We start from the raw sequence: 288358 nt of genomic DNA on the forward strand, positions 1-288358 counted from the left end.
ATCCAAGTAAGATTGATTGTATATTACTACAAAAAATAATACTAAAAGAAGGCTGTAACTCAACCAAAGGGGAACTGTGTAACTTTCTGGCAGATGGCATGCATGACAAAGCTATTCTATTTTATTGCTGGGCATCGATAAATACCCTTTAGTGAATCTGCTGTCTTTTGATTCATGAAAGATAAAATGAGCTTTCCAGAAGCTGTTTTACTGTTTTAAATCCTGTAGTAGGACGAGAAAATCCCACTCTTGCCTCAACTCTCTAATAGAAATATAGAACTTCAAATATGAGGTTTCAGGGATAACATTCCACTAAGGTAATGATCCATTTATCCTGAGACAAGGTCTCATGTATCCTAGGCCGGCCTTGAAACTTGCTGTATAGTCAAGATTGACCTTGAACTCTGGATTCTCTTGACTCTGTCTCCCAAGTGCTAAAATCACAAGCTTGCATCACCATGTCAGGATCTCCACATTTATTTTAACTTCATATTTTTCAAGGAATCCTTGATAGAAACATTTGCTCAGAAAGAGATAAGAGATTATCCTGAGCCAAATTTGAGTGAGCTTGACCCCAAAACATTTACTGAGTTTACCCTGAATGACATGTTACTGTGGAAGAGATTACTTGAATTTTTAGTCATATACACATACACACACCACATGAAAGTCATACATAAGAACAGTTTCAAAATAAGTTGGTGGAAGACAGAGTTGCAGATTACAGCAAAAATAGGCCAATCACTTCAGTTCCAGAAGTCCTGTAGTTTTAGCTTTAGGGTTGGAAGAAACTAGTAGTCTGCTGAGTTTAACAGTACATTCCCCCAAAAAACAAAAAAACCCAAACAAACAAAAAAACAAAAACAAAAAAAAAACCTGACCTAAATTAAATTGGCATCAAATTTATGCCAAAATTCAAGATTTTTAGTTATCTTTTCCAAATGTTTCTTAAAATTATGCACATGTGCTGGGCAGTGGTGGCACACAACTTTAGTCCCAGCACTTGGGAGGCAGAGGCAGGCGGATCTCTTGAATTCCAGGCCAGCCTGGTCTACAGATGGAGTTCCACCACAGGCTCCAAAGCTACAGAGAAACACTTTCAAAAAAAATGTGCACATGTAAGTATATTGTTCTCATGTGAAGGTGAACAAACACTGGTTGTTTGACACCACAAAAGGCACTACAAAGATCTATTATAAAAAAATCGGATGGATTTAGAGAAATTTTAGATGGCCAAGTAAGACGGTTGGACAGCACTGAAAATCTTGCACAAATCTCCATCTTCTCTCATTTGACTTCCTTCATAGTAGGGTGTAGCAGGACAGCAGCAAGAGATTACAAGCCGTTTTCTAGATAGTCTTTTTTTTTTTTTTTTTAAAGATTTTATTTATTATGTATACAGTCTTCTGCCTGCATTCCAGCAGAGGGCACCAGATCTCATTCAAGGTGGTTGTGAGTCACCATGTGGTTGCCAGGAATTGAACTCAGGACCTCTGGAAGAGCAGTCAGTGCTCTTAACCTCTGAGCCATCTCTCCAGCCCCCCTTTTCTAGATATTCTTGTATGGTAGGTTTGATTCCCCAGGACATCTGGTCCCAGAGGACAAGCTTTATACCTGGCTCTTGTCTGTTTTGTTTATTGTCATCTCAACAGGATGGCTGGTGTTATTCACATTGTCTTTTGAAGATTTCTCCCAGTATGTTCCTGGTACTTGTGAATGAAGGCTCTCGATATCCCCCTGTAGAGTTCTTCGTGCCTGTTTTATAAGAATAGAAAAGATGATTGGATGTTTTCCATGTCATGTTCAAAGATTATTGCTTTTGTGAAAAAGGAAGCCTGATGTGCTTCCAAAAGCCATTTCCCAATAAATGAGTAGGGTGCTGTACACATTTAGAAAATATAATATTCCCCAACTTTTTCCCAATTGAAATTGTATAGGGTTTGTCTTGACGGAAACTCCCACTACTTGCTGGGGCTGGTAGCATACACCTTTAATCCCAGCGCTCAAGAGGGGGAGGTAGAAACAGGCAGATCTCAGTGAATTAGAGTTCAACCTGGTTCAGATAGCAAGTTCCAGGCCACCCAGAGCTACATAGTGAGATCCTGTCTCCAAAAAGAAGAGGAGGAGCAGGAGGATCAGGAGGGTGAGGAGGGCAAAGTAAAGAAATTTCCTTATCTTTACCCTTGGGAGGGATTTTAAAAAATGATTTAAGACTTTTTAAAGCACACCTTCGCTATCTGTGAGGATCTTTGCTTTCCTTGATTATCTATTTTTTCCTAAGGTAGTAGTAAGGAAAAAAAGCAAAATTCTGGATTCTCTTTTAGAATTTTCTTTGGGTCTCTTACTAATTTCCAAATAAAGACACAGAGACTTACTGTCAATGTTTGGCTTTAGCTTAGGCTTGTCCCACTAGTTCTTTTAACTTAATTTAACCTGTTTCTATTCATCTACGTTTACCTCAGGGCTTTTTATCTTTCTTTCATTCTGTTTGTCCTGCTTTCCTGCTTCTTCTGTGTGTTTTGGCTGGCTGGCCCCTCTGATCTCCTTTTCTTTCGATCCTAAATTCCTCCTCCTACTTATTCTTCCTATAGGTGGGAAGACCCACCTATATCTCCTCCCTCGTTATTGCTGTTCAGCTTTTTATTAGACCAATCAGGTACCTTAGGCAAAGTAAAACAGCAACACATCTTTACATAGTTAAACAAATGCAATACCTCTTTACATAGTTAAATATTCTATAATCTTGACTTCCACTCGGGGTTTCTCTGAGGCCTTTTGTCCTTTGTGGACAGTGCACACATGCATTTTTGTTGTTGTATTTGTTTCACAATCTCTTTTGAAATGGGTTTTTTCACTGGGTGCATGTAACTTTGTCTACCTCAATATAGTGTGGTAGTTTGAATGTCGTAGGTCCACATAATCTCATAGGGAGTGGCACTATTAGGAGGTGTGACTTTGTTGCAGTAGGAATGGCCTTGTTGGAGTGTGTCACCATGGGGATGGGCTTTGAGGTTTCCTATGATCAGGATACCACCCAGGATCTCAGTTTACTTGCAGTTGCCTGCCAGATTTGGAACTTAAGCTACTTCTCTAGAACCATGTCTGTCTTCACACTGACAAGTCCTACCATGATGATAAAACTCTGAACTGTAAGTGAGCCACCAATTAAATGTTTTCCTTTAAAAGAGTTGCTGTGGTCACTGGGCAGTGGTGGCACATGCCTTTAATTCCAGCACCCAGAAGTCAGAGGCAGGAGGCCCTCTGTGAGTTTGAAGCCAGCCTGGTTTAGAGAGCTAGTTCCAGGACAACTAGGGCTGTTACACAGAGAAACTCTGTCTTGAAAAACAAAACAAACAAAACAAAAAGGTTGCCATGGTCATCAAGGTCATGGTGTTTCTACACAGCAATAAAAAACCCTAACAGATAGATTCAAGGGAAGGGCAAGGAGGAAAAAAAATTAAAAAGCTGGATCCAGTTCATCTCATTACCTGGAGCTTAGCCATGTTTGCTGTGGATTCATAATTTTGAGAGAAATGTCTGTTTCCTTTTTTCTCTTTGTTTTTTCAAGACAGGGTTTCTCTATGTAGCTTTGGAGCCTATCCTGGCACTTGCTCTGGAGACCAGGCTGGCCTCGAACTCAAAGAGATCTGCCTGCCTCTGCCTCCCAAGTGCTGGGATTAAAGGCCTGCGCCACCAACGCCCAGTTGTCTGTTTCCTTTTTCTAATAAGTTTTGAAGAGAGTTTCACCAGAATACAGATCAGTTGTCAGGTTGCTTGCCTAGGAAACATAGGGCCTTGGGTTTGATTCCCAGCACTGCATAAGATGGCATTGTGGCATAAATCTCTAACCCCAGCACCTGGGAGATGGAGACACTAGAACAAATTCAAGGTCATCTTTTACTATATATTTAGTTTGAAGCCATCCTGGACTTACATACATGTGCACATTCTCAAGCTCTCTCTCTCTCTCTCTCTCTCTCTCTCTGTTTTACACACACACACACACACACACACACACACACACACATAAGTAAAAATAAATTAAAAATTTTAAGTACTAGAAACCAACTCAGCATAAATCATAGGATCATCAAGTAAAGAGAACTGAAGAAAGGGCTCACCAATATCCAGCCAAAGAGGCGGCATAGATAATGGACATGAAGGGCCTATGGCTCCGGTGACTCCTCCAGGGAAGATGAAGCCTCATGTTGTTTGTTAAAACTGGTGATACAAAACATAACTCTTGCTCTAAAGAGAGAAAAGCTATTTTTTTAAAAGTGAAGAATGAATGACCATTGTTGGGGAATATTATTTTAAGGTGTGTGACTTTTTGTTTATGCTGTATTTGCTTAACTGTGTGAAGCTGTGATTCGTTGCCTGTCTAAAACACATGATGGTCTAATAAAGAGCTGAATGGCCAATATTGAGGCAGGAGCAAGGATAGGTGTGGGGCTGGCAGGCAGAGAGGATAAATAGAAGGAAAAAAGAGGAGGACATTAGGGGCCAGCCACCCAGCCAGCCACAGAGTAAGAGTGGAATATATACAGAAATAAGAAAAATAAAAGCCCAGAGGTAAAAGGTAGTCAGGATAATTTTAAAAAAGCTGGCTAGCAACAAGCCAATTTAAGGACATGCATTTATAAGAAATAATAAACCTCCGTGTGTGATTTATTTGGGAGCTGGATTGTGGGCCGCCCAAAAAGCCAAAAGATAAGAAACAACCATTCCAGCCATGGTCTGCAAACACGGATTCAGGTTACCCTGACTTATGCCATACTGTGGGAGGTTGCATCAACTTTTATAGTTATAGAACGAATGAAGGCCATAAATTAATGCATTTAGTCGGGCGGTGGTGGCGCACGCCTTTAATGCCAGCACTCGGGAGGCAAAGGCAGGTGGATCTCTGTGACTTCGAGGCCAGCATGGTCTACAAGAGTTAGTTCCAGGACAGCCTCCAAAGCCAGAGAAACCCTGTCTCAAAAAACAAAAACAAAATTAATGCACCTACCAAATACTTTGGTGGGGATATTGAGTAGGTAGATGATAAAAGAACAGGGTGAATCTTATAGATTTCAAATGCTGTCTTTTTTTCCTGTCTGTTTTGAGACAGGGTATTTCTATGTAATTCTGCTTGTCCTAGAACTCACTCTGTAGACCAGGCTGGCCATGAACTCTCAGAGATCCTCCTGAATGCTGGGATTAAACATTGCACTATCATGCCAAACTCTTTTTTTTTTTTTTTTTTTTTTTTTTTTTTTGGCTTTTGAGAAAGGGTTTCTCTGTGGCTTTGGAGATTGTCCTGGAACTCTCTCTTGTAGACCAGGTTGGTCTTGAACTCACAGAGATCTGCCTGCCTCTGCCTCCTGAGTTCTGGGATTAAAGGCGTGCACCACCACTGCCCGGCCTATGCCAAGCTCTTTAAAAAATTTTTTGTTGTTGTTTTTCAAGACAGTTTCTCTGCATAGTCCTGGGTGTCTTGGAACTCACTCTGTAGACCAGGCCAGCCTTGAACTCACAGAGATATGCCTGCCTCTGCCTCCTGAGTGCTGGGACTAAAGATGTATGCCACCCTGCCAGGCTTCTTTTTAAAATTTTATTTACCCAGGTCCCCTCCCCCTGTCCAGTTTGTCCAAGTCTCTCTTTTTTTTTAAATTAAAAACATTTTAAAAATTTTATGTGTATGGGTGTTTTGCCTGCATGTGTTTGTGCACCACTTGTATGCCTAGTACCCTCAGGTCAGAAGACAGTGGATCCCCTGGGGCTAGAGTTACAGATGGTTATGAGCTGTGATGTGGGTGCTGGGAATCGAACCTGGGTCTTCTGGAAGAGCAGTCAGTGCTCATGACTGCTGAGCCATCTCTAGCCCCAGATGCTATCTTTATCTTTCGGGTTGGTAGAAGTTAATGCTCTGCTAAGTTTAACAATGCATTCCAAGGTTTTACCTAATAGTAACCAAAATACTAAAGCAGACAGATAGTTGGTAAATGGCTATCAAAAGGGACTATGAAGCCAGAATTGGTGCAGGTTTGTAATCCTGGTAGCTCAGAAGGTCATGCAGGAAGATAGAAAGTTCAAGGGCAACCTGGACAATTTAACTAAACATGTCTGAAAATAAGTGTAAAAAGAAGGCTGTGGCTATACTTCATTGGCAGAGTGCTTGCCCAGAAAGCATGAGCCTCGAGTTTCAATTCTCAGTATTGCAACAAAGGTGAGGAAACTAAAGCCAAACATAATCTGGCTTTCAATCTACAACATCCCAGGTCTCCATGACCATGCCATTCTATTCATGCCAATCTGCAGGACCTTCAACACAGAGCACGTTGGTTTACAGATTTCAGACTCACCAGATTCCTATTTCTTGCTGGGCAGTGGTGCACAGACTTTTAATACCAGCACTTGGGAGGCAAAGGCAGGCGGTTTTCTGTGAGTTTGAGGCCAGCCTGGTCTACAGAGTGAGTTCCAGGACAGCCTCCAAAGCTACAGTGAAACCCTGTCTCCACCCCTGCCTCCTCCCAAAATACCAGCTCTCAGGAAGCAGAGGCAGGCTGATTTCTGAGTTTGAGGCCAGCCTGAGCTACAGAGCAAGTTCCAGGACAGCCAGGGCCAAACAGAAATCCTGTCTCAAAACAACAACAACAAACAAAACAAAGCAAAACAATAAATAAATAAAAATCCTTTCTCTACCACCTAACACCCTCTGCTAGGGATAGAATCCAGGGCCTTGTGAATGCTAGGCAAGGGTTCAGCCACTGCACTGAACATACTTTTTTTTTTTTTTTTTTGGTTTTTCGAGCAGGAGTTTCTCTGTGTAACTTTGGAGCCTATCCTGGCACTCGCTCTGGAGACCAGGCTGGCCTCGAACTCACAGAGATCCGCCTGCCTCTGCCTCCTGAGTGCTGGGATTAAAGGTGTGAGCCACCAATGCCCGGCTTGAACATACACTTTTAAAATTGGGATTCTCCTGGTCCCAGTAAGAATGGTGTCCAAATTTAAATATTACTGTGTGTGTGCACATGCACACCTGTGCGTACACAGGAACCTGTGAGCCATAGCACATGTGCAGAAGTCAGAAAATAACTTTGAGAGTTGTTTCAACACATGGGGCTTGGGGATCTCAGGTTGTCAAGGTTGTATCAAGCACCTTTACCTGCAGAGCCATCTTTTTCACTCACTGGACCTGAACCTTGTCTCTTGTCTGCACCTTTGTTTCCTTCTTGTTTTAATACTTTCTCACCTCTCTGGCTTTCCCCTTCCTTCCACCCTTCCAAAATCATGTGTTTAACCATCACCAGTGACTGCAAATCACTAAGGTGATTACTCAGTTTTCGAAGTCCCGCTTTCTCCATGTCAGACTCACAGGGATAAGTTTGTTTAAAATAATGTTTAAAACATGGGGAGAGTGAGCTCAAACTTAAAAAAATCAAATATTTACAGTACAATCCATTTTGAATCTCATCATTCATTCATTTAGTCAATATTTAGTGAGTGTCAGCCTATTTTTAGGCCATGGAGACCTAGCAATGAAAAAGAAATACAGTCCTGGTGAAATTTGTGCTTCATAGTGTGAGCAAAAAAAAAAAAAAAAAAAAAAAAAAAAGACACACAAACCTACCTTGGGGAGGAGGTTGAGGATCCAGCCCCAGTTGGGTAAAATGCTTAGGACAAGAGTTCACATACCTAGTAAGTCATGGAAAAGTTAGGTGTGCTGTTCATATCTGCACCTCAAGGTCAAAGCGGCTAAGCCCCATTCCCCAGACTTCGTTAATGGCCACAACAACCTTTCCCAACCCCTTGAGGTGGGAGAGTGGCCAGGCCCTGCCCTACAGGCAAACAAACCAAAAGCCCAAGATCAAGCCACAAAATCCCTCCAATCCCAGGCCACACTGAAAAACTCAGTACCCCAAGAAACCCTATATAAAGTCTGATTTCTGCTCCGTTCTTTGCTGCTCCTCTCCAGAGCACAGGCAGTCACTCTCTTGTCTTTTTCAATTAAGTCTCATGGGACACTTGCTGTGCAGTGTGACTTTGGGGTATTTCTTGGTTCCTGACTTCGAGGATACCTTTGACCTCAAAAGCGGCAACATCACAATACCCTCTACACAAAAAAGTATGTGTGGGTGATGTGGGAGTCACACACCTAAGATCATTTCCGGTTAAGCTAAATGCAACAGAATAGTTGGTGACAAGATGGAGGAAGGCAACCAACTTCAGCAAAGCCTGGGGATGGGGACTCAACAACTGAACTGCTACCACATGGGGGGGATCCAGCTGTGGACTGAAGTATTTGAAGGACATATGTCCATATTGAAGAATCTATAGACTGGTGGACTAGCTATAATAGGTGATTGTGGAAAAAGGGTCTATTGCACATTGAGAGCCAAAATATCTTGGGCTATCTTTAGATCCCTTAATAACCATTTCTACCAACCTCTGGATGTGACCTAACCTCTTTGTAACTACCAGGTAGAACTTGTGGAATACATGTTCTGGTTTTGAATCTTGGAGACAGTGTCTCACTATATAGCCAAGGCTGACCTTGGACTTGCTATATAGTACATGCTAGCCTCAAACTCATAATTGTTCTGGTTTTGTCTTTGAAATACCAGGGGTTAGGTGTCACTCACCCTACTTGGAATGCACTGTTGAACTTACAGGACACCAGCCTGGGCCAACCCTGAAGCTGAGGATGCTATATGGTAGCACCTGAAGTTCATAGAAGACATTTCCTTTTCCTGCTGTTGTGACCTACCTGATGTCTCAAATAATGTATTTGGTAAATACACTGATTCATGACTTTCTTTTATTAATATTATTCTTTAATTTGTATTAGTACTTTCCCTGCATGTATGACTACATGAGGTGTCAGGTATGAGCTGCCATGAGGGTGCTGGGAATTGACCCTGGGTCCTCTGAAAGAACAACTTAACTGCTGAACCATTTCTCCAGTCCTGATTCATGACTTTCTTTTGTTCTGTGACTATAAACGTTTATCAAACTGATGGGGAATGTCCTTCTGTATATATGTTTCTCTTATTGGTTGATGACTAAAACGCTGATTGCTCATTAGCCAGGCAGGCAGTACAGGCAGGGCTACCAGACGAGAATTCTGGGGGAGGACACAGAGAAGAACCACTAGAGAGACACCATGTAGGCACTGAAGGAATAACAGGTCCGGGCATTCTCTGATAAACCAACACCACATGGAAATACTTAGATTAATGGAAACGGGTTAATAATTAAGAGAGCTAGACAATAAGAAGCCTGAACCATCAGCCAAACAGTTTATAATTAATATAAGTCTCTGTGTGTTTATTTGGGGCTAAACGGCTGTGGGACCAAGTGGGACAGAAACTTCCATCTACATGAAACTGGATAGGTGGGTGAGATGGCTCAGCAGATAAAGTTACTTGCTATGAAACCTGGGTTCAATCCCAAGAACCCACATGGTATGAAAGCTGATTTCTATACAAGCTGTGACCTGGCCTCCAGATGCATGCCATAACACACACACACTAGATAAAATAAATTTAATAAAAAATGTTTTTTAAGTTTATAACTCCTCTTTCACAGAAACATGCCATTCTGGGTAATTTTGTGTTGCTGAGGTATGGACACCCATTTAGCTTAGAATAGGCTCCTATCCCCTTTGGAACAAGATTTTTGCTTTGCATCTGAACAGGGATAAATGATAATAATATGGCAGAGGGCTGGCTCAATTGGGTAAATAACCGGCCACACAAGCAGGAGGACCTGAATACAGATCCCAGCACCCATATAAACATTTGAGTGTGCCAACATACACCTGTAACCCCAATGCTAGGGAAGTGGAGAAAGGTAGATCCCCAGAGCTCACTGGCTATGCAAACTAGTCAAATTAATGAGCTCCTGATTCAGTGAAAGACCCTGTGTCAAAAAATAAGGTTGGGGCTGACTAGATAGCTCAGAGTGTAAAAGCATTTGCTATGCACATCTGATGACTTAAATTTGTTCATTGGAACTCATGGTAGAAGGAGCAAACTAACTTCCAAAAATCTTCTAACCTCCGTGTGTTTTGTTTGCATGCACACACCAGCATCCCCACATATTCTAAAGACAAATAAATTAATTAAAATGAGTAAAGAGTGATCAAGGTGGAAGGCAGAGGTAGGTGAAACTCTGAGTTTGAGGTCAGTGTAGTCTATGTAAAGAGTTCCAGGACAGCCAGGAGACTGTTACACAGAGAAACCCTCTCTCGAAAAAAAAACCAAAATAATAACAACAAAAAAGTCTCTGACATGGCAAAATCTAACTTTCTAAGAGGATATCTTAAGAGTTTCTTAGGCAGGAAAAGCATTACTGTACTACAAACCTAAGCGCATATATATATATATACATATACATATATATATATATGTATATGTGTATATACATATATATATTCTCTGTATAGCTTTGGCTGTCCTGGAACTCTGTAGATCAGGCTGGCCTCCATGGAGATCTGGAGATCTGCTTTTCTTTGCCTACCAAGTGCTGGGATTAAAGGCATGCACAAATAAAATCATTTTATTCAATGAGTTGAACTACTCATTATGTTCTAGCCCTCTTCTGAATTAACAGCTGTGACCACATACTAGGTAAAGAATGGAATTTTGATTACTGGACGGATAAAATGACTCTAATGAAGTCCTCAATTCACTATTTGTTATTGAACAAAGTCAAAACAAGAATGACAGAAGAAGCCAGGTGGTGGTGGCACATGCCTTTAATCCCAGCACTTGGGAGGCAGAGGAAGGCAGACCTCCGTGAGTTTGAGACCAGCCTGGTCTACAAGATCTAGTTCCAGGATAGCCTCCAAAGCCACAGAGAAACCCTGTCTTGAAAAACCAAAAAACAAACAACAAAAAAGAATGACAGAAGACCCTGGGTGGTAGTGGCAGAAGCCTTTAATCCCAGCACTTGGGAGTCAGAACTAGGCAGATCTCTGTGAGTTCAAGACTAGTCTGGTCTATAGAGTGAGTTCCAGGACAGTCAGAGCTACACAGATACCCTGTCTCAAAAATCAGAAACAAAAGAATGACAGAAGAATCATGAATTAGTACCAGACCAAGTTTAATTTGATTAGGCAAGGAAATAAATGACTTGTACATTTTTTGTCAGGCATGGTGAGACACCCCTTTGATCCTAGCACTCAGGAGGCAAAGGTCAGGCTGGCAGATCCTTTGATCCTTGAGGCCAGCTACAATTGTATAGTGAAACCTGTCTCAAGGGAAAAAAAAAAAAATTCAGTTTTTCTTTTCTTTTGAGACAAAGTCTCATGTAGCCCAGACTGGCCTCAAACGCATATAGCTGAGAATAAACTTGAACTTCTGAGCTTTCTGACTTTACCTCTGGCTTTCTGGGATTACAGCTATGTTCCACAAAACACTTTTTCTGTTTATTTTTTTCTTTCACAGGAACATTACATACAGATACTAATCAGTTTGGGGCAGAAAAATGTTACAACACACACACACACACACACACACACACACACACACACACAGAGAGAGAGAGAGAGAGAGGGAGGGAGGGAGGGAGGGAGGGAGGGAGGGAGGGAGGAGAGAGAGAGAGAGAGAGAGAGAGAGAGAGAGAGAGAGAGAGAGATTGGAACCAGGATGTGAACTTCATTATGTAGAACCTCCTTGGTATAAAACCAGAACTTGTGGGGTGTTAAGGATGGAAACAAGAGTGCTTACTGCTTTCATTCTGTCTTTTCAGACTTTGGTATAGGCCTTCAAAGAGACAAAACTGACATACTCCTAGCAGTATCATTTAGGGAAAGACAGCAGTTCTTTGGTTTTTAGGCCACTTAGCTAAAGAGATTTGTCTAGGAAGTCCCTGTTTTGAATTGGGAACCATCCATGTCATACAGTTAGGAAGCAGACAGTTTCTTGGAAGGTGAAGTCTTTTTTTATTCGCAAACCTGGAACACTTGTGGTGGTAGGGAGTTTGTCACATTTAGCGTCTGACATTTGTAAGCCCTGTGTTTGTGGCTCCTGATACTTTCAATTGTGCTTTAAATAAAAATCTATCTTATGTGTATGAGTGTTTTGCCTACAGGTATGTTTGTTTACTACATGCATGCCTGCTGCCTGCAAAGGCCAGAAGAGGCCATTAGATCATTGGAACTGGACTTAGATGCTGATAAACTTCTATGTGGGCAGTGGAAATTGAACCTGGGTCCTCTGGAAGAGCAGCCCCTTAACCACTGAGCCATTTCTCTAGCTCTTAAGTTTGTATTTTTATACAAAGGGATTCTGACAATAAAACTGTTTCACCCACATCACCCTCATTTACTTGGTTTTGGAGACTAGTACTTGAAAAGATAAATAGCAAGTCACTCTTCATTTTCAACTGAAAGAAACTCTGAGTCTAATCAAGAATGGCAAATATTATTCCCTTTCTTCTGTGAACATCTTACTTAAATGCTTCACTAAAGCCACTAGTGCAGGGTTCCCGCCACAGGCCTCAATTTGTTTGTAGGCTTTAGCTTCAAGCTCTCTAAGAGTGTATCGAGTATATTCAAAAGAACCTACATCCTCCAGGTACTGCACACAGTATTTTTTAATATCTATATTTTCTGTTCTTTGGCGCAGGATATTCTGTACCTGGGTGCTTTCTGGCCTTGACCAAATGGCGTGAATAGTGGGGAATGAGAACTTTCCTTCTGTCAGGTCTTCACAGAAGCTTTTGTTTTCACTGTATTCTTTGGAGTGTAGATTGGCATAATCATCTCTAATCTGGAAGAAGAGACCAAGTGTATCAAGCAGTGGCTTTAAATCTTCTTTGTAATCAGAGAACAACTGCATGAGACCTACTGCTAGTCCAAATAATCCACCTGTCTTCTGCAACACCATGGCTTTATATTCTTCCTCAGTGGGGCAGGTGTAGGTGTCCCTCCAGTAAATATCTAGGCCTTGTCCCTGATGGAGTTCTAAAAGTTGTCGTGTGAAAAGCTTCACAGCATCTGGGTGATCAAGTGTTAAGACTTTTTCTAGACCAAGGAAATAGACATAATTGGCAGAATTGATGACAGATGGGATCCCATAGATGCTGTGTGCCACTGGAAAACCACGTCGGAGCTTTGAATTGTCCTCGATATCATCGATGAGTAAGCTGGCATTATGTAGCATTTCAGTCACTTCAATGATAATCTAGAGGAAAACAACCAAAATAGAAAGAAAATTTCACTAATACACACTGTTGTGGGATAATCCTTCTGACCACTGCTCTCACTGGTTCATAATAAGTAATAAAAGCTGCTTTGGCCTATAGCAAGGAAGAATATAGCTAGTTGGGAAAGCCAAACTGAAGACAGGGAGAAAGAAGGGTAGAGTTGAGGGAGACTTGAGCCTGCTTTGCAAGAAATAAGATGACAGCTGATTGGCAAAAGCCATGACCACAGATTGATCTGGTGATACACAGATGAATAGAAATGGGTTAATTTAAATGAAAGAGCTAGTTAGTAGTAAGCCTGAACAAAGGAGATTAAATTCAGGGATCATGTTTTGAAAAGAAAAAGGGGGATATGATATAGAAATGATAGGAAAAAAGATTATTATACTGGAAAAAAAGGGTAGATGATTGAATTTACTTTCATCTAAAAAATAAGTGTGAATCTCAAAATATTTTACACTGGTACAGATTTTAGTTTATTGATATAAATTTAAGGTTAATTTTGTTATGCTTAATGTATATTTCTACTCTTGCTTAAGGCATTGTGTTTATACAGCTCAATTAAAAATGTAATGTATAATTAAGGAATATAGATTTACAAAAATAGTCAAACTTAATGTCATGTTAGTTACGTTTTTTAGATATACAAAGGGATATTTTAGATAGAAAGGTATTCTTCAAACATTTCAAAGACCTACCGAATATGGTATTTTAAATGTTTTAACAACATACCCCAGAAAAGACGATGGGCATCAAAGAAACTCCGAATGGAGTTTGTTACTTTTATGGTAAAAGCTAGCCATGTGGGCAAAGAAACTGCCCTTGCTTTAATTGCTGACAGATACTGTCTAAACTGAACCAGCAGAAAACAAAATAAGGCAACTGCCAAGCTTTGCCAAGACAAGGTAGGACAGTCCTTTAAAATTCCCTGCTTCACAGGAAAGTCTTTCAGATATGATAGGCCTGTAGGTCAAAGAGAGTTGCCCCAATGTTGCAGAGGAAACTTGGGTGACTGTCAGGCAGCCAGATGTTTCTGTCATATTTGGAAGTCAATAGTCTGCACTTCCTGCCTACTCAGGTAATAATATAATAATAATATTATTTCCTTCTCTGGTCTTTGATGGAGTTGAAGATTAGGTGGTTATAATTATAGTTTTTCTTAATTATGACAAGAAGGTAAATTAGATATGAAGCTTTAAATTTACCAAGACAGGGTAAGTAATTAAATATTTTCTTTAATTTTGTCAAATATTGATTATTGTAGCTGTCATTCTTACTTGATAGCAGTTTTTTGTTTTTGTTTTTGTTTTTTTTTTTGGTTTTTGGAGAAAGGGTTTCTCTGTGGCTTTGGAGGGAGGCTGTCCTGGAACTAGATTTTTGTAGACCAGGCTGGTCTCAAACTCACGGAGATCCGCCTTCCTTGCCTCCCGAGTGCTGGGATTAAAGGCATGCGCTACCACCGTCCAGCTACTTGATAACATTTTTTTTGATAACAGTTTTATTGTCTAATTTTACTATGTTAAAGTTGAAACATTCTTTTTTTGATTAGACAGAAAGGCAGAAATGCTGTGGGATAATCCTTCTGGATGTTGTGAATATAAGTTGTTCTCATTGGTTGATAATAAAAGCTGCTTTGTCCTATAGGAAGGCAGAATATAGGTAGGTGGGAAAGCTAAACTGAATAAAGGGAAAAAGAAGGGCATGATCAAGGGAGATGAGAGCCAGCCACCCAAGAAACAAGATGCCAGCAGACTGGTAAAAGCATGATCACGTAGTAATATATGAATGAACAGAAATGGGTTAATTTAAATGTAAGAGCTAGTTAGTAATAAGCCTGAACTATAGGCCAAACATTTTGTATTAATATTAAACCTCTGAGTGATTGATTATTTAGAAGTGGCTGTGGGACAGGGAGGGACAGAGAAACCTCTGATTATAACATACATGTAAAGGTTTATACATGCAAATACATGCAAAGACTATTGCACACACGTGTACACATATATAGACACAGAGAACTTTTTAAAGATTTACTTTTACTATTTTTAATTTGTGTATGTTTCAGTGTGTGAGTATATGCATGTGAGTGCAGATGCCCTTGGAGGCTAGAGACATCTGATTTCCCTGGATTTAGAGCTATAGGCAGTTGTGAGGTACCTGCTGTAGGTGCTGGGAATTGAACTTAGGTCTGCTGCAAGAGCAGTACATGTTCCACCTCCTCCTCCTCCTTTTTTTTGGGGGGGGTTTGAGACAGGGTTCCTGGAACTCTCTTTGAAGCCCAGGCTGGCTTCGAACTCACAGAGATCTGCTTGCCTCTGCCTCCTGAGTGCTGGGACTAAAGGTGTGCTCCACCACCTCCTGGCACAGTAAATGGTCTTAATTAACCTCAGAGCCATCTCTCCAGCCCAGAATTTTTTTTTTTTTTGAGATATAGACTCCCTATGTAGCTACCTTCTAAGGTGCATGCTTGTTTAAAACGTTGTATTAAATGATATTACCAAATTATTAAAGTCTCAGTTGTCTTAAGCTTTTACAACTAATTAATATTTAGCAACCTCCATATATAACATTGCATCAGCATTAACAGAATAAGGATCTTGGAATATTTTTACATGGCACTTACTAATTCCTTGGTGGTTAAATGGGGAAGAATAAGATTAAAATCGCCTAAGGGCTAGGGTTGTGGCTCAGTGGCAGAGCACTTGCCCAGCATGCTCAAAGTCCAGAATCTGACCCACAGTAGGACAAAGCAGAGAAAAAGCAGACTGCCTAGATACCTGTAGTTTGTCTTCTGGAACTTTCAGCCAGTGATTAAATGCCTGTGAAAGTTTGGTTCTCACCTGTTTACCTGCAATTAAAACATAGGACATGTCAAATAAAACATTATTTTACTTAAAAAATAATTTTAAAGAACATTTATTCAATTGTGTTTGTATGTGCACATGCATTTCATGGTGCACTTGTGGAGGTCAGAAGACAGCTTTCAGGAGTGTGTGGGTCCTGGCGTTGGAGGTCAGATCTTAGGCATGGTGACAAGAACATTTACCGGCTAAGTCATCTCATTGGCTTCCAAAATGTAATTACAAGAAAAAGTGAAAAACTTGCTTTAAAACTGATCAGACTTAGTAAGACAGTCACATCAACCCACTTCCTTCCCTGATGAATATCCTTCAGATTCCCCATTGTAAATAATACAGTGGGGCTGGACTCATCCTCTTCATTTTATCATTCAAACTACACTTGGGTGGGTATGTCAGGTGGCTCACAACCATATGTAACTCCAGCTCCAGGAGCTCTAACACCCTCTCTAGTCCTCTGTGGGCACCCACACGCATGTGTACATACTTCCCACCCCCAACACATACATATATATATGCAATTAAAGATAAAAAAGCACAGCTATTTAAAATGAGGGCTGACAAGAAAGTCTAAAGCACTTCAGTGAATTATAATCTTAACTTGGGGGGTGAAATGGTCATTTTTAGAAAATGCACTTTAATCTCTTCCTTTTTCTGAAAAAAAAAAACAAAACAAAGTCAGTTTAGGGACAATTAGTTAGCACTACCTGTCACACAAAAACTTGAAAGAATTTTGCCAATGAATTTCCTCATAAAATTATGTCATTCCTTTAAATTAAGATTCTAAGAGAGTAGCGTGACTTCAGTTTACAGTCAAACCAGTTAAACAAACCTCTAGTTGTTGACTAGAGCCAGTAGCTTTCCAAAAGCATTTTCTTTTTCACATGGAAAGCTGGAGAAAGGTCTAAAGTAGTTGCCAGTAGAAGTTAAATTATCTTAAACATAAAGCAACAGTAAATAAAAATTACAACAGTTCATTTAGTGAAGGTATCGTATGCATGTCTAATATTGCAAATTCAGGGCTCAAGAAAATAGTTATACAGAAGTCAAGTTTCAGAGGCTGAAGAGGGAGCTCTGCGGTTAAGAGCACTTGCTGCTCCTCCAGAAGTTCCAGGTATGATTCCCAGCATTCACATGGTGGCTCAGAACTGTAACTATAACTTCAGTCCTATGGGAACTGACCTCCTCTTCTGGCTTCCTCAGGTACTAGGCACACAGACACACAGACACACACACACACACACACACAGCCAAAACCTCCATACACATAAAGTAAAAGTGTAAAATGAGACAAAAAAAGTTAAGTTTCAGTCTGGGTATAGTGGTGCATACCTTTATTCCCAGCACTAGGAAGACAAAGACAAACTCTGTGAGTTTGAAGTCAGCAAGACTCTGACTCAAAAAAGAAAAAAAAAAAAAAAAAAAAAAAAAAAAAAAGAAAAAAACGGTTAAGTTTCAGAGGTAAAGGTGATTAGGGCAAAGCCTAATGACCTGAATTCCATCCCCAGGATCCTCTAAGCTCCACATACAGTCACAACAATAAATAAAGGAAAAAAAAAAAAAAAGGAGTTGGAATGGGGTGTTGGTGGCACATGCCTTTAATCCCAGCACTCAGGAGGCAGAAGCAGGCGGATCTCTGTGAGTTCAAGACCAACCTGGTCTACAAGAGCTAGTTCCAGGACAGCCTCCAAAGTCAGAGAGAAACCCTGCTTCAAAAAACTAAAACAAACAAACAAACAAAAAACCTAAAAAAAAAAAAAAAAATTGGGCTGGACAGATGGCTCAGAGATTAAGAATGAGTTAAGAGCCAGGCAGTGATGGCACATGCCTTTAATCCCAGCACTTGGGAGGTAGAGGCAGGAGTTTGAGGCCAGTCTGGTCTACGATCAAGTTCCAGGACAGGCACTAAAGCTACACAAAGAAATCTTGTCTCAAAGATTTCTTCCCCCCGCTCCAAAAAAGAACGAGTTAAACGTTAAGGTCCTAGGTGCTAGGAACCTTCATCACAGAAGGCTCACAACTGGCTGTAACTCCAACTCCAGAGGCTATAACATCGCCTCTGACCACAGCCATTTGCATGCACATGCACATACCATCCCACAGACACATAATTAAAAGAAAGAAGGAATAATATCTGTAATCCTAGCAGGGCCTGGATTCTAGGCCAGCCTGGGCTACTTAATGAATTCTAGGCCAGCTTAGGTATGTATCAGTGAGTTCCTGTCTCAATAAAACAGAAAGCAAAAGAGAAACATTTTTTCTTTTTTTAATATTAAAAAATATTTATTTATTTATCCAGTATGTGTACAGTGTTAGGGTACCAAACCTTATTATAGATGATTGTGAGCCACCATGTAGTTGCTGAGAATTGAACTCAGGACCTCTGGAAGAGCAGCTAGTGCTCTTAACCTCTGAGCCATCTCTCTAGCCCCCAGAAACATTTTCATTATGTAATTCTTTGAATAATTCCTCTTTTAATGGTATCACTTCAAGTAGAAGGTCTCAAGACCATTTCAGTTTAAACTTTCCTGTTGCTAACATTTAAATAAACACCACTCTGAAACTATGCTATATGGACAATAACTGAACTGTTTGTTACCTGGTAATTGAAGTAAGTACCTATAGGGCTCTAGAAGAATTCTTTCAGCTTTCTCTTGAGTCTTCTCCATGTTTTATAAATTTCAAAGCTGATCTGTTAAAAAGGAGAAATATAAAAATGACCTCATGAACCAAATTACCTTTAAGTGTTAGATTGCAAAGGAATTTTTATTAAGGTGTTTTTTGGAAAGACAGACCTTAAATTTTATTTATATAGCAAAACATTACATGTATAAAACCTTGAAAACATTATGTAAAGCAAAAGAACATGCTGTATGATCCTATTTATAGGAAATGTTCTGAATCAGGCAATCTACACAGATGGGAAAGCAGGCTAGTGGTTTCTGGCTCAGAAAAAATAAAGACTGCTACTAATGAATAATGAAGGTCTGTGCACACGCTTGCATGTGTGTGGTGTGTGTGTATAGGATCAAAATGTTAATAGAATGTGGTAATTATACTGTTATACTGTGGCTATACTAAAATCTACTAAATTAAAATTTTTAAAAAAGTTTTTGAAAAGTCTTATGGTATAGCCTAGGATGGCCTCAAATTTGTGACTGTCCTGCCTCATGGTTTTCAGTGCTGAAATTACAGACATGCAACATCGTATCTAGTTTGTCCTGAGACGGGGTCTCACTATGATGCCCAATCTGGCCTTGAAATTTTGGGCTCAAGCCACCAAACTCATCTTAACTATAAACTTTGTATGGTAGATATATAAATTATACCTCAAGTTTCTAAAAAGAAAAATTTTTCATTCCACTGATTACATGGATCAGAATGTTTAATTGATTTTAAAGTACTTTTCTTAGGTGACTTACAGTAAGCTTTGCTAGTTAATTAATCATAAATGACTTAAATTGTTGATACCAAATAAATGTCAAAACAAATTCACAAAACAACATTTCAATAATGATTACAAATATTCTTTCCATGAATATTAAGATAAGTGTGCTTTATAATTTGTGAAGAACATTTTTCTCAAATCAGTAAATTTCAGAGATTGTTTTTAAGATGCATACTAATTTTAATGCAATTATTTTATTTAAGAATTTCCTATAGTGCTTCATTATTTTGAATATTGCCTTTACTTCCATACTTGGTAGAATATAATTGTGGCATGTATGTACATATGTATATTTTGAGACAAGCTATATGTAGCCCAGCTAGCCTTGAATTCCTGATTCTTCTGCCTCTACTTCCAAATACTGGGGTACAGAGCATGCCACCTTGCCCAGCTTCAATCATGGTCTTTGCGGGGGCATCCTCTACTGGTGAATCTTCTGTTTCTTTGTAAATATCTATGTCTACTTTTCTCCTAAGAAGCTCTGCTTTTCTGGTAACCATGGCATCTCTGGCAAGGTTTAGCTGTTATGAGTTGTCTCTTCTTTGGGGGACACCATTTTGGTTTTCAGGACTGTAAGCTATCTTCTAATAATCTTCTAGTATTCACTGTAAATATAAAACCAAATTTAACTTGGTTACATAATGGCAGCTCATGGTTATTGTTGGTCAAGAGCTAGATGCATGTCACAGGTTTTGGAACTGGAAGGCACCTCTAATGTGTAGATGGAGTTTCTATTCCACCTGGTCCTGAAGCCACTTAGTCCCAAGTAAACACATAGAGGCTTGTATTACTTATAAACTGTTTGGCAGATGGCTCAGGCTTCTTATTGTCTACCTCTCTCTTAATTACTAACTCATTTCTATTAATCTAAGTATTTTCATGTGATCTTGGCTTACAGAAGAATGCCTGGACCTGTACTCCTTCTGTGGCTACATGGTGTCTCAGCAGACAAGAGAGTAATTTCCTGTTTCTGCCTGCTTATAGACTGTTTCTGCCCAGCTACTTCACTTCCTGTCTGTCCTTACAGACCTCCAGACCTCTATGGTTAGCTAGTGGCAAGTTCCATTCTCTGACCCTCTGACAGGCTTTATTTGTACAAGCAAGATATCACCATAGTGATGGCTGGTATTGTCAACTTGATAGCCTCTAGAAGAGGGAATCTGTTCTCTTCTATCACATGAATCCCATGGACAGAACAACTCAGGTTGTCAGGCTTTGTGTCAAACCCTTAGCCCAGAGACATCTGATGACTCCATACACAAAATTAAAAGAAAGTTAAGAGCTAACAGCTATACTGACCTCCACAAAATCACTGTGGCATGTGGGTGCTCACACACATACATAAACCAAAAAATACTTATCATAAACAAATATTTTTGTGTGTACATGTATTCATGTGTATGAGTACATGTTTGTATAAAAGCTATGTAACAACCTTGGGTCTTCGTCAATAATTTTCTACCTTATATTTGAGACAGGGTCCATCACTGAACCCAGGGCTTGCCAATTTAGCTAGATTGGCTAGCCAATAGAATTCCTGGGATATGCATGTTCTGGTCCAGGCAAGTGCTGGGGTTAAAGATGGGGGGATGTGGAACTTGGTTCCTTATGCCTCATAGATGCTTTACGGACTGAGTAATCTCCACTGCAACCTCAGTTTGTAACTCTTTATTGAAGACAGATGACAAATGGAAATCAAGGAATGAAAGTGAAAGTGATGTATTTATTGTTCAGGTTGCTCTTTAGAATTAAACACACACACACACACACACACACACACACACACACACACACACACACACACACACACTTTTTTGTTATTTGAGGCAGGATTTTCCAATGTGATTCAGGCTGCCCTAGAATGAACAATCCTCTTTTCTAAGCCTTCAAGTGCTAGGATTACATGTGTACCACCATAACCAGTGAAAAGCATGCTTTAAAAACTATTCTTAGGCTGGGCGTTGGTGGTGCACGCCTTTAATCACAGCACTTGGGAGGCAGAGACAGGTGGATCTCTGTGAGTTCAAGGCCAGCCTGGTCTCTAGAGCGAGTGCCAGGATAGGCTCCAAAGCTACACAGAGAAACCCTGTCTCAACCCCCCCCCCCCCCCGCCCCAAACAAAACAAAACACCAAAAAAACAAAAACCAACTATTCTTAGCAAGGTGGTGGTGGTGTTGGGAATGCCTTTAATCCCAGCACTTGGGAGGCCAGAGACAGTATGGTATGGTCTACAAAGCAAGTTCTAGGATGGCCAGAGCTGTTACACAGAGAAACCCTGTCTGGAAAAATGAAAACAAAGTAAGTATTCATTTATTTAATTGTGTGTGTGTGTGTATGTCTTAGTTATTACATTATTGCTATAAAGATACATTATGATCAGTCTAGTGCAGGGGTGCACACTTTTAATCCCAGCACTCAAGAGACAGAGGCAGGGGAGAATTTCTGTGAGTTCAAAGCTAGTATGGCCTCCATAGTTCTAAGATAGCCAGGGCTATGTAGAGAGACCCCGTCTCAAAAAACCAAAAACAAAACAACAAACCATGACATTATAACTAAGGCAACTTATAAAAGAAAACATTTAATTGGAGGCTTGCTTACAGTTTCAGAGGGTGAGTCCATGAACATCATGATGGAGATCTGGCAGCAAGCAGGCAGGCATGTATGGCACTGGAGCAGTAGCTGAGAGTTTACATCTTATACATAAGCTGGAGGCAGAAAGCTAACTAGAGATGGCATGGTCCTTTGAAACCTCAAAGTCTATCTCTAGTGATACACCTCCACCAACAAGTCCATACCTCCTAATCTTGGGGGGGGTTCTCATTTAAACCACCACAGTGGTGTAGGTGGAACCTTGAGATAGATATTGGGTAATTTCTTAATCTTCCCACTTTATTTTTTGAAAGAGTCTTTCACTGAAGCTAGAGTTTGCTGGTTTGGCTAGACTGGCTGGCTAGCAAGCCTCCCCATTGGTGGGATTACAGGTGTGTGCAGCCACATCCAGCTATATAGATGCTAGGGATAGACACAGGTCCACGATTTCACAGCAAGCACTTTACCTACTGAGCCATTTCTACAGCCTCAAGAGCCCATTTTTGGGTAGTTAATTCTTAATAATAATACATGTCAAACATCCACACACACAAAAAAATCAGCAACCCACCACAGCAATTTAGCAAAATAAATTCATAGAGAAACACCCCAAATACAAAATTTCTAGCCAAATGCGGTAGAACATGTTTGTAATACCAGCAGCTGGAAAGTGGGGAGAAGAAAGATCAGGAGTTCAGGGCCAGCTTGGGCTACATGACATGTCTCAATCTCTCACTTCCTAAGGAAAAGTTTTCCATTATCCTTGGAAGAACATCACAAGGAAAAGAATGGTCATAAAAATACTTTGAAATATTTCAAACAGCAACATAGCAACATTTTTTCTCCCCCAAGACAGGGTTTTGCTATGTAGTCTAGATTGACCTGGAACTCCCCATGTAGTCCAGGCTGGCCTTGAATTTTGATCTTCCTGGAGAGGTGGGATTACAGTTGTTAATACTGGACATGTTACTTTGTTCTTAGAGGTTAAAGATTAAAAGATGCAAAGAAAGAAGACAATGTTGGCAACAGATCATTTAAATGTATGATTAAAAAAAAAATCTGTTCTTTTTTGTTTTGGGTGATGTCCAAAGCATTGCATTTGCTCATGATCTACCATAAGCTGAATCCTCAAGTCCCCAAAGCATCTTTTAATATACTCCTCTTTTTAAACCAGCTAGCAGCATCTCTTCTCAATTAGGGTAGCAGCAAAAAGCATGCTGCTATCTGGTTTGCATTCTGGAAAGCACATTTGACCTAACTTAAAATAATGAAGTCACCAAGAATTTGCCTCTGGGTCAAAAGCAGGTACATTCTGCACAGAAATTAAGAGTGACACATCCTTTAAAAACTGAAGTGTCATGTTGTTCCCCCCACATCCTCAGACAGGGTTTCTCTGTGTAACAGAGCCCTGGCTTTCCCTGGAATTCACCTTGTAGACTAGGCTGGCCTCAAACTCAGAGATCTGCCTGCCTCTGCAGCTGAAATACAGAAGTTTATTTTTTTTAATCTTTAATACTTCTCTACTAGCGATGAATTAAAGAAGTATTTCCTTTGCTCATTCACAGTTTAAAAGTACTCAAATAAGTCAATTAATGTTTCCTTTCCAGAGAAAATTTACATATAGTATTCTCTGTGGTGGAGAAACATGAAAACTTATGTAAGTGCCCAGAGTCAATCTGTTTTGCATTAGAGTCTACGAGTTTAAGAGTTCTATATACTCTTGATTTTTTTTTTTAAACTAAGGGCTGTCAATTGTCATGGGTAGAATTCTCAGCTTTTCATTTACTAGACTTACAAGTGCTGAGTGGCCCAAACTCAGATTACCTTATGTGGAATCACTATAGAATGCCTCAGTGTGAATCTGATATCATTTTCCCACTTTCAAAACTGAAAAGCTGTGGGAAATATTTTTTAAGAGTGGATTAGTGAATATATATGCAAGCAGATCATTTACCCTGTTGAAATACTACTGCAGCTGTCGCTCTGATCTCCCTTCATTACTTTTCTTTTTCTTGAGACAGGGTCTGTCTGGCTCAGGCTAGCCTGAAACGCATTATGTAGATCAGGCTGGCCTTGGAATGTGCCAGCACCACAATGCTAAACTCCTCTATTTTTGGGTGAGTTGTTATTTTAGCAATTCAAGTCGGGAATCCAACGTATCCTATTGTTCACTGGGCCATTAGAACAGATTAAACCTGTTTTAATTTTTTTTCTTTCTTTCTGGTGACAGGGTCATCCTGTGTAGTCTAGGATGGCCTACCATGCACAGTAATCCTCCTGCTTCAGTCTCCAGGGTGCTGGATCAAAATTCCTTAACCAACCTTCCTCATCATACTGGCAAAGCTTTCTCCTGAAACGGGTTCCCAGCATGTTCTTTCTGGGCTCTCATTTCCTTTAGGCTCTTCTGCTGGCTTCTTGAGTCAAGCTCTGTCCTCACTCCTTCAGGAAAACCGCTCTATACTTCCCTGAGCCAAAGTTCTAATCCACATCCTCCTATCACGCTTCACTTTGTCTGAGCAGACGCGTTCAGGAAGTTGTACACGGTCCATCTCGTCTTTCCATTAAGATGACTGACCTTCTCCTAACATCTCAGAGGATAAAATCAGCGCATCAGCACGCATACAAATATTGAAAATTCCATGCAGAGTATTTATTTATTTTTTAATAGGCAGGCTCTGACTTGAAACTAGCTACAGATAGGGGCTACCAAGAAACGCAGCTGAGACGCGCACAGCAAGATCTTTTCACTCCAAGCCGGGGGAATGATAGCTCTGGGGAAAAGGGCTCGACACGGGCAGCGGTGTAATAAGCTCGCAGGCGGGCTTCTCCCCTGAGCCGCATCGGTACCCCCTTCCACTCCTCGGAGCTCCTTTGCCTCCCACGCGTCCCACCACCCGGTCGCTAGTCACCCCGATCCGGGTCAGCATCCGGGTCCTCTCCCTCCTTTCTTCTTCCTCCTCGGTACCCCCTCCCCCGCTCCCCATCCGGGTCCCCCCCTGCCGCTGCTCACGGTTCCACGATGATCTCAGACTTCAAGCCGCCGGTCCGAGACAAGCAGTACCCACATCAACTTCTCACTTTTTAGTTCAGACCGCGGCTCTTCGCGAGACCTCCTTGGAGCCCTCCCACTACTTCACCACAGAAATCTCCGCCCTCCTCAGCGGCCACCGCCGCCGCATTACTCGGTGCAAGAAAATACGCCATCCCTGTCACACTGCGCAAGCGTCGTATGCCACCTCCCCTCTACCTTATGGCCGCGCCCCCTTCCCCTCCCCGCTCCCGTCGAACTCAGGCAAGGGGCATTGCGGTCTTGGTAGTTCTTATGTCCGAGAGTTTGCCAATTGGCTCGGAAGAGTGGACTACAAATCCCAGGAAGTATCGAGGCATAACTTTCTGTTTCCATAGAACTGGTGGGAAAATGGCGTCGTTGTTTGCATCGCTCAAACCAATAAAAACTTGGAAGAGGCGGGCTCCGAAGAATCCTAGCCAATCCTAGATCGTCTGAGAGGCATCCGGGAAAGAGGTAGGGGAGGGGAAAAGAACCGAGGGGAGGGGAGAAAGGGAAAGGGGGGCCGGGGTGGGGGGAAGCGATGTTTGCCCGTCAGTCGAGTCCGGAGTGAGGAGCACGGGCGCCGGAGCGAAGGGAGAGTCTCCAGCCACAGCTTGCCGCCGCCGCGGCCACCGCCTGGACGTCTGCCCGGAGGGAGCCGCAGAAGGTCGGCCGCCGCGGTCCTCGGGAGGGCAGCGAGACCGGGGCCCGGACCTCCGTCTGGGAGGGATTTTTCGTCGCCCCCCTCCCCCCGCGAGGGAGCCGGAGCGGCCGCCAAACAAAGGTACCAGTCGCCGCCACGGGAGGAGGAGGAGCCGGAGCCCCGGCCGCCGGCGGACCCGCAGCTTCTTCGCCATCTCTCCCCTGGGCCTGCTGGTGTTGGGGGGTTGGGGGGGGAGGCGGAGCGGGGGGACTCCGGCCGCACGCCTCAGACCTCGTCTGCCCCGGAGGTAGGGGCATTATTTTTCGTGGGGGAAGCTCCGGGCCGGGCCGCGCAGCGGGGCAGATGGCATCGGGGCTGAGTCGTCTCTTGCAGCGGCGCCTCGGCCTCCCGGGACCCCCGCCCCCCGCGGTGCTGAGCCGGAGCCGCCCTTCCCTGGCCGCATCGTGGGCCCCGCGGCCTCGGCCCGTGGGGCTGGGAACTGGGTGTCCTCGGTGCCCGTGCCCGGCCCCGGCTCCCACTTGTGGGCCCGGGCTCGGGCGGGACGCGGACGGGCTCTGTGGGGTCGAGCCGCCGCAGCCCGAGGGCCCACCGGTTCACTCAGGGCTCAGCCCCGGGGTTCCGGGCATCGCGGTTCCGTGGGCTTGGACGGCTGCAGCCGCGCTCCAGGCCGCGCCGGACCCTGCGCTTGTTGTGAGTTTTCTTCTGACAGAAATGGCGTCATCGTGGAGGACGGAGAAAAGTCCGTGGAGTCGCGACAATGGGGCGGCAAGAGGAGGGCGGTGGGGGCGGTAAGGGCTCTGGGATGGCGCGTGCCTGCTCGGGCTCCTGGCCCCACTCGGTGCCGCCCCCGCCCCGACGGCGCAGGGGGTGCCGGTGGTACTGACCGGGTGTCTTTGTTTCCCCTCCAGGTGCAGGTGAAGCTGGTGTCGCCGTGGGGATCGCGGCCCCAGAGTCACCATGAAGGTAAGGCGTCACTCAAGCAGCTTGAGTGGCTTTCGAATTCAGGAAGTGTAGGGGCCGTGTCTGTGGCGGGCCTGCGAGTTTTGCAGAGGCAGGTGTGTGGAGTGGCTTAGTGAGGAGCTTTCCCTGGAGACAGAGGGTCAGCTGGTGCGAACATCCACGGGCTGTGTCGTGGAGTTGTGGAGTCAGTTAGGAGACTGTGTCACCAAAGCTGTGCGGCTCCGGAATAGAACAGCGAGCGCCTTTTGCATGGAACCTTAGGAACAACTGAACGAATTAAAGCGTCTTAATTCATAAAACAGAAAGCTGGTCTAGTAACCTGACTCTTGAAACAAACAGTACTGCTATACAGTGGGTCTGTCTGTTAATGCCGATGAAAGAAAATTTCGTTTGATTGTGTCTCAGAGCCATGAATTTTAAGCAAAAAAAATTTTTGAAGATGTTTGAAGCAGTTTGTTGCTCTTTATCTTTAGCAGTTTGTTGCTCTTTACCTTTAGAGATCTATTTGGCCTGTTGCACCTTGTATTTCCAGGGACTAAGGGTTGTGTGGTTCATTTTTCTTGGAGTTGTCACGTGCTCTGCTGTGATGTGTTGTGTGGAAAACTGATGGCCAGGTTCCTCTAAGTAAATATGTTGACCGCAGAATAGCTTCTAAGAAATGTGTCTAAGAACTAGTTTGTGAATTGGTGGAATAAATCATGGCAATAAAAATACAGGTGTTTTTTTTTTTGTCATTTTAGGAAATTGTAAAGTTTTTTTTTTTTTTTTTAATTCCAGTGGCATGAAAAGATTTGGGTTTCTGATATATCTAGATTTAACTGGTTGAATCTTGATACTAGAATATTTTTTCCTTTGAATCTATACAAATTAAGATGTGCTTGAAAACGTTAGTAGTGTGTGTTTACCCGATTGAAATGTAACCGATAACATGTCAGAATGCAAATGGCATCTACTCTTGACAGTTCTTTTGGGTTGTTTTCTTCTTTTGTTAAAATTATTTTCTCTTATCTCCAGAGTGAGAATTTCTTTTGTAGGACTGCATCCAGGTAGAGTTTCAAAAGCTTCTTTTTTGCGGGGGAGGGGGTTTTGAGGCAGGCTTTTTCTGTGGCTTTGGAGACTGTCCTGTAACTAGCCCTTGTAGGCCAGCCTGGTCTTGAACTCACAGAGATCTGCCTGTCTCTGCCTCCCAAGTACTGGGATTAAAGGCAGGTGCCACCCTCCCCCCCATCTTCTGTTTATAAAAGAATATAAATGCTCTTGCCACTTAAATATTTGCTTATTGTACAAAGCAGGTTAGCCCATTTTTAAAGGTGTTTTTTTTTTTTTTGTTTGTTTGTTTTTCTTCAAGTTTAGGGCTCTGTAGATGGCTTGGTTTTTGTTTACTGAGTTCCTGTCTTACTTTCATGTGAATGAAAACATAACCAGTGATATGTCAGAGATGAAACCCTTTTCTTCTTAGTCATAGGTGTATAACCTGAGTGAAAACTGAGTTTATTAGGAAAAGGTCAGGTTTTTAGGAAAAGCATGTAATTGCCTTGCTGTTTGATGAAAACTTGGGAAAAAATTTTAAGTTGACTGATACATGTTTAATAAATTTGGAAGATGAATACATTTTCGGAATGTTATAATCTGTCACAGTTCCCATTATAATGCCTGCCTGACATATCTTAGAATGTAAATGTTTTTCTGAAAGGGTTATACCAAATTGAAGATGTAGATTTTTGTTCCTTTCTTTATTTTCCTGTTTAAAAAACTTGTCTGTTTAAAAGAAAGAAAAGAAAGGAAAGAAAAGCCAGGTCTGCAGGTACATGCATGTTAATCCCAGCAGTGGAAGGAGGGTTAGTAGTTCAAGGCCAACCTGGATTATACAGTGAGCTCTAGGCTAGCCTAGCCTACTTATTGAGTTGGAAGCCAGCCAAGGCCACATGAAACTCTTGTCCCCAACAGGCAATCAAAACAACAACGAAAAGAAAGTGTGCTGGAAACTTTAGCCATAAGAGTTTCACGGTATTAGACAAATGCATTTTTGTGTGTGTGTGTGTCTGTTACTTCCTTTAAAATAAAGGTGTTTGTTATTAGTAATGTTAAAAAAGTTGTTAAAACAAATTTCCAACTTTATAAAGAACTTTCTGTTTTTAGTTTAGGAAATTTTGGAGACTCTATTACTAATTGCTAGTATTAAAGTCTTTTTTGCAATTTAATTTCCTATGTGTAAAAGATAAATTCCTCCTGAGTGAGTGCCTGAGTGGTGGCTCAGTGGTTAGGAGCTCGCAGCCCTTCCTCATGGGAGTTGAGTACCCAGCACCTGTGTTTTCTAACCACCTTGTAACTCCAGTTCCAAGGGAGGGATCTACCACTCACTTCTGGGTTCCACAGACACCTAGACACATTCAGCATTCATTTACACAGTCACACATAATAATGATCCTTTGAAAAAAGATGGCACACACCTTTAATTGCAGCACATAGGAGGTAGAGGCAGGCAGATCTCTGTGAGTTTGAGGTCAGCCTGGGCTACATAGTTCGATTATCAAAGAGACAAAAAGAAGAAAAGGTATTTAGTGCTGAATATATTGGGTCCAATTTTGTGTGTGAAAAAAAGGTTTCATGTAGTTTGTGTGTGTATACATGTATAAATAACATTTAAGCCATAGAGTGATTTTATGCCGTTTTTGAATCTTGCTAAACACATCTTCTTTGAAGCAAGCCTTTTTGGGTGGGGAGCGGATTTCGAGACAGGGTTTCTTTGGGTAACAGTCTTGGCTCTCCTGGAATTCACTCTGTAGACCAGGATGGCCTCGAATTCTCATAGATCCTCCTGCCTCTGCTTCCCAAGTGCTGAAACAAGCTTTTAAATTTGTTCAAAAATTAATTTACACAAAGTCTGGTCATGACTAGGGTGCTCTGTCTGGAGATTATTTTTGCAATCTGTTTGTGAGAACTGTGACTTGTCACATAAAAGTAGCCTGCTTTAGGATTAGTATTACTGTTGCTGTAGACACTGCTACTAGGTAAAGTTGCTGGTGTCCTGTTGTTTTTCTTTTTAACTTTTATTTATTCGTGTGTGTGTGTGTGTGTGTGTGTGTGTGTGTGTGTGTGTGTGTGTGTGTGTGTATGTACGTACGTACGTACGTACGTGTACGCTCCCATGAGGTCAGAGGACAATTTATGGAAGTTGATTTGTCTCTTTCCACCAAATTCGTCCTTAGGATTCAACTCTTGCTACTTAAGAGTCATAAGACCTTTAACTGCTGACCATCTCAATAGCCCTTCTGCTGTTTTTCATAATTTTGGTTGGTAGACCTTTCAGCATCAATGTGATACATTAGGAGATAGGCTATGAAAATTACAGCTAATTATGTTAGATTGATTCTTACTTTTATTTTGTAACTAAAATGTTTCTGTTTTTTTATACTGTGCATGTTACCAACGTTCTTAATATACTACATGCAGTAAATTGTAGTATTGTGTGGCCTAGACATTAGGATGTTTAGGGATGTTTAGGGATGTTTAGGGAATGAGTTGTTTAGATTCTGTGCTTTTCATCTGGGCTTTTCCATATGTATCATTGTCTCTCAGTGAGTACTGGCCTGGACCGTGTAAACACTCTGGTTATAAGTGGCCTCTTTTTGGTTCTGGGTGTGCATGCATACTATTTGTTTTCCTCCTTTCTTTGCTTCTTTTTCTGCCTTGTTTTTTCTTCTTTTTTTCCCCCCTCTTAAATAAATCATCATTTAAGAACTACTTCCATATATTAGGGCAATGAGGTAGCATCAGCAGTTTTGCTTGCTTTCCATGTAGTAGAAGACACTGAAAACTAAAGCACTTTGTAGCGTATTTGTTCCACTATATCATTATTTCAGTACATGTTGTGGAAGGACAGCTAAATGAAAGAGTCATGGAAAGTTTTCTGGTATAGTTGACATCTATGCTGAGTGTTAAAGAAAGGGAAACACAGTTCAGATAGGAGGGAACAGACACTGGGTGGAAAGGAACAAAACAGGGTGGTACATACGGAAACTTAGGTTTGTTGGAGCTGTTGCCAGGCCTGTTATCCCACCCACTTTTGAGACTGGCAGGAGAATGGCAAATTCAGTGCTGCCTAGGTTACAGAGTGAGCTCAAGGCTGTCCTGAGTGATTTTGTGAGATCTTATCTCAAAATTTAAAAACAGTATGATGTGTTTGGGTGAGACTAGAAGAACAGTGATAGAAGATGGAATGAACTACTCCCTTTGAGCATTGAAGCAACTACTTTACCATTGAGTTACAATTATAGTCTGAAAATTTTCTTAAGTGCTATGTGAGGGACCTGGGAACATGGTTCAGTTCATAAAGTGTGTGTTGCACAAGCATGTGGGATCTGAATTGGACCCCAGCATCATGTAAAAAGCCCAATATAGTGGTATTTACTTGTAACCCCAGCACTAGAGAGGAAGGAGATACTGAGGCTTGTGGGATAGCCAGTCCAGTCAAATCGAATTGGTGTGTTCCAGGTTCAGAGCAAGACCCTGTTTGAAAAAGAAAAGATGGAGAGGGGCTGGCAAGATGGCTGAGCTGGTAAAGGCAATTGCTGCCAAGCATGACAACCTGAGTTTGATCCAAGGAACCCTTCTGGTTTCCATATAGTATGTTCCTCTCCTAACCACACACAAAATAAATAAATGAAATAATTTTTTTAAAAGATAGATAGCAATGGAAGAAGCACTTGATGACAACCTTTGGCCTGTGTGCATGCACTCAAGTGCATTTGCAACCATACATGTGCACATGTGAACAGGTACTCATGTACAAGCTACATGAAACTTTAAAACTTTAAAAATTAATTTTAAGGAAATGTGGGGGGTCATACTTGTGTGCCAGAGTGAACATTGGCAGTCAGAAGACAACTTGGTGTAGTTGGGTCTCACCTTTTTCCTCTATATAGGTTCTGAGAATAAAATTCAGGTCACCAGCCTTAGTACCTTTCATTTTCCGAGCTCTCATTTGGCTCTCTTCATGGGACTGCCCTGCCTTGAAATTTTCAGTCTCCAAAAACTGATAAATTTACAGTTTTGTATAGTTAATACATTTTGTAACTTTTGTTGTTGTTTTGCTTTTTTTTGTTGTTGTTTGTTTTTTATTTGAGAGAGAGTTTCTCTATGCAGCCCTGATTGCTTTGGAACTTGCTCTGTAGTAAGCTGGCCTCAAACTCCTAGAGATCCACTTACTGTCTCCCAAGTGCTGGGATTAAAGGCCTGCCTAAGGGTTGTAACCATTAAGTTATCCATCCTTGTGTACTCTGTAGAAGCCAGGAAGGTCTTCTAAAGGGTCTTGAACTAAAGAGTAAAGTGATGTGGTACACATTTTCAAACCAGAACAGTAATTGATATGAGAGTAGACTAATGTAATAAGAGTGTAAGTGGACAGACTGGTCAGTCATACAGCTGTCAGCTGGTCATCATACAGGTGATGGAAAAGCCATAGTATTGAAGATGGAGGTGATTGAATTAGATATGAAGTGAATGTTCTCCTTGTTGCTGTTAACACGAGCAGCTCCTGAGACACCTGCCCTCCACTTAACACTCTTTGCTTTATGTAGTCAGTACATGGAGCTCCTCAGATTGAGTGCAACCAAAATACGGTATTTCCAACTCCTAGTTTGCCCTCATGAATAGGAGTATTGACTTCAACAGTCTGTTAAGTTACTTTGATTTTTTTAATTAAAAAAATGAGATATAACTCACAAACTATAAATTTGCTTTTTAAAGTTCATTCATTTATTTATTTTTTCAAAGCAGGTTTCTTTGTGTAGCCCCAGCTGTCCTGGAACTAGGTCTGAAGACCAGGCTGGCCTGTAACTCACAGGCGTCTGCCTACCTTTGCCTCTGCCCCCTCTGCCCCCCCTCTGCCCCCCTCTGCCCCCCTCTGCCCCCCTCTGCCCCCCTCTGCCCCCTCTGCCCCCTCTGCCCCTCTGCCCCCCTCTCCCCTCCCCCCTCTGCCTCCTCTGCCCCCCTCTACCCCTCTCTGCCCCTCTCTCTCTGCCCCTCTCTGCCCCTCTGCCCCTCTGCCTCTGCCTCTGCCTCTGCCTCGAGTGCTGGGATTAAAGATGATAATCAGTACTGCCTGGCTAAAAATATTTTTATTTAAAGATTTGTAACATTTTCTGTGCACATACACATGTGTTCCATGATGAATATTCTCAGATGTGCCTATTCATATGTGTTTATTTGAACATAAATATGTGTACATTAATTAAGGTTTTTGTTACATTTTAAATTTATTTTTGTGTGTGGGTATGCACACCATAGTTTCGTGTTGGAGGTCAGAGGGCAACTTGTGGGAGTCTGTTCTCTCTTTGTACCTTTTGGGGTTCTAGGGATCAACTTCAGGCTTGGTGGCAAGTGCCCTTATCTACAGAAGCATCTAGGTAGCTCAGGTGAATATTTATTTTTCAGTCTGTTGACTCTTAGGAGTGAACCTTTTCCTTTTCAGGGAGTGTGGCTTGTGATAACCTATTGAGTGCTAAGTATTTACCTTTGGGTATTTGTGTTGTGACAGGTGGCTGTTAAGACCCTGGAGACTTAAAAAAATGCACTCATCCTTTACTGAATGCTATTGTGTGCTAGTCTCTGTTGTAGCTGTTTTAGTATGTGTCAGTGAATCAAACAGGTGGAAGTGCCTGGTCTGTGGATCCCACATGTTAAGATAGTTTGTTAGCAAAAAGGAGTAAATATGATAAATTACTGCTTTAAGGAATAGATAATAGCATGGGAATAAGGAAAGGGGTGGACCAGGTAAGGGTAATGAATTCAGGGCCTGGGTTGGAGACACACTTAGGGCCATGTGGCTGACCAGGTGCAAAGTACTAGAGGTCAGGCTAGTTGGTATGGAACAAGGGAGGAAAGCAGTGGGAAGGGATAGGGTGAAGGGATGTGGCTTGGGGCAGAGCACAGCAGGCCCTTCTAGAACCTGGGAGGTATTCTGAGGACTCTGGCTTTGACTGCTGTGGAAATAGGTAGCATTGCAGGTCTTAAAGAGAATTGGTGCAGTCTCACTGCAGAGCGATGGAGTTTGATTATGTTTTAAACTGTCACTGACTGCTGTGGGAAAAAACTCAAGTAGGAGGGGGGAAGATAGGAGCCATCGAGAGATGAAGCTATTTTATTAAAGGATGATGGTAAGATGATGGTGGCTGCTTTTGGAAGTATTTATATTCTGTACCAGCAAAAAAAAAAAAAAAATCTCATGTGTTGCTCTGTGAAATGTGGCTTGAAACAAGTATAGACATGTCATGCTTAATGACTTTTTAGTGTAGAGTTAAAACTTTGATTTGTGCTGAATTTTTATGGGACATTTAATCCCTAATCCCCTCTTCTCATTCAACTCTGAGCATCTCAATATGCTGATAGTGCAATGGGTAGCCACAGGTTGTCATTTTAGTATTATTGTTGCTACTGTTACTGTTATTACTACTAGTATTTTATTTTAGAGATAGGGTCTCACGTAGCTCAGGTTGGCTTTCAGTTTGCTGTGTAGCTGATGCTGGCCTAGAACTCATAATCTTTCTCACTCCTCCTTCCTCGTGCTGGGATTAAAGACATGTGCCACCTCACCTGGCTCTGTTAACTGGGTTTTGAACTCTGGGCTTAGCAGTGACAGGCAAACACTCTACCAATTGACTTGGATGTCCAGTTCCTCTATTTTTCAAAGACTAAAAATCATGTAAAATTGAAGCTTTTGAAAGAGCCATTTGTTTTTGCTCAACTCTCAGAACTGGGCTCTGGCTTCCAATTAATCCTACACTTAAGACTAGTGTCTTTCAACACATTCTTTTTGACAAGTTTGGTCCAAGTAGTCATCCATGGAGTACATTATGTACATGAGGTGATTGTAATTACAAATTTTCACAAAAGACATGTTCTTTCATCTTTTGGCAGTTTTCTTTCTTTCCTTTTATTTTTATTTTAACTGTGTTTTATTTTTGAGACAGGGTTTTACTATGTGTAGCCTTGACTCGAACGGAACTGGCTATGTAGACCTGGCTGACCTTGAACTCATAGAGATGAGTCTGCCTGACTGTGCCTCCCAGTTGCTGAGATTAAAGGTGGTGTGTTACCATGACCTCTGCTCTTTTTGTTCTTCTTTAATTTTTAAATTTATTTTGTGTTTATGAGTGTTTGGTTACATGTATGTAACACATGTGTGTAGTGCCTGCAGAGGCCAAAAGAGGGTGTCAGATCTCTTGGAGTTGTAGTCACATGAGGTTGTGAGTGGCCATGTGGGTGCTGGGAACTGAATCTGACTCTTCTGCAAGAGCAGCAAGTATTCTTAACTACTTGATGATTTTCTTGCTCCTGGCAATTGTTACTTTATGTGGATAGTACAAATGCAGTCACACTAGCATGCCTGGAGGGGTGATATCAGGTGCCATTGTTACCAGTGTTGTTTTTTATAGTGACAGCCTTTCATCCAGCCAGGACCAGTGTGGCACATACCTACTTTTCATTCTTTTTTGAAACAGGGTTTTTCTGTGTAACAGCCAGGCTGTTCTAGAACTCACAGAGATCCTCCTGCCTCTGCTTCCACCCCCACCCCCACTTCCCAGTGCTGGCATTAAAGGCATGCACCACCATGTCTGGCTGACATACTCATTTTTATAGTAGTTACCTGGCTCTACAGCAGAAAGTAGGTTTTTTTTTTTTTTTTTTTTTTTTTTTTAAGATAGGCCCTCATTTAACCCAGGCTGGCCTAAGACTAGGTATGTAGGATGACCTTGAGTTTTGATTTTCCTGCTCTTCCACCTCCTAAGTGCTGGGATTACAGCTACACGCTACCACATCTAGCAACAACAAATTCCTCAACAGGACACATACTATCTTCTTTCTAATATCATGGAACAGCATAGTGATTCTTCTGGACAGTTTTACTCCATTAGAAGTATGTGCTAGTATTCTAGTATTCTGTGAAAGATGACATCTACAGAGATACCTGTCTCAGCCTCTCAGTGCTGGGATTAAAGTTGTGTGTCACCATTCCCATGTTTGATTCTTTTAATAGTTAATAGACAAATAATTGTAGAATGTTCGAGATACAGATTTTGGTAAAATATGGAATGCTGTGACAGAATTAATTTGAAATTTTTATTACCTAAGTGCAAAGTATCAGTTTCAGCTTGTAACTTGAGTGAGGCAAAGGAAAATATTAATGAAAATAGGCCATTACTACCTTTTTGGCTTATCCTCCTTTAAACCTGATGGACACAAAGCAAAGCATATACACAGTTAGCTTTTGTTACCAGATGATTGATATACTTTTTTTTTGTTTTTTCGAGACAGGGTTTCTCTGTGTTGCTTTGGAGCCTATCCTGGCACTCGCTCTGGAGACCAGGCTGGCCTCAAACTTAAGAGATCCACCTGCCTCTGCCTCCTGAGTGCTGGGATTAAAAGCGTGCGCCACCAACGCCTGTCGAATGATATACTTTGATATAAATGATTTACATCAAAATGAGAGAATATCTGTTACCTCTTAAACAATTAAGCAGTATGGTCCGTTTGATGTTGCTAATTGGAGTGTTTAAAGAGTTATTAAATTAGTTTTTCTTCTTAAGTAGAAATGACATTGGGATTTTCCTATGAAAAATAGGATGCTTTGGCTGGGCGTTGGTGGCGCACGCCTTTAATCCCAGCACTCGGGAGGCAGAGGTAGGAGGATCTCTGTGAGTTCCTAGGCCAGCCTGGTCTCCAGAGCAAGTGCCAGGATAGGCTCCAAAGCTACACAGAGAAACCTTGTCTCGAAAAACAAAAAACAAAAAACAAACAAAAAAAAAATAGTATGCTTTTAAGAAATGTGATCATTTTCTTACTAAAATTGGAGCTAGTGTTCAGATTTGTGGAAAGTTGGGTGAGGAGTTAGACAACTTGATAAATAGTTTACTTGAATATAAAAACCAAATAAAATGAAAATAAGAAAAGGCTGGTTTGCATAGACCAAGAAACCTTATTTCAGGAGCTCAGTAGGCTATGCTGAGGATTATATTTTCTAATTGGTTGGTTATATAAGCAAGAGGTGTAGCTAGGTGATGGTGGCTCACACCTTTAATCCCAGCACTCGGGAGGCAGAGGCAGGTGGATCTCTTAAGTTTAAGGCCAGCCTGGTCTACAGAGCTAGTTCTAGGACAGCTAGGGCTGTTACACAGAGAAACCCTGTCTCCTGGAGCTAGAGTTAACAGGTGATTATGAGTGAGCTTTCTGACGTGGCCTGATATGGGTGCTAGGAATGGATCTCTTGCTCTTCCGCAAGAGCAGCAAGTACGCTCAACTTGAACCATTTCTTCAGCCCCATAGTTTCTCTTAGAATTCCCCCAAATCTATTTTTTACAAGTTAAATTTAAATTAATCTTGGATTTCATGGGAATATTTCATAAAGTAACTAAGAGTTTTTATGTGTATGAATATTTTGTATACATGCTTGTATTCTACATGTATTCCTGGTGTCCTCAGAGGCCAGAAGCAGCTGTTTGATTCCCTGGAACTACAGGTAGAGATGGTTTTTGAGCCACAGTGTGAGTGCTGGGAATTGAACCTGGATCCTCCACAGGAGTACTGCTTTTAACTGTTGAGTCATCAGCCCTGGTGAAACAGTTTTAAAAGTCACTGGAAAATTTCAAGTGTGATTTTTGAAGCATATGTGTACCAGTTAATTTATATTTGCCCTCACACTTTGCACAGTCATCCATTTGTCCTAATTAGTTTTTCACAGAATACTGCCTATGATTACAGATTTACTCAGTTGAAGATCAGTATGAAACAAGACATTACCTTGGGTGGTGTGGTTTGTCCAGGTTAACTTTATTGTTTGGTGGTAAGGAGGTTGAGAGCTTCTTTACTGACCCATTATTACTGTCAAAGTCTTAACAGGAAACAATCTGTATCACCCTTATGTGTCAAATTTAGCCATCATTTAAGAGAAAGATAATTCTATATGAAGTCTTATACTACTATAAGTATCAGGTTACAGTGTGTCTTGGACACATACCACATCTTTTAGAATGGGCTCAATATCGTTGTCCAGCCTTTTGATGTTGAGACAGAGTCATCTGTAAGATTCACACGAGAAACTGCAATTAATTTACAATAAAATAATTGCAAAAATCTACTTAATTAGTTTTTTATTTGTGTTTGTGTGTGCATGCATGGTGTGTGTGTGTTTGTGTGGGGGCATTGAATGTGCCATTATGTGTGTACAGAGGTCAGAGGACAACTAGTAACAAGTCAGTTCTCTGCTTCTACCTTGTGGGTTCCTGGATGGAACTCAGGTCATCAAGATTGGCAGCAAGTGCTTTACTCACTGAGCCATATCACCAGTCCCAATTTCAAAGTTTTAAGCAAGTTTATGATTTTGTGTTGGACATACCCTCTAGATCAGTGGTTCTCAAACTTCCTAAAGCTGTGACACTTTAATACAGTTCCTCATATATGGTGAACCCCAACCATAAAGTTACTTTCATAACTAATTTTGTTATTGTGAATTGTAAATATCTGTGTTTTCTGATGGTCTTAGGAGACCCATGTGAAAGGGTAGTTCAACCTCCAAAGGGGTTGTGCCCCACAGGTTGAGAACCACTGCTCTAGACAGACTTATTTAAGGTATTTTCTCTCCCACTGAGTAGCCTAGACTAACTTCAAATTTGTAGTCCTCCTTCCTCAGCCTCCTAAGTGCCGCAGATATGTGCCAACATGCCTTGACTTGTAGTCTCTTAAATTCTAGTTTGGGAACTTTGACAATGTAAGTCAAGGATATCTTAATTACTGCCTACATGTTTTGTTACTATTCCTTTAAAACAACTTTTTAGTTGAAAATTTTCTGTGTATGTTTGTTTTTATGTTAATGTGTTTGTGGGTTAGTGCATGCCATTGCACATAGGGAGGTCAGAGGTCAACTTCAGGGTGTTCATCTTGTTGAAGAAGGGCCTCTATTGTTTGTCTCTGCTTCCCATCTTGCCACAGGAGTGCTGGAATTACAAATGTACTCCCACATCCACTTGTTATGTGGGTTGTGAGAAATGACCCTCGGGTTTCCAGCCTTGAATAGCTAGTGCTTTTACCCACTGGGCATCTCTCTGGTCCAGGTCTGTTATTTGTATCCAAAAAGTTAGTAGTCATTTTTTTTTTTTTTTTTTTTTTTTGGGTGGGATGAGTACTGTTGCAGGATATTGGATTGCACTGATACCCTGAGACTGTATTAATAAAGTTAACTTTGAATCTGGGCGGAGCCAGCAACTAGCTGACCTGTATTAGCCATAGAGAATCCAGGAGTACTGATAGAAAAGATGCACAAGAAAGAGTACAGAGGGACTTAGAGATTTCCAGGTCTTTTCCTCTGATAAGTGTGGCGAGAAGGTCAGCAGGCTGTTCCTCCACTATTTCTTTTATCTATCAGGTTTTCACCCCTGTATCTGACTCTTGAGATTTTATTGGCAATAGAACAACTTAGATAAACACAAGAGTACTGTAGGGGGTCAAACCCAAAGGTCTTGTGCATACAAGTACTCTACTGTCGAGCTATACCTCTAGGCCCAGATTTGAAAACATTTGACTTAGGAAACAATTGCTTATACAGAACATAGTCATTGATGACTACTTAATAAGCTTCACTGAAAATAATGCTTTTGGCTTTTAGCAGTACGCTAGTTACTACCCAGCTGCTCTTCCTGCAATGTACACAATGAATTTTTCTTTGAAAAAACAAACAAAAGAGAAAATGTAATCACTTCTGTAGCAGAAACAACATTTGAAGCTATTGAACCTTTCAGCAAAAGATATAGAGAAAAGATTTACTTGCACTGATAGTTAAAATGGCTTTTAAGCTGCCTTTTAAAAAGTGCCCAGTAAGTGGTGTTAGTGATTAAAGGTGGTGATAGCTAGGACACAGAGAGGTCTTTTCTATCCTTTGTTGGTTGCTGAAATTTAGGTACAGTTTTTGATATGAAGGTAAATTATTAGTTTCATACTTTTTTTGCAAAATGGGCATTAGAAATCACTACTGAACAAAGTTGTAGATTCATTCAGTGAAAAGTACATTGAAAATACTTTACAGGGTGCTTGGTGAGGTGCTGAGAGGCCAGTACACATGGTAGCTGTGCTAGTCTGCTAGGACCATGAACTATTTTTTATTTTTTATTTTTGCAGATTTTTAAAATTTGAATTAGAAACAAGATTGTTTTACACGACAATCCCAGTTCCCTTCTCCCTCCCATCCTCCCCTACCCCTCACCCCCAACTAAAACCCTACTCATCACATATCCTTTCTGCTCCCCCTGGATTGTGAGGCCTTCCATAGGGTGTCATCCGAGTCTATTGTATCCTTTGGGACAGGGCCTAGGCCCACCCCGTGTGTCTTGGCTCAGGGAGTATTCCTCTATGTGGAATGGGCTCTCAAAGTCCACACCTATGCTAGGGATAAGTACTGAACTACTACAGCAGGTCCCGTAGATTTCCGAGGTCTCCTCACAGAAACCCATGTTCCTGGGGACTGGATCAGTCCCATGGTATTCCAGCTATCAGTCTGGGGACCAAGAGTTCCTGGATGTTCAGGTCAGCTGTTTCTGTGGGTTTCACCAGCCTGGTCTGGACCCCTTTGCTCATCACTCATCCTTTTCTGCATCTGGATTCCAGTTCAGTTCAGTGGTTAGTTGTGGGTGTCTGCTTCTACTTCCACCAGCTGCTGGATGAGGGCTATAGGATGGCATATAAGTCAGTCATCAATCTCATCAGGTGAGGGTATTTTAGGTAGCCTCTCCTCTGTTGCTTAGATTGTTAGCGGGTGTCATTTTTGTAGATCTCCAGACATTTCCCTAGTGCCTGATTTCTCTGTAAACCTAAAATGTCTCCCTCTATTATGGTATCTCCATTCTTGTTATCTTCTATTCTTCTGAGCATGAACTTTTTTATTAGCTAGTACAGTGAGGAGTTCTTAGGATTTTTTGGGATTTAGTTGTAATTTGTGTTTACCATGGAGTATGCAGTTTCTGAGTGATGGTTAGCATTCACATGTGAAGTTAGTTATAATACTCATCCTAAGGGCTTATTTGGAGGTGACTAACTGTAATAATTGTGTGTGTGTGTGTTTGTGTGTGTGTGTGTGTGTGTGTGTCTGTGTCTGTGTGTCTGTGTGTGTCTGTGTGTCTGTGTGTTTGAGACAGGGTTTCTCTGTGTAGCCCTGGCTGTCCTGGAACTCAACTTTGTAGACCAGGTTGGCCTCTAACCTATATAGATCCACCTGCCTCTGCCTCCCAAGTGCTGGGATTAAAGTTGTGCTCCACTACTGCCTGGCTGACTCATAGTATATTGTAGCTCCTATTACTAGTTTCAGAATACTGGAATTAGATTGTTACTTCTATGTCTTTGTGTGTGCACACATGCTGTGATGCTTGTGTGGAGATTTGAGGACAAATTATGGTATTCTGTTGTCTCTTCCCACTGTGTGGGTCCCAGTGATCAAATTCTTATATTCAGGCATGATGGCAAGTGTGCTTTTATCAGTTGAGCATCTCACCAGCCTGATTACAGGTTCTAGATAAGAATATTTAGCCGGGCGGTGGTGGCGCACGCCTTTAATCCCAGCACCCGGGAGGCAGAGGCAGGCGGATCTGTGAGTTCGAGACCAGCTTGGTCTATAAGAGCTAGTTCCAGGACAGCCTCCAAAGCCACAGGGAAACCCTGTCTCGAAAAACCAAAAAAAAAAAATTAAGTTTTGGGAATTTAAATTGGCTTTTAGAATTATGTAGTCACTCTAGTTTCCAAAACTATTTTTTTTTCAAGATTTATTTATTATGTATACAGTGTTCTTCCTGCACACCAGGACAGGGCACCAGATGGCATTGTAGATGGTTTGAGCCACCATGCAGTTGCTGGGAATTGAACTCAGGACCTCTGGAAGAACAGCCGGTGCTCTTAACCTCTGTGCCATCTCTCCAGCCCCCAAAATTCATTTTGATGACAATTTATGATTAAAAGTTAAAAGCCTGTTGTTTTTGTCTCTTCAAGACAGGGTTCTCTGTGTATTCCTGGTTTTCCTGGAACTCATTTTGTAGACCAGGCTGGCTTTAAACTCAGCGATCCACCTGCCTCTGCCTTCTGAGTGGTGGGATTAAATGCATGAGCCACCAGCTCAGCTATCTGTTTTTTGTTTTATGCTTTAAATTCTATAAGACAGTGTTTGGAGGTGGAAGGTAAAATCCAGATTTCTTTATTCTGAGGACTGTGCTCTATTCCCTTCCAATTCCCTTAGGCCCCTTGAAGCAGGGTTTTTCTCTGGCCCAGGCTGTCCTGGAACAGTGTGGCCCAAGTTTCCTAACATACATTTACTGGCAAGAGTGGAAGAGTTTCTGGTCTCAACACACTTTATAGTTGGTTAGTTTGTTTATTTTTTCAGTTTGTGTGTATGTGTGGGGGTGAGTGTGTGGAGGTTAGAGAACAACTTTGCTGAGGCTTTCTCTCTTCCATTGTGTGAATTCCAGGGATTGAACTCACCTTGAGCTTGGTGGCAAGTGCTTTTACCGACTGACTTTCCTAACTGGCTGACTTCTGTTTGTTTTTTCTTTGTTTTTGGGTTTTCAGAACAGGATTTCTCTGTGTAGCCCCAGCGGTCCTAGAAGTAGCTCCTGTAAACTAGGGTGGCTTTGAACACACAGAGATCCGCCTGCCTCTGCCTCATGAGTGCTGGGACCTCATACAGATCTGTTATTTATTTATTTATTTATTTATTTATTTGATGACTTCAGCAAGGTTTTATTTGCATTCAACATGTCATTTTCTTTTTTACTAAATAACATATAGGGCACTACTATGAAGGCCTGGTGTAGAGTAGTTTTAACATTAGTTCATTTGAATGTCTAGTGCTACTAGGAGATAAATAGTCTTTCAGAACCTATAATGTGGCTTAGCCTTGTGAAGTAATTTTGCAGCTGTTACTAATGAAGTCTAGTTGTAAGGGATTGCCCCTAAGGTAAACCATGAGGATTAGCAGAGGTGGCCTTTTTGTTGGATGGCTACTTTTCAAGAAGCTCGTGTTGAGCCCAGTGTTGTTACAAGTACACCAGCACTTGAGAAACTGAGGCAAGAGGGTCTCAAGTATAGCTAGACACTTGTCTCATAAAAAAGGGAGTACCCACTGGTACAGCTCAGTTGTAGAGGGCTTGCCCTAAGTTAGATCTCCAGTACCTGCAAAACAAACAAAGCCTCTGGCTGCTTGGGATCTTTAATGTAGTATTCTTGAAAGGTTAATTTTGGGACAGACCAGTATAGACAGTGACCCCAGCAGATGGATGGTTTTGGTCCAGAGTATAGGGTTTAAAGGGATTCCTTAACATTGATTCTGTAATGTTTTAACTTCTGTAGTCATTAGTTATTTCTTAGAACATCCCTCTGAGGCAGGTCAGCAGCATTTTTCTCTTTTTATGGTTGAAGAAGCAGATGCAAAGATGCTGAGTGATGTGCCCACAGGCACACATTTAATTGATCATAGAGCTTCACTCCAGTTAGTACACTGAGCCCTGCTGCGTAATTATTATAAGTCATAAAGTTGTGGCCATTTAGTAACCTTTTGATAGCTTTATGAATAGTGAATATAGTTGCAAACTCTTTGACTACTTTATTGGAAACAGGTTTGTATCTAGATGTATGGTGATGTTAAGCATTCTTAAATAAATTTACCTGATTCTCTTAAAAATTAGAAGACATTTGAAAATATATTAAAAAGAACTACAGAGGGTTTAATTCTGGGAAAACGTTTCCTGCTTCATAGTTGGTGTTTTTTGTTTTTTTTTTGTTTGTTTTTTTTTGAGACAAGGTTTCTCAGTAGCTTTGGAGCCTGTCCTGGAATTCAACTCTGTAGACTATGCTGGCCTTGAACTCATAGAGATCTTCCCAACTCTGCCTCCCAAGTGCTGGGATTAAAGGTGTGTACCACCACTACTTGGCTGCTGTTGAATTTTTTAGAAGTGAAGAATTTATGTAAAACTTTATTAGCTATATTTTGAGGCATAGCTCAAATATTGTTTTGGTTTTTTAAGACAGGGTTTCTCTGTGTGACAATCCTGTCCTGGAGCTAACTTTGTAAAACTGGCTGGCCTCAAATTCACGGAGCTCTGCCTGCTTCTGTCACCTGATCCTGGGGTTAAAGAAGTACACCACCACCCCTGGCTTGGTACTTATAATCTTTACAATACCATTTAGCAAATTTCCTTTTTGTGTGATGGTGGTAGAATGTATTCATTTCCTGTTAAATCAACTTGTTACAAATTTAGTTGCTGTTAAAACAGCAGAATCCTTTAGCTTAGATTTCTGGAGGTCAGGAGTCCTGCATGGCTCTTACTGGACTCCTTTGTCTTACAGAGACAACTTATGTTCCTTGCCTTTTGCAGCTTTGGAGGCTAAATTAAAATTACATTTTCTTTGCCCCCATCCCAGTTTTTATAAAATAAAATCTTACTTTATTGTGGGTATGAGTTTTTGCCTGAATGTATGTGTACCACATACATGCAGTACCCAAGAGGGCCAGAAGAGGGCATCAGAATCTCCCAAACTAGAGTTACAGAAGGTGGTGGGCTGCCATGTGGATGTTGGGAATAGAACTAGGTCCTCTAGAAGAGCAGCCAGTTAGTGCTCTTAACTCCTGAATCATCTCTTCAGCTCCTGAACATAATTTCTTTTCTCTCGGCATTTCCATCTCTGTTTATCCAGCCTTCTGCTCTCAAGAAAAAGGACCCACGTGATAGTATTGTGTTCAGCCTTTTGCTGTTGTGACACAATGTTGTCATCTACAAAGTTCACACTTGAGAACTATGCAATCACATTACAAACCACAAAAATTACAAGATAATCTCATAATGTTTTAAGTAGATTTATGATTTTGTTTTGGGCTCTATTCATGATCATTGCTTTCCAAGTTCAGCTGATGAGCAACCTTAGTTCATTCTACAATTTTAGATTTTCCCTTGATAGTTAATAGATAATTTTTAGATTCTGTGGACCAAGGTGCAGACAATTCGTTTGGAGGTATTCTACTTACCTCAGCCTTCTTAGCTTAGCAAAATGATTCAGCCTTTTAGATCTCTTTATAAAATGGGATTACTGTCTACTCTTTAACTCATTGGAATTTGATGAAGATGGAAATTGTGTGCTGGTGCAGACTAGCTATGCATAGACTACACCTCAAATAAACATGTGCTTTGTGGTTGTCTTACCTACATTTTAGAGTCTTAGGGGACTAGGTAGTTTCCAAGATAGCCCAGGGCTTGGTAAAGTCCAAGCTGGGTACCTGGAGCTCACTAAGCATGCTTGTAGGAAGCAGAACGAGGTGTCTGGGATCTAGGTGCACCCTAAAGAGTAAGGCTGTCTCACTGATGTTCACTTTTCATTTGATTCCTCTAAAGTCAGGCTTTTTATTCTTTGAGATATTCATACAATTCACTTTGATGGTATTCCCACCTCCACTGATCACCCTAACTCCTCCCAGATCCTTTTTACCTCTTCATTTCCCTCAGCTTCATTCCTTTTTAAAATAACCCATGAACTCATTTGTGCTGTTCAGTTATTGGGTGTGGGGCCATCCACCAGGAACCACACTTATAAAGAGCAATGACCCTCCCTCCTCCAGAGGCCATTGAGTGTCCACAGCTCCTCACCTTGGGGTGGGGCTTATGAACCCCTGCCTACTCCATGCTGGAATGCTGACTGGCTTGCTCTTTGTAGGTCTTGTGCAAGCAGCCACAACTGTTGTGAACCTATGAGCATAGTGATACTGTTTTGCTCCAGTACTTCCTTGTCTCCTCTTCTGAGATGGTTCCTGTGCCTTGGGGAGGGGATGTGATACAGGGTTCATTTTGTGGTTGAGCACTCCACCGATACTTTGACTAGTGTGAGTTTCTGTGTGAACCACCATGAGATAGGGTCTTAATGAGCCTCAGGCTGGCCTCAGACTCACTGTGTAGTTGAGGATAAACTTGAATCCTGCCACCACTTTCATCACTGGGATTATAAATGTGAGCAACTGCACCTAGTCTTTTACTTTGAGTCATCTTTTGAGTTGGTCTTTCAGCTTAGCAAATGATGGTAAGGGGAGACAAGATTCACAATGAAGAAGCATGTGGTGGGAATGACTGCTAACCCTTCTGATAGGTCTCTTAGGAACAGGCATAAATCTGTGTTGTTCTGTCTTCAATTTAACAGTTGAAGTATACATTCTGTACCACTACCCCCCCATCCCCCCACTTCCCCCACCCCGGTTTTTTTGAGACAGGGTTTCTCTGTGGCTTTGGAGCTGTCCTGGAACTAGCTCTTGTAGACCAGGCTGGTCTCGAACTCACACTTGCCTCTGCCTCCCGAGTGCTGGGATTAAAGGCACATTCAGTAGGTTTCTATATCAGCATTATCTAGGTAATCTTGTAGTTGTTCCAGGTAGAAAAAGAGATCTGTTTGTGTTTGTGGGCTGAAAAGCCTTGATGAACTGCCTTCCGTTCCTGGGACCCATCAAGTGGAAGGAGAGAACCCATTCCTAAGACTTCCATAGTGTTATGGCAAGCCTGTTCACCCACAAATAGATAAATACAACAAATATTTTAAAAGTTTTTTTGCCATTAAGATTTATTATGTGTATGAGGGTTTTTTGCTTGCCTGCCTATGTCTTTGTACCACATGCATATTTAGTGGGTGTGGAGGCCAGAAGAGGCCAGGGGATACCCTGGAATTGGAGTGAGTAATGGTTGCTGAGCCATCTCTTTATTCTTTGGGGTGTGTGTGTCAGTTTCATTGTAAAATATAGGTAAATTTTTCAAATAATTAAGAAATTGTTTTGTTAAAAATACATTTATATTGGGGCTAGAGAGATGGGTTCAGTTAAAAAAAAATGCTGTTCTTACCGGGGACCCAGGTTCCTAGTATTCATGTGTAGTTCACAACAACCATGAACCAATTCCAGGGAATCTGGCATCCTCTTCTGACCTCATAGGCACCAGAGACTGTGATGAAACCTCTGAAACTATGCAACAAAAGAAATCTTTTCTCCTTTTAATTGTCTCTGTGGCAGTGAGGAAAGTCTGGCACATTGTCTTAATTGTGGTGTTTAAATTGAAACAGAATCTTGGAGACTAAAGTATGCTCTGTAGTCTGTACAAATAAGATGAAATGCTGTAAACGAAATGTTTGAATATAATATTTCAAAGAAGTGCCATAGAAACTTACTTTCTTTTTTTCCCAGCACACTCCATTTTTAAAAAAAAACAGAAAACAAACAAAAACAAAAAAACAAACAACAACAAAAAAGTAAAAAACAAAATCCCAGAAGACAGCACAGTTCTGTTATTCAAACTTATTTTCTTTTAAAGATATTTTTAAAAAAGGATTTAGTGGGACGGGGGCTATTATCACATGGTAATTTCTTAAAAATTATTTGGATCCTTTGTATCTCTAAAAAGGTATAATATAAAAGAGAGGAGTGATTATAAAAAAACGGTCAAATGTCACTAAGTGTTCATGTCTTCAAAGCAAAGCTGATTTTCATGATCATACTACAAGGATGGGTTTATAGATAGGGGAATAAGACCCAGAGAACAGGAATTTGAATTCATTCTGGTACCAGAGCTTGCCATTTAGCAACTATGCTGCCTGCCTGTTGGTTGCTGGGTAGAATGAAAGGACAAATGAAAGTGATTGCTGTTTCCTTTGTAGGGTTGCTGGAGTAGAGTGATGTGGTATGAGGGCCAGTGTTTCAACAATCCACTTAAATATTTAAGGAGAGGACAAAGTGAGTCAGTAAAAAGATGCTCAGTAATGCCACATACTTTTTAGATTCCAGTTCTCTCTCCTTTTCTGTGCTGAGGATAAAACTGGGACCTTGTGTATGTCACAGCCCATGCCTCCCACTGTTCTCCATCCTTAGCCCGAGGGAGGTTTGTGTCCTACATTTGACAACCGGCAGGGCCTTGAAGATTCTTTTGGTTGTAAATGTAGCTTTAGAACTTTTTGCAAGACCATACTGTAGGCAGCTGCTACTACTGGGATAAGAATTTCAGATTCAGATCCCAGAGTAGACTAACTTCTTCATTTGGACCTCCTGACCAGTGAAGACATCAGCGTTCATTTTCCTGACATCCCAGAAAATTTCTCCATTTTCAGCCAGTGCCAAATTTTACATGTCCTCAAATGATGCTGTTATGCTCCAATAGGAAAGGAGTGCTTGTCTCTGAGAGTGCCCGATAAGTTAACGCTCTTAATTTTTAGCATGTTGGGTGTTGGACTCTTAGCATCCAAAACTTCTTCAGATTTTAAAAATTTCAGACAACTTAAAAAAGTGTATCCCATAGAAAAGCTTAGTTATTTTCTTGTATTAGGTTCATATGTTAGCAGTGACTCTTAACCTTCCTAATGATTCGACCCTTTAATATAATTCCTTATGTTGTAGTGACCCCAGCCATAAAATTTATTTTTGTTGCTACTTCATAACTGTAATTTTGCTACTGTTATGAATCATATTGTAAATAATATGTATTTTCTCATAGGCTTAGACTTGTGCAACCCAACCCCTGTGAAAGGTGACCCCAAAGGGGTTGTGACCCACAGGTTGAGAAACACTGTTTTAATGCCTCCAAAGACACATAGGATGCATGGCAGGCTTTTGGTTATTTCTTTCATTTTGCAGTGTTGGGGCTTGAACTGGACACACAGTATGACCTACACCCTGAGTTCTGGCATAGCACAGGACAGCAGTGTGTGCATATAGATTGAGACCAACTTTTATGGCAAACATTATGCATGACTAGTTGCCCCTGAAGTTACAACTTAAGTTGTTTTGATTGTAGTATTAACTGTGATCAAGTGTTGATGAAACAGATTCAGGGTCTTAAAAACAGTGACAATCTCGGACCTCACCAAAGCGGAATGAAGTAGGGCATTATCAGAACAGCGCCTGACAGATCCTTAGCTGTGTATAGGCAGTATCTGTTTATAAACAGGTAATCATGAATGTATTGAAGTAGGAATTTATAGTTTTTTGGAAATGGAAGAGTTTTAAAACTATGCATTCTAGAAATGCATATACATACTGGTGACACAGCTGAAAAAACTAAGATATTTAAAATTTGCAAAAAAAGGTTGATTTCATATAATTCACATTTTGGCATCTATTTCATTCTACTATCCCCTCTACTATGTGGCATTTTAAAGGAATCCTAGATACTAATTCACCCCTAAATATTTCAGTATATATCTAACATACTTGGACTTTAAAATAAAAGTATAACTACAGTGCTGTTAATGTCACTAATTAGTGTTAACAAGTCCTTAAATTCCTTAATATGCTATAAATAAAATGTTGTTTATGTTTGCCTAGCCTCAAAAATTGTCTTTACAATTGGTTTAATTGAGGAGCCCTAAGTTCTCATATCACACATGAAAGAACTGTCCATAGGAGTGTAGTCTGTTTTCTCCTTTTCCTTCTCCCAAGGGAAGAATGGTGTCATTTCACCTACAGAACTGTGCATGTTGTTTGGCTGGTTGTATTTTAGTTTTTCTCAACCCCTGTACTTCCTGTATTGTGGCCATTAGTTCTGAAGCACAGCAGGCTCTGTGTTCTTCCTATTAGGATCATCATTAGGTTGGTTCAGTTTTAGTTTTACAAGAACCGGTCAGGTACTATCAGCCTTTCTAATAGCTTTCACTCACAGATGTAAGTGATAAAAGGTGGTATTCTATTGGAGATAACAGCCCAGTGGTGGAGTGCTTTGCCTAACATAAAAGATGGTTTTCTTTCTTTCTTTTTTTTCTTTTTATTTTTTTCTGGTTTTTCGAGACAGGGTTTCTCTGGGCTTTGGAAACTGTCCTGGAACTAGCTTTTGTAGACCAGGCTGGTCTCGAACTCACAGAGATCCTTCTGCCTCTGCCTCCTGAGTGCTGGGATTAAAGGTGTGTGCCTCCACAGCTGGCTAAAAGATGGTTTTCTTGTTACATCTTACTGACACTTACTAGTTGAAATCCTTGTATAAAGAAAACTCTTCTTGCATCTATGTAATATCTTTAAATAATCTTCAAAAGCAAAATAGATGCTTAATTTTACCTTCTTTATTTTGCTAGGTTTTGGGGTAATTTGTCAATGCTCTGGTGACTGCCAGTTGTGACCAATGGTTTCTTGAGGTGTCATAGATCTTTATGTAGTTGACAGGCTTTAAAACCACTGTAATTGTTTTCTGTTTTTTCATTCTTCCCTCCCCTCCCCTCCCCTTCCCCTGTGTGGGTCCTGGGGATTCAACTCCTAGTCAGGAGCAGCAGCAGTTATCTATTTGTTAAGGCATTTTGCTGGCCCTACAGTTTTATCTTACCTATAATGCAAATGTGTAGATGTAATGCAAATGTGTTAGAATTAGCTGACTGTACTCAGTTGAGATGAAACTAGTTTGGCTGACAGCATACAAAGGCATCCAAATCAGGAGCCAGGGGACCATATATATGTCTTCACACCCTTAGGCTTGAGCAGACATTAACATGTGCCATGTTAATGTCATAGCCTATTTTGTCTGGTGATACTGGCATTGACACCCACAGTAAAACAGATTTGTTGTCTTCTATCTTCCTGTCTGACTCATTGGTCAAGGGGAGTTTGGTGGTGGTGACATACATGGTGGTGACATACATAGGACCTGAACACAGTTATAGAACATTTGGGTTATTTGTAGAGCAGTGTTTCTCAACCTGTGGGTCAAGGCCCCTTAGGGGGTGTCGAATGGCCCTTTCACAGGCATCACATTTCAGATATCCTGCATATCAGATATTTACATTATTATTCATAACAGCAAAATTAGTTAGGAAGTAACAATGAAAATTTTATGGTTGGAGGTCACCACAACATGAGGAACCTGTATTAAAGGGTTACAGCATTAGGAAGGTTGAGAACCAGTGCTCTAGAGCCTTAAGATGGGCATGTGTGGATGGGCTGTGAATACCTTTCAGCATTCTTCGCTTGACTTCTTCAGTGAAGCTTGGGGTCTTGTGTGATCTTCATTCCTTGCAGGTGCCATCTTGGTTCAAAACAAAACAAAACAAAAACACATTTAGCTTCATTATGTATCTTTCTCCTTTGTATTAGGCACTCTTTTTGCTGTGATAAAATACCATGACCAAGGCAACTTCTAGAGGGAAGAGAAGAGTTTGTTTTGGCTTTTGGCCCCAGGGATTTTCAGAGGCCATCATGGTTGGGGGAGGCATGACTGCTGGAGCAAGAAACCTGAGCATTTACATCCTCAGCTGCAAGCAAACAGCAGAGCAGCCTGGCACATTCAGGTGTCATAGTAGTTCTTTTGAGCATGTAGCAACACTGCTATGTAGCAATTGATAGGCACACATGCCACTTGTTACTGTTCTAGCATCATGATCTGAAGCTGATGAGCTACTGGCATTGGGGCAGGGATGGAAGCCAGCAGGTATGGCTAAGGAGCAGCAGATGGATAACTGGTGACAAGAACTTTGCCCTTCTGCAAAGGGTGAAGAAAAAGGGAGAGTTCGGGAGGCTTGTAGTTGGGTTGAGGCCAGAGGTATCTTTGAGAGAGTGCACTGAAGTCTAGTCTACATAAGCGCATGTGAAAGTGGAAAGAGTGCTGGTAATGTTGGGGAGATAGGGTCACTTGAACATCTGCATGTAGGCCAGTGGGTCTTTCTTGTTGTGCTGTCTTCCAGTTGCTAGCCACCTAGGGCACGGCAATGCAGGTCTAGCTGCTAGTACTAGCCAATCTGTCTCTAGGGGATCACAGGCTGGAATGAAAAGAAAAGGGAACAGGCCAGGCTCGAGGCCTTGCTAATGGACTTGCTACTTCTCTTCCAGGCAGCTGGGTCATTGTTGTACAGGGCTAACATTGTAAATGTATAGCCCCAAGTTCCATTGCCCCAAGTCTCCATTGCTGGGAGACATGGCATGAGGTAGGGTCATGTTTGCTAACAGTACTCCGTGCTGGAGTGACAGAACCTGCAGAGCTATTGTTGGGCTCAAATAGAGACTGATGGGACATTAGGGTCAGAGATAGCACTGGACTAGAGCCCAGAATACAGGAAGAGGTAGAGTCAAAAAAGGAAGTTCTAGGAACAGTTTTAGCTGGTCCTAAGCTCCCTTCTGTCTCAGTGATCAGATGCCAAAGTGGCTCATTCTAATAGAACCTTGCCTCCCAGGACCCCTGTCCCCACATCCACTATTGCCTTTTCTACTATCAACAGATATTGGACTTTCCCTCTATTCATGAAAACCCATTGCTCCTTCAGACTGGAGACCACCTGAGCTCTTGCTTTTCAATTTTTTGGTGGAAAATATTTATCATATTTCAAAGTGTTCACTATATTTTTAAAGTGATGGTACTGGTTTGCATATCAGCAAACCCCCATATTCTATGTATAACTAAAGAAATTAAAGCTTTATTTTATCTTGTTTTCATTTAAATTTAATTTATGCTTCCATGAACTTTTTTTAAGATTCTGATTTAAAAGTCCATTATAAGATTTCCAAGTCCACCAGATGGCTACTAGACATCAGCAAATAGTTCTTATCTATATATCACATTTTAGAATTAATTTTTTAACTGGGTTTTGAACATACTGCATGCCATTGGAAAGCAGGTGGAATTATAATTGCTCAGAGTTGAAATTGTAGTATCTATATATAGTCAGTTTCATTCTAGTAACCTCTGTCCATCATTGAGTTGTTTTGCAGGCTGATGTTCTCACACATAGATTCAAGCTTCCAAATTGTGTTTATTATTTTCCAAACTAGGCACTTTTTTGTTTTTGTTTTTGTTTTTGTTTTTTTTTTGAGACAAGATTTCTCTGGGTAGCCCTATTGAGTTCCAGGACAGCCTCCAAAGCTACAGAGAAACCCTGTCTTGAAAAACCAAAATAATAATAATAATGATGATGATATGTCTGTGTGTGTAGCACAGTGAGCTTGTGAGTGCTCTGCTCGAGGAGGCCAGAGGATGTTGGATTTCCTGGAGTTGAAGTAAAGGAGATGTAAGCTACCTGATGTGGGTGCTGAGAACTGAACTCAGGATGTTTGCATGAGCAGTACATGCTCTTCACTGCTAAGCTATCTCTACAGCTTCCTCTAAAATGTATTTATTTGAGACAGGATCTTATTATGCATATAGGCTAGCTTTGAACATGGGATCCTCCTGCCTCAGCCTCCCAAATGCTGGGATTTCAGTTACACATCACCAAATTAAGCTGCTTCAAAATATTATTTTTTTCAGCTTTCATTAGATAACTTTTATGGATAACCATGGTGTACTATGAGTTTTTAAAACCTTTGGAGGTATGTTAGAACACAGGCTTTACTGCACAAAAGTCATCTAGCTATAGCTTCAGAGGCTCCTAGAAACAGCTTTTTGTGGTTCCACATTAAAATACCCTCCATTTATAGTCAGGTGTGGTAGCTCATTCTTTTAATCCCAGCACTCAGGAGGCAGAAGCAGATGGATCTCTGAATTGGAGGCAAATGTGGTCTATAGAATGAGTTCCAGGACAGCTAGGACTATTTTCATTAATTGTTGTACCTACTTGAGTTTCCAAAATTTTACACATTATACAAACAGTTACTTCATTGACTAATTCACACAGACATCCCCTAATCTATTAAAAGTCCTTGACTAGACTGTAGCAGAAGAATATTATTTACCTTCTCTTGAGATAGTCATTACTGCCTGAGGGATAAAAAGCAGTTGCAGTTCTAAGTAAAAGTAAGTAAAATCTTGGGTTTGGGCTGGTGTCAGTGATGGCTCTGAGGGAAAAGGCACTTACTGCTAAGCTAAGACCTTGAGTTCAATCTGTAGGACCTACCGAGTGAAAAGAAAACCAACTCCCACAGCTTGTCCTCTGACCTCCATGCACACACTCGAGACGGCGCGCGCGCGCGACACACACACACACACACACACACACACACACACACACACACACACAGACAAACTCAACTAAATGCAGTTAAAGGAAAAAAAACTTGTTTATTAGAGGGATTAAAATTTTGGCTTTTGAGAATATAAGCAAGCAAAGTCAGGGCTGAAAACAGTTATACAATATCATAGTGCTAAAGACAGACCAATAAATACTATGTTAACCAGGTACCATCAACAGACATTGTTAGGGCATCATTACATAGTTGATTGTTGTGTGAATGTGTGTGGTGTATATGTGTATGAAGGCCAGAGGTTGATTTTGGGTGTCTTTGTCATTTACTTTCCACCTTATTTTTTGAGATAGTTTTTTACTGGTTGGTTAGTGGGCTCCAGGAATCCACCAGTGCCCCCAGTTACCCACGTATTAAGAGTTACAGGCACATACCTGGCTTTGACATAGGTGCTGGTAATTTCAAATCAGGTTTTTAACACATTAAACACTTTACCCAGAAGCCATATTCCCTTCTCCTTTTGATTATTTTAATTCCACTATGCCACAAAAGTCTAGTATTTCATTGCCTTAATTTCATATCAAATTATTATAAAGTATCCCTAGGCTAAGCCTGGTGTAGTGGCTCACACCTTTAATCCCAGCACTTGGGTGGCAGAGGCAGTTTGAGGCCAGCCAGGTCTAGAGAGTAAGTTCTAGGACAACCAGAGCTACATAGTGAAACCCTGTCTCTTAAAAAAAGAAATAAGTGACCTTGGCCTAGTAGTTTACATATATTAGAAAGTTTTGGTGGTGATTTTAAGGCTGAAAAGTATTCCATCATTAATAATACTGTTATTGATAAGCACAATTTAATTTCATTTAATTTTTATATTTTTATGTTTTCCAACATTTCCTTGGTCTTTCAAGTGGTGAAAAGAGTAGTTTTTCTAAAAGTAAATTTGTCAGACTCCCTTGAGTTTCTTCAGAGTATCCCTCACCCACGAGAGTCAGAGCATGGAGGAGTAAGCTATTCTCACTTGCAATCCTGGCAGCCTGCTTAATAAGGTTGACCTGTTGAGAGTCAGCTTGGTGGCAGCCAGCCCTTGGGAGCTGTAGTCTGTGACATAATTTAGGGTTTCATTTGAAACCTTCCCTTTTCTGTCATTATGTCTTACTGTATAAAGTAACAGAAGTTACATACAACTTAGAGTTATGGGAAATGATAACTTTCTTTGAGATTCATTCTCAATATCTTTAAGTTTTATGTTTTCCAGGTAGCTAGATTTTTAGTGGTTGATCTTGTCTTGTTTGGTCCTGCCTAGAAAGTATTCCTTTGTTGGTTACAGCATACCAGTTCCCCCTAATGGCTTTTAAATTTGCCCTGCTTTTGACTGGTTAAGGATTTTGCATGTGATTGAATTTAGGTTTACTGGATATATTGCAAAAATAAGATAATGGGAATAAGCTTGGTGGTGGTGGCTCACCCCTTTAATCCCAGCACTCAGGAGGCAGAGGCAGGCAGATGTCTTTGAGTTCAGGACAGCCTGGTCTACAGAGTGAGTTCCAGGACAACCAGGGCTATCTCCCCCCCCCCCCCCGAAAAAAAAAAGTAATGGGGATAAAATAATAGTAAAATGTTTTTTACTAATGGATCAAATAAGAGTAAAACAAACATGGCAGACTTGATGGTATTGACAGTGTTTTCTCTCATTAATAGTGTGAGTAAGAAAATATATTAGGGATTCTCCGCACTATTCTCAGGTTGGTAATTTGCTGGGAGAACATACAGACCTGACTCTGTGTGATGATTATTTTTACAATTCCCCATGCCTTATTACAACAGAGAGATGGAAAGCAGAATCAGCAAAAGTACAAGGTGCATGGGCACAAGCCACATCTAATTCTCCAAGAAATTGTGACAATGCAAGGAAAGTGCTCCTAACTAGGGAAGCTTGTTAGAGGCTACATTCAGGGCTTGGTGACTGTCACACAAATACCCCATGCCTGCCATATGTACATGTAGTCGCAGACCCTGAGACTGGAGGCAGGTGCTGAGCATAACCATTTGTTTGCACATGCAGTTGAGGCACAGTGAGCCTTTCTTCTCAGTTGATGGGAGGAGCTCTTCAGAAATCTAGCTTTCTGTAAATTCCCAAGTGCCAGCCAAGGCCAGCCCTGTAAGCAGGCCTTTAGCAGAGAAGTCGCAATGCTTTCCTTATAGAGAGAAAGATTAGCTCTCCTTGCTTGTGATAATTCACTTGAACTTCTGGGTTTTTTTGTTTTTAATCTTCTAGGAGCACCCTTCCCCCTTAAAAAAAAAAAAAACCAAACAACTTCTATAATATACTTAAGTGACCTTTTTCTCTTTTGTTATTTTGGTTTTTTTGAGATAGAGTATCCCTATGTAAGCTTGGTTGGCCTGGAGCTGATTTTGTAGACTAGACTGGCCTGGAACTCTAAGAGATCAACCTGTTTGCCTTCAGATTGCTAGGATTAAAAAGGTGTGCACCACCACACCCAGCTTGTGAGTTTTCTTTTATTGCCTTGTTGCATGTTATGTGGATATTACAATTTAGAAAAAAATTTTTGTATTATTTTATTTTGTGTGTATGAGTATTTTGCCTGCATACCTGTATGTACTCAAGAGAGTGTTGGTTCTTCTGGAATTGGAATTGTAAGATAGTTGAGAATTGCTATGTGGGTCCTGAGGACAGAACATAGGTCTTCTGTAAGAGCCAAGAAGTGCTTTTAACTATTTAGCCATCCCTCTAGCCCCAGTTGTTACACTTTTCTATGATTTACCAGACCACTTGAACTTGTCCATTCCACCATTTCGTGCTACCTACCGAATACTACATGGCTCAAGAAACCAAATGGGAATTCTGTTGCTGAGAACCAATTTAGGACCTTGAGCTAACCTGGAGACCCACTGTTCCTTGGTGTGTGTGGTGTGTTAGAGAGCTTGTTAAAACAGTAGTTGATAGTTCTTTACTTTAGGGCATGGATTAGAGCTGAAATTTTATACTTTTAAAGATTAATTATTTATGTCTGCATGTTCCTCTGCTCACCAGAGGACATTGGGTCCCATTATAGAGAGTTGTGAGCCACCATGTGATTACTGGGAACTGATCTCAGAACCTCTGGATGAGCAAGCAGCCAGTGCTCTTAACCTCTGAGCCTTCTCTCCAGCCCCTGAATTTATACTTCTAACAAATTTCTAGGTAATGCTGATGCTGTTGGTCTGGAGAGCCCACTATGGGAACCACTTTGTGATCTAGAATTACATACTCACATTAATAAGTTACACATTCTATGAGATCCTGGAACACAGGAATACCTAATTCAGTATTTTGAAAGTGAACAAGCAGTTACACCACCATTAACTCCTGTGTATTGTGTAAAATGTTTTTCCTTTAGATGGATATGGTTATAGGATGCTTGTATAGACTAGCCCAAGAAATACTAGAAAATAAATTAATTCATATTTTAAAAGCTAAAAGCAGCTTTACTGGGATAATGACAGTGACTGTAATATGGACTTAGCAAGTAGGTTGGAGAAATAAAGAAAGCATCTGAATTCCTGGATGATGTTTGCCAGCTCTTCATCTCCATTTACATGCTTCTTGTTCTTTCTCTGAACCTGGGAGAAATCAGCAGCCACCTGTGTTCTTAGTGATGATTCCTCCCCACCCATTGATTGGAAACCATGATGTTCTATAAGACAATCCCTCCTGGACCAAAGTTTTGTCTTTTGCCTTAGTCAGTTCCAGTGAGTTCATCTCTAGGACTTGAAAAGAAAGCAAGACACATGGATGATTCTTTACTGGGAAAGGAGTATTTAATCAAGCTTATTTCTGAATCTATTTTTAAAAAGTTATGTATTGTTGTGTGTGCTGGGTGATTCCTCAGGTCTCCTGGAACTTGTTATTACAGAATTTTTTTTCTCTCAAGCCCCCCCCCCCTTTTTTTTTAATGGTTGTCAAGGCACATCTTAGAAATTTTCAGGGCTTCTTTGGCTTTCTCTCCAACCAGGCATGCCCATGGAAGTGACATCGCAGGAATACTTTTATTTCTTAGGGGCATAAAGTCTTAGGGAGGAGGAAGAATTTTAACTGGTGGCTAGACCATGAGGAGGCAGGTTTGATAAGGAAATTCTGAAAATAATTCTTTTTGTTTGTTCAAGACAGGTTTTCTGTCTGGCCCTGACTGTCCTGGAACTCTCTCTGTAGATCATGCTGGCCTTTAACTCAGAACTCAAGAGATCTATCTGCCTCTGCCTCTGCCTCTCTGCCTCTCTGCCTCTCTGCCTCTCTGCCTCTCTCGGCCTCTCTCGGCCTCTCTCGGCCTCTCTCGGCCTCTCTCGGGCTCTCTGCCTCTCTCTGCCTCTCTCTGCCTCTCTCTGCCTCTCTGCCTCTCTGCCTCTCTGCCCCTCTGGCCCTCTGGCCCTCTGGCCTCTGCCCTCCCTCTGCCCTGCCCCTGCCCCTGCCCCTGCCCCCCTGCCCCTGTCTCTGCCCCTGCCCCTGCCCCTGCCCCTGCCCCTGCCTCTGCCTCTGCCTCTTGAGTGCTGGGATTAAAAGTGTGCATTACCGTCCAGCTATTTGTTGTTGTTGTTTTTTATTTTGGTTTTGTTTAGTTTTTCAAGACAGGGTTTCTCTTATAGACCAGGATGGCCCTCACCGAGGCCTGTCTACCTAGTGCTGGCATTAAAGGCATGTGCCATCATGCTCCTGAAAATATTTTTATTCACATGTGATCAAATAAGCCACCTGGTAACTCATTGGTATAAGCTTTTTTCTTTGATTCTGGAGCTAGAACCCTGGATCTTGCCCATGTTCATCAGTAAATCAGCTTACTCTAGGTCTATTGCTGAACAGTAATGTTAATTGTCCTGTTAAAATACCTTAAGATGAGTGTTTATTCTTCATAGTAGTGGGAATAGGTAAGATGGAGTGTGCTGAAATGATGTTGCAAGCTTAGGCATGTAGCATGACCCTCAGTGTTTGCCATTTCTGCTGATGTCTTGGTGTGCAGTGGGGACGAGTACTCAGTTGCCAACATTTGACATTGGTTTGGACATAACAGTGACTTCTGGTGACTCAGCATCAGTGTGATTTAGTGGTAAGACAGGTTGGTCTATCTGGAGAGTGAAAGATAAATTGTAAAAGCCAATGGTAGGACAACCAGGAGCAAATCTAAAACAGAGAGTGTGGATAAGCATCAAGCATTACAGCTCTGCTTCCATTGTTTGTTTTTGTTTGTTTGTTTTTTCCAGATAGGCTTTCTTTGTGATCCAGTCCTGGCTGTCCTAGAACTTGCTCTGTAGACCAGGCTGGTCTCGAACTCACTGAGATTTGCCTGCCTCTGCCTCCTGAGTGCTGGGATTAAAGGTGTATACCACTTCTGCCTGGCACTGTCACTACCATCAGTGACCATCATTTGCTGTAGACCCATAACGTAACATGAAATAGAGATTCTTTTTGATGGATGTGCAACTCTGTTTTAGCCATAGAGTATAAAATAGATTGAGCCTGCACAGAAAACAAAGATAGTGTATTTCTTTTTAGTCTTCACAATTAGTCTTCTTGCAAGTATCTAGCTTGGTGTTATAGTGAGCCTCAAATACTATGGTTTCCAGTACTTAGGTAAGTTATTTAGTATTCTGTTCACTAGAAAAAAAAGAGTAGTTAGTGATTTGATAGACTAAGAGCTTATTTAATTTCTTGAATAAAATTGAAACTCTGTTTTTAGTTGAATTTTGGTATTTTAAAGTTGCTATTTTCCTCTGAAGGGTTTGGCAACCTCTTTATGACCCTTATTTGACCATTTAGACCAGCTAGTAGAAATTTTAAAATGCATAGTTTTTCTTGGCACCTATTCAGGAGTGCTGTAGTCCTAATTTTGTTGGTGAATTGTCTATTTACTCATGAACTTAGTTGGTATCAGTGTGACACTTAACTGTTCTTGCATCATTCCTGTATGTGACTTAGCAGAAGGGTTAGCCAGTGTTTTTCTCATACATGGCATTTTACCCTTTCTGGAAGGATGGAGACACGGAGAATCAGGATGTCAGGTAATAAGATTGGGCCATAAGCCAAGGCATTTCACAGTTATATCCTCATTCTTCCACATCCTGTTATCTCTGTACAGCCATATCAAACTGGACTTCTCAGAGATTTTCTCCAGCCTAGCCTGCAGATTCTCTATGAAAATTATTTTATTAGCACACTGTATTCCAAAGATACAGAAGGTAAATACTTAGGTTGGGTGTGGTGGTGAATGCCTGTGATTGCCTACATTGCTAGTTTGAAGCAAACTTGGAGTATACAGTCCTTGTCCTTAAAAAAATAAAAAGGAAGGCATATACATTTTTTAGTTGTTTTAAGTTCCTGCTATTTCAGTTGACAAAGCTAAAAAGATGTAACATAAACGTGTTCCAGGTTATCTCTGTATCTAGATAACCAAGTTATCTTTTTGGTTTTTGCAGTTGTATTTTATGTTTTACAGTCAGCTTTGGCAATACTCACATGTTATGAGTTTGATGAAACAACAGAGATAAGATTAGTAGTAAATGACCTGCTCTTGTGTGGTGATGCAACACTGTGGCAAAGGCTCTGCAGCCTTTTGAATGGAAGCAATAGTATGAGGCTAGACTATGTATGACACTGTTTAGTATTAAAAGCAATCTAGTCTGAAGTTCCCTGTGTCATGTTTTTATTATGAGTGTGAAGTTTTAACAAAATATCTTCCATCATGTTAAATATATACTATTTGAATTTCTTATATATTGGTAGTTTGAAATTTAGTTCTGCAGACCTTTTCACTTTATATTGCATAGTCCCTGTAAGCATACAGAATCGTCAAGCTGGGCGGGTGAGATGGCTCAGTAAATAAAGGTACTTGCTGCTAAGCCTGATGACTTGAATTTGATTCCTAAAATCCACAGTGGAAGGGGAAAACCGGTTTCAGTAAGCTGTCCTTTAGCTTCCACACATAGACACACAAAATGTAAAATTTTAGAGAACCTTCATGCCTCAGGTGTGCATATTCTGTAATTTAACGTTTCTGAAATTAGGGTGCATTAAGTATGTCATGGCTAATGGGCAGCTTTTCTCCCCTTAGTGTTAAGTGTGTCTTACAATCAGTAGTGACTTAAGCAACATGAAATATGGTAGCTTTATCCTTATATGAATTCAATTATATAAAAACAATTTGTTGTCACTTTAAGGGAGAGAAGGGCAGTTTTAAAGACAAAACACTATTTAAAATTATTAATTTAATGTTGTGTATATGGGTATTTTGGCCTCACCTGTGTCTGTGTACCATGTGTATATGATGCTAGAAGAGGGATTCCCTGTGTGTTCTGGGAACCAAATTTGGATCTTCTGGAAGAGTAGCCCTTGCTCTTAACTGTAAGTTGTCTCTTCAGCCTGAGAAGGGCATGACAGAAAAAGTTTAATAACAAAATTCTTTTAGGCGACTGAGGCAGGAAGACCTCATCTTTGAGACTCATTCTCAAAAACAAAAGCAAATCAAGAAAAAAGTATTAAGAGATGTGTCAGACGTTAAGAGCACTGGCTGCTCTTCCAGAGGTCCTGAGTTCAATTCCCAGCAACCACATGGTGGCTCACAACCACCTGTAATGAGATCTGGTGCCTGCAGGCAGATACAATAATAATAAAGAAATAAATCTTCTAAAAAATTAGTATTGATCCCCTTTTCTACCATATAGCATCTGTTCTGATTGCAAGACCTGTGGGTAAATGGAATTGTCAGGAAGTTGGACAGAAATGTCCAGAGAACATTTCTACTTTGTTGTATTTGGAAAACCACTGAGTCTGGTTCCAAAAATTGCTGCTGTGTGTTCTCACTATTGATGTTGTTCAGTCATCCTCTGTGCTGTCCCGTATCCATAAGATTCGTAACCACTTGGACTTTTCCCAGCTACTCTGTCATTTCTGTATCATCTGGTTAAGTACAAAATCCCCTTTAAAAAGTATAGTGACAGTGAGTAAAGCAGCCTTTGAACGCTTATCTTAGGCCAGGCACTTAAACAGTTTAAATGTGATTTTTTTTTTTTTTTAATTTTAAACACAGGGTCTTACTATTTATATATAGCTCTGGCTGGCATGGAACAAACCATGTACACCAGGCTGACTTCAGACTCACAGAGATCCACCTGCCTCTGCTTCTCAACACTTGGGATTAAAGGCATGCACTACAATGCCCAGCCTTTACATGTAATGTTTGTGTAATAGATCACAACTTAATTATTTGTGTAATATACTATAATTTATATTTAAATGTTATTCTGTATTAATAACTTGAATCCATTCTCCATTCTGGCCCATTTCTGTCCAGGAACATAGGTTGTCTTTTTGTTCAGAATTCTTTAATCTAGAACTTCCCCCATATTTCTTGGTTTTCATAATTTGAAGGAACACAAACTTTATTCTGCAGGAAGGACAACTTCAGTTTGGGTTTTTTCTCACATTAGTAGGCCCAATCTTGGAAGAAAGGATGCTCTTCTTCCCAGTGCATCACATGTGCCATCCCTGGGAATGGAATGTAGACTAGGAGTATACCAGCACCTATTAATCAGACCTCCGACTGGTCAGCTTGGCATCTGTTAATGGTATTCTGCATTACCTGTGTCATTGTGGCCAAAGGATGAGCCTTTGATTCAGTTACATTTATTAATACCGTATTGAATGAATGAGCACTTTTTTTTCCTGCATCTTAAATTTGTTCATTCATACATGTAAATAAATACGGAGGCATAGATTCCAGAGTATGCATTTGACTAGATACCCCATGTTGTGGAGATCAGAGGATAACTTTCAAGAATTGGTTTAGCCATTCCACTGTGAGATCTGGAGATTGAATTAGGTTGTCAGGGATAAAGAGCTTTTATCTGCTAAGTCATCTTACTGCCCCCTCCCCCATATCTATGTTTTTGAGACACGTCTCAAAATTTAACCTAGGGTTCATTTATTGGCTGGACTGGATGGCCCATGAGATCTATCTACTTGTGTGTGCCTCAACTCCAGTAGAGGTTATAGATGCTCAGGTTCTGTTTGTTTAATATGGATGCTGGGGAATCCAAGCTCAGGTTCTCATTCTTGCCCAGCACAAATGACTTGAGCCATTTCCTAATCCCATAGATTCCTATGCCTAATAAGGTCGTTTTATTTTAAAATAAATATAAATAGGTTTCAGTGAGATATGCAGACCTTAAGTTGATTGGTTTACATATATCTACAGCTCTAAAAATATGTTGAACAAGTAATATTTATTTGATACATAATCTTATCTAGCTTGGACTGGTTGTAAACTCCCTGTAAATTTGAGACTGACCTTGAACTGCTGATTCTCTTGCCTCTACCCTCCAAGTGCTAGAATTACAGGTATGTACTACCTATATCTACCATTTATTACTATCTACCATTCGTTACTTAATTTTCTGCTCAGAGTTTGCCTCATTTGACTAGTAGAAGCCCTTCAGGCTGCTTCTTGTGTGCCCCTTTGAGATGTTTCCATCATTCACTGAGCATTTACTTTCTAGTATGAAATGCTTCAGATTCTTGTATTTCTTCCCAACACTGAAGCCAGCCCTGGCTCTAAGAATTACTGGTTTCCTTTAAGGGAGTATGTACTTTAGAAATCTATGTTCATGGCATTAGAGTATTAAGTTCCTCTCTGCTCCAGCTCTTTTGGCATGTTTTCCTGGGCTTTCTTGGTGAACAGAGTTAGGAAATACAGTAAGTGTGCTCATGTGCATGTGCATGTGTATATATTCCCCTCCACATGAATGTGCATTTATACTTCCCTTTGTTTCTATACTTACTATATACTGTGAACCAAACCTTTATACTGCCATTTCTAATCCAGTACTTTGCTGCCCTCTTTTTTTTTGTTTTACTTTTTATTGATTCATTGTAAATTTCTTACCATGCATTCCCACTTACTCCCTGTTTCTTCACATTTTCCCCTGCTCTTGCAACCCCCCCATCAAAACCAAATTTAAAAGATAAACCAAAAACCAAACCAAACAAAATAAAAAGTAACAATAACAACCAAAAAAAGAAGAGTTTTGTGGAAGCTGTAGAGTGGCCTGTTGAGTCACAGAGTTTACACTTCAGTCCATCTTTACTTGCAAATGTTCATTCGAGGTCTTTGGTTACTGCTACACCACAGATAATGTGCTTTTACTGGGGCTACTCTTGGATTTCCTGTTGTTGTCCTGTGTCGTGGAAATCCTGCTGTTTTTCGATCTGTAGGTTCATCCTCTTCACATGTTCCAGCAGCTCATAGATTCGGTGGATGTTGTGGTGGGTCAACTTATAACTCTGGTTCTGGGCCTGGGTGGTAGCTGGTTTGATCAACAGGGTCAGCTCTAGTTTGCTGCCCAGGCTGGGTACAGGGCTCACTATCTTTTGTGCTGCAGCTCGTGTGGGTCATGGCTAGTTCTCTCACTCATGACCCCCTGGGCCAGCTCTCTTGCCTGCTACAGGTAGAAAGGGGCAGAGGGGTGAGGGCATGCTTCCCTCTTTCTTCCTCCGTAACATCTGATTGTCCTCAGTGTAGCAAAGTTACTAGCCATGCTGCTCATCTCCTAGCCTTACTCAGCCTCATCCTTGTCTTCAGCTGTACAGCCAGGATATGCCTGTGTGCGTCACTTTTAGACCTCTTTTCTCTCAGTATATACTCAGCATTAGTTTTTCCCTCCCTGGGCCTTTGTAAACTTTACCCCTAGTAGCCCATGTCCTTTGTACTATTAAAGACAGAGTGAACATAGCCCAGAGAAGATTTTAAGTTAGATTGTATAGTTTTATTTCCTAAATATGTTTTGTAAAATAATTGTATATATTTAACTTTGTTCTGTCTTTTAGTACTAATCTATGGCATACAGATGGGTTCTTATTCATATGCCTGCTGGAACTTTCCATTGTTTTAATGCCGTTTTAGGATGGTCATATACAAATAGGTTGCTTTTCACAGATTTATTGCTATCCAGAATGTGTAAGTGTATTTGTTTCTGTGTTTTTAGCATCAAAATTAATAGTCATGTTTTGTGAGTCTCCCAGTTGCATCAGTACTGTAACCAGTTTAAATACCCCTTTCTTTCCAAGAAGCTACCTCAGTGAAATTTTATATAGCATGTTTTAAGTTTTAAAGGATTAATCTTAATAACCAAATGTTTTCTTGGCAGTATCAGTGTTACCCAGCCATTTCAAGAGCTGATTTAGCTGTTGTTCTAACACTTTATGTGGTAAACTGCAGCCTGGAGGCACATTAGAGATCACTGTTAGTGAGTGCCTTTATGCACTGATGTGGCTTCCCTGACACTTTGAATGGTGCAGACATTGGGAGTGAATTTTCAAATTGCTTTTTTCCCATGTTCCCATGGAATTGATTTGATTGTGTGTGTGTGTGTGTGTGTGTGTGTGTGTGTGTGTGTGTGTGAGAGAGAGAGAGAGAGAGAGAGAGAGAGAGAGAGAGAGAGAGAGAGAGAACATTTGGTAGATTGACTAAAAAAATAATTGTTTAAGCAACATGGGGTAACTGAAATAGCTGTTGCCTTAGCAACTAGGAAACTGTTCTGTTTGCTAAACAAAGGCATGGTAATTTAGTGGTTTAATTTCCTTTGTGGTGTGGAGGTACTACTTAAAAACATTTTAGCCTCTGGGATGGTGTATATTGCTAAAATCTGAGAAGCAGAACAAAAAGAGAAGGTAAGAGGCTTTTATTTTCCTTACCCATATAGATACACATATCTGTCAATTCTCTTAGTCAGAGCAGTTGGTTAACCCACTGACACAGTTCTTTCTGTTTGCCTGCCTTGGACCCGAGTACATTAGTCTCAGAATAGCTGTGCAGACTTGGTTGATTTCTGCTGCACTAATGGATCATGGTGCATTTCATTAGGCATCAGCCTTGTGGAGACCTAGCAACTCTCTAAACTAGAAGGCAGCATGATTATGTCATAGGTGAATTGAGCAAGGGAGACTATTCTAAAGGAATCTCTCTCTCTCTCTCTCTCTCTCTCTCTCTCTCTCTCACACACACACACACACACACACACACACACACACACACACACACACACACACACACACGGTGGGGGGAGATGATGAAATTTGTTCTTTATATAGGAATTGTTTTTTAATAACACAACTCTTTATAAGGACATAAATTGTTTAGTCTGTATTTTGCACTGTATACTGGGCACCTTCTAAATACTACAGATATGTAATATGTAAGATGTTACTTTTCTTCTCTGTATTCTGAGCACAAAGGTTCTAACCCATTATCTTTTAGCTCTAAAGTGGTAGATTTAAAACTAGGTTTCACATTGAGGAATCTGTCCTTATGGGTGGAGGATGCTGGGGATGGAGCTGAGGAAAACACCCATTTTATCACTGAGTTACACCCTCACAGAGGTTGGTAGGGTTTTTTTTTTTTGTTGTTTTTTTTTTTTTTTGTTGTTTTTTTTTTTTTTTTTTTTTTTTTTTTTTTTTTCCAACTTTTTTATTTGAATTAGAAACAGGATTGTTTTATATGACAATCCCAGTTCCCTTCTCCCACCCAGTCCTCCCCACCCCCCCAACTAAAACCTTATCTGTCACATATCTTTTCTGCTCCCCCTGGATGGTGAGGCCTTCCATAGGGTGTCATCAGAGTCTATCATATCCTTTGGGATAGGGCCTAGGCCCACCCCTGTGCATCTTGGCTCAGGGATTATTCCTCTATATGGAATGGGCTCTCAAAGTCCACACCTATGCTAGGGATAAATACTGGGCTTCTACAGGAGGTCCCATAGATTTCTGAGGTTTCCTCACAGAAACCCATGTTCCTGGGGACTGGATCAGTCCCATGGTATTCCAGCTATCAGACTGGGGAGCAAGAGTTCCCGGATGTTCAGGTCAGCTGTTTCTGTGGGTTTCACCAGCCTGGTCTGGACCTCTGTGCTCTTCACTCATCCTTTTCTGCATCTGGGTTCTAGTTCAAATCAGTGATTAGTTATGGGTGTCTGCTTCTACTTCCACCAGCTGCTGGATGAAGGCATATAAGTCAGTCATCAATCTCATAATCAGGGGAGGGCATTTAAGGTAGCCTCTCCTCTGTTGCTAAGATAGATAGTTGGTGTCATCTTTGTAGATCTCCAGACATTTCCCTAGTGCCTGATTTCTCTTGTTTTTCAAGACAGGGTTTCTCTGTAACTTTGAAGCCTGTCCTGGAACTCTCTCTGTATACCAGGTTAGCCTTGATATCACAGAGATCTGCCTGCCTTTGCCTCCCAAGTGCTGGGATTAAAGGCATGTGCCACCAGCTCTGGGCAGTATTCTTAATATTTTATATCATCTTATTAATGTAAAAATGTGGGATATAGGTATGTTTTGTATGCACTTACCCATGTGTACACATTTGGAGGGCAGAGTAGATGTTGGGTGTATTCCCTTAATGGACTCTACCTTATAAATATATTTTAATTAAAAATGACTTTAAGTATGTATGATTTGGTGAGGTGCATGCCACACCAGGTGTGTGGAGGTTGGAGGATGAATTCATACTCCTCTTCTTTTATGTGACTTCTAGGGATTGAACTCAGGTGGTCAGGCTTGTCAGGAAAGTGCTTGTACCCATCAAGCCAATCCTCCACCTCATGTTTTTTAGGAAATGGTCTTTCTCTGAACTGGGATACTGGGCATTTGGACTTGCCTGGCTGACCAATGAAATGAGCCTTGGGATCTGCCTGTCTTTCTACACCCTCCAGTTCTGGGTCACACATATGTGTCATCACATCCAGCTTTGCGTGTGTGTGTGCGCGCGCGCGTGTGCGTGCGTATGTGCGTATGTGCATATGTGTTGTGGATCTGAGTGTAGTTCCTTATGCTTAGTCATATCTCCAGCCCATAACAAGAGAATTTAACTCTGAATCCCAGTCATTACATACAGATAAGAATTTTTTACTAATACAGTAACTGGGTGCAGGGTGGTGGTGGTGCATGCCAGCCTGGTATATAGAGTGAATTCTAGGACTGGCTCCAAAGCTACAGAGAAATCCTGCCTTAAAACACAAACAGAACAAAACAAAAAAAGGGGGGCATAGATATAAGATGGGTAATGTGGGAAAATGTCAAAATGAAATTTATCATTTAACATAATACCTACTTGCTAGAATGATGCAAAGGAAATAAAATTAAGATGGGTGTATTGCACAAGTCTGTGCTTGTAGAGCCCAGGGCGGCTGAGGCAGAAGGACCACAAGCTCAAAGCTAATAGGGAGATTCCATCTTAGAAAGAAAAAATGGGGGCTGGTGGGAGTTGGGGGAGAATAGAATCAGAATGCCATGGAAACAAGGGTCACTGCTTTTCCTAACAGGTTATTTCTACCCGGCCCATATTTTTGTTTTAGGGTTATATTTGTTTTCTATTTGCATGTATTATTTTAAGAGTTGTTTCCTTACATGTAGTTTAACTTCTTTTATTAAGTTTTAGCTTGAAGGAAGGAAAATAGAACTAAAAAAAAAGAGCTTCCTTGATATTTAAATGAATTAACACTTTTCTGCTGCTAGTGTAGATTCTAACTTGGGAGGATACGGCATGGGCTTCAGTTCATTGAATATCTTGAATATCTTGAGTAGAGTGGTTGAAATGATGCTAGTATTTGCTGTGAATGTTAATGAAAATATACTAGCAGTATTTGAAATTCTTACTACTGTATTTTATTCAGAAGTCTGTTAAAAATTGAAAAGCCCACCAGAAGACTGTATTTTACAAAATATTATTCAGATATGTGGACACACACACACACACACACACACACACACACACACACACTTCTGGCTCTATTGACTTTTCACCTCAGTGATATTGATGAAAAGAAAAATTGCTATGATGTATAAAATAGAGGTGATACTTAACCCTAACCCATTTCAGTGAGCTGCTATTAAGAAACAAAATGAAAGTAAAACACCTTTTTTTTTTTTTTTTTTTTTTTTTTTTGAGACGGGGTATCTGTGTATACTCAATTGCTTTGTAGACCAGACTGTCCTCAAATTCACAGATTTTCCTGCCTCTGCCTCCTGAGTGCTGGGATTAAAGGTGTGTGCCTCATTTATTTATTTATTTATTTATTTATTTATTTATTTATTTATTTATTTATTGTGTGTGCGCGTGCATACGATGGTGTACTTGTGTACACCATCATGTTGTGTACACCATGTTGTGTACACAAGTACACCATGGTTGTGTACACATACCATGGTGTACTTGTGGACATTAGAGAACAACTTGGGGGAGGTTTTTTGTTTGCTTGGAGGATTGAATTTAGATTGTGAGGCTTGGTATAAATAAGCATCTTTACACACTGAGTCGTCATTTTACCTGCTCCCCAAGTTAACTTCAGAAATAACTTATTTGCGGCTGTGTAGGTACGGGTAGGAAGCACTCTTGTGTGTGCGTGTATACAAGAGTGCCATGTGATTGTGTGTGTAGAGGGTTGACATATTGACATCTGGTATCTTCATTGTTCTCTGTCTTAATTTTTAAGCCGGTGTCTCTTACTAAACTTGAAGCACATCAATTTTGGTAGGCTAGCTGGTCAATAATTTCAGGAACTTCTCCATCTTCTTCCTTAAGGCTTGGTTTACAGGTACACACCTCCACACAAGTCTTTGCATTTAGGCTCTGGGGATCTCTATCTACTTAGGTTGGTGCTTGGGTGTCAGTTGCTTTACCAACTGAGGCATCTTGCCAGGTCCAGTTGGGTAACTTTTATTGACTTATTCTATAGCTCATAATTTGGGGTTCTACACTAGTTTTAATTTAGTTGTATACTCTGTCTCTGAAATGAAGTGTTACTGGCTAGCAGAGGAGGAAGGATACATTGTCAGTGGAAGTTGTGAGTTGTGGAGAGTAGTTGTGATATGGTCATGAAGACTGTCCACACCTAACTGCTTAACCGCAATGATTTGAAATTTCCTTAGTTTTTCCTGTCTAGTTTGAAAATACTTGATAAAGATGGTGTTCAAGATACAATGATGATTTCATATGTGTGTTCTGTAGTAATTGTTACAAAAGTTTGACACCCTTCCTTTCCTTACTTTTTGTAAAAAATAAAGCCACTAAATCCATCCTGTATGGCCAAGGAAAATGGTATTTTAAGAGGACTTAGATGAGTGGGTGGGAGGTAGGCATTTGTGAACCTTAAGAGCAACATAAAGGAGTTTGATGAATAAGAATACTGGCTGCTCTGCTAGAGGATTGGCGTTTGACTTCCAGCACCAACATGTTGTCTCACAACTGTAAGTCCAGCCTGAGGGCATCTGGCATCCTCTCCTGGCCTCCAAGGCCACTGAGCACATGTGGTGCACAGACATACATGAATTTGAAACACAAAAATGAATAAAAATATGTAAAAAGCAACATAAAGTTACCAAGTTATAGTTAACACTAAAACATTAATAACAATAAAGAAAGTGGTTCTTCACTCTTCCTACAGCCTAAATGTATTGCTTGACTAATAGACATTTTCCTTATTTAAGAAGGCACATTGGTTAAGGATGCTTGTTGCTAAGCCTCATGACCTGGAACCTACATGCTGGAAGAGAATAACTGACTCCCAAAATGTTCCTCTGATCTTCACAAATGTTGTGGTGCAAACTAATATGCACACTAAAGTAATTTTTAAATGCTGGGCGGTATTGGTGCATGCCTTTAATCCCAGCACTTGGGAGGCAGAGGCAGGCAGATCTCTGTGAGTTCCAGGCTACAGAGTGAGTTCCAGGACAGGCTCCAAAAGTACACAGAGAAACCTTGTCTTGAAAAACAAAAAAGCTTAAAAATTAAAGGTGTATTCTTGATTTGTTATTAAAACACACAACATTTTTCAGGCTGGGCATGGTGGTCATATCTCTGCACTTGGAAGCAGAGACAGGTGGATCTGTGAGCTTTGAGTTCTGCTTGGTTTATTTTCAGCCATCCAGGGCTTCATAGGTTCAAGAGATCCTGTTTGAAAGAACAAACAGCAATACAAAACATTTTGTGATACATACATACATGTAATTTTTGCTTGAGAGGCTAAGAAGAGTGGTTCTTGAATTCAGTGCCCACATGGGTTGTAATATAGTGAGGTTTTTTTTTTTTTTTTTTTTTGCCATAGTACTTGGTATTCCCACACAGTCTCCTATTCAAGTACTAACCAGACCTGACCCTGCTTAGCTTTCAAAATCAGGCAAGATTGGGTATGTTCAGGGTGGTATGGGTATGGCCATAGACATTTTTTTTTTATGTTTGTGAAATATATATCAGGGTGTCCAACTTTTTCATATATTGATAAGATGCTGTATTCTACAAATTATGTTCATATGTTGGACTGCCTTCATAGCTATCCTGGGGCACATGTATGCCTAATTGTGGCCAGAGGTGAGTGTCATTGTAGAAATCTTAGATATAGTTGCAAGCACTTGATTGTAACATTGCAATCTCTGTATACTCTTGAGATAGATTGTTCCATGTTTATTAGCTAAAACATTAGGGGTGAGCTTAGATTGAAAGCTCCATACTGCATGTGACTTCAGTTGGGTGCTTATGGCAGTATTTTGTACTGCATGCTTTTTGGGATTTCTAGAGGGTGTTAATGATATTATGAAGAAAAGGGTTGGACAAATACATTGGGGCATGTTGAAAGCTTTGAATATTTGCCTTTATTGTAGGGCTTTCTAGGCCTTTTAGCATATTTATGATTTTTTTTAAAAAGAGAAGGCAGTGGGATTATTCAGTAGTGGATTTTTCTAAACTGTTACTGCCTCTTTTTGGTGAATATCTTAGGCCCTTAGTACTTCTTATAAAACAGTTAGTGGGCAAAAGTTGATTAATTATCTTCCTTTGGCTATGGAATTGATGAATGTAAGATCCAGTTCAGAAATGCAGCCTACTGTAAAAGTCAAAGCAGCCATATGAGAACCAGTAAAATCAAAACCACAGGTGAGCTGTGTATTACTTAAGGCAGAAGAGCAGACCAACACTGAACCCATACTTAAGCATTCTGCCTGTAGTTCTGTAGAGACAGAACAGGATGGAATGATTACTCATGTGGCTTTCAGCAATAGTTGGGAACACATGTACGTCTTTTATTCTGTCTTAGAGTTCTTTAGGTAAAGAACAGAACCATCCTGAATCTAGATGGCTACAAGGTACAGCCTGTAAGAAGACATTTGTTCCTTCTTTGAAATTTAAGATCTGCTAACTAACAAATTGAGTGATCATATAATAACTACGTGTTTTAATAAGTCAATAAATGAATAGATGGTGGGAATCTTAAATGGAAGGCTGCATCTGTGAGTGGTTTAACAGGAAAAAATGTCTATTTTATATGATGTACATTTAATTAGTCTGTGATACACATTTTATTATTTTTAATTCATTGTGTTTTGTAGATGGCTTGCTTATAGTACAAATCATTATTCTAACTTAAATTGCTGTAACAAGAGTAGATGTATTCTTAAGCCTGATTGTAGGAAAGGAAATTAAGCAGTTTAAATCAGGTTGTATTTCTTTGCATTTTTAGGCCCTCGATGAACCTCCCTATTTGACAGTGGGCACTGATGTGAGTGCCAAATACAGGGGAGCCTTTTGTGAAGCCAAGATCAAGACTGCAAAAAGACTTGTAAAAGTCAAGGTACGGTATCATTTGTAATTTAATAGTCATTAAATATTTGGTAGTTGAAGTCTAAAAATCCAAAAATTATTTTTGTGTAAAATGAGTTTTTCAAAGTGGTGGCTATAAAACCATATCAAAACTAAACTATTTGTAGTTTTTTTCTTTTTTTTATTAGAAAGAAAATTTTTTTACGTGTCAACCCCAGGCCCCCCCACCCCCCACGCCCTACCCATCCCATACCCTTTCTGCTCCCCAGGAAGGAGGAGGCCTTCCATAGGGGGTTTTCAAAGTCTGTCATATTCTTTGGGATAGGGCCTAGTCCAACCCCCTTGTGTCTAGGCTCAGGGAGTATCCCTCCATGTGGAATGGGCTCCTAAAGTCCATTCCTATGGTAGTATTGATCCACTATAAGAGGCCCCATAGATTTCCAAAGTCTCCTCACTGACACCTACATTCAGGGCATCTGGATCAGTCCCATGCTAGTTTCCCAGCCATCAGTCTGGGGACCAAGAGTTTTCCCTTGTTCTGGTCAGCTGTTTCTGTGGGTTTCACCAGCCTGGTATGGACCCCTTTGCTCATCAGTCCTCCTTCTCTGCATCTGGATTTCAGTTCAGTTCAAGGTTTAGCTGTGGGTGTCTGCTTCTACTTCCACCAGCTGCTGGATGAAGGCTATATGATGGCATATGAATTAGTCATCAATCTCATTATCAGGAGAGGGCATTTAAGGTAGCCTCTCCACTGTTGCTTAGATTGTTAGTTGGTGTCACCTTTGTAGCTCTCCAGACATTTCCTTAGTGCCTGATTTCTCTTTAAACTTATAGTCTCCCTCTATTATATTATCTCTTATCTTGCTCTCTTCTGTTCTTCCCCCAGCTCAGCCTCCCTGTCCCATCATGTCTTCCTCACCCCTCCACTTCTCCCCTTCTCATTTTCTTAGTTCCCTCCCACTATTTGTAGTTTTAAAATATTCAAATTGAAAGAAAATTTGCTTATCACAGTTGGTGGGGTGTTATCTTGGGCCTTGAAAATACTAGGCAAGTATTCTACACACTATGAGCCATATCCCCAGCCCATCCTTTCTTTTGTTTTTCTCCCTTCCTCTTTTTTTTTTTTTTTTTTTTTGAGACGAGAGTCTTACAGCCCAGGCTGTCCTTGAACTCATAGCAGTTCTCAAACTGCAACCTTCTGAGCGTTGGAATTGCAGGTGTATGCCACCTGACCTCTGCTTTTTTGGATAAAGTCTTTCTAAAGTACTAGAGTTTTGGCTCAGCTAATGGACAAATATAAATTTGGTTGCTTTCATTTTAAGAAATTACCGTAAGTCTGATGAGGTGCACCTATGGTCTCATCTACTTACAAGGCCGAGGCAGGAAGATCATTTTAGCTTAGGAATTGGAGACCAGCATGGAGAATATAGTGAGATTCTCCATTTTAAAAACAGGCAAAGCTGTGGAGAGATGGCTCAGAGGTTAAGAGCACTGACTGCTCTTCCAGAGGTCCTGAGTTCAATTCCCAGCAACCATATAGTGGCTCAACAACCATCTATAATGAGATCCGGTGCCCTATTCTGGCATGCAGGCAGAACACTGTACATAATAAGTAAAATCTTAAAAGGAGAAACAAACAAACAAACAAAACAGGCAAAGGGGACTGAATTTGTAGCCTAGTGGTGGAATACCTGCCTGCCATTGCAAGGCCCTGGATTTGAAGATAGCAGCATGAAGAAGTATGAGTGGATGGATGGATGGATGGATGGATGGATGGATGGATGGATGGATGAATTATATGTGTTTAATAGAAGAAAGATGTCTTTATATTTGAAAAATTTTGGACAGTGAAAACTGAGGACCAGTGAAACATCTTAGTGTTATGGGTACCTACTCACATTCTAGTAATGTACTGGGTGGTGTGACCTTTCAGGGAATTCTGTTAGATGGAAGGAGAATGGAGATAGGAGGGTTTACATTATAGATGAACAGATAACTATGCAACCATTGATTTGAGTAATTAACTAAGTTGGAGAGGTATATTTCCCCTGAAAGAGTTCTGTACTTGCTGCCTGAGTGTTTCTCTTAAGCTTGTGTTAAAGCTTCCTGGGCAATTCTTATTTCTATTCTGGTTTAAAACTATGTGATAAGGCCTCTAAATTAACTGTGAACCCAAAGGATGCTCTTCTTGCCCCCACCATTTCACAGGCTGGTGCCTGGAGTTGATTTTTAATGTGGTTAGGTGGGTGTTCTGACAGTGACATTTCCTGTTCTGTCTGGCATTATATACTTCTGTTTCCTGAGCACCTAGTTATTTGTCACCATAATCCCAGGGACGAAGAAAAACCCATTTATCAAGCTGGGCAGTGGTGGCACGTGCCTTTAGTCCCAGCCCTTGGGAAGCAGAGGCAGGCAGATCTCAGCATTTTTAAGTCAACTTAGTCTATATATAGGGAGTTCTAGGACAGCCAGGGCTACATAGAGACACTGTGTCTCAAACAAGCAAAGTGTATACATTTTAAGCAGACTTGGTGATACATTTCTTTACTATTAGCTTCAATCTATTGGACATTTATTCCACACCAAGTATTACCTGAAAGATGTTGGGATTCTAGTGATAAGATTTAACCTTACTGTGCTTTTGTGTGACACTGAATTGTGTGGGATGCTGTGTATAAACACTCTTTTTCCATAGTTGATTAGTGAGTGAGCCTGTTCCCTGTTGACCATAAGACTCTAATAAAGAACATGAGAATGTATCAGGGCTTTCTTTTTTTTTTGGAGAGGGGTGGTGTTGAGACAGGATTTTACTGTGTAACCTTGGCTGTCCTGGAACTCACTTTGTAGACCAGTCTGGTCTCAAATTCACAGAGATTACCTGCCTCTGATCCTGAGTGCTGGGATTAAAGGTGTGTGCCACTACCACCTGGCTATGCATCTATTCTTAAAGAATAGAACCCAAGAGAACTATGTCAGTATTAAATCTGGTACCTTTTGTTTGTTTGTTTTTGAGACGGAGTCTTTCTGTAGCTCTGGCTGTCTTAGAACTTGCTGTGTATATAAACTAGGCTGGGCTTGGACTCATAGAGATTCTTCTCCTACCTCTGTCCCCTGAGTGTTGGGATTAAAAGCATGCATTACCATATCAGATTCTGTGATGGCTTTTTACCAGCTAGTTAAATTTTTTTCTGGCCAAAATGGCTTTAATCTCGGTATTTGGAAGGTAGAGGCAAGCAGATTTCTGATTTTGAGAAGCTACCCTGGTCTACATAGAGGGTTCCAGGATACCTAGTGAGATATATCTAAAAAACATTTTTTTTTTTTAAACTTAACTATTTTCCTATTCTCTGGTTTCCATAGTACTGATACAAAGTACAGAAAGTTATGGGAAAGACTAACAATGTTTGAATCTTAGCTCTCTCATGTTCTAATTTTGTGATCCTGGACTGTTTAGACTTTCTGTTCATTGGTTTTCTTTTCAACAAACGGGGAGTGAAGTTTTTAGGGGTGATTCTGTGTTTCATCTCCTTGCTGGGGATTGAGTCAAGAGCTCTCTATGTCAACTACTCTACCTTTGAGTCATTCATGACCATGGATATTAAATTTGATCCTTGAATGCGATACTTAGTTCTGAATAACTGTTGTGGCAATGGAATGTGGTGGTACAAACCTATAATTCAAGCACTAAGGAGTCAGAGGCCAGGCTGAGCCATACAGTGAGATGTTGCCTCAAAAAAAAAAAAAAAAAAAAAAAAAAATCCAAAGCAAAGCTGGGCAGTGGGAGGTGGAGGCAGGCAGATCTCTGAGTTTCAGGCCAGCCTGCTTCAAAGAGGGAATTTTGGGACAGCCCGGGCTACCCAGTGAAACCCTGTGTTGGGGGTGAGTGGTGGTGTGGTGGATTCCAAACAAAACAACAGAAAAAGCAAGTTTGTTGCCACTGTTTATTATTAAATTAGGCCTTCACAAAATGATAAATTCCCCATAGGCTAAGATCATTACATCTTTTTTTACTCAAACTTTATGAACAAAAGTTGCACACCTAAAGTAATGAGTGGTAGAATGTAGTATGATGGATAGAACACCCAGCCTCATAGGTGTGGTGTCTGTCAGTGGTTACATTCATTTTGAATAGAAAATCTGTTTAAGTTTTCTTTTAATTTGTTTAGTGTTTGGGTTCTTATTTAGACTAGGTAATCTTTATTTAGTTTGTGTTATTTGTTCATAGATGAGCTAATATGTGTGTATGCACACATGCATGTGCATTCATGTGTTGATTAGTTAATTGGATTCATATTTTCCAGGTGACCTTTAGACATGATTCTTCAACAGTGGAAGTTCAGGATGATCACATAAAGGGCCCACTGAAGGTGAGCCATCATCATTCTCAGTTTTGATTGGAGACTGATACTTGATCTTTTTCCTTTTAATGTATTGGTTTTAATACATATAGTTTTCCCTAATTGGAATATATTTAATGTTAAATCATATCTGAAATGATAGCAAAATCTGTTTAAAGATGTAATGAACATCAGGGAGGCAGTGATTGCTTTCACACAGGTTTTCCTTTCCTGCAGAAATGGGTTTTCCAGGAATAAGATGTGTAAGATGTAAGAGCTATGCTCTAAAAAGTGAGAAATTTAAAACATCCAGAGCTCTTGATTTTGGAGCCACCTGCTGGCAGATTAAATCTTGCTGAGAAGTTGACCCATTTGTTCTTCATTCACTAGTGAAAAAGATGTTGCTTTACCTTATTGCTTGTCAGTAAGCCAGCTATACAGGTAGTTTGGGAAACCATTGTGTCTGAAATTGCCCACTGTCTGGGCTTGGGGAATCCTAGGGAATACTAAGAAGAGTGAAGAAACATTTTGTAGATCTTTGCAGAATAAAAAGCCTTATTTGGTACTGTTGACTTCTAAAGCTCCTCAGTTTAAAAAAATGTTTCTTATTACTAACTCTTGTAAAAACAATTTCCCATCATTTCTATTTTATAGACATCATCTTTAATATTTGATGTACCCATTTGTCATTTGCAAGGATCAGAGGACAACGACATAGACAGTGAGGACTTTAGATAACACTTACTTAGTACTTAATGTGTGTTAGTGCTGTGCCAAATCTTTTTGTATCTAGGATTTTATTTAGTCTTGAGAATAGCTCTGTAGAAGAGGAAACTAAAGGAAAGAAGTAATTTGACCCCAGTTTTACAAGCATTAATGTCAATGCCAAGATTCAGACTGGTTCACAGCTTGTGCTTGAGAAGATACTGTTTGGATTCTCAGTACACAAGCCTATACCTGCCTTCTAGGCATAGCACCATTGTTGTTTGCTATCTGGCTTGCCTTGTTTTGGCACAGGCCCATAGCTATCTACCACCTGGATTGTTTAATCATCACTATAAGGACCATGCAAGTGTAAGTAACAGCATTTTTATGATAAGATAGAAAGTACTGTAAATGTCTGTCAGCAATGGGACAGTCTAACCCTTAAGGAGAGCTCAGGACTTTTTGATTACCTGTATCCGTCATCAGCTTCCATGAAAGAAAGGTGGAAGGCTAGGGGAAAGACAGTCATTTTCACAGGCTGTACTTCTCAGCACACTAATGACGGGTTCTCAGGACCCTTTTAAGCCTATAGAGGTAAAACTGCTTTCTTAGTAATACTTCAGTGTATTTGCTTTCCCCAGTATGTGGACATTTTCACTGATGATAAGTAGATAAGTATTGTCAGTAAAACTGTAAACATCTTCAAAACAAATCAAGCCATTAGCTGTTTCATCCATCACTATGTATTCATTTAAAAAACAAAACAAAACAAAAACAACTAAGGCTTGGTGTTACTATTGATTGATTGCCCTTTGGTTAGTTTGTCTTTAAATTTTTTTTCTAATTTTAAATAATATTTTAGGTAGGAGCTATTGTGGAAGTGAAGAATCTTGATGGTGCCTATCAGGAAGCTGTTATCAATAAACTGACAGATGCAAGTTGGTACACTGTAGGTAAGATAGTAATTTTCTGTTAAAAATTCATTTTTAGTTACATAAAATTTGTCACAACAATTCAGATAAAGCCAGATTTCCTGGATTGTTTCCTTTACTAATGCCATAGATGCTGTTGCTAATATTGGTTATCTTCCAGATCTTAAAAAATATTTCTAAGCTGTATATATGTACATATAATTTGAAATTATTTAGTATTTAGAGTGTGTAGTTAGATTTCTATCTATTTTCACTTCAACATATATATTAAAGAAAATTGTTTCTCCATCTTCATTATTTCTAAGTACAGAGTTCAGTAATATTAGCTGTCCAACCTGTTATAACAGAATTTCTTGTAGTGGCTGGATATACTCTCATCATTTTCAGTTCTGCCAGTCATCTTGCTGTTACAGTGGTGGATGAATGTCCAGTGTGTGCATATCATCCTAATATTTTCTTGTGCGCTGAAGAGTAAATAGAGGTTGAAGGGACATGTACTTTTTAACTTGAGTAAAAACTGCCTGCATGTCTTGAAGATTACCATACTCAGTGTCTGAGTATGTTTCCCCAGTTCTTGGCAGACTGATGTCACTAGTCCTTTGAAATTTTTGTTAGGTTGAATGTGTGTGTTGTTGTGTATCAGGATGTGTAGCCCAGGTTGACTTAAACTCACAAGCATCTTGTCTAAGCTTTCCTAGTGCTGAGGGCCAGTAAAGTGGTCCTCTGGATAAAGGCATTCACCATAAAACCTGAAACAGAGTTAAATCCCTGGTATCCACATGGTGGAGGAAGGGAATCAACTTATACATGCAAAATGCACACATACACATGGTGCTAGTTAGTTTAGAGTTATTGGAGATGAAGGAGCCTCAACTAAGAAAATACCTTGAGAAGACTGTAGACAAACCTGTAAGGCGTTTTCTTACTTAGTAATTGATGTGGGAGGGCCCAGTCCATTATGGATGGGGTCACTCTTGGGCTGGTGGTTGTGGGTTCTATAAGAAAGGTTCTGTGAGCAAGGCAAGTGAATCAGACCCGTAAGCAATACCCCTTCCATGGCCTCTGCATTAGCTCCTACTTCCATGTTCCTGTCCTTTTTGAATAACTGTCCTGCTTCCTGCTTTCTTCAGTGATGGCCTATAATGTAGAAGTTAGAAATACAAGTCAAATAAACCCTTTTCCTCACCAAGTTATTTTTGGTTATGGTGTTTCATCACAGCAATAGTAATCCTAACTAGATCACACATACAAATATGCATGCATCCTCACGAACAGACACATGCTCACACACACTCACACATAGATGTAATACAAATTTAAAATTCAGATATGATAATTGTATTTGAAATGACTGTACTCTGTCCAGGATATTCTAAGGAATATTATAGGGTTTCTTGAAGTCTTTATATCATAAAATAGACATGTATTCTGTATCTTCATCAATTTTCAAGTTGTGACACTGTTAGCACAGTCAAATAAGTTAATACCTTCACCAATCATAACAAACATTGCAGTACCTTAAATCAGCAAATCATAGTTTTGCCACTTCGGGGAACATTTGGCAATATCTGGAAACAGTTTTGATTTTGACAACTGGGAAAGTAGTCTTTCTTGGGTGGAGTTTCCCATTGTATAAGGCATAGGATCAGCCTGTCACACGGCAGCTTGTTTATGGGGAGTGTTCCGATTGAAGAACCTTACTGTAATGTAGATGGAGGTATTTTTTCGGGGGAGGGCACAGATGGTGAATAAATTTGTGAATTTCCTATAATGGGTGTCTGCCAGTAGGAAGACTTGCTTTTTTTCCCCTTTACCATTCTGAGAGAGATTAATGAGTATTTAAATGGTTTCTTTTTGAAATGCCACCTTTTTGTGTGGGTGTGTGTTTCTTCAAAAAGGAGTTTTTAAGTTACTTTTGTGTGTGTGTGTGTGTGTGTGTGTGTAGAATGTGTGCTATACCATGTGTATAGAGGTCAGAGGACAATTTGTAGCAATCAGTCCTCTGTTGTACTGTGAATTTGGGCCTTCAAGTGAAGATGGCAGCAAGTGCCTTTATCCCCTGAGTCATTTACTGGCCCAAGACGATGTATTTATATTTAAGATGCATTTTCCTAGAAATGGCAAACAACTATAAAGTTATTTGTCAGAAAATATGAAATGTGAACTGAATTCCAAATGTAATTCTTAAAATTGGGACTATTTGCAACTTAGAAAATTTAATGATTCTGACATCATATTTTAGTTTTAGAAGTTTTTCAGTTGCTTCCATTTCTACTTCCTCACATAGTTTTCGATGATGGAGATGAGAAGACACTGAGACGATCTTCTTTATGCCTGAAAGGAGAGAGGCATTTTGCAGAAAGTGAAGTAAGTGTAGTAAATGAATATATCTACTGGGTTTTCTTTTTCTTTTCTCTTTTGACATGGTCTGACAGCCAGGTAGCTCTGGCTGTCCTGGGACTCAATCTATAGACCAGGTTGGCCTCAAATTCAGAGATCACCTGCCTCTGCCTCTTGAGCACTGGGATGAAAGCCGACACTGTGTCTGGCTTGACATATTTTGTTGGGGGGGAGTCAAGTTCTGCTTTTTCAATTCATTGAACAAAGCTGTTAATCAGGAAATTCCTGAGTGCTTAAGTGTCATTATGATGTAATCTGTGGTGAATGCCCTGAGTTCAAACACCAAATTTTGTCTTTGTTGTTGTTTAAAGCATTTCAGTACTTTTCCATGAAGAAAATAATAGGCTTGTTTAGTCACCTTGAAACTGCTGTTTTTGTTTTTGTTTTTTTAAATAGGGATTCTGTGAATCCCAGGCTGGCCTTGAACTCATGATTCTCTTCTGTATTCTGAGTGCTGGGATTATGGGCTTGTACCACTATGCCTGACTTTCTATATACCTTTATGTAATTTGTAAGTAATTAGAAAGAAATGTCTGATTTATTATCCCACTCAGGTTGTACAAGAGTTTAAAGGCTTCTTAAGAATTAATAAAAATACTTACAAAGAAGAATTGAAGCCTATAAAGATAACAAGCAGTCAGGAACTACTTCATATTGACATTTCTGTAGCTTTGTCTGGCTGCCCTTTCTGAAGTTATCCTCTTTATGCTTTTACATTGATTTATCTTTTTTCATGATGTTAATCATCCCCTGATACCAAAATGTATATTTTGTTTGTTCTTGAGGTTTGCCTTTCTAGGTAGCATGTATCACAAGAGCAGGTGATTTGTCTTCTTCATTGCTTTGATCATATGTCCTGCTGTAGTGCCTGGCACAGGAAGGGAGCTGAGCACTTATTAGTCAGATGGAATGAAGTGCATGAGTCCACCAGACTTTGGGAAGTGACTTGTGTACACTGTCACATTATCTGCATTATTCCTGATTACTGTTACTAATCCCCCCTAATTAATTGGTTAGGAGACTGATTTTTATTTGAAAGCTGGACCAAGAAAGCTGGGCCCAAGGATCTGAACTTTAGAACTTGAGTCAGCATCACAAAGTAACATGATATGCATGGTCTAGTTCATTCTGTTCAAAGTAACTGATACACAGTGCATCTAAACTGTTAGACTTTGTCCTCTTCATTTAGAAGAATGCTTGTATGGGGCACTATAGTATTATTTACTCATCTATTAAACCATGTTTTTAAAATACTGAAGCTTCCATCAGCGATTGAATCTCGTGTATATTTTTAATTTCTCAGTCTTAGCACGCCCTGCACTTACTAGACTGCTTGATATTTCCAGGTTGTGGTTTGTATTATCTTGTCTGGTTCCTCTTGAGCCCAGATGCTCTCCAATTGCTGGAATCTTCTCTTAAGGCCACCTGAAATGCTTTCTGCTATATAATATCTTCCATATGCTTTTTGCCCGACTTACATCACCTCATCCTTTGTCTTTTTGCACTTTCCTTGGGTATTCTTGCTGTGTGATCTTTTTTGTTGTTTTACTTCTCCTATATAAAATTTAAACTGCTCTAGGGGGAGTAACCACATTTTCTTTTCTTGGTGATTTCTCTTTTCTCCAGCAGTGTTTTTGTATACTAGAGCCTTCAGTAAATAATTATTGGGTTGCATTTGAAGGAGAGGTATTTGCTTGGTTTTTGTTCTTTTCAGACAAGATCTCAGTGCAGCACTGGCTCACCTTGAACTTTCTAGTTAATTGAGGTTGACCTTGAAAGTCTGATCTTCCTGCTTTACCTCCTCAAAGCCTTCCCAAAGCGCTAGAATTATGTGTATACCATTACAATTTGGTTTAGTTTTATAGGTTTGCTGTTTTGTTGGCTTTTTGAAGCTGCTCTCTCTGTAGCCTGGGCATATATTGGACTTGTAGCATGAACCTCTTCCTTTTCTCCCAAGTGCTGGGATTACAGCTTTGCACCAACATACCCATGTTTTGAAGGTTTACATACAAGAAGTCAAACTACTCCTTTGGGGCAAGTGACATGATAAAATACCCTTTCTGCATTTATGAGTTTTATATGTAACTATTCACTTAGAACACCTATTCTGTTATTGGTAGTAAGTATGGAGTCTTAAAACCTTGACTTTTCACCTGATGAAGGCTTGGTATAAAGAAATATTTAATACAATAGTTTTTCTTTTATCTGAAGAATTTGAGCCAGGTGGAGGGACACACCTTTAATCCCAGCACTAGGGAGACAGAGGCACGTGGATCTCTCAGTTTGAGGCCAGCATGGTATACAGAGTAAGTTCCAGGACAACCAGTGCTACTCAGATAAATCTTGTCTTGAAATAAAATAAAATAAAAAGAAGAATAAAAAAAAGAATTTAAAGCTGGATTCATTAGGCAGGTATAGGCTGAAATAGTATGAATAGGAGCTATGCATTTATGGTGCCTTCAAGGAGGGTGTTTTCTCTTCTTTGCAGGTGTACATTTTCATTTATGTTTTGCTGAAGGGATGGTTAGGATAATAGGGATGCATTAACTCCTTCCAATGTGCCAGTATGTGCTAAGGTCACCGATGAACTGTGTGGACATGGGTGTCTAATTGAGTAGTTTACCCTCTACTAGGGTGGGGAGGAAACAGTAGTTAAGCAGTGAGAAATATTTTATAATTTTACTTGGTAAGGCTTGGTAAGGAAAGTATGTAGAAGGGAATGCAACCTACATTTGTGTATTCCTTCTCCTTTATTTGGTTTCTCTTGCAGGGTGTTCAGGATCAAACCTAGGTCCTTGTGCATGCTTGCTTGGCAAGTGCTCTGCTCTGTCATAGACACCTCTTTTTATAACACTTACCTTAATAGTTCCTCAGTCTTACTTTTATCTTGACAACTTCTCCAGGAATCCATCATTTCCATAGCACTCAGAAAACTATCTCCTAATAGCAAGCATTCTGTTGGTGGGAAAGGGAGGGGGAAAAAAAAAGGTGTGTGTCCTTGTGTTTATGTTTGAGGTGAAAAGAAAATAGACACATTGTTAACACTGATCATCAAAGGGTTAAGGTTAATTAGGGTAGTGTGCTTTGAAGTGCTATCTTAGGTTTTTAGATATACTTTTCAGGAAATAATACTTTTCAGAAAGTATTATCTTGACAAAAGGACAAGAGAAGCTTGTGAAAGTACATTCTGGTGAGATTCGTAGTTAATATCAAGGAAGGGATGAATACTCATTTTCATAACAGCAGTTATACTGTGTGCTGTACATTCAAACAAATGAAATTAAATACTAAAAGTTAACAGTCATTTTTAAACATTTTCTTCTGTATTTTAATTTTATGTGTATGGGTGCTTTGCCTGCGTGTATGTTTATGCACATGTATGCATGCAGTGCCTACAGAGGCCAGAAGAGGGTCTTGGATCCTTTGAAACTGGAGTACAGACAGTTGAGAGCTGCCATCAGTGCTGGGAACTGAACCCAGGTCCTTTGAAAGAACAGCCAGTGCCCTTAATCACCTAGCCATCTCTCTAGCTCTTAAACTTTTTTTTTTCTTTCACTATTATAAGAGAAAACATTTAATTGAGGGTTTCCTTAAAGTTTCAGAGGTGTAGTCCTTTATTACCATGATGGGGTGCATGGAAGCATGCAGGCAGGCACTGGAGCAGTAGCTCAGAACTATATCATGATCTGCAGCAGAGAGGGTGGGGAGGAAGGTAGGAAGAGAGAGGAAAGGTAGAGGAGGAGGGATGGGGGTGAGGGAGGAGAGAAACATTTTCTTTAGAAAAGATTTATTGTGGAAAACATTTGATTATATCTTCACATGAGCCCCCTTTCAAGCTATTGGTACTAATTTTGATGGTTAATTTTGTTTTAGTGGCTTGTTACATTTTGTTTTTTTTTAATGGATTCTGATTTGCTATGGACAAAGAAAAATTGTGAGCTGTGTTTGGCGTCATACTAGGAGTTAGCTCTTATAAGTAGGAGTCTCATTTCATATGTGTGTTTTGGGTAAGCTATTGGTTGTTTTGTATTTTAGTGATTTTTGGGTTTGTGTGGGCTTCTAATAGGTAATGAGTCTTCTAGATAAGCAGCCAAGGCTTTTTATTTATTTATTTTCTTCCCTCCAAGTATGGACTCATTCTCATCTTTGTTCTGATATCTTTGAAGCTAGAATTTTCTTTCATTAGGAAAGATGTATTATAGCCTTCTTTGAGTGAAAAAAATTTAGTTTCAAAATATGAGCATATTTCACTGGTTTGGTTTAAAATGAAGAAAACACTTGCAAAGTAATAACTTTTGATGGGTTTGTGTTCTCACCCACAGACACTAGACCAGCTCCCACTCACCAACCCTGAGCATTTTGGCACTCCAGTCATAGGAAAGAAAACAAATAGAGGAAGAAGATCTAATCATATGTAAGTCGATTTTCATAACTGTTAGTGAACTTGAATTCATTTCTCTTTCTAGTGTTGTTTTAATAGTTATGATTTTTAAATTGTAATTTGCAAAATGCTAATGAGATCTTCCAGAGATGTCATTTCTAATATCGATTCAGACTCCTCGGCGTGGATCTGATCTCCATGCATGCCTGCCAGCCTTAACAGCTGGGTTTAGCCCAGGTCTTTATTCATATATCTTGATCCTGCTTTTGGAGCAGAACTAGTCATTTGTCCCCATCAGCTTGTTTTATGATAACATGCTTTTAATCATGCTGTTTTTGTCTCTGTTTCCATGCCTCCCTTCTTTGTTGTTAGGTTGCTTACACTGAACCGCTCACCTTTATGTGTACCATTTTGTTGTTCGCTGCTGTTTCCTTTGAAACCAGATATGATTTTTCTTTTATGAATCTCCTAAATTCTTTTCATTTACCAAATGTCATTGGTAAAATTTCATCTCCTACTATTATTAAAGTAGTTAAAAAACAACTTCCTTAAGCAATGGAATGGATGGGACAACAGAATATAAGATTAAAATTTATTCTCAGAAATTTAAAAAATTTAATGATTAGATTAAACATTTATATATGAAAAAATTTAAAAAATTATATAATCCTGAAACAAAATATTGTTAAACAACTAAAAATAAATATTATGTTGGAAAAAAAATAAAAAAAATATTATGTTGGATTATTAAAAACCTTAAGTGAATGCTTTCATTATATAAAGTCGGTTATTAAATCTGATTGTTTCTGAACCCTCAAGATGGAATATGGGTAAGCACACTCATACTATTTAATTTTAGCCACTCATGAAGATAGATGGCTCAGCAGTTAAGAACTATTGCTTTCTTTGCAGAGGACTAGAGTTTAGTCACAGAACCCACCATATTGGGAGATGACTGTAACTCCAGCTCCAGGGGATTTGATGACTTTTGGTTTCCATTTTGTCTTCCCTTGCTTCTATACACACACAAATTATTACACACACACATGGACATACATATTCAAGCACATATAAATCAATCAATACAATTTGAGATTGAGGAAATCATTCTGAGACATAGGAAGGAGAACTGAGGCTTAAGTTCACCTTTGTCCCCCAGGCTTTTCCTGTTCAACTGACAGATGTGGATTTGCTTAGCTAGAGTACTTTGGTTACTTTGCAAATTAATTTTAATGGTAAATAAACTCTCATTTGAGGAGTGAAATTAGAAGACTAATCAGTACATTGAAAAAATACTCATTGCTACCCATTTTCTTATCTTACTCTAATTTGAGTTACGCATTTACTTTCTGAATCTTCTAGAAGATGTTTTCTTTAGATGCCAGAAAAATGTTCAGCCTTGTTACTTTGCTGGTGACTTGGTTATTTTGAGGATACTTGCTTCATAGCTTTTAAAAATTATTTTTATTCTGTGTATGACATCTTAAAATTGAATATTTCAATCACAGAGAAAAATAAACTGAAAATAAATGGTGGGTCCAATGTTATGGCATGGGCCCTCACCACCAGGGAAGAGGCATAAACATCTCTGAATTCCTGACCATCCAAGGCTACATACCAACACTGGGCCTGATTTAAAAAAAAAAAAAAAGAAAGAAAGAACATGTGTGGTGGTATGACCTTCATTGTGAATATTAGTTGTAACTCTGACATGATGTCTTTGATTTTTTTGTTTGTTTTTGCTTTTTGTTTTTTTCAAGACAGGGTTTCTCTGTGTAGCTTTGTAGCATATCCTGGCGCTTGCTCTGGAGACCTCGCTGGCCTCGGACTCAAAGAGATCCACCTGCCTCTGCCTCCTAAGTGCTGGGATTAAAGGCGTGCGCCACCACCGATGGGCGCATTACATTGCCATAAAGTATTCACTGAAGCATGTGAATTGTAGAGTGTTTTGGTAGTTTTGAAAATTAATGAGCTAATGTTTTATCATTGATCATTATTTGTCCCATAATTCTGGGGCGTATATTCAGGTTTTATTAACTGATTGGTAATACCAGAGTGGTTAGTGCGAAATATCAGAGAATCTCATTAGTGCTGATTCTAGTTATCTAGTTCTGTGTGAGCATAGAGCTTGATGGCTTGAGTTTGCATATTCTTCCCCCCCTCCCCCCCCAAGACAGGGTTTCTCTGTGTAGCTTTGGAGCCTATCCTGGCACTCGCTCTGGAGACCAGGCTGGCCTCGAACTCACAGAGGTCCGCCTGCCTCTGCCTCCAGAGTGCTGGGATTAAAGGTGTGCGCCACCAACGCCTGGTTGAGTTTGCATATTCTGCCACTTGCTTGCTGTGTGACTTTGGCAGGTTAATCTTCTCATGCTATGTTTCACTTTTCATTTGTAAAATTCAGGTTATAGTATTAACTTTCTTGAAGTTTTGCAAACGAAATTAATTTATGCTATAAATTAATATATGCATATACACATATCATGCTTATATAGCAAGTACAGGTTATCAATTATCCCAAATGCAAAAGTGTTATAGATTTGGGCATTCAGATTTGAGGTTATTTGGATAGACTTTACTGCTGGAGTATTCCCAGTAAAAATTGTAGAATGTAAGGATTAAATAGAATTATCCTGTATTTACTTGAAAACATAGCAGGATCAAATGTCAGTATGTAAAGAGATCTCCCTCTTGATTATCCTGGAACTCAGTCTGTAGACCAAGATGGCTGGAACTCACAGAGATATGCCTGCCTCTGCCTAAGATTAATGGCATGCACCACCATCAGCTAAAAATTATTTTTGTTTTAATTTTAAAAGTTAGTAAAATTTCAAATTGTTATACCATTTTACACATCATCTAGAAATGCAAGAAATTCAAAATAGGTTTAATATGGAAAATCACATAGATTTCATCTATTAAAATGACATAAAGATCTATGTAGCTTGAGTTCTAGTAGGTCTTAATAATAAAAGGAGTCAGATTAGGGGAAAATGCTGAGAAATCAGAGAAACAAAGGAGCAAAACCACATCTACTTTTACCTACTCAACTTCCCAGCAGAAAAGAGTGGCCTCCTGTCTCCTCCCACCTTATCACCTCTCTCTGCCCAGTTATATTACTTTTTGTCTGTCTGTACAGATTTTCAGACCTCTATGATTAACTAGTGGCTAGCTCCACACTCACGCTTTATTTGTACAAACAAGATATCACCATATTTCCCCTTTGTTGTCTAAAATAAAAAAGGTTATAACTAATATAAGAAAAACTACATACAATAAGTACAATAACTATATACCAGTAAATACATCAACCAATGTCTAGTCCATTAACAATTGACAAATTCAGAGAAAATACTCAATATCTATCCTATCCTGGTGATTCCAAATGTTGTACCTTTCTATTATGACTTGTATTACCAATTATCTTTTTATGTCTTTCAACCATATACACTTTACCTTTTTTTTTTTTTTTTTTTTTTTGTTTTTCAAGACAGGGTTTCCTGTGGCTTTGGAGGCTGTCCTGGAACTAGCTTTTGTAGACCAGGCTGGTTTCGAACTCACAGAGATCCGCCTGCCTCTGCCTCCTGAGTGTTGGGATTAAAGGCGTGCGCCACCAATGCCCGGCTACACTTTACCTTTCTTTAGTGAATTTCCTTTCTGAATCTGGTAACAAGGAAAACTAAAACTATAACTATAAAGTTTTCAATTCCATCATAGACCTGAGAAGGTAATAACATTACCTGAGTAAGCAGGAAGTGGAAGCAAGCAACTTCCCCCCAAAATGTGAAAAATGGCAGGAACAGCTGTCTGCCTGGACAGTCACCCAAAGTTCCTCTGCAATGTTGGGGCATCCATCTTTGACTTACAGGTGTAGCCTATCAGACTTTTCTGTGAAACAGAAGGACTATCCTACCTTTTCCTGGCAAAGTTCAGCAGTCCTTTCTTTTGTGTCTTGCTTGTCCATTTTGGACACCATACTGTCAGCAGTTGAGGCAAGAGCACTTTCTTATCCAGTGGCTAACGTTTGCCACAAAGAAAGTAAAATCCAGCTGGATGGTGGTGGCATATACACATTTAATTCTATTACTAACCAGGCAGAGGCAGGTGGATCTCTGTGAGTTTGAGGCCAGTCTGGTCTACAGAGCGAGTTCCAGGACAGGCTGCAAAGCTATGGAGAAATCCTGTCTCAAAAAAAAAAAAAAAAAAATTCCATATGGAGTTTCTCTGGTGCTCATCATCTTCTCTGAAGTGGACTGGTGTTGCCAGGAGCAAACATGTCTCATTGTCATAAAAACAAAAAAAGAATCTGTGTTATTAAAATATCTTAAATGTCAGAAAAGCCACCTGATAGGAGAAAGAAAAACAAAAAAAGGGACTATTTTTATTGCCACTAATCTCATAAATATTGTGGCTTTTCTGAAATGAGACAGAGATTTTGGATTTTACTTTAACAAGCTTGCTTGTGTTTAGAGAAGGAGAGAGCCACACTCCACCTCCAACTCCAAGGCCAGCTTTAATTTTTAATTGGACTGAACTACAAAAAGACTATTTGTGTTATATGTCTGTAGAGAAAAGCAGAAACAAACATTTGGGAAGATTTATGAAATTGTATCCTGTTGGGTATATGATATACTAATCTTTGTCCTTTTTCTTCGTGTCTTATTAGTCTTCAGATTCCTTAGCTAGATGCCTTCATTCTCCTGAAAAGATAATGAAAACTCTCCCTAACCCTAATTTTGGGGAGGTTTCCTCAAAGCTAGTTACATCTGATCAAATGAAAAGCAGTTGTTAGTCTTAAAGTTAGTTTGGATTGAACAGCCATGCTGTTTCATGCATTCTCACCTCTTCTATCAAGGGGTTTCTCTTGTTTAAGTCTGATCTTTATCAATTTTGATGGTAGCCATAGTTTATTCTCCTATGGTAACAAAAGCAAAAACCCTTTTCCAACATAACACATGTCCTGGTTTCCATTCTGAGCTCGGCGTATCTTTAAAGTATACAGTCTGACTTAATTCTCTAGTTTTTTTTTCTGTTATCCAATATGTCTTGGCAGCTGTTGTTCCTTTCTCATTAACATTCAGAAAATTCAAAGTTAATAAAGCATTATGCAGCATATTTCTGGGGGTATATATTATCCCTTTTTGTTTATTTAGCATATCATTGAGTTTGATTTGATCTTTCTATAATGCTTGCCCTCTAGGATTGTGTCATATACCTGTAATATGCTTTATATTGTAGTAAGCAAAAAACTTTGATTTTTATTAGAGACATATACAGTAGTATTGTCAGTTCTAATTTGTACAGATATTCCCATGATGACCATAACTTCTAATAAATATGTGATTACAGAATCAGCATTTTCAGAACTCATAACAGTTGCCCATTGAAATCCTGAATAGGTATTAGTGGTGTGGTGTACATATTTTAATTTTCCAAATTGTATAAAACGAAATATGTCCATCTGCCAGATTCATTCCTTAAAGTACCCTTTGGGTTACTTTCCTGCTGGTAGTTGAGTTTAGTTGTATAAAGAACAAGTAGGACATTTCCTTATAATTTCCTTGGCTTGTTGGGAAGTGATGAAAAAATATTTTTTCAAACCTTTGCTATTGACATGATGCTTTTATGAAATTCTAAGGCCTCCAGCTCATTTCCTACCAATAGCTGATCAGTTTCATCATTACCGTGTGCTAGATGGCCAGGCAGATCTGTATGGGATTGAATGTGAGATATATTTTTTTTCCTGATTATTTCTTGTAACTGAATAATAAAGTCAATTCTGTATCATCTGGTATAAATTCAGCAGTTTCAATATACAGCACAACTCCTTCTGCATATTGCAAATCAGTAACTATGTTGAGAGGCTCTATAAAATCCATTAATACCATGAGAATAGCATGTAATTATGACTTTTGGACAGAATAATAAGATGTTTGGACCACTTTACTTAAATTTTCTGATTTGTAACCCACCTTTTCTGATTTATTTGCATCAGTATAGAATGTAGGGGCTCCAGGTATTGTGTTTCCCTTACAATGCAAGGAAGTAACCAGTTAATTCTCTTTATAAATTGACTTCTCTTCCTTTTGGGATATTTATTGTTAATCTCTCCCAAAAGAATGCTGCAAGTTCTTAGCCAAGGTTCACTTTCTGCCAATTTGTAATGTCAGTTTTATTATTAGTAAAAGTTACTATAACGCCAGGCTGTGGTGGTGCACGCCTTTAATCCCAGCACTCGGGAGGCAGAGGCAGGCGGATCAATGTGAGTTCGAGACCAACCTTGTCTACAAGAGCTAGTTCCAGGACAGCCTCCAAAGCTACAGAGAAACCTTGTCTTGAACCCCCCCCCCCCAAAAAAAAAGTTACTATAATTTCTGTGGGTATATTCCTGCTAATTGATGAATTTTTAGTTTTCCTTTTAGAATCAACTCAGATCTTTTCCATATAAGTTTTTAATTTTTTGCTCTGCTTATGTGGTAAAAAGATCTATTCTAAGATAATATCTTCTTGTAGGAGAATGCTTTGAGGGAAAATAATCAAAATGCAATTAAGCTTTGGCTGTAAATAGTCCACATGTGCATGCTATAATTTCTTTTCACCAGAGCCAATTCTCTCTCTGTTTTAGCTGATAATTCTCTTGGACTCCTTAAGTCTTTGTCACCATCTAATTTAAACAAATTCCCCAGTTCATTTTTTTTTTTTTTATTCCAATAGTAGGTGTTAGATAGGAAATGTCTCCTAGCAATTTTTGGAAGTCATTAAGAGTCCGCAATTAATCTTGCCTAATTTGTAACTTTTGTGATCTAATTTTCCATAGACTTACTTTATATCTGAAATAACTAATAGAATTTCCTGTTTGTATTTTTTTTTCAGGAGCAATTTGTAGTCCCTAATAAGGCAATTTTTTTCTCTTCTTAAACATTCTTTCTAAAGTATCTACATTTGAGTCAGCTAGTAAAATATCATCCATATAATAGTAAACTATAGATTGAGGAAACTGCTTACATATTATTTCCAATGGCTGACTTACAAAATATTGGCACATGGTGGGATTATTTAACATTCCCTGTGGGGCATCCTTCCACTGATACTTCTTAGCAGCCTGAGAATTATTTTAAGTAGGCCCTGTGAAGGCCGATTTTTCTGTCTTTTTCTTGTAAAGGTGTAGTGAAAAACAAGTCTTGTAAATCAGTAACTATAATAGGCCATTCTTTAGTAAAGAAGTCAAAGGAATTCCAGAATGTAAAGAGCCCATTGGTTGAGTCATCTTACTAACAGCTCTTAGATCTGTTAACATTATTTACTTTCCAGATTTCTTTTTAATAACAAATACAGCAAAATTCCTAGGGCTGATTGATTCTTCAATATGCTGATTTAACAGCTTCTGTAGCAGTTCTAAGGCCTGCAGCTTCTCTGTCGTTAAAGGCCATTACACATACAGGTGTTGTCCATCAACCAATTTAAAGGTAGGGCTGTTGGTGTCTTTGAAAGATCAGCATCTGTTGTACCCTGTTCTTATATAAAACCTATGGCTGGTGACTGTTCTTTATAATACCTTCTAATGTTTTCCCCAGAAACATACATTAATTTGTGGTTTGTTTCTGAGATTGGGGGATTGTTAATCTGAGTATTCCATTCCTGTAGTTGATTGCTATGTTAGCCACATATGGCTTTAATTTTCCTCTCTGTCCTTCTGGCCCTATACATTCAACCCATCTGGTGCTCTGTTTTACCTGAATAAAGTTCCAATCCCTAAAAGCTGAACATACACCTCCTGAAGTGACCAATTTGGATGCCAAGTTGCTGGTGCAATTATTGTGACATCTGCACCTGTGTCTACAGACCTTCAATGACAATGTTATTTATTTGTATTTTTAATTTTGGTCTTTGTTCATTCATAGAAGTTTGCTAAAATGTTTGCTTTATGGTTTCTTCTGAAATTTTTATTCTCTCTTCTATAGCTTTTCTGTCATCCAGAGGAGTATTGTTTCTGATAATAGGCATTAGGTTCTTTAATTGCTCTGGGAAGGAGTTTCCTTCACAGTTACAGGAAACGACCGAACTGAATTTTGCATGGGTGCCTTCGAGAGGCTTCTCTAGGCATTTCTCAATGGCAAAGAGTTACCTTGACTATCCCTTCTTGACCTTCATTCATTTGTCCAGTGCTTGCCTTTGCTACACCTTCTGCGTAATCCAGAAGGGACTGGTGTTGTGTTTGAATTATGCTTAGAAAAAACATTATTTCTAAGAATGCCCTGCCTATCACCCCTTTTAAAGTGACCTTGTTTGCAACAATTGAACACTTGACATTTTGATTTTTCTTCAAACCTCTGGTAATCACCTCTCCTGTCCATGCCTCATTATGGTCATGAGATTCAATATTGATTGTATCTTGGATCCATTTTTCCAAGGTTTCTGATCATGCCTTTAATGGCCTAAATAGACTTTTGAATTGTGTATTAGCATTTTCAAAAACCAGAGATTGAATTTTTATTCGTCTAGCTTCTTAATCTGGTATCATCTATTTACTGCTAAAGTCAGTCTTCGTATGAAATCCATGAAGGCTTCCTTTGGGCCCTGTATAACTTTTTAGTGAATGACTCAATTTTCTTTCCTCTTTCCCTAATTCTGTCCCAAGCATTCTAAGCTTCTGTGTCGTATCAATTCAATATGTGGTCATCATACAGAGATTGCCCTTGTACATCAGCATAATCTCTCTCTAAGAAGTTGATCTTGGGAGATTTCCATACCTCTAGCCCTACTTCGTAGTTCAATGGTCTTAGCCTCATCTTTTCACCCCGTCTTCCATTGTAATTGAGGATCAGGCTCCAAGAGTGCTTTAACCAACTCATTCCAGTCTCCAGGTATAACTCTGTTACAATTTGACCCAGAGTTTAACATCTGCTCCACAAAAGGTGAATGAATGCCATATGAGACTATCGCTTCTGTCTCCTTGAATCTAACAATTCCACAGGAGTCCATTTAAGCCTTGCACAGTCTTGGGGATATCTGTCATTTGGCAGTTCCTGAATAATTAAAATTGGTTGTTTGAAAACCTTAGGCTGTTCCTGTCTAACCTTATAATATAACACTGAAATTGGTTCTCCATTAAATTGCTCTCTGGGTCTGCATATCTTTATGATCTGTTTTATTACGATTTTCTAAAACTTGTATCTTAGCACTCACATTAGCCAACATTTTTAGTGATAAAAATGATAAAATTATCCTCCATGTAATTGTTCAATTTTCAAACCATCTAGCATATTATACAGGGACCTAAATCCTGCCATTGTAATAGTTTTCCATTTTTTTAATGTGGGGGAAAAAAACCTTTTTTTTTTTTTTTAACTAATTCCCTCTTTAAGAATTCCCAATTGTCTCACCAAATCTGCCAAGGAAGATGGTGGAGCTTAAAGTTGCATAGCATGTCTGATTGGAGAACACAGGTGGTGTACAGCCTGGAGGAGGACAGGTGCAGCTGCTAGGTGTAGCCATGAGCTGAGAGTGGCAGCCTGAGGAGAGGAGGTCTAGGGAAATCCTAAAACCCACGGGGTGTTTGTGGGTGTTTGTGAGTGGGTGGTGCTGGCTGTCTGAAAAAGGCACACAGGATTGTGTGGAAGAAGCACGTGTGGTGGGAGCTGCCTGAAGGCAGAGCCAGCCAGGCTAGCACGGGGAAGTCCTGTGGTTTTTGGAGCCCAGGTGCTTCTGGGGTTTGGGTGGCAGCTGGAGGCTTTTAGAGAAGCTTCAACAGGTAAATCTCAAACTTGCTCAGAGGTTTGGGGGGGAAAAAAAACCTAAATGGGTGTGCAGGTGACTCTGGCAACTCCTGCCTATGCCAGTGGCTACAAGTAGCTTTTTTTTTTTTTTTTTGGTGAATTCATGCCTTTTAAGTTGGGTGCCAGTATGTAACACGAGTTCTAATAGATTATAATAACAAAAGCCTGGAGTCAGATATAGGAGAAAATGCTGAGAAATCAGAGAGATGAAGGAGCAAAACCACAGCCACCTCACTTATTTTGCTTCCCAGCTGAATACAGAGTGAGCTTCTGTCGGCTCCTGCCTTATCACTTCCTCTCTCTGCCCAGTTACGTCAGTTCCTGTCACAGTTCTACACTGAACATAAGAATGATGTTATGTAGGTACTGTTTCTTAATAACTAGCAAACATGTTAAGAATCCTAGCATGCAGTGAGAGATGGGGTTTGAGATTGTGTTAGACACAATGGGTGTTTGAAAACTGTTTGTTACTGGTTTTACTTAGCTGATGGTCACCTCTCACTTTCATGGTTGGTTGGTCTTACTGCTGAGGGTTCTGACAGTGTTCTTGCTTGGTGTTTTGCACCTTGGCTAATGAGCATTGTAAACAAATATCACAGCTTGAAATTCTCATCTCTTCACCTACATTTCCTCAGAGTTTGTTGTCTTGTTTCTTGTTTGTACAAAAAAGTCTTGGACCTAGATCCAAGGACATCCTTGTGACCTTCATTTCCTTTTCAATTACTTTATTGAAAAGTGTCTTCATTACGGTTTGAACAATGGTCATTTCAAATGTGCTTTTAGCCCAGCATGGTGTGTCGTTTATCTGTAATCCTCTACTTGGGAGGCTGAAGCAGGTAGATGACAAATTTGCAACCAGCCTGGGATACATAATAAGACCTTTTTACAAACAACCAAAATAAGCAATGTCTTTTTGTAGAAATGTAAGGTTATATTTCCTTAGGTTTCCCAGGACTTCATTGTTTCTGTATTATTGCAGATCCTTTGTTTTTCTTTCAGCAACTATAAATCCACATAGCAGCTAATCTTCCCGCATTTATTCTGAAATTGTTTTTGACACCTTCCACTTAATTTACAGCTTTCCTATAGCTAATACAATAATTTTTTTAATGACCAACTTCTACCTTGTTAATTATGTAAGATAAGTTATTGTTCTTACTGTGTAACTGAACTTAGATTTATCCTTACTGTGTTCCTATTTTGGACAGAGCTTGTGTTTTATTCTGCCTAAAAAAATACAATATTTAGAATTATAGACTAGTTTCCATGTGCTTTTCTCCTCTAGCTTTGTTACTGTTTTTATTTTTAAAACTCGTTAAAGGTGGAATAGGCCAGCACTCGGGAGGCAGAGGCAGGTGGACCTCTGTGAGTTCGAGGCCAGCCTGGTCTCCAGAGCGAGTGCCAGGATAGGCTCCAAAGCTACACAGAGAAACCCAGAAAAAAAAAGGTGGAACAGGAGGACAAGTTTCCATTGTCATTTCCCCTTAGAAGAGGAATAAAGCTGAACAAAATTTGCAGTGATTTTTTTTGTTTGTCTGTTTGTTTCCCCTAACAAAGGCTATTTATAAGTTTTACCCTGGGACAGTGCTAACAATTATTTGGAAAATGAATGTTTTCCTCCTTTTTTTTTTCTTCTTCTTTTTTTTTTTTTTAATACTAAATGTGGTGGGGATTGAATCTAGGGCTCTTGAACATACGAAGGCAAGTCATCTATGTCTGATTCATGTTAACAGTTTCATTTTTGGTAAAAATTAGAAAAAATCCCTTTTATGATTGCTTATGCCCATATATCCAGTGGTTCAGTCTTTAAGAACCTATGCATTATTAATTTTCTACTAAAATTAATCTTTTTATTTTTTTTATTTTTTTGGTTTTTCAAGACAGGGTTTCCCTGTATAGGTTTGGAGGCTGTCCTGGAACTAGCTCTAGTAGATCAGGCTGGCCTCAAACTCACAGAGGCCTCTGCCTCTGCCTCCCATGTGCTGGGACTAAAGTCGTTTGCCACCAGTGCCGGTCAAAAATTAATCTTTTTAAAGTCTGCAACACATGAAGTATGAAATTCCTCCAGACTTGTCTGAAATAATAATAGATTGTTAAAACTAGACTTGGATTTGAGGTGTTAGATGTTAGAAATCTTTTTTCAATATTAATTGTGGATTTTCTTGTCATGGTACTCAATATAAAGTGTCTTTGTTTTCTTTGTCATTTTCTCGTTTTTTGTAAAATTATGTTTGACTTTTTTTCTAGTGTCAAGTACAGTACCTAGTACCTGATTCCAGATACTACTTTTTTGATAGTTGATGTCTTCCTAATTTAGTAGCCCAGTGCAGTATTCTGAGTTTTTGTAAGGCATTTTACATCAACACAAAAGAATCATGTGCATATTCTGTGCATGCTCAGCTGGGTTTATTTGCTGTTAATGATTACTGTGGTAGTCTCTTAACTAGATTTTCTTCTTGCCCTGTTTCACTGTAACTTCCAGTTAAAAACCAAATCTGCCTTTTGTTTTGGATTTTATTTTATGTGTGTGGGTGTTTTGCCTGCATGTATGTTTGTGCAGCACGCACGCACGCACGCACGCACGCACGCACGCCAGAAGAGGGCATTGGTTCCTATGGAACTGCAGTTAGAGAGGCTTTTCAGCCACTACATGAGTTTTGAGAATCTAACCTTTTCCTCTGGAAGAATAACCGGTGTTTTTTGTTTTTTTGTTTTTCCGAGACAGGGTTTCTCTGTATTGCTTTGGAGACTGTCCTGGCACTGGCTCTGTAGACCATGCTGGCCTCGAACTCACAGAGATCCACCTGCCTCTGCCTGCCCAGTGCTGGGATTAAAGGCATGCACCTCCAAGCCTGGCTTAACCAGTGTTCTTAACCCCTGAGCTATCTCTCCAATCCCTGCTTTCTTCTTTTTTAAGTTTTCTCAGAATTGTGAATGCCAGAAGACTCTCTCTTTTAATGTTTACAATTTGACCCTGGGATCTCATATCTTGTACTATAATATTGAGATGTTTAGTATGGGCCTTCAGCTTTTTTGAGGATTTGAGGACTGGTTGTTCTGTTCTGACTCTTTCCATTAATCTTTGTTTTATCTTTTGGGACATGTATTTCTATATAACTTAGACTAGCCTCAAACTTGAGATCTCCCTGCCTTGTTCTTCTGACTGTTGGAATTATAGGTGGGCACTACTCTGCCTTTGCATTCCTTCTCCCTTAGTTTTCAAAATAGTAAACCCAAAAGATTATGGGGGATATGATGTACTTTCATTTGAAGATAAGCTTGCTGTTACTGTTTGGAGATTTAGAGAATGGTTTAAAATCTAAAAGAGTTAATTTTCAGCTTTTGGGGAATATGGCAAAGTTCTGAAATAGCCTGCTAACTATTGGCTTATTTATCTTCATGAAGATAAATGAGAATGTCTTATTTTTTCTCTCTCTCTCTAGACCAGAGGAGGAATCTTCCTCCTCATCCAGTGACGATGATGAGGATGATCGGAAACAGACCGATGAGCTACTAGGCAAAGTTGTTTGTGTGGATTATGTTAGTTTGGATAAGAAGAAAACATTGTGGTTTCCCGCACTGGTGAGTATTTGAGTATGAAAAACGTATGTTTTTAAATATGTATTTAGGGGTGGCTGGAGAGATGGCTCTGCAGTTAAGAGCACTGGCTCCTCTTCTGGAGGTACTGAGTTTAATTCCCAGCACCTACGTAGTGGTTCACAACCATGTATAGTGGGATCTGATGACCTCTTCTAGCATGCCGGCACTGTATTCAGATACAGCACTTATAAAAATAAGATACATAATGTTTATTTTTATTTTATGTGTTTGAATATTTGCTTTTGTTTATATACCTTTGGAGGCCAGAAGAGTGTGCTGAATCCCTTGAATTTGGAATTATAAACAGGTGTGAGCTGCTAAGTGGGTGCTAGAAAGTGAACCTGGGTCCTGTGCACGAGCAACAAATGCTCTTAACTACCAAGCCATCTTCCTGTTGAGCCACTCACTTCCTTCCTGTTTAAAGACAGGGTTTTATGTAGTCCAATTTGACCTTCAGTTGTCTAAATAATTAGGTTAGCTTTAAATTCTTGATTCTCTCACCTTCACCTTCCACATGCTTACAGGTGTTTATCACCCATGCATAGCTACAAACAGTTTAGGTTTTCTTGTTGTTGTTGTTTTGAGACAGGGTTTCTCCGTGTAGCTTTGGAGCGTATCCTGGCACTTGCTCTGTAGACCAGGCTGGCTTCGAACTCACAGAGATCCACCTGCCTCTGCCTCCTGACTACTGGGATTAAAGGCATGTGCTGCCAATGCCTGGCCCCAGTTTAGTTTCTTTTTTTTAAGATTTATTTATTTATTATATATACACTGTTCTGCCTACACTCCAGAAGAGGGCACCAGATTGAATTGTAGATGGTTGTGAGCCACCATGTGGTTGCTGGGAATTGAACTCAGGAACCCTGGAAGAGCAGTCAGTGCTCTTAACCTCTGAGCCATTTCTCTAGCCCCCAGTTTAGTTTTTTTTTTTTTTTTTTTTTTTTTTTTTTTTTTTTTCAGAAGGGAAGTAGTGGCTTTTCCAACTAATGGTTTTTTTTTTTTAGGTAAAAAATAGAGAGTGTCTAGCATCATTAAGTGAACAAAGATTACTTCCCCAATTGTTTCGACATAAAGAAGTCTTGGTGATGTCTAAGAGAAGTGGTTTTCATAATGAAGAAGCTGGGTGTTTGGGGTAGAAAATTCATGATGTAAACTTTTGCAACTCCTAAGTCCACTATAACGTATAAAATGCAAAAGAAGGGCAGACATTTTGTGAATTGACACTAGTTTTCTTATTACTGGGCCAGACATTGCTCAGCTGGTAAAGGTTTAGCTTACCACCAGCCCTGATGACCTGAGTACAAGACCTGAAACTCACAGTCGAAGGAAAGAACTGATTCTTGCAAGTTGTCCTTTGATCTACACATCCTGCAGTCTTCTGCTTATCCCAAGTAAATAATTGTTTTAAAGAGTAGTATTAAATAAAATGTACTTCTATGAAAAAACTTAGCCACATGTGCACAGAAACTGTGAGTTTCTAACTTTGATTAGCTGAATTAAGGACTCCCCCACTGCTGCCTCGTTCTGGCTTTGACTGTCATGGAACTCTCTTTGTAGACCAGGCTGGCCTTGATCTCACAGAGATCTGCCTGCCTCTGTCTCCCAAGTGCTGGGATTAAAGTTGTGCACCCCCACCTCCCACCTCCCCACCCCTGGCTATTCCTGGATGTGTATCCTAATTCATGTCCTAATGCTTGCATGACAAATACAAATCTTACCCATTTTCCAGCCCAAGAATTTTTGTAAGTTTTCTTTTTATTAAGTTTAATTAAATTTAAATGTGTCTGTTTCTGTTTGACTATATACCATGCATATGATGGTACCCAAGAGGTTAGAAGACATTGGATACAAGTGATTGTGAACCATCTGACATGGGTACTGGGAATGAAACTTGGGCCTGCTGAAAGAGCATGAAGTATTCTTAACTGAGGCTTCTCTCCAGCCTACATTTTGTAACTTCTTGAGATAACTTTTTTTTTTTTTTAATGTAGTTAGGCAGTTCTTGAACTAGAGAACTTCCTGCCTTAGCCTCCCATGTGCTGGAATCACTAGGATGAGCCACAATGCCCAGTGAAAGTGTGTTTTTATAAATCCTTTTCTGGTTCCTTGTTTCAAACAAGATAAGTAGCCTCATTTAATCTGAAGCTGAAACTAGGAAATAAGTATACATTTCTTTTTTAAAGTAAGGAAGTTTCAAGTTTGGTAATTTCTTGGTCCTTCCTTTTCAGTCTTCATTATGTTCTCCTAACTAATTATAGTGTTGTAATTCAAAGTTTATAAAATGTGACTGTTTTCCTTAGGGTTATCTCATCTTCTCTCTATCCCTTCAGTTGGTACCAGGGAATAACATATGTGATGAACAGCTGTATGTGCATTTGCAAAATCTATAGCTCATGGGAAACTAAGGCTCATGGGCTTCAAGTTTCAGAATCCTAATACTTTTTGTTTGCTTTTTTTTATTTGAGACAGGTCTTAGCCAAGGCTGGCCTCAAACTTGATGTGTATTTAGGGTAACCTTGAATTCCTGATATTCCTGCTCCTGCCTCCTGAAGTGTTTTAAGTACTGGTGTATGCCATCACACTTGGCTTATTATGATGTTGGTTCCCACATTTTATTAACTTGGCTGAGTACCACAAGCCTTGTATGTTTCCCAGTTAGTTATCTTGAAGCTTGAGCTCCAAACTCTTTATTTTCTCTCTTCTTCTTGGCCCCTTCAGTGGCTTTTCTTTTACATGTCATTTGCAAAAAGCAAAACCAAGTTTCCCTCTGTCTCACCTTTCTACTTTTGGTGCTTTTCATCCCTTTAATTTTCTGTTGCTGTTACTTGGCATGCAAGCCACTACTCACCTAGTTAATTGCAGTACCTGTAGCTTTCCTCTCTTGCCCTTATGTGGCCATTGTCTTCATATTGAAACTTTTTTTTTTTTACATATTTATTTAATTTTGGTGTGTGTTCGAGCACATGTGCACGAATGCCTGTGGAGGTCAGAGAACAACTTCTGGAAATTAGTTCTCTCCTCTAGTGGTAGTCTTGGGTAATTTAACCCAGATTGTCAGGCTTGACAGCAGGAATCTACTCACTGAACCACCTCAGTGGCCTAATAATTTATTATTTATTTTAATTTTTAAATTGCACTTATTCATGGGGATATGCCACGGCCCTACCTACAATGTGCATGTATAGGTCAGAAGACAGCTTGTTGGAGTTAGTTCTATCCAAACCCACATGGGTTCTCAGGATTAAATTCATGGGAAGCTCTGGCCTGGAACCCAGAGACCTGCCTGCCTCTGCTTCCTGGTGCTATTATTAAAGGTGTGTGTCCCTGTGCCCAGCTGTAGGATGAATCTTTTACAACATTCTTTTGTGTTAAACCATCCTGTAAGCTTTTAGTTTTTATTGAAGGTTTAACATGTGGTATGTGAGACTCTGGGAACTCTGAGCCCTTGTCCCTGTTTTAGCCACATAGTGCTGCTCTATACCTTTAGAAACATTTGATAGCAAGCATGAAAATAACTGTAAATGTATTTTCACTCATGATAGTTCTACACTTTCTTTTAAAGGTGGTTTGTCCTGACTGTAGTGATGAGATTGCTGTGAAAAAAGATAATATTCTTGTTCGATCTTTCAAAGATGGCAAATTGTAAGTATTGTTCATCTGATTTTTAAAAATCGATCCATATAAGCCAGGTTTTCCAAATCAGGTTGTTAAATGATGAGTTCAGTTATTTCTTTTGACTGCCTTTAATTTTTGAAGAAGACTTTTCAAAGAGAATGGCTTTTACACTCTCTGGAAGTCTTATGGTATCTTTCTTTACTCATTAGGTTTGCTGATGTGGACTCTTGGCAGTATCTTAGTCATCTTAGGCAGATTTGATATTTAATGGATCTAACAAGCTACTAATTTGGTGTTATTTACTTATGGATGGGAGTGCGTTAGTATCATAGTGTACATGTAGAGGTCAGAAGACATCTTGTAGTTGTTGTTTCTCTCCTCCTATGTGGGTTAAGGAGACTCAGTTCAGGCTGTTAGGTTTGACACCAAGTATCTGTAGCTGCTGGGCCATATCAGTGGTTCTAGGGTTTGTTGTTGATCATTTATTACTCCTTATTTCTAAATAAGATCTATTGCATTGTCTCTCAATCTCTGCCCCCTTCGGGGTCAAATGAGGGGTTGCCTAAGACCGTCAGAAAATACAGATATTTACATTATGATTCACAACAGTAGAAAAATTACAGTTATGAAGTAGCAATGGAATAATTTTATGATTGGGGTCACTACAACTTGAGGAAATATATTAAAGGTCATGATGGCATTAGGAAGGCTAAGAACCACTGGTCTATTGGTTAATGCATGACATCTACAGTGATCTCAGGATTTTAATGGATTTTTAAAAAATGCATTCTTCCCTCCTCCCTCCCTCCCTCCCTCCCTCCTCCCTCATTCCTTTCTTTCTCCCTCCCTCCTTTCTCTCCCCCCCCTTTTTTTTTTTTACCGAATTTTCAGTTTTGCTTATTAAATAGATATAGAAACTGTGTGTTTCCTCTCCTCTTTCCCTACCTCCTCTTCTGGGCCTGTTGTCTCTCTCATGGGCTCAGTATCATGTCTTTTCAGCCTCCTACAGCCAGGACTACAGATTCATGCTGCCATGCCCAGCTGAAGTCAAATTATTTTCTACTGAATCTTAGTAGTGTCAGGACCTTTAGTTCACCACCTCTTGAGGGTTAGTGTTTAGGTTTTCAAATTATGAAAAGTAAACTTGAAAATAATTTTTGAAAAGAAGTTTAACAAAATTGAGATAATCAGATTAAATTTCATCACTAAATTTGAGTACCTGTTTCATATTAAGAAATAAATTACTTTTGGGAGTAGAAGGATAGGGAGGTGGTAGTTGAAAGGCATAAGATTGCAGTTTCATACTTCAGAGTCTTACATATAATGTGACAGTTGTAGTTCTTGACACCATCTTATGTACTTGGTATTTCTCACTCCCCACTCCATTCGCTAAAAAGGTAACTGTGTAATAGATGTGTTAATTAATTGAATTGTGACAATCATTTCTTATGTCTGTGTCAAATTATCACATTGTATGCTTTAAATATGTACAGTTTTATTTGTCAGTTAAACCTGACTGAAACTAGAAAAGATGCTCATGTTTATATATTTAATATTATAATTTCATTAAAGTGTTTTAAAAACTCATAATGAGCTGGGCAGTGGTGGGTACACTCCTTTAATCCCAGCTCACGGGAGACGGAGGCAGGTGAATCTCAGTGAGTTCAAGGCTAGCCTGGTTTACAAAGCAAGTTCCAGGACAGCCACGAATGTTACACAGAGAAATCCTGTCTTGGGTGGCATATGTTTTAAAAAAAAAGATTCATAATGGAAGATGGAGTATATATTTTATGGATGTGGGAAGGAGGTATATAGAAATGCAAATGAAATGGTGTATTGTGATTGAGGTGTGTTTGAGACTTATTTGCACAATTCTTAACAACTTTTGTATGTGCCTGAAAATTTTAAAATAAAAGATTTAATTTTTTTTGCAATTTAATTTTATGTGTATGGATGTTTTGTCTGCATGTATGTTTGTGTACGATTGATTTTGTGTTTCTGGTGCCCTTGGAGGCTAGAAGAGGTGGTCATATGCCCTGGAACTGGAGTTACAAACAGTATGGAGCCTTCTTATGGGTACTAGGGATCAAATTCTGGTCTCTTTGAAGAACAGCCAGAGCTATTAACCCCTGAGCCATCTTTCTAGCCACCAAACAAAACAAAAGGCTTTAAAGAGATGGAGCGCTGAAAATTGTATTTGGAATATCATTTGATTTTTTTTTTGGGGGGGGGTAGAAACCAAATTTTTATTGATTTAAATTAGAGAATATTTAACCTGTTCCAGTTGTTTGCATAACTCTTCTTTGGGTTGAGGCATTCCATAAGAACCCTGTTTACATTATAGAAGTTAATTTGTAATCCTAAAATAGTTCTTGAAAACACTGTTGAAACACCCCCAGAACAAATAATAAAATAGAGAAGTTTGACTTATTAGCAGGCATATTTTCTTCCTGCCTTAAACTAATCTCATTATTATCCCAAGATAATGGCAAGTTTCACTGTTGATTTCTTCTTTATTCAATTTGTGTGTTGCTTATTTTCATTATTACATTGCTGTGGAGGTTAAGCATTTGTTTCTAGGCAGAGGACTGTTTGATACCATTTCTCTCTTTTCCTGGTTCTGGAATTTGAATCCAGATATAATTGAAACAAATCTTAAGGCAGGGTCCTTTCATAGACAGTGTGTGATTTGGAACTTTACAGCCCCAAGTGCGCTTGTTTTTATTACTCATATTAGTGTTCTCATTTTTTTGTTGTTGTTGTTATTTGTCTGTGATTTGTTGACTGCTGTCTTAATATCTCATTTTCTCTTATTTATAATTGAATAATGCAGTACTTCAGTTCCAAGAAAAGATGTCCATGAAATTACTAGTGACAGTGCACCGAAGCCTGATGCTGTATTAAAACAAGGTAAGAGAATAATCTTGGAAAGATTATTAGTAATTTAAAACCTGTTTAACTTTTTTTTTTATAAACTACCTCCCCTCCCCCAGGATTTTTCTGTGTAACAGCCCTAGCTATCCTGGAACTCACTCTGTAACCTGTTTAATTATAAATACCCCCCCTCCCCCAACACACACACACAGGGTTTTCCTGTGTGACAGTCTTGGCTGTCCTGGAACCTTGTTCTGTAGTTCTGTAGACCAGGCTGACCTCAAACTCACAGAGATCCACTTGGCTCTGCCTCCCTAGTGCTGAAATTAAGGGCAAGCAGCACCACCACCTGGTATAAATGATTTTTCTCGATTTTAAATTATTTTATTTTTTTAACATATTTTCAGTAGATTTGTATTCTGAAAACTTGTGATCTTGTTAGATATCTTTTTTTGTAGAAGTTCTAATTAAGGTGATTATCTGGAACAGCAGTTAAAAATATTATTAGCTATTTCAATAATGTGAATTTTACTTAGTGAATTTACTATTTGTTTACATGCATGGCAAAATTAGAATCTGGGTAATTTTGATTTGCTAACTCTGCTAATATATATTCCTAGGCAAAAGGCTCTAATAGTTATATCTGAAGTTATATCTGACTGAGAAGATACAATGCCATTATTGCTTTTGTTTTTTGTTTTTACCATTGTAAATTGTTGTTTTCACTTTTCCTTATTGGGTTGGTAGACTGCCTTAAAATCATAACAAGTTTTTATTTATAGTTAATACCATGTATAAAAGGAGATTAATTGTTTTTAGCTAGTTTTAGTTTAAATTTCTTATTAACAGAATTTCAAGTTTTGTTTGGTTAGAGTTGCAGAGAACATTTCTGGGTAATCTTTTTGTATTTGATAAGTTATTCTTTAGTAATTATTGAATAAATTTAAAATTGTTTTTAGTACATAAGCTTAATTTCTGTTTAAAAGAAAAAAAATGCTTCTTCTTGTATTTGTTTGTATCTAAGAACACTTCCAGTGGTAGCAGTGGGCTTTACTAGCTATAATGTGGATCTCCTGGGTATAAGATCAAAAGGATGAAGTGAGTGGCTTCATCTAACAGCTGTTAGTACAGAGCTAGGAATCTCGCACACACTTGACAAATGTCAGTGCTGGTACTACAGCTTTTATCATAGTTAATATTTTTTAGATAGTTCAACTGTTTTCATGCTTAATATTTTAGATAATTCAATTGTTTTAATCTGTCCAGTTTGCTAACATTATGATCTATTTCTAGCTTTTGATCAGGCCCTTGAATTTCACAAAAGTAGAACTATTCCTGCTAACTGGAAGACTGAGTTGAAAGAAGATAGCTCCAGTAGTGAAGCTGAGGAAGAAGAAGAGGAGGAAGATGATGAAAAAGAAAAAGAAGATAATAGCAGTGAAGAAGAGGTAAATATAAACTGTTGATGCCTTTAAAAATGTTAAGTTTTACTATTAGGAATCTTTTCATCATAAAATTTTGTCTTATTCTCAAGTTGTTTGCTTCTTTCCTGAAAACAGAAACGTAGACTTGGAGGTTCAGAGTAGTTTCATACTCTCATCTTAAGGTGATTCGGGTTGCTTAAATGCCAAGTAGTCCTTAATATGGTTTGCATTTTCATGCCCATAGTTACCACCTCATGATATACACTCATAATTATGTACATCTTCATAATTATTGAAACACTAGGAAAGTGCCCAGAATCCTGTCCAACCACCTTTAAAAAACAAAGTGAAGGTCAGCATCTTTTAGATTCACAGAATGGAAAGGATTTTTATTTCATACACATGGGTTTCCTTATGCATTAATTTGGGCCATGGGGTTACAGTTTTAGATTTTATTGTGATTTCAGGTCTGTAGGTAACAGGTATTCTAACATAGAAAGTTACCGAGTAAGTGATGTGCAGGTAATAACAACTACTGTTTTGACCATGAAGTGAACTGTGTTTTCTATTTGGAAAATCACAGTAATTGCTGGTGAATATGTAATGTTTTCAGTTTGGGGATTCTGTTATTTAAGTGAAGTAGTTAATGAAATAGGAGTTTTTTGGAAGTTATGTTTTAGAGAGTGCAGCGACAAAGGATAGCATAGAAGCTTTTCTATTTCAGTCTGGCCTAGGTCTGCTCTTTATTTTAAATATTAAAACGAGAATTGAGGTTGAGGTATTGTCTGGGTGCTTGCCTAGCATGCTGGAGGCCCTGGCTTCTTCCTTCATTATTTTATAAACAGAAGTCAAAATGATTAGTCATGTGTTTAGAATCTCTGAGTAGGTTTTTTTTTCTTTTTTCTTCAGTTTAAAAGTCAAGCTCCAAGTGTAAAGCTTTCATGATGGTCCACCCTCTGCCCCTTTCTCCTCTTTGTCCCTGTGCCCTTTCCCTGTGAACTCTGAGCTGTAGCATTGTCACCTTATATACTTTGTTGCTCCTCATCTTTCACATAGTAGCACTTTTGCTTCTCCCTCTATCTTTTCCCCATTCTCCAAACATGTGTGGTAGTAGTGGTAGTGGGGACTGCCTGAAAAACTTCTGATTAGTTTCCAGAACTCCAGAATCATAATATCTCTCATATTAGGAAACTTCATCTCTCCATTCTCTGAAGTACAACTTTTTTGTGTACTTTTCCCCATGTATTTTTATATGTGCTTATATGCATCTCTCTGTGTGTCCCCCCCCACTGTTATTTAGGTTTATTGCCTATTTTTTTTCTCTCTTAATAATTTTGTTTCTAATCTCCTCAAAGAGAGGTTCGCTGTCTTATTAGTGTTCTTATATTCTCAGCATTTATCATAGTGTATAGCCTATAACAGATGGTCAATAAATATTAGTTATCAAACATTTTGTTGCTTACATTTGTGTTTTACAAGTATTTTTATAAAAACAAATCTTGGTTCAGGGGTGCTGATGGAAGCAAATCTGATCATTAGTCAAACATTTTAAGTTAAATACAAACTTAGATTAGATGTTTATGGAATAGAAACAAAATTGATGTGGCTAAAGTCAACTATTTTACCATAGTAATATTTAAGATAATGTCTTAATTTTTTTTCTATATTTGTATTTGACTGCTTTACCAAAACCTGATATGTGGGCTGTTTAAGTTGAGAAATAGGGTTTATCACAAGCAAGTTAATAGTTTCCATTTATTCTAAGTACCAACCAAATGGTTTATTGATATGAATGTTTTGTTCCTTTTTAAAATTTATTGTCCTTTGCTCCAAAAAAGTTGTTCTTAAAACAAAGGGGAAGATTCACTAGAACAGTGGCAGTGGGCATGTGTTTTTTTTTTTCCAAATTAAAAAATATGTTTAGCTTTATTTAGCATACTAGTTGGATCTCCTATGACTCTTAGAACTTTGCTTCCAGTTAGAGTAACTGCACAGCTTGCTCATGTGTGCTGAGTCATTTTCTCTGCAGTTACTCCTGACCATATTCTGTCACAGCAGGCTCCAATCTTATTCTTTCATTTGACTGAGCACCTAGCATAGTGCCTACACTTAAAGGTGCTTTTTGGTTGTTGAATGGATGAAAGTCAATGAATTGGTGAGTTCCTAAATCTTACCTACTACCCTGCTCCTTGCAGGTTGCTTCAGGACCAGCTCCCTACTGCCACAGCCCTTGGCCACAGCAGCAAGAAGCTAGTCCCTCCCTTGTAATTGATAATTCGGGGAACTATTTTATTACTTGAAGATTTCCCTAAGTCTGAATCTTCAGGTATTGTAGATCAAGTTTGTTCCCCACTTCACTGATTATGTAAGCTTGAAGTACTATACAGTGGGGCTGCCTATAATGAAGGATACTTAGAACAAATGGGACCTTTGCTTACTGAGTTCCTTAAGGAACAATAATGGAATCAGCTTTGATATTAAACTGTAGCCCAATTTTAATAGAAGTGAGAGTAGGTGTTCTTGAGCCAGTAACCCTGATTTAAAGAATAGATTTCTGATAGCAGTACAGAGTTCAACAGTTTTATCAGTCTTACACAAATTTTGACAATTAGAGCACTGTTGATATCTTTTAGGATGTATTCTTCTAGGATACCTTTTATGATGTATTCGTCTATACGGTGCAAAATGTCTATACTTAGTTGGTTTTGAACAGCTTAGTAATAAAAAAATTGTGAACTGCCTTTGAAATATTTAAATGAGTATTAGATTTTGCTGTTGGCAAGAAATAATTTCATTAATAAAATTCTGAATTGAGGAAAACAATATCTTTTCTTCTGTGGTTAAAATTAGGAAGAAATAGAACCATTTCCAGAGGAAAGGGAAAACTTTCTTCAGCAGCTTTATAAATTCATGGAAGACAGAGGTGAGTGTGCCACTCTTACTGTGTAAGTTCATAGTTCATGAGTGTGGTTGCTTTCTCTCTCTCTCTCTCTCTCTCTCTCTCTCTCTCTCTCTCTCTCTCTCTCTCTCTCTCTCTCTCTCACAGTGTTTCTCTGTGTGGCTGTCCTGGAACTCTCTTTGTAAATCAGGGTGGCCCCGAACTCACAGAAATCTGCCTACCTCTGCCTCCCTAGTGCTAGGATTAAAGGTGTGTGCCACCACCGCACAGCTGAGTGTGTCACTATTATTGTGTAAGTTCGTAGTAGATAGGTGACTGTTTGACTCTTAATGTATAAGTTCATGAAAGATGGAGCTGAGTTCATCACTCTTACTGTGTAAATACGTGGAAGATGGGGGTAAGTGTGTCATTCTTAACCGTGTGTAAGATAGAAAACAAAAGATCACACTTGTTTGGGCATTGACTAATTCCTAAGACCCAGCCTCATAGACCAAGAGAATTTAACTAAGTAGAGATCCAGAAATAGAGAAAGAAATGTAGGTTGGATGTGATGGTTCTTGTTAGTGCAGGAAGATTGTGAGCTTGAGGCCAGTCTGGACTATACAGTAGTGAGAGCCTGTCTTTAAAAGCTCACTCTAACATAAAAAAGAAATCTGAAAAAGAAAAAAAAACAAAAAAACAAAAACAAAGCAAAAAAACCAAAACTGATGACAAAGTCTCCAGCTGAGTGTGGCAGCTTTCTGAATTTGTTTAGTTTTGCAAAAGAAATGTAAAAAATACGTCTGGTAGGTGGCTTAGGTGGTTTTGTTGGTAACAGCACTTGTCTGGCATTCGGTGAAGCCATGTAAACTGAGTGTGGTGGCAAATGCTTATTATCAATCCTAGTACTCTCCAGTGGAGGCAGGATTTAGAAGTTCAAGATTATCCTCAGCTACATAGCAAATTTGAAGCTAGCCTGGGATACATGAAACCTTTCCTTAAACCACACTCTCCAAAGGGGACAAGGACTAAAATTTGGTAGGTGCTGTAAACCTGTAATTTCAGCTGCTCAGGAGGCTGAGCCAAAAAGGATTCAAGCCATCCTAGGCAACTCTGTGAGATCTGGTCTCATAAAGCCGAGGGGTAGCTTAGTTGATAAAGTGTTTGCCCTGTAAGTATGAATATATGAGTTCAATCCCTATTACCAATATTTTATTAAAAAAAAAAGGCCAGGTATGGTGGTATGTACATGGAATCCTGGTTCTGGGAAGGGAGAAACAGGCCTACTAGTTTAACCAAATAGGTGAAATCAGTGAGAGACCCTGCAGAAACAAAAATACTTCTGGCCTCCACATACATGTACATGTACATGTACAGAAACATGAACACATTTGAAAAGAAAAAAGGAGGGCTGTAGAGATGTCTCAGTGGGCAGCAATAGTGACTGCTTTTCCAGAGGATTTGCACCGATGTGGTAACTGTTGTTCCAGGTCCATGGGAACAGGTCTATTGGCTTCCATGAAGATATACATACACTTAAAAACACCCATTCACTTAAAATAAAAATCTCTGGCAGAACTCTTGCGTAACATGTCCAAAAACATGGTCAGTCCCTGGTCTCTCTCTCACACAGGCATGCAGGAATACATGTACTAAATTAAGCAGGGCAGAGGATGTATGCTACCCTTTTAAAAGTTACTGTGTTCACCTAGACCTGATTCTGGGTGTCTTTCTGTACTCACGAATAGTAATGGCTGTTAAGGCATGGGTATTTTTTTATTCTCTTTGTTTTGTTTTGTTTTTCGAGACACGGTTTCTCTGTGTAGCTTTGGAGCCTATCCTGACACTAGCTCTGGAGACCAGGCTGGCCTCAAACTCACAGAGATCCACCTGCCTCTGCCTTCCAAGTGCTGGGATTAAACGCCCAGAATATTTTTTTATTCTTATAGTTTTGTGTGCTATATAAGAAAATGAGTAAAGCCTAATTAGAGAAAAATGATAATGATTTGCTAATCCACTCACCCACTTGGGTTTGGGAAAGGATGTGTTGCAGCCTGGCTCTGTCCTCTTCCTCTACCACTTTTTAACATCTTGATAGTTTTACTTAGTGTCTCCTTGCGATTTCCTCTGTTGAATGAAACAAGGAGATTTCCTCTGTTGAATGAAACAACAGTATAGCTTTACTAGAGAATCATTTGGAGTGTTAATGAGTAAAACATAAAGAGAAAGCCTCATAAAATAACTGATTGACAGCTGCCCTATGTGTATTTCAGTACTTCTTTAGTTTTTCTCAGCTTTGTCTCCCTGATGTTTGAAAGTTTTTCAGTTTGTTAAGCCTTACTTGGTATTCATCCTTTATATCACCAGAGGGAAGATGCTAGAAAGAAACATAAGACTGAAAAAATCTGGTGTGCAAAAACTTTAAAAAAAAATGGTGACATGGGTTTAGATAAAACTTTTTTGTTTTTTGGTCCTGTGGAGAGTGTATGTGTTAATCATCGGTATTATGTGAATCCTTTCAGATTTTAGATATAAATATATAGCATGGTGCTAATATATATTTTGTGTTTTAATTAGGTACACCTATTAACAAACGACCTGTGCTTGGGTATCGGAATTTGAATCTTTTTAAGTTATTCAGACTTGTACACAAGCTTGGAGGATTTGATAACGTAAGTATTATAATCTCACTATAAATAATTTTCTGAATGGGGTTTTCATATAATGTGACTCCTTATGTATCTGTCATCTCTAGAATTATTGTGTATTAGTAAGAATATAAGGAAACTAGGATGAAAAGTACAGTCTATAAACAACAAAGTAAAGATGTTATTTTTCAGTGACAAGTTTGATTACCTGTAGGAAGTCCTATCTTAGTCAACAGTCAAGGCACAGCCACAGAGGTGGAAACACTTTTTTTTTCCTCCCTGGAACTTCCCATGTAGATCTAGACTGGCCCGAAACTCAGAGATCCACTTGCTTCTGTAGACATTAATGGTGTGTGCCACTATACCAAGTCTGTCCTTCCCTCCCTCCCTCTCCTCTCTCACTCCACTAAAATTGTCTGATGTTTTAAAGTTATTATGTATGATTCATCTAACTAAGAATGTTTTACAGATTAAAATGCCTTACTAAGTTGATAGACTAGTTTTGACTTACTAGCTTGTGAGTTGATGGGAAGAATATACTTTCAATTTTTTCTTTTTGTTAGAAGTGTTGATTTAAAAAATGGGTACTTTGACTTTTATCATAAATGAATTTATTTAACAGTCTAATGGCCCAGTATTTTGATACTTACAACTGTCTAATTAATTTGTTAGAGTAATAAAGCTTTTTATTTGTAAACCACATTTAAAATTTATCATTTGGTATTTTTCATACTGTTAAGCCTAGAACCAAGAAATGTAAGCATATCATATTTGTTATGTATGTAAAATGTATTACTACCTTCCTACCTTTGATTTGAAAATTTTTATTTCCTTTGTCCATTAGATTGAAAGTGGAGCTGTTTGGAAACAAGTCTACCAAGACCTTGGGATTCCTGTCTTAAATTCAGCTGCAGGATACAATGTTAAATGTGCCTATAAAAAGTAAGCCAGTGTACTCCATGTGACTATCTTCAATGTCTTACCTAGAAAACAGCATGGGATATATAATTTAACTTATGCTAATTTAGAAGAAAATGGAAATTTTTGCTGTAGAACTATTTCTAGATATTAGATATATAAGAATATATAAAGAAAATATTGAATTCCAGGGTCAAAAAGTATTGCATAGAAATTAAAAAAGCTAAAGTCCCAAAGCCAAAGAGATCCCATTATTAGCTGTTGGTGATCTGTGACCCTATATACATCTTAGTTTTCTTATATAGGTCGTTACTACAGCGTACCTCTTAGGAGTACTCTGCTGATTGAGTGAAGTTTACTAAAGTTCCTGATACCTTGCATGTTAGAAATACTCAATAATAGATTTTTACCTTTCATAATTTTAATAGCTTCCACTAATCCATCTGGTAGCTGCTGTTGTTATTTTATTTAGATGTATAACTTTTCACTCTTGACACAGGTATTATATTTTAAGCAGAGCTTCCTGTGTGTTTTGACCATATTCACCCCCAACTCTTCCCCAATTCACCCTCCCTTCTCCCCCACTCAACTTTCTCCCTCTACCCCCTTTTTTCCCTTCAGTACCAATTTGTGCTGCCCAAATATTCTTGGATGTGTGGTCTTCTACTAGGAGAGTGGTTAATTTACCAGGGGCTACACACTTAATAGACAATTATCTTTCCCTCTCCCAGAAGCTAACATTTATCCATAAATCCATAGCTTGGATGGGAGCAGGTACCCAATTCTTCTTTCCTTACTGAGATTTCGTCTAAGTTTGCCTTGCATGGGTTTGTACATTCTGTCTCTGCTACTGTGAGTTCATGTGTGTAGCTGCCTTGCTGTGTCTAGAAGACAGTGTTTCTTTGTAGTTCTCTACCACCTCAGGCCCTTATACTCCTTCTTATCCCTTCCTTCCATCTCTTCTTCCACAATGATCTCTGGTTCTTGGGCTGGGGTTTGTGCTGTGTGTGTGTGTGTCTGTGTGTGTGTTTCTTTCTTTGTTTTGTTTCCCCCCCCCCTCTCTCTCTCTCTCCCTCCCTCCCTCCCTCCCTCCCTCCCTCCCTCCCTCCCTCTCCTTCTCATTATGAATGACCATCAGTCTCTTATTCTTACTGCACTTTAGGTGTTAGGTAGTTGTGGGTCACTGTCTACTTACAAATAGGAGTTTCTCAGGTGATCAATGAGTATGATGGTAAATCATTAGGAGTTTAATGTTATGTCGGTTTAGCTGCAATAGTAATAATAGGGTCTCCCCTTGTGTCAGTGACCTGTCTTGCCACAGGTTTCTAGCCTGATAATGGTACCCAGGTATGGTTTTCATTCTGTTGAGTTGGACTTCAGTCTAATCAGAAAGAGTTTCTTTACCCCCATAATGTTTGTGCCACTGTTGCCCTAGTGGACATGTCATTCCAGGCCAGCCATTATTGTAGCTTGAAGGGTTAAAACTAGCTGGGTATGGTTAAGGATTACTTTTCTCTTCCAGTAGTTTCCTTAGTATCTTGCAGCACTATAAAAGTGTGCATGTAGGGATGAAGCGTCCAGGTTTGTAATAGCTTTATTTCATCATGTCCTATTATTCAAGCGTGTGTTTTCTTGAGCAATAGGATCTTACTGTCCAGTTCTGGAGAGTAACCAAAAGCAGTGCAGTAGCCTGTCATGTTTGGGGGTCTGTAGAACGTCAGGCCAATAACTCCAAAAGAAACAATTCATCCCTCCATTGGACTTTTTGTTATCCTCTGGTCTCTAGTGTGGGCATTGTTGAGCTGTTATGGGATAATATTTTTTCAAAAGGTATTTGGTGTTATTTATCCATCCCCCTATTCCCTCTTCCAACATACTCCCCACTCCCTCATTCCAGTTTAACCCTTCATGTCCCATTATTCTCTTTTAACCTTTTGTATAGTGTATTCCCTCCCCTGCCTTAGAAGTCCCTCCCTGTGACCCTTTAGTAATTCCCTGACCTTTGTGGATATTCCTAATAAAATACACATATTCTAAAGATTCAACAGTAACATTCACAGACAAGAGAAAACTTTTGATTGTCTTTCTGGGTCTGAGTTACCTCACTCAGAGTGATTGTTTCTAGCCCCATCCATTTACCTGTAACTTTTAAAAAACATATTTTATTTGTGTTTTTCTTGAGGGAGGGAGAATTTAGGCATAGTGACCCATGTCTGTAATCCCAGAATTTTGGAGGCTAAGGTAGGAGAGCCAAGAACTTTGGAGTTACATAATTAGACTTTTTCTCAGTAAGAGACAAGGAGATAAAGAATTAGAATTCATTGAAGTGATTATATAACCTAAAACATGAATGCATATTAAATAACAACTCTGTAATTCGGGCATGATGATGCATACCTGTGACCCCAGGAAGCTTCCTCATTGCCTCTAGCTTTAGGCCACCTCAAAAGATAAAAAGCAAAAAGAAAACAAACCAAAGCAGTTCCTCACACTGTTCAGTAATATATTGGAATGTTTCTTACCAAATGTATCCTTTCTGCATGTTTCCAAGTACAGTAATATATTGGGATGTTCCTTACCAAGTGTATCTTTTCTGCATGTTTCCAGGTACTTATATGGCTTTGAGGAGTACTGCAGGTCAGCTAATATTGACTTTCAGATGGCATTGCCAGAGAAAGTTCTTAACAAGCCATGTAAGGATTGTGAAAATAAAGAAATGAAAGTTAAGGAAGAAAATGAGACAGAGATTAAAGAAGTAAATGTGGAAGACAATAAGAACGTGACAGTAAAAGAGGAGACACCTGCTGAGGATGAGAGTGAAAGAAAAGAAAACATCAAACCCTCTCTGGTAACCTGACACTCTTATTTTCATTTGTTAGATTTTCTACAGTCTTTGTAAGTTCCCCAAATTTATTAGTGTACTGCACAGTATTAAACTTCGTTCTATCTTTTGTTAAGGGAATTTGTTATTTTTTGATATGCTGGTGATTAAATCCGGAGTTCCAAACTCTTCTACTGAGCTATATCCCCAGCCCTCCAATGTTACTTTAGAATAGTGTTATAGTAACTATTCAAACTGAGTTTTAGCTATTTTCATGTAGTGTGTTCTTTAAAATGTAGGAGTTTCTTATAGAGCATTCTGACTTTACCAGTAATAATAGCTGTGCCATATTGGTTGGCACCTCTCATTGCTGATAGCTAGGATCATGGATTTAGGCTTAAGTTTTTACTGTTGTTGGTTTAGTTCTTCTGATCTTTCTCTAGGGAAGTAAAAAGAGTTTATTAGAATCTATACCTGCACAGTCTGATCAAGAAAAAGAAGCCAACATTAAAAAACTAGAAGAAAAGGAAAGCTCAGAGGATAAAGACAGTGACACAGCTAGGGCAGAGGAGTCCCTCAGCCCAGAGGTAGATGCTGAAGAAGAGCAAGCACGATCTGGGTAAGATCCTTGATTTGGTTATGATGCATTTTGACTGGATACAGTCTTATCATTTGCTCTTGTGAATGTTTGAAAGTAAATTGATTTGATTGATGAAGTACATAAGCGTTATTTGCATTTGTTAAGAAAAATTGATTCCTTCAGAGACCCCATTAATGTGAATTGTTGAAAAGATCATACTTTTTTGATCTATTCTTGCTCTCATCATGGAAATTTATATATAGTGTTTATGAGGGAACAGTGCTCTTTACTGTACCGGTAGTAAGAGTCATGAACATGATACATTAGCTGTGGGTGTACATGCATCTTAAGCAGAGAGTGTGTGGGTCATTTTGGCTGCATGTTGTGAGTTAATACTTACTTGATTTGGCTACTTGTGAATGTTGACTTATATGCACTGCTGGTGGGTTCTTGGCTTTGTAGGTAATCTTTAATTTTTATCTCTGAGATTTAAAAAAAATCCTAAGCATCTATAATGCTAGGAGCTCTTTTAAATAAATACAACCAACTGTTTTCATTTTAGTATTTTAGAAATTTAATTATAATATACAAGTAGGGAAGAAAACTAAAAACTAAATATGATCAGGTAAATGTAATAAGGAGTTGTTTTCATATTTTGTTATATTTCTCTGTATATATGTATATATCTGAAGTATACCTTACTGGTGTTGGGAGATTATTCCAGTTAAGAAATTGTAAAGGTTGGGATTTTTACTGAAACATGTTGATCACTTTAGCTTTCTGAAATACAGAAGGAAACAATACAAAGGTATGGTTTGTATACTTCTGGCAAGATGTAGCAGGACAGTGCAAGGTTCAGATAAATATAATAGAGTGTGTGTTGAATGGCTTCTTACTGTTCGTGTAGAGAATATTAGAAGTGTTCCTACCAGAAACTTCCAATTCAAAAAAAACTTCATTTGCGACTGTTAGCTAAAAATCTGAGAGCTACAGTGTCTCTGGGATGTATTCTATGGTTCACAGATACTTGCTAGTAATTTTTCTTTGTTCTTAATAAGTGTCTAAGTTGGTCCTTTAGTCAGTAAATTCTATTTTAAAGTTTTGTCTATTTAACTTGTCAGTTGTATGAGTCCTTTATGTAATAACTGTGAATATTCATGAGTACAGTTGTAGCCTGCACATTGATGATAAAGCCAGCCCTGTTCATGTAAAGATTACTGCATAGTCTAGATATATAGAAAGCTAGGTTTATATAAGTGCACTTTATATTTATATGGTGACACATTTTAAGAACATATCCCTTTTATTAAGTAATGCATGACTATTCATATCACAAACCAAAACTTTCCTTTTATGAGTACCCACATTTGATATTATTTAAACACATGAAGAAAATAACTATTAAAAGTGCAGTTGCGTTGCTTAACCCCAGGTACATTCTGAGAAACCATTGCTAGGCAATTTCATTGTTGTATGTAGCATGAAAAAGTGTCCTTATATAAAACTGGCTATGACATCACAGCATAATCTTAGGGGGACACTTACTGTATGTGCAGTGTCAACATGACTGTGCTAACTTATGCATTATATGCCCCTCTGTACCACTAGAGTTCATCTACCCTTTCATTCTCCTGCCTTGCTGCCACCTTTCCTGTACTATTGCACTAATGTGGCTGCCAAATGACTAATGGGTGGGTTGTACACAAAGTGATTAATTAGCTCTTGGCAGAGTGGAGCAGGACAGTGCAAGGTTTTATCATACTACTCATAATGACACACTATTTAAAATTTCTGAATTGTTAGTTTCTGGAATTTTATATTCAATATGTTTTTAATTGATAGTGATGGTGGATAACTAAAACTGGGGAAAGCAAAACTACAGATAAAGGGAGACACTATAATTGATTTCTTAGTTTTACCATTAAGTGATAACAGAATATTTACATTATAAAAAGTTAAACACATCAGGATATGAGGGGTTTTTTGTTTGTTTGTTTTTGATATTTAAGTTTTCCATTTGGCCACCACCAGGAATTTTCTCTGTCCTAACTATAGTCTGGGCTAGGAGATTAAAATGGTTAAAACTTATGAGCTTGCTTGGCTTGGTGCCTCCTCTTCAGTATGTATTTGTTATACTGTGGTTTCTTTTTCTTCTTACATTGTGAGTAGTAATAACAGACTAGGGAAATCTTGCATTTCTTGTTGATTCAGGTTTATTTTGTCAGTTTTATTCTGACATAGCTTGTTTCCCAAACATTGTTGTTCTTCACAAGTAACTTCAGGACAGCCAGGATTGATTAATGGGTAAAAGCATCTGCCCTATGAGTCTGACTGCCTGAATTGGAGACCCAGAACTCACAGTGGAACAAGAAAACCAACTCCCCAAAACTTCCCTCTGACCTCCATACTTGCCCTGTGGCTCATTGCACTTGTACTCATATAAAACATACATTAACACAATAATTTTTAAAAAGATAAATCATGTGTGTTTGTATGTTTTTTTGTAATGTACATCAGTTTAGCTTTTAATGAGTATGTTGGTTATAATTGGTATTTTCAGGAAATGCTTTTCTGGGCATTCTATGTACCATCAAGTTCATCATTTTCTCTTTGAATTTGCCAGCGATACCTTTGAAAAAAACAGAGCAGTTTTCTTTGGCTAATTGCCAGTATTTATGTTATTTGCTTCTTTGAACTTCAGTGTGTGGTTTAATAAAATTTCATTTAGTTGGTATCTGAGATTGTATTTAAGTCCAAATTTTTAAAGTTTTGATTCGTCTATTTTACAATTACCAGTGTTCTGTTTCTTCAAACTTTCACAGGGCTGTCTTTATGTCTGATAATATTGGCATGTACCCAGTGGGCTCAGTGTATTATTTGATATATGAGTTGGTTGTTTTCACTATTTTGGAGCTTCTTTCCTTTGTACTATGTTCCTCATCACTCCCTTTCTCTTAGATGTTCAGGATATAATCCTTAAACATGAAGGAGTGGTATTCTTTAAGAGCGCTCTCCTGGCAGTTTTAGTATATTATGTAAATAGCACATTCGTTCAAGGTTATTCTTAATAGTTAGAATGCCAACTCTGATTTTGTGGTTATCTTGGCTAATTAAAATACTTCATGATAGAAATGCTAATGTTTGTTGAATAACAATTCATGTTTTTCATTTCAGATTAAAGCTGTTGTCATTTAGGCCTAGGTTTCTAAATAGTGACTGACTTGGCTGTACCTATACACCTAAGTCTTTACCCATTTATTTGTTTTGAGTTTCTGAGAACAGGGTCTTGCTAAGTTGTCTTTTATCTAGAGATCTTCCTGGCTCAGTCTTCTGTGTCCTGGGAGAGACTATAGGCTTGAGCCACCACTTCAGACAAAGTTGATGGATTTAGTACCTTTGTGGCCTCACTCTTCATTCCACATATGTTAGGTGTTCTCATTACCTGCGTAATTATATGGCTGAGACACGTCACTGAAAGATTTTATGAAAGAATGTAAAACTGATATTAGCACTGCAAGGGCCTTTCTATATCTGTTGTTATATGATCACACATTCCTAGTTTATGAAGTGATAGATCCTTTGTGAGAGAAACTTGTTGATGGTGTATTCACACCACAAAGCAGACAAACTGCCTAAATATTCTGAATTCGTATTTTAACCTACTTTATGTAAAACTAGTGACTGGGAAGATTCAGATCTTTCTCAATACAGGCTTATGGATAATAGAAGAACATGGTGATAAACTATAGAGTCTGTGGCAGGAGGATCATAAGTCAAGGCTAAACTTGCCTGCATAATGAGACTGTCTTAAAATCCCAATTGAAAATAAGGGAGAAAAAAAAAAAAAAACCAAACCAAGAATACAAATGCCGATTTTAGAAATTATGTGATACTGAGATAGTGAAATAGTTAAGTTCTCTTAAGTTTGGGATAGTTGGTGTTTTAGTTTTTCAGTATTTGGAGTTGGCTTCTCAATTTGCCTGCCTTTTTAGAAACTTTAATGTTGAAAGCATCCATGACAGGAAAGTTCAGTAAATGTCTAGTAAAAAGCAGAAATTGTGATACTTGCATAGATAGATGTGATATTCATGTGACTGTATAGAAAATTCTTGTGAAAGTTAAAATTATATTCTATTTTAACATTTGAGGATCTGGTTGGAGCATATCTTTACTAACAGTTGCCATTTGTTAGTTAAATATTTTTGTTTTAAACATTCTTAGGTTGGAAATACTTGTTTTAGAGTAAGTTTTAATCAGAAAATGACAGTTAAGTGGTGTGTGTGTCTGTTTGTGTTTTTGTCAGATGAGTTGTAAAACACTTCTGTAATAAAACATGAGAGAATGGTTAGTTAGGCATACTAGTTTCCTACCATTCAGCACAACTTCTGTTCTTTTGACTGGTGGAAATCAATCACTGAGACTTAATATCTCTCTCTGTCTCTGTTTCTCCGTCTGTCTTTTAAGCAGGGTCATAGTATGTAGCCTGGACTGGGCTCTGAACTCACATTGGTCCTCCTACCTCATCCTCCCAAGGACTGGGATTGCAGTACAGGAAATTTTCTTTTAATGGACTTATTTTGCTTCTTCATTTTCCTCTAAATAGATCTTTCTGACACTTGTCCTCTCATACAGGTTTTAGTTTTTAATGCTAAATTGAAACTCAGAGCATTTATACACATGGAACCTGCTATTCTGGAACAATCACAGCCACGATTTTTATCGGTATATGTGGTTTGGAACTGAAACGCATATGAAGTAACTTTTATTAACTCTGCAATTTTTTAAACCTTTCAAGAGATGAAACCAATAAAGAGGAAGATGAAGATGATGAAGAAATAGAAGAGGAGGAGGAGGAAGAAGAGGAGGAAGAAGATGAGGATGAAGATGATGACGACAACAATGAAGAAGAGGAGTTTGAGTGCTATCCACCAGGCATGAAAGTACAAGTGCGGTATGGACGAGGGAAAAATCAAAAAATGTATGAAGCTAGTATAAAAGATTCTGATGTCGAAGGTGGAGAGGTCCTTTACTTGGTGCATTACTGCGGATGGAATGTGAGGTAACTTGAGTTTCAGCTAGTGATTATTACAACCACTTCTAAAATACTTTTCTATTTAAAAACTTACATAACGAATTACAGACTTAGTAGTATTCTAACTGAAATCACATTAACATTAAAAATATCAAGCTTTTAGCATGTAAATACCTCACTTAATGACATCCTACCACCCTACTTCGTGTTTTCAGTACTTCACAGACATCTTTAGTGTATGAGAGATAGGTCTAGACAGTTAAGTCTAATACACGAGATTAATAGAGTGTACACTGGAATGAAATGATAGAAAAACCTCACACATGTAATGTTTTTCGATTCTTGACTTCATCATATCATTGCCAGGCTGCCTGCTTTCTCAATTTTAAATCCCCACATTCTTTGTGGTCTTCCTAAGTCATCATCATACCTTTCTCCAGTAGGCAAGGATTTCAAAGTTGGAGTTTCTTAAGAAGCATCACCAGTTTTTAAAAGACCTTATTATCAGCAGCTACATTACTGCTTTTTTCAGAAGTCTCAGGGACTTTCTTGTATCTTTGTAATCGTAGCTGAAAACGTCAGCAAGTGTGCTAAGAGAGAGTGTACCTTCCCACTGCTCCTGAGTCCAGGCAACGAAAGACAACACAGGTCTGGATATAGGTTGTGCTCAGTGACTTGAGATTTTAACATGCATAATTTTGGGAAGTTTTTCTGAAGAGACTGTATTCCAGCTTTATCCAAAATTGAGAAGTCAGTTTTTTAGACAGACCACTTAGTTGTCTTTTAATAGTAACTTCATTAATTTTGTAATAATTATTGTTACATATGAAATTGTATGCATTAAGTCTAGCCTGTGATAGTTGGGACTTGAAAGAAAAATTAAGCTTAGTTGTTTCCACTGGTGGTTTTATGAGGGGAGTCCTTGTGTTTTCCAGGAACAATACAGTTGTCAGGCTTTCTAGTTAAAAGTTATTCTTGGGGAAGACATGTGGTTCATAGGTCGAGTACCTACTGAGCACTGTGAGTCCTTCAGTTTAGTCTCTACTATCACATGTATGAAACTGCAGTATTGAGAAAACATTTCAAATTTTCCATTTCTTAGTAGTGCATCTTTTTTTTTTCCTATTGTAATAGCACCAAGTTCTGGAAATGTCACCTAATGTGACACCTTCTAATTTGAGAGAAGTATAGTTTTGGTCTTTTCTATCTCTAGGAAGAAAATAGCAACTTAAGTCAGGAAGTTCAGAGACTCGTTAAATTTCTGGTCAGTAAGATTAGTAAAGATGTGGATTTTAAGAATGCCTTCTTGCCAGTGCTTTGAAGTGTAGTGTCCTGAAGCATAGACTTTGCAGATGGTATATGCACCCCTGGCTGTAGTCTGTCCTCACAGCTGTTGGCTCTTTTGTCTTTATTGCATGGCAGTTTTCTCATTGACAGGCTGGCTGATAGCTAGAAAGCTCAGATTCTTCAATGGGAATATTCTGTGCAGTGTTTTAGTCTTGGGCAGTTTTCATATTACCTGAATAAAGGTGTTAAGGTGGTTTTGCTCCTCCCTCAGGTGCCTGCAAACTAAATGTAGTCTATGGAGCCAGAAGGCTGAGCCAGCCCCGCTTCAGCAACACCACAGAGTAGAGAGCTGTCTTTCAGCTGCCTGTTCTTTTCTTCATTCTTAGTTACTTTGCTGATTTCCACACAGAAGCATTTTTCCCTCTTGCCATATATTGAATACAGTGATTGAAGTTTCATGACTGAAGAATAAAATTTAGGCATTGTCCAGATTTCACAGCATTTAAGGCTTGATTATCTTTACTAATTGGCTTCCTAAGCAAAAGCATAAGAAATAAGACATGAAGGAAATTATTTCACAATTTAAATGCAACTTTTTATAAAACCCGCAAAACCATCATGATTCTTTGTTTCTTAAGAAAAGATTGACTAAAGAAAAGCATAGTTATGTTAGTGTTTGGGTTTCAGAAGGTAGAAGGAATATTCAGTATCTCAGTTTTGAAATAGAAGGAAAGGAAGATTTTAAGATGAGGTATTCAGATTTGTAATGACACAGGAAGGAAAGTGATACCTGAACCAGCAAGTCATGCTTGTGTTGTTAAGACGGATGCCGTCTATTTTGACCTCAAACAGTCATTGTGCTAAGAACTTTGCAAAGAAGAACCTAACCATCTCGATGAAGACTTCGGGGGTGGATCTGCATACTTCTGCAGCATAGAGGACAGGATTGTACTTCAACACTTTAACAGTTAATCTTCTTTAAGTCTCCCTGTTGTTCTCTGCATTAGTTGCCAAAGAGAGTCTTATTGATAAACCAGCAAAAACTGCTACTTTTATTGCTGTATCTTCATGTCTGAAACTAATCCAAAGGACTTCGACAAACCGCCATCAGCTCTTCAGTTGTTTCCTATTACTTTAGGGTCTCCAGTATACTGTCTGCATCACCATTTAAAAGATGTTAGAAATGAAACATTACGCACGGAGGTTCATGAAAACAGCTTTGTTGGCAGTTACACTGGTTTGTGATTGAGGATGTTTTAGGACGTTTTGTGTGGAGCCGTTTTTGTGTACATTTTATCTGAAATTTTCTGTAAGGAGAATTTTTCTTAAAGGAAACTAAGAGTATCTTAGTTTTTATTGTTGATTCCTGTAGTTTTCCTTTGTTCATATCCTAATTTACAGTTATAAAATATTTTAAACAAATATTACATTTATACAAACATGAATACTGAGTCAGGTTTTTGCTACCACATGGAAAGAATAAAATGTGTTTTATTTAAATTTACTTCCAAGTAAATTTGGAGCTCTTGAGCACAAACCATAAATGACATAATAATGATAGTGAATTTTTCTGATACAGTGATTATGTATCAAGTTATTGCCTAATACTAAAGAATCATTAGGCATAGGATGTTTGGAGTGCTCTAAGTCATTGTATGAATAGTTTTTAACCCTCCTAAAAATATCATTCAATCTAGAAAAATACTTACAAATAAAATGAATGGATTAAAATTACAGTGTTTTTGAAAATGTATCTCCGTAATTTTTTGAAAATTATATTCCTATAGATGGGTTGTAGCAGATGTAGGGTACTTGTTAAGTAAGTGTGATGCCCTGCCTGGGTCCAACCCCTGGCAATACTGCCACAAGAAATTATAATACTTTAACTTTTTTTTTGTTTGTTTTTTTTTGTTGTTGTTGTTGTTGTTGTTTTTGTTTTTTGAGACAGGGTTTCTCTGTGTAGCTTTGGAGCCTATCCTGGCACTCGCTCTGGAGACCAGGCTGGCCTGGAACTCACAGAGATCCGCCTGCCTCTGCCTCCCGAGTGCTGGGATTAAAGGCATGCGCCACCAATGCCCTGCAACCTTTTTGTTTTTTAATTGGGAGGGAGAATCAGTTTTTTTTTAAATGTGTAAGAGTGTTTTGCCTGCATGTATATCTGTGTGGTGTCTTCTTCAGAAGCTGGAAATGCATATTGGATCCCCTGGAACTGGAGTTACAGATGCTTGTGAACCACCATGTGGTTTCAGGGAACTGAACCCGGGTCCTCTGGAAGAGCAGGCAGAGCTCTCAACCATTGAACCATCTCTCTAGTCAGTTTTAATAGTTGACACTCTTTTGTGTTTTTTAAAATATCTCCAAGTGGTATTAATATTGGTGTGTTTTGGTATCATGTCCTTATAATGTAATAAATATAGGAATGATTTTTAGAAAATAAGGTTATGCATTATGAAAATAACCCAATAGGAGCTACATGTGTAATTCTAGTAATTAGTGTCTGAGGCAGGAAAATTGTGAGCTTGGTACCAGCCTGGTGTGTATATAGTACAGCTTTTTTATTTCACCTCCCCACTAGAACATGCCATATATATCATTGAATGTGGTAGGTAGACCCTTCCTTGTTTCATAACTGAGTATATTAGAACCATCTAGGTTACTTGGTTTTTGTTTTTACTTGTTTTTTTTTTGTTTTAGATTTATTTTTATTATTTGTGTATCTGTGTGAATGCATGCTGCTTATGTACAGGTGTCCATGGAAGCCAGAAGAGGGTATTGGATTTCATAGAACTGGAGTTGCAGGGGTTGTGAGTTGCCTGACATGTATGCTGGGAACCTAGTTTGGGTCCTCTGGAGGAAGTAGTAAACACTCTTAACCACTGAGCCATCTCTGCAGCGGCACTGGCTTGTGATGTATAAAATGTGAATATTTTATTACAGTATACAGACACTGATTAATTAGAGGAACAGGAAAGGGATACTTAACTCTAAAACCTTAATTTATGTTTTTCTTTGTCTTTGGTTTCTGAGACAGGATCTGGCTATATAGCCCTGGAATATAGCTTCCATCCTCTTGCCTCTGCCTCCCTACTGTTGGGATTACTAGTGTAATCCCACCATGCCTTGCTACCTGTAAACTCTGACATACCTAACAATAGTTCTCTTCTATTTTAGCAATTAAAGAAAACTGAAAATATCATTATACCAGTAACATGGTATTTTAAATAAAAATGTGTTACATACTTTAAATATTGTGTATCTCCTTGTAGAGAGGGAAATGTAAAAAGAGAAACTTTGTGTAGAGGCAGGTTGTGGGCAGGCAGATGAAAAAGTGTCATAATATATATGAAGGGATTTCCTTTCATTACTTGTTCACTAACTTTAAAAACTTTTAAAAAGACTGTGACAAATTCACCCTTACTTTGTGATCACATTTAGTTGCTGTTTCTCAGGCTTTGTATTGGGCAAACAGAAATTGAGTGCCTGTTATGTGACAAACACGGGTCAGCATTGACATTAAGAAAATGGTTTCTGTGAAAACCTTTCTAGTCCAGTTGAGGACACTGTTGGGTTAGATTTATAATTTATAGACTCTTATCCCTTCTGCCCTCAGTTTCCTCTGAGTTTTGTGCTTTTCTTGGCCAGTTCTCATCACTTTATCTGAATTGTAGCTCTTCTTTCATTTGCCTGTCATAGCCGAGAGCAGAAGTCTGACAGACCACGGGTGCCCCTCCCCTCTTGCGAAGTCCCCTTACTTGAACAGCTGATCCTTCTGAAGTAAAACCAGTGCACCACTTTGCTAGGATTTGATTTATGCCTCCCCCTTTCACTCTCCTGTTTTCTTAGCAGACTATTTTACATTCTTCCTAATCCCCCCCAACTCTTCCGTCTTCACTTTCAGCTGATAACTTTGACTTTTAATCTTACTGAGAAATTGAAATGAGGAGACAATTTCTACTGACTTACACAATACCTACCTCCTGCATGCACCTGCAGTCACAGTCGTTTTGTGTGTTTGCCACCTCTAGTCACAAGTCAGTGCCATGCTACTGTCTAGAGGTTGTCCAGGAAAGGACATGGAGCCCATTTTCTTGATCTGTTCAAATTAACTCCACCACTAAAGACTTGTACTTCTCCTGCCTCCAAGAAAATCTTGTCTTAAGCCTGCTTGGTTCTGCTGTGCCATCTCTATGCATCATTCCACCAGCTGTTTGACAGTGTTGTCTTCATTTGCCCTCTGTTTTCCCATTTCTGGGTAAGCACACTCTGATCAGGCTCCACATCCCATGCTTCTAGAATAGTCCTTACCAGGACCATGAGCTCTGCCACCCCATCTTGCCTTCTCAGTGATGTCACATCCAGTTTATTATTCCTTCCATGATATTTTTTACCTGGCTTTGGGCTGCTGCAGCTGCACCTGTTTTTTGCTTTCTTTCCCTTAATTATCTTGTGTTTTATTTCCTATTTGTAAATGGAAGTTTTCTCTATTTTAATTTCTCATTTTTATTTTTTCTTCTGATAACTATTGCAGTTTGTTATCTTATGTTCCTGTTTTTCTAATCATAACATGATTCAGATAATGAATTTTTCTGAGCTCAGGAATATAATTTCTCTTCAGAACACTGAGCTTGTCTTCTGGTTAGCAAATGAGAGATGAATTAAATTTTATTGGGAATCCTCATTTCTTAGGACTTTTCTCTTTGTGTCCTTTCAAAATTACTGAACTGTTACTTTTCAACTGAATGTTTCTATTATTTTTCTTGACTAATCTATCCTTGTTTGTTGTATTTCTGTGGTATATTACATTCAGTGGAATTAGTGTTCTGATGAAACTGTGCAAAATCATTGTGTTCATGGTTTGAGATTATTATAGCAGTGATAAAAAGACAGCAAATATTCTGGAAAACCATCTGTTGTACTTCTGTAGTGTAAAAGTTAAAGGTCCATAAAATGAACCTCATTTGATAATGGTTTGTAAGCAGGTATCTGTAAACTTGTTTTTAGAAGAGATTGACTTTTTGAATTAACCACAGTTTAAGAGCACAAGTGAAAGTCAGCATCACCATCATGAAAAAAATTAACCTTTCTTTGTATTTTCATCTCAACAAATTGAGTATTTATAGATTGGCAGGTGTTTTAAAGACATCTACTTGGACATATTCCTTGTATTAATTTATAGATTAACATCTGTTTTTTTGTTTAAATGTACAATTTCTTAATCAGTTATTAGAAAACCCATTACTTTGGGGATGTTTATAAAACTTCGTATCTACATCACAATATGCAGTTAGTGCCACAGCTTTTAACATTTGCAGAGATCTAAGCTTGGTTCATATTGTGTGATGTTTTCTTGTCATTATGTGTTATCTCTGCCTGCAGACCTACACTACCATCACAAATCCTTACGAAATGCTCTTGCTAGGATGACTATACCGTTTTGTTGATCTGCTTATAACAAAACTTAAATGCAAGAATGCTGTAATATCTTTCTATCATTATGCTGTTATGTTCTCTTGGGAGGAGGTGGTAAAGATAAGGTCTTTAGCCCAGGCTGGCCTTGAACTTCCTGTGTAGTAGAGGATAACCTTTTGATGCTCCTGCTCCATCTGGTTTAGAGATGTGTTAACTATGCCTGGCTCACTATTTCATTTTTTATTGTGATGAATTCACAGGATTCTGGAATTAATAGTATTTCGGGGTATAAAATATGTTGTCAACAATTTTTAAATATTATCATTTTAGAATTTTGATACTTAATGGTTGGTCATTTGAGTTTTCTTTGTAATAACCTTTACATGTATTTGAGATAGTTTTTAAGATTATGTCAACTTGGTTGTGCTCTAAAAGTTTATTTTTTGCTTTGCTTCATTTTATTTTGTTTTGTTATCCCACTCTGTAGCCGTAGCTGGCCTGAAACTCATTGTGTATACTAGGCTGGCCTTGAAAACTTATCTTTGCCTCCTAACTGCTAGAATTAAAGGCGTGCACCACCATGTCTAGCTGCTCTGAAAATATTTTTAAAACATCTGTTTCTGCGTGTAATTTCTTTTTTAAAATAATGGTATGACTGAGTATATATTATGGTGTGCATACAATAATTCTTTGCAAGTTGTGTTTCAGAAGACCTGTGCTGGAGATGGGCATAGTCACCATTTTGGTTAGAATATTTAGTAGACTAGCATTTGTATGATTGCCAAATGATTGCTTATATGATTTGCCGATACAGCCAAACAAAGGTCCTAAGTTTTTTGGAACTTCTATTTTTCTCTGGTGAGAGCAAGTACGAAGTGGTCTCTGAATGGTTTCTTTTAGCTTTGTGTCAGTATTTTGAATACATAAAAAAGTCAAATCTGCTATGGCTGCTTCTTTCAGGTTTGTATTGTTACTTTTATTGCTCTACACTGTCTTCTAGATTAAATTGTGAGCTCCTTGAAGACAAGAGCTGTGTTGTGACTTCATGCTGAATATGCTGAGATGTGTTTTTATAAATAAGTTTATCTATATAAGTTTTGACCATTTTTATGTGGTCCATGAGATATCCGAGTCCTTTGTGTTAGGTGGTTCCAGTAGATGTCTTCTCAGATTTGGCACATGTACTTTGCTGAAAGTATAGATGTATAACAGTGCTTACCTGGGCTCTATGTGTACGATTAATTATTATATAATGTACTAATAATGGAATTCAAGAGCTGAGGCTAACCAGAACTTTTTTTCCTTGTTTTTTACAGTACTAAGGCTCAAGTCTAGAGCCTTGCTCCTGCCGAGCAAGTGCTTAGCCTCTGAAAACTACAGCCCTTAATTAAAATAATCCGACTTGATTTGTTTAATCCCCCCCCCCCCTTTGGATAGGGTTTCCCTGTGTAACTGCCCTGGCTGTCCTGGAATCACTCTGTAGACCAGGCTGGCCTCAAACTCACAGAGATCCACCAGTCTCTCTGCCTTCTGAGTGCTGGGTTTAAAGGCATGAGCCACCACTGCCCTGTTCAATATTTGTTTTTGAATGGGGGAAGAAACAGTAATAGTCCTTTTCCCTGATACCCTGCGAATCTCTTGTCATGAAGAGGCCAGTTACTATCCCTTGGTACTTTTGGTGAAAACCCTGGTAGAAGCAGAGGGTGTGTTAGCCATCCAGTCTCCCTGCTTTCTCTCGTAAGAGTCTAAAGACAGTGAGTCAGGTGGGGCTTCTCTCATAGTTCTCCCGCCTCTCTATGTTATGCTGACGGATAAAGAGAGGAGAGATGTAATTATTTAACTCTGAAGAGTTCACCTGAAGACCTGCTCCTCAGAGTTGCTGGCAAGTTGCTGGCACAACTCTAGTGTTCTATCTGGCCAGTGGACATCCACATTGGAATGCATACCCTCATGTCTTGATTTCCTGTGTTGTGATTCTCTTTTCTAAAGTCCTCTTCCATTCTCTCCCTCATCTCCTTTGCTCCTCCTGTAGGTTCCTTCCCTTCCTTACTCACATTGCTCCCCTTCTTTCATGTCACATATATTCTGTTACTCGCTTCTCCCCACTAAGATATCTGTGGGCTAGAGAGATAGGTTAAGAGCACTGGCTGCTCTTCCAGAGGACCTGAGTTCAATTCCCAGGAACCATATAGTATCTTACAGCCATGGTATCTATATAATGGGATCCAGTGTCCTCTTCTGGTCTATAGGCATATATGCAGACAGAGCACTCGTATAAAAATATACATAAATTAATTAATTAAAGAGATAAACCAATGGAAGCTATCTCTTCATGATTTTCATTTTAGTCCTATGATCCACATTTACACTTTTAATACATACATCTAAAATGTAAAGTCTAGAATGTGCATATTGAGAAACCATGAAATATTTTTCTGAGCCTGGCTTATTTTACCTAGTCTAATGATTTCTGGCTATCTGTTTTCCTGCATATGTATGATTTTATTTTTATTTATAGCTTGATAAAATTCTATTATGTATGCATATATGCCACATTTTCGTTATCCATTCATCTGTTAATGGATAATTACTTTGCTCCTGTTTCTTAAATATTGTGAATAGAGGATATCCTGTGTGATTCCTTTTTTCTTTTTTAACACTAACTTTTTTTTGTCTTTATTCTCTTCATGTGTCCGTGTGTGAATATATGTATGTGAGTGCAGACACCCTTAGACTCTGTCTGTGTACTCTTTTCTGCTGAGCTATCTCCCAGCTTCCTGCTGTTGACTCTTAAAGCAATAGTTAACTGGGGGGGGGGGCTCATGTACAGGGATGATCAGGATAGCCAAAAGGACAAGGCTGCTCATATTTGTAGGATATTCTTCTATTCTGGTTTGCTCATTAATGTTGGCTTGGCTTGGTGTTTTTTGAGATAGTTTCTCTCTGTATCTAGGTTAGCCTGGAACTTTCCATCTTCCTGCTTTGGCCTCCTGAGTGATAGATTATAGGTATGATTTAATGTCAGCTCCAACAATCCAGTATTTTTTGTTTTTGAGACAGGGTTCCACAATGTAGTTCCTAGCTGGCCAGAAACTCCCATTTGTAGACCAGAATGACCTCAAACTCACAGAGATTGTCTTACCTTTGCCTCCTCCCATATGTTGGGATTAAAAGTGTATAGCATAATACCTAGCAGTTCTAGTATTCTTTAAAGATGTATTTTGAGATAATCGATCTATAGACCAGGCTGAGGCTGGCCTTGAACTCAGAGATCTGCCTGTCTCTATCTCCCAAGTGACAGGACTAAATGCATGTCCCACTACCACCCAGCTGTTTTTCAGTTGAAAATTTTCTCATTTTTGCCACTTCCTTTAAAAACACGGAGCTCTAAATTTTTGCGGTGTTTTAAGATATTTGAATTTCTTATAATCCCTGAGTCAAAAGCAGGGTCATCAGGCATTCAAGGTCAGTCTCATCTGTGTAGAGAATTCTGACTAGCCCATACTACATGAAATCAAATCAAAACAAGAGGTTAGCCTGACCTACAGAGCAAGTTCCTGGACAGCCAGGGGTATATAGAGAAACCCTGTCTCAAAAAAACCAAAACAACAAAAAAGTAATACTTTAAGGTGGGTATGATGGCACAAGCCTTTAGTCCTAGCACTTGGAAGGCAGAAGCAGGCAGATCTACATGAGTTTGAGGCCAGCCTGGTCTACAGACAAGTTCTAGGAGAGCCAGAGAAACTTTGTCTTCAAAAGTAACTAAATAGGCTCTTATATTAAAATCATTCACAGTATGAAAGGAGTTTATGTGTTTTGTTTTCGAAGTACACACAGCATGTGTTGTTATTCCCATTTCACAAGTTACTTGAGATTTGTTCTGTTTTTCAACTTATAATGGGTATGTGTGTGTGTATTTGGGATGTGTATACTTAAGCATCCCACAGTATGCATGTAGAAGTTAGAGAACAACGTTTTGGAGTCAGTTCTCTCTTTCCATTTTTATATGGATTCTAGAGGTTGAACTCAGTCAGTGCTCTCAGGATTGGATGTCAAGTGTTTTTTACTTGCTGAGCCATCTTGCTAGTCACTGAGACAGATTTCCCAGGCTGGACTTGAACTCCTGGGTTCAAGTGTATTTGAAACTAGGTCCAACCAATGCCCTGTTCATTCCTACAAAATTTTATTATCTCTAAGATATGTTAGATTTGGGAAGCCAACATTCTACCATTCAGGTATCCTTTGTCCCTAAGTGGATTTCTTAAAGTATAATGCAGTTTTTGATACTGCCGTGACAGGCCAAATGTGCTGTAAAAGCTATTAAATACCAAAGGAAAAGTAATAGTTGATTTGCAGCTTTCCCAAGTATGTATTTGAGCCTCAAAACCATATATGGTATGTGACTAGTAAAAGACATTGAGATGTTCCCAGCATGCATCCTATAACTGTCCCCATTTTCTCTTCTTTTATGGCCACCATCAGGTGATCCTGTGTGGAGTTGAGCCAGTAGTTTTACTGTGACCCATATAACACTTGCCTAAGGGTTACTTTAGATACTTCCAGGCCTTCTATTTGTCATAACATGAAAACACATTTAATCAAATGATGACCTGTGTAATTTATCTTTTTTTTTTTTTCCTCTAGAGGAGTGGTCCATTTTAGAGATAACATGTCTCTTTGAAACCCAGAATGGCCTGGAGCTCCTCCCTTAGCCTCCTAAGGCCTGAATTACCATATCTTGCTAATTTAATTCTTGATTTGGGACCTTTGTTACTTCTCTATAAATGCTTGTAATAATGAATTGTATTTTAAACATTTTAAGCCTTATTTTCAGGTTCCATAGTTTTAAATGTTACTGAAGGCTGGAACCATAGCTCATTGATTGAGCATTTGCCTAGTATGTGCAAGGCTGTAATTTTTAATCTCCAATACTGCAGACAGATAAGCAAACAAGCAATAACAGATTGTTACTCTTTTTATGGATTTAATTTTAGAACACAGAAAGAGATGACTGAATTAATTTCTAATGTTACTTTTTTCTAGCTTATTATTTTTACAGAAGAAATTATTCTTTTTTGGTATAAATAGCTTAATGTAATCAACAGTATTTCGTACCTTGTAAAAGTCATCACAGCTCTATTGACCCTTTAATGTCTGTAAATGTATGAAAGAAGCTTTTTAGAACACAGAAAAGTTGGCAGGATGTTTTTTAGCATTTTATCAGCAGCACTCCCTACCCTGGGTTGTTTTGCATTCTCTAAATTGTAGTAGGATGCTTTCTATCAGTGTTGCTTAACTACAACATGCTTTCTTGGCAGGTCTAGAATGGAAACAAAACAAAACACCTACTTGCTGCTTAGGAGCAAAACAAAAGTGTAGAAAAGATTGTAATTTCCCATGTACGTGTTTGGTTTCAGTAGAGCAGAGGGTAAACCTGGAGGATTTATGAGGGTTTGGTTCTGTCAGTAGCTATATTGACCTTAGGACAGTCAATTTGACTCTCTTTGATGTCTTGATTGCATACTCCTATCAGGTTGATTTAAGAGATCTCCAAGAGCCTTTGAAATTGTAAGATGTTGGGACTCAATATTTGAGCTTTCTATTTGAATATAGCATAGTTCCTTCTGAGACATGTAGCTTACATATTTATGCTCATTTCTTTTCATTTTAGATATGATGAATGGATTAAAGCAGATAAAATAGTCAGACCTGCTGACAAAAATGTACCAAAGATAAAACATCGGAAGAAAATAAAGGTAAGCCTTGATTTTACCATGCACCATTAGCTGTTAAGTGCATTTTCCTTCAAAAAAAAAAAAAAAAAAAAAAAAAAAAAAAAAGGCCAATTAAATGCATGTGCTACTCCTGATGTTATCTTCTCTTGAAACGCACTTTTACCAGATGTTAGATTTTGCTCTAATTTTGTCACCTGGTGAAAAGGTTTTAGGAACAGTGCTAACTGATATTGGAGGCCTTTTCATTCTCAACATTGTATAAAACTGTATGACAAAATTTATCCATTTAAACCTTTCCTGTCTCTTGTAGTTCCCAACTAGGAGCCATCATGCATTGCAGGTAGGGGATGTGAGTTGTAAGTAGATGTAAGGTGAGGAGAGGAGATGTCTAAAGATAGAGGAGAGTATCTCTTCATCTATATCTGACTGGCTACTGGGTCAGAATGTTTTCAGCACCCTCTTCACCACACACTGCATAGCTACTATAGTATCTATGTTCTCATATGTGAAACTGTACTACTAACATGATAGGATTATTACTAATTATGAGATAAATATTTTAAATATTTTATTAAAAAACCCGGCCATTAACATCTTTTTCTTTTTGTTTTTTGGTTTTTCGAGACAGGGTTTCTCTGTATTGTTTTGGAGTCTGTCTTGGAACTTGCTCTGTAGACCAGGCTGGCCTTGAACTCACAGAGATCTGCCTGCCTCTGCCTCTGGAGTGCTGAGATTAAAGGCGTGCGCCACCAACGCCCCGCAAAATTTTAATCTTTTTAAGAAGGTTTTTTATACTTTGTGTGTAGTTCACATGCTTAGTAGTGGTTCTGAAGTCTTCTTAGTCCAATGAAACATTGTTATGTTCCTGTTTAGAGACCCCTTGTGGTCTCAGATGCTGAATTTATTTATCTTGTTGGCAATCCTTTTATCACTGTAAACTTGAGTCTAAGTTTCTAGTACAGTACTCCAGTACCTAAAGCTCAGGATTTCTTAAACCCTTTACATTTTTTGTTGGTCCTTATTGGAAAGTATGTAAATTATGCTATATTTAGCATTGTTTTTAGTAACTGGAAGAACATTTGCTAAATGTTTGTTAAAAATTCATGTCTTTGTACAAAGCAAGCTTTGGAATAGCATTGCTGAGTAGATGAGTCAGAGAAACAATGTTTGGGTCATGCACATGAAATGTTCTATGAATGTCTGTCTCTGTCCACTGCTTGGTACTAAACTAAACATGTTAAAATTCTTGGTCATAAGGAAAGAGGCTTGAGAACTATAAGTTTTTTAAAGTTTTATTATGCATTACTCTTTGGTATTGCCCCTCCCTCCCTCCCTCCTTCCCTCCTTCCCTCCTTCTCTCCTTCCCTCCTTCCCTCCTTCCTTCTCCCTCCCTCCCTTCCTCCCTCCCTCCCTCCTCCCTCCCTCCCAGTTTTCTTTAAGAGCCCTTGTTGGAGAAACTCATTTGACAGCCACTAAAAAATATATTTGAACTTAGACTGAAGTGAATTGTTTCAGCCTTTGGTGCACATGGTACATTGTGATTTCTGAGATCAAGTCATGAAATGCTGAAATGATGGGAGTAACAGTAGACATAGGCTGTGGTAGTCTACCTGCCCTTTTAAAGATGTTCTATAAGTTAGGCCCAGTCCCTTGATCCTTATTATTGAAACATGTACCAGATAACATGGAGAACACATTAAAACAGGCTGTCTGGTTCCATTGTCAGCATTTTGATTCATCTTGTTTTTAGGGGTCTGCTTTTCTAGCAAGTTCTCAGAAATTGCTGGCTAAGGACCCCACTTGGAGAACAGCCGCTACCCAAATTTTAACTGTTACATGTAAGGGAGTATTTTTCCCATGTACTATCTTTTAGAGACTTGTGAAAATAATCACTCATGTTTTCAGTCTGTCTATGTAATAGGACTTAAGAATTTTTGTTGCTAAGTCATACTGTGAAGAGCCTAAATTGCAAAACAACAAAAAACATTGCTTATAGGAATTACCTTAGCCTTGACTCATTTGTTTGTTAACTGAGCGTGAGAAAAGTATCAGCCTTTGAGTGAGGTAGGAAGGCTGCCTCTGAGCTCACTTCACAGCCTGTCAATGCATGTAATTTCTCCTGTAAATTTCAAAGTACAGAACTTGGCTATTGTACTTTACAGTGAGAATGTTCAATTTTAATATGAGTGTTGAAATTGAGTGTTTAATTTTATAAATATTAAATTTGGATCTATTATTTAATTTTCAAGAATTTGTAGCAGTTATTAGCAATACTCAGTTCCTACTCTTAGTCATCTTTTCTGTTTGATCCCTACTGCTAGACTGTAAATACAGAACAATTTTTTCATCTCAGTGTTTTCATGAATAACCTAAAATAAACCTGATTATTTTGAAGTTTTTCTTTTTGCATTTTCTGGTATTCTTTCTCAGTTAAACATTTAATAATATTAATAATAATAATAGGCATTTGATGTTTCTTTAAAATAGAATGAATATTGTTACTAATAAGTTGTTCATAATACATTATAGCTAATATCTAATGCTTTACTTACCTAGAATAAATTAGACAAAGAAAAAGACAAAGATGAAAAATACTCTCCAAAGAACTGTAAACTTCGACGTTTGTCAAAACCACCGTTTCAGTCAAATCCATCTCCTGAGATGGTTTCAAAACTAGACCTTGCTGATGCCAAAAACTCCGATACAGCTCATATTAAATCTATAGAAATTACTTCCATTCTTAATGGACTACAAGGTAAATATAACTGTTGCATGCAAGTATTTGATTTTAATTTCTATAAATATTTAAATGAATTTAAATGTGGTTGTGCATGACTGTAATTCCAGTACTCAGAGCTGAGGCAGGGGGATTGAGAGTTGAGGCTAACCTGAGTAATAAATCAAGAGAGTGTCTCAAAAAAATCCACGTATTCCTACCTCCTGCCACCCAGAAAAAATTCCAAAAGTTAAATTCTATAAAAGTAGTTCAGGTTGGTTTTTTGACCAGAATTTGCTGTGTGTGTTATTAGTTGGGCACCTCCAGTGTTGGGTTTCTCTACTTCTTGTCAAACACTGTCCTTTGTGATGCTGTCTAAAACATAGTTGTGCTGTGTATTAAGACTGTAAAGCAATTCTGAAAGTTATTTGTGAAGAACTCATCTGCTTGTTTGTTCTTTTTATGATGCTGTTATGGTAGCACACATGGTAATAGTGAAGCAAATAGTAACAGAGAACTGGGCTGGAGAGATGACTTTGTAGTTAAAAGCACTTGTTGCTCTGGCATAGTCCTGAGTTCAATCTCCAGCCCCCACATGACACCTCATTAACCATCTAGCTCCAGAGTGGAGGGGATCTGACACCCTCTTCTGAACTCCACGGGCATCAGGCAAACGTTTGGTGTGTGTACACACACATACATCCAGGCTAAACATTCATCCATATAAAATACTAAATAAACTATATCTAAAAAGCTTTGAGAATTGGAGATTATTAAATCTGGCATGAAAATGTATTGGAACAGGGATCTGATCTACAAAGTAAATTAATTCCTTTCCCTAAAAATATTTTAAACTGCTCATAACTTAAGTTTTGGTTTTTATTACTTTTGACTATAATAGAAATTAGATTTTCTCCTTTATTTCAGAAGACTGTATATGGATTCATTATATAAGCCTGCTACTATATACTATTCTAAAGTTTGCCTTAAAAGTTTTCTAATGTATCTGACATGTAGACTACTATATGAAAAAATATAGTTTAAAGAACAAGAATTAGACAACTTTAGTCACGAGCAGGTAGCAGTTAATTAGGTGTGCCTCCTCAGGAGTTATTACTACCTTAACTTTATGTAACATTTTTTTAAAAAGTAGGATTTAATTATTTATGAGTATACTCCTAAATAAGATATTGTTTATTTTAAAAACAATAGTGAACATTTAATGTAAGCCTCAATTTATGAGAAAGCTTAGGTTGAGGTTGCCTTTAATGCTGTTGGGGCCAAATGTAGTGCACACCTTTAATTCCAGTACTCAGGAGGCAGAGGCAGGCAGTCTCTTGAGAGTTTCTGGCCAGCCTGGTCTACAGAGTGAGTTCTTGGCCAGCTGAAGCTACACAGAGACTTGTCTGATCAGATTCTCTAGGTTATATTCTGATTTCAGAGTGTGCTTTATTAGAGAAAGATTTGTTGTAATACCTTCTTTGGAGAGGTAGGTGGTTCATTCTAGAATGATTAGCTGGCTAGAAGGCAGAGGAAGTGGGTCTTCACTGCACATAGTGAGTTCCAGGATAGCCAGGAGTACATAGAGAGACCCTATCTTGCCCCTACCTGCATTCCGTCCTCCTACCCCCACCCCAATATTGGGAATGGGAGGGCAATCTTGAGGAAGAATTATCTTGAGGAAAAATGTTGTTTTTGACTTGGCTGGATAGAAAGAATCAAGAGCTGTTCTCTAATATAGGTTTTGGATTTTTTGTTGTTGTTGTTGTTAAATTGAGGATTTCCTTGTCCTGAATACTCAGTAAAAATATTTTTTAAGGATTTATTTTATGTGTGTGTGTGTGTTTTGCCTGCATGTATGTATTTGTACCAAGTACCTGGTACTTACAGAGGTCAAAACATTGGTTGGACCCCTTGGAATCGATGTTAGAGATGGTTTTGAGCCACCGTGTGCATGCTGGGGGACTTAGGTCCTTTACAAAAGCAACAAATACTTTTAATTGCTGAACCATCTCTGCAGCCCTCCATAGTCTCATTTTGATGACAATGTTTTCTAGTACTTTAAGAGCAAGTACAAGAAAATGGCAAATTTCCTAGTTGTATTCACTTGAAAAAGTTTCTGTTCTAGTTACAGGTTTTTTGTTTTGTTTTTGTTTTGTTTTTTTTTTTTTTAAGTCTGTTTTTCACTAGTTTACCAAATGCTACAGCCTGGATAGAACACAAAAAGAAAAGGATTTTTATTTCTTGCATTGAGGGCATTGAGCAGCCCTCTGTGGTGAGAGCATCACAACAGTGGTAAGTCATGCAATAGCTAATCCACTACTGTGAAAAGGACATCAGTCTGTTCATGACATAGGCACTTCTTAAAGTTCCCACTTTGCCAGTATTGTCATAGTGTCAGTTAAGTTTCAGCTTCAGTTTTGAAGAAGACATTTAAATCCTAGCATCTAGGATAGAAGTTTTTCTTTCCATTTTTGTTTGTTTGAGGCAGACATAAACAATAGTCTTACTAGGCTTATTACTCCCCACCCTCTTATTTTTTAGCTTCTGAAAGTTCTGCTGAAGAAAGTGAGCAGGAAGACGAGAGGGGTGCTCAGGACGTAGACAACAGTGGCAGAGACGAATCAAAGGTAGACCATTTGACCCACACCAGAAACGAGCTTATTTCAAAAGAGGAACAGAGTAGTCCATCTTTGCTAGAAGAAAACAAAGTCCACACAGATTTGGTAATAGCTAAAACAAAATCTCCAGAACGATTAAGAAAAGATGTGGAAGGATTATCAGAAGATACTGATTTTGAAGAAGATGATGAAATCACAAAAAAGAGAAAGGATGTTAAGAAAGACACAACAGATAAATCTTTAAAGCCACAAACAAAACGAGGAAAAAGAAGATATTGTAATACAGAAGAATGCTTGCAGACTGGATCCCCTGGAAAGAAGGAAGACAGAACCAAGAGCAAAGAGCTGCTTTGCACAGAAAACAGTAGTAATAGCTCCTCAGATGAAGATGAAGAAGAAAAGTCCAAAGCAAAGATGACACCAACCAAGAAATATAATGGCTTGGAGGAAAAGAGAAAATCCCTACGGACAACTAGTTTCTATTCAGGATTTTCAGAAGTAGCAGAAAAAAGGATAAAACTTCTAAATAACTCTGATGAAAGACTTCAGAATAGCAGGGCTAAAGATAGAAAAGACGTCTGGTCAAGTATTCAGGGACAGTGGCCTAAGAAGACACTAAAAGAGCTTTTCTCTGACTCTGACACTGAGGCTGCAGCTTCTCCACCCCATCCTGCCCCAGATGAGGGGGCAGTAGAGGAGTCACTGCAGACTGTGACGGAAGAGGAGAGTTGTTCACCCATTGTAGAGCTAGAGAAGCCACTGCCAGCCAGTGTGGACAATAAATCAGTTGAAGAAAAACCTCTAGAGGTTAGTGACAGAAAAACAGAATTTCCGAGCAGTGGCAGTAATTCTGTACTTAATACCCCGCCTACTACACCGGAGTCGCCTTCATCAGTCACTGTGACAGAAGCTAGTCAGCAGCAGTCTTCTGTCACAGTGTCAGAGCCCCTGGCTCCAAACCAGGAGGAGGTTCGAAGTATCAAGAGTGAAACTGACAGCACAATTGAGGTGGACAGTGTTGTGGGGGAGCTCCAGGACCTCCAGTCAGAGGGAAATAGCTCACCAGCAGGCTTCGATGCAAGTGTGAGCTCCAGCAGTAGCAATCAACCAGAACCAGAACACCCAGAAAAAGGTGAGGTTGAAAAGTACATGCTGACCACTTGTAGGATGTCCCCCTAAATGCCTTGGTAGTTGCACTGTGTCTTTTAATGTGAGGCGGTTAAGTGATGTGCTTGTATGAACACAGTGAAAATGGACAGTAGGAAGGTAATTTAAATAATGATAATGGAATGCATTTGAGAGCCTTTAATGTCCTTTTCCTGAACCATCAATAACATTTCAAGTGGATTTGAGACCACATGCTACAACTTGCATGTAGGCCCAGAGCTAAAGATAATGAAATTCATTCTATATGTTGGTTGACTATATATATGAGCCACTTAACTGTATTTCTATAACACTGTGTTTACAGTTATAACGTGCAGTCTCTCACAAACATTTTGATTTGTTGACAGACCCCTCCACCCTTAACCAAATACTGTAAATAGGGGTTTGGAGCAACCAACTGTCCAGGCACTGCTTCCCTCAGACAACCGTGTCAAACTGATTTGCAAGCCTGACTTACTTGTGTGAGTTTGTAAAGGAATTTGATGCTTTATTAGATGTATAGCTTCCAAATTGAAGGACCAATGTGTATGTTAACAATACTCTACATTAATATTCTTGATTTTCCTAGAAGTTGTTCAGAGTGGAAAATCAAATCAGTGCTTTGTCAACGTATTAATGTCTCCTCATAGCACCATAGTTGTATTCTGCCGTTATTTTTTTTATAAACTGCTTTGATCAGGTGCCTTAAATCAGTTAAAGCCAGAACTTGGTTTTGTATGTACATACCTAGTGTAAAAATAGAGCACTGGAGGGCATGTGTTTTGAGTAGCAAGAGAGTAGTGAAGTAGTTAGAGGGTCTTAGTTGACCATAAAGAGATACGGTAACCTATCCATGTTGTAATCCCAGCACTTGGGAGTCTGAGGGATGAGGCTGTAGTATTCCAAGGTCAACCTGAGCTGCAGAGTGAGTTCCTGGCTAGGGGTGTTGCATAGGGATAGCCTTTCTCAAATAACTAAAAGATACCCAGTAAATCACTAATAGTAGTTATTGGGGATTTACAATTCTAGCTATACCGTGATACTGCTCCATGGAGTTATATTCATGAAGAAAGGGATCTTCAAAGGGAAAGAATGCCAGGCCTTCAACAGTGTTGTATTAGAATTTCAGCTCTTGAGAGATTATATCCTCTTCATGGTCTTCATCTCCTAAGAAAAATATAAAATCAACCAGAAAGAGTTTGATATATTCTCTAGATTCAGTCAGTGCTGCCCTTTTGAATATTAAACTTGATTAGATTAAAAGTATGGAGCCGGGTGGTGGTGCACACTTTTAATCCCAGCACTCAGGAGGGCAGAGGCAGGCAGATCTCAGTTTCGAGGCTAGGATGGTGCACAGAACAACTTCCAGGACAGCCTGTGCTACATAGAGAAACCCTGTCTTGTGGGGGGGGGGGTGGAAATATGGAAGGAACTTGGACTGGCAAGAAATTCTTTGGGTAAAGCCTGATGACTCAGATTTATCCCTAGAACCCACTTGGTTGAAAGAGTGAATCGACTGACAAAGTTGTCCTCTTACCTACACACATGCACATTTTTCTCCTTTTTTTTATATTTTTATTATTTATTTATATGTACTTGTATATGTGGGCATGTGACTGGAGAGGACAGAGGGATGTCAGATCCTCTGAAGCTGGAGTTAAAGGCAGTTGTGAGCAGCCAGATGTGGGTGCTGGTAATCAAATCAGGTCTTCTACAAGAATGGTATGTGGTCTTAACCACTGAGCCATCATTCTAACCCCCTCCCCACCTCTCCCCTTTTCGTAATAGCTTAGTGGTTAAGAGTGCATACCACTTTTGCAGAGGACCAGAATTCAGTTCCCAGCACCCACATCATATGGTTTACAACCTCCTGTATGTTACTCCAATTCCAGGGGATTTGACTCCCATCTTCTGGCCTCCATTCACACGCTCATACTCACACATATAACTGAAAATAAATTTTATTTATTTATTTTAGCTTACATGTTTTTTTAATTTAAATTTTATTTTTAAAAAAGTATGAAACTGGAGGCCATCTGCTTTACGAAATCAAAGCAGTATTTAGTTTTTTTGGGAATTCATATCTCAATAAACTCTTAGGCACCTATCATACAACTTCATTTTAATTAAAATATCCAGTAAAAATATGAAATTTCATACAATACATAGCCTGTTACAGTTTTCAACCAAGAAAATTGTGTTTTGTAAACTGTGGATTAATTTTACAGTTGATAACAAAGGTAGCAAGAAACACTTTTGACTGGCATAATTGTATTATAAGAATAATTTATATGATGTGTTATAGTCTTAGAAGCAAGTGTATATACCTCTTTAGTCTCTGGGCTTTAAAACAAAAGCTTATTTTAGGTAGTCTAAGAGATTGTGTATAATTCAAAAGACATAGAAGCATAACATGGGCTAAAGACCTCCCAAGTAGTGTACAGAAATGCTGCAGTTTGGAGTAGGTGAATCTGTGAACCTGAGCACCAGGGAAGTTCTTATTCAAGATAAACACTTGATCTAGTTCAAGAAAGGGGCCATTTCACCCAAAGAGATGAGTTTGTAAGTTGTTTGCATAATAGCTTGCCAATTCCCTAGAAGTAAATTGACATAAAACAAGCATGAATTACCGCCAAAATGTATCCAGTTTTAATATATTAAAAAGCACCATGTTTCAGGTCTGTAATTGCAGCACTGGAGAGGTGGTAGCAAAACCAGGAATTCAATGTAATCTTCAGCTTTATAGGAAGTTGGAGACCAGTCTAAGCCTACGTGACTTCTTTTCTTACTTTCTCTCCTATCACATCATTCGGAATTACATGACTTTGCTAACACTTTGTTTTGTAACAGAACCTTAACACTTTAGTTTTATTGAATCTTAACAAATTTCAGCATATTCTTAGGTTTAAGTTACTAGACCCAGAAACTGTGCTGACAACATTTTCAGTCTTGATTTTCTTAAGAAGAATGTGCCTTGACTTTCTGAAAGAAGCCCTTAATTTTAAGAGGTAGCTGAGCTTCATTAATGACAGTTAATTAAAATGTGGGAATATTTTCTGTGGTAATTTATATAAATCTTATAAAAATTTATAGTTTGGGGATTGCTTTCTAAAATATTTAAATAGTCAGCTAGGGAATGTCTGATTCTGTTTTGTGTTACTGGATTGGTTGGGCAGCTTAGTTGTAGAGCAGTGCCCTAGCATCTGTGAAGCTCTAGTTCAGTCCCCAGTCCTACCAGAATAAAAGTGAGATTCTATTCTGTATTACTTAATTTATTTCTCATCACAGCCTGTACAGGTCAGAAAAGAGTGAAAGATGCTCAGGGAGGAGGAAGTTCATCAAAAAAGCAGAAACGAAGCCATAAAGCCACCGTGGTGAACAACAAAAAGAAGGGAAAAGGAAGTAAGTGTGAAATTTGCTTCGAAGCTTCAAGATATAAAAATAATAGTTGACCCCCTCCATTAAAAGGTTATTTGGTTATGGGATAATTCTACATTTTGATTTTTTTTCCCTCATAACCTTAAAAATCATCACAGAGGCTGGACAGGTGGTACACGCCTATAATGCCAGTGTTTGGGAGGTAGAGGCAGAGGAATCAGGAGTTCAAGATCATTCTGTCCTGCATAGCCAATTCAGAGTCAGCATGGACTACATGTGACCCTGCCTCAAACAACTAAAAGTTACACAGAAGTTTTCTGATCGTGGGTAAAGTCTAGGAATCAACAAATTGCTCTTAATGGTATTGGTTGCTGGTGAGTGATCATGTAGACATCATGGCTCAATTACCTTCATGTTTAGTGTCTACATGTACTATGTGTACTTTTGTTACAAGGCAGTGGATTGTTTTGTAATTCTTCAGAACATCAGGCAAAGATAAGTGTCCTAGGTACAGTTCCAGTCTATGAAATTACTCTTTGGTCCCCAATCTATACTACTTGAAAGCAATTTCAAGCAATGATTTTGCTAAGAATGCTCTAAGGCTGGCAGGTACTGTTCATTGGCCTGAAGAGTATAATGCGTTGCTTCTTCTGAGGGCTGTGCGTTTGATCTTTATTTATTATTTTTGTAGACAAAATAAGAAGTGGAAAATATGTAAAGAATTTTTTTTCAGGTGCCCCACACTGACCCCTGCTGCTCCTCCGAGACTCCTGCCACCTCCACTGCCTGACCTTTGCTAGCAGCGGCCTTGGCTGCACTGCAGTGCAGAAAAGGGTTACGCGGTCAGCTCCCCGAGCTTCTGCTGAGCCCATATGACTTCCAGGCGGTGAATATGGCATCCTTCGGGGCCCCCGGGTGGCTGTGCTCAGCAAGGCCGTGTCAGGCAGGCTGAGGCAGGCCACAGCACACAAAGGGGCCAAGCCTTGGGTGGCTTAGCTTGGAGTTGCTATGGTTCCAGAGCGGCAATTGGGACTGGGAAAGACTCATTAAAATGTGTATAGGAGTGGCAGATATTGTTTACTTTCAGAGGAAGAGGTGTACCTTTACAGTTTGGAACACTTTTGACACCTTCAGAGCTCCCACTTGAGTGCTGTTAAAGAATAATCCATCAGTGTATGCCAACTTGCTTCTAGATTACTTGGTATAAATAATAGAATAGTTAAAATATGTTTTTCTTACACTGTAATGCTTTTGTCTTCAACATGTTACCATTTTAATGTCATTTCCACAAAGGCTCACCTTCAAAGAGTCAATGTATTAATCCATTTAGAGCAGTTGGTAGTAACTTTGATTATCTGGCTTCAGTCCTGGTAAATTTACCATTACCCTTTCTCTGCGCATGTCTTAGTGCAATCATTGTAATGAGATCTAACTTGGTACTTTGTATCCAGAAAGAGGACATGCCCAGCTAAACAAACTACTCCTGTCATGTGACAGGTGGTCAGGGATAAGTTCATCTGTTCTAGGACTGAAGCTTAAATAGCAAATTTTGATGAACTCTGGAATATGTTGACCACAGAGATCATGGCAATGAATTTTAGGAAACAAGCTATTGTGTGAGGAGATTAAAGAATGTCAATGTAGTTCCCCAAGGAATTCTTCAGTGATAATGGTGATCATGCACCACTGTGGCAGCAAAATTGGTACATTTTGCTGTGCACAAATAAAGTCCTAAAGCAAAGAAGTTCCTACAAGAAGTTCCTACAAGAAATGCCATATTCTAACAGTAAAAAGCTCTTTAGCTAGGGAAGACTATGACTGAGTAAAGCATCTGTATATGGATAATGTGGGAGCATCTAGATACTGGCTCACTGTATTTTATAGTGAAATTAGCAGAATGGAATGAGTTCATACCTATTGGCAATCTAGGTGGAAGACTTTGACTATTGTTTCCCTTGGCTGAGATATGTCTGCATTTGCATGTGATTTTTCTAGGTTTTATTTTTCCAGTGCTGGGGGCTGAACCTAGGGACTAATCTTCCACACTGATTTTCTAGGTTTTATAGGTAGATTGTTTACTGTAGTGGAAAATTCAAGTGGTGAATTTAGAGTTATCCTCTTAAGTTGATGATAGATTGACTAACTTTTGTTTACTGATGGTTTCTTTCTCTTTCAGCAAACAGTAGTGATAGTGAAGAACTTTCAGCTGGTGAAAGTGTGACTAAGACTCAGGCAGTCAAGTCAGTCCCCACTGGAATGAAGTCCCACAATAGCAAGTCTCCTGCAAGGATGCAGTCTCCAGGAAAGTGTGGCAAGAATGGGGATAAAGACCCTGATCTCAAGGAACCCAGTAACCGGCTTCCCAAGGTGTACAAGTGGAGTTTTCAGATGTGTAAGTGACTTACGTGGTCTAGGCTGTGGCATTTTCTTAGTTCCTCCTGATGCCAGAGCTGGAAAAAAGAATCTACTCTGAGCCTGAGACACCTGACAGTGGCATAGAATAGACCTTACTAAGGTCCTGATTAGAATAACCAAATTGCAAAAAGAAAATGCCAAGACACTGACCAGCACTGAGTACATGTGAGGTTGGTAATCTGCTTAGAAACAGTATGGGGGTGCTGGAGGAATGACTTTGTGGTTAAGAGCTCATACTGTTCTTCAGTAGGACAACGGTTCAATTCCCAGCACCCACATTGGGTAGCTTATAAATGCCTGTAACTCCAGGAGGAGATAGGGGATTCTGACACCTGTGGCCTCTTAGGGCACCTACACACATAGACCATAAACATACACAATTAAAACAATAATTTAAAATGGTAAAAATAAATCTTTTTATTTTGTTTTTTAAAGAAACAGTCTGGGAGCTGGGCATAGGGACACACACCTATAATCCCAGAGCTCAGGAGCCTGAGACTGGAGGATTGAGAGTTTGAGAACATCATGGGTTACAAAGTGAGACCCTATCTCTCTTCCCTTCCCCTGCAAAGTATAGTTTTAACATTCTGGTGTCTTTGCATAATACTTGTAAGTATGAATTTGCTTTTTGAGACAGGATCTTGCTGTAGAGCCTGATCAGTGTGTAGATCAGATTGCTTTTAAACTCGGGCAATACCCTTCTCTTAGTCACCTGATGGCTGGAGTTTCAAGGTTGTGCCATCATAATTGTTTTTTGTTTTTGTTTTTGTTTTTTGGTGGTGGTGGTGTTGTTTTTTTTTTTTTTTTTTTTTTTTTTTGGTGTTGTTGTTTGAGATAGGGTCGATTATATAGCCTTTGGGGGTCTGGAACTGACTGTGTAGACCAGACTGAACTCCTGTTGGGATTAAAGGTGTGTTCTACCATTCCTTATACCAAATATAGCCAGGCTACATTGTATATTTTTTAACTGATACACTGTGGTGTTACTGTGTATGACTAGAAAACATCAGAGCAAATAGTTGTGGATATAGTGGCAAATGTATACTAGTATTCAGGAGACAGACAGCAAGTTGGGAGTCCAAGTCAGCTTTGGCTATGTAGCAAGACCCTGTCTGCCCAAAAGAAGAATTTTGGCATAAGCATCATAGATCATAAGGTCTTTTGGTTTGCACATGCTCATTCAACAAAACCCATGTTGTACGTTTCATTTGGTAGTAGAGTAATTTAGGAATCAAATTTTTTGATGTCTTTGTTTTTGATGGTTTATTTGGTATCACAGGAGTAGACCATCATACCCAGATATTGTTTCTTATAATTTATTTTTGACTTTATAACCATACCGGTTTTGTTTTGTTTTGTTTTTTTAACTTTTACTTCCAAACTACATATTAATGAATATTTTAAATTAACAGCGGACCTGGAAAATATGACAAGTGCCGAACGTATCTCAGTTCTTCAAGAAAAATTGCAAGAAATCAGAAAGCATTATCTGTCATTAAAATCTGAAGTAGCTTCCATTGATAGGAGGAGAAAACGTTTAAAGAAGAAAGAGAGAGAAAGTAAGTACTTTTTCTTTAAACACTGCTGTTGAGGAAGGATTATGTCTGTTTCTTTAGACAAATTCTTCACTCTGTCAGCCTCTTGTGATATGACAGCATCATGCTCGCTCACATGGAGCTCACAACACACACTCCCTCTGAAGGAAGATAAGGATGTTAGGGCCTTCACTGAATGGCAAATGGCTATTGCCCTAGCATTAAGGAAGCACATAGCAAGAGTGGGAGGCCAAGTCAGCTTGGGCTACATAGCTAGATTCTGTGTCCAAAAATAAGTTTAGCATAATTCATAGATCATGAGGTCTTTTGATTTGTACATGCTCCTTTAACAAATCTGGTTTGTATTTCATTTGTGCCAGTTATTAATTATTGTAGCAACTTTATTTTAAAGAATTCTTTGACACACATATTTATACATCTTATGGGCACAGTGTGGTGTTTCAGTACATCCATATTGGTGGAGTGATTACTTCCAAGATTTCTAGGTTATCTATCTTCTCTTGTTAGAAAAACATTCAAAAATCCCATCTTTTAGATATTCAGAATTATACGTACAGTATTGCTGACTGTTACCACTTTTCTGTGTGAGTACACTAAAGTGTTTTGCTCCCATTTGGTCTTGGTCTTGTATCATGAACTTATCTCCGTGCCTCTCTCCTCTGCTTTCCTAGCCATTGTAAACATTGTCTTGCTTTCTACATAATGTGGTAGTTTTGCTTGTGCCTTTTGAGGGAACTCCGTGTTGTTTTCTGTAGTGGAAGTAGTTGACATTTCAATCCCCAAAGTATATCAGCTTTTTCCCCCTCATGATTTGGGTTACTTTAGAATACAAATAGTTGGGACATTTCTATTGAGACCTAAGTGACAGGAAATGATGTGAAATGTCAAACTCTTTCTTGGCTGTCATAACAAAATCCCATGACAGAGTAGATGACTTCAAAAATAGAAACTTATTTTCCCATAGTACTGGAAGTTAAAAAGTCAGCACCTTATTTTTTTCTCTTGGGGTCTGCCATGTTTGTGTGTAGTGTGCCTTTGCCACCTTCTTCCCTGTGCAAACATCTATAATGGATGTAGAGATGTCTCTGCGTCTTCTTTTTATAAGGATATGCATTGGATTATATTAGTGCCCTACAGTTATGACATTTAATTATTTTCCACTAGCACTTAGTTTGGATGGCAGATGACTCAGTTCATACCAGAAATCCTTGGCAGATGTCCTTGAGACAGGATTGCTTAAATGTGACACTGTTGACATTTTGAGCCTGATCATTTTTTTCTATAGATAGCTGTCCTCTACATCATAGGATGTTTAGCAGCATCTCTAACCGCCATCCCACATGCCAGTGGTATATGCCACAGTTAATGTTCCTAGACACTGTCAGACATCCACAGGATGGAGAAAGAGATAGAATAACCCCAAATTAGTAACCACTGCTCTGAGGTGAGAGTGTACTTGGTTTCTTTCCTCATCAGAATGAAAACCATTTGGTGTGAGAGTAGTAGAGATTCTATTCAGATAAGCAGAGAGCAAGTCGCTTGGGGCCGTGTAGACGAGAGTGAAGGGGTTGCAGTTTTATTCTGAGTAGATAGAGAACTGTTGGAATGTTTAGATAAGGAGGTGGCATGCTGTGTGCAAAGTAGTCTCCAGGAGCAGCAGTGGAAGTGGGCGATAAGGGCAGTAACTCATTCAGATAGTAACTTAGAGTGACTTGAATCTGGATGCAATCAAGATGTCAAGCAATTAATGTTGAAATAACAACATTGCTGATGGAAACCGTTAAATTTTATATTCAAGCCAGTGAAGATAGACATTCAGCTTTTAATTTGTAGGTTGGTGGGTATGGTGGCACACACTTACAATTCCAGCACTTGGAAGGTAAAATAGAAACAAGAGAGTTGTGACCTTAAGGCTATCCTTGGCTACATGGTAGGTTTGGGACTAGCCTGCTGAAGACCCTGTCTTAAAATAATTAAAATTATATTTGTTGCACAAAATACTACATTGTTGGTAACAATGAAAGCTCGGAAATAAAGGAAGTTATTGCTTGTAAGTGTAGTGTAATATTGTTTGAAAAGAAACAGAGTTGTATATACTGATATGAATGGAACATGACTTTATACTTTATTGTTGACGCATACTGCAGCCCTAGCACTTGAGAGGCAGGGACAAGACAGTGTTTGTAAATTCAATGTCAGATTGCTGTCCATAGTAAAATTCAGTTTAGCCAGGAATGCATACGTACATACATACATACATATATACATACCCTGTCTCATAATCTAAACCAAAGCAATGGCAAGAGATGTAATACTGTACAAAACTGCACTATCTTACAACTTTTCTTCCACCTGTGCTTGTGTTTGTGTGTATGTGCATGTGGGGGGCGGGGCACAGGACAACCAGATACCTTATATTTAAGACAACATCTCTCATTGGCCTGGGCCTTGCTCATAGGCTAATCTGGCTGGTTACCAAACTCTGCCTTTTTACATGAGTTCTAGAGATGGAACTGAAGTCCTTGTAATCACTTCATTGACTGAGCTACCTCCCCAGGTAGCTACCCTACCTGTGTTTTAATAAGTGCTGCTAAATGTAGGAAATTTAAATTCCCATTTCGAGATTCTAGACATAAAATTCTTTTAGAACATGGGAGGTGGGTTTTGTCTCTAAAGAGATGGTGGCTGTCTGAGGACCACATAGTCTCTACAGAAACTATTCATCTCTGGTGGCTCACGTTGGGAATCTCCTAAAGGCAATAGATTTGTTTCTCCAACTTATGCCCATGTATGGAACAAAATTTTTCTTTTACATTGTGTGTGTGTGTGTGTGTGTGTGTGTCTGTGTGTCTGTATGTCTGTATGTGCATGACATCTAGAGGTCAGATGACAACTTTTGAAAGTCAGTTCTTTCCTTCCACCTTAATGGAGCCCAGAGGTCAAATCCAGGCCTCACTGGATGATTTTTTCTTTCTTATTTATACATACACACTTTTAAAATATTCCAGTTCGTGCATTGATAATGATGAAAGAATTCCCTTGAGGAAAACAGTGCATAGATCTTGTAAACGGAGGGAGGTAGTGTAGTTGGTAAACTTTTCAACTTAACCCCCCAACCCGAGACAGGGCTTCTCTGTGGCTTTGGAGGCTGTCCTGGAACTAGATCTTGTAGACCAGGCTGGTCTTGAACTCACAGAGATCCGCCTGCCTCTGCCTCTGCCTCCCAAGTGCTGGGATTAAAGGTGTGTACCACCTCCAACTGGAGTCATTTTTCCCCTCCACTTTCATGTAGGTTCTGGGAGTTCAACTCCCAGGTTGTTAGGCTACAGAATCAAGCAATTTATGCCTGCTAAGCCATCTATGAGGTTTTAGCCTCTCCATTCTTAGCACCATATGAATTTATAGGAAAATTTGAAGGGCAGAAATGACAGAAACTTTTCCTGTTTCATTCAAAACTGTTTGGATGTTTGGTGACTGTGGGAGGCTGCGAGAGTTATAGCAGGTGACAACTAGTGTTCGGATGTCAACCCACCAGAGGAGTGATTCTCTGATGGAGGTTAATCCTGTCCAGGCAAGGCCTGCAAGACCATCGACTCTGAAAACTGTTGCTCACTTTGGCTAAAGCATCTTGGTGTCTCCCCACTACCTCCATTGTAGTGTATAATCTCATGTGATGTGTATAAGTAATCTCATGATTACATCTCCATCTACTGGCATATATATCTGTGGGTGGTCAGGAAGGTTACTGTTTTTTTGTTGTTGTTTTTTGATTTTGTTTTGTTTTTGTTTTTTGTTTTTTTCGAAACAGGGTTTCTCTGTATTGCTTTGGAGGTTGTCCTGAAACTCGCTCTGTAAACCAGGCTGGCCTCGAACTCACAGGGATCCACCTGCCTCTGCCAAGTACTGGGATTAAAGGCGTGCACCACCAACTCCCGGCACTGTATAATTTTGATATATAGAAATATATTAGGACATGTTTCATAACTAGATCTATCGTCCCACAAGGACTGTAGATACTTAAAAGACTGCTTTGTTTGTTTTGCTCAGACTAACTGCTCACAATTAGCTTACTTTTACCTCAAAACAAGTTCAAACTAAAGGCTTTTGTAAGTAGATCACAAATTTAAAACTTTACAACTATGCACAAGGTCCGAGTCACAGGTGTCTAACAAAGGTTACTACACAAAGAACCCTAAGAAAAGCATGCCAATTCTTCAGATTGCCGAGTCTAGTTGTCAAAAGACCTATGTCTTAGTTTGTCACTGGCACTGTGCCACCAGGCTCTGATCACAATCTTACTCCTGAAACCTTGAAACCTTGTGTTGCCATGGTAAATGGCTTGACTCCTTATTACTTACCCTAGGATTGTAATTTTTTCATTGCTTCAAGTCTCCTGTAAGAAGAGAATTTTGAGGCTGGAGGACAAGAAGCTAGGAGGAATTAGAATTAGGGCAGGAGAATTGGAATAGAGACAGAAGAATAGAGAGACTTGCTTGGAACAGCACGATGTGAGGGAGTTTGTTCACTCTCAGATACCCGAAGTTCCTTTTGCGTCCTATATTGTCTAATCTGAACCCGGAAGAGGATCTTGGGGCTGGACCCCAAAGGCCCTTGTTAGGTGAACAAAGTTGTCCTTGTATATTGTGCAGTGTGGGATCCTAGCTTCTCTCCCCCCACTCTCCCCTGATTTTCTTTCTTTGACAGGGCTGGGGAAAGAACCAAGGGGCTTGTATTCCAGGCAAATACTTTGCCCCTGCTGTACCACTGTACCCTGTGTGTGCTATCCAAGATGTCTCTGTTGAGCAGTGGCTTGATGCTTAAAATGCACTGGCTTTCCCTTTCTTTATACTGTGGTACTGTGAGCATGGATGGCTCTTATAACGTGAATTTGGAGAACATAGGAGGAATTTAGGCTAAGACTAGCATTTGCTTCTTCCCATTATAATTTGCCTTATAGCTCACATGTGCACTTCCTTTTCCTCAGGTGCTGCTACATCTTCCTCCTCCTCTTCTCCCTCGTCCAGCTCCATAACAGCTGCTGTTATGTTGACACTAGCTGAACCGTCAATGTCCAGCGCATCACAGAATGGAATGTCAGTTGAGTGCAGGTGACAGCAGGACTTGCTAGAGCACTTTGCACTTAATGGCTGTTGAGGGCCACATCTTTTTTTATACTGCACAGTGGCACACACACACACAAAATCAGACAAGCACTATTTTATATTTAAAAATTGTTTCTTGACAAGCTGACTTGGCACTTAAGTGCACTTTTTTATGAAGAAAAAGTACAACGAACTGCTTTTCCTCAAGCAATAATTGTTTCCAACTTGTCTGGGAATTGCGTGTCTGGTAACTTGAAGGCCTTCCACTGTGGCAGAGGAGGCTTTTCACTGCCTGTAGAGACAACACAGTAAGCAGAGAAAGGGTGGGCCAGAACATGTGAGATGACTTACTGTATATGTATTCCCTTGTATTTTGTTAAAGCTGGAACATTTGATATTTTTCCATTCATTTATTAAAAAATATGAACCTATTTTCATTTGTACAAGCTAATTGTTTTTTAAAGCAAGTCACCTTAGGGTGACTTTAATTGTATAAGTCAAGCACATGTAACAAATTCAAAACCTGCAGTTAACAGGATATTATTAGACATCAGTCCTGGTAACCAAATATTAAAGATTCTCTTTAAAAATGACTGAACATGTTTACAGGTTTGAATTAGGCTAAAAGGTCTGCAGTGGCTTTTCACGCCCCTTGAAATTGAAATGGGACTACTGTACTTTGCCATTTTTCTATAAATCAGTATTTTTTTTTAATTTTGATATAATACATTGTGTGAAAAAAGAAAATGGCTAATAAACTGTATTAAATCTTAAACAATGTATAAAGATTGTACTTAGCCAGTTCAAAGTGTATATTTATTCATAATGAATTATAACAGTTATATTTTTGTGTTTTCTTGTAAATGTTTCTTTTCCCTTAAATACAGATAATTCATTTGTATTGCTTATTTTATTATGAGCTTACAGCAAAAAGACTTCAGGAACAAACTGTTAGAATGGTTCAAGGTTGTTTATATGACCTGTCTCACAAAGATGGTTGTTATTTTAAGTATAAATAGCTAATTGGGTAGTAGGCCTATACAATTAAATGCCTTGTATAAACTGCAAAATGAACGCCAAGTTGTTTTCACTTGTATTGACTTTATGTTGTATGATTCCAATCTGTTTGGCACTTGTATTTAATTCCCCACCTTTGTAAGACATTTGTATATTGCGGATGTGTTCATTGAAGCTATTTAAAACCTGGCACTGTTAATACACAGTACTTTACTGTACAGACTGTTTTACTGTTTTAATTGTGGTTCTGTGTGCTTTTTTTGAATGAGGCTGGCATGTTTTATTTGTTTTCTGGCAATACATGTGAGAATCTCGAAGCGTTTTGTTGTAGATGCTAACGTGTCAGAATCCTTAATCCTTTACATTCAACCTTTCTAAGAAAAGCATTTTCAGTCTTGTAATGTGTGCTTACAGTAACTAATTTTGTTGAAAAATGGTTTCAAGTTATTCAAATTTGTACAGACTGTAAAGATTTGTTGACAGCAAAATGTTGAAGAAAAAAACTTATAGAATAAAACTATAAAGTATATATTAGGATCTGCAAACATGATGAATTATGTAATATATTGTACAAATGTAAGCAAAGGCTCTGAAATAAAATGCCATAGTTTGTGAATCCTTGATTTTGTTTGTAGAAGATTAAGTAATTTTAGTTTACTTTGTATGTGATAACTGTTGCGAATATGTCCATGCAGCCTGTATCATCACAAGGACTCATATTGATACCCCAAAAGGGATCGTTCTCCCTTTGGGTACCACATATGCTTAGTATGTTGTGGAAGGCCTTGCTTTCAGTCCCCAGTATTGCACCAAACCAAATCCTAAATCAAAAAAAAGAAAACCTTAGCTAACCAGAGAGAGCAAAATTTTTAGGCTGTGACTATCTTCCTATATATCATTTTGCTAGAATCCGAATACAGATTTTTTGTTGTTGTTGTTGTTGTTGTTATGATTTGGGAGCTTGTCTAAAGGAAGTACAACTTAAAAACTTTATTTTGGGGCCAGCAAAGGTGCTCAGCAGGTAAGCTGATGACCAATGAGTTTACAAATCCCTGGGACCCACATAGTAGAAGGAAAGAGACTGCCTTCTGCAAGTTATTCTGTGCAGTCCCACACATGAAAGATATAAATGTAAAAAAAGTTTCTGCAGGCTATGGTGACCACATCTGTAATCCCAGCACTCAGGAGGTTGAGACAGTTGGATCTTGGGCTGTAGATTCAGACACTGTCTCAATAAACATAAATCCTTTTTCTTGAGACTAGAATTGCAATGATGCCCAAGCTGGCTTTAAACTGGCAAATTCTCAATTCTGCCTGAGACTCAAATTGAAGGCGGGTTTAAATTTGTCCACAAGACCCAAGATAAATGATTAGCAGCTATTTATGAGGGAAACATTTACACAATGGTAAATAATTGCCCACTACACTCAAAGTACTGGGATTACAGATTTGTGCCTTCACACACACACCTTAAAAATGTTTATTTTATTCAAAATACTACCTGCAGAGTGTCTTTTGTCTTTGAATTTGGTGGAACTTTTGTGGCTCTTCTTTAAGTGACGTCTGCACTTATTACAGGGCTCCAGTAGGCTTTGTTGAATCAGCCAGTGGGCCAATCCCCATTCCGAAGGTACTCCTAATTCACTGTGGTAGTATTGTATATTATCTTTAAAAAATAATGCAGTGATTTTAATCTGCAACTTTTTCTTTTCTGTTTTGAGACAGGGTCTCTGTGGAGCCTTGGGTTATATAGACCAAGCTGGCCTTCAACTCAAATCCATCTGCCTTTGCCTCCTAAAGTGCTAGCATTAAAGGCATGTACCCCACACCTGGCCCTAATAGACACTTCAAGAGCCACTTCCTTGCTCCCAATTGCTCAGCATGTTGTGTAAGGAGGGAGAAGATGGAAAAGGCAGGTTCATAATTGTCTGTAGAGGGCCTTGATAGCCATCTAACCAATCTGTCTGCACTATATCAACCACTGCAACCAGCCAATGAAGTGATTGGATATCATATGTGGTATCCTTAAGAGGAAGGGATGGTGGCCCAAAGGGCTGCTGTTGCAGTCTAGTTCAGGAGTATTCAAGACTCCATAGTTCACCTTGCTCATCTTACCAGGTGAAAAAACAAGGACCCATAAAGGGGAGTCTCATCTTAGTGCTGCATGGCCCTTGCCCTTCCTTTTCAGTACTCCTTTTCCCAGCTGTACAGGATACTGGTGGCTGGCAGAGCAGAGCTGGGTTCCTGTCCAGAAATGGCCCTTGCTTGATGGACACCCCCTCCACCCCCCAGAAGTTAAGACAGTAAATTTAAACTTGTTGAGCCTTTCTGTTACACCCAACTGACACAGTGCCTAATACTCGGAAGCTTCTTCATTTCTAAACCATGAACTTGAAATGTGAGAATCGGGCCTGAACAGGCCAGGAGGAATGCACATCCTCTGGTGCACAGTATAGTCGTGGGTATGTACATGTGTCAATTTGAGTTCCCCTAAAGCTTACCCACAGAGAAATGGCCAAGTGCTTCTGGCTCTACTTCCTGTACTCCCAAGCCCAGGTTTCCCTGACAGGCTCAGGACAAAAGGACACATTGGGGTCCTGACTTAAACTTAAACCATCAGTTCCCCAGCTCCTTAGTACTGAACAGTCACCGACTGTTTGAAGAAGGTGTTCTGGCTGGAAGAGCAATGCCACATTCTTGAAGTGGCCAGAACTGGGGCCAAGTGATTGCAGGAATTCAGAAGGGAGGACTCAGCACTGAGGTCATTAGGGAAGCTCAGGTCTAAGCATCGCTTGGGGAGGGAAGCAGCACAAGAGAAAGAAGTGCCTGGAGTAGGGGGGAGTGGACCAGTGAGTGCCACATGTTGTATTTGAGTGTGTGCTTCTGTTTGCACAGGAGCCCTGGGTGGACTACTGTGGGGTAGCTTGCCAACACCCTCCAGGAGGTGCCATTATGGTGCCAGGGGCTCCACCCGATTTCTGTTACTACCTCGGGTGAATCGCTGGGCTGTGACCCTAGTATCCTTTTAGGACTAGGTTTAACAGGTAATGCATCTTACAGCACTAGCTGTTCTGTGCCGCCTTTCCCTTGAACTGAGTAAGCACTTTACCATTGTCACATTCTCAAATGATTGACAGCCTTTGGTGGCCCATGTAAGCCTCAAATTCTGTTAGGTGGCTGAGGATGACTATAAATGTCTGATCCTCCCCCAGCCTTTTTAGTGCTGGAATTACAGGCACCATGCCAAGTTTCACTTTTCATTTTGAGACAGGGTTTTATCTTACTAAGTTGCTCAGCCTGACCTTTAGCACACACCTAGCTCAGAAGCTGTCCTCCTGCCTCAGCCTTCCTCTGAATATCTAGGATTACAGGCTTGTGTGACCAGGTCCATCAAATCTGGCTTCATGACTAATTTCAAGAATCCTGGGCATCTCTGTATAACCACAGAGAGCAAAGAGGTGCCAGTTTAGAAAGATAACACAGTATTGCTTAGGGTCTGAAATATTTGGAGACAGGGACTTTGCTATGTAGCCCCCCTGGCTGGCTTGGCCCAATTCTCCTCTTGACTCCTAATCCTGAATACTGAAATTACAGACTTATTCCACACCCAGTTTGTGGGATCAAATTTTTTAAAAATATTTGAGTATTAAGCATGACTTCAAACATTTGAAAGGAAATATAAAAAAGAAAAGAAAATCTGATATAGAAGACAGTATATCCCAGATTAAAAGGCCAATTTTGCAAGTGAAGAAACTGATGTCAACAAGAGGTTGGCAAATAGGTTGGTGAAATTCTCTTTTTAGCCGTGTTAGATATATTGGGTATTTTAAAGAAATGAATAATATATATCTTATTGTTACCCTTTGCCTCTAAAATTAAAAGAATTACTAGGTAAAGTTATATAGTATACAGAATCACAAATATAAGAAACAGTTATCCAAATTGAGCAGTTACTGCTGGACCACCCTTGGTAGGTCTTTACCTCCTTCCCTGTCTCATTATTATTGCTAGGCCAGCCTTGCTGGTCCTTTACACCCTGTAATTTGTCGTAACTCTTTGGTTTATGTCATCAGAGTTTCAGCATGTCTATCGAACATGGGTTTGATTTTCCTAGGTATCAAATTTCCCTAATTAACTTAAGTTATTTAGTTATTAAGTTTTTTTGTTTTTTGTTTTTACAGTATATTTGAGTTAGTATCCCAATAAGTGCACACCATCACTACTTTTCCAGTCACCTTTTCCTCATTCTTTTTTGAGGGGAGAGGGATTGGGAGAGGAGGGACATGGAGTAGGGCAGGGGTTTTATATATTGCAGGTGGGTCTTGAACTCACTATGTAACCTAAACTGCTTCAGCTTTTGAGCCTCTTACCTCCATTTCCCAAGTGCTTGATTATAGCCATGTGACACAAAGGCTTGGATCTTAATTCTTTTCCATGCCTTCAAATTTACTTTCTTTTCCCATTTTTTCTCTACTATCAGAAAGCCTTTAATATTTTTATTACATTTATTGTTTGTGCTTATGTCAGTGCACCAATGCCGGGGTGCCGGGGTGATTAGACTCACATGAGTCTAATCTGTCTCTCCACCGTATTGCTCACAGAGATCAGACTTAGGTCAACCAACTTGGTGACAAATGCCTTTTCCCACTGAGCCATCTTTCCAGCTCCCTTCTCCCCCAGCATATTCTGAGGGCTGCTTGTTGCTAAAAATTTGGAACTACCTTGAAGCTGTTAGATTCTGTGAGTGACCTTTCTGTTCATTTCTTGCCTGTCTCTTTTCTCTCTGGACTAAGATGAACACTTTTTCTTCAGATTGCTGTTATGATACTGTTTTTTCTCAGAGTTCCTGTTGGTCATCTTCTCACAACCTTTCTTTTTGGGCACTGCCATGTATGTATCTACCTTGATCTCTAGAGCTGTTTATCTTTTGACTAGCAGCATCTTCACCTGAGTATTCCTTGTTTACCTCAAGATAGTGCTTCATGAGGCTGGGGTGTAACTTGGTTGATAGAGTGCTATCAACTAGCTGTGATAGTTTGAATGTAATTGGCCTCCATAAGCTCATAGGGAGTGGCACTATAAAAGGTGTGGCCTTGTAGAAGTATGTGTGACCTTGTTGGAGGAAATGTCACTGTGGTGGTGGGCTTTGAGTTCTCCTGTGCTCAAGCTATGTCTAGACAGTTCACTTCCTGTTGTCTGTGGATTAAGATGTAGGACTCTCAGCTCCTTCTCCAGCACCATGTCCTGCCATGATGATGATGGACTAAACCTCTGAATTATAAGCCATTCCAATTAAATGTTCTCCTTTGTAAGAGTTGTCATGGTCATGGTGTCTCTTCACAGCAATGGAAACCCTAACCATGACACTAGCTTTTTCCTAAGCCTAAGGTAGTGGCACATACCTGCAGTCTCAACATTTGGCAGGTAGAGGTGCTAGGATTTGGAAATTCAGAGTTATTTTAGGCTACATAGTGAGTTTGAAGCTAGCCTGGGCTATATGAAACCCTTTCTCCAAAACAAAACAAAGTATGTATATGTTTTTTATTTTAGATGCATTTTATCTTGTCTTTTTTTTGTTGTTGTTGTTTTTGTTTTTTTGAGACAGGGTTTCTCTGTGTAGCTTTGGAGCCTATCCTGGCACTCGCTCTGGAGACCAAGCTGGCCTTGAACTCACAGAGATCCGCCTGCCTCTGCCTCCCGAGTGCTGGGATTAAAGGCGTGCACCACCAACGCCCAGCTTATCTTGTAATTTTTTTAAAGAGTATGGACAAACAATATATGATTTCACTGTGGTAAGTATGCTCTCCTCCTGAAAACTGTGCCATCTTACTGTGAACTTAAAATTACTAGCCTCTTGGTATTTGTGAGATTGAAGAACCCCTCAGGAGAGGAGTGGCTCCCAGTGTCCACTGCTGAGTTTTGTGCTTATTAGGTGATTGCATAAGTTTATACAATAAGGCAGTATCCATCACTGATGTCAGCCCTGGTGTTTGGAGGACAGGTGGGAGACTGTGCCTGCTATCAGGAGAGTAGGTGGAATGGTTGCTTCTCACTGAGTGGCTTCCCTCAAGTCACAGTGGCCCCACTCCAAGTGTTCTATTCACGAGGCCCCTAGTGCAATACTCAGCACAGTAAAATCCACAAGGAAACTCAATTATTTTGGGAGTGGTAGCTAGTGAACACCTTTGATCCAGCCACTTGGGGCCAAGGCCAGAAGATTGAAAATTTAGGGCTACCTTGGACAATTTAGCTGCCTCAAAGGAAAATTTAGGAAGATCTGGGGTTGTCATTCAGTGGCAGAACACCTGCTTGGCACTTGTGAGGCCTTGATTTCCATTCCTTACCACCAAAACACAAACAAAAAAAGTAGTCATTTGCTGTTCCGCTTATGACTAGCTTTAAGAAGCATACTGTATGTGGTGGTGTGAATAAAAATGCCCCATAGGCCCTTAGGGAGTGGTGCTATTAGGAAATGTGGGATTGTTGGAGTAGGTGTGTTCTTGTTACAGGAAGTGTATCAATGGGGGCAGGCTTTGTCATTTCAGAAGCTCAGGCCCAATGACTTAATTCTCTTTCTGTTGCCTGCCCATCTGGATGTAGAATTCTCAGTTCCTTCTCTAGCCGTGTGCCCACCTGTATGTCATCATGCTTTCCACCATGATAATGTACTATACCCCTGAATTGTAAGCCAGCCCCAATACATGCTGTCCTTTATATGAGTTGCTGTGGCCATGGTGTCTCATCACAGCAATAAAACCCTAACTAAGACACTTGTTTTCATGGGGCTTTGCTTCACTCAGTCTCTACAGCTTTCTCAAGAGAGGCTACCTGTTCACCTTAGTTGTGCTTGGATTTGTTTGTAGAAGGTGAAGCTTCTGCTTTGGAGGAATGCTTTCTGGACTGTGGGAACACTGCAGTACTGAGGATCATCAGACGCCTACTCATAGGAGTTGGCAGAGGGTTTGGCTATATCCTCTTCATGGTATGGAAAACTAATGCGCTATCACTCTTTCAAATGCTGGAGGCAGGGCTGTCACTCTTGTCGTCTTTCAGGTAGAGCTATCATTCACATCCCTGCTTCTGACTTAAGAAAGCTGAATTCATGACTAATACAACAGAGTGCTGTGGCTACAGCTGTCCCAAGCAAAGCATGCCCTAGTTCCTTGTTTGTCCATGCTAACCGTACTAATTAATATTCTAGATACTGGGCAGTAGAGAAACTGTATCTCTGGATTTTACCTTCTGTAAGATAGAGCAAATGCTTGACCATTCACTCAGGTAGAAGACAGTTTTAGTCTTTTGTACAAAGTTACTTACATTGATTTCAATGACTATTCACCAGTGCTTCCTGCCTAATATTTGTAAGCAGTAAAATAATATACCTACTTACTACCTGGTGGCACTTTGCCAAGAAACAACACATTTATACATTTCTTTCAGTGTTCATAGTTGAACTGCGAATATAACTGTGGTCTCCTATGTTTCTGATTATTGTGAGCATGATCCTGAATAGTGTAATATGTTTTGTTTTGTTCCCCCAAGGTTGGATGTTGCAAGTGGTTTCTGGTTTTTACCTTTTATAATGATGCAATATTTATTTCAATTCTGCATTTCCCCCTTAAATGTTGATTTGCATTTTGTTCTTGTGTGTGGGTGATCAGCCTAGGGCATTGTTTGTTTACTTGGATTTCAGAATACTGTGTGTTTGTTTTAAGGTTTACTTATATGCTATATATGAAGGTTTTTTCCTTGCATGTAGTGTGTATACTGTGCATGGTGCCCACAGAGCCTAGAAGAAGGCACTGGATCTCCTGCAATTGGGGTTTCAGATTGTTGTGAGCTGCCAGGTGGGTGCTGGGAACTGAACCCAGGACATCAGCAAGAGCAGTGAAGTTTTCCTAACTGGTGAGCCATCTCTTCAGCTCATGTATGTATGTATTATGTTTACTTTTCATTTTGTTGTGGGGGGAAGAAGAGGAGGTTGTTTGTATTATGTCTGTGTTCTACTTGTGCACAGTGTTCTCTAAGTCCAGAATAAGGACTTGGATCCCGTGGAACTGGAGTTACAGGTAGATGAGAGCTGCTATGTTGATGCTATGGTGCAAACTTGAGTCCTCTAGAAAAGCAGCCAGTGATCTTAACTGATAAGCCTTCTTTCTAGCCCTGTTTCCTTGTTTTTGAGACACAATCTCACTATACATCCTTGGGTACCTGGAACTCACAGAGATCTGTCTGCCTTTGCCTCTGCCTCCTGAATGCTGGAATGGTAGACCCAACCTTCAGATTACTTCTTATAGTATGTAGCAATTTTGAAGACCTTTAAAAAAAACAAACTTTTGAAACAGGATCTTGCTGTGTGTTTCTGGCTATCCTGGACTCATTAGTAGACCAGACTAGCTTTGAACTTATGGCAATCCTCTTGCCTCTGCTTCCTGAATGCTAGGATTACAGGAATGCATTTGGCTCTTGAGTTTTTTGTTTGTTTGTTTGTTTTTGTTTTTTGAGACAGGGTTTCTCTGTGTAGCTTTGGAGCCTATCCTGGCATTCGCTCTGGAGACCAGGCTGGCCTCAAACTCACAGAGATCCACCTGCCTCTGCCTCCCGAGTGCTGGGATTAAAGGTGTGTGCCACCAATGCCCAGCTTTCGCTCTTGATTTTTTAAGTTTTATTTTTATGATTTTTAATGATGTGTATGTTTGTGGATATGTACGTGTGAGTGCAGGTGCCATGGCAGCCAAAGATGTCAGATTGCTTACACCCATTATATGAATGAACTCCTTTGGGCTTTGTAATACTACTGCTGAATAGTTACTGAACAAATCTTGATCACACTGTGCTAACACAGTACTGTGGTGATATATTACTGTGATTTAATAAAAATTGCCTGAAGTATCATAATGCAAAGTCAGCCACCCTGGTTAGCTATAGAAGTTAGGCGGTGATGGCACACACCTTTAACCCCAGGACTCAGGAGACAGAGACAGATGGATCTCTGTTAGTTCAAGGCCACATTGAGCTACACAAAATTGATTCAGTCCTAAAGAGAAACAGGTTGGTCAGCACTTGGGATCACAGGCCTTTAATCCCAGAATCTGAATGGTATTCAAGAAAGAAGCAAAGTCTTAGAGAATTAGTCTCCAGCCACCCTGAGGACAGGACATCCATTTCAGTCTGAGGTAGAGGTGAGAGCTTTGCTTTTCTGATCTTCAGCTTGAAGCTTGAGTCCCAGTATCAGTCTCTGGGTTTTCATTATTCATGTTATCCAGCACGTAAGCAATATGTATAATTATGTTTTTGTTTAACTTTCTAATTATTTTAAGCAAAAAATAAAATAGATTAAGTCCTTTTATTCCACAGAGAGATTTTTTATAAATTATTTTTAGAAAGAAATTATTTGTGTATGTTGCATAGGAGAAATTGCAACATGCTGCCAACATATGGGGATACACACCTGTCATCCTTGGCTGTATATACGACTCATTGTGACACTGGTGTCCACTTGCTGTGGATGAAACTATCCTTCCCAGGCTGCTCTATGAGACACCAACTTCCAGACTAAAGACCTTTAGCCTAATATTCAAATATTCTCTACCTGTAATTGCATTGAATTTTTATCTATGTCTATTCTACCTTACCCCTAAAAGGAGTCAAGACTATTTTATGTTAATAGGTTAGCATGAAAAGGGAGCTTATTATTTTAAAGAGATTTTCGTATTTTAACCTTGTGGATTCTGAGATGTGGAATAATATATTTAAATAGTAAAGAAAAATGGTATGCTTAAGGAAATGCAGGCATCTGGGAAATAGATTTATTATTTCAGTGCTTTACTGACTTGTATGTGAGCCTCAGTATATCATTTATTTCTCCGGCTTAATTTGCTGACTTGTAAAATGAACCATTGGAATTTTAAATGACTCACAAGCAGCTAGAATGGGACTTAGGTTCTTGAGAAAATAAAGCTGCAGAGAATATAGAATTTACAGGTTTAGCGTCTAGAATTTCAGTGAGAGAGCCCCAAGTTTATTGGGAGTAGAGGGGACCTGCACAAGGCCTTTGTCTGTGAAATGCAAGCTGGTTTTTGGATGCATGAGTGTTCTTTTGTAATTCATGTAGTCACAAGCACATCAGAATGTTTACACATAGGAAACTTAAAGTGTCCCTGCCCTACTCACCAGGTTAAGGTTTCATCTTTGTGACAGCTTCCCCAGTCTCTGATGGTGTTGGGGACCTGTGGCTGTTGGAGGGAAGAACCACAGGATACAGCTGTTGACTCTTGAGTGTTGAATTGGTTAATTGTTGAAAGTGTAGATGTGATTGTGTTACTCACCTTGCAGTAGCTCAGAGTGTGGGCTCAACAGCCAGGCTTAGTACAAAGACCAGACTTCTACTATCAGTTCTGTGTTTGGGGGTATGCACCTTCATTTTTTTCAAATTTCTGATCCTTATTTTTGTTTTTTATTTAAAAAGTTTAAATGTTTGCTGGTCTTGGTAACACACACCATTAATCCCAGCACTCAGAGACAGAGTTAGGTGAATCCCTATGCGTTCAAGGCTAACTTAGTCTACATAGTGAGTTCTAGGCAAGCCAAGGCTACACTGTGAGACCCAGTCTCAATTTTCTTTTAAAATAGTTTTTAGAGATTTATTTATTTTTAACTTTTTTTGTGAACAAGTGTTTTACTGCATGTATGTCTTTGCACCATGTACATGTGTCTGGTAACCAAAGAAGCTAAAGAGGTTTCCTCTGGAACTGGAATTAGAGGTGGTTGTGAACCTCCAGGTAGGTGCTGGGAACTGAACCCAGGTCTTCTGAAAGAGCAGCAAATGCTCTTAACTGATAAGCCATTTCTCCAGCACCCTACCCCTGCCTCCACCAAACAATTACCATTTTGTGGTGTGTATGCATTTGTACACCACATGGTACATAGGTTCAGGACGTAGTTTTCTCTTTCCACCACAGATTCCAGGAATAGAATGGGGTGGTCAGGCTTTTTGCATTGCTGCTTATTTTTTAATAGTTCTTCCTACATGGAATCAGGGGCGAAATTAGTACATGTATTACATATGCTTGTAACATAAATACTCAACACATTAGCTTCCGTGAGTGATGTTGTCTGTGGGCTGTTCTCTGACATGGCCTTGTGTCTACCTTTCTGACCCCTCTAACCACTCAGTTCTCTACATTTTCCCCAGATTACAGCCATCGCTTCCTATTGGTGTTCCCACTCCCACTAGTTGGTTCTGACTCTAAGTCAAATGAATGAAAACAAATCTATGTGTTAAAATTAAGGGGCTGGAGAGGGCTGGGCACCAGGGGATAGATGTTTGAAATATCCCCTCCGCATTAAGGGCATCTACAAGGATTATTTCATGGCTCTCAAATCAGAAACTATGAATTGTAATCAAGTCCTTTTATTATAACTTTGGAATTTTTTCAATCATGTTATAAAAGCAGGGTTGGAAGTAGAGACATGTTTGTGGATATGTGGAGGGCACAGAACCAAGATTTGAAGAAGAAAGGTGGAAATGGCCCACTCCATCCAGTTCTGGGATGTGGAGCTAGGCCCTGGAGCTTGGATTAGAAAGAGCAAGGGCCAGCTATAGATTCAGAGAGAGGGAAAGACAAGGGAAGGCTGAAGAGTAGCTTCACAGAAAATGGGGGAACTGACATGTAGTTTAGGCCTTATTCAGGGAGTGAGACACTCAAGTGGTAAAAGTGCTTTGCAAACCCAACGACCTGAGTTTGATCCCTACAAATCACAAGATGGAAGACTAGAACCAATTTAATTCAGCAAGTTGTCCTTTGGTCCTGTGACACTCATGTAATAAAAAGCTCCCTCTGACCTCTGCCTGTCGCCTGAGAGCCTTCGTCTAGTAGCTGTTCGAAGCAGAGATGGGCACCCACAGCTAAGCACTGAACCATACCCCTGGAATCCAATTATGCAGAGGGAGGAGGGATGAGCAAGGAAGCCAAGACGGTGCTGCAGAGACCCGCAGAAACAATTGACCTGACCTAGTGAGAGCATGGAGACCCTAGTCATAACGCTGCGGAACAGCATTGGACCGAGCCAGGCCCTCTGAATATGGGTACCAGCTGGGGGGCCAGGACGGTCTATGGGACCTCTAACAGTGGAGCCAGTCTTTGACCCTAGAGTGCAGGTGGACTTTGGGAGCCCATTCCCTATGGAGGGATACCGTTGCAGCCCAGGTGCAGCGAGGAGGGCCTGGGCCCTACCCCAAATGATATGACGGACTTTGGGGGTCCCTGGTGGAGGGCCTTGCTGTCCCTGGGGAGGAGTTGGGGAATGGGTTGGAGGAGTTGGTGGGGAGCATGATTGAATAGGAGGGCAGGGAGTCGGGGGATGGATACATAAATATGAGTAGTAATTAAAGAATTTAAAAAATAAATAAAATGGGAATACCTTCCATATAAAAAAAAAGAAAATGTAATAAAAAATTCTAAAGTGTTATACAGGAATGACACAGGAAGAGGGAATAGAACTCAGGTTGTGCTAAACAAGAGCAACAGGCTGTGAACAAACTGCATTCAGAGAATTTAAAAACATGTGAAACAATTCTGTTTCTTTTTAGATGTTAACCTGAAACCCTTTGTCAGCTTTTCAGACAGAATTTATCTACCAGTCTGTTTCTCTGGGCACCCAGTTCCTGACAGATTAGGAAGAACAAATGAAAAGGGCTACCCTGTAGGACACAGGAAGTAACCCCTCTGGTGAAGTTAGAAGAGATATGGCTACTGAATTTGGCACAAAGATAAAAAGACAAAGATTCAGGAGAAATTAATACAAGATAAAAAGTTTTACATCTAAAGAGCATGACTAAGAGTTCGAGAGCTGATTTTTCATGTAGCCACCATTACAAGTCTGTTTTATTTTATTTGTTTTTATAAGAAGAGGGGGGAAGCACAGAAACAGCTGACCTGAACAAGGGGGAAGCTCATGGACCCCAGATTGATAGCTGGGAAACCAGCATGGGACTGATCCAGACCCCCTGAACAGGGTGTCACTGAGGAGGCCACGGAAATCTATGGGGCCTCTGGTAGTAGATCAGTATTTATCCCTAGCATACGAATAGACTTTGGGAACCCATTCCACATAGAGGGATACTCTGTCAGCCTAGACACATGGGGGAGGGCCTAGGCTCTGCTCCAAAGGATATGACAGACTCTGAAGATCCCACATGGAAGGCCTCACCCTCCCTGGGGAGCAGAAAGGGTATGGGATAGGGAGTTAGTAGAGGGCAGGGGAGGAAAGGAGGGAGAGGGAACTGGGATTGACATGTAAAACAAGCTTGTTTGTAAATTAAATAAAAACATGGAGAAAAAAAAGAAGAGGGGAAAGTAATTTTTATAGGATTTTCTTGAAAAATTATTTTAAAAACACATTTGAAAACTGAAAGGAATAAGAAGCTTCATGAATTTGAAAAATTCCGTCATGCTCTATTTCATGCTTGTTTGTATGCGGGATGACTATAGGGCAAAGCAGAAAATATCTTGAGAGGTAAGTTACAACATGCAATTGTTACTGACAATCCATTAAAATACTCTGGGGTTTGGGGTATTTTTGTTTTTTGTTTATTTTTTTCCTTCAGATTGTTTTGTCATATCCAAAGGAAACTCCAATTCCCCAAACTCCAAAAGGCTGTCCAATGAGTTCAACCTGAACTACAAGAGGATTTCTGAAAGTTTGATTAAAAACCACCATTCCTTGGGAACTTGTGAAATTGGTTCCCACCTACCAAAAGGAATCATTTCCCTTATCTCTGGCAGAAGGGACATATGAATTTCAAAGCTCATGCAGGTCTCTAGGCTCCCTCAGTATCACAAGCACCTATTACTCATTTCAAAGTTCATGTCAGTATTCTAGCCTTTCTCACTTCCTCTCCCTCCCTCTAGCTTACAGGCTTCTCTCCCCACAGCTATTCATACTCTTTATAAACCCCACTATTCTCTCTCTCTCTCTCTCTCTCTCTCTCTCTCTCTCTCTCTCTCTCTCTCCTCCTGCTTCTCTCACTGTATTTTCTTTATTCCCCATCTCCTGCTATTCTTCCCTGTCTTGCAGATATCCCTGGCCATGGCCAGTCTGCTGGCCATGTTCAGTCTACTTCTTTCTCTTTTTGCTCTGGACTCTTCCAGATGCCTCTGGCTGTTTTCTCTCTCATATCTCCAATAAAAACCTTCTCCTTAACTGTTAGTATTCAGGCATCTGTACTGGCCTGTCCTTGGTTCTGACAGGATATGCCCTCAGCTGCAGCCACTAAGAGCACCACCTGTGCATATTCACTATGTTCTCTTTTAAAAGGGCCCTGCCCACCTCCCTCCCTCCTCCCTCCTCCCTCCCTCCCTCCCTCCCCTCCCTCCCTCCCTCCCTCCCTTCCTCCCTCCCTTCCTCTGTCCATCTGTCCTTCTGTCTGTCTGTCTCTGCTCCTCTTTCCTCTCTCCTGCTGCTCCTGTCCCCGGAGGCTGGTCTCCCCACTCCCTTTCCTCTCTTTTATGATCCCTTTCCCTAATAAAAACCCTTCTGCTTGAACCCTGTCACATGATGTCTTTCTCTCGAGTGCTGCTTTTCTTAAATTACAACATTAACCATAGCTTGGAGAAGTCATGCCATCAGTTTATAAAGTTTAACAAGCAACAGTGAAGATTTATCAATAACACAGAGTATTTCCTTAGTCTGTTTAACAAGACCTTGGCCTGTTTTGAGCATCACCTTTAGGTAAGTTAGAAAAATTTAATACAAATGAATAATGCATAATTCTAAATTTTTGCAACATTAATTTTTGCTACCCATTTAGACACATAAAGCAATTAGTGAAACTTTTATTTCTACTCATATTTTCTCACTTAGAAATATTAGAACTTCAGCTTAGGATTAGGTATGGTGGTGCACACATTTAATATCAGTACTTCAGAGACAGAGGCAGAGGCAGAGGCAGAGGCAGAGGCCGGCAGATCTCTGTGAATTATTGGACAGCCTGGTTGATATAGTGAGTTCCAGTAAATCCAGGGCTACAGAGAGAGGACCTGTTTCAAAAAAACCCAAATCTAAATCAGAAAACCCAAAACCCAAGCCAAAGCTAAAACAATGCTTATGTCAGAACCCATACAGTCAGCTCACAGCCTCCTTGTAACTCCAGCTCCATGAAATCCAGTGCCCTCTCTGGCCTCTGTAGGCAACTGCAGTCACATTCATATCCCCTGTTTCCTACACACACAATTTAAAGATAAAAATAAATCTTAAAGAGAATAGGGGCTTAAAAGAGAATAAGAGCACTGGTTGCTTTTTCATAGGATGGGGTCTTAGCTCCAAGCACTCAGACCATCTGTATTTCCATTTCCAGGAAATCCAGCATCATTTTCTGGTGTCCTTGAGAACCAGTCATACAGATGTTGCACAGATGTATATGCAGGCAAATCATGCTTAGGTGCGCCTGTGTGTGTGTGTGTGTGTGTGTGTGTGTGTGTGTGTGTGAAATAAGATGGAGAGTGATTGAGGAATCACCCCACACTGACCTCTAGCCTCCACATATGCACACATATACACCATGTACACACACAAATAAACATATTTGAACCTGTAGATCTCTGTGAGGTATTCTTTCCTGGATCAAGACACAATACTATAATTTAAATAATCTGAAATCTTAAATCTAGATGTTAATTGAACTATAAATATTTATGTAAAACTCAATTGTAAGCCTAGTAGAGAACCTTTCAAGCAGATTTTTTTTATGTGATAATTCGTCACCCAGGCTTCTTCATGGAGAAATTCAGTTGAAGGGAGTAGGCAAAAGCAGAGGTGACAGCCCTAGATATGGGATGACAGTGGCTTGAACGATGGTGTTGCCTACAGTGTTAGAGAAAAGCAGATGAATTCAGGATATATTTTGGAAGTCCGGAAGAGCTTGCTGAAGGATTGACTAATTTATGGGGAGTGGTTTTGGCTTCTTAAATTATTCCCCTTCTGCTTTCAGATACTTAAAGCCATATAGATTCCATTAGGGATGTGGAGGTAGAGACAGGCAGAGATCTCTGTGGGAGAAGGGGAAAAAGGTTATGTCATTTAAGTTGGTGTGGAGGTCAGACACATGGTGGCCTGGCAGCCACAAGGCAGGGAGAAAGAGATGGATGTGAAATGTTGGGGAAGCCCAAAGTATTAAGGAAAGCATGCTCAGAAAAAGGAGAGAAAGAAGAGAAGAAGTTAGTGCTCTTTTGAATGATTCAGGAAAGTGGGCGTATTTATGAAGCTACATGGCGGGGCAGGTAAACTACAGATTTTTTTTTTATTGAAAAGTTAAAAATTCCTTAATTTTTTATTCCTGGTACCATTACCACAATTTACAGGGCAATATACCTGATGTAATGAAAAGAAAAAGACAGAGCTACAACAGATAAAAGACCTCAGGAATGTACATCTATTCGACACTACATTGCATTAATCAATAGCTGCCCTTTTTGCAAACTGTGGCTGTGACAGTCCTGAACAAGAAGGGTTTCCTGTTTAGGCTGCAGTAGCTTTTCTGACTAGGGATCATCGTTCCTCCTGTGGCAGATTTTTACAGTTCCTCTAATGCATTTAGGACGACTGTCTCAAAGTAACCTGCAGCTTTCCTGACAACTCCTCGCTCTCTCTCCTGCTAAGAACTGTAGCCCTTTCAGTCCTATGCAGTTGCATTTGTGAATTCTTGCTATTATCTCCTGAGCTCTTAGATGCTTGTTCAGAAAGCCATCACTTATTTGTATATCTTTGTGTTTTCTGCATGTTTTACTCTAGTAGTTTCAAAGCTTCAGCTTTTACACTGAGGCCCAGGATCCAATTTCAGTTAATTTTTGTCAGGGTGAGGGCTAGGTATCTAGGTAGTCTCTGGCACTTGGGTATCCAGTTGCCTAGCTCCATTTGTTAACCAGGCTGTCTTTTCTCCAAAGTGTATTTTTAGGATCTTTGTTGAGATCATGGCTGCATCTATGTGGGTTTATTTCTGGATTCAGTCCAACACACCATATTGTCTTCTGTCCAGGGGTGGAGGGATTTGGTGCCAAATGGTTTACATGCAGAGATTTGTCCACTATGTAATACATGTCTTACATCTACCTTTGTTATTTTAGGGTAGCAAATACACTCTTCTCCCACAAAAACTTCTCTGAAATATGAAAACCTGTAACTATGTATACAAAAATCTGCATACCCTGCAGAGTGAAACGCAAAAGATGGACTTGAGAATAAGGCTGAACTTGGGACACATGGATGCACTGGAGTGGAAGGTACAGTAAGAACTTGCTTCTGACATGGCTCGAATTTTGCAGAATCATTGATTTCTTTGGGGGTGCACTGAAATATGCAAATGGCACCTTCAGCTAGGAAGAACTACAGTCATTAGGAAGTAATAAAGGCCTTACGCTGTCTGCATCAGAATAAAACAGACGTCCACCAGGCACCTCTTAGGTGGGTTAACAGTCGGGTACATTTCGTTTTGTAAAGTTGAAAATGGGTGCCCTTAACAGGAATGTGTCTGTTCTTTATATTATATTTCAGTTCCTTGTGCCTTTACTGCTAGTAAAATATGTTTTAGATTTGAATACCATGTTTTTGGGGAGACATTCTTCACGCAACTATTGTGTTATTTTCTTTGCATGTGCTACAATTTGAAGACATTTATAGTCTGTCTCCTCACTGAAGTATAAGCCACATGGATAATAAACTAGTGTTTTTTTGTGTTTTTTTTTGTTTTTTTAGTTTATAGTTTAGCAGGTAGAACAATGAACAGTATAAACTATGTGACTGTGTGAGTGTGTGTGTGCTCACTTTCTTTTAAAATGTGGCCTCACTATGCAGCCCAAGCTTGCCTTGATCTAGCAGTGATCATCTATTTCATACTGGGATTACAGGCATGTACGTCTGTGCCTGGGATGGCTGCTTTTGTAAATGATGTATGGATTGAGTAAGGGGAGGGGAGCTTTTCTCCATTGTTTAGCTTTGCCTTTTCACAGAGTACCACTAGGTGGCAGTCATTCCTTCCTTGGCAATATGCTCGAGAATAAGGCATTTGGGGAAACAAATCATTGACTCAAAGCAGAGTACTTGAGGCTAAGCTTACTGGTTCAGAATGTGAGTGTGAGTTATCAAACCACATTACAGAGAACTGTATGGTCTTCTGCAATGACATGGTGTCTGTAGGTGCTGTTTCTGTGTCCATCCTCTTTCTGCCTGTTGCCTTCTACTTGGGAGCTTTCTTTACTTAGAGCAAAAGGCATACAAACTCAATCGTCATAAGCTCTTTTGTATAGTTATTCATTATGGTTAATGGTCTGTATTTAAAACATTTAGGGGGCTGGGAGTGTAACTCAGAGTTAGAACACTTACCTAGTATGCACAGGGCCCAGGATTCAATCTTCAGTACCCAAAAGGAAAACAAACAGGCATGTATCTGTTCTAGAAATCATATGGCCCTTCAGTAGTGTGGAAGGATACAAGATTAACTTAAAACAAATAAGTAGCCCTCCTATGAAAAGATGATAAACAGGCTGTGAAAGAAATCAGAGAAACATCACCCTTTACAATAGCCACAAATAACATAAAATATTTGGTGTAACTCTAAACAAACAAGGGAAAGACCTGTATGACAAGAACTTTGAGTCTCTGAAGAACAAAATTAAAGATTTCTGAAAACGTGAAGATCTCCCATGCTCTTGGATAGGTAGGATTGACATAGTAAAATTGGCAATCTTACCAAAAGCAATCTACAGATTCAATGCAATCCTCACCAAAATCCCAACACAATTCTTCACAGACCTTGAAAGAACAATACTCAACTTCATATGGAAAAGCAAAAAACTCAGGATAGCTGAAACAATCCTCTATAATAAAGGAACTTCTGGAGGCACCCACGACTTCAAGCTCTACTATAGAGCTACAGTAATAAAAACAGTTTGGTATTGGCAAAAAACAGACACTCGGATCAATGGAATTGAGTTGAAGACCCTGATATTTATCTACACACCTATGAATGATTTTTGACAAAGAGGCCAAAATTGTACAATGGAAAAAAAGAAAGCATTTTCCACAAATGGTGCTGGCATAACTGCACATCAACATGAAGAAGACTGCAGATAGTTCCATATCTATCCCCATGCACAAAACTCAAGTCCAAGGAGTTCAAAGACCTCAACGTAAATCTAGTTACGCTGAACCTGATAGAAGAGAAAGTGGTAAGTGGCATTGAACACATGGGCACATGAGACCATTTCCTAAATGGAACACTAGTAGTACAGACACTGAGAGCAACAATCAACAAATGGGACCTCCTGAAACTGAGAAGCTTCTGTAAGGCAAAGGACATGGTCAAGAAGACAAAATGGCAGCCTACAGGATGGGAAAAGATTTTTACCAACTTCACATCTGACAGATGGCTGATCTCCAAAATATATAAAGAACTCTCAAGAAAATAGACACCAAAATACCAAATGATCCAATTAAAAATGGAGTACAGATCTAAATAGAGAATTCTCAACAGAAGAAACTGAAGTGGCTGAAAGACATTTAAGGAATTGTTCAACATCCTTAGCCATCAGAGAAATTCAAATGAAAACAACTCTGAGATGCCATCTTACACCTGTCAGAATGGCTAAGATTAAAAAAAGAGCCTGATGTTGGAGAGGCTGCAGAGAAAGGGGAACACTCCTCCATTGCTGGTGGGAGTGCAAACTTGTACAGCCACTTTGGAAATCAGTACAATGGTTTCTCAGAAAACTGGGAATCCATCTACCTCAAGACACAGAAATACCACTTTTGGGGCATATATGCAAAAGACACACACTCATACCACAAGGACATTTGCTCAACTGTGTTCATAACAGCATTATTTATAATAGCTAGAACCAACCTAGATGTCCATCAACTGAAGAATGGATAGAGAAAATGTGGTACATTTACACAATGGAGTACTACTCAGCAGGAAAAAAAACAAACAACAGTGACATCTTGAAATTTGCAGGCAAATGGATGGAACTAGAAAACAAAACAAAACAAAACAAAAACATCCTGAGTGAGGTAACCCAGACCCAGAAAGACAAACACAGTATGTGCTCTCCTAAGTGAATATTATGGATAAAGCAAAGGATAACAGGCCCTAAGAGGGTCACACATGGAGGGCCCCAGGAAGAGAAAAGAGCTAAGATCTCCTGAGTAAACTGGGAGGGGTACAAGAGAGGGGTGGGAATAGGAACATGAGGCATCAAGAAGACTGTTGGGGGAGGGACAGAGGGGAGAGCAATGAAAGAGATATCTTAATAGAGGGAGCCATTGTGGGGTTAGGGAGAAATCTGGTGCTAGAGAAATTCTCAGATATCCACAAGGATGAGCCCAGATAAGAATCCTAGCAGCAGTGGAGAGGGTGTCTGAATGGGCCTCCCCCTTTAATCAGATTAGTGACTACCCTAATTGTCATCATAGAACCTACATCCAGTAACTGATGGAAGCAGATGCAGTGACCCATAGCCAAGCACTGGGCTGAGCTCCTGGAGTTCAGTTGAAGAGAGGGAGGAGGTATTGTATGAACAAGGGGGGGGGATCAAGAGTATGATGGGGAAAGCCACAGAGACAGCTGACCCGAGCTTGTGGGAAATCATAGACTGACAGCTGGGGAATCTGCATGGGACCAAAGTAGGCCCTCTGAATGTGGGTGACAATGATGTGGCTTGATCTGTTGGGGAGGCCCCTGGCAGTTGGACCAGGATTTATCCCCAGTGCATGAACTGGCATTTTGGAGCCCATTCCCTACGGTGGGATACCTTGCTCAGCCTTGATATGGGGAGGGGGGGCTTGGTCCTGCCTCAACTTGGTATGTCAGACTTGGTATGACTCCCCAAGGAAGGTATTACTCCCACTGAGGAGTGAGTGGGGAGTGGGAAGGTGGGAAGGTGGGGGTCAGGAGAAGGGAGGGAGGGGGAACTGGGGTTGGTATGTAAAATGAAAAATACATTTTTTAAATAAAAAAGATAGAAATGGTGTGTCAGAGGCCTCTACCTGATGGATATCTTGCCAGCCCTATGTGGTCTTTCTTTAATGGCACTTAGTCATTAAGATAGTGTGAGCTGAGTTATTTAGGTTACTTAACTTTCCTTTCTTCCACCAAATAGATTTCTCTCTCTGTCTCTCTATTGGACTGTAAAGTTCATCAGAACAAGAACTTTTTCTTGTTTACCATTTTATCACTGGGATCTAGAAAGTGCCTGGCCAATAGTAAGTGCTCTCAAATATTTGTTGAATAAAAGCATGTTATTGTCCATTTAATGTTAGCATCTCTAGAATGGATATGATAATCAAATTACTATTCATATGAAGAAATTCTCTATGGAAATTATTATTGGCCAAATAATGTTGGGAAACACTGTTTTCAGGAGAAGGGCAGGTGAATCTTTGAGTTCAAGGCCCGCCTGGTGTACATAAAGAGTTCCAAGCTACCCAGGGTTCCATCTTGTCTCAAAAGCAAAACAACCAATAAAAACACAACAAAAAGCAAAGATCAAAACAAACGACACAGAGAACCACATCCCACAATTCTCTCTCTCTCTCTCTCACACACACACAGATTCTCTTTCTCTCTCTCTCTCTCTCACACATCCTCTCTGTCACACACATATTCTCTCTCTCATACACTCTCTGTCACACACATTCTCTGTCTCTCTCTCACACGCACATTCTCTCTCTCTCACACACATATTCTCTTTCTCATACACTCTCTCTGTCACATACATTGTCTCTGTCACACACACTCAATACATTCTCACACATTCTCTCACACACTCACCACCCACATACTCACACCTACACACACACACACACACACACACACACACACACACACACACACACACACTCATTTTCTGTCACACACACACTCACACCCACTCATTCACACACACACACACTCTCACACACTCACTCTCTTTCACACATACACTAGTGTGAGGAAACAGTTCTTGTGCTGATGCTCATGGACATTTCTTGTCCCCTCCCCTTTTTCTTTTCGTCCCTCCTTTCCCCTTTCCTTCCTCTTCTCTATCCTTCTTCTTTTCCCTTTGTCTTCCTCCCTTTCTTTCCCTTCCCTTAAAAAAATAAGAAGATTGTCGCCCTCTCAGTGCTGGAGATGGAGCCCAGGCTCTGCAAATGCTGAGCAAGTACTGTTCCGCTGACCTGTATTTGGTGCTGGGACACTTCAGGCTACGACATGGTGGCTATGGAACACATCAAACATGAGAAGGGGCTGAAAAGATGTGCCGAGTCAGCCCTATAGTGGTTCCAGGACATAGCAAATGTGCAAACAAGCATGCCCATGCTGCATCTGATGCATGCAGATGCAGACACATTAGCAGGTTTGCTCTAGATTCCCTTAGCTACCATTGGACACAGCAAGAGTATGTAAGTAATTATATATAGGTGTGCCTAGGCTGACACCTGGCAGCTCTTGGACATGGCAAGTATGTGAAAAGGTGTGCTCAGGCTTCTATTTTTGGCACTTCCATGTGGCAGGCATGCCAACAGATGTGTCCAGGCCCCCACATGATGGTCCCGGTTCATGGAAAATATCTGAATAGTTGTCCTCTGGGGCATGGCAGGTGTATGAACAGGCATAAATAGGCTCCTGCATAGCAGAATTAGGACACATCAACCATGCCAAAAGCATGCCCAGGCTGCCACTTGGCAGCCCTTGGGCAGGTTATATATACAAGTAGGTGAGCTTGGGCTACCACATCATGTGCTTGGAACACTGACAGCCCTTAAATAGCTGGGCCCAGACTGCCATATGGTGGCACTGGGCCATGGGAGGCATATGAACAGGTTTGATCAGGATGCCAATTGAAAGCACTGAGGAAAATCAGGTGTATGAATAAGCGTGACCTGGCTACCACATGGTGACATTGAGACATGGCATATGTGTGTGTAGAGGCATGTCTGTGTTACCATGTGGAGTCATTGGTATCTGAATCATGTGCAAACAGAAGAGCCCAGACTGCCACATAGTGGCCCTGGGACATAGCAAAAAGGCATTCCAAGGCTGCCACAAGATTGCACTGAGACATAGCAATTGTGCTACTAGACATGACCATGCCAGCACATAATATCCTCAGGTACATGGCAGGCATGTAAACAAGCCTTCCCAGACTTTAATGTGGCAGCAGTATTGGATCACAGCAGAGTGGTGAACCAGTGTGCCCTGGCTGCCAATTGGCAGTACTGGGACATACCAGGTGTGTCACATGGCCCCTACTAATTTCCTCATCTCTGTAGGTAATACAAATAAAACACATGTCTGCAGAATGAAAGCTAATATCCACAAATGAGAGAGAAGAGTTTGTCTTTCAGGGACTGGGTTGCCTCACTCAGAATGATTATTTCCAGCACCATCTACTTGCCCAAATAGCTAAATAATTGTATAAAACACAACATTTTCATTTGGATAACCCTCTGTCAATTGATGGACATCTAGAGTGTTTCCATTTCCTTGTTATTCCAAATAAAGCAGCAATAAACTTGGATGCACAGGATTACAGAGTCACTCGGTAGGACACTCAGTCACTTGGGTATATGTCCAAGAAGTGATTACCTAGATTATGTGGCATCTATTTCTAGTTTTTTTGAGGGACCTCCACACTGCTTTTCGTAGTGGCTGTAGCAGACAGCCTCAGCAGCAGTGCATAAGTCTTCCTCTATCCCCACATACCCTCCAGCACTTGCTATCGTTTGTTTTTGTTATTAGTCACTGTGATTGGGGTAAGATGAAATCTCAAACTAATTTTAATTTACATTTACATAATGACTAAGGATATTGAACTTTCAGAAAATATCTCTCAGTCATTTGTATTTCTCTTATTTTCTTGCCCTGTTTTAAACGGGGTTGTTTGTTTTCTTGGCATTTAGTTATTTGAGTTCATTGTATTTTCTAGATACTAAACTACTGCCCAACATATAGATGGTGAATATTTTCTGTGGGCTGACTCTTTCTTGAATGAAATAACGATGTCCTTTCCTGCAAGAGGCTTTTTAGTTTCATGAGGTTCCATTTACTAGTTGTTGACTTTAATGTCTGCGCTTTTAGGGCCCTTCACATAATTGAAAAATAATTCTAAATTTCATTTAGTACTACAGATGGCCAAAACCATCATGGACAATTAAAAAAATCTGCAGGAGGTATCAACATCCCAAATTTCTAGCCATACTACAGAGCTGTAGTAATAAAACAGCATTGCTGCTGGCATAAAAAAAAAAAAGGACATCTATCAACTGAATAGAATTTAAGACCCAGATATAAGCCTACCATCCTATAGCAACCAGATTTTTGACAAAGAGTAATATATACTGGGGGGGGGGAAGTCATCTTGAACAAATGCTGCTGCTCTAACTGGGTAGCTACATGAAGGAGAATAAAATTCAATACTTATCTCTCAGCAAGTACAAAACTAAACTCCAAATAGATCAGTGTCCTCAAAATAAGATCTGGTACTCTGAACTTCATAGAGGAAAATGAAGGGATGTACTTGAACTCGTTGGTACAGTAAAGGATTTTCTGAACAGGACTAGATATAACAAGCAATAAGACTAACATATTCTTTTGGATGCTTGTAATTTGGGGGTATTATTAAGAAGGCACTTCAAAAGGATACATGCTCTGTGATTCAGTGTGACATTTTAGAAATGTGAAAACTGTGAAGAAAGTTTGGAGTGGTAAGCCAAGGAAATTTAGGGTGAGCACAAAGGATTTTTAAGTCAGTCAATATACTGTATATAACACAGTGGATTTATGTCATTTTAAATTTGCCAAGAGCCATAGGACATATAACATCTTAACGCCAACTGTGGTCTTTAGATGATTCTGGGTTTCTCCATACAGGTTCAATGATTATGATAAAAGGTATTGTTGCTGTCGGAGGAATTGATAATAGGCAGGACACCTGCATGTTTAGGGTAAGGTGGTACCCCTATTGTCACCTAATTTAGCCGTGAACTGATAACATTCAAAAAGATAAAATAATGATTAGCCAAAGCCCTAGTAACAGTCATCTGTTGAATGCTCACCCCAAATAGGACACTCACACCACTCCCTTAAGTCTCAGGGAATATTGTAGAAGAGGAAGCAGGACAAGCGGTGGTGGTGCACTCCTTTAATCCCAGCACTCAGGAGGCAGAGGCCAGCCTGGTTTACAAAGCAAGTTCCATGACAGCCAGGACTGTTTCACAGAGAAACCCTGTCTTGAAAATCAAAACAAAAAACAACAACAACAAAAAAGAGAGGGCAGAAGGAATATGAGAGTCTGATGTTAGGAAGAAGGATTGAAAAGTTCCCTGACATGACACACCATTTCAATCATGAACCCACAGCAACTTCATTGCCTGTACTGTTTCTACACAAGATTGGGCCTATCAGTCATGGAGGGGAGGGACATATAATGTCATACCCTTCCCTCGTCAACTATCAGCTACTGATGGATACTAGAGAAGGAGAACTCATTGTCTTGAGTTATGTATCCACTGATGGTCCCACCAAGCTCCAATGTATAGCTTCACACTCTTAGTTATGATAATGGCCATGGCTAAACTCAGTGGATCAGAAAACAAAACAAAAGGACATGAAGTTGGAAAGGGCCTTCAGAGAGGAGGGAGGGCTGATGGAGTAGAAGGGAGATAAAAAAGGGTTAGGGGAATAAGAGTAATTTCAAGGTATTCTATACATGTACAACATTATCAATGAGTTAATGTAATAAAAAAGAGAGTGGAAAAATACAAAGAACTTTTAAAAAAGACTTGCAAGACATACAAATTTTTAATGTAGTAATTGGTACATTTAATTGTTCATTAAATACAAATTAGAACTAAAACTAAAATTATCATGACATTAGCTGTTTTGTATCATTTTTCTCATTAAAATTTCAAATGTAAAAATATATACTGTATGAGATTCTAAAAGAATTTTAAAAAAGTAAAACAAGAGGTTTTGTTTTTGTTTTTGTTTTTTTGTTTTTTTGTTTGCATGGTTTCTCTGTGCAACAATCCTGGCTGTCTTGGAACTCCCTCTGTAGACCGGGCTGGCCTTGAAGTCACAGAGATTCACCTGCCTCTGTTTCCAAAGTGCTGGGATCAAAGGCATGCACCACCAAAGCCCGGCAAGAGTTGTTTTAAAAGCAAAGAAGTTCCAGGAATTTTCAGAGAAGTTATTCATCGCCATAGTAATGTATAATCAAAAAGTACCACTGGCATATAGTTGGCTTATGTCTATTGCTCACGTCTCAAGGATCAGGTTGAGGCTGGCGAATTGAGACCCTTGTAAGTAATACACCACAATCTTAGGAAGGGGTTACTTATCTTGTTTTTGTGTTTTGGTTTTTGGAGTCAGGGTCTCTATGTAGTCCTGGCTGTCCTGGAACTCATGAAGTAGACCAAGCTGGCCTTGAACTCACAGAGATCTACCTGCTTTTGCTCCCTAAATTCTGGGATTAAGCAGTTGCTTTTCACAGCCATTCAGCGTTTCCTGCTGAAAGGGTAAGAGTGAAAGAAGAGAAGTAACCGTCTTCTTATAAACAGTTGTATAGTGTATACCAAGCTATAGCTGTGGCCTGCTTTTTACTGTATTTAAAAGCAGGAGGTATCAGAGAAGCGACATCAAGCTTGAAATCCTCCCTGCCAGCCTTCCTTGACTCCCCGTTGGAAGTTGGAAGCTTTACCCTTTCTGAGGACTGGATGGGGTGGGGTAGGGGGAAGGTGGGGAAAGAGTGAAGACTGGAGCGAGTGAGAACTAGGATTGGTATGAAAAATGAGAAAACATTGTTTTTTTAAAAAACTCATGTCAAAAAGAAAGAAAGAAGGAAAGAGATCCCTCAGGTACAGAGATGTAGTGGTGTGAACCCTCTCACCAGACCCAGACAGGTGCTCTCACTCTCCTGGTTGAGGATCAGGGAGCATCCATAGCACAATGGGACACCTGACCATGCCCAAGAGGTATGGCAGGTACTTATTTCCTTTTGGAAATTTTGATGGTCCCTAAGTTGCAAGATGTTTTATCTGGTATAAATGAAAATATGCTTTCTAATTTATACAAAGTTATGAAAGTTTCATTTTACTTTGTTTTGTATAAGAATTTGAATATTATTCTCTGTGATTTTACAGAACTTTAAATAAAATATATGGTAGATTAAAAAAAGTACTAGGCATTGACTATTGTATACAAAGCAACAACAAAAACTCTGTAAGATTACTTTTTGCAGTAAAATAGGAAATACAACTTCTTGGGCGTATATGATCTGACCAATGGTTCGAGTAAGCAAATTCCAATTTGAACATGTTTTAATATTGACTTTATATATCATGAAAGCTTTCCTGCTGTGTTCTTTAAAGTGTTAAAAGATTTTAAAGGCAGACATGTCATATCCAGTCCCCTCTGTGTTTATTTCAGGAAGACCAACATATTTCCTTATTGCTTATAAATCTAAATTGTTTTTCTGTTTCTTCATGCTCAAGTCCTGTTTCCATATGAATTCATCTCTGTCCTCTTCAATGAGGCCAAGGCTCTTGTTCTACCTTCCCCTTGCTTACTCACTACCTTTTAGATGGCTATCTCCAGACACCTAACTCCCAGAAGCAAAGATATTGGTGGGATGCATAAGTGACTCACCTTAAAATCATGGGCCAGATCTCAAGTAGATAAGAATGTGTCATTATATTGTCAGACAGTGAACTCTGTGAGGGCAAGGACTGCCATCATTCCTGCTTTTAGCACAGGAGTCAACAGGTAACAAATACAACAGTCTCCCCGTTGCCATGGTTTCACTTTCCTTACTTTCAGTGACCCCTGGTCAAACACACCCCCATGGTATCAGATGGAAGGTTCTACAAGACCTAGAAACAATTTGTCAATTTTAAAGTATGCTTTATTCTGAGTAGTGTGATGAAACCTGGCAAAGCCTTGCTCTGTCTAACACTGTGAGACATTGCTTTGTTTAGTATACCCATGTCTGCCCTTAGTTACTCAATAGCTTTCTAGTTCTTATATCAGAAATATAAGGTTCAGAGTCATCTTTGGTTGCATGCATCCAAGGGGGCAATCTTGGAACACATTTTCTATGGATGAGGGGGGAACTATTATGCTCAATAAATAATCATTTGAATAAAGCTAATGAGTGACAGTGATTGAGTGATTGTCAAATCTTGCTGTTTTTTACTACTCATGTAACTTGGAGCAAGTTAATTAACTTTTGTTTAGTTTCAAGCTTAAATTGGGTATATAAAAGCAAATGAATACATGAAAAGCGTGACAAGACAGGTGTAATGGCACGTGCTTCTAACCCCAGCACTCAGGAGGCAGATGCAGATGGGTATCTGTGAATTTAATGCCAGCTTCATCTATCTACATAGTGAATTCTAGGACATCAAGGCTACATAATGAGACCTTGTCTCAAAAACAAACAAAGAAAAAAAAGAACATGGAAGTTTTAGGATACAAGTTTTTAGGATACAAGGAAGAACTATGTTATAGATTGAGTTGTGTCTTCCAAAGGAGATATACTATCTTAGAATGTGATCTTATTTGTAATTAATTTATTAAGTTCAAATGAGGTCATTAGGATGAGTCCTAATTCTCTGTGACTTTTGTCACAATAAAAAGGAAAAATTTGTACACACACACACACACACACACACACAGAGAGAGAGAGAGAGAGAGAGAGAGAGAGAGAGAGAGAGAGAGAGAGAGAGAGAAACACCATTCAATAAAGGTAGAGAACCTTTACCAGAACCTTGGAGACAGACAAGGAACAACTTCTTACAACCATGAGAAAGAACCGATTTTATGACAACTTGGATCCATTGCTGCTCTAGGTTAAGCCATTGATTTTGTATTACTTCACAAATTCCCGAAGACTAGCTTTGGGGACAGGGCACCTATGCTTGTTTCTGAATATATCATCTGTGTGTTCTTGGTTTCCCAATGACACATTCTCAGCTTTCATCTCTATACACATCCTACCCTACTGGAAATGTTCCTAATGGTGATGCCTGCTCAGGAGCTCAGTACCCTAAAGGGTATTTTGTGGCGGGGCATCCTGTTAGCCCCCAGATAAAGCTCAGTGGTTTTTAGCAAGTCAGTTTTCCTTGCCTTTGATTCTTCTTCCCCAAGATAAACAGCCAGGCAAACACTGGTCTACTCCAGCCATAGCATTAGTGATTCCTGAGCATTGATAGAGATCCATCTGATTGCTCCAATTTCCTTCATATATCCTGTTATATTATTGTGCCTTATAGAAAACTGTGCCTTTAATATCAGAGGAGTATCTCACCTTTTCTTTAACGGTACAAAATTAACAAGTATTGCACTATGTGGAAAATACGGCCACAGAAATCAAAGTTGTGAAATGTAATCTTGACTTTAGGATGATGGCCAGATTAAGACAAATGAACATAGCCGACTCCTTTCCATATATTATGGGCTAAGCTAGTTCTTTTGCACCTGGAGGGAAAATTATCTTTGGTTAGGAAAAATCTGAAGTCTGGCATGTGTATGAAAATGCTTTATCAACATGTCTCACTGATTCATAGTCAGCCCTACCTGTTTTCCATTCTCTCATTATTCTTCACACCTTTTCAAGCAAAATGTTTCTCTTAAAGAACAAATCAAATCTGCTCATACAGTGAGAGCCACATAGTTGGTCTTTTGCAGGCTCTGAAGGACATTATGTTTATATTGGTCATTTGTGACTTTTGCTCAGAGGTAAGCCTCTGAGGGCCATGCTCAAGTTTTCATAGAAACTTACCAACAGGAAGGATTTCCTACAAACTAGTGAAAGGACACTTGTTCTTTAGAAAGGACACTGTTCTGTAGAAAGGACACTTATGAAATAAAGCTCATATGGTTTGTGTAGCATCCCAATAGGCATGTACAAGGAAATTGTTTTAAAGTCTGCTCCTTTATTCATGGATTTGTAAGCATAATAATAATGCCTTTCTTAGGGTTGTTTGACCTTGAAGTTGGTACTCTTCTGTGTTGTTTTATTGCTCACACTATTCACCAAGAGCACAGGCTTGATAGAGATTTTCGTGTGTTATCATAGACTTCTTTTTGCAATAAGGAACATACTCAGTGCCATACCAAAGTGAGTTTATTGACATTCCTTGAAGATGTATGATGGAAGAGAAAGCGAGGCCTGAGTATCACGTGACATTTCTTTTGTAGATGTAAGCAAAATCAGCCCAGTAGTATGGACATCTCCTGTTATTGACTAGAACAAAGACTCGTAAACAAAATTGTTATGGACATTTCCTTAGATAATGGAAGCTGCAGGAAGTAGACTAATAGAACAATATTTACTCTACATACTACCTCTAGGCACCTTTTATCTACTAGAACAAAGGGACTACATGTCATTAACAGGAAAATAATACTTTCTCTTTTGGACCTTGTGATAGCTGGAATAGTCATCCTGCACATTTATGATACAGTATTGCAGTAGTTTCAATAACGAACACTGAAAGACATAATAGTAATAATAATAATAATAACAAGAAGAATAATAAAGCACCACATTTTGTTATGTAAAGTTCTAACTACTTTCATTTGAAAGTGTTTCATCTTGACTGGGAAAATATTTGTGGCAACTTAGATATTTTTCTGAACCCAAATTTTAGACATGTGTGGCTTGACCCATGGACTGACAATGAGATTGCATATTGTTAGAAGTTTCATGGAAAACTCAGCTCACTGGCTTGCCATTCAAACATTCTGACTGTTGAATGATGTAGCTTCATTATTAACAGGAAAAATATTTAAATCTTTCATGATTAAATCTTGCCAAAATATCATTTAGAATTTCATTTTTTCAATAGCTTTCCCAAAAATATTTGTGCTATAATAGTGATGGTAGTAAAAACTTATCACAATGTCCTCCAGCTCATGTACACAGGCTGTCACAGAGAGTTCAGTAGTTCCAGAAGACTCAGTTTCTATTGGGGAGATTGTCATCTTCATGTAACTGAATATTGTCTCCCAATAAAGGATATTGTACTCATAAAACTAGACAAAAAATCTTGTTTAAAGGGTGTTATGACTTGTAAGTGATTATTTTGCAGTTGCCTTTATGGAGAAAAAAAGTTCAGAATTACATATGGTCACAAAATATCTGTGTTACTGAAAGAATTGTTATATGATTTGAGGTGATTTATATCTCCAACTATTAAAATTAATAGAAAAAATTATTTCTACAGTGATTTCTTTATGTATAACTGTATATACATACACACATAAACATATAGCTAGATGTATAGTTATATGTTTATATGTATATATATAGAAATTATATACAATTTTAAAGTCAGTCTAATATGTGACTTAAAAAGTGTTTTTCCATGACTAATTTCTGAGCTCCGCTTCCCTTTGATTTCCTTCTTCCCTGCAAGGCTCAAGTCATATGTTGGTCTCTATGAGGTGAGCTTTACACTCTCTCAGTAACTTTGGTGTTGGTATCAATGCCACTTTTCATTTTCCTAAAATACGATTGCTATTTGGAGAGGGGCTCATAAGGCCCCCAACCCTAGGTGAGGAGATATTGATAGCTAATGGCTTTTGAGAGTCAGTTTCCTTCCTTTTTCTTTTCTTCTTCTTCCTCCCTCCATCCCTCTCTCCCTCTTTCTTTCCTTCCTTACTTTCTTCCTTGCTTCAAAATAGTCTCACTATGTAGCTTTGAATGTCCTAGACCTCACTCTGTAGACCAGGCTGGCCTCCAACTCACAAAGATCTGCCTGCCTCTGCTTCCCAAGTGCTGGTATTAAAGGTGTGTGCAACTACCACCCAGCTATGAGAGTCAGTTTTTTTTTTTTTTATTTTACACACAAGATGTGTTTATATCCTCCAGGGGATGGCCTCACACTGATTAGTTTATGGACAGCACAAATTGGACTCATTGGTTTATAAAGGAAAAGATGACATGAAATTGAGAAGGAACTGAAGGCTGAGAAGCAGATCTAGAAGGAGTTAGGAAGAAGAGTGTTGAATGAATATGATTTAAATACATTGTAAACATTCTCAAATAATTAATAAAAAGATTATATTAAAATACTATTGCTGAAAAAAAGTACTACTGCTGAGGCTGGAGAGATGGCTCAGAGGTTAAGAGCACTGACTATTCTTCCAGAGGTCTTGACTTCAATTCCCAGCAACCACATAGTGGCTCACAACCATCTATGATGAGATCTGGTGCGCTCTTCTGACATGCAGGCATACATAAAGGCAGAACACTGTATACATAATAAATAAATAAATCTTTAAAAAAATCTCAGAAATGCTATTGCTTTTATGCTTGCCTTTGGGGATTCATGTGAAGCCTGGCATTAGGGTAGAGGTATAAGTAAAAATTAGCAAAAACAAAAACAAACAAGCAAACACAAAACCCCAAACATTTATCTGAGTTTCTTACTCACATGTAATTTCTTACATAATTTGTTCCTTTTCTATGTTGGTATACTAAATAGTAAACTAATTAGTAGATTGTCTCATTGGTAAATTGTAAAGGTCTTCAGGATCAACTTCCTCCTTTTCAACATATGGCAAGTGAGTGCTAAAAAAACGTTGACTTCTTGAATGAACCAGTTTCTATGTAGGTCTAAGATGAATTCTAAATATACTGGTCAAAGAGTTAAAGATTTAGTGAAAGTGATTTTAGTAGTCCTTTTGCTTTCATTTCATTAATAAAGAACAGCTCCATTGGAATTCATTATTTTTCAGATACTGAAGTATGGACCAAATTTTACTCATCCCTAAGTTGTGTGTCGTATAACTTGTATTCCATTTTTAGTAAAACTTGGATTTGGACAACATTAAAAAGCTAAGTTTCTGTTACATATACTTTCTGTTTGGCAGCAGACATACAGGAGCAAGGAATGCTTGGCATTGTGAATAATGTTTACTAAGAAAATGTTTTATTTTAGAGCACAAGACCATAATACACCGATGTAATGAGCCACGAGGCACGGCTTTATCATAAGTTAACTTTACATTCTCAGACTTCCCCCCTCATTCTAATATGTTGGCTAAAACAATGGATACTTAAATAGTTGGGTCTAGTTAGCTTTTCTTTTTCCCAGTGAAGAAAAACACTTTCATTTATGTCATATTTCAGACAACATGGATAACATGGTTACAAAAATAGCAAATGACCATTATGGTTAGGTTTATCTCAAATGTAATCAAGATGTCAGGCTGTCTGTGAAGCCTGAAATTGTTTTCCTAAAAACACATTTTCTTAGATATTTTGATAAATGCTAAAAAAATGGTTTTTTTTGGACACAAGTCAGTGTGTCTTCGAAAAATTGCTATGGATGAAGGAGAAGTTTATATTGCCCGTGGTCCCTAACAAGCACCGTCACTCTCCGCAGCTCCTTATGTGGTTTCTGTGAAGATCAGATGTGACAGAATGTGAACACCATGATTAAAAAAAGAAAAGAAAGAAGAAGGAGAGCAGTATCAAAGTTAAAAAGAAACAAAAGGTTTACCCGTCAAGTAAATAAACCTGGCTTCAACAAAAGCCATGCATGAGATCGATTTGGACTATGTGTGTGAGAATAGATTAAACAAAATTCATGTATTTAAATAAATGTCATATGTCCTGTCCTTTTTCCTGTTGGCCTTATCACTTTCTATGTAACAAAATTGGAGTTAAAGTCTCATCCTTCAATCTACAGCAATTAAGATTTCCTTCTTGGATGTGGTGCACAAGTTTGTGCTTCTTGTGTGGTAAGTGTTCACTAGGGCTGCTCCCCCACTACACTTGTCTCAAGTTGAGTTCATAGACCTTACAACTATTGGACTTATTGATAACCTTTTTTCTTGCTGTTTTTAATTGCTGGAAGTTTCATATTTGCACCATATGTCTAGGCTAGTTCTGGATGATGGGACTGATGCCACTTATGAATCTTGAGTTGAATGAAAAAAAAGAAATTCTGTGTGGCCTTGGTTGTCCATTGAATGGATAGAATGCATAGGAAATGCAGAGACAGAGAGGAAAAAAATAATTGGTCAGCTCCTAGGTCTGGAAATGGTTGTTAGAAGTTATGAAAACTGGTGGTTTCGCTTGGAAGACATGGGCCTATAGAAGCATGGAATGCTTACAGCTTGAATTAGCCTTAAGTGATAGAAATGGAAGTAAACATTTATTACCATCTCGTCAAGTGCAGCATAACTTGCACTTGTACTTCATTGTTAGGAATGGAGGTATGTGGAGGTGTGCACAGACCTTGAGACAGCTGTTTGTAGTATTGCATACAGGCTAGCAGTTCATTGGAAACAGAGGAGATAAGCCTGAAGATTAGATCTTAGAAGAAGGCAATTCTTCATGCACAGCTTTTGCCAATTCTAATTTGCTTTGAAATAAAAATCATGGAATACCAAAGTCAAAGGAGGGAAAGGAAGTCATCCCAGAAAGGGTGGTTGTCAACTTTCAGGACAATATCAGGCAAAGTTCCACTTTCTCACTCGAGTCCAAAGGTGCTGGTTTCTTCTACTGCTGTTAACAGCTTTTCATATAACATGGAGTATGAAGGATACGGTGGGAGATCCAATCTGTTGAAGCATGTATGTGCCCTGAATGGGGAGAAAATACTGGTCAGAGTATGTTAAGGACTGCTTCTGGATGTATCAATGTGGAATTGATTTAAAGGGGAATCAAAAGTGGGCCAGTCAAAGATTTAGGACAATCATAAAACACTGCAAATGCTAAACCAAGGCCATTGAGACATGATAAGTTTAGGAAATTGAAGAACTAGAAACAATTTGTAAGAAAACTACACTACACTATAACCACAGTAGCAAGCCAATGGTCAACTCCATGCTATTATCCTGATCTGAAGTTTACATATGAACTTAAATATGAAGGAGGCAGAGACATCATTTTGCTAATGGCTCATTCCGGAGCATCTGAGTTCTGTGCCTTGTTGAAGAGCTAAAAATTCTCTGCAATTCTGAGATCCAATTCTCCAAGTCAGATGTGCTCTGGAAATAAGTTCAGCTCCTCTGTACCAGTGGAACATATATCAACTGAAGCTTAAGCACCCCATTTCCAAGAACATCTGAGCTTATGAGACAGTCCTTTCTCAAGCCTGGGGCATCTTCTCACCATTGCCATCCCTGCAGCCTTGCTCAGACTGGCCTTCTTTCTGCAGGTCACACTTGCCAGTGTCTCTCCTAGACTGGCAATGTCTTCCCTATTACATGGATAACACACATATAGGAAACACCTATAAGGATATTGAGCAATGAGTGGAGGAGGCATAACCACACAGATTCTTCCCTAGTAGCTGTTTCCTGTAGGAATTCTTTGTTTCTATGGAAACCTGATGTTGGTCCTTTGACAAAGCAGGGAGAAGAATGTATTGGCATAGCTGGAAGTTAATTTTATACCTTTTTTCTCCCAGGTTGGGTAAGCGGTATATTGAAGTAGTGTTATATATCAATCAGCACAGAAAAAGTCACTAAGCTAAAACAAAATAAAACAAACGACAAAATAAAAGTAAACTTCTCATTAGAATTTTATTTGGGACATTAAGTATTTGGATCAGAAGATCCCCTGGGGAAGAGTTTGCAATCTATGCCTGCATTCTGAATTAGTAAGTTAGAGTGCCAGGACACTGTGTGGACTCAGCACTCAGGACAGTGCAGATTCCTGGAAGATAAAGAAAGAGATAAAGGAAGAGGGAAGGCGAGGTTTTCTGTTGAGGGAGAATCTGAGGAGGGCATTGTTTTGTCTACCCTGCATCCAATCCTGCTTTTGGCAATAGCTCCTTCCTACCCTGTGTTCACTCAACCCCATCCTTTCCTGCTTGGCTCTCTCTGCCTCAAACCCCAGGTGTCTGCACAAGACAGGTGGATATCTGACTGCAGGCTTTAAGGACTTGATTGGGTGAAAATATGAAATAAATAGATACTAGCAGAGTTCTGTTTACCTAGGTGTCAGGAAGGCCTAGATGGCTTCAAAAGAAGACAACTGAGATGTTTTAGTTACTATTATAATATTTGAAAGTAAGTTGGGAGGGTGGTAGGGGAGGACGGGAGGGAGAAGGGAACTGGGATTGTCATGTAAATCAATCTTGTTTCTAATTCAAATAAAAAATGATAAAAAAAGAAAGTAAAAGCAAAGTCAGAGGATTGGGCAGGGCAAGGATTACAGTGATCTTGGTGTTTAGAAAGGCAGGAAGTAGTCTACCACTGGATTGTGGCTGACATAATTGGGTGGTTCAGAAAGACCCCAAGTATGCTTTTGATCCTAGATGAAGGGCTAAATGTTAGCCTGAAGGAAGATATGATCAGACATTTAGGTTTTCTTCCTCTGGTCAGTTTTTATGGCTACTGTGAGTGCAAATGTGGAAGAGACTCTCATATTTAGAAAGTAATTAGAACCATACTAGTCCTATGAAGATAACTTGGGGGAATAAACAGCATTAGAGAGCAGCATGCACTCTGAATGCTCATTGTCTTCACCACCTTGATTAACTTCCCTAGATAAGGTCTAGTTAGCATCCACAATGAATTCAGTTAGATTCTGTGTTCCTGTATGCTTCTCATACTTCAGGTGTAGGTTTTTTGTTTTTGAGACAGGGTTTCTCTGTGTAACCGTAACTGTCCTGGAACTTGCTTTGTAGCCAGGCTGGCCTCAAACCCAAGTGCTTGGATTAAAGATCTGCACCACCATGCCTTGCTTCAGGTGTGGTTCCTGTAGCATGGCAGTTGTCATAGCTTGTACACTGGATGATGTAGTGAGGCAGGTGTTAGTTAATGTAGCATGCAGGGAACCATGGTTTGGGAAATCCCTCATCTTGGAAAGTCAGATAATCTTTTTGAATCACAGTTTTCTCACCTGTGAAATGGGAATAATAACACATGCTGTGTGCACTTCAAAAACAAACCTTTCATACTGTGAATCATCATTTCAATATAAGAGCTTTATTTATTTATTTATTTATTTATTTATTTATTTTTAGAGACAGGGTTTCTCTGTGTAGTCCTGGTTGTCCTGGAACTTGCTCTGTAGGTCAGGCTGGCCTTGAACTCAGAGATCTGCCTGCCTCTGCCTCCTGAGAAAAGTCTCTTTAAAAACTATGATTGTGACAACTATTTTAGGAGCAGTACTGAACTTATGGTGGCATAAGACCTTTTATTTTTTCACACGATTTACTGGGATGTAAACCACTTGCATTTCATACTCAATGTTTTGAAATCCACAGGATCTCCACAGGATAGGGAACATTCAAATTTTACTCTGTTCAAGTCAACTTAAAGGTGTAGAATTTCAGGGTGGTTTGGAATTTGGGTTGTGCTAGTGACTTCATTCATTATTCTAGTAGTCATCTACACAACTGATTTCTCTGTATTCATTTTTCCAAGCTACCAATCAAAATGTTAACCAGTACAGTGCCAAAGAAAGTCTTGCTCATGTCCTCTTGACACTACATTGGAGATGATAAAACCCAACAAAAGAGGTTTAGTTGTGAATCCAGCTATGCAATCTATGCCTTCTTTTCAAGAACATCATCTTCCATTGCCTGTCTGTAGCCCCATTCAAATGGTTATTGTCCTACTCCCAGCTGAAATGATTTATCCAGGTTTGTCAACAACCTTTTGATTACCACATGGAGGAGCTTTATGTTTTGACCGTGTTCCCTCCCCTAATCCTAACTCTTCCCAGATCCTCCCCATCTCTCTACTCAAACAACTTCATATTATTTCTCTCCCCTTCTTTGAAAAAATATCTACAGAAACAAAAATCCAAACAAAAAAACCAATAAGCCAATAATGCCAAAACAAAATAAATGACCATCCCCCACAAAAAAAACCATGGAATTTGTCTTGTGTTAGCCAACCACTCCTGGGCATGGGGCATGTGGAATGTGGTTGATTCACCCAGTGACACTTCATTGGAGAAAACCAATTTTCCCTTTGCCAGCAGGTATTGAAAATACCTTCTTGGGTAGAGTTGGGACCCCATGTCTACTTCCCCCTCTCAGTGTTGGGACTACATCTGATTTGAACCTGTACAAGTCTTGTGTGTGCTGTCACAATCTCTGTGAATTCATATGTGTATCAATCAGTTTTGTTGTGCTTGGAAGACACTGCTTTGTGGCATCCTCCACTCCCTCTGGCTCTTACAATGAAGCTTCTTCTGACAGTAGATACGGGGAGCAACACAGAGACTCAAAACTGGACAATGTGTACAGAGCACTCAGTTCTAAATGGATGTCTGCATCAAGTCTCTTCCAACAAGGCTCATGGATTTATGGGGAAGGGGGGGTAGAAAGATTGTAAGAGCCACTTACATTATTTAACTCATGGAATCTATTTTTATTTTAATAAACTATAGTGAGTAGAATACAGTGACCACTGCAGGAATAAGAGTAAAATCTAGTTGTGAGAAACTTTCACATATACACACAAATAAACACATATGCATTCATATATGAATGTGGTACTAGTTCTTCTGTTCCTTTTAATACTCTGAACTTGTAGCTAATTACACTTTACTAAATGTTTGGGGGACTAGGGTAGTGGCACAATGGGTAAGAACATTTGCTGTGCAAGTATGAGAACCTGAGTGAGAATGCTCAGACTCTACATAGAAGCCTGATGTGGCTGCAGATGCCTGTGAACCCAGCATTGTAGGTAAGAGACTGGTGGAATTCTTGGAGCTTGCTCATTAGCTAGCCTCAATGAAATGGTGAGTTTTCGGTTCAGTGGGAGACCCTGTTTCGAAGGAATAAGGTAGAGTAATAGACAGTATCTTAGAACCTTCTGGCACATAGTGGCATACTACCCACTTCACATATATATCACATACAACACATACAGACACAGAAACAGAAACAGAAACAGACACACACACACACACACACACACACACACACACACACACACACACAGAGAGAGAGAGAGAGAGAGAGAGAGAGAGAGAGAGAGAGAGAGAGAGAGAGAGTCTCTGGCATTTTTTGGTTTAATTTCCCTTTTCAAATATTCCCCCAGGCTGTAGTATCCAAGCCCATGTAAATGACCAGTTTAACACCCTAGTCTCACTTCTCTATAACTTTCAACTTTTAACCAAGTGACCTTGCCTTCCCCTTTCTCTATGTTAGATATTCCTCTAAAGAGTATTTAAGTTGAGTTTTGCATGGATTGGGCAGTCTACCATTACTGGCACATGGACATAATAGTCCAAATATGTCAACAGCTAAAACTTAACTAAGAATATAGTCTCAATCCAAGTCTTAGAGACACCTTACTTACATCTTTAACTAGTAACTCAAAAAACAATGCTTTGAGTGACAAGTAAAAATTCTATCTTAAAAGATGATCACCCAAACTCTAACAGTAAAACGTGCTTTGCCACTGAGATGAGTTCGTGAAGGTTGGTGGGAGCTCTTACCTGGGAAGAGATGTAATTTTCCCCCATTTCTCTATGCAGAACCGTCGAAGCCCATTGCTTCCCCGTAAAGCTGCAAAGCCTTCGTAGGGCACACTTGATGTTCCTGTCACAAACTGGAGTAATCTCAATCTCTGCTCATTATTGAACCGTTCCACTGCAGCCCAGAACCAGCGGATCACAAGATGGCCATCATGATAACCTGGTTTTAAAACAAGAGGTGGTGTTGGGGAGAAAAAGAATGTGAAGAAAGGAGGAAGAAAGATAGGTTAACTGAGCCATAGTTTGGGGTCTTTTGATTTTGCTGATAATGGCATTAGATAGGCAGGTCTAAATGAATTTATATAACTTGGTCAAGTTTTAAAGCAAGCAGAGTTAGATAATAGCAATTTTACAAAAGAACCGGGTATTTAAGAAGTTTCTTCTGAGGTGTTTACTACTTAAACAATTGGAATACAACCTAAAGTATCCCAGCCTTATCTGAGTGTAAGGAACACTCAACAAAGGCAGAGATGTAATTTTCACCCATTTCTCTATACAGACTTGATAAAGACAGACCATCTATGTTTTCTATGTTCTGATGTCTTAGCTCTTGGCACAATATAACATAGGAGAGCCTAGGGCTTAAGAACAGATAAAGGTAGCATGCAAACTTGACTGAAGGTGACAGGTTCCCAGCAGTAATGACTACCTCAAAAGAAAAGCCATATCCATCACACAATTGTTCTCTGAGTCATGCCTGGGCTGTAGAGCTGCTTTAAGGCACCATTGAGGAGGCTAGGCTTTTGGGAAACAGAGATGACTACCATTATTGACAAGGGAAGAGGCATTCGAAGAGAGGGGAGATGATGTGAGCAGAAATTGAAAAAGATTCGTGAAAGAAGCAGGGGCTGAATGTAACACAGGATGCATTTGTGCAGTAGAGCAAAGACAGAGGACATTCTTAGCAGAAGAAATAAATAATGAAAATGAGGAAAATGTGAGGCATCAGGAAGTCAGCTAACACAAATGAGCATCTGTAGAGCCTGGGGGTCAGGGGAATGCTGGGACATTAGGAGTCTTACTGTTTCAGCAGAATACTTAGGCCTGCAGTTTTCTTAACAGATCTGCACAGACATCCCAAGAGTGTTTTGCAGCTGAGTGGTTGAAGGAGGCTGACTTGGTGTCCCCTTGTTTTTTTCCCTCTGTTATGTTGGTTGGGATTTCTCTCTAATATTTTACCAAAGAAAGGATTTTTGAGGTTAAACTCTTAAAAAAGTCTTCTGTGACTAGCAAGGCTGTGCTTTAGGGGAAAGATGGTGGTCTGGTCTGATGAAAATGATGTTTGTAAGGCTACTGAGGTATCCATATTCTGCATTAGTGATTTCTTATGCTGATCCCATGTGAAAATGGTATTTTGGACATATTAAATTAAAAGACATAAATTACAGTTGCTTGTTTGTACTTTTTTCTAACATGGCTATTAAAAATTTAGTTAGTGCCAGGTGTGGTGGTACATGCAAAACTTAGGAGGCAGAGGCAGGTGGATCTTTGTGAGTTTGAGACCACCTTGGTCTACATAGCAAGTTCCATGTCAGCCAAGGCTATATTGTAAGATTGTAGCTCAATTAACAAAAAATAAGAACAAATAAGAAAGAAAGAAAAAGAAAGAAAGAAAAAAAGAAAGAAAGAAAGAAAGGAAGGAAGGAAGGAAGGAAGGAAGAAAAAAAGAAAGAAATTCAAACTTACACACGTGGTTCACATTCTTTTTCTACTGTGGATGGCTAGTCTAAAGCATCAGATGTTCTGAGGCAATGGCCCCTATAATCAACATGAAATGTTCATATTGTAGGAATCACAATTTGTATTTCTAAGATAGAATTTGGTTCATTTTGATGCAGACCAAAGGAGAGCTCACAAATGACTCATAGTAAATAATTTTTTCAATCATGAAGAGAGAGAGAAAGAGACAGGCAGGGAGAATAGTTAGAACCCAGTGGAAACAAACTGAGGCAAAGAAGGCTAAAATTCTACAGGTAGCAAAGCAAGAGCTGTTTCTCTGATAGTGTACAGATTACTCAAGAACTCACATACAGATTTGTTGTCTATGTGCCTTTACATAGCCACAACAGGGATTACTGTTGTCTGAAAGAAGTTCAGTTAGAAGCTGTGCAAATAACTATTTTGTACTGAAGTAAGGACATGTCTTTGGAGGCTTAAAAAAGTGAGAAACAGGGCTCAGAATATTCGTTAGTGGTATAGCATTTGCCAAGGAAGCACTAGGCTTTAAGTTTAATCACCAGCATTGCAAATAACAGAAACAACAACTCTAGTGAACTGTGATGGATTACTACTTAGCTATACAAAAGAGTAAAATGCTAGAACATGCCAGAATGTGGACGAATCTCAAAAAAGCATGTTAGGATGGAAACAAGAGATGAAGAACAACTGCTTGATGGGTACAAGCCTCCCTTTAGATGAAAGTATTTTAGAACCAGGTAGAGGTCATTGTTACACAAAACTTTGAATGTACTCAATATTATTGAATTGTTTATTTTAGGATGGACAATTTTACACTGTATCAATTATATTTCAATAATTTTTCTTTAAAACATATGTTATCAAAAGTGCTGCTAGCTCACCTCCCCGGTATTCAGTGTTATTCCTCCAGTCATTCAGGTCGATTTCAGCAGTACCAGCAATCACCAGCTCCAGTTCTCTAGCATCAAACACTGACACAAGCCTCGAGTCTACCACCTGAAAGACAATAGCATCAGCATACACAGCTTATAGTCATGGTTACTACTGTTGCCTGCCAGATCGGGAAAGTAACTCTCATTTATAAATCGCCTTTTCTTCTTCTTTTTTTTTTTTTTGTTTTTTGAGACAGGGTTTCTCTGTGTTGCTTTAGAGGCTATTCTGGCATTCGCTCTGTAGACCAGGCTGGCCTGTAACTCACAGAGATCCTCCTGCCTCTGCCTCCTGAGTGCTGGGCTTAAGGGTGTGAGCCTCCAACGCCCGGCAATAAATCACCTTTTCAACATGAAGTCATTTTCAAATTCAAAGTCATAGCAGTGGTCATAATGCTTTTCTCTTTCTCACCCTACTCAATAATGATAATGGGGATAATATTTATCCCCAGCCCTCTGGAGCCTTAAATGATATAATTGTATTATGATCTCACAATACTTTTTAAAAGGAAGCAATGGGATCATGAGGCCCTGAGATAGGGTTAGTGACCTTAGAGAAGACACACAGGATCCTTGTCCTTTCCACTGACACGAGGCAAGAAGCTGCCACCTGGGAAACTGGCCCTTATCAGCCACTGAACCTGCCAGTGTCTAGATCTTGGACTTGCCTGCCTCTAAGATCAAGAGGAATGGGTCCTGATGCTTAGAAGATGCCCAGCATATGCTTTTTATGATAGAAGCCCCAGTAGTAGTCACCGAACTAGCATTTTCGAATACAGTCCTTCTTGGGCTGGAAACAGAGGGGAAAAGAATCCCACGCTTCTTAGCATTTCAGATCTTCCCCAACTTCACAAACAATCCTGACTTGATTTTCTGAAGTCACATTTAAGTTTCCAAGTTATATTGCCTGTCTTTCCCATGAAATCATTATCAATTTCTTGCAGTTCCTGTCCTTTTTCTCTTTACTCCCTGCTTCCCTGCCTTCCTGTCTAAGGACCGGGAAGGGCCTCTGTTGGTTACAGCTCTGTGCCATGGCTTCACATCTCTGCCAGATGTGCCAGGCTCTACTGAATGTCTCCAGTGCTCCCTGCTTTGGACCGACAAGTGGTGGGCAATAAATTAGAAAAAAAAAAAAAAAAACCAAAAAACTTCTAAACTAAATTGCTAAATTGAAGTCTAAAGATACCATTTTTTGGGGCATGGAAAGTCTAGCAGCTGTCTGTCTTCTCAGTTTACTGCTCAGCACACTGATACGACAGCCAGCAGAGTGGACAGAGCAAAGTGGACAGCCACCAGGAGCGGCTGGTGCTCCCCAGTGCTTCTGCTTTGCTTTCTTTGTTTCAGTGGACTGAGGGAAATGTCACAGTCACATAGCTACACAAGAAACACGGGATGCCTCCTCACCTGGTACAACAGGGCCAAATCAATGACAATTTACTGAGAATATTTTAACTTCTGACGGGGCTTGAATTCATGGAGAAGTCTCGCCCTGCCTCCACGCAGCCCAGCTAGACATCCCATCAGCTCTGGGCAGGAGACTCTACACCTTGCCTCTCTTGCTTCTTTCTTTCTGTTCTGAGCCACTGAGTTCCTGCTTCTCCCTGAGCTCCAAAAGAAGCTCAGGCCCCACTGCAAAGCACCCAGGGCTATGGCCCTCTTTCCTGGGCCAGTTGGGGTCTTACCTCATAGAAGCCCCTCACCAATGCCTCGGTCTGCTGCACCACACCGCGTTCCACCCGCCACTTCACCATCCTCTCAATGTACTCCTTTTTGTTCTTCTCGGTCACCTGCGTGTTGGCACCTCCAGACTTCAGCTCTCTTTCTGTTACCTTGCAAGTAAACAGGAGGATCATGATGCTGATCATTCAGCTTGTCTTCCGAGGAGACAGTCTTTTTTTTTTTTTGGTTTTTCGAGACAGGGTTTCTCTGTGGCTTTGGACGCTGTCCCGGAACTAGCTCTTGTAGACCAGGCTGGTCTAGAACTCACAGAGATCTGCCTGCCTCTGCCTCCCCAGTGCTGGGATTAAAGGCGTGCACCACCACTGCCTGGCCCGAGGAAACATTCTTATTTAGGATGACAGCACAAAAAAGGTCTTTTTCCTTCCCTGGAAGTTATTAGGAAAGTCTTTGTTGTTTGAACCACATTTTTAACATCTTAGAACATAATTTGTTTATTTTTTTATATGAAAAGGAAACATACTTTAACTCAAGTGGTGTGATGGAAACAAAAGGGAAATGTCCTGGGTTGTCCCTTAAGGTAGAGGGAGCCAAATGTCCCAACATTATAGTCAGATAATTGATGCCTCTGAATCTCAATCAGAGCAACAGATTGCAGCTGTTATGCAACAAGCTCTTACTTGTGCACCTAATGAGGAGAAGTAAAGTAGAAAGATTTGTTTTCTGAGATGGCTGAAAATGTGGCTAGGAAGCAGAGCAGTCTCCGCTCAGTGTGGAGCTCATGCTTCCAAAGACAAAGTCATCATCTGGGGGTTAGGATCTGCCTGCTGCTTTTCATGTACTAGAGAATATAAAAGTATACACCATGTTTTTATAAGCTAATATATATACATATGTACACATATATATACATATATACATAACACACATATATAACATATATTCTGTTCTTCATTATCTTTCCCTGAAAATATATCTCAAATTTTATATCAGTTTAGATATCATTAACCCATCCTTTGCTGTTAGTAGTATACTTTATTTGTGTTTTATGATTTACTATGTTACTTGAATGGCTGGAGAGTCTCATATCCATTTGGACAACAGATTTAATACTATATTAGTAAATTCTTGTAGAAAACACCTGGGGAATTTCTTGTTAAGTGTTACTGAGATGCATGAATACTGGAGGACTAAGTGGATGCAAGGAAAGAACTATTATGTAGTTTTGAAGGTACAGAAATACCTTGTACCTTGTGGTATACTTTAAATGTTTTCTGATCCATGGTTACATTTGATTTTCAAAATCCCTGCATAGGGTGGAACCATATCATTTTGTAGAACCATATCAAAGTGATAGAAAGAAGAAAGAGACTAGCAGTGCTGTTAAAAAAAGAAGTCCTGCGGTTGGAGAGAGGGCTCAGCAGGTGAGAGCACTTGCTGCTCTTGCAGAGTACCTTGGTTTGAACCAATGAGATTCTTATTATTTAATTTAAAAATAAAATTCCATTAACATATGATTCAGCAATCCTATACCTGAAATTGCATATATGAATATATATAATCCAAAAGAACTGGTAGTAGGGGCCAACCACGTATCTGTCCACTCATGTCATTAGCAACTTTATTCCAAATAACCACAGGGATGAAAGAAACAGATACTTATTTGAACTATCTAGAGTCAAAATCATAAAAATAGAAATTGTGTGGAATTTTCCAGGAGTTAGGGGGTGGGAAGAATTAAAGGGTGTTGTTTGATTGGTAGAGTTTCAGTTTTGCAAGAAGTTCTAGAGATTGGATGCCAAGCAACCTGCGTGCACGTAACACTACTGAAGGGTACTCTTAAAAGAGCTCTAAGATGGTTGAGTTTTGTTTTATGCATTTACCATAGTAAACAACAGAATGTCTTTCCCAAGTCCACATCAGACAAACCTGTCCAAAAACTTCTTCATTAACAGTGAACGTGAGATCGAGAATATCTGTGATGTTATTGTCCTTCATCCACTGCAAACTTTGGTGGAATTCCTCGTCTAAATATTCCAGGTCGCTCAAATCACAGGGGCTGGGAGAATTCAAAAGCAACAAGGAAAACTGAGTGAACAAATGTCTTTCAGACATCATTTCAAACACGATCATGCTGCTTCTCAATAAAACATGATAGGTTTCATAATTAATTGATAATTCTGAATACACTGATGAAGCAGTAATTTAATAGTTTTAATTCAATAGTTTCCTTTTGAAAAGGAGCTGCTGAAGCTTCAATAATAAACATGAAATAATTATTGATTCATAGGTAACTAACTAAAAAAACAAGCTAATTCTACTCAACAATGTAATGTAATGTTCACAATGTTATGATTTATTTATAAATGAATTAATGTCCATTATATGGTTTTGCGAATAGAGTCATTTCTTTACACCTACATAAATTCTCCCAGTGCTATTTTATTGCCCTGAATGGTATGGGAGATATATATGCACTCAGAACAAGAAATGGATGGAAACTTATTAGAAATGGTTGGAGTTAAATTGGTAAAAGGGCCAGAGACATAAGAAAGGCCAATGCTGTCACTCTGCAAAAAGGCTGGACGGAATCATCCTACAGTACACTCACAGCTTCAGGAGTCCCTTATAGAAGGGCCTTGTGAAGAAAGCATCCAGGAGGTACTGATGGATTAGAGCCAGGCCCAGGATACGACCACTAAATCTAAACCTGCAACACAGATAAGGCAAAGAGGTTTAAGAGTTAATAGTAATTTACATTACTAAGAATTTTAATTTGTACTTTTTAAAAATTTGTATTTTTATTTGATCCTTATTTATGGTACTGGAGGTTGAATCAAGGGCATCACATATCCTAAAACATGTATCATTGGGCACCTCTTTGCCCGATTTGATGAGTTTCTGTATAGTATCCATCTTAAATAGCTCAATGAATTTGCCCATTGATGATACAAGGAGACACCAGTTCTTCTTCATATTTTTTACCATAAACAATGGCCATGTGGTTGATAGGTCCTACACAAAACCTCCTATGGTCCATGATCAGACTGCAATTATATATTTAAGAAGAGGAAACACTGAGGAAGGGAAATTCAGGAACCTGAAATATAAAGCCCAAGTTAGACCCCAAGAGAACCTAGACCGAAGAACACAGAAACCCATCTCTCTGAAGAAAATGTGTCTTTGCTTATTTAGGCATTTTATAATGTTACTCCATGCTGGGAGGTGGAGGCTTGAATATCAATCACAGATGACAGTTAGCATTTAAAGACCATTGGAAACAGTTCCATGCAATCACAATGTGATGACAGATACCCTGATCAACCATTGTTATTCAATATCGCCAGCCACACAATGAAAGAACAAAGTCATTGCTAGGAAGAACTGGTCATGTAGACCTGGTCACTTACAGATATAAAGGCCCTTACTGATTTCAATCTTTGTTGAAGCAACTTGTTTCCTAGAAATTTTTCTGGTGAACTGCTTGGCTGAGTTGCAAGGTTACCTGAGCTCGCCCACATAATTTTGCTGCTCCATGAAGCTTCCTGTCTGCCTGGTCTACTGTCCCATGGTTTACTTGCTATGAAGGCTTTGCCCTTTCTGCACATATCTCCAAAACTTTGGTATATTTTTTTTCTATCTAATTAGGTTTTCACCTAATCATGAAGTTTTCTGGCTTCAGAGGAGGTAGGTAGTGCATAGATGGATATGACCACTACTATGGCTTAGGAGTGTCTAGGCCCTGTTGAGGTTATGGTAGTCCCCACACCCAGAAACGTGACTGTTGCAAATGCTGTTAAATTCTTAGAATTTATTAGGAGCTGATTTTGACAGGTATTTGTACTCCTGAAGATACTATAGTGTTTGCAAACTCTGAAGACAGTGTGCATGGTTTGGAGGAAACTTCTTTGCCAGGTGTTCATGCATCTGCCTTGGTCCTTCAGAAATGTTCATGCATCTGCTTTGGTCCTTCAGAAATGGTGCCTATAACATCATATTGGTGACATGAACATACAGGTGGAGATGATTAAGATGAATCAAATCAGAAACAAAAAATATGTAGACATAGTATCTCCAGGGATGAGCCCCCTAACTGTTTATGCAATGCCAGTGGAATCTTATATTTACAAGCAACATTAAAGAGTCAACAGGTTGTACTGATATATTTATGTGTAATAATAATAATAATAATCAGAGAAAAAGAGGCCATGGATTTGAGAGGTGGGTAACAAAGTCATTGGAGGGAAGAGATATGGGAAGGGTTGGAGGGAAGTATGGGGAAAAATAATGTAACTGTATTTTCATTAAAAACAAATTCAATTAAGATAAAATTAGAACTTAAATTTTAAAAACAGAATAGAACAGATTTTTCAACCTCAGCATTATTGACATTTGAAGTCCTGTGTACTTTAGAATGTTTAACAACATTGGCTGTTTAACTCATTAGCAATAATTAGCACAACTCCCTATACTGTCTCCTACTGTCTTCTGACCTTGCCAAATACCTTCTGCTAGTGACAGGGAGAAGCTGTTGTTGCTTGAGAACTCCTGGGATATAGCACAACGTTAGGGGAGGCTTTTGGACAGGTGGCTGTTTCTGGTTGACTCACAGGCAGTTTTCATCTTGAAATTTGTGAAAGGGTATCTGCACCCTCCAGACGCAATGAGGGCCACAAAACTCAGGTTTTGTGCTTCACTCTACAGATGAGGGCATTTTCAGCAATTCTCAAATCTCTAAGCATTGCATGTTACTTCATCTAACATAAATTTAAGCTTCCACCAAGTACTTTTGTTGTTGCTTTTTCTTGAGGAAATTTGGAGAGAGAATGAGTTCCCTGAATGCACCACAAAGCACCAGTCTTTAGAGAGAATGATGTCTGGTCCAAATCACGAGGAAGGAGAGAGCCACCAAGGTGGGAATGAATACACGTGGTTTCTTTGAAGCCAATGAGGCCGGGCTCCAGAGAGAAGATACTCCAGGGACAGTTGAAATTTAGAGAGACGCCTAGGAGATGGGTTATGCAGGGCATGGCAGGCCATGGGGTAGACTTTGTATTCTTTCTAAATGGGATGAGACCCCATCCACTGGAAGGTTCATGTGGAATCTGCAGAATGAACTGAGCAATGTGCTAAATGAGTGCTTTGAACATGGAGAGAGGTGAGGTTGGCAAGAGTGGAACCAACGGTGCTTAGAAGCTTTGTTCCAATGAAGATGATAGTGGATTCCACTAGCAGTGGAATCAGATTCAGCATGTATTTTTATAATACAATCAGGAATGCTGATGATGTACTGTACAAGAGACGTGAGAGAAAGAGGCATCAGAGACGGTCTACTCTCTTGGACCAGAGCAACTGAGGAGACGGTGGAACAGTTTACTGCATAGTAAACACTGTGGGAGGGGATGTTGAGAATTGTCTTGTGCATATATTTAATTTTTTTAGTTATGTTTAGTTATATATTTAATTTTTTAAATATGACTGGAGCTATCATTTTGAAGAGGATTATCTCTGGGAACAGGGTCATGCTATGCATGCTAATGTGAGAGTAACAAGGATATAGATGGCATTTAAGGCCATGTAGCTGGACAAGACTACCAAGGAAGTTTATACAGATCATGGTGGACTAAGGGATGGATCATAATTGATGTAACACTCAGGGACTTGAAAGATGAGGGACAATGACAAAGTAAAGTGAGAAGTAAGTAAGTAAGAAGTAAGAAGTAAGGTAGAAGAAGAATCAGAGCATGGGACAAAGTATGTTTGAGCAAGGAGTCAGAGACTGGCCATCAAATTCCTCCGAGACCAGGTAATAGGAGTTCTCAGAGTCTCCAACAGATCTGACAATTGGAGATAAACTTCTGAATGCCCCCTAGAAGGGTGTATTTTAAAGGTGTGGTCATTGTCTTAAGACAATATTTGGAGATGTTTTGAGGAAGTAGAACCAAGTGGTGGGTAATTAGGACATTTTGGGTGTACCTCTTGGAGGGGTGCTGTTCTCCGTCTTTGCTTCCTTGTGAGAACAGTTTCTCTCTTACACAACCTCCCCTATGTTATACTTCCTTGCCTTAGGCCTAATGCAACATTTATCTCTATGTAAAAATATTTCCCGAGTGTATTGCATTTTATAATGATTGTGCACAGCCACTGAATCTTTATTCATACCATCAAGATATAAAGAGAACAAAGTAATGGTGGGGCCTCAGAATTCAAATAGAGCCTCAGTGGAGTTTATATCTCTGCAGAAAGTACCTATCAAGTCAAAGATTGGTACTACATTTGTCACTTAGCTATTCTCTGCTGCCCATGGTAAAAATAGTTTTGATGATGATTACTAAAGCTAGATTTTATTACATGAAGAAGTAAATGAGCAAAATGTCAGAAGAATGGAGAGTATAAAATGTGAAGATAGATAAGAAATTTATACATTGTGAGGTCTGGGAGCAACACTTCTCTTGTTCAATAAGTAACAGTGCAGAGGGGACCCCAGAATAAAACATCCCTAAGTGACATTCACACTTACCACTGACATTGCGAGAGCTTTAAAACCACAGATGATAAATCTGATGCCTGCAACCCCAGAACTAAGAAGACTGAGGTGGGAAATCACGGGTCAAGGCCAAAATGGGTTGCTTGGTGAGATCCTGACTGTTATGGTTAGGTTAATTGTCAATTTGACACGATGTAGAATCACTTGCAAGGACGGTATCAGTGAGAAATTGTCTAGATCAGGTTAACCTATGGGGATTGCCAGGATTGCCTTAATTAATGTGGAAGATACAGCCTGAAGTGGGCAGCACCACTTACTGGATTGGGACCTTGGACTCTATAGGAGTATAGGAATCTACCTGAGTACTAAGCAGTTAATTCATTTCTGTTTGCTCTTCACTGTGGATGTAATGTAACTAGCTGTCTAACTCCCTGCCACCTTGATGTTCCTGCAATAATGGACTGTAACCTAGAAATACAAGCCAAATTAAACTTTTATTCTGTAAGCTGTTTTTGTCATAATATTTTATGACAGTGACAGAAATGAAACTAGGACATTAACTCACAAAAAGGAAGAAACAATATTATAAGGCAAAGCTGTTTTCTTTCACAGAGCATGTTTTCCAGAATGGAATAGATAAAGCAAGCAAAGAGATGCAATAAAGAAGGTCAATGAAGGACATGAAGCTACAACAACAGAGAATAAATAAAAGATAAAAGAAACCAGTTCCATTATACTTCCTCCAGTCCACACAAGCAATGTTTCAATTTCAAGTGATATTTAATCTGTCATTGCTTCCCAGTGTTTACCATGCGTATTTATGGTTTGTATTAATGTTTATTTCTGTTACCAGAATTAAGAAATAGAGGTGAATGGATGTCCATTTCCTTCCTCTGCCCAATCGGGTCTTGAATCAAGGGATAATATCTGGTTTGACAAACAAGGTTGTGCCCATGATGATAAATCCTGTAACCATTAGTCCCGTTTACTTATGAATGCTCTGCAGGCTATAGTGAGTCTTTTCCTTGTGGCCCATGTGAATCCATGATGAACTTTCATGGAGTGAGAAACAAAGAAGGGTAGCAGCCACACACTTTCTGCTGGAGGTTCACAGACATCTAGAGGCAGTGAGTCATGGGTGGTCAGATTTGAAATTCCTAATTATGGTCTATTGGTTTCTTGAACCTCCAGTCTTAAAAACATGACAGCGATAGGTCTTCAAGCAGGAGTCACTGTATTCATTTGCTGCTGAGATTTTGTGTAAGACCCACTCCATCCAGATACAAGTTCCCTTAATCATCCATCCTTTTCTAAAACCATGGACACAGGGCTCCTGCGTATTGATGGGCACAGGAAAAGCAACACTCATGAGTTTTGTGTTAATTCATTTGTCACAAAGCACAAGAACAAGTTAAGAAAATAAAAAATAACGAATCTAGCATAGCTGTTTTGTCAAGGTTACCCAAAGTCCAACATGGTCTTTACTGCTCAAAGCTAAAGAAAACTCTGCCCACTGAATTCCAGAGAAGACAGAGAACTAGAACTATCAGTGTGTGAATCATAAAGGGAAAGTATCAGAAGAAGAAAAATGTGGACTCAAAGAAAATGAGGAAGGCCTTTAGAAACTCTCAGAAGGATAGAGCAGACAGCTGCAAAGGACAGAGGGACAGAAAAGAGATGTGCTGAAAATCAGGAAGCCAAGCTGAGCCTTGCTCCAGCTCCTGAATAAGGAGGGGGGAAGAAAAGCCTCATCTATAGAATTGGACTGACCCACACATCCTGAATGTGGGTGTCAGTGAGGAGACTTTGGAAATCTATGGGGCCCCTTGTAGTGGATCAGTACTTATCCCTAGCATAGGAATGGATTTTGGGAGCCCATTCCACATGGAGGGATACTCCCTGAGCCAAGACACAAGGGGGTTGGCCTAGGCCCTATCCCAAAGGGTATGACAGATGCCCTAAGGAAGGCCTCACCCTCCCTGGGGAGCAGAAAGGGTATGGGATAGGTAGGATGTTAGTTGGGGAGGGCAGGGTAGAAGGGGAGGGGGAGGGACCTGGGATTGACATGTAAAATAATCTTCTTTCTAATTAAAAAAATAAAAAAAAGCAAAGCCTCATCTAAAGGCAATCCAGTAACTGTGGTGGGAAGACATTGGCAATCCTTACCACAGGGCAAGCCTCAAGTCCACACATGGCTCTTGTTGACACTGCCTTTTCTGCTGGAATAGGTCAGCACTGGAGGGGAGTCTGCGGCTCATTCCTACCTTTGTGTTGTTAAACTATTTTATTTTATTTTTATACTTTGAAACTTTCATAAATGCACATAATGCATCTTAACCGTAGGTGGCCCATACTTTCTCCTTCTAGGATATTCCCCCTCTAGCTCATAACTTCAAAGTAGGAAATAATTTTAAAAAGAAAAACAAGAGGACTTAATATAATTGCATCATTTTCCCCTTCCCTTTCTCCCCCTCCAGATTCCCCCATGTACCCATCCCATGCTGTTTACAAATCCACAGCCCTCTTTCCATTAATTGTTGTTATACACATATCTGTATATATAAAACCAGAGTCTACATGCACATGACTGTGGGGTTATGTGCAGGCTCATGGCATCCTGCCCGGGGCAACACCTCAAAGAAAAGCATTGCTTCTTCCTATTGCAGTTATCAACTACCAATAGCTACTCAGCTTGGGAGTGAGGCCTTGGAAATACAACCCATCGCTCCACTAGAATTTCTAGTGAGCTTATCTTATACAGGTCCTGGGCAGTTAACCAGAGTTGCTGTGAGTTTGTATGTATAATGGACAACTGATATCCAAAGGACTCATTTCACAGCACTCCTCCTCCAGAAGAAGCCTAGAACTTAAAACCTAGCTACCATGAGGTCTGATAACAGTGAACAGAAGCAACCACAATTCAGGGATGTATTCAGTCTGCCACACCCTCAGGATGAGAAACATCTCTGGGAGACAGTCGTGGAACAAGAGAAGGCAACATGCCAGTTCAAAATCTGAAAGCAGCTGGAGACTTGGTCCAAGAAATGTAGTAGACAGAGAAAGGAGGATCTGACCTCAGTGAGAGCAGACTTCATTAACTGAGAATAACTCTAAAGTTTGATAGCCTGGAGTCTGAGTTCAGCAGGTATACCAAACTCCAGAGCTGTGTATGTTCCATGTAGAATTAAAATACTCTAAAGTTCCAGCAGACTGTTTGACAGACACAGCCACATCCCCTATCCTCAGCAGGGTGATTGTGATTAATGCTTAGTAAGTTAGAAAGATTCACTTATACAAATTACAGTGACATGGTGACTTCCAATATTCCCCATACACTTAAGAGACATTCACCGGCTGGCACACTAGCCACCCAGGTAACACCTGGGAGACCCAGAGGACTGAGAGAAACTACCTGGCTAACAGGCTACAGAGAAAATGTCTTCAGTAGTGGTTTGAGATACACAGAGAAGGTAAACAAAGTAAAACCAGCTCTGATGGGTATTGGACATATGTTTCCTACAGGCTCTGCACAAGCATAAATCTTCAGGAGGACAAGAATGTACAAGTCCAGCTGGTATCCCCTCCCTGCATACATCTGACAGGCTTTGGGTTTCTAGGATCCAGAATGAGGCCACTTCAACACTTCTTTTTTTGTGTGCCCTTATGTTCTTTCTTTTTACACATCTTATAGTAGTAGTTTGACTTTGTATTTTTGGTTTTCAAAGTTTATTCTTTGATAATTTCATACTTTATCATGTTTTATTTTCATTCTCCTTCATGCTTTTTATCAAATTTTGCTGCATAAGTTTTCATTATTGGACAATCTATTTTTTTCCTATTTTTGTTTTTGGCCCTTCACGTTTCTCCTTTTTCTTTCTACTGCATGGTTAGTAATATTTTGACTTTCTTTAAATCATTTTCTTTAAAATGATTTTCTATTCATTTTCTTATATGGAAATCTTTTTTCAGTATTTATTTTTTGTTTGTTTTTCAGGATAGGGTTTCTCTGTGTGACAATCCTGGCTGTCCTGGAACTCCCTTTGGAGACCAAGCTGGCCTTGAACTCCCTGAAATCCACCTGCCTCCCAGGTGGTAGGATTAAAGGCACATGCCCCATCACCTGGCTAGTGTTTCTTCTCCTTATCCTCTGTCAGTTTTCATTTCATTCATTTAAACTCATTTCTTCTTTATACTTTTAGCTCCTCCATATCTTTTACTTCACTTACTATTTCAACATTTGCTTAATTCTTCAGTAGTTAACATTTTCTGCTTTATGGTAATCAATGGAATATCAGTGGGTCTTGATTTATATATTACATGCTTTGGTATTGTTATCACAAAAGTCTGTTTTTTTTTCTCTTTGAGTGTTCCAAAGTTGAGCCCTTATGAGTGGGCTGCTCACTAAGAAACTTCCCAAATAGAACTGGAAGAGATATCCAATCCAGAAGACGTGCAAATTCTAATATAGAAACAAGAAAATTCAAAGGCAAAGCAACATAGCTGATCCAAGAGATAACATTGCAACTATTGATTTCAAAGATAGTATAAGTGGCAAATACCACATGACAATTTTTAAAGTTTGTTAATAAAATTGATCAATGATTGAAAGCAGGTTACAAACAAATAGACAAATGAAGTCAAGAACTCAATATAGGATCTAGAGAAGAGAAAGTTAGTAAAAATGGAGGTTAGTATACAGGGTCAAAGGTCAGCTAAGTGGTAGAGAAATTCAACCAAGAAATAAATACAGAGTCCATTTTGGCCGCATGTGCTTGCTAGCCTAGCTTGGGTTCTGTGGCCCCTGTTTGTTCAAAAAGAGATTGCCTTGCTGAGTAACTTTCTTTTTGATCAATATGTTTGTTCGGTGACACCAAGAATGCTCTTTTCCAACACATTTCCCTGGAATCAGGGACTTTCTCTCCTCGACACTGCCTCTAAATCATGACTTTGGTTGATCAGGTGTTTTAGAGCTGCTCTACAGTTGCCAGTCTTACTCTTCAAATTTATTTTCCATAAATATGGCAACATTTATTCTTCAAAAACACAAATCTATAAGACATAACTAGCTTACCTCTGCCTCTATTTCTAACTTCAGACACTTTATAATCCCTTCTTTAAATAAAATTCATAGAATTGACTCCACCCTGCCACATCCAGGAGGAGTCTCAGCTAGAAAAAACCTCTAGGGAACTGTTTTATCATATTCACCTTGTAAGATACACGGAGGCCATTAGAACTATGATAGGAGGGGGAGAGAGCACATATTAGACTACTTGCAGAATTTGGCAGCACTGTCTACATGCTACTGCTTTTCCAGGTAATGCAAAATGCAAATGGTCACAGATGCCCTTGTACTAAGATTTCAGAAAACCACTGAGGCCAGGCATTGGTGGCAGGTTATTATTTTCTGAAAGGAGACCCCCAAAAGGACATTGCATGAAGCTGTAGAGGTGAAGCCTAGGGTTTGGTGTTTGCCCTTCTGGGTTTCAGTCTTCCTTTGGCATGATCTCCAAGATATATTCCTGTTTCTCCCTTTTGGTGTGGGAGTGTTTAGTCTATCCATAACATATTAGAGTTATATATCTTGATAATTTGCTTCAGGGAGCTTAGAGTTAAGGGATGTCCTTGAATCTCAGAAGAGACTTTGGATAGCAGTATTGGGACTATTAACACTTTGGGGTGGTGGTGGTTAGAGAGGGGCTAAATGCATTTTGCACTTTGAGATGGTTGTTAGCATGTGGGAATCAGGAGTTGAAGTTTATGGCTTAAAAGTACCATGTTTAGGCTTCTCCAGTGCCCCCTGCAGCCTTTCATTCTAGCCTATCTCTATTCTTTTGCTGACCTCCAGAACCACCTCCTACCAGGGAACCACAGACCCCAAACATGGCTAGGATCCAGATTAGGGCAGCAGTAACAAAATAATGGACCATGCACCCAACAAAAGAGAGATAAGATATTTACAACAAGAAACACCTTAAACATCATAACTCCAGCTGTCTAGGTTCCCAGCATTGCCTCTGGAATCCAGCAACTTTGTTGTAATAGGCCACAAGAAAAGCAATTTATCAAAAGCACAAGACAAGGACTTCAAAATAACAATTATGAATATGTTTGTAATTCATATGAATGAATTCCCCAACAAAGACTGAAAACACAAGCTGTTGAATAAAAGAATAAAACCAATTCAAGGCACGAACATAGAATTTAACAAAGAAATAGAATCTCTAAAGAAAGGCCAAACTGAAATAAAACTCGAAATGAAAAACCCAGGAAGCCAAACAAAGGGCTCATAGGTAAGCCTCAGCAGCAGATTAAAAGACGTGGGAGAGAGAATTCCAGGTCTTGAAGACAATATAGAAAAAATGGATAGCTCTGTCAAAGAAAATGTTAAATCTAAAAAAGTCCAGGTTAAAACCATCTAGGAAATCTGGGACACCATGAAAAGATAAAACCTATGAATAATAGGTATACAGTAAGGAAAAGAAACCCAGGTCAAAGGCATAGAAAATATGTTTAACAAAATCATAGAACAAATTTTTTCTACTCTAAAGAAAGAGATGCCTATTAGCGGAGAAGAGGCATACAGAAAACCAAGTAGGTAAGACTAGAAAAGAAACTCCCAATGACACATAGTAATCAAAACTCCAAATGCACAGAACAAAGAAATCATATTAAAAACTTCAAGGGAAAAAGGCCAAGTCATATATAAAGGCAGATTCATTAGGATAACACTTGATTTTTCAACAGAGACTCTGAAGCCAGAAGGGCCTGAACGGATGCTTCACAAGTTATAGAAGACTACATATGCTAGTCTACATCACTATACCTATCAAAACTACAAATCACAATAATCAGAGAAAGAAAAACATTTCATAAGAAGTATAAATTATAAGCAATTTCTGTCCACAAATCCAGTTGTAGAAGGAAAACTTCAGTATGAAGAGAAGGTTAACTACACCAAGAAGACAGGAGGAATAAATAATCCCAGAAGAATTAATAAAAAGATGAAGAAAAACATACTGTAGGAACAAAATATCAGGAATTAGTAAACACTGCTCAATAACAACTCTCAATATTAATGATCTCAATTAAATCAATAAAAAGACACAGACCAAGAGTTTGGATTATAAAACAGGATCCATCTTTCCATTGCATCCAAGAAACATACATCATCATCAAGGACAGACATCACCTTAGGATAAAAGGATGGAAAAGGCACTCAAAGAAAATGAAACCGAGAAACAATTAGGCACACCTATTTCAGCGCTGCAAAAAAATAGGATCCAAACCAAACTAATCAGAGAGATAAAGGATACTACATATTCATTAAAAAAAACTACCAAGAGGACCTTGCAATTCCAAACATTTATGTGTCAAACACAAGGGCACCCAAATTTGTAAAGGAAACACTACTACAGTTAAAATCACATGAATGACCCTAACACAGTGATAGTGGATGACTTCAGTAGGGAGGCCATTATGACAAAAACTAAACAAGAGAAATTCTTGAGTTAAAGAATGACATAAATCGCCGGGCATTGGTGGCGCACGCCTTTAATCCCAGCACTCGGGAGGCAGAGACAGGAAGATCACTGTGAGTTCAAGACCTAGTTCGAGCCTGGTCTACAGGACTTAGTTCCAAGACAGACTCCAAAGCTACACAGAAAAACCTTGTCTTGAAAAAAAATAAAACAAAACAAAACCAAAAAATCAAAAAAGAATGTCATAAATCAAAAGGACCTAACAGACATCTACAGAATATTTCACCCAAACACAAAGAGAATATACTTTCTTCTCAGCAGCCCATGGAACTTTCTCCAAACTTGATCACATATTAGAACACAAAGGAAATTTCAATAGGTATAGGAAAGTTGAAATAATTTCATGAATTTTACCTGAGCACCATGTGTTCAAGTTGTATAGTAATAACAGAAACACCAGAAAGTATGCAAACTCTTGGAAGCTGGACAACTCATTACTGAGTAAGAACTGGGTCAAGACAGAAATCAAGAAAGAAATAAAAAGCTTTTTAGAATTGAATGAAAATATAACCACAACATATCCAAACCTATGAGACATAAGGCTGTTCTAAGAGGCAAGTTCAGAGCACTAAGGGCCTACATCAAGGCAAGATCTCACATTAATAACAATACACTTTTAAGGTCTAAGGAAAAAAAAGAAGAAACAAAACCCCAAAGAATATATTAAAAGAAATAATCAAATTCAGGGCTGAAATCAATGAAATACAAACAAACATAAAGAATCAATGGAATGAAGAATTGGCTTTTTGGGAAAATTGACAAGATTCACAAATCTTTAGTCAAATTAACTAAAAGACAGAGAAAGATTATCCAAATTATGAAAGTAGAGATGAAAATAGAAACACTATAACAGACACTAAGGGAAGTCACAGAATCATAAGGACATATTTTAAAATAACTTTTATTTAAATTAAAAACAATCTTACTTTACATATCAATCCCAGTTCTCTCTCCCTCCTGTCTTCTCATTCCCCCCACCAACCCCCATCCCACCCTCCATTCACACCGCAGAGAGGGTGAGGCCTCTCATGGGGGGGGTCATCAAATCTGTCACATCATTTGGAGCAGGACCTAGGCCCTCCTCTGTGTATCTAGGCTGACAGAGTATCCCTTCAGAGGGAATGGGCTCCCAAAGTCCATTCGTCCACTAGGGATAAATACTGGTTCCATTGTCAGAGGCTCCATAGACTGCCCAGGCCCCCAACTGACACCCACATTCAGGGGGCCTGGTTCAGTCTTATGCTGGTTCCCCAGCTATCAGACTGGGGTATGTGAGCTCCCACTTGCTCAGGTCAACTGTTTTTTGTGGGTTTCCCCAGCGTGGTCTTGACCCCTTTGCTCATCACTTCTCCTTCTCTACAACTGGATTCCAGGATTTTGGCTCACTGCTTAGCTGTGGAACTCTGCTTCTGCTTCTATCAGCTACTGGATATGCTCTATCATGCATTTAAGGTAGTCATCATTCTCATTAAAGGGGAAGGGCTTTAAGGTAGCCTCTCCACTATTGCTTAGATTCTTAGTTGGGGTCGAAGGACATACTTTTAAAATCTGTATTTCACCAAATCTAAAAGAAATGGATGAATTCCTTGGTCAAAGTTAAACCAAGATTAAATAAAAAAGTTTAAAATGACACATCACCCCCAATGAAATAGAAGCAGTAATTAAAAAAGAAAAGCCCAGGGTCGAATGACTCCATGTAGAACTATATAGTCCTTCAAAGAACTAATGCTAACATTCCTCAGGTTATTCCACTAAATATAAACTGAAGGGACAGTTCCAAATTCTTTTTATGAAGCCACTATTACTTGACACCAAAACCACACAAAGAGTCATAAAAGAAAATTATAGACTAATATTCCTTATGAACATTGGTGTAAAATTTTTCAATAAAATACTTGCAAACAGAGAGCAGCAGATGAAAGTGACACACTGGCGATGAGCTCAGCAAGTGGCTGGTCCTGTGGGTGGCCTGAGTGGAGATGCATGGGGTTAGGGTTAGACAAACGTGGCTTACAAGGTCCATCTGTGGTGCTGAACTGCCAGGCTGCAGCCAGCCTGTAGCAGGAAGATTCTTACCTCTGAAGAAGATGCTAGGTAAGTTACTGAAGAAAATTAGTTTCATCCAAGTTAGATCTCAAATTATTTAAAGAGTCTAAGGGTTAAGATGGGCTTGTTGGTGGATCTGACATATACTTCAAGATTCTACAATGGAATGCCATAGAAAAGAGAAGGAATCATGTACATCAAACTTCAGGGTAAAGAACAGGGAAAAAAATGAATGAGGCGTTCACCCACCTGTCTGAGCAGTTTAATGGAAGAAGCTCACCTCTCTATAGGTTTCCTTGTGCCTGTGTTTTCGACCACAAAAGTTTCATCAATGTACCTTTTTGGTGGAGAAAATGGATTGGAGTATTAAAGCAGCAGTTACTATGTTTGCCCAAGCCAGACCACCAAGAATCTATAAGGGCAAGTCACCGAAGGAACTTTCTCATCACTGTGGTGAGGTAGAGGAAGTACCACCACCTCTATAGACACACTGGCACTTGGAAGATGATGAAGCAAATAAGGTTAAGCTGCAAAAAGAAATCAGAACCTGGGTCAAGTGCTTCCTTTGGCAAAAGGAGAAAAAAATGCTCAAAACCAGGTGCTATTTTCTTGGAAAACACAACCATTAAAGGTGAAGCTCAAGGATTAATTCAATGAAAGTTAGGAGAGAATCAGAAGAATTGTCTTGAGTTCTGTGGAAGGGAACAGCCTGGGCTCCATGTAGCACAGCCTGTTTCCATGGACAGGCAAAATATTAGCATACAAGCCATATAAAGTGAGCTGGAATGCAGATGATCCTCGTTACATGATGTTGACTGATGGCACAAATGAATTATTTATGGCTGACAGATAATTTGGTGTTTCACTTTTCAAATACAGAATTTCCATTTTGTAAAGATCTGTGTATGCATTATGCAAATACTCCTTCAGATGGGGAAATGATCATCAACAGAGTAATAGACAGGGTGTTCAAAGATATTTGATATATGACATAGTTGAAATCAATGCACAATCAGTTGGAGAGTGTCAATTTAATATTCATCTTCAGTGAATTTTCACAAAATTGTAAATCTTTAATAAGAAAAAATGAAGACAGGCTAATGGACAAAGAACAAGAACCATTTAGTGTTAGAAATGAACCAGTTTTTGAAATCAATATCTCAAGAAAGCTCCTGGAAGGAAATTTTGCTGAAGAAGTCACCTGTGAGATGGATGAGCTTACTTTTCAGTCTATGAAGAAAACATAAGCCTGGTTAATATGATGCAATTTTGGAATGAAAACCTCCTGGCCTGAACTTTTCAGAACTTTTGTGGAATCTGAAGTCTGAAATATCCAAAGGTTTAAATGAGATTGCAGTCAGTGATAAAGAGGCCTTATTTATATGTGGATGAATACCTTTTATTTGACTCATACCTCGAAATCAGGAACTGTCAACACAAAAAACACTAAACTTCTTTGATGTTAGATTTTAAGTTTTCTGTTTTTTAAAGAAAATGAGGCAGTAGCATTAGAGATTCTTGCTGTCACTCATCATGGATTTCCTATATTTCTGAATTTTCTGTGCTACAAGCAATGACAAGGTCAAGTATTGTGCTGTATTAAACAATCAGGTTTGGTTATCCCACTTTAAGACTTTTTTGGGGGAGGGGGAATTAAAAGTTAAACAGTGACACCTCATCTTTTTGTGAATTATATCCTTTCTTTAGAAACCATTTTGAGTGTTTTACCCATTTCTGTTGTTGTAACCACAGTGTCAGATGTCTTAGGTTCTCATCCTAGCAGTGGTTTTGAGTTACTTCATGGTACTTAGAGACAGAAAACCCAAATCCTTTAGGTGCTGTTCTTATGGAAACTTTGCTTCCCTCAAATTCCAGGGCTCCTTCTGCTTTACCTCAGTGGGTTCATCACATACCACTCGCTGCAATCTCGGGGAGCAATATTAAACACAAATGGTGTTCATTCCCTCAACAAAGTTCAAAGGCAATAGCAGCTGACTCCTTAGGTTAGAAAGTAAGGCCAACTGAACAAGGTGTTGTCTCTGGGAAATGCCATCCCATCACTGGACAGATGCAGAGAATGAATGTGGAGGAAATGAAGACATTGGTCCCAGAGCCACAGCTGCACTTGTGTTTGGGGATTCTATTTCAGTAATGAACCTGCATTTAGTTTTTACTGCAGACAGAAAATCAGCTAATGGTCCTCTGCCATTGCTCTGAAACTTCCGAGTGGCTTGGGAAGGAACTCAAAATTTGTTATTAGCAGCTTCATGTATTTGTTTAAGAGATATAGGTTTTAAGTGAATATATTTAAAATAAAATTTCATGATCCAAGCTGTATAAACATGTATGTGTAGGTATATGCAACAATGTATATTCTACTTATACAGTCAATAGTGAGAGCCTAAATGACTTACCTAGCAGACGATCTGACCGAATTTCTATTTGACATACCACAGTTTAACAAAAAATGTATTTATATGCACTTGAGTTTTAATGTTTACAAACAGTTTTCTCCTGAAGTGCTTTTCTATATGGAATACCAGGACTCTGCTTGTACTTCTCTCTGTATTGTTCTTACATTATATAATATGTAGCATATTTATTCAAAATGCCATTGTGTTTTTTTTCCCTCAGAGTGCTTTTGTACATTTGGGCAGTAAAGGTATTTAAACACCCAACTGCAATAATGCCTACTGAGGGGAAATTGGCAAGATTCCTCTTGCCTTTTACAAGGTGAACACAAAACAATGCCTATGTGACTCCAGGTAATCTGGTGCCTGCTTCCCCAGGGTCAGCAACTTTTCATATCATAGACAGTTTGTTTTAGAGCTCATGTGAAGGCAGAGCCCTTTGCAGATATAAAAGCAATAGCAATATAGTTAAACTGCTTATGGCAATCATAACCTTTTAAGTGAGTCATGTGAAAAGAGCATTGTGTAGGTCATACTTTTTTCAGTAATCGTTGGTCTTATAAGCACATCCCATGTGGTCTCCAAACACACAGTCTCCCAAAGTGTTATTATGGTCACTCGGGTTGTTGGAGTGAGATCCAGAGGTAGGACTTTGAAATAATCACCGAAACCTTTCCTTCTCAGCTCATTTGACAACAGCTGTCTTAAACTAAAGTTTCCTGGACAAGAATAAATAAGACTTTGCTTTTCTAAGTTATCACATGTAAAAGCTTTTCTTTTTGTTTAGAAAAATATGGATGACTACTGCCTGTATGGTTACATTTGCTTTCCATGAAATGCTCAGAAATGCCAGAACATTCCATCACTACTTGTGTAGCAGTGTGTATTGTAGTAAAACTACTGTTGTAAAAAAAATTCTTGCAAACATAGTCAAGAAAATGTCAAAAAGATTAACCACCATGATCAAGTTGGCTCCATCTTGGAGATTCAGGAGTGGTTCAACATATGAAAAAATCAATAAATGCAATCCAGATTTAAAGACAAAAAACCCCCAACATGAACATTTCATTAGATGCAGAAAAGGCCTTTGAGAAGGATCCAACAGCTTCTTCCTAGTCTTGAGGAAACTAGGAACATGAAGTATATACCTCAACACAATAAAGGCAATTTACAATAAGCACATAGACTTCATCATCGTAAATGGAGACAAACATGAAGCAGGAAGAACAAGACAAGGATAACCACTCTCTCTATATCTTTACAATATAGAGCTCGAAGTCACAGCTAGAGCAATAAGCCAACTGTAGGAGATCAAGGGGATACAAATAGGAAGAGAAGTCAAAGTACTCTTATTTGCAGGTGAAATGATTTTTATATATAAATAACACTAAAGACTCCACCAGGAAACTTATACAGTTGATAAAATACTTTCAACAAAATAGGAAGATACAAGATTAGCATATAAAAAACACTAGTCTTCTTATATACAAATGGCAAATGTACTAAGAAAGAAATTAGGGCAATAGTACCTTTCACAATAATCTCAAAAAAATAAAAATGTCTTGGGATAACTCTAACCAATCAAGAGAAAGATTTCTATAATAAAAACGTTAGGCAATTGAAGAAAGAAATCTAAAAAGACATCAGAAGATGGAAAGACCTCCCACAGAACTGGGGAAAAAACAGCTTCAGCTTCATATGGAAACACAACTCAGGACAGCCAAAATAATCCTGACCAATAAAAGAACTGATGGAGATGTCACCACCCAGATTTCAAGTTGTACTTCAGAACTATAGTAATAAAAAAAAGCACCGTATTGGCATAAAACATATATGATGACCAAATGAAATTGAACTGAAGATCCAGATTTACATCTGTAGGTACCTCATTTTTGACAAAAAAGCCAAAAAGTACACACTGGAGAAAAGACATCTTCAACAAATGATGCTGGTCAAATTGGATAACTGTTATTAGAAGAAAAAAACAGATCCATGTCTATCACCCTACACAAAATCTAACTACAAATGGATCAAAGACCTCAACATAAGACCAGATACCCTGAACTGAATAGGAGAAAAAGAAGGGAATAAACTTGATTGCATTGTCACAGGAAAGGACTTTCTGAACAGGACACAGGTAGCACAGGCATTAAGGCCAACAATTAATAAATGGGACCTCATGAAGCTAAAAAATACATTCTGTACAGCAAAGGACACCATCATTCCTGCAAAGTGGTGCCCTACAGAACAGGACAAATCTATCCCAACCATACATATGACGGGGAGTTAGTATCCAGAATGAAGCTCAAAATAAAACACTTAGTGTCATTCAGTATATCAACCACTGTCCAGGGTAGGCCTCATGCTCAGGAGTAGTTGACTAACACCGAATGGGTTCTGTGTTTGTTTGTTATTGTTTTTCTATGCTTTTTGTTTTGTTTGGGTTTTTTGTTGTATTGATTTTTTGTTTTCAGTTTGTATTTATTTTTATTTTGGATAGATAGATGATAGATAGATAGATAGATAGATAGATAGATAGATGGATAGATAGATAGATAGATAGATCATGAAGTGAGATGGGGAGAATCTAGGAGGAGTTGGGAGAGAGGAAAAATTTTAAATAAAATAACTACAAGGAAACAACCCAATTAAAAAAATGTGATAAAGAACTATACAGTGTTCTCAAATGTTGAAACACAAATATCTGAGAAACAAAATGTTCAACATCCTTGGCCATCAAGGAAATGAAAATTAAAACTCTTTGGCATTTCAACTTACCTTAGACATAATGTCCAAATTTAGTAAAACAAATGACAGCATATGCTGGAGAGGATGTAGAGAAAAGGAACACTTATTCATTACTGGTGTGAGTGTAAACTGGTATATAACCACTATGGAAATCAATGCAGAGGTTTCTAAAAATGCTGAAAACCAGTCTACCACAAGATTCAGCTTGGGCACACACCCAAAGGACTTTGCATCTTACTTTAGAGATACGAGCTCAGTTTGTTGCTGCTCTATTCATAGTAGTCAGAAATTGGAAGCAGCCTACTGTTGAAAACACTGCACACTTAAGACAGAATTCAGATGATTCAAACTGGATCTTATTTGAAAACCACTATCCTGAAGTCTAGATTTTCATGGCTCCAAAAATATGCAATCTGCCAAGGAAGGGCTAAACAATTAATCAGTGCTACTCAGCTACAGTAACTATGAACCATGGCAATCACCAGCATGACAAGACACGCATAACACTACAGTAAGTGGCACTCACATGATGGTGGCAATGGAGAACTATATAATTGGACTTAAGGCTCACTCAACTGGAGGGAAATCAGTGCTTGATACTGGAAACCGAGGCAGCTTTCCAGGGCCACTGAGATCACAGACCTTAGCAAAATTACACACGTTGCTAAGTTAGCATAATTTCTTATTAAGTCCTAAGTCTTATCCTTATACCCACAGATAAGTGTAGCTACCACTTCCCCATCAAATAATTCTCTCTCTCTCTCTCTCTCTCTCTCTTGCTCTTTCTTCTCTCTCTTTCTCTTTCTCTTTATTAAAAATGGAGACAATCACAGAAAAACACAACTGGACATAATGCAGAGAACAACAGATCATGGGGAGTTCAATCCCAACGATACATCTTATTACAGCTCCTGAATCTATGGCTCAGGAAACATCAAGGAAGAGGTGGAAAGATTGTGAAAGCCAGACTACCAGGAAGTCTATGTGAAACAATTTCTTCTACAAATGATTACATAAACAATACCAGAGCAATGATAATATCAATGAACTTGTTAACATGGAAAGGGAAAATTTTCTTGGGGTCTCATCCCTAGACAAAGAACTAACAGAACAAAGAACTGAAGGAGACTTATCTTTTCCTAGGGATGATCTTCCTTTCCTTATTGGTTGCCCAATGCCTAGTGGTCAGCCTGAAACTATTTATACACGAACAACAAAGATGATGGACTCAGCAGGCATATTGATATGTATCTGTGCATATAAATGCATATATGCATATATACATAATATGTATATAACAATAATAACCAAAGGTAAAAGACTATCAACTTGAGAGTGTTGGGGCATAGGAGGGGTTTAACAGAGGTTAACTGGGAGGGATTACATGGAGGAAAGGGAGAGGAAATGTAATATAATTCTATTTCAATTTAAAAGTGAAAAAATCAAAGTAAAAAGATAGAAAAAATGATTTTTTTCAGGTAAATAACTAGAAACAGACATCCTAGGTAAGGTAACCCAAACCCAAAAAGACAAATATTTCATTTCCCCCCTTATATGTGGATGCTAGCTTTTAAGTTTTAGATATGAGTTTCAGTTAGCATTACCATAGAAGTTAGGTAGCTAGTAAGGTGCCAGGGACTGAGTGAGAATCTTTCAAGGAAGGAGACATATAGTGTTATAAAGACATAAAGGGGAAACTAGAATACTAGGATTAAAGGCAGAGGGTAAAGGGAGGGCAATAGAAAGGAAGGAATATAGGGAGGTACAACTAACATTAAAGCTTTTTGAAACTGCATTGAAACCTACTGCAGAAGCTTTCTAAAATACACACATATCTAAAAGTAATTTATATGGAGTCATTATATAATATGGGAGAAATGCCCCCAGTAGACACCTCATGTCACTAAGTAAAACATTCAGTGCCAGGAATAAGTTGCATCCTGGTGAGTCATTGGCCAAATGGGTCTCACAACCCCTGACAAACATCACAGGATATTGGCAAGGTTATTAGTTACCCTCCACAAATGATGGCAAGAACCTATTGTTGAAGACACTACTGACTTATGTCATTGAATATGGAGAAATTGGGCTGGTGCCCAACTAGAAGCTTCACTCCTACTGTCTAGCGTTCATGGTACTGGAACTTATTTTGCATGCTGCCAGAGGATAAAAGTAATCATTAGTATCATGAAGCTACAAATCCTGAGACCTGCAAAAGCAACCTTCCTGCAATATATTGATGTAATAATGGTACAAATGTTATTGGGGTAAATAACCACTTTTTGATTGGATTTAAGACCCATCCCATGTGATGGAACCAGTGCCTGACACGATCACAATATATTTTATGACCACTTGAGCAGTGTCAGGTATGAGTTCCATATCATGGAGTGGGCCTTAAATCCAATCAGATATTGGTTGCTTACTCCTACAAGCTTTGTGTCACTATTGCACTAGTGCATCTTATGGGCAGATCATCACTGTAGATCTAAGAGCTTGTTCCTGGGTTGGTGTTTACTTTTCTTCTTTGGTAGCATGCAGAGTACCTTCCAGTATCATGAATACTAATCTATAGGGGTGAAGGCTTTAGGTAGTAACACCTTGAATTTTCCATGTTCAATGAGTTGTGTAGATGTATTCAGCAACGGGACTTTACTGTCAGTTTGTGGAGAGCAACCAATAGCCTTGGCAATAGCCTGGGTTGTTTGATAATTGAACATAGGCATGACGTAACTCTTAACAACATTCTGCTATACTTATAGATCAGTGATTTGTTCGGCTATCATCAGAGATGCTTCCTGCTTCAGTAGATAGGAACAAATACAGAGGCTCATAGCTGGACAATGCTCAGAGAGTAAGAGCCCTTGAGACATTCAGTCCTAAATGGAATGTTGCCATCAAATCCCTCCTTCCAGGTCTCAGGGAATACTGTGGTAGAGGTGGCAGAAAGATTGTAAGAACACCAATGAAACACAGCCCTCTAAACACAGCAGGGCTGAAGCAATACAAACTCACAGAGACATGGCAGCATACATGGAGCCTAAATTGGCCTGTGCCAGATGGGCGTCCTAGTGCTGAGAGAAGTGGACACAAGCCCACATCCCAAATGCAGAAGCTAGTTCCAATTGATAACCACTCAGAAATAAGTTATTTCTCGCCAACAGAGTCTCACAAGGAATACAGACCGTTCTTAAGGGTAGAACCTATGCCCAGCAGTAGATGGCTAACAGAAAATGAACTCAGTGGTATCTTTGGAGGTTCTTTGTCTCATAATGTTTTGTGAGGGCATTTTTTGTTTTTTTTTGTAACCCTATAGATCCTTTTTTTCTTTTGCCCTTTTTCTTGTCTGTTTATTTTGTTCTTATTCTGGTTGGTTATTGTTTTTATCTTATTTTATTGTTATTCTTTAGGTGTCTGTTTTCTAACAAGAGACAAAAAGTGTGTGGATTTGGATGGGTGGGGGGAGCAGGATCTCAGAGGAGTTGGGGAAGGGGAAGCCATAATCAGAATATATTGTATGAGGAAAAAATCTATTTTCAATAAAAGAAAACAGAAAATACACCAAAGAGCAACAAAACAAGAAATATTTCATGAAAAAATTGTAAATTGAAATATAATAGAGTATAAAATGGTTATGTTTGGGCGCTAAGTTGAAAAGGAGTAGATGTGTGATGACTAACCCTGAGGATAAGCTTAATGGGGCTTTGAATGGTCTGGAAGATGGTCTTCTGAGCTTGTCTGTAGGGCATTCCTACAGAGATTTAAGTAAGCTGGGAAGACACAACCTGAATATTAGTGGTGCTGTTCTCCAGGGCAGGATGCTGGACTTAACTAGAGAATTTCGAGAAAGCGAGTACAAGCATTCATCTTTCTCTGCTCCCTGAATGCAGAGCCACGTGATCAAAGGCCTCACTCTCTTACACCATGCTTTCCTGTGGTGGAATGCATTCTCAAACTGTGAGAACAAACCCTCTTTCTTTCTTGTTTTACCTGGTGTTTTGTCGTGACAATGAGAAAAATAATGAATACAGCAAGGAGTTCTCAATAGATTCTTTCACTAGTAGTATAAATGAGCTGCTTCAGAGAGGCAGGATGTTAGCCATCTCAGAACCCAAAAAGGATTTTCTGACACCAATGAGATTTTCAAATTAGGCCTGGGGTGATGCAGCAGGAAATTGTTTGTGACTAAGAGTTCTGTGTGGATTTCTGGAGGCTTCAACAACAACACTTGAGGGACCAAGACCACAGAGCTGCACAGAACTGGCAGATCATAAACTTCACATACATATCCATAATTGGTAAGAGAATTCCTTATTAGAGGCCAGTGAAAACAATACTGAATTTTCAAATCAGAGGGATACTTAAAGGTCATCTGACTGAGGGAATTTATTTACTCTAAGATACAAATCCAACGTTAAAGGAATACTCAAGGTAAGAGAATTTTAAAAGCATGGATAGCTCTGAGAAGCATTCAGTGGCACGTTTGTGATTTCAGTGAAATTCCACATTTTTGTAATCTATGTCTTCTAGGAGTATTTTAAGTAGGCAATTATTCTGTTTTATATCAACTGACAGTTGTTATAACATCAATGTCTTTGGTAATTTATCTTATGCTATCTGTAATGGTTGGCATTCTTGCTTCTGTGGTTCCATTATGCTCTTATCATCCAACTATTCCTGGTTGACTGCTCCAAATGCAGTTACTTGAGAGAAATGATGCTCACTTTTGCCTAAGAAAGACAACAATTTTTAAACACAAGAAAGCGAAAATTAGAGAGACCTTACCATTCAAGATAGTTTTCTACAAACGCAGACATGGGGCTGATCTGCACGGTGTAAGTGTCATTTGCAGAATACTCAAAGAGTCCATAGTAAGGGTTGAAGAGCTCCTGAGACAAAAGGAAGAAGAACTCCCGAGAAGGGCCACTGTAGTCCAGGCTGCAAAGGAAACACAGGCCCAGGAAGTTCACCTTTGTGATAGTTTCTTATCCAGATCCTAGTGAGGTCTTTCAGCTATGGGACCTGAGAAGTAGAGAGCAGTCTCTCCTCTTTATAGTGAACTCCAAGTGGAAGCTCTAATTTATAGTAGAAAATGAAAATGTAGTAATTTTTTTCCTTGTTCTTGTTTTGTTTTTTGTTTCTTGAGACAGGGTTTCTCTATGTAGCCGTGGCTGTCCTGGAACTTGCTCTGTAGACCAGGCTGGCCTTGAATTCACAGAGATCCACCTCCTTCTGACTCCCAAGTGCTGGAATTAAAGGTGTGGGCCACCCTTGCCAAGCCATGGTTTGAGGTATTTTTTTTAAGCCAAATGTCTATGAATGAACTCCTATGTTAGTTGTCTTTAAACTTTCCCCCTTTTCAGTCATCAAATATCTATAGGACAAAACACACAGCTGGCCCATAACAAGCAAGGCCTTATTGTGGAGCATAGGAAAAATTTCCTACAAAAGTATGTGTATTTATGCACACGTGTATGTATGTGTGTGTGTGTGTGTGTGTGTGTGTGTGTGTGTTTGTATGTATGTATGTATGTATGTATGTATGTATGTATGTATGTATGTATGTATACAAGCTTACAATCACACTTTCATTTGCCTTTTAGGTAGTTACATTACTCACTTAAGTGATTCATGAAATCACAAAAAGCACATGAAAACTTTGGTATATAATTTGATATATGCATTTTGGAAGGGATTTCCCCCAACCTAGTAATTTACAACACCTACAAAGTAAATGTCCAGTGTTTCAGGATTTTAATTTGTACTATACTTTGGTCATGGGATCTCAGAATCTGGGACATGTCAATAACTCTCATTTTTTCTTTCTTCTTCTGTTTTTTTTTTTCTTTAAAGAGCAAGATTTGAGCATGCCCGGGGAGAGAAAAGCTTACTGATAAGATATGCTCAGCGTCACTTTAAGGCCAATGTTTATAGCTACTCTATTCTTCCCTGAGAGAAATTACCCCTCATTCCTGAGATTGGATTTCCCCACACTGATCTATCTGTATGAAGCTCCTGGTGCCTCACCCCTCCTCTCCAACAAAGGTGATGTAGAGCTTGTTTCTCTGGAGCTCCTTCCGGGAGTATGCCATCACCTGATTGAAGGTCCCCTCCAGCAAGTGGTCTCGGCGGATAATGAGCCTGAGAATAAAAGGGGATGGTGAACAGAAGCAGGGAAGTGGGTGCTGAGCACTGCCGTATGGGGGTCATGGGTGCTTAGTATTATGGCTTTACTCATTGGCTTCTCTAATGAGAGAGGTGAGGACAAGCTAGAGGTTCTATTGGTCCAGAACTGGGCTTGACACATTCAAATGAATGGCACACAAAGAATGTATGTATGCTTATCATTGGACATTCTCAACTGTGTTTAAAACAGTTTTTCCATCAACTGGTATAAAGGCTCCTAGGTTAGGAGGTGTCTTCAGTTAGGATTTTAAGTTTGAGCTCAGCTTCTCAACTAAAATAATAAATCCAGGGGTCAGGTAATACCCCTTCTACTTGGACTTCATTGCAAGGTTGCTAAGAGCCCACAAATCTGAGAAATGAACTAAAATGTGCCTCTATTACCGTTACATGAATGGAAATAGAGGATTTTAGCTGTCTTCAAGGGTGTTTGTTTTCTGAAACAGTCTATTGTTGATGCCATGTATCTCTTTGTCTGAAATTTATAGTTATTTTTCTTTTTCCTCCCCTTTCCTGTCTTTTCCCTTTCTTCCAATTACTCGAACACTTTTCTTTTTCTCTTCCAACTTTCTAATTTTCCTAGTCCCTTCTTTCAGGCCATAAGTGTTACCATATTGGTATATATAATACTCAATGTTGCAAAAAGTGAATAGATAAGAAAAGATACTCCCTTAATTTAGGGGCAAATACTAGGTACTTACTTAATTTTACCCGGACCCTGACCAAATCCTTTGGCTTCCAGTTTTCGGTAGAAATTTCGTAGTTTAGCTTCAAAATCCCTTCGGTATGGTGAAGGGGCTCTTGCGCTGGCTCTCTGTAAACCTGTAGGGAGAAACAGACAGTTCATGTCATCATTTTTCATCCAAGAACAAATGTGCAGAGTGACGGTAGAGCAAGTACCCACCGGAGCATGTTCCTAGTCTTCCTGGGCATCTACAAAGTTACTTTCATTCCCACCATTCTCTCAGTTACTTTTATATTAAACTTTCATATTAAACAGTAAAAAGAAAAATGGATTCTGATGGGAACCTTTATGTTTTCCATTTAAATTATTTAAGTTGTGTTTCTATGAAAGGTCTTCCATGGGAATCAGCTTGACTTGCTTAGTCCTTAAGTAATTTGAGAGTATTAACATAAAATGAACTAAGTAAGTTTTCTTGTAAGTTTCCATAAGAAATGACTGAAGGTAACATGAGACAATATGCCCTTAGTGTGTATATTTTCCATGCTTCTGCATTGATACTGATGCTGGAAGAAAAGAAACATGCTTATACACTAGGATTCCCAGCATTTAGTTGTTTATATTAGATCAACATTTCATAAACTATGTAACTGAATAGAAGCTGGGGAAATTTTTTCTTCATGTGGGCACTTAGAGCTATGAACTTTCCTCTTACTACTGTTTTCAAAGTGTCCCATGAGTTTGGGTATGCCGTGTCTTCATTTTCATTGAATTCTAGGAAGTCTTTAAATTTTCTTTATTTCTTCATTGACCCAGGAATGGTACAACTGCACATTGTTCAATTTCCATGAGTTGGTAGGTTTTTTCTGCAATGTGTATTGTTCTTGAATTCTAACTTTAAACTATGGTGGTCTGATAAGACACAGGGGGTTATTCCAACGTTTTTGTACCTGTTTAGGTTTGCTATATTGCCAAGTATGTGGTCGATTTTAGAGAAGGTTCCACGTGGTGCTGAAAAGAAGGTATATTCTTTTGTGTTTGGATGGAATGTTCTATAGATGTCTGTTAATAATCCCAATTGGGTCATAACTTCTGTTAGTTCCTCTGTCTCTTTGTTAAGTTTCTGTCTGATGGTCCTGTCCAGTGGTGAGAGTGGGGCGTTGAAGTCTCCCATTATGACTGTGTGAGGTCTTATTTGTGATTTGAGTTTTAATAATGCTTCTTTTACGAACATTGGTGCCTTTGTATTTGGGGCATACATGTTTAGAATTGAGACTTCTTCCCGAAGGATTTTTCCTGTGATGAATATGAAATGAATGACCTTCTTCATCTCTTTTGATTGATTTTAGTTTGAAGTCTAATTTGTTAGATACTAGGATAGCTATCCCTGCTTGTTTCTTGGGTCCATTTGATTGGAATATCTTATCCCAACCCTTTTCTCTGAGGTGAAGTTGAGGTGTATTTCTTGTATGCAGCAGAATGATGGATTCCATCTTCATATCCATTCTGGTAGCCTGTGTCTTTTTATAGGCGAGTTAAGACCATTAATATTGAGGGAAATTAAGGACCATTGAGTGCTTATTCTTGTTTGTTTTTGATTTGTTGTTGGTAGTGGTATTGTATGTGGATTTACCCTGCTTTTTCTTTTGGCTTTTGGTAAAGTGGGATTATCTATTGCCTATGTTTTTGTGAATGTAATTAGCCCATTTCACATAGGGGGATACTCCCTCAGCCTAGACACATGGGGGAGGGCCTAGGCCCTATCCCAAAGGATATGACAGACTCCGAAGACCTCCCATGGAAGGCCTCACTCTCCCTGGGGAGCAGAAATGGTATGGGATAGGGGAGGTAAGGAGGGAGAGGGAACTGGGATTGACATGTAAAACAATCTTGTTTCTAATTTAAACAAAAAACGGAAGAAAAAAGTAAAAAAAAGAAACAAAAGATACAACTAGAGAAAATAAAAAGTAGTATTTTCCTGCTGTCATTTTTCAGTATATAAATATCAAATTAATATGTCTTTGGATTGAGTGGAATTTGGTGTTTGATTTTAAATAACATTCCTTGTGTTTCATTAAAAACTCATTCAGTGTATATAGGTTTAGGGTTAGAGCAGAATTTCCATAGTCTCTGAAATAGCCATAAATAGTCTTCTGTCATATACATTTGTATAAAGCAACATTCTTAGAAGGGACAGTAATGAGACCAAAATATGAGACAACTCTGAAAAACATTGAACACACTGTATATGACCCACAGTATCAGATAGTTAACATTTAATTCTTTATGTTAAAATAAACAAGGATGTTCACATAATTACTATGCAAACTTTCTTTCTTCTGAAATAAATGTGTTGTCATGTTTGGAACAGCTATCAGGATGCAATGACAAGTTAAGGTGGGGTCCACCTCTATAAAGAACCATAGAGTAAACATTTTAGGCTTTTCAGGCCACACAATTTTTTCTAGTATTGCTCGTCTCTATTGCTGTTAGTATCAAAGCGCCCACAGAGAATACAAATGAATGAGCATGGGAAGATTCCTAGAATCATTACTTAGAAAAATTGAGGTTTAAAGATTTTAATTTTTTAATTACTGAGAAGTAGAAATAAATAAGTTGAATTACAAAAAATTAGAAATACTGAGGTTTGATTTTAGTGCTTCAGTTGGGCATGATCGAACACCCCTGTAATGTCAGTATCTGGGATGCTAGAACAAGATATCCATGAGTTTGAGGCTAGCCTGGGCTAAGCAATTCAGCTCCATCTCATTTTCTTTCTCAATCATTTAGAAACATAAACAAGTCCCATTGTAGCTTGGGGGAAACTATAGAAACAGGCAGCAGTTTTTCAATACCTGATTTAGAGTGTATTTTTGATTAGAAAATTGAGAAGGATGAAGAGACACACACACACACACACACACACACACACACACACACACACACACACACACACACACACGCATGCACACACACTGCTATTTTGAATTCCCTTTCAGTTGATGAAAACACACATGACCACTTAGGTGACACCAGGCCAGAATTTCAAGTTACCTGGGGAGTTTTGGGGTGAGGAACAGGGTGAACAGCGGGGAGAGAAGCTGTACCCAGGGTGGAAGGCAGATTGCAGGGGGACATAGGACATGATCTCTTCTTCAAAGAGACTGTAAAGATTAAAAAGAGGAAAGTTAATTGTCTATCCCATGAGAAAGTATGCACAGATTGTGTAAGAGCAGTTAGAGTCCCCACTTGCAAATTCTCTGGTTCTTTAATCCTCTATTAACCTTATGACAAAGTCTCCATCAAGAACTTTACAGCCCCCAAATTTAGAGAGAAGGGCTATCAATCAAGGATAAAAGCTCTACTTCTAAGGTCTTCTAGAACAAATGGAAAGTGTTTGACTGTCATCCTTTACAGGGTGGCTCCAAACCCTTCTCCAAGCTTTCCACCCATGCTCTACTGTAGCTTTCCAAGGTCTCAGGTCCAGCCCCTTACCTCAGCAAAATGACTAGATCTGCATCACAGGACAATTTCTCAAGCCCATGATTACCCTCTGTCCGAATATAATGGATTTTCTCCCTAGAACCAAAGTTGAAAAGAAAATGAGAATTACATATCAACTCAAAATCTAAGGAATAAATAAATAAGTGATTTTAAATTTATTTTTTTATCCCTTTTTGCAATGTGACTAACAACATTCCCCAACATCTGGTGCATTTCATGGTGCTCAAAGGTCATTTGAATTCTCGGAATGCTTTATAATCGATGACTTTTCTGAGACTCACGCAGAGTCAGAAGTCAGAGTTTGTTTGAGACAGACAAGAACACAGTAAGGCCAGGGGGAGCTGTGAAAAGGCCTGTCTTGGCTCAAGGTACATTGGAAGCCACAAGAGGACAAAATGAAGGCTGTCTCTGGAGAAATCTTGTGCCTGACAGAAAATGTATAATGCCACACTGGGATCAGAGGGAGCCTAGCCATTAGAATGACAAGGGCATCCAGGTTTAGTCAAAGCATAGAGCTCATTCTATCTATCTTTAGTTACAGGTTACTCATTCTGGTCTCCAATTCTACTTTGGAAAATTATTTCAAGTAAGTCTATAGAGAAGAAGTATTTATTTTACTAAAATTGACTTTTCAATTTGCTTCTCTGAAAATACCAACCCCACTACTCTCAGTCATTGGTCTATATATGCACACTTTGAATGAGTTAACTTTTGTCTTTTGCAGTTAAATTTGGGGGAAATTTAAGGATTGATTTTATTTTTAAATATTTAACTTTTTAATTTAAAATGTTATTTTGATATAAAATAAAGCACACATGTAATTAAAAATAGAAACACAAAGAGATCTTATATACCCCTTCACTCAGTTTGCCCCAGTAGGGAATACTGCCAAAGCAACATTGTTTTCTCTCTGACAGTGACTTCATATATATGGGCATTTTATTTAAGCTTTCAATTTCACTTCTTTTTTGTTGAGAATTTCATATGTAAGTACTGTATTTGTATTCTTTCCACCACTCTCTCTCTATCTCCAGTGGCTCCTGTGCATCTCTACTCCCTCTAAAATTGAAGACTTTTTTCTTTGTTGTAGAGTTTATTGCACAATGGAGATTTTTTTCAAGGTAAGGGGTTTCTACTAAAATATGCAAAATGTTGCTGCACAGGGACATGTCTTGGGGGTCCAACCTCCGTAGAGGTAAAGTACCATTGCAGTAACTGCTATAAGCAAAACCTGGGGGCTGTTCATAGTGGCTTCTCTAACTGGTATTTGGAAAATAAAACAGGCTGATCTACATACTTTTCAGGGAGTGACTGAAGCCTATCTCCTTAACTATCTACCTAAAAATACCTATAATACTTGTAAGTAAGTCAGTGTATAAATATGGATATACAGTTTAAATGGGAATTTTCTCATCTAGGCTGACAATGTTCCCTCAAGAGCCAAAGACCATCTAACAACTCCCCTCCTAAACCAGGCATAGAAGCCCTCTTTTGAGTTGTTGTTCATGACTGTCCAAGAGAATCCTAAAGCATAGGTGATTGCTACTGCCCTTGCACATCCTGTAGAGATGGAAGGTAAGCACCAATTGCTAAGAACACCACATGTACTTCTGAAGTGTGTATCCTAGGTTCTGAGATAGATCTGATCTGAAAGCTTCCTCCCTGAGGGCTAGCTTTCATGGTACCAGAAAGCACCATGCAAGCTTCCAAAGGAGGAAAGCAACCAACAGTCCTACCCAGCTATGATGCCTATGAGCCACAACAAAGACTAGCATGGCACTATAACCCCAAGAACATCACGGGTCATTCATAACTTGGTGTAATCAGCAGTTGTATAGTTGGATTTATAATTGAACCTTCTCAACAAGAGGGAAATCATTCTGGGACAATCACTGGGGTGAAGAGGAAGCTCACAGAATGAATGGGAGAGAATAGTTATATATCTTACAGAGGATTAATATTAGAATATATAAAGTACTTAAAGAGTCAAAAACCAAATGACCCATTAAAAATGTGCCTAGAACTTGAATAAAGAATTATCAAAAGAAGAAAGATATAGGATACAGGATCAAGATAAAGGATATAGCATATGGTATATAGGATAAAGATAAAGGATAAGGAATACTTCTAAAAAATGTTCACCATCCTAGCAACTAGGGAAACGAAAATCAAAACAACTTTGAGATTTCATCTTACCCCAGTCTGATCACAGATCAAGAAAACAAATGACAATAAATGACGGAGATGCCATGGGGGAAAAGATACTCATATCCACTGTTGGTGGATTGTAAGTTGGGTTCAGCCACTCTGGAAACCATGTGGAGAAGTCTCAGAAAGCTAAAAACAAGTCCACCATATGACCCAGCTATATCATGCCTTGGCCTATGGCCAAAGGACTGGACATCCTACACCTCAGCTTCATTTCTGCTTATTCACAATATTTAGAAAGTGGAAACAGCCCAATGTCATTCATTAAACTGATGAATGGATATTGACAATGTGGTGCTTATGCACTATGGAATACTATTAAGCTTTAAAGAAAATGAAAGCACGGGAATCTCAGGTAAATAGTTGGAACTAGAAAAGATCATGTTAGGTGAAGTAACCCAGAGCCAGAAAGACACATGTTGCCCGTTCTTTCTCATCTGAGGTTCTGAGCACTAGATCTTTAGATGTGAGTACATAGCTTGTAGTAACTGCAGAAACCAGGGAAGGGAAAAGGTCTATTCCTGGGGTGGGAGTGAGCAACAGAGAGTGGAAAAACAGAATTATCTGATGGGGGAAACGGGAAAGACAAGGAGGCTCAGGGAAGGGGATGGGAGGTAAGCACAGAAGGAGGGTACAATAACAGTAAGATGCCTCAACTATCTACAATACACATAAGTTGGTGTATAAGTATACATTTATGTCTTTTTATTTTTACAGCACACCACAACCTTTTAAGTAAAAAAACAAAACAAAAAACAAAAAATGTTGTAAGCTAAGCCACGAATCTAAATCTGCATTCTGACAAGATCTCCAAGCATTTCATTAACATTTTCACAGATTTGAAAACCACTGACCTAGAGGACACTGCCCATCCGGTGGGATTTCCCCTATCTGTGCAAGAGCAGAAGAAAAATAGCAAGCTGTAGCAAGAGTTCATCTTATCTGGAATGAACTCCTGTCTACAAACAGAAGTTGTGTACTATAAAATGTACCTGCCACTATTAATTTTTATTATATGTTGACTGTGATCTAGCTTTTCGTCTTATCTTGTATTGTTATTAAGAGGTCATTGCCATAGGCTTCACTTTTCATCCTATTTACTTAGTGAGATAGGAAATTTTTTTTTCTAAAATAACTCAACTCCCAACTTTTGACTCTAACAATGCCAAGTGTGTAGAATGACAATGCCTGAATATATAGCTTTAAGCCTTTTCAAACCTAGACAATAGAATTCCCGATAGAGAACACCACAATTTTGTTAGATAACTCTGAAATCCATATTTAGTTGCTATGTACAAATACAATGACATTTGTGGTTGATTATTTGATGGGGGATGTCCTTTTGTATATATGTTTCTCTTATTGGTTAATAAATAAAACACTTATTGGCAAGTAGCCAGGTAGGAAGTATAGGCGGTGCTAGCAGACAAGGAGAATTCTGGGGAGGAGATGCAGAAAGGAGCCTCCAGAGAGATGCCATGAAGCTGCTGAGGGAGCAAGAGGCCTGGGCATTCTCTGGTAAGATAAGACCATGTGGAAATAGTTAGAATAATAAAAATGGGTTAATAATTAAGAGAGAGCTAGCCAATAAGAAGCCCGAGCCATCAGCCAGTTTATATTTGATAAGTCTCTCTGTGTTGATTTGAGGCTAAACATCTCTGGGACCATGTGGAACAGGAAACTCCATCTACAATTATTATTAGAAAGATCGGCTAATTGCTATTGGAGCACGCAGACTCTTTGCTTGATCTCATATCCAAAAATTTTAAATTATTGTTATTATTTTTTGAGATTATAATATAATTATGTCATTTTCCCGTTCCCTTGTCTTGTTTTAAACTTGCTCATATAGCCCTCCTTGCTCGCTTTCAAATTCTTGTCCTCTTTTTTCATTAATTGTCATCACATACATATGGCTGGAAACCTAGCCATCTGCTCAGGGTTCAGATAGTCACAGATTGTGGGAGGACCTAAAGTTGCCATTTTACTAAACTAGTGTAATCCTAACTGCATTATAAATATTTGTCTTTGTACCCATGAATAAGTGTAGTGCTCACCTCTTCTCAAAGCAACTTCTGTTTGCAACAGGTAGAAACCATTACAGATCATTCCAACCAGTCAAATTACAGAGTTGTGGCGCTCAGTCCCAACTGATTCATCTACAACACAATTCCTTACAACTAAGGGTTAGGGATCACTGCAAAAGAATGGATGGAAAGATTGTAGGGGACAGAAAAATAGTGAATTATGTGTCTACTGGGAATGTCTCACTAACATAACTGCCTAAATATGAGCTGAACATGGATGACACTAGTGCCTCAACCCTAGACTAAGAACTATAGGTAACTAAGAAATGCTAAGAGCGGGAGAAATTGTAGTCACCAGCCCTGAAGATACATACAAATAATGTTATACAGGCTGAACAGTTTGTATTTATGATTTTATGAATATGTGTGTATATACATATATGTATGTAACAGCAAATATTGAAAAAATAAGGCCATGAATCTGAAAGAGAGTAAGGAGTGGTATATTAGAGGTTTTGGAGGGAGAAAAGGGAAGAGAGAAATGAGGTAATTATAATCTCAAAAATAAAAAATATGAAACATGACATATACTAGGATTTAAGTAGTTAGCATACACATAATACTTTGTTTGCTTATTTTTAAAGTTGTCACCTAATTGTTTTATCATTAAACAAGTATATTTCAAAACAAAATAATTTAGATGGTGTTTTATATAAGCAATCTTTAATGAAAAACTATGTTGTTTCCTTTCTTTTTTCCTCCAAATAAGTGGAAATAATTTTAACATTATATAAAGGGATAGGGCTATGTTCTCTGAGAAATTTTTCAGAACACTGGGCCCTTCCTTTTTAGGATTCAACTTAAAACTTCTACACAGGAATAGAAGGTGTCATAAGTCTCAGTGGGTCCCTCTCCATAGTGTTGCTTTTCACCTGGAAAAAGACTGGAAGGATCAAGTGCTCTAGGGATGGGAAATGAACCCTACCTGAGTGTGTGGTTTCTTGCCAAGCTTGGCTGACGTTCTTGTAGCATTTCAAAAATGTTTGGCTGGCGAAGAAATGCCACAATCTTGTCATTATATGCTGAAACAGAAAAAAAATGCAGAACAGTGGTTGATGTAGATGACTATAAAATGGCCACTTGATCCTAAGGAATAATGTAAACCTTTGAAGTACTCTTAAGGAAATAAAGCTCATGCATAAAAACAGGACAACATAGCATTATTATCTTAAAAGATACCAGTAGCTGATGGAAGCAGAAGCAGACACCCACAGCTAAACACTGAGCTGAACTCTGGAATCCAGTTGCAGAAAGGGAGGAGTGATGAGCAAAGGGGTCAAGATTAGGCTGGAGAAACCCAAGAAGCAGCTGACCTGATCAAGGGGGAGCTTATGGACCCCAGACTGATTTCTGGGAAACCAACATATGATTGTTCCAGACCCCCTGAACAAGGATGTCAGTTTGGAGGTCTGGTTAATTTATGGGGCCTCTGGTAGTGTATCAGTATTTATCCCTAGTACACTAACGGACTTTGGGAGCCCACTCCACATAGAGGGATGCTCTCTCGGCCTAGACACACAGAGAGCTTAGGCCCTGCTCCAAATGATATGACAGACTCTGAAGATCCCCATGGAAGGCCTCACCCTCCCTGGAGAGCAGAAAGGGGATGGGATAGGGAGTTAGTGAGGGGCAGAGGAGGGGAGGGAGAGGGAACTGAGATTGACATGTAAAACAAGCTTGTTTCTAATTTAAATAAAAAAATTACCTAAATAAAAGATAAGTAGAAGAGGTCAGTCTGAGCAGGAATCTGTAAGTCACAGGGAATGTGTAGGGTGTTACATCATTCACATCAAGATGGAAGATGAAGATCAAAACAGCTCTTTTGTGAGGACATCTGTATTTATCCTATCTAACCTTCGTGGTTCTTTTCCAAAGTTACTATGAAAAAAATCCTTTGTGAGTTCAAAGAAATCCTTTTTTTGAGTGTTTGGCACTTGCTATGTGTTGATGGTTATGTGTTGATTTTTCTAGTCACAGGGATGAAAATACACATTATCTATACTCTCTCACTCCATTTTGCTTAATATGAGTATTTTGAAGCTAAATAGTTGAGGTTGGGAATGATGACTGTGCAGGCTTTCCTTATACATACATGGAAAGGGAGGCATGGGTTAAAGAGCACACAGAACAACAGTCTTATCCATCTGTGAACCAAGAATTCCCATTGGTGCCATAGTGGCATGAATGTGACAGAGTGTCATCAGCCACTTTATACAATTGAGTTAGGACCTGCTCTACAGGAGTGAACTCTAGTCTGGTATTCTAAACCTGACAAAGAATATGGCTTGGGAGGCCATAGGCCTGGGGAAGAACCTACCATTATTATGTTGATAAATGGGCAGAGTATCAAACTGCCTTTTTAAATTTTGTCTTTAGACTCACAGAGGAGTGTGGCTTCTTTTTTGAGAGAAACTTCTTTTTTGCTGTGGACACTGGTTAGTGCAGAGCCTCATAACTGGTCAAAATGCAGAGATAGGCGACTATGGAGCACTCAGCCCTAAATGGGTCATTTGTAACTCCCTCCCGCCCCTCAAGGATCAAAATATATCACCGAAAATGGTGCAGAAAGATCTTAACAGTCACCAGGTTGGAAAAGACAAGACAAAATAATATCTTTTGGATAGCATGTATGGGGAGGGGCTCATGAGGCCCCATCCCTTACTGAAGAGTTATTAGCAGTTGATGGCTGGTAGGAGAGGGAGAGTCAATTTTTCAGCAGTGTGTCCTTTGGTAGGTTGCACATTGTCCAGCAGATGGCCCCATATCCATGTGTAGATGGGAAGCAATAATTGGACACAGTGGGTTAAACATGAGAAGGGGTTGAGAGGAGTTGGAGGGGAGACTGGTAGGTAGATAATGAACAAAACACATTGTATACATATACAAGCTTCTTAGAGATAAATTGAAATCACTACATTAAAAACCAGTACCTACAGGTAGCTGGGTGTAGTGGCAAAGGTCTACTCTGATAGCTAAGGCAGGGAGATCACCATGACTCAGTGCCTGCCTGGACTATAGAGGAAGTCCAGCCTTAGCAACTTAGCGAGGCCATGTCACAACAAAATAAAATACGGAGATACGGCTTAATGGTAGAGTATTTGCCTAGCATATAATCTTCTACATTCAATCCTTAGTATAACAACAAAGCAAAACCTTGTTTACAGCAACAAGAGAATGAATCAATTGTTTCACTTAAATCCTGTATTTCTGGGTTTAATTAACTATTGAATAAAATGAAGAAGAAAGGGCATGAGGATCTAGAAGAGAAACCTGCTGAAAATGAGGAGAAAGAGAGCAAAATCTGGGAGAGGAGAGGCCAGGCATGCTGGTGCACTGGTGAATCTTGTTTGTTTTAGGATGGACTAGTCTACATAGTAGGTGCCAGGATAGCTAAGCATCCAGTGTGAACCTGCCTCAAAATGAAAAAAAAAAGAGAGAAAGAAAATGCAGAACTATTAAGGGGCTCATGATAGGGACAATTGGGTTGCTAGAGGCTCAATGACTTAGGATACATACCCAGTGGCAATGATTCATGCTGATGTTGGCTTCGAATAGCAGCTATTAGGCTGTGTCCTGGCCTGGCCAGCAAAGATGCTCCTCTGTTTCTAGAGACTTCTGAGGCCTAATTTAAAACAAAAGTATAACATTGGAAATCTATCATCAATTGCAGATTTTCATTTAAAGCCATTTTTTTTCTGCATGAAAAGTTGAAACATGTTGGCATCACCTAGATTCAGAAAATAAAGTTAAAATCCTTCACAATGAAAGCCAAGCAAGTATTAAAATTTGAGTAAGTGGGATGTTGGATGTGTTACATTATGTTCTGTAAAAGTGATTGTGTTAAATGTCATGGATATTAATCAATGTACTGACCAGAAACAGAGAAATAGCTTCTCGGTAAGCACCAATAGAAGCATAGGTCTATGATTTTCTTTTCGGAGATTTGGTATTGAACTTGAATAGCGTGTGTGAGATGCACCTGCTCTTTAGTAATGTTGACTGTTCTCAAACAGCCCCATTATTAGTTTAGCATCCATTATTTCAATCACTGCTCTGGTTTCTTTCTACATTATATTTTGATACCACAACTTTATACATATGAAATCTAAGGTTCCAAAAAAAAAAAGTAAATTTATCCAAAGTTTTCAATTGTGGGGGTGAGAACAGGGATTTTAACTAATATTTGACTGTATGGTGTTTGTTTATATCAAACCCACTACCAGACTGCATCCAATACCTTGGTTTGTATAGGAAATTTTGACAAAACCTCTTGTGACAAATGTATTTGCTTAGCTTAATATCCATATTCATGATAATTAGTTGAAACTTACTTCAATTTTGAAAATTAAAATATTCCCTAAGGTCTAAAACATGATAATAATTTTTCTACCATGAGTCAATATATATTTTGTTCCTTAGGACCTTAAAGGCCAGCATTGTGGGGCATGGCTGTAACCCTTGATGTCTGGAAATGGAAGCAGGGGATAAGAAGCTGGAGGCTAGCCTAGCTCTCAACCAGTCCAGGTTATCGGGTGAGACCCTGTCTCAGAAACAGAGTAAACAAACAGAAAAAAGAGACCAATACAGTATAGATTTTCCACTTTGGAATATGTATCAAGTATATCAGTTACAGTGTAATATTTAAAAAGTATGGTGAGTAACCCTTAGTATATTTAAGAATGTTGAAAAGAACATTTAAAGAAATTAAACAGCTAGTCACAAAAAGAACCGCTTCCCCTGTGGTACTTGCTAGCACAACTTTAAGACATACTTCCATGCCCTGTAGTGACATAAACAGTATCCCTGGTACACAGTGTGCTGCCAGTTCAGCATCTGACCACAGCTCTATTGGCTTTTTTTCCAGTCAGGATGTGAACACATCATCTTCCCCCTTCTGGTCCTTCCCATTGCCTGTAGCCTACTTGAGAGACGAGGAATTAGATTCAGTGCCACACTGGTGGACTTTTCACTTTGCATTAAACTCTGCTCAGCTGCTGTAGTTAGAAACCAACCTTCAAAGCTGGCCCTGCAGCAGCACATGTCAATCTCAAGCAAATGGATACGACTCAGAACAGTGGAAGAGCTTTACTAAAATGTTTATACAGTATTAGTCTCTGTATTTTCTTTATCAACTAATAAACATGTGAAATCTTTCTGAGACTGGAATGATATGGGTCTTTTCCTTGGAGGTAATTATTCCAATTCACATTAATGTGTGTTTTATATACATCAATGATAGAATTCTTGAAGCCCACTTATGTGTGGATGAGTTACAGACAGAAACGGTAGAAACAGATACATCTGAAATTTCAGCTTGAGAAGACTTGGTGGCCTGAATTCAGGAGACCCATTTTGTCTCATTCCAAATGAAGGTATTGTAACATTGTGGGTTATACTGATATGAATAAAGCTGTTAAACAGAAAGGGCTCCCTCCTATTCCTGGATCCATAGTGAATTAGTTGTGGGTATGCTTCAGAGAAAAATGGTGCTTCCTTCTGAGCTCACATACTTACTGGGAAAATTAGCCTAGATTGAAAAGTTTAAGAAGCCAAATGAATTTCAGCCACCCCAAAGGCAAATGGTTGATGATGCACATGCTATGGGACAACTATAAGCAAGCTAGAACAAACAACACTTAGGCTCTGTAGACTCTTCTGCAGGAATGCCAAGAGTCGGTACTGGATGGCTAGAGGCTTGAGCTAGACAATCCAGTGGTTGGATGAAAACAGTCCTCCATAGTTAGGGGACCAGGGGATTTAAGGGAAGAGGATAATAGTTTGGAGAGAAAAGAATGTTGAAATTCTAATGCTGAGCTAGAACTTAGCATGAGACAACATGCTGGTAGCGCCAAAGTGCTAACCCTCGTGGCAGACTCACGTGTATCTCCTTAGTCCCTAAATCATGAACTCTGCAGGAGGAAACACGTACTTGTGTCCTCAGAGGCTGAGTCTTTGTTTCTGTTACACAAATTGATTTTGCCCGTGCCAGGGCAAAACTACCAGGAGAGAAGGGATGGGAAGTAAATGGGTGAGGCTTGAAAATGTGATAAATAGAGTCCACTGGGATTAGATGAATTAAAAAACAGAAAAGTGCTTGGTGCATGTAAACACCCTTTTATTACCATGGATAATCTTTCAGCTAATTCTTGACAGTTTACCACTATCAATGATACTAAACAAACTGCCTTTGAGCTATTCTGACATATCATTACAACAAGTAATGCAAGTTGGTACCCTTGATCACAATCTTTCTCTTTGAATAAAAAGGTTTGAAAAATATTTACTTATGTACTTATTTTTGGGGTGTGCATGTGTACATCCATGTGCATATATGTATGTGTATACAGACACATGTCACAATGCATATATGACAATCAGAGGGCAATTCTCCTGAGTTAGTTTTCTCCTACCACTTTGTAGGATCTGGGATCAAACTCAATTATCAGACCTGAGCTCAAGTGCTTCACCTCTTGATAAATCCTTCTTATTGGCCACACACATTTTTAGTATTTATATTTTCAGTTAAGTATTTGGAATGGTAAGAGATATGTATCTTTAGCACATTTTTCTGCAGGACCCCATTTTCTTACTACATGAGGTTACTCCATATTATTATAGACTTTGCCTCAATGCTATTAAAAACCTTGGGTATTTTAAGAAATTAAAATGGAATTTTCAAGTTGATGATGAATTTTTCATTTATCCTCTATAATCTCAAGACAGAATAATCTTTACTCTCTGAAGTGTTATTAAAGCACCACCAGGGAGGGATTCCATATACAGTGAATTAAGAAGCTGGGATATTGCTTTTGGTTGTCTGAGAATATGTTTGAATCTTAAGGGTCTTGACAGCTGCATAAGGTTTGGAGATATATAACATTCATGTAACCACACACTTATTTTATGTATAAGAAGAAAAAAAAAGATGTCACATGCCTTCAGCAGTCTCCTAAAACAGTAACATCCGAGAAGTCTCACAAAGACAAGTTGCTACACTGGCATTAAGCCATGAGTTCCCTTGGGAGAAAACAGTTGTATCTCTCAAAGCCCACGAGAACCTTCTCCCAAGAAAGCAGCAAATGTTTGTTCTTCTAAATCAACATTCTGGAGGGGTGGCTGTTATGTGGGCTGCTCTCTTTCCAGTTTCCCAGTGGAGGCCATAGAAGCTCTACCTAGAGTGACGTTCTATAGAACAGATAGGTAGATGACTTCTTCCAGAAGCACTGTTTTCATGTTTTACCTCATTGTAATTCACTTCCCTATGTTTCCACAAGGAATTGATCTCAGGGCCACCTCTTCTGAGATCCCCATGGTTTCTGTGAAGAGGTCTCAGATACTTAGAATAGTCAGTCAAGAAGGAGAAGAGGAGGATTTACTATAACGCTATTCGGAATGGATAGAAGTAGAAAAGAGCAGTGTTTTGATATTGGCTTGAGAAAAGGAGAAAGGAGCCTGTATGGGATACAGGTTTAGTTTAGAAAGGTCCTTCAGAAAGGCAGCAGCCTTTCATTGTTCCACAGGAAGTAATTGTAAGTGGTAAAAGATGACAAAACTGGGAAGAGACTATAGTATGGGGACAGAGAATTCATAGGGCCTGGTTCCCTCTTATTTTTATCTCCCTTTTCTTTTCTCTCTCAAATCTTAGTTCATGATTGTATTACTGAAGTTCTCCCTGGGGTATTATGGAGAGATAAAATTCTGAATATCAGCAATTTTGGCCTTTTAGTAGCATTTTCAGGTAACTGGTTGGCAATAGGATTCTTTGGATCTTCTATGTATATATACAGATCTCTTGAAAGGTTTCCTTTAAATCTGATAGGTTTTTTTTTTTTTTTTTTTTTGGTTTTTCAAGACAGGGTTTCTCTGTGTAGCTTTGTAGACCAGGCTGGTCTCAAATTCACAGATCTGTCTGTCTCTGTCTACTGAGTGCTGGCATCACCACCACCTGGCTAAGCCAGATAGATTTTTAATAATGGTGATTTGGACAAAGGAAAGAAGAGGGTCAGCCTGAGGCATATCTAAGTAACTAAACAGGCACCCCACAACTTCTTCCATTGCAAAATTATGCGTATGCCTTCATCTCTCGCAGGACTGACAACCACCCTAGATCTTGAAAACTAAGAAATTAGATTTTTTTTTTTTGTGGCCCCAGAGAAGAGCAATGATTCAGGGCATAAAGAATTTACCTCTCCAGCACTGTAACTCCGGAGCCTCTGGAGGTGCTGTCGATGGGTCAGATGATTGGGAAGACGGCCATTCTGAAGAGGGATTCGGGGATCGATGAAAGTGGTAGCTCGACTGTTGTGGTCCACAAAGAAAGACTGCAGATGGACATAAAGACAATGCACTGTGAGTGATGGGAGTTCTTACCGGACTCACTTTCTTAGTTTTGATTCCTATGGTTCTGATAAAATACTTGGAAAAAAGCAATTTAAGGGAGAAAGGGCTATAAGAAAATTTCAACTTTTGTGAGCATTTCTTCAAGTCATTAGAGATCTTCTAACACAAAACTGAATGAGCACATGGTGTTACATTTGATGGTATAGTAAGTCAGTCCCCTTCATTGTTAGGTGTTTTTCCTTCACTGCTTTAAAATCATGAATCAATAACATTCTTGCATGCCTTTTTTTATCTTGAATTTTTATTTTGAAGATAAAATATAAATGTTTTCCCTTTCTCTCCTCCAAAATAAATAAATAAAATATTTATTTTGCTTTTGAATATTGCTTTATTTTTTAATTACACTTTTAAAAATTAACTTACAAAATTCAAATTTCTCAGTCATTGGTGTCCAAAAATCAGAAAATTTTTAGCATGCTGTTGTTTTCAGGTTTTTTCTGAGCTAAATAGAAGATGACATTGTAACTGGTACTGTTCTCTGTTCCTCAAATCATCTCTTCCCTCTCATTTTATTTACACCGAAATGTCTTGTGGCTGTTCCTACTTCAGAAGTATGCATTACTTTCAATGTTGGAGCTTCTCTCTGAGGCCACTATTCCAATTAATGCCCATCGTTTTTGTTGCTTTTAAAGATATCCCACTATGTAGCCTAATTCATCTTAAACTAATGATCCTGCTTCATCACCTGGAATGATGAGATTATAGTCATGTGCCAACACACCTAATTACATTGCATCTTTTAAAATGTTTATTGAGATTTTAAAAAATTTTATGTATAGGAGTGTCTTTCTTGCATGGATATATTTGTACCACACATATGTCTGGTGCCCACAGAGGTCAGAAGAGGGAGTCAAGTTCACTGAACTAGGAGTTGCAGATGGTTGTGAACCACTGTATGGGTGTTGGGAACCAAACCAGAGTCCCCTGCAAGAGTAGAAATTGCTCTTAACTGCTGAGCTATCACTGAACCTCCTATCTTTATTTTAACCATACTATTTATGAATATTAATTTTTCTCTGACCATTTTTGATAATTATAGATTTGAACTGTTCTTTGACTTTTCTGTTGTTTTCACAATGTATTAATTTTATTCTTTTATTTTAAAACTTTTTGAATTTTGGTCTAGGTTTTATTTTGTAAGGTCCATTCAGTGTTGATAACCCATTTTAAAAGTGTTTTTCCCTTTAGTTATGTAAATTTTTCTGGGTTCCACCTACGGAGATGAGAGCTTACCAAGTTTTTTTTGCCTACGGAAATGTGAGTTTGCTGTGTCTACCTGTTGGCATGACTGTTATGTTTGGTTTTACTTTTGTTATTCTCTTTCTCTTATTTTCATTTTTTTTTGCAGAGTTTGTCTGTTTTCTTATACCAGCTGCATTTTGTTTTATTTTACTTTTTGTAGGACTTTGAAAAAATCTTTCTAATGAGTATATGCCAACTGTTTCTTTTTAAGTTATAAGAACTGTAGTCATTGTTTGCAAATTATCCAAGTTGACTCCCTGTACATGTTTCTTTCTTGGTCTCATTTCTTCCTCATTATCTTATTCCAGTCTTGCCATATTGATACTACTACTACTACTACTACTACTACTACTACTACTACTACATTCTCTTCTTTTTCATACATATTTTCTGTGTTTTATTTGGACTTAATTATGTATTTTAAAGCTTTATAACACCAATTATTATATCTCCTCACTTAATTAATTTCAATATTCACCACTGTCTTTCTCTTAGTAAGATTTTTCTAATTTTGATTTCTTGTTTTGTTCCATTAGTGATCCAACTGGAGAATGGATGTTAGTATTTGAGCAAGTTGGGCAAAGAGATAGGGTGAACTCAGTCATTGTCCATGGATGACCACAGTTTGTTTCTAATATAGAAGGCAGAAAAAGCATCTTCACAGCCAGACTCATAGGGAAAGAACCATGGGCAAGCAGTAAGATGCAAACTTCCTGCTGTTTCTACACCCAACACAAAGGCATCACAGGCATACATTTTCTGTTTTTGGGGCTCCCCTTCTGGCTTACCAATTCACAAATACACAGCATCTATCCTGGAAATGTCTCAGTTTGCATGAAGCCATGAGCCTATCAGTTCCCTTGTCTTTGTTTAAACTGACCAATCAGAAGTAAGGAGAGGAAGACATACTGCAGACTACTTAAAAGACCCAAGTGCTCTCAAGGATTTGGAGTTTGTTTTCTGAATTCCCCTTACCACATGTGAGAAGTGTCTGTATGGGAACTTCTTCACTTTTAACATTTCTTGAATGTGGTGCCTGATATGCTTCCTGCTTTTTAATTGTCTAATTGGTAGAGAAAATAAACTAGTCAAGAGCCCAGTAACACTATTGTTACAGTAGCACTATTGGGCTACAACCTTTTCTCATCCACGTCTTATAGTTCTTGCTGTGAGGATTTCTATAGTTTAATTTTTGGATGGGAAATTTGAGGTGTCTATTTTTTACTCTGTTGTAGGTAACTTTTATGTTATTATGATTGCATGTTGATAAATCTTTAAAAAACTGCCAAAATAGTCTAGAAAATGAATAGATGCTACTTTGCCTATTTTTTAATTCACAAAACAGTTGTACATCTTTATGGTGTATAAGTTAATTAGATTTACAATAATACCATGAACCCAATGAATCTGCTTCTCTGAACACTTTATTATGAGACAGGATCTACTACATAGCTCAAGCTAGCCTCAAAACCATGGTCCTTTCTAATGCCTAGATTATAGGGATGCACCAACATGCTGGACCTAAATAATTTATTTTAGATTAGCCAAGTTTTGTTTTTATTATTTGGCATTTGCTTCTTTAATTGATGTTACCATTTAATATTCAATTATTTCTGCTGTTCCTTTTATTCTTTCTTCTTTAGGAACTTCTATAAGTTAGTCATTCATCCATATATAATTTTTTTGAGTGCCAGTTACATGCTAGGAATTATTCTTGCCTGTAGATCTTCTTTGAAAATTCAGTGGAATTATGCTTTGAATCCATCTGTGTCTAGACTCCTTTTAGTTGGAAGGTTTTTTATTACCATTTCAATTTCATTTGCTATGGGTCTTTTTAGTTTGATGACTTCTTGGCTTAATTTTGGTGGTTTGGCTGACTGTAGAAATTCATCCATTTCTTTTAGATTTTTCAGCCTAATAGAGTACTTTTTTTCTTTAAAGTATCCTGTTTTAGTATTCTGAATTTCTTGGTGTCTGCTCTAACGCTTCCTTGTTAATTTCTGATTCTGTCAAATTGGGTCCACTCTTTCTTCCAGTTAGTTGAGCCTAGAGTCTGTCCATCTTGTTTATTATCTTCTCAAAGAACCATCTCTTATATTCACTGATTTTTTTTTTGCCTAAATTCTTTGTTACTTTTTCATTAATATGTGCTCTGATTTTATTAGTTCTTATAGTTCACTGTGTCTGGGTCTGATTTGTTCTTGTTTTTCCTTTTTTTTTTGAGACAGGGTTTCTCTGTAGCTTTGGAGGTTGTCCTGGAACCCTCTCAGTAGACAAGGCTGGCCTCGAACTCACAGAGATCTGCCTGTTTCTGCCTCTGGAGTGCTGTGATTAAAGCCTGTGCTATTAATCCATGGCCCAATTTTTAGCTGTATCATTAAGTTGTTTATTTGTGCTCTTTCTGACCTTTAAACATAAGCACTTAGAGCTATAAATTTCCCTCACAGGACTGCTTTCATTGTATTTCAAAAGTTTTGCTGCGTTGTGTTTTACTACTGTGTTGCCTTGCCCAGCCTTAATAGGAGAGGAGGTGCCTAGTCTTACTGCAACTTGATATGCCATGGCTGGCTGATATAGATAGGAGGCCTATCCTTTTCCTGAGGAGAAACAGTGGAGGAGGAGTGGATGGGGGAGGAGATGTTTTGGGGAGGGACTGAAAAGAGGGAGGGGAAACTGTGATCAGGCTGGAAAAATTAATTAATAAAAATGACATCTCATGTTCACTGATTGATAGAATAAATGTAGTGAAAATGATGATTTTCCCAGAAGTTTCTTGCCTATTCAATGCAATTCCAATTGAAATTGGAAGAAATCTCATTCTTCACAAAAAGAGAGAGAAAAAAGGAAACAGTTAAAAATTTGGAGAAGGGCAGCAAGCAGTCATATTCTTTGCCAAAATGTAACAAGAAGAGTCTCTAGGCCACATATTAATATTCTTCTCCTCTGAAACCTCTTGAGCTGGGCCCCCACAGTTCAAATCAGTCTCAGCACCACTGGCTTCCACGCTTCTACTAGAATGGCACATTAAGCCCCTCTTAAAACATTCAACTGTTTCTGAATCCAAAGTCCCAAAGTTCATATTCTTCTAAGCAAAATCACAATCAGGCCTATCATAGCCACACCCCAGTCCCTGGTACCAGGTTATGTCTTAGAATTTTATTGCTGTGAAGAGACACCATGACCGAAGCAACTTTTCTTTTTATTTGAATTAGAAACAAAATTGTTTTACATGTCAATCCCAGTTCCCACTCCCTCCCCTCCTTCCCTAACCGCCCCCCCCCACTAACATCCTACCTATCACATATCCTTTCTGCTCCCCAAGGAGGGTGAGGCCTTCCATAGGGGGCCACAAGAGTCTATCATATACTTTGGGATAGTGTCTTGGCTCAGAGAATATCCCTCTATGTGGATTGGGCTCCCACGGTCCACACCTATGCTAGGGATAAGTACTCAACTACTGCAGGAGGTCCTGTAGATTTCTGAGGTTTCCTCACTGAAACCCATGTTCCTGGGGTCTGGATCAGTCCCATGCTGGTATCTCAGCTATCAATCTGGGGACCAAGAGTTCCCTGATGTTCAGGTCAGCTGTTTCTGTGGGTTTCACCAGCTTGGTCTGGACCCCTTTGCCCATCACTCGTTATTCTCTGCACCTGGATTCCAGTTCAGTTCAGCGATTAGTTGGACCACAGCAACTTTCATATAAAGGAAAACATTCAATTGGGCTGGCTTAGGTTTCAGGGGTTTAGTCTACTATCATCATAGCAGGAAGCATGGTGGTGTAGTTGAGAGTTCTACCTCTGGATCCAAGGAAGGATTATGAGGACTAGGAGGTATTGTCTTGTTGGAGTAGGTGTGGCCTTGTTGGAGAAAATGTGTCACTGGGGGTAGGCTTTGAGTTTCAAAAGCCCTCCCAAGGCCCAGTCTCTCTGTCAGCCTACAGATTAGGGTGGAACTCTTAGCTACTTCTCCAGCACCTGCCTGCCTGCCTCCATAATCCCTGCTACAATGCTCCCCGATGTGATGATAATAGACTAAACCCCTAAAACTGTAAACAAACCCCTAATTAAATGCTTTCCTTTATATGATTTGCCTTGGCCATGGTGTCTTCACAGCAGTAGAACAGTGACAAGGACAGAAGTATTAGGAGGTGTGGCCTTGTTGGAGGAGGTGTTACTGGGGGCAGGCTTTGAGGTTTCAAAAGACTTGTGCCATTCCCAGTGTAACTACTGCTCCAGCACCATGCATGCTACCATATTTCCTGTTGTGATAATCATGGGTTCTAATCCTCTGAAACCACAAGCTCCCAAATAAACACTTCCTTTTTTATAAGTTAGCTTGGTCATAGTAAAGTAACTAAGACATAGGCCATAGAACAAAAGCACTCCATAGAAAATTGAAAGTTGTTAAGTGGATAGCAATTCTCAACTAAGCAGTATGTTATTCTCCTAGACAGCAATGGCACAGTTTGGCTTCTATAAGGAAGAAGCTAAGAAGCTAAATATCTCACAATGCAGCGTGCATGCACTGTGGAATGAGTAAGAAACCTGATGTCAACAGCTACCACCTCCCTTCTTTCCTGGGGCCAGTATCACATCGTGTAAACTTGCTTCTCCACAGTCTTCCCCCCACTTTCTTCCACATCTGCACTGGTGAACCAGAGCATTTTGTGAAAGCCCCACACATTGATTATTCTCACCTTTCCCTGATGGTCAGTTTTGATCTCCCAACCCCGAGGCAGTTCTAGTCTTGTGTCTGCAAACATGTTGATGAAATTCACCAGGTCTCGGTTATGCTGGTAGCGTTCAAAATTGCGAGCATCTCGTCGGACTTTCAAAATCATATGCTTCAAGCAAGTGCTACTTGTAAAGACCCGGTAGGCACTCTGAGACAGTTTGGGGGAAACGAAAGAAGAAGATGTGAAATTAGGAAACACAGAATGCTTGAACATGATATAATGAGTCCAACTTGGTGGTGATTTGTGTGAGCTAACAATGGAGACTTTAGAAGCAGACACAGTGTTTAACATGGAAATGTGTATTCAACACCCATGGGCCTATTTGATAGGCCAATTCTGCCTGACTGTCCTAGTATCAGCCACACTTGGCTCTGTCAAGCCTCACTGTACATCTCTGAGCATCACTCTTCTCATCCCCATTTTCTTCTTTGACTACAGAACTATCCTTTTATCTATTTAACACATGATAGCAATTTATCATAATTGAAGCTGGTCTTTAGAAGCCTACCATTCTAGTGAATCTTATGTAACATCTTCAGGTGAGGGAATGAGAAGAAAAGGCTGTCCTAAGTCCCTCAAATTATAATTTTATGCTACATAGGTACCTGTGTACTCACAGCAGAAGTCTCATTCCCCTCAATATAGGAGACCGCCAAAACATCATCAAGATATGTAGATGGTATTGGGAGGGATTTGATCCTCTTTTACGTGATGGGTTCAATCAGTTTTTAGTCTTGGACCTCTCTGCACTTCTTTGAGATTCTGCCAGAGAAACACTTCATCCAATTAGGCATCAGAGCTGGTTTCTGGGAGCACAGTGGGCTCCTGTTGCCAGTTGAGTAGGATAGGGACCTTTTCAATTTGCTATGCTGCTGAGTCTTCAGCATTTCTTCCATGTCTTCCACCCACAGTGTAGCCACATTGTAATCCTGGCCACTCTATCCTTCCTAACATACTGCCCCTTTGCTTGGGATTCTTCCCATTCCCTTTCAACTTGCAAGACTCAATTCAGTCTCTGCCTTCTGCCTCACATCTCCCAGGCACTCTGCTTTCTCTCAGTTTGGGTTTGGCCTGTCTCATAAGACTGATTGTCTAACACATTTGTCTCCACAAAACAGATATCTATAGACATCTACTATCTCCCTAGCCTGTTTCTATGATTCCAGTCTCTAGGTCTGTGCCCAAATTACAAAAAAGTTTGTGAAATAGAAGAATTAATGAATGCTATCATATTATGCCATTGATTTATGGAAAATGCCTCAAAAATTTAATGCCAAAAGCACATATATAAAACCAAACCACAGTTAATATCAATATATTTTAAAAGTATACCAAAAGCTAATCTAGGTATTATTTCTAAGAGATTTCTAAGAGAAAGCTGTCTAAATGTTTTTAATGAAGATGACTTTATAAAATGGTTAAGGATGGAGAATATGTGGCCACTTTGTACTCCTGGTTTTTTTTGTTGTTGTTGTTAAGACTGAAGATAAGTAAAAACAACATGGATTGTTTCCAAGGAATTTTCACTGATATGATCCTGTCGAGAACCTTAGAAAGTCAGGAGAGTTTCTGAATCTCCCCTTCTTTACTGGGAGACTCACATGGAAAAGAAAGGTTTGAGTTCTCCACACGTGCACACAGGCACAGACATACAGACACACACAGACACAAACACAGACACAGGCACACACACACACACACACACACACACACACACACACACACACACACACACAGCCATGCATTTGAAAAAGAAAAAGGAAGGCCATATGGGAGGGTTTGGAGGAAAGAAAGGGAGAGGGGAAATGATATAATTATATAGTGATGATGATGATGATGATGATGATGATAATGAAATAATTAAAAATCCCTTCTTTCCTGATCTCACAGAGTAAAATTCTACATAAAGCTTGGTTTGGGTTTTCAGAAAGCAGGTCCACCTTCTCTGTTTTTGGAGCACTTACATAGTTGGCATGCAGCACAGTGAAGAACTCAGGATTGGTGATGAACTTGACTGCTGGGGACTGTAGCAGCAAGGTGATTTTTTGTGAGTTGACTGGAGAAAGTGACCCTTCTCGCCTCAGATCTAGAAAAAAATGAAGCAAAGCAATGGAATAAGTTGGATGGAAAGTCCTTCCACATTGAGTACATCTCTTCCTATAGCAGAACATAGATCCCCACAGTAGACTCTTGAGTTTTCATAACAACATGACCAGGTCAAGAATGTCAAGTGTTCCTTGTCCAAAATTCTTGACTATAGCTGTGTTTATCTGCGTAAGATCTGCTCAAGATTCAGCCCATCCACAATTCATGATGGATGGGAGAGGGTCCCAAGTCTAAGATCCTCCATCAGGGTACTTAACAGTTATTGGGGGAAGGGGGGGTTCATGTCATTACCTTTACTTGTGTAGCCACTGATAACTTGTCTTGTTCTAGTAGATAACCTCTTACCTACTGTCAGGTAAGAAACTTTAACTATTAAACTCAGTGGGCCCCACACATAATAATAACATGGAAGTACAGTGGGAGCCTAGTATAAAGAAAGGTTCTGGAGTGAAGCTGAAATTCTTTAAACCTTAGTTTCTATGTCCCTCTACTAAGTTTTTTATATTGTTACAGGTTTGAAAACCAGCACCACAGAAAAGGTACAAATAGCTCCTTTTAGCAATGTATCAATTAAAATGCATGAAGATGAATCTAAGTAACATAAGAAAATAATCTCTAGTCAACCTCAGATGAATTTATCTGAGCCCATTCTGGCTAAGGTATATTTGAGTGGGTGGCTGAGAATTACATTACACAAAAATTTTAGTAATAAAGAATGGAAGGAAAATTCTATCACAGTTTTCAATATTTCAAGCTTATATTGTATATACTAAAAACTATTTTAGAAAGAAATCAAGGTTTCTTGGAGAAATGAGTGATTCCAAGACTGAATTGTGGAATGGAAAACATGAATAAAAACCATTTGTGTGAAAAAAAAGAGAAAGCCTCTGGCAAGACAGAGCGGGGGGAGATGGGAGCAGGTAATTTAGACTAAAATGACTAAAGTTACACTATATCAATGTGTGATACTATCAAACATTTACAACATTTTAAGAAAGAAATCAAATAAGCAAGTCCAATATCTACGTTGCCACAAATCACTATGACCTGCCAGAATGAGAATTAAAATATCTACTTGTTTAGACTGTCTCTGGGTCTTTTTTGGAAAATATGTCACCATTTAACCCAATTCAAAGAGAAAGTGGTTTACAGGGATTTCACTGTGGTAATTATGTATGTTGTTCTTGGTACAAATAGTGGAAGCCAGTTCATGCTTTTTAAATATCGTTATTGGCATCTCAATCAGGCTAGATTGATAGAAATATAAAAAAAAACAGGAAAATAAGGCTTGATAGATGGTAAAAACAATGTGCTCTTGAACTTTGTGAACAAGAAGGCCACCAGAAAACCTTTGTGCGAAGGTCCCTCCTTGGTTGAAGTGAATTTTATCCTAAATGCACAAGACTCATTAGAGATGGGTTGTGAATATTTATCACATTTTATTTATAAGTGGAAATCCTCAGGACACCAACAAATACATCACCTAACAACACAGGAGTCTACAGCTTCTAAGATTCCTAGTGGAAAGGCTTGTTGTCTCCCTTACTCAGGCCTCTAATTCCTCCGTCTTGTTTTCCCATATTTGTGACACTCATATCTGTGGATCATATGGTTTTCCCATGAAGCAGGGTAAGAACTTGACTTGCACATTCCTGTCACAGTCACTGCATGCCACCTCCAGTGTTGAGTCCCCTCCTCCAATACCTAAGCTTGATTGGGAGGATTCTGCTTCAGAGTCACTTCCTCCACCTCCACCTCCTCCGTCTGGTATTTGTTCACAGCTTTGGTTGCCAGAATCTTCATCAGGTCTTTCTGTTGCAATGGTTCTCTGAATGTTTTGATACCTGTACATTAGAAAATGGAAAGACAAGAATTACCTTGTGCTTGCTAATGCTCTGAATAATGCCATTGGAAAAGCCTGTAAACAATTGTATTGAAGTCGGAAATGTTTACTCCAATAAGATAGCCAGAACAAGTAATAAGACAACTGTCTCCACATTGTTTGACAACTGTCTCCACATTGTTTGACAACTGTCTCCACATTGTTTGACAACTGTCTCCACATTGTTTGGCTAGATAGCTGGACAAATCTATTACATAGGACTTAGAGACTGTACACAAGAGGGTGGTGGATGGGGAGATCTGGAAATGTTATTTTGGTTAGATCTGGAAATGTAGTTTTGAAATCCCATAGCTCCTCCCAGTTATGACAAAAATCTAGCTTAGATGAGTCTTGTGTTCAGGAAGGAAACAGGGAGGGGTGTTTCAGAAGAGGGGGAGGAAATAGAGCAAATTAACCAAGCCTGCAAGTATAATTTAAGATGGAGTGAGGAGTGCATCCAGTCCTGGACAGGTTCATTCTTCTGCAGCAGTCTTCTAAAGGAGACAGTAAGTACCCTATTCCTTCCCTGACCATGATGAGCAAAGTTTCCCCACCATGGACTCCAAACTGCTTGCAAGAGGATCAGTTAACTTACATTAACTGAAGACAATTGAAACTGGTGCTTCTAAGAGCCTGTTGATATACTGTTCTGTATATCTAGGTTTGAAATTTACAGGTCTGTATGATTGCTACCTTTTATTATATCGTCCACTTCTGATAACCTGTGAGAAGATACTCTTGCCCGGAGCTGTGAATGTGAGACTTTCTTGAGAGGCCTTTTAGAACAAAGTGTGGAATTCATGCAGTGATCAGAGCATGGTGTTATTGTTTCTCACCTCTCTGTGGCAGAGAGGTTATGGGAAGATAAAAGACAGCCCACCCCACTGTGATCTTGATCTTGCTGGAATGCAAGGAATGCAGCCAGGACAGGAGACTAGAAGCTGCCCAAATCTCTGACTTTAACTGGGCGGCAGAGCATTGCCAAAGACTGCAGAAGCCGCTATTGGACAATTACCAAATGGATACGGCAGATCATATTTCCCCAAATGGCTCAACATTCTCCTTTTCAGATGTAGAATTAAAGTCTTCTCCCCTGAGAGAACTGAGTATAGCATAGGTGACAGTTTTGTGATGGAGCCCAGAAAGCCGGAGGAAGCCCAGATCCCAGAAGTCACAGACTCAGCAAACCTTCCCTTTTCTATTGCATCAGGAATTACCTGTGAAAATCCTCCTGCACTTGTTTTGTTTGGAGCTAAAAATATATAAAAGACTCATGGAAATCTATAAAACAGTTACCTGAAATACAGAATTTTTAATTGCCCATGCATGACTGCAAATATAATTATACAAAATGGAAAAAAAATCCCAAACCAAACCAACCCAACCCAAACCAAACCATGCCAATCCAAACAAACAAACAAACAAACAAACAAACCAAAAACTGTAGAACAGAAAATTCATGTGGGAATGAATTATAATTCTTAAAGAAATGATTATGGCAAAAATTGATCCTCTAAGAAGTAAAATATATGCTGTACAAAAATGCCAGAAATAGAAAAATATCTTGTAAGTCAGCAAAATAAACCAGAAGATGAGACAGAAGTAAAGCTATTTTTGGCATAGTGAAATCTATAAAGTCACACTGTTAAAAAAATTAGGCATCAATACTCAAATTCTACTCTTCAAATAGAAAAATCAAGATAAAACAATAAGCAAATATTCAATAACATAAGGAGTTAAATGTACTAAATTATAGCTACTCAGTGAAATATTTGCAGAAATTTAAATGTTAATCTGAAAACATGGTAGTAATATAAAGCACTTATCATACATATAATAAGAGAAAATGAATATAAAATTATATTGTCATCATGTCATAACTATATAAGAACCATGGCATATATATTGAAATAAAAATTGGATAAATTTCTTTAAAAATTTAAACTTTGGGGTAATATGAATATGTTGTTTTTCTATTTAAATTTCACTTAACAATATAAATTAATAAAGTTAATTAAAATTAAGTGTGTATGTGTGTGTGTGTGTGTGTGTGTGTGTGTGTGTGTGTGTGTGTAAGTTAATTAACACTAGATAATCTCCAGCTTTAGGAAGTAACACAAAAATAATCTTGCATTGAGTTCTAGGCAATTTTTGGTACTACAACTTTTGACTACATTTCTGAGGGTTTATCTTTTGATCATCACAATCATGTAGTGGGAAGTCAAGGAAGTCTCCTCCTCACAATGCTAGCAGACATTTCCACTTTTCATGAGACAGAGATCCTTGTAGATCTAAGTAACAAGAAGTTATCAAAAAAAATTATCAAGGCACGATCACAGGTGAGTATACTTTTAGTACACTTTGTGTGGCTGTCTACTTCCAGATCCTAGCAGCCTTTAAATACTTGAAAATAACGGGAAAGACAAGTGTTTAAAAGCATGAATGTTTGTAAACAGATTTTTCACAAGAAGCCAGTACTTTCTCTAATTTCAAAATTACTTTTTCTTCTTCTGTCCAACTTCAAATGCAGCTCTTTATTCAGCATGGTCCCTGGCTGCCTCTCCCAATGTGTGCAGCTTCTGTCTGCTGCAAATAGATTTGGACTGAATTTGGTCTTATACAGTTTTCAGGTATTTTGTTTTTCCAATATATTGCTTTGCAGGCTTGATTTCTTGTTCTTTGCTTACTATTTGATGTTCGAACAGCACCTCTTATACATGCAGCATGATGACACTTTCAGTTAGCTAAGCAATTTCAGCACATTGCTTCAGATGCAACATGTTTGTTTCTGTGGGAATGATTGTAGAGAAATATTCTCTACAATCCTTTACAATTCTATGACTTAGACATTCATGCTGATGGACAAATGGAATGTGAATGTCTTATAAACACTCAAGCAATAAAGGAATGCCCTGAGACTTTCATGTAAGGATACTCCTCTATAAACAGAATTCATTTTAATTAAATTAATTGTGTATATGTGTGAGAGAGAGAGAGAAAAGGAGAGAGAGAGAGAGAGAGAGAGGGAGAGGGAGAGAGAGAGAGAGAGAGAGAGAGAAGAGAGAGAGAGAGAGAAGAGAGAGAGTGTGTATGTGTGCACATGTGTGTTTACTAGCCAGTGGTTGATATTGATATCAGGTAGTGTCCCTTGATCTCTCTCTCTCTCTCTCTCTCTCTCTCTCTCTCTCTCTGTGTATTTAACTTGGAGTGCTTTCTTTTTTCTATTTTTTATTTAAATTAGAAACAAGATTGTTTTACATGTCAATCCCAGTTCCTTCTCTCTCCCCTCCTCCCCTGCTCCCTACTAACTCCCTATCTATCCCATACCCTTTCTGCTCCCCAGGGAGGGTGAGCCCTTCCATGGGGGGGGATCTTCAGAGTCTCTCATATGCTTTGGAGCAGGACCCAGGCCCTCCCCTGTGTGTCTATGCTGAGAGAGTATCTCTCTATGTGGAATGGGCTCCCAAAGTCCATTCATATGCTAGGGATAAATACTGATCTACTACAAGAGGCCCCATAGATTGGCTGGCTCTCTGTTTAAGACAGGATTTCTCACTAAAGCTGAAACTCACCAATTCATATAGACTAGGTGTCCACCAAACCGGGTAATCTCCTGATTTAGGCTCCCCTGATCTGGGATTACATGAGTATATTGCCACATCTGGGTTTTATGTTTTCTGGAGCTCTCATATGGTCATCTGGACTCAGGTCCTGGTGATTGCACAGTAACCACTTTAATGACTGAGCCATCTCCCCAGTTACCTAACTTTATTTATTTATTTATTCATTTGGAAGGTTTATTTTCTTATTTTCATTGTGTCTGTGTGTGTGCCTGTGTGTATATCTGTGTGGGTGTATGAAATATGTGTATAGGTTCTCACCAAAGCCATAGAGGGTGTCAGATACCCCAAAGCTGGAGTTATACATGATTATGAGCCACCGGACATGGGCTGTAGGAAGCAAACTTGGGTCCTCTAGAAAAGCAGGAAATACTTGTAACCACCAGGATATCCATCCAGTTCCTTGCTTTTTGTTTTAATTAGCCTACAAAATAGCAAGCTTCCTTATGACATCCTCATGCATATTAAGCTGTATGCATACTTAGCTTTCCCACACCTACCTTTCCCTCATCTCTTTGCATCAATTTTTAATTAAATCATTTCACTCCAAATATTTCCCTGACAACTTTCATATCACATGTGCTCTGTGTATTTTTAACAGGTCAAAAAGTCCATTTAATAGGCAGATCCAGTTAAGTCTTAAAAGCTTTGCTATCAATAAATATCCTCAACGTAGGCTTTTATTCTTTTAGTCCCTCTCAACTTTTTCATTAACTTAGCACTTGAAAAATAAACAAAGTAGGATGTGGATGCAATTTCAGCTGAAGTAAGCTGGATACTTGCACTTCTAGAAACAGAAAGTATCCAGAAGCCATTGCTCACTCTGTCTTCATAGAACAAGAAAATAGAGAGGTTGCTGGCCTGCTACACGAGGGACACAATACCCATGGTTACAACCCAAACCCAAATAGTATCTGTTCAAGTTCAAGTTCAAGTTCAAGTTCAAGGGTGGAGGCATACTTTCTAATAAAAATGATTCTGGAAGAATTGCTATTTCTCATAGGGTCTTGATGTGTTGTTCAAGCTGGCCTTGAACTTGAGATTCTCCCACCTCAGCATCCTGAGTATCTGGAATTACACAAGTGAGCCACTGTAGGTCATTTCAAAAATATTTTTAGGCATTTAATTTTCTAGCATAAAGACTTTTGAACTTTTGAAGAACTACTGTTTATGAGTGCACAATGATAATGAGAAGAGTAAAAACTCTATAGTGATGGCATGCAGTGATTAAGAGATGAGAAAAACTCTATAGTTATGGGTGCAAAGTGATGAGATGAGGGCAAAGTCTATGATGGATGTACAATGATGATGAGATGAAGACAAACTATACAGTGATGGGTGTACAGTGATGATAGACAAGGGCAAAATCTACAAGTGATTTATGAGGCAATTTTTCTGTAGAGATAATTATTATTTTTGTGGAAGATATCCTTGGAATGTTAACTATTTTGAGTTCTGTATCTTTGGGGAAGTCTTATGATGGACACAAACTAGTCTTCCAAAAATATGCTCACAGATATAATTTTACATGTTAATTTTTGGAGGGTTTGTGGAGATCCTCACATTCTTGGGGATGGGAACATAGATAAAGATTTTCTGACTTCTTCCTGTGCCAGTAAGACATTCAGAGGAACCCTGTGTTTAAATGTCACTCAAGGTTAACATGCTTTCAGTCACTAACTTCTAAACATGGCCTTCCAAATACTTACCAGGAATAGATTTCTTACATAATTTTGTTCAGCTTCTTTACAGTGAGCAGGAAAGCAGAAGAGGGGTGTCTTGCCATTCTTATCTAACCAAAGCTTATATGGTCTTGTTCCACACTGATCACCAACCTTCTGTTAAGCTGCTCCATCTGGTGGACAGACCCGGACCTGATCATTCCATCTGGGGTAGGTGCCACTGTTGGTCGCTGCCAGGTGGTTGTGCGATTTACATGGTCCACATAAAAGACCCGTCCATGGCTGTCAATTCGAGCTTCCCAGTCTAATATTTAATAAAAGGACAAGAAAAGTCAAGTACAGACTACTCGTCGACCCATGTGGACACGATCCATTTCCAGGTCTTCTGAAGATAGAACTCACCGGTGGCTCATTATGAAGACCACACCCTACCTCTCCTGTCTTCTAGCATTTGTCATGACTGCTACACTCCCAGAAAGGAGTTAATATACTCAGACTCTACTTTGCCATGATAATTGTAGTTCCTTGACTCTGACACAAGCTTAAATTTGATAGTGTCTAAAGAAAATTTGCTTACAGTTTTAAAAATCTTGCTGGTTGTTCAAGAAACAGTTATAGAAGATTGAACAAACCCTTCAGTAAGTATTGGTGTTGTGATGCTAGAGAATCTGTTCTTCACTCAGTCTAATAGGTGACTAGCAGCTGCAATGACCCTGTATTTAAATCCCCTTTTAACTTAGTTCTGAAATGTTGTATGTGTAACTTCAGAAAGCTTCTTTCTAAACTGAGCAGGCTCAAGCAATTACAATTCCTTTTAAGGGGGTGAATGGAAGAATTTGATAACTACAGTTTCAAAATATCCATGTCATCAAATGTAAACTTACAGTATATATTGAACCTACCTATGGCTGGCTAACAAAACCAAATGAATAGAACAATATAACAAATGTCTAACTTGAGGGAGGAAAAGGAAGAAGTGATGAAATTATTTTTAATAAAAAATAGTTAAAATAAGCAAAAGATAAAGATGAAAACCTTTAAAATTCCTTTAAAAATTTTTGAAATTGTAATTACTTCATTTCCCACATCCTTTTCCTTCCTTGAAACTTTCCCAATTTATCCTTCCTTGCTCTTTTTTCAAATATATGAACTCTTTTTATCATTAATTGTTGTTACATACATATATATGTATGTATATGCTCATATGTATATATGTAAATATGTCTATAAAACTTTGTTGCTAAGTAACCATCACAAACAGTAGCGGGAGTCAAGGCAGAAGCACAGATGATTAAGTAAAGCACTTGTAAGCTGAAGTGGGTTGAAATCCATGAATAAATCCCTTGAATCTGAGAGCTAAATGTGTTTCATGTGTATTTGAACTAGGCATAGAGGAGCAATGATGCACAGTAATGGCAAAATTTGTGTAGTCCACATATAAAAATGTGGTGGAAACAACTCCAATATGGTGTCATGTTGAAAACGCTAAAGAAATACTAAGCATGTTAAGTTAAATAGGAAACCTAATTGCAAAAGGAGGAAAACCATTTGGTCTTTTAAGTGAGAAAAGACAGTTTTGGGAGTGGCTCAGTCATCTTGAAAACTCATGACTTAGACAATGATATAATGACTCTCAAGCTTTAAATGGAAGATAAATTTGGTATCCTTATGGTTTTATATGTATATGGCTTATCTGTTTGAAAACATTATTTCATATGTCTAACCTAGAGGATTGTCAATGTCCAATGAAAATTCAAATATCAGAAAATCCAAAATTTAATGTATATGGCAAATGGAAGGAAAAATGTAGTTGAATTACAGGAATATGTTCTAGGAAGATTTCTCTAAAGCAGGCTATTAGATAATTCAGATGTCAACTATTAGAGAAATAATGTATTAATGATAATATGGTACAAATTTGTAATTTTATAATTGTATAATCTTGTTCCAAAAGTTTGAAATTTCTGTTGTTTTTAATCTTAGAAAAGCTATTGAACAATTGCTTTTCTTGAACTATTATTCAATAAAGCATAAAAATTAACTTTTAAATAACACTGTGTTATTTAATTCAAGTAAGAAAACTACAATTACACTTGCTATAAACTAGAAGCTATATCAAGTCCTAAGGACACAGACAGATGACACAGATCCCTACTGCCAGGGAAAGCAAGGACTTTTCCATTAGCCTTGCAAATTCACCAAGGGAGACTGGAGAATGGAACATTGATGACACATTCTTGGCAAGTTTCAAATCTCCAAATTACTCTTAGAAAGATGGTCATCAAAACCCTAAGCTCTTTTATTAATACATTAACTATCTGAAACACGTGGTGTTAATTTTCTAATCTTATATTCATTAAATAATTAATTTGAGAATGTTTTCTGGGTTGCCTTGTAAAGAATTTATTTTCACATATCCTATAAACAAACTTCTGAATGGATCTTCAAGCCTCAGCACTATTTGGAGGATTAAGCACTGTGATGCCATGAATTTACATAGACCCCTAAAAACAGTATCTATCCTACACTGGGGCAAGTTGCAGTAGTGTAGGTCAGGTGGAGTCCTTTAGGATAGAATGAATTATTGTATACCTAATTATTTTTTATCAAGAACTTAAACATATATTGTCTGACTGTGTATTTAAGTATTTTAATAAATGCAGTATCCTGCATATGTATTTTTTGAACTTTATAGACATATATCTAAATGCCTTCTTGACATCACTACTCGATAGCTTCACTATAATATAATCAAGGCAAGCTTCAGATCATTCCCATTCAACCTCCTCTACAAAAGTTTTTTTCCCCATCAGTCAAGTTTGAAAATGAGTCATTCTTAATTTTTATTTTCCTCTCAATTCCATACTCAATATGCCTTCAAAGTTGTCTTCAAAATATATGGTCAGATATATTAACAGTTGCACTGCTGCTGCCCTGTTCCAAATCACTAATGTTTTTCATCTTGGCTGCTGTGATAACCTTATGTGGCTTCTAGACTTCTATCCTTCCTCCTCATTTTACTCCCTGAACTATATCTAGGGAAAGTCTTCCAAACTACAGTTCAGAAATTCTACTTCCCTGCTCAAAACGCTGTGGTGTGTCCCATTCATTCAGGATAAAAGCCAAACCTCTCTAGGGGTCTCAACCTGTGGGTTGTGACCCCCTTGGCAAACGTCTATCTCCAAAATTACTTGTTATAATTCATAAAAGTAGCAAGATTACAGTCAATGAAAATCATGCCATGGTTGAGGGCTACCACAGTATGACGAACTGTATTAAAGGGTTGCAGCATTAGGAAGGTTGAGAAGCACTGCAGCAGTCTAGAAAGCCCCAGGCAATTGCTTTGTGCTGTTTTCCTTGACCTTATTATCTGCTGCTCTCTCTCTTCCTTGTGGCTTCAGACACATTGACTTGACTCTTCAAGCCCATCATCAGGCCTCCACTTAGAGCTTGGCAGCTGTTATGGCTGCTCCCTTTGCCTGGAAAGCGTTTCCTCAGCTTTTTTTTTTTTTTTTTTTTTTTTTTTGAGTAGTTGTGCTATCTCATCCATTATTGCCCTGTTAGGGAAGCTGGCTTAGACTTCTGCATCTAAAATTGCAGACCAGTTGTCTGCTACACATGAAAAGACTCTTTATCTTCATCTATTTAAAATTCTTTTCATTGCATTTATCACCAGTTAACACTAGTCTCTGATGTATTATCTTATTGTTTATCATCTACTTCCCAGATAGCAAAAAGATGCTCCATGAGGGCTGGAATCATTGTCCATTGTGCTTACCTAAAACAGCACCAATTACACAGTATTCAGAAAATGCTTGATAAAAAATGACCTTCAGTAATGAAGTCATTTGTGTCTTATTTGAGATTTCCTAACAATATCCTATTGTCAGATTCATTAGTATTTTTTTAATATTTTCATTGCTATATGCATAAAAAATAAAACCTATTTAGAGTCTATTTTAATTGTTGAGAGTGATTTATACTAGGTAATTATTTTGAGGTGGTTTATGTCAAATTATTTATAATGCCTCTATTTATAACTAATTATGCTACTGCATGAATTGGAGGTCAGGCTATACATACATGTGTAGATAGGATTTTTTTTTGGTGTATGAGAAGAAGGCTGTTTCTTGTAAATAACATGTTATATATATCTATTCAAATAATCACATATGAAATATGATATTGATTTTACTGTTTTTTAAGTCATGTCATAAATCAGTATATAAATGAAGAAAGAAATCAACCACCAAAAGTTAAAGAAGATAGCGTTTGGCTTGTCCTCTGAGAAATGAATGAGGTGAGGTTACATACTAAAGACATTTGCAATTTCCTCACTGTTACATGACTGAATAAGGAGAAAAGTAGTATTCACGTAAAATACAAATATTACCAAGAACAGATGAATTACTAAATAAGCATTTCACCTTTTTAAAATGATAATTGCCTAATGCAAGCTTATACAGAAATATGAATTTTAGGAATAATTTTTCATTTATAATAATCTATACAATATTAAAAGTTATCTTTGTGTGGAAAAAATCTTGAACCCAAACAGAGAAGTTCCAGAATTCATCAACATATGTTGTATTAAATGAGTTTACAACACCAGAGCTTCATGTTCTTCTAAACATTTTAAACGGAGTGCTACAGGTTAAGCCTGAATGGCATGTGCAGACTACAAACTCCAAACTCAGAATTTAGCAGATAAGGACATTCAAGCTTTTATTCTCACAAATAATAAAACACAATATTTTAGAGATTAAATGGCTTCCCTAAGCTCAAATGACTAGCCAAAGGTTTATTAATCTAAGACAGGTACTAGGTAAAATAACATTAAATTCTATCCTAAAAATAATAGTTTTCCTGGAAATGCCTAAAAACTACTGCAGGCATTTGGAGTTTTTAATCCTTTGATACAAGTGTTAATTTAGAAAGTACAATTTCCTAAAACACTATGGGTTGAAGTTGTTCTATTTTATGGAGACACTTGTGGATAATGGACTCACTGGAGAAAAATAGACTTCTATTTCCAACTGAAAATTTTAAAATTGTAAATTTAGGACTGAAGGGTCACAAACAAAGACTAAGTAGGTCTTGTCAAGAAATGTTACCTATGTTTTTCTTCTCCCTCAGAAACTTAGGGACATTAACAACATTTGGTTGTTGCTTTAATATCATATATTGAAACAGCTTGTTAAAAAGCATGTTTATAGTAGTTATATACTGGTGTTTAGTAATAGTGATAAGTATGGAATTTGGAAAGAGTTTTGGATGCTTGCATATGAGTTCACACTGACCTGCTCAAACTCGATGGGAAGAGTTAAGTCATAGATTTGAAAACTAAAGCTTACTTGGTGGAAGAGGCTCATCGATTGTTGGGTAGTGATGATGTTCAGGCCTCAAGGAAGGAAGCTGGCTTATTGGCTGGGAATTATGGAGTATAGGACATTCACCTATGAACAAGATAGTCAAGACATTCATATTCATTGCTATGGCAATGTTATAAAAACATGACGTAAAACAAAGATCATCCTAAGAAACAACCAATAAAATGGGTAATCTAGTTTTGTGTCAGTTTACTATAACCATGGCAATCATGACACAAATTATTAAGGAAAAGGAAGACAAAGAAGAAGAGCAAGAGGAAAGAAGAGGAGGAGGGAGAGAAAGAGAAAGATGGAGAGGAAAAGGAAAATGCAAATATGTTTTGACTTTTGATCTATGCCACATACATGGGATCAGAGTCTGATTCTGTAATCACTTCAGTTGTCTTGGTTAGAAAGAAACCCAAGGGAAAACTTAAAGAGCCTTATTTTAGTCCAGTAAAGATGACAGGCTTGTTTGAAGGGAGTGAAGTAGTTATAAGGCCCCCCAAAAGCTTTGTTGGATTATGGGAAACATACCTTATCATATGGGTATGAGGGTTGCATAATTAAAACAACAGAAGACTACTACAAGACTGTTTTTCAGACTTAGAGGGAGACTGAAACTCTCAGACAGTGCTTTTCCAAGATGGATCAAGGAAGTGGTAGTCCAAGAATGTAAATTCCTATGAAGGCACATTAGAAGATGAGATGGACAACCAAACATGTCATGGGAAGTCATGGTTATTCTAGATTATATGGAGGAGGAGTTAGAAAAGCCAGCATGCTTTGGAAAGAAGACAATAGACAACGTAGCAGATAAAAGTCAAGAAGATTGATTCAAGAAAATCTGAAACAGAGAGTAGGATAGACAGAAGAAAAAGAAGCATACAGAGAAATTGTAAAAATAAACATATCTATAGATTTAATGACTTATGTTAGTATATACATTGCTTTTACTGCTGTCAGTACAGACTTATGATTAACCAAACAAAATTCTGGGATACTGTTTCTGTTTCAAAATCTACTGAGGTGTGCAGATTGACCATGTAAACAGTACTAAATGATTCTCTCAATCTCTGGAGACCCTGAAGGGCCCAAAACACAGACATCCCCCATTCAATTCTATACTGCTTTCCTCCTGCCTCATACCATACTCACACCCTACTAGCCAGAAGACAAAAAGGCATCTTTCCTTCTTCTTCCAGGACTATTGTACATAGTATATATTCTATTAACCTTTGGAACAAAATGGTGAGAAAATAAAAAGTAATGGGCAAGATCTTTGAGAGATCTCAAATAGTGGGACATTTCCCAGGACACCCATGCATGGAAACATGGGTTTTCTCCCACTAAAGTTCTATAAGCACAATGGAAAATAAATTAGTAGGAAGACATTAGGTGGGCTTAGTTTAGTAGTTTAGTTCCAAGAAATAACTGACATCTAAAAATAAAGATGTACTCAGAATAAAAGGCCATTCTTAATATTCAAAATACATTTTCCTGAGCAGTCCCACCATTACTAAAATCCTTTTGTACTTTGAAGGTACCAGTAGGAATCAAGGATGATACTTCTCATGTCAGCATACCACTCATTGTGGACAAGTGGCTTTTTCAAACATAGGTTCTGTGTTCAAGTGTATATGGCATTCACATCTGTTTTCATAAGTGTCTAGGGTTCGAAATTTGAAAAGGAAAACAATGGTACAGCTGTTACATCATCAGCTGCTGTACTTTAAATTTTGTTTCATAAAACCTTGCCTCATTATAATTAATTCAGCCAAACATGTTAATCACTCCTCCAAATTTGTGGAAATATAATACTGTTGCTTGGTGCAAGTACACCCCACGTACTTGGGATCACCAAGAAACTGCAAAGATGTGATTGACTCATGGTGGCTGACTGAATGAAATAAGCAACTCTCTTCTGTGCTAGAGCACAACTTCACATAATTGCTTTTATTTCAAATAAAGTGTTCAGAATATTCAAGAAGGGATAGTATGTCTCAACTAAAAATAAAAGGGGGGTCTTTAAATTTATTGTTATTATAACCAACATGGCCAAATTATAGAAGAGACAGGTATGAAAGAGATTTCCTATAAAGGATCTTTGTCTGTAAAAACTATGGACTATTAGAATTTCAGTGATGTGGAAATGGTGGAATGTTACAGGCTCAAAGCTGAATTACAATGCATCTTGGGATATTGTTCACCTACTGAATAGCCATTCTTTACTCCCATTCTGTGTTAGATCTAACATCCAGTTACTAATAGATAAAGCCTAACATCCAGACAGATGAAAAAAATTAAAACACTTTTAGAATGAATAAACTTGACAAAACTCTAGTTTCCTACCAATCCAAGGGCTGTGTCATCATACAGCAGTTAAGGCCTATAGCTGAGGCCTTTCCACTTGCTGTAATCACTTACTCACTGTTCCTATCAATGCATTTTTAAAGTGTCATTATTTATGTCTATCTTTATATTGCTTCTGCAGAAACTTCATGCGACTGCTTTGGAATCTGGAACTTAGGTAACCTACAGCTGTGTTCTTAGGTCATGGCCACCTATATTTGGCTCCAGAATAAACTAATTCTTATTCTCTTTGAACTGAAATCTACATATTTGTGTCAACATAAGCTACCAGAATACTATTTGAAGCAAAATTATTAGTACTTAATTATATGGAAGTTTCCTTGGCTAACATGGTGAGGATAGATTCAAAGGGTGTTTTCTCTTGTGCAACTTAAGCAATTAGCTTTCTTGCTTATCTGCCTGAGAGAACTCTCATTAGGAGAGAGGCAGAGTGCTTCATTGTTTCATCTATTTAACTCTTCTATATAATCCCTTGAGGTCAATGCTACAGTTACACCTGTTTGGAACACTAGGAAGTGGAGATATAGAGCGGTTAGTTTTATGTGAGGAGGTGGCATGATCAACTTGCCTCCAGGACCTGAACTCATGACCACATAACTCTGTGCCTTTCAGTTATCTTCTGGACTTTTGATAACCATTTTAAATTGAATTTTAAGTACAAGTTTTGTAGAAGGAAAGGAAAAAAAACTTAGGTAAGGAATAGTAGTTTAATAGGTGTCAGTTTGGATTTATGTGGAATGAGCAATTCATCTTAAAACCAAAGATTTTGGACTAGAATCCTATATGAAACATGAGAATTTATGCATTTGTATTATGACTGGACTGGCAGAAATGAAGATTTCCAAAAAGACAGGACTGAAACAATGGACCCAAGAAATTAGAATTTCTTTAGGAATTCCATGTTAGAAGAAAAAAGCCTAGGTTGTTGCTAGACAGAAAGATAGCCTGTGTCTGGAGATTTCAGACAGTTCTCACAACTAGTCAGACCTTCCTTCAGGGAGAACCAGGAGATAGTGATGATGAGGGGGAAATCCAGACAATGATGATGGGTGGGACTAACACTTAGCATAAATGACTTAGTTATGCGTAACTCTAAACTCAAATCTTATGTCAAGGACCTGATGTGTACCACTGGACCTTTCAGTTCTTCTCAATGTGACAACCTCCCTTATCTGCTGTTCCCGATTCATACTGTGTCTTTAGTTAGTAGAGCCTAGCTTGTTAGAGATGTTAGGGCCTGGGCTCAGACCCAAGTGACTCTGTTTCATAATGCTGTTCTTCCTTTTTGGTACCTAAAATAGCCCAACAAAACAAAATCAACCATTATAACAGGAATTGGAATGATAGAAAGAAGAAAAAGATATGTAGTCTACCCATGTACAGAGCACATTGTCATGCTGTCGATGCCAGTGCTTTTGGACAAGCTGGAGGAGTTGCCCCCAGAGCTATCAGAGTGTGCCAGTGGAGGGGGATTATGTCCTTCAACGAATACCCATATCTATCATCATTGATCTTCAACGTGTTTTTAGGAAGTCAATGTATTTGCTACCTAATGCTGATGATAAAGCATATCTGCCATCATTCACTGTTTATATCATTTAATACTAGTTTTGCCCCTGGGAGTGTTGTTAAGACCAGGAAGCTAACTTACACCGACCAGTTTTGGTCATTAGTCAAAAAAAAAGGAGTGCACACACAGGTAGGTAGCCACTCACATCCTACTAGCTGTGTGTTTCTTGGTGTGAATTTGAGACACGCTGTGTCAGATATTCACACACCTAGACAACTGCATGAATATGTGCACACATTGTCCAGACTAGCCCTTTGAGACTGGTCCCTCCACCTCCATATGTGGAGACTCGTGTCTTACTATCGTGGTGGTCCTATTCTCACTGATCTGGTTTGCCGTCTAACCTTCTCTCCTATTGCTGGGACCTGCCATGGGGGACTCCAGACCTTCAGTAGTTCTTGCTGCATTCCCAGCAGGGGCAGCCAGTTCATCCTGCCAGGGCCCAGCCCCATTTGTAGACTCAGGATCTAGCTCTGGGCTTTGCACTGAGTCGGGTACCGACTCGAATGCGCTGTTTTCCTCCTCCTCATCCTCTTGCGAAGAGAAGACTGTGCTCTCAGAGATCTTGGCGCTGTCCACAGAGGAGAAGCGCGTGTGGCTGGCAAACCGGTTGTTGCCATTGTAGCAGGAACTGCTGTAGCAGGAGCTGCTGTAGCAGGAGCTGCTGTAGCAGGATGTGCTATAGCACGAGGGGCTGCAGCACGAGGCATCACAGCCCTCGCAACTGTGGTCCGCTCCTTGCTGGGGGCTAGAGTCACTCTCACTCCCAGTGCTGGGGTGTGCATCTCCATCCTGACCAGCACCAATGCTTTTGGACAAACCGGAGAAGTGGCCCCCAGCGCCATCAGAGGGCGCCATGCACAGAGTAGCCCCCTCATTCTCGCCATCTTCCATGGACTGCGGGTCAGCAGCTATTGTGTCCACCTCACTGAACCCATCTTTTTCAGAGGACTCCTTGAGGGTTGTTTCCTCCTCCAAGCCATCCTCCTCCTCGGTGGTGCTTCCTCTCTGAGCCGAGGGCATGCTGTGCAGCAGGGTGTGGATGCGGATGTAGTGAGTCCTTGGGGTCTCAGGGTCTCCACAGGCAGATGCAATCACTGTCTCAAGCTCCGACACAGGTAGGGAACATGGTCTGCTTTTCTTTTTCACCGAGGCTCTCAGCGGCAGTCCAGACTCTCCTTGCTCCAGGGCAGAAACATCCCCTCCCTCCTCCCCTTCCTCATCTTGACCCTTCTCTTGCATCTCCTCCTCTCTGGCTCCGTTTTCTGGCACTGTTTCATCTTCTACCTTGCTGCCTAGAGCTACACTCTCTTCTGGCAACAGCGGTGCTGGCAAATCCCCATCCATGTGAATTCCCTCTGCCACTTCTTCGGCACTCAGAGTGGGCTCCGTGTCAAGTTGCTTTGGGTCTTGAATCTCTCCAGCCTCTTGGGGTCCTTCAGAGAAATTGCCACCATCTCCGGTCTCCACAGTACCCGTGGCTTCCTCAACTGGCCCGGCATGTTCCTGGTTTTGGTTTCCTGTGCTGTTCACTCCATTCCCTTCACTGGGTGACTCTGGCTTCAAGTTCTTAGAGTATTCTGGAGCATCTACAGGAGGTTCCTCATTGCTGCTTTCCACCACACTGTTCATGACACTGTCCTGTATTTCTGCTGACTCAGGCTCAGCACTCACAGAGATCTCCTCATCATCTGTGGGCAAGAAGAAAACTATGTCATTCTTTCTAGGAGCTACTGTTCTTTGTAGGCACATGTAAAAGGTGGCAAAGGATCTCTAATACAAGATACTGGAGATGAGTGGGATGAAGGCTTCTCACTTTCTAGATCACTACTGGAATATTCTGTAACGAGTGCTCTTTATGTTAATGACACTTTCAGCAAGGCTACTAGTTTACAATTCTCTTTCAAGGGATTGCTAAGAATTTTTTTTTAATGTCCCAAACCTAGCTTTTATCCCACCTCAGAGATCAATTATGTTTGTCACATACAGTGACTTTCAGAGATGAGGATGGTAGTGGTATTTATAATTCATTAACAACCCTAGGCAAGTTAATTGCACTTGCTTAAAACATTTCCCATGGATCATCCTGCAAGATGATAGAATAGCTAAGTCAGGCTCTTAAACTGCAACAGAGATGAAAATCATCTGCAGTATTTAACAATAGGAAACTAAGGTTTCCAACCATACCACCTTTCAAGGAGAAGCAAACACTGTTTAACTTTACCTTACTTAGCTGGGAATATATCAGATTGGGATTCCACTTCATGCATTAGTACAGTTCCCTATTTGAAGAAAATTACCTCGCTGCTAAAACATAAAGCTGTCTTTCTGCACACACTGAAGGGTCAGTGTTAAAACAGCAGAATGTTGAATCTGACAGAATGAAACAAGTGTCTTCCTACAACCTAGTTAGTGATTGGGTGTCATAAAATTCATTAGCTTTAATAGTAACTCATATATTTGGACCAAGTTGACTTAACATTTCTCAGCATGACTTACATTTAGTATGGGTGTATGGGAGAAGGGAAAAAAGGAGGATTATGAGATATCATCTCATCATTAGTGTTTAGAAATATGGTTTGGTATGGAAAACGGAATATAAGATGGTTCTGAAAATCTGTTTATAATCTTCATTTTCCCTGTGATACTGTAAGACAATCACTATATAATTGTAGTTCTTCAGCAGTGTCATTCTTCAGCTCATAACCAATCTAGTTACTAGGTAGAAAGGGATGCTTCACATTCATCCACTCTTTCATTCATTCATTTGCTCATGTACAGAGTGATTGAACAGCTTTTGAGCATCCCCTAGGAGAGGTTCTGGCAGTAAAATAATAAGACACAGTTTTGTATCACATTGATGACCTTCATTCTGCCGTGTGACCTTCTATCTTTGGGTGATGCAGGTTAAGAGGAACCTTTTCACCAAGGACCTAGTAAACCCGGCTTCTAAAAGAGGTCACTGGCTTCTGGGATTCAGATGGAAATGAGAGAACTACAAAGCCTGTGACACACTTGGAGGGAACTATGGTTATTTGTGTTTTAGCGAAAAGGACCACACTGGAACACTAGCCTCGGACATGACATGAAGATCATGCTGAAAGTACCTGCATGGATGGAGGATGTGATCTCAAATCGGAATTGCAGCTGTCCACTCACATGGTCAGTTGGAAGCCTGCGGCCAAGTGTGTAGCTGACCACCCTATCCCTAGAAGGAAATAAGCACCATCACAGATTTTGTAATACACTATCCTGCTAAAGACCACACAGTGTGCTTTCTACACCAGCTGGTGGGACACGCAAGCTCAGAGAAACCGCCATAACAGAAAGCGAGGGTCTCTCTGGGGACATGTGCTACCCCATAAGGTACATGTGTTGGGTCAAGTACAAGGAAATTCTTAGCAAATATTCTAACTCAAGGGTCAGAAAACTACAGCTCATATTTAGTCATCACATTTTTTTTTTATTTTGATATGGCTGTGAGCTTTATTTGTAAAGATTTGGTGGAAAACACTTAAATAAGAGTAAATTGTATGAAATATAAATTTAAGTGTCCGTCAACACCATTTTATTGGAACACAGCCATGCCTGTGAGCTTACACACTGCCCATGGCTATTTTCTGCCACAGTGGAAGAGTTGAACAGTTTATGCAGAGATTGTGACTTGTACACTCTAAATTATTACTCCCTTTGCAGACTAAATTTGATAATATGTGTTGTACAAAAGGCAAGGGACAAAAATTGTAAATATTTTTGCTTGATCTCCGTGTGGACATTGTCATTTCCAAATATGCCCCTGGCAGTGGATGTGCCAAAATATGTTGGGGGGAATATGTGTGATGTATAAGAATAGATGCCATGATACCATGGTAGTTACTAGAGAGCCTGTGCTAAGCTATGGAAAGCCACCTGCAACAGGATGGAGCAAAACAAGTTTGTGCTCATTGACCTTTGATTTCTAGATGCACCAAGTATAGAGACACTTAATGACTATTCTGGATTCTGGTGTCATACCCTTCAAAGTAATTTTTAAATTACTGAAAATAATCTATCCAGGGAGGAATCAATCTAAAGTTGTAATGACATATTTTTATAGCAATACAGTTTTTACAAAGCAATTTCTGCTACCTTGGCTGACTTAGGAAAAGTACTTCTTTGGGAGATCCAAGGACAAACCAAGGTATATTTCATAACCAACTGTTTATTCTATATGCACTCCACTAGTTCATTTGTGTGATATTCATATAAAAACATGTCATTGGATATCAGTATTAAAATATTCCTAAAAAACTGACATTATGAAATAAAATAGTCCATTGATCCATTAATTTAATATTTTCCTTAGCAAAGTATGGCATAATGTTTATTGTCAGAACTCATTATATGTCAGAATTAAAACATTATATGGAGATATAATAGAATGGACCACAAAGTTCTGTCAATTTAGAAAGGGTATTGATTCATATTTTGAGACATGTCCACTATGATCATAAGAAATACTTTCTGAATCTACAACGGAAATGGGAACGGAAGATGATCATATGGTGACATGGTAATTAAGTCCACTATATTTTGTACTCACTTCCTAAGATTTCCTTTCTTTGCTTCCAACCACTCAGAAACCAAATAGTTCCTTATCCCTGCCATGTAAAAAGTGCTGAAATTTACCTTTGTGTCCTGTAGACTGAAGCCTATAATACCCCCACAGAACCTGCCTTTAACAGCTTACAACTAGCTGGAGAATAAAGAAAGACCAGTAAATAATGACTTAGGTAGTCAAAGACACTTCCAAAGAGAAGATTAGAAAGATTAGAATTGAGTTGAGAGGCCAAATGACAATTGAAAGATAGTGCTACAATTTGAGGATTGGAAATAGTGTGTGTGTGTGTGTGTGTGTGTGTGTGTGTGTGTGTGTGTGTGTGTACACTCTGGGGTTGTACCATGGCTCAAGACAAATGACTATTGCTTCATGGCCATCACCCAGTGATTTGTTCCTATTTACATTGGACATCCATAATGGACAGTATTACAGAAGTGGTCTCTACAGGTAATGGATGCTTTAGGCTTTAGAAGAGGAGGTGGAGTGTCAGGAGGAAGTGGAAAAGTAGGAGCTGGAGAACTTCCAAACCCAATAGGGTAAGTGTGTCATCCCATCAGAGGGTGGTGTGGAGTAAGTAATCTGACCAAGGTTTATTGTTGCCTGTACTCTATGCTGCTCCAAGTTGAAAGAACACTAGGAAAATCAAACCAACCTTGCTCAGGTTAGGGGAGACCCTCTTCTACCTCAATTACTTTTTTTTTTCTATCAGGGTATACATTTTTCTACAGTGAAAGGCTGGCTTTGCAGGTCAAGACTAAAAATGTACTTGGTATAGGAAAGTAGATGAGTCCTCTCTGTTGCTGTAATGAGCCAGAGAGTTCAGGCAGCAGAACTGAATATCTGTTAGGCAGGGGTGTGCTCACTGCCAGAGTATCAGAAATCTTAACAAACCCCTCTCTTTGTCCTCTTGCCCCACACCTAGTGGAGCATTAGCAATGTAGGGGTAGGATAGGAATGAAAAGTATGGCAATAACAAACTAGACAATCAGTTGCAGGAAGCATCTTGTTTAAGGGAGGTTAAGTATGTGTTTAAACTTGACTTAACTCTCGAAGGTCTCACTTTCTTATTTGAAGTAGTGATAATACTTAAGTTATACAAGTGTTATGAGAACCAAATGAAAAAGACAAAGGTCATAAGGAACACGAATCCCTTTTAAGTTCCTACTGTGTGCCAATGATAATGTTAGGCAATTTATACCAGGGTGTTGTTTGTTCAGTTTTCACAAACATATATGGGTAGTAGAAACATAGTCTGACATGTGGCAATGCCTCATATATGTCAACTTCCTTTGGTTTGAGGAATTAAGGAATCCTTATGAGCACACAGCTACACACATGCTATCAGGCACTAAACAAATCCCCAGAGAACTTCAAATTACAATATTCAAAAAGTCTGCATAATGTTTTTCATTCCTTTGATATTAATCTGAGTCATAGCATATTAATGATATGCTAACAACCAAAGACCTATGCTAATATTTTCAAATGTCCTTCTGTTAGCTAAGGAAATACACATTATACAAAGAGATGGTCTGATCATAGTTCATTTTAATAAAAACTATGAGTGCATATAAATGCAAAATCTTTAAAACACAAAGCATATTCTCATATACAATTGACTTCTGCAACCAACAAAATTGCTGTCATTTCAAGAGAATGTATGCTTTCAATATTTCATCGAGAATTTTCTGCAAGTAGCATATTTTGAGAAATTCTACCCAAGTAACATAGCATTTCATCTGGGAATGGAAATGTAGTATGTGGTTAAATCCTACATACAAGACAGGTGAAGGAATGAAATATTTTCCATAGCAAAGGCAAGCTTTAAGTTTTCATTTGCACAGGAAGATGTGTATTGTGTCTTAAATATTGTCCTATTATTTTCTATATTCTTTAATATGTATTATACAAACTACTTGTGACTAAGAAGAGGGGGAAGGATTTAATTGATAATCATGGCTCAGGAAATGATATTGATGGGAGAGGCCCAGGAACCAGAAACCATTTTAGTTGTCTTTCCTAAGACTTTATAATAGCAGCTGATAAGCCTTTCTGGGAGAGACCTATAAGCGGAAGCATAGCCATCCCAGGCAGTTTACCCTATGGCGTGTCTCTCCAGCAGCCTCTGAACAGGCATTGACAGCTTTCCCAAGAAACGCTTGATGATGGGACGGCTCTTGGCAAACTTGTCCTTCACTTCAATTTCCAGCACATCAGTTGGCAAAGACACGAAACTGAAATGCTGCAATGAGAAACCATATAGTAACTGAGAGGTTCTAGGGGTGGCCAATTCCTAGTACCCATGTCTTGGCCTCAGTAATGTTGTGAGACCTGTTAATTAATAAACGAGAGATGACATTATATTCTCCTTTAGGTATTAAGGTAGGACAGAAGGCTGTGAAACACTATCCTCTAGACAATATAACCAGAAAAATTGTTACCTCACAATAGTGGTTACCTTCACTAAGCCAATGTATCAACAATTAGTCATGGAAGTGGGAAGGACTTGTGGGACTATACCATTCACTGCTGAACTTTGGCTACTGGCAAATTCTGAGAGCGGGAAGGTCACTGTTTTCTGTTGTACATCCCATGCTGATCACACCAGACTCCAGTGGACAGCCCCCATGGTCACAGCATTGGCCCTTGTTAAACCCAGTGTGTGACAACAGTGACAACAACAACAAAACCCAAAAATCAACAGGCTTGAAAGTGGAGAGATTTGTGAGGAGGAAAGGGGCTGGACACGGATGGCAGGCAGATAAGAGAGGGTAGGGCTTGAGAGGGGTCAATATGCACTGGGTGTATGTGTGGGATTATGCAATATCACACTTTGATTAGATAAAAAGTAAAGTTAATCTTTGATATTCAAATAAACTTCACACACGTTGAATAAAAAGCACTCATCAGGGTCTCATACATTTGATTAAATTACCATTAGAAATGGGAAAGGCTGGTGAGAGAGAGACTTGCCTTGGGAATGGGGCCAAGACAGAAGGAGATTTAAGAGAGAGAGGATGGATAATTAACACTAAAGATTCTTGAAAGAGACATAAGAATCCTATTACTTAATTTTTACTTAAAATCACACGTATTTAACTTTTAATTTACTTTTTAATTTTTGAGAATTTCATATAAAAATTCTGTATCAACATCATTTCTCATCTCTCTTCTCACCAACAATTCCAGTGCCTCCCCAGTTCCTTTTCAACTTCATGGCTTATCTTTAATACATATATACTATAGTAGTATATACAGTGTATTCTTTAATATACATATATGATATAATAGTACAAACAATTTTGTATAATCTCAGTATAGTAGTTTAATCATTATATGTATGCATATATTATATTAGTAATATGTATAATAGGTTAATTGAAGCTACACCACCTGGGGTGATAATACTTTCCCCACAATTTATAGACTGCAAAATAAAAACACAAATGTCAGGTATGGGAAATCTTCCTTTGAGTTATTAGTCAAGGGAATCCAAAAGACCCCGCTTAAACAATATAGGGTATTGAGTTGCCCTTTGTTGCCTGGAGACATCGCATACTTCAGACACAAGATTTGGAAGAATCCAGATGGAATTGACCTGGATGCTTCCTCCCTGAGGATTAGATCACATAGTATCAGAAGAAGCTATGTAAACTGCCCAAAGTGGGGAAGACAATAGTCTTACCCAGCTGTAACATCAATGAACCACAAAAATAACTGGAATGGAAAGCTATTCCAAAAATGTAATAGTGACATTTATATCTCAGTAGTAACCAACAGCCACCTAACTGAACTGAACTTAAGGCCCTTTCACTAGGAAGGCATTCATTCCTGGTACTGAAAGTTAGCTGACTACTAGTGGCTGGAGAGGTGGTGGCACCTAGAAGAGAACCCACTATTGCCACTTTCTTAAACCAGTGTACTCTCTAGCTGCATTTTAAACACTGTAAGTGTACCTCTCGGGAGTGACCTGGTCAAGTGCAGAAAACAATTGACCATGGGGTGTACAGACCCAGTTAATAGTCTGCAACTCAGCCCTTGTGTATAAAGTTCAGGGAACATTGCTGAAAAAGAGCTGGAAAGATTTTAAGGGATCTTCTATATGTGACAGGAAAGATGCTACCATAAAATCTCAAAAATATGGTTGCCAAAAACCCCAAAAACCTTCCTGCTACCTCATGTTGAGTTGTGGGAAGAATAGAGGAGAGCCAGAAAAGAGATACCATAATAGAGGGAGCCATTATAGGTTTAAAGGAAATCAGGCACTAGGGAAATGTTCGGAGATCTACAAAGATGACACCATCTAACAATCTAAGCAACAGAGGAGAGGCTACCTTAAATGCCCTTTCCTGATAATGAGATTGATGAATATCTTATATGCCATCCTATAGCCTTCATCCAGCAGCTGGTGGAAGTAGAAGCAGACACCCACAGCTAAACACTTAACTGAACTGGAATCCAGTTGCAGAGAAGGAGGAGTGATGAGCAAATGGGTCCAGATCAGGCTGGTGAAACCCACAGAAACAGCTAACCTGAACAAGGGGGGAGCTCTTGGTTCCCAGACTGATAGCTGGGAAACCAGCATGGGATTGATCCAGACCCCATGAACGTGGGTGCCAGTGAAGAGACCAGAAATCTATGGGGCCTCTTGTAGTAGATCAGTACTTATCCCTAGCAAAGGAATAGACTTTAGGAGCCCATTCCACATGGAGGGATACTCCCTGAACCTAGACACATGGGGGTGGGCCTAGGCCTTATCCCAAAGGATCTGACAGACTCTGAAGACCTTCTATGGAAAGCCTTACCCTCCCTGGGGAGCAGAAAGGGTATGGGATAGGTAGAGTGTTAGTTGGGGGTGGCAGGGGAGGACGGGAGGGAGAGGGAACTCGGATTGACATGTAAAACAATCTTGTTTCTAATTCAAATAAAAAATGTAGGAAGGAAAAGAAAAGAAGTCATGATGTACATGCAAAGGACTTGTAGAGTAAAAAGAGAGAAGAAATAAAAAAAAAAACCCCAAACCAAAACCAAACAAAAACAAAAAGCCAAAAACCCCAACAACCCTGAAAAAATGACACTATCAATTGACTTGCCAAAATGGGTGGGAGAAATCTTATGAGGCTCCACACTGAGATGAAGAGATACAGCTGACAAGACTGAAGGGCTTAAGGAAGTCATCAGCCATTCGTGTGGCTCACGATCATTTGGGAAACTGTGAGTTCTAAGTACTGTTGAATCAAAAACAAAAGTGGGCACCACAGATTATAAAGACCCCAAAGCCAAATGGTGATAACCATTTAACCAAAATATAAGTGGTTCTGATTTATCAGAAATTCAATCTTTAAGACAAACACAAAATATAAGCCTGCCAGCATGACCCAATAAAACAAAACTAGTCAGTTATAAACAAATTAATGGTAACAAGTCTGCCTGCTTAAAAAAAAAAGAAAGAGGTTTCCCCTATTCACACTAGCAATTCAAAGATTGTTGTCCTCGTTCTACTCATCTTTAGTCAGTCATGTTGGTGAGACTTATAGGTATATTTTCTGAAATTGCTGTGAGACATAATCTCACAGCAAACTCTCTGTTCCTCTGGTGCTTCCCACCCTCTCTTCTGCAATGATCCTTGAGCCTCAGGACTGGGAATAGTATTGTAGATATATCAGTTGTGGTTCTCGGTAATGGTCTTCATCTTTTGCAATATAGGAGGTCTTGGAAGGGAGAAAATGGGAGAGGAGATGACATAATGATATTATAATCTCAATAAGTAATTTTTTAAAATGATAATAGATTCATCCTGTCATGAAAAAATATCAGAATTTTTATACTTTATGAATTGGCCTATAGTTGTAGGAAAGAGTTTAATTTATCACTTAAATTGAAGTCCTCCATGCTGCAATGCACACTTTTATATGGCAATAAATTTATTCTTCCTAAATTGATATGACTTTATTTTTGATGTCATATAAAGAAGGCATCATGGAATAAAGTCTTGACTGGTTGTTGCAGAGAAAATAGTATTTCCTTGTTGTAGCTAAGACATCAGTGTGGAGGTGAATTGACTGTACACAAGAACTGTCCAAGATCAAGCCAGATCAAACCTGGAATGGACTGGGTGGTGGGAATGAAGATCAACCCCTGAGGAGCTATGCGAGTGTGGTTAAAACTGTTGCACTATAACACCATAGACTAACAAATTAAAAACTCAGTTCCAGGAATAGGTTACCTTTTTTTGGAACAGCTGTTGGCAAGTGAGGTATTACATGCTACTGAAGATGTTATTGGTTACTTTATAGAAGTTGAGAGTAAGACACTATTGTTGAAAGTCCTATACTTCAGTCACTGATCTCTCTCTCTCTCTCTCTCTCTCTCTCTCTCTCTCTCACACACACACACACACACACACACACCTTTCTATATCTATCTATCTATCTGTCTGTCTGTCTGTCTGTCTGTCTGTCTGTCTGTCTGTCTATCTATCATCTAACTGTCTGTCTGTCTGTCAATCTATATATCTGGATCATGTGGTAGGTCTATTTATAGCTCTTTGAAGAACCCCCACACAGCTTTCTGTAATGACTGCCTCAGTTTGCATTCTTACCAACAGTGAATAAATGTTTCCTTTTTTCAACATCTATTTTAGCATTTGTTGTCATTTGATTTTAACCATTATAATTAAGGTAAAGTAGGGATCGTTTTAATCTTCATTTCCCTGATGGCTTAGATTGTTGAATATTTTAAAAATGTTTCTTAGTTATTTGCATTTTAGTTTTTGAGAACTCTATTTAGTTCTATGTTCCATTTTTGAACTAGGTTGTTTGGTACTTTTCTTTTCTTATATATTCTAGCTACTAACCATCTGTGAGATATATCCTTAGGAAAGATTTTTTACATTCTGCAGTCTGACTCTTTATTCAAATTATTTTGTCTTTCTGTCTGGAAGTTTTTTTTTTTTTTAGTTTCATCAGGTCTCATTTAGTAATTGTTGGTCTCATTGCCTGAGATATATATGTATCTATATCCTCAAATACATTATATATATCTCATGACTAATTGTTTATTGGGTATGCTGAAAGAGGGAAAATGCCCTGGACAGTAAAGTAAAATACTCCCTGAAGCTTATAGCAGTGAGTCACATGGAGTAAGGGAATTGGATGCATTGTTTTGCTGGAATGAAGTTTCTTTGTATGTAGCTTCCAGACATGTAATTCATACAATAAGATGGAGGGCAGTCCATGTGGTATCATTCTAGTTTAGTTCGGCTTCCATCATGATTTCTAGGGAAGTCTGTGGCTTTGTAGGAAGACCACTGACCCTGTAGGATTAAACAAACAAACAAATAAAAAACAAGCAAGTAGTGAAAAAGTCTGTAAAGTTTGGCCTGGTGAGCTAGTAGAAAAGGGCTCTTGCTAGCAAAGTTGATGACCTGAGATCCATCCCTGAGTGGGAAGAGAGACTCGGGTTATGCAGGCCATCCTTTGCCCTCAACACACTTGTACGCACTATGGATAAGAAAGATGATTATTTTTATGCGTGTGTTTTTCCTGTATGTGTATATGTGTACCATGTATGTTCAGTTCCCATGGATGCCAGAAGAGGGCTTGAGATCCTCTGAAACTGGAGTTATAAATGCTTGTTAGACAGCATGTGGGTATTGAGAATCAGACCTGGATTCTCCAGAAGAGAATCTAAGTGATCTTAACCACCGAATCATCTCTCTAGCGTTGGGTTGTTTGTTTTCTTTATGTTTAGTTGTTTAGTTCTTTGCATAGTCTGGATTCTAACCCTTTATGTGACTGGAATTTTTTTTTTTTTGTAGATTACATCTTCACTTGAATGATGATATACTTTGTTGTACAGACATTTTTTTTTTAATTTCATGAATTCCCACTTAGTAATTGGTGGTCTTAATTCTGCTATCAGTGTCCTAGTCAGAAAGGCTTTTCTTTTCCAACAAATTCAAGTACATTTTCTAATTTTCCACTATCAGATTCAGGTTATCAGTTTTACGCTGAGATCTTTAATACATCTGGAGTTGAGTTTTGTGTCAGGCAAGAGATAAGGATCAAGTTTCTTTCTTTCACACATATCTACTCAGTTTGACCGGCAACATTTGTTGAAGATGCACTTTTAAATTTGTATTTATAGCTCACTTTTTTATTTTTAAAACAATCTTATTTTACATACCAATCCTAGTTTCCTCTCTCTCACGTTCTCCTGCTCTCCCCATCCTCTCTCCACCTCACGCCCTATCCAATCCTCAGAGATGGTGAGGCCTCCCATGGGGAATTATCAAAATCTGTCACATCATTTCTGGCAGGACCAAGGCCCTCCATCCTGTATGTAGGGAATGGGCTCCAAAAAGTCAGTTCATACTCTAGGGATAAATACTGGTTCCACTGCTAGCGGCCCCACAAACTGCCTAAGCCACCCATCATCACCCACATTCAGAGGGCCTAGTTTGGTCTTATGCAGGTTCCCTCGCTGTCAGTCTTGAGTCAGTGAGCTCCCACTTGCTCAGGTCAGCTATTTTTGTGGGTTTCCCCATCATGGTCTTGACTCTTTTGCTCACATTATCACTCCTCCCTCTTTACAACTGGACTCCAGTTCAACCTACTGCTTAGTTGTGGATCTCTGCTGAAGATGCATCTTTTATTATATGCATATTATTAGTATCTTTAAAAAATTAGATGGCTTATATGTCTTCAATTCTTTTCCATTGATCCATGATTCTGTTTTTATTCAAATACCATGCTGTTGTTGTTGTGATAGTTCTGTAATACAAATTGAAATCTGATGGGGATGTCTTCTATATGTATGTTTTCTTTTTAGAATTTTTTTATTTAAATTAGAAACAAGCTTGTTTTACATGTCAATCCCAGTTCCCTCTCCCTCCCCTCCTCCCCTGGCTCCCACCAATCCTCCATCCCATCCCCTTGCTGCTCCCCAGGGAAGGTCCATGGGGATCTTCAAAGTCTATCATATCATTTGGAGGAGGACCTAGGCCCTACCCCTTATGTCTAGGCTGAGAGAATATCCCTCTATGTGGAATGGGCTCCCAAAGTTCATTCATGCACTAGTGATAGATAGTGATCCACTACCAGAGGCCCCATAGATTGTCCAGACCTCCAAAATGACACCCACGTTCAGGGGGTCTGGAACAGGCCTCTGCTGGTTTACCAGCTATCAGTCTGGGGTCCATGAGCTCCCATTTATTCAGGTCAGCTGTTTTTGTGGGTTCTTCCAGCCTGGTCTTGACCCCTTTGCTCATCACTCCTCCCTCTCTGCAACTGGATCCCAGAGTTCATCTCAGTGTTTAGCTGTGGGTGTCTGCTTCTGCTTCCATCAGTTACTGGATGAAGGCTCTAGGATGGCATATATGTTTCTCTTGATGAATAAAACACTGTGGTCAATAGGGCAGCAAGATAGTCAGGTCTAGGAGACGAGGAGAATTCTGGAAGGTATAGGCAGAGGCGGAGTCATCATGTGAGCCCAGGGAGGAGAGGATGTGAGTGAGGCTTTCTCCGGTCAGATAAGACAATATGGAAATATATAGACTAATAGGAATGGGTTAATAATTAAGACAGAGCCAGCCAATAAGAATCCCTAGTCATCAGCCAATAGTATTATAATTAATATAAGTCTCTGAGTGTTTATTTGGGGCTCAATGGCCATAATACCTGCCAGGCCAGAAAACTCATGCTTATAGAAATCTAAGAGGATGATATCTTCTTTCTCCCCTAGTTGTTGTTTTAGATTATTGTATTTTATGGAAATACAGAATTTAAGATTATTTTTTCAATGTCTGAGAAGAATTGTGATGGTATTTTGATTGCATTGAAACTCTAGTTTGCTTTTAGTAGGATGGAGATCTCACAATATTATTCCTACCAATCCAGGAGCATGGGAAGTCATTCCCTTTTCTAATACCTTTTTTATCTATTTTTTTCCAGTATCTTAATGTATTAATCGTACAGGCCTTTCAATTCCTTTGTTAGATTTGGTCCTACATATTTTATTTTTCTTGAGGCCGTTGTGAATGGTATTAGTTCCTTGATTTCTCAGAATATTCTCAGAATATCACATGTACATACAAATACTATGGTTGTTTTTTTCTTTTGTGTGTTAACTTGGTATTGTTCCCCTTTGATAATAGGATTTATCAGCTATAGAGGATTTCTGGTGAAGTCTTCAGGGTTTTTCATGTTCAGAATCCTATCCCCTGCATATAAGGTTACTCTCATTTCTTTCCTGTTTGCATCTCCTTTTCTCCTTCACTCATCTTAGTTCTCTCACTGACAATAGAGAATTCAGTATATTTCTATATGAGTGGGAGCAGGGACATAGTCATCCTTGTATTTTCCTGATTTTAGTGGCAGTGCTTGAGCTTTTTTTTCTTCATTTAGCAAGATTTTGGTGGAAAGATTGTAGTATATTGCCATATGTTGAGGTATGTTTTCTCATCCCCAGTTAATCCCTTACTTTTATCATGAAGGGATACTAGATTTTGTTCAAGGTCTTTTCTGTATTTAATGAGATGATCATGTGTGATTTCTGTCATCTCATCCCTTTATGTGGTGGATTGTGTATATTGATTTATGTATGTTGAAGCATACAGGAATCTTTGTGATGAAGCTGACTTGATCACGGTGGATAATCTTTTTTTCCTTTTATTTTTTACATGTTTCTTGTTTTTTAAAGTGTATTATTGAGAAGTTTTGCATCTATGTTAATCAGAGATACTGGCCTAAGTTTTTCTTTTTTGTTGGTTCTTTGTGTGCTTTTAGTGTAGGGAAATCTGAGCCTCATAAAAAATTTTTGAGATGTTTCCTTTTCATTCTGTGAACTATTTTGAGGAACATTGATGTTGGTTCTTTGAAAGTCTGCTACAATGCTGTGCTAAATCCATCTGGACCTGTTTTTTTTTTTTAAGTTGGAGATGTTTAGATTACTGTTTCTTTATCACTGGGTGTTAAAGATCTATTTGCTTCATCATGATTTAACTTTGGTCCATACGTCTAGAAATTCACCTATTTCTTTTATAGTTTCTAATCTGCTGGAATGTAGATTTAAATTTTGTGTATTTCCCCAATATGTGTAGTAATGTTTACCTTTATCTCCAATAATATTTCTTTGGGCACTTTTTCCCCCTTCTGGGTAATTTGGCTAGAAGTTTCTTAATCTTGCTTTTCAAGGTATTTTATTTATTTTGTTCATTACTTTTTAAATTTTTAATTACCTAATTTCAGCCATGATTTTGGTCACCTATTCCAGGTCACTTTAGTCCACTTTTTTGGTATTTGTTATTGTTTTCCCAAGGTCTCCAGGTGCATCATTTTTATTAACTTGAAAGCTCTCAACTTTTTATAGAGGCACATGGTGCTACAGACTTTCTCATACTGTATCCAATAAATTTTGATATATTATGTTTTCATTTTCATTAATTTGAAGGAATTTAAAAAAATTGAGATGGGATTTCTTTGTGTAACAGCCTAGCTGTCCTGAAACTTGTTTTGTAGATCAGACTGGCCTCGAACTCACAGAGATCTGCCTACTTCTGCCTCCCAAGTGCTGGGATTAAAGGCATGTACCACCACTGCCAGGCTCCATTTGAAGGAATTTTTAGACTTCATTCTGCATTTCTTTTTTCACCCAACTGTCCTTCACTAGTGTCTTGCTTAGTTTCCACAAGACTACATATTTTCTGTGGTTTTTATTGTCACTGATATTCAGCTTTATTCCACTGTAGTCAGATGGAATTTAAGAAGTGATTTAATTTTCCCTGTATTTATTGAGACTTTATTTTTGTCCAAACAAGTGGTCTCTTTTGGAGAAAGTCTTGTGGGCTCCTGAGAAGAATTTGTGTTCTTTAGTGTTTCAGGCTTGGATGGTTAAGTTTCAGAGGGAAGCAAAGGCTCAACTGAGGCTCATCTGGAGCTGAAGGGTTGGCTGTGATTAAGAAGATACAAGATAGCCACTGAAGTAAAAAACTTTTTTTTTTTTTTTTGGTTTTTTGAGACAGGGTTTCTCTGTGTAGCTTTTGTAGACCAGGCTGGCCTTGAACTGACAGAGATAAAATCTTTACTTTGTTGGGACAACTGATGTTGGTTAGCTGAGCTGAGAAATTAGTGGCAATTTAGAAAAGACCAGCATCACTGAAATCCAATCTAGTGGGAATACTTCCTAAGAGTCAGCACACAGAAGCCTTGGTACTGAGGGGATGAAAGCTGTACCCAATGCTGGAAGCTGAATTTGGCAGTTTTGAGGGAATTTTGAGGGAATGAAATAGTCATGGAGAGCAGTTGAGGCTTTGCTCTGTGAGAGTCCAGGAGAGCCCATTGATGAATTGCAGCCTCAGTTGAAGAAGAAATTCTAGAATTGAAGGGGTCCTGGAGAGAAGTTGAGGCTTAGCACCATGTGGCAGGCTTGGAGTCGCTGACGAGAGCCCAGGAGAGGCTATTGGCAAAGGTACAGCTCAGTTGAGTGAAGAGCCTAGCATTTGGAGATGCCAGTACTATGAGATGACCGCCAAGGACAGCAGCATCTGTGGACTGGAGCTGGCTCTGTCTACAAAACAATCTGCATATGCCGCCAATGCCAGAGCTGAAGAAATAAAGCCATTTGGAATCCTGAAGCTCATGATTTAATCACAGCTGACCAATAGTGAGAGTTTTACACTGCTGGACTTTGGTTTTGCTTTGCTTTGATAACTATGCCCAGGTTCTTCTCTTTTGTAGTAAGAAGTTTTTGCTTGAATTCTTGACTTTTCATTTCAAGAGTTATTTCTTTTGACTTTTTAAAGAGTTTCCGTTTTGAAGTGTGCTTTTATGTCTTGGATTGTTTTTATTATTACATTTGACTTTTTGTGTTTTTGTTTTCATGGTCTTCATTCTGGTGTTCATTCATTTACTCAATTTACATTGAGTTCCTTGATCATGTTTATTTTTGCTATTTTGAAATTAATGTCTTGAAAATCATCTAAGTTACACTTCTCAGGGACATTACTATAGGAGTACTGCTTTGTAGAAGGGACTTAATGTGTTGGTCATGTTTTTATTTTTGAAATGGGATCTAAGCATCTGAAGTTATGTTGTTAGTGTTTCTTGGTAAGACAATCCTGTCTCTTCTTTGTTGAGTGGGTGTTTGAATCTGTTTTCCTGTTACTCTGGGTTGTCAGGCTGTACACCACATGAATGGGGTTTAGAATTAAATCTTGGAGTAATTCAACTGGGTTGTTCAAATGGGTTATCAAAAATGGCCCTGGCTCAGTTCAGGCTAAGTGATGTTTGTAAGTCCAGACCTTCTATAAAATTTAGAAGAATTTCAAACCAATCTTCAGGAATCTGGTGGGACTTAGGACATCTCAGGCAGTGGGAGCCAGAAGTTGACAAGGAGAGTTTAGAATCCCTACTGAAGATAGGGAACCGGAAGGGAGAGTAGAAGATGTGGCACACCTAGTCCTCAGGAAGGCCTCTGATGAATGTTGCACAAATGAGAATTCACAAATGGTAGGAGTAGGCAACCATGTAAGAATACCAATTATATTAAATGCATCATGATTTGGAATAAAATTGGTCCCAATTCTTAAATAAAAATTACAGGGGATCACTGTTTTAAACTAAGGTCCTGCAATGGAATTCAGCAGACCACAGTACATAAAAATGTACCCATTAATAACAAAATTCAAATCTAAACAGTTATTATTATTATTATAAAATATTTTCCCTTTTGAGGTGGTAATATAATTACACCATTTTCACCTTTCCTTTCCTTATTCCAAACCTTTCCACATACCCTTCTTTCCTTCTTTTCAATGTCATAGCCTCTTTTTAAATTAATTGCATATATATATACATACATATATATATATATATATATATATAAATATATATATATATATATTTTCCTCATACACATATATGTGTAAACACACATATATTCCCCATATACATAAATGCAACCTGCTTGGTCTGTATAATGTTATTTCTTATATGTGTGTTTTTAGGGCTGATCATTTGGTATTGAGTAACCAATGCTATGCTTTCTCCTCTGGAAGACTACTTCTCCCACTTTCAGTGTTCCTTAGTTCTTTATAGAGGGTGAGACCCACTGAATGGAAGAAAATCTTCACCAGCTATATATTCAACAAGTATTACTGTTTAGAATACAGAAAAAACACAAAAGCTTAAACATTAAGAAAATAACACAATTTTAAAATAGGCCCTGGAACTGAATAGAAAATGCTTTAAAAAGATAGAAAGAAAAGAAAATGGCTAGGTAATACTTTAAAAAGTGAGCTCTATTCCCTAGTGACTGCATATTTTAGGGAGATCTCAGGATCCACTTGGCTTTTTCCCACCAGTCCTCTCATCCTTCCTTTCTAGCTTATATCCATCCCTTTGTGTCAGCTGCCAATATGCAGAAACACTTTCTTCCAGTGCCATTTAGATCTCTTCAGACTTATTCTTAGTCCTGTAGCAGCCTGCTAGAAGGAGACCTTACTCTCATCTCACTTCTTGGTGCAGCTTGCCTACAGGAGCCCCTTCTTTTACCCCACCTCTGTTCTCTGAGGACTTCACCTCTTGGTGGGGATGCTGGTTTTCCTGCAGACCCTCTCAGTCTTTCCTCCTAGCTTGTCTTTACTCTACTCTGTCACCTGTCAACCTGCAGAAGCACTCTCTATCAAGGACCCACAACGCTCACCTAGGACACAGAATAGGTGACAAAAATCAAAGAATGGCACACCCACCTAACAAAGACAAGACCAAATCTTAGCACTAATAAACACCCCAAACACTAAAACTCTGGATGCATAGATTAGACCCCAGCACAAAACACAAACATAAACAACCAAGACAATATGTCTTCTTTAGAACTCAGTAACCCCATTGCAATAGGCCCTGAAAAATGCAATTTTTTAAAGCACAAGACAGGACTTCAAAATATCAATTATGAATATATTTCACGACCTTAAATGCACATGAATAAATGCCTCAATGAAGACCATAAAACAAACAGTTGAATGAAATAATAAAAATTCAAAATATGAAAGTAGAATTTCACAAAGAAATATAATCACTAAAGAAAACCCAAACTGAAATAAAACTAGAAATAAAACATTTAGAATGGCAAACGAAAAACTCATAGGTAAGACTCAGCCTTACCAACAGACTACAAGACATGAAAGAGATAATCTTAGATATTAAAGACAAGGTAGGAGAAATGGGTAGCACATTCAAAGAAAAATGTTATACATAAAAAGAAAGAAAGAAAGAAAGGAAGGAAGAAAGAAAGAAAGAAAGAAAGAAAGAAAGAAAGAAAGAAACAGGTACAAAACATCTGGGAAATCTGGGATACTATGAAAAAAACCAAACCTACAAATATTAGGGATAGAAGATGGGGAAGAAGAAACCCAAGTCCCAGAAGATATTTTTAACAAAATCATAGAAGAAAATTTCTCCAACCTTAAGTAGGAGGTATGTATCAAAGTACATGAAGTATATAGAATAGCAAATAGACAGGACCAGAAAAAGAATTCTGATGGGGGAAGTCCTTCTGTGTATATGTTTGTTTTATTGGTTGATAAATAAAGCACTGTTGACCAATAGGGAAGCAAGTTAGGCAGGACTAGGAGAGAAGGAGGATTCTGGGAAATGTAGTAGGAGGGAAGTCGCCATGGAATCCCAGGATGAGTGGGTACAATCCCGTTGGTGTCCTCAATAAGATAAGTCTTCATAAAATATATAGACTAATGGTTATGGTTGATGCTTAAGACAGAGCTAGCAAATAAGAAATCCTAGTCATTGGCCAGCAGCATTGTAACTAATATTAATCTCTCTGTGTTATTTGGGGGCCCTAATGTGGTGGCAGAACTCAGGCAGCTGGCAGAAAAAGTTATCATTACAGAATTCCTCACAACACATAATAATCAAAGCACTAAATGTATGGAACAAAGAAAGAATATTAAATTTTCCAAGGGAAAAAGATGACAACAATAGATGAGGACCATTAGAATAATACCTGTGTAGGGAGACACTGTAGCCCTGCCTCCTAGTAGCCCTGACACGTGTTCTTGGACACGCCCATGAGGGCGTGGTCAGGGGAGGTCCAAGATGATGTGGGGACAATTCTTAAGGGACCACGCACACGTGGATAGCCCCTTCCCTCTGGCCACGCTAGCTTGCGTCCTGTGGGGCTACTAGGAGGCTGGGCTACAGTGTTTCCCTACACACCTGACTTCTCAGTAAAAAACTATGACAGCTAGAATGGCCTGAATAGATGTTCTATAAACTCATACAGAAAACAAATACCAGCCCAGATTATTATACCCAGCAAAAACTATCAATCATAGCAATAGAGAAAGAAAACTATTCTATGATAAAAACAAACTCAAGCAATTTATATCTACCAGTCCAGGCCTACAAACAGAAAGCACTAGAAAGAAATCTTCACTCCGAATAGGCTAAGCTTCCTAAAGGAAACAAGGAATAAATAATCCCAGAACAGTAAATCAAAATGGAGGGGGCACCATAACAACAAGATAACATGAATAAATATAAACTGTTCACTGACAACTCTCAACATTAGTGGTTTCAATTCCCCAGTAAAAGAACACAGACTCACAGACTGTATTATAAAACAGGATTATCTTTCTGTTCATCCAAGAAACATACCCCATCATCAAGGATGGACATCACATCAGGGTAAAAGGATAGAAGAAATGAAGGCAAGGCAAGTGAACCCAAGTAGTAAGCAGGTATAGCTATTTTAATATGTGAGGAAAGAGACTTCAGATCAAAACTAATAAGAAGATATAGAGAAAGACACTGTATTCTCATCAAAGGAAAAATTCACCAAGAGGATATTGCAATTCTTAGCATCTATGCAATAAATACAAGGACAACCAATTTCATAAAGGAAACACTACTACAGCTAAAATTACATATTTACCCTCAGACAGTAAAACTGGATAACTTCAATACCTCACTCTAACCAAAAGGCAGGTAATCCAGACAAAAACTAAATGGAAAAAATGCAGGAGCTAAAAGACATCATAAACCAAATGCATCTAACAAATATTTATAGAATAGTTTACTCAAACACAAAAGAATATTCCTTCTTAGCAGCTCATAAAACTTTCTCAAAACAGTATGTCTTAGAAGATACAAGAAAATTGAATTAACACACTGGATCCTATCTGACCACCACAGATTAAAGCTAGATATCAACAACAGAAACAACATAAAGTTTAAAAAATTCAGGGAAATTAAATAACTCACTACTTAATGAAAAATGGGCCAAATCCAGAAATCAAGACGGAATTTAGAATTGAATAAAAATGAAAACACAACATACCCAAATTTATGGGTCAAAAATGATACATCTGAAAGAAGTAATGGAGTAGATGGCAAATAATCAAATAAATAATCAAATAATCAAAGAAATAATCAAGCTTAGGTCTGAAATCAACAACAACAA

General features: G+C 39.0%; 3 protein-coding genes, 1 non-coding gene and 1 pseudogene across 14 annotated transcripts in view; 2 read left to right on the forward strand and 3 right to left on the reverse strand.

The window, feature by feature from the left end:
- Positions 1–609: 609 nt before the first annotated feature.
- On the reverse strand, positions 610–25321 carry Ggps1 (geranylgeranyl diphosphate synthase 1). Of its 8 annotated transcripts, none has more exons than XR_003484127.2 (6): positions 25101–25321; positions 18652–18744; positions 15972–16042; positions 12627–13172; positions 4122–4221; positions 1619–1755 (listed from the first exon to the last, which is right to left on the reverse strand). XR_003484127.2 is itself a non-coding variant. In XM_027409415.2 (5 exons), the coding sequence occupies exons 2-5, from the start codon at positions 18719–18721 to the stop codon at positions 1609–1611; spliced, it is 834 nt and encodes a 277-aa protein (XP_027265216.1). In that variant the 5' UTR covers positions 18722–18744; positions 25101–25321; the 3' UTR covers positions 610–1608. The 8 variants fall into 8 exon arrangements, 6 of the variants coding, with proteins under 6 accessions (XP_027265216.1, XP_027265218.1, XP_027265217.1 ...); XR_003484126.2 differs by having other exon boundaries at positions 4122–4248; XM_027409415.2 differs by lacking the exon at positions 4122–4221 and having other exon boundaries at positions 610–1755.
- A 351-nt stretch (positions 25322–25672) lies between these two features.
- Arid4b (AT-rich interaction domain 4B) lies at positions 25673–154229 on the forward strand. 4 transcript variants are annotated; one of them, XM_027409410.2, is made up of 24 exons: positions 25673–25923; positions 26712–26766; positions 72227–72337; positions 76608–76673; positions 78211–78301; positions 80568–80647; positions 85003–85094; positions 98278–98416; positions 101997–102076; positions 104883–104959; positions 106217–106371; positions 109198–109270; positions 111803–111897; positions 112718–112815; positions 115399–115639; positions 116056–116231; positions 120988–121251; positions 133592–133676; positions 136212–136410; positions 138916–140124; positions 143427–143540; positions 145693–145908; positions 147344–147490; positions 152472–154229. In XM_027409410.2, exons 2-24 carry the CDS (start codon positions 26761–26763, stop codon positions 152597–152599), a joined length of 3942 nt encoding a protein of 1313 aa, XP_027265211.1. In that variant the 5' UTR covers positions 25673–25923; positions 26712–26760; the 3' UTR covers positions 152600–154229. The 4 variants fall into 4 exon arrangements, 3 of the variants coding, with proteins under 3 accessions (XP_027265211.1, XP_027265213.1, XP_027265214.1); XM_027409412.2 differs by having other exon boundaries at positions 120988–121143; XR_003484125.2 differs by lacking the exons at positions 147344–147490; positions 152472–154229 and adding an exon at positions 144250–144402 and having other exon boundaries at positions 145693–145830.
- On the reverse strand, positions 57368–57484 carry LOC113835023. Its single transcript, XR_003484145.1, has one exon. It is a non-coding gene; the product is annotated as a small nucleolar RNA SNORD22 (small nucleolar RNA).
- A 33895-nt stretch (positions 154230–188124) lies between the features above and the next one.
- Positions 188125–288358, reverse strand: part of Hecw1 (HECT, C2 and WW domain containing E3 ubiquitin protein ligase 1) — a 140105-nt gene continuing 39871 nt past the window's right edge. The window contains exons 6-27 of the mRNA XM_027409409.2: positions 272980–273122; positions 269388–269488; positions 266625–267971; positions 262323–262424; positions 257122–257272; positions 251489–251628; positions 249643–249764; positions 247640–247825; positions 241488–241622; positions 236818–236923; positions 234227–234323; positions 228998–229081; positions 228557–228666; positions 225522–225642; positions 224665–224778; positions 223423–223575; positions 200016–200114; positions 199334–199463; positions 197410–197556; positions 195680–195794; positions 193062–193260; positions 188125–188236 (exon numbers count right to left, since the gene is read on the reverse strand). Coding sequence (XP_027265210.1) covers positions 188125–188236; positions 193062–193260; positions 195680–195794; positions 197410–197556; positions 199334–199463; positions 200016–200114; positions 223423–223575; positions 224665–224778; positions 225522–225642; positions 228557–228666; positions 228998–229081; positions 234227–234323; positions 236818–236923; positions 241488–241622; positions 247640–247825; positions 249643–249764; positions 251489–251628; positions 257122–257272; positions 262323–262424; positions 266625–267971; positions 269388–269488; positions 272980–273122 — 4014 coding nt within the window. The remainder of the gene's footprint in view (positions 188237–193061; positions 193261–195679; positions 195795–197409; positions 197557–199333; positions 199464–200015; positions 200115–223422; positions 223576–224664; positions 224779–225521; positions 225643–228556; positions 228667–228997; positions 229082–234226; positions 234324–236817; positions 236924–241487; positions 241623–247639; positions 247826–249642; positions 249765–251488; positions 251629–257121; positions 257273–262322; positions 262425–266624; positions 267972–269387; positions 269489–272979; positions 273123–288358) is intronic.
- On the forward strand, positions 213490–214870 carry LOC103162697 (annotated as a pseudogene).

The sequence above is a fragment of the Cricetulus griseus genome, chromosome 3, assembly GCF_003668045.3.
Source record: "Cricetulus griseus strain 17A/GY chromosome 3, alternate assembly CriGri-PICRH-1.0, whole genome shotgun sequence".
NCBI lineage: Eukaryota > Metazoa > Chordata > Mammalia > Rodentia > Cricetidae > Cricetulus > Cricetulus griseus.

Coding starts and splice junctions, on each gene's coding strand:
- Ggps1 (XM_027409414.2), bottom strand. CDS start 18,721: ATGGAGAAGACTCAAGAGAAAGCTGAAAGAATTCTTCTAGAGCCCTAT. Junction 16,043..18,651: donor GTACTTACTTCAATTACCAG/GTAACAAACAGT, acceptor TTTTAATTGCAG/GTAAACAGGTGAGAACCAAA. Junction 13,173..15,971: donor TTCCAGAAGACAAACTACAG/GTATCTAGGCAG, acceptor GTTTTCCTCTAG/ATTATCATTGAAGTGACTGA.
- Arid4b (XM_027409410.2), top strand. Junction 78,302..80,567: donor TGCAAGTTGGTACACTGTAG/GTAAGATAGTAA, acceptor TTCCTCACATAG/TTTTCGATGATGGAGATGAG. Junction 102,077..104,882: donor TCTTTCAAAGATGGCAAATT/GTAAGTATTGTT, acceptor TGAATAATGCAG/TACTTCAGTTCCAAGAAAAG.